General features: G+C 39.3%; 1 protein-coding gene, 2 long non-coding RNA genes and 1 pseudogene across 4 annotated transcripts; 2 read left to right on the top strand and 2 right to left on the bottom strand.

The window, feature by feature from the left end:
• Positions 1-21,631: 21,631 nt before the first annotated feature.
• Positions 21,632-191,885, top strand: Myo1b (myosin IB). The gene is made up of 31 exons (XM_090354504.1): positions 21,632-21,802; positions 52,692-52,835; positions 74,959-75,074; positions 101,180-101,274; positions 110,544-110,648; positions 114,093-114,139; positions 119,182-119,245; positions 130,106-130,204; positions 132,062-132,165; positions 133,866-134,013; positions 134,298-134,416; positions 140,796-140,882; positions 141,421-141,486; positions 151,104-151,208; positions 154,555-154,617; positions 157,898-158,098; positions 159,092-159,318; positions 161,873-162,073; positions 162,970-163,063; positions 164,398-164,547; positions 168,373-168,441; positions 170,027-170,113; positions 170,396-170,482; positions 172,353-172,439; positions 175,605-175,679; positions 177,005-177,139; positions 179,212-179,318; positions 182,148-182,280; positions 182,565-182,717; positions 184,205-184,332; positions 190,592-191,885. Exons 2-31 carry the CDS (start codon positions 52,701-52,703, stop codon positions 190,713-190,715), a joined length of 3,411 nt encoding a protein of 1,136 aa, XP_090210630.1. The 5' UTR covers positions 21,632-21,802; positions 52,692-52,700; the 3' UTR covers positions 190,716-191,885.
• LOC150048562 (U6 spliceosomal RNA) lies at positions 164,152-164,263 on the top strand (annotated as a pseudogene).
• Positions 179,544-181,259, bottom strand: LOC150048563 (uncharacterized). The gene is made up of 3 exons (XR_016539080.1): positions 181,154-181,259; positions 180,515-180,717; positions 179,544-179,847 (listed from the first exon to the last, which is right to left on the bottom strand). It is a non-coding gene; the product is annotated as an uncharacterized LOC150048563 (long non-coding RNA).
• Positions 191,886-214,418: 22,533 nt separating the features above from the next.
• Positions 214,419-216,797, bottom strand: LOC150048564 (uncharacterized). 2 transcript variants are annotated; one of them, XR_016539081.1, is made up of 2 exons: positions 216,720-216,797; positions 214,419-214,527 (listed from the first exon to the last, which is right to left on the bottom strand). It is a non-coding gene; the product is annotated as an uncharacterized LOC150048564 (long non-coding RNA). The 2 variants fall into 2 exon arrangements; XR_016539082.1 differs by having other exon boundaries at positions 216,487-216,770.
• Between the last annotated feature and the right edge of the window lie 71,465 nt (positions 216,798-288,262).

Below are 288,262 nucleotides of genomic sequence, written 5' to 3' on the forward strand. Positions count from 1 at the left end.
CTCAAGGCTACTGCCCTACACCTTGAGCCTCTGCCCCACTTCCCATTTTCTAGTGCTTTATTGGAGATAGGAGTCTTATGGTCTTTGGCGCCAGGCTGGCTTTGAATCTCAATCCTCAGATCTCAGCTTCCTAAGTAGCTAGGATTACTGGTGTGAGCCACTGTGTCTCAGAAATTCGTTTTCTACACATGTTGGTAGTTATCTTTCCCTGCATAGATGTCTGGCTCCTTATTTATAATAGTCCCCATTTCTTCAGAGAAACCCTATGAAACAGGACATGATTAGTCCATTTATTTATATATTATTTACCAGAGTATCATTTTGTGTCTCTCAGCTCTGATTTAATTTGTAGTCAGTATAGTTCCCCACAGTATTTATTTTTCAAATTAAAAACCAAAATATTTTTCCAGCACATAGTATGTTCAAGGCTTCATATCCTCCTGTTTCTAAGGCTGATGTCTGTCAAGGAGCTCATTGGAAATGGATAGAATTTGTAGCTCAGTGCTCCTGGGCATTGTCCCTGAGCCTCTTTGTGCTCAAGGCTAGTGCTCTACCACTGGAGACACAGTGCTAATTTATTTTTTTCTGAGTAGTTTATTGGAGATAAGAGTCTCACAAATGTTCCTGCCCCAGGCTGGCCTTGAACCATGATCCTCGTGTTTCAGCCTAGGATTACATGCATGAGCCACCAGCTTCTGACTTCGATTTTTTTATATTATTAGACAAAATTTATTTTCCTAATATTTAACATACATTTATAACCTGATTGAAAAAGCAATACTGATTTACTTGTGAAAACATGGAAAATATATAAGTAAACATGTTACCCATAAATTCAAAATCTATAAATTAGAAGTAACCCACTTTAGCATTTTGGTGTATGTACTTTGGATCTGATCTGTTCCAATTTGCTATTTAAAGACATCCTGATATGCTAGAGTGTGTGTATATATGATTTTTGCTTTCTCCTAAAAGACAGTTGAGAGTTTTTATAATCAATAATCAAGCATAGTTTAGTGCTGAAATAAATATCAGAATGAATAATAGATTAGAGAAAGTTCTCAGGATTCTCAGAGATGGGCGATCTTGGAAAGCAATCAATTTAGTGACATGTCCATAAAAATAGTAATTGATTAACTTCAGTGTTACTTTCTCACGTAAGTTTCCCTTATTCCCTTAAGCAGACAGCCTGCATCTGTGTATGCCCCTAAATCTTTTTTGTTATCAGTATATAATGATGCATTCATTAGCTTAATAAGAGTAATACATTACTTTTCCCATATTTTAGGGAGGTAGTACAGTGTTGCAGTGAAGGAGATTTTAGATTTAAATAGCCCAAGTTCAAACACCAGCCTTATCACGTGCTAACTATGTGAGCTTGAACAAATTATTTAGCCTCTCTAACCTCTTGCCCTCATTTATAAAATAATAATCGTATCACTTATTTCATATAGTTTCTGTGAGAGCCAAATAGGGCAATATTTGCAAATAGCTGACCCACCCCAAGACACAGTCAATAAATAATAAGCATAATTATGATTGCTATAGAACCTGCCATATTACATCACAATTACTGGCTTCCTACCTTATTCTTTGTATTGTGACTGCCTAGACAGCAGACCCTGGGGCATGACCTCTGTCCTACAGCCTTTTTCTTTCCTAGCAGTAATTCATAAACAGTAGTTCATAAACAGCAAGAAAATATAACTAAGGGAAGTGCCTGAACAACTGCTTTCTCTAAAAGAGTCTTGTCTTGTTACTGAGGTACTGTTTAGAACCACAGCTAAGTTTCTAAGTGCCAGTTGTTAACGTGTGTGTGTGTATGTGTGTGTGAGTGTGTGTGTGTGTGTGTGTGTGTGTGTATCAAATCTAGGTCCTTGCGCATGCCAGACACACACTCCCCCACTAAGCTACATCTTCAATTCCAAACCACTAACTCTTAAAAAATCAATGTTATAAGATCATTTGAACATTGTCCCCAGTCAACTTTTTCATGAGCCCTACTATTACATGACAGTTTTTATTGCAATGCTTTACATTTTATTTAAACTATTCTTTTTTTGACAATCCTGGTTCTTGAACTCTGGGTTTGGGCACTGTCTTGAACTTCTTTTGCTCAAGGCAAGCACTCTACCACTTGAGCAACAGCTCCACATCAGGCCTTTTCTATTTATGTGGTACTGAGGAATCAAACCCAGGGCTTCATGTATGCTAGGCAAGCACTCTACCTCTGCCCACATTGCCAGCCCTTAAACTACTTCATGCAGTAGATACCATGTCTTCTTTGACAAATGTGGACACAAGGCCCACAGAAGGTGCTGGAGAGTCTGTGATTCCCCAGACAATGCTAGGGTCCCAGAGTACAGTCCTAATTTCATTACCTTCCATTACCCAAGCAGGAAGTGAAATTCTTGCTCCACTCATGATGCTGTCCCTGCTGGTCCTTGAGAGAATTCCTCACAGAGTTCTGTGCAAGTAGCAAGAGATTAGTGTTTTATTCGGCCAGAAAGAGCCCAGGCAGTACTTAGTTATATTAGGAAGGATTTAAAATAGGTTTTTCAGTACATTTAAAAAAAATTCAGACACGTACATAAACACATATGAATACAGCATGAAACACACCAAAACTAAAGAAGGAGGAAGGAGGGAGAGGATGGGAGTGAATTTGTTCAAAGTTCACTGTGTGCAATGGCTCCCGCCTGTAATCCCAGCTACTCAGGAGGCTGAGAAACCAGCCCAGGCACCAAAAGTCTGTGAGACTCTTATCTCCAATTAACTACCAGAAAAACCAAAGTGGTGCTGTGGCTCGAATGGTATAGAGCACTAGGCTTGAGCTCAGGAACAATGCCCAGGCCCAGCGTTCAAGCCCCATGACTGCAAAAAAAAGTTATAACTCAAATATCAAAAAGAAGTTAAAATGAATTGGAATACCCCCAGTGGGTAGAAACAACTAAGTCATCCATGGATGTACAAAGGTATCAATAAGGTAAATAAAATTAAAAGGAGGGCTTTTAAAAGGCACTAAAAACTTGCTTGAGAAGAGGATATTTCATTCTATGCAGTCTCTTTAGACTTACCATCATGTATCAATTTTTTTTCATGTGGTCTACAGGAGTGAAAGATACATTTGAAAAGTAAGAAATGCCTTGGGATTATTTTATTTCAAGTCAGCTGACTGGAATTCTTCCAGATTCTATATTTGTTCTTATTGACCAGAAATCTTCTGACTTGGGAAGATAATTTTATCCTTCTCCCCTTCGGAATGTCCTGTGCAAACCTGTATGAGGATGGGAAAGATTTTCTGAGTCCCAGAGGAATCTGCTTAGAAGCAGAGAGCTGGGCTCTGCTCTGAAGAGACCTCCAGAAAACAAGGCCATGCCTCGGGACAACTGTTTCAAACATTCTATGCAGTTTCTTCATTCACGGTAACCTCTGCCCTGTGACAGCTAAACGGTGCTTTGAGAAAGCATTTTATTCTTTTCATACATCAGAAAAAATGCAAAGTAAGTGTCAATGTCTATGAATAACTACATAATTTCTTTCCTAGAGTTGATTTTCAGAATGAAGACACTAAAAACACACCACATGTGCTTGAGATGAAAAGTAAATAAGTTCATTAAAGTAAAGGGCATGGCTGGGCTCAGGTGGTTCACACCTACCTGTAAGCTACTCAGGAGGCTGAGATCTGAGGATCACCATTCAAAGTCAGCCCAGAAAGGAAAGTCTGTGGGACTCTTATCTCGAATTAACCATCAGAAAGCCAGAAATGGAGCTGTGTGCTCAAAGTGGTAAAGCATTTGGGTGCAAAAAATTAGGGACACTGCCTAGACCCTGAGTTCAAGCCCCATAACTCGGGGAGAGAGGGGTGGGAAAAGGAAAAGCAGGGGAAAAAAATAAACATATCTTTAAAATGAATCTTCCCTTAGTTTCACTAACATTCCAATAATAATAATGATGATGATGATAATAATAATAACCTAAAGCATTAAATAGGAAAACCATTAAGAATTCACTTTGAACTATGTGGTGGATTTTTTTTGCAGGGGAGGGGTGATGTTTCTGGGGTGTGAACTCAGGGACAAGACTATGACCCTGAGATATTTTTTGCTCAAGGCTAGCACTACATCACTTGACCCATGCTCTACAAGTTCTTGCTTTTGGTGGTAAATTGGAGAGAGGTGTGTGATAGACTTTTCTGCTTGGGCTGGCTTTTAACGGCAACCCTTAGATCTCAGCCTTTTGAAGTAGCCAAGGCATGAGTCACTGGCACCTGGCTTTATTCAGTGAATTTTTTAAACCAATTTAATCATAAAGGCAGTTAGATCCTGCTCAGGAATACTTCCTATTGTAAAACTAACAGCCTTTCTTTAGAAAAATGCCATTGCGGCAGACTCTTGAACTTGATAATGGGATTGCTTCAACTTTTGGAGCAGGCTAACTTTCTGAATTGAGTGAAATGAGAAGTATGTATTCTCTGGCAGTCATACCCTGATGAATAAATGTTGAAGAACTGTCTAGACCCCAGACTAAGAGATTACTGACTTCAAGCAGCAGATCTTAAATGAACTAGAGTTCCCATTTATGAACCTTTGATGGTATGCCATAGCCAGTGTCAACCCTATTTTTTCAAATGAATCCACGACTGTCATGTACAATCCATAAAGCCATGTGAGGAGAAGGGAAAAACTAGGGCCTAGCCATGGAGCAAATTCTAAGCTTTTACATTGCTCACCCATTGTTGCTGTCCTGGGCAGAGCCCATAAAGAGCCAGGGGACAGTAGGAAAGTCAGGTGGCGCCAGGGAGCAACAGCAGATGGCTCCATTCCATGCCATGCAGGTGGAGCAATGCAGGTAGGGCACCGGGAACGCTAACTCCAGGCCAGAGGACAAAGGTGTGGCATGCCTGAGAACAGCAAGCACTGCAGACTTCTCAAAGAGAAGGGAAGTGACTCTAACAAAGGAAATGTGTCTGTGAATTAAGAATTGGGCCTGAGTGTTAGGTGTTACAATCCAAAGACATGACTCAAATGAATGGAAGGCCTTCCACACTCTGGACAGGGGGTGAGAAGCTCTCTGACACTTACTAAAGAACAGCTTTAAAACATTCCCCCACTTCCCCAAAGCCAGGCACAGTTGCTCACGCCTGTAATCCTAGCTACTCAGGAGGCTGAGATCTGAGGGTCACGGTTCAAAGCCAGGCCCAGGCACTAAAGTCTGTGAGACTCTTATCCCCAATTTACCACCAAAAACCTGAAAATGGGACTGTGGTTCAAATGGTAGAGCACTAGCCTCAAGCTGGAAAACTCAGGGACAACACCCAGGGCCTCAGTTCAAGCCAAATGACTGACCAAAAAAAAAGTAATTATAATATTGCATCAAATATTAGTGAATGAACTTCCCTTTATATTGTTTACTCTTTTTTAGATTCTGAGTTTCTAAGACTATCAATGAGCCATTATTATATTTTAATAAATCATTCTAGCTTAAATCAACACCTGTCTCACATAATTCTGAGTTTCAGGAAAAAAAGAATAGTATTCTGGAGGCCTCTACTGGAGAGTCGCTCCTTGGGGTGAGTCATAAGCCCTGGGACAGGGTAGCAGAGTCAATGTTTTTGGAATTTGACTGAATGCTTCTGAGATAGGTCGCTGTGCCTGTGATCGAGACACACACACACACACACACACACACACACACACACACACACACACACACACACTGCCTTAGGATATCCAAGTGTCCTTACCACATGGCATCCTCCTTTCCCCAGAGCAAGTAACCCAGCAGTGAACCAATTATGACAGAAGCTAGTTCCTTTCATTACTAATCTCAGACAATTTCCTCACTGCTGTCATCCAAAACTATGTCTTAAGTCTACCCATACGTTGTTGGTGGATAGGAAATTAGGTTCCACTTTTGAGGAGAACTCTTGGAAAATTTGGCTATATTTTGAATTGGACATCCAAAATCAGGTGAGCCCAGTGAACAATAAAAATACAAAACCCTTGTGTAAGATTGTTAAGAATTTCAAGACATTGAGGTGTGGCACAATGGCTCACCGCTGTAATTCCAGCTAATCAGAAAGTATAGACTGAAAACTGCAGTTCAGGGCAGGGAGTTTGGCCTACTGGTTGAGTGCTTGCCTGGCATGCACGAAGACCTGGGTTCAATTCCTCAGTACATAGAAAAAGTTGGAAATGGTGCTGTGGCTCAAGTGGAAGAGCACTAGTCCTGAGAAAAGCCCAAGGACAGTGCTCAGGCCCTGAGATGAAGCCCCATGGCTGGCAAATAAAACAAAACAAAATAAAAACTGAGGTACAAAGCCAATCCAGGGAAAAAGTTAGTAGACCACCTTTTTCAAAAAAAAAAAGTTAGGTACACTGGCTCATACCTGTGACAATTCCACACGAGATATAAGTACAAGGATTGTGACCCAGGCCATTGTAGGTAAATGACAGGGAGGGGGAGGGCCCTACCTAAAAAAATAACCAAAGTCATAAATAGCTAGGGGTACAGCTCAGGTGATAGAATGTCTACCTAGCAAGTGTGAGACCCCAGCTCAAACTCCAGTATCATAGAAAGACAACAAGAATTTTAAGACAGAGCTGCAAACCAAGTGTAGAGCCCCCTAGGGCACTGGACTCTGAACTGAATCCAAATCCTATAGCCAGGAAGCCAGCCCTAGAAAAGAGTGGTGACAGGAGGGGCTTTGACACCGTTTACCATAGCAAAGATATGGAACCAACCCAGATGCCCCTCAGTAGATGACTGGATCAAGTAGATGTGGCACTTAAACCATTATCTATGCAGACATGAGAAAGAATGACATCACCCCATTTGTAAGGAAATGGAAAGACTTGGAAAAAAGTATATTAAGTGAAGTAAGCCAGACCCAAAGGAATATAGGCTCAAGGGTTTCCCTATTTGTAATAATTAGTACAAATCTAGGACTCTGCTAGCAGAGGATTACAATAGTGCAAAACCTAGGTACATAAGATCATATAGGATGAGACTAAATGAGAGGATCTCTAGGATATGGAAACAAGAGCTTTATCTTGTGTAATTGTTGTTCTTAATGTACTATATTATTTCTCTTTTGTTTTTTTGCCCTTTGGTTAATCTCATATTGTTACTGTAATCTGACTTTGTTACTTGGTATATTGTATATATGTTTATTTGAAATAGGAAAGGGAAGGGGAAAAAACAAGATGATTGGGAGGGGTTGGGGGAGGGAAATGGGGACAAAAACATGAGAAGGGGTGTCAATGTGTGAGAAGCAATGTACCTACTACCTGGAGAATGTAAGTGTAACCCCTCTATACATTAGCCTCACAGTAAAAAATAAAATAAAATAAAAAGAGAAGGGGCTTTGATGTCAAGAGTTTGAGCCCCCAACCCCACTATTTAATAATTGGTAGTTCTTTGGGGGAAAATTAACCTTCCGAACCTCAACTTCCATTCTCCAAAATGGATATGTACTTGAGATTGTTATTAACAACTTGAACATTAAATGAAATCAGTATTGTACCTGACCTAGTCTAGGCACTTGGCAATTGAAAGATATTATGATCTCTTCCTGTTCACCTGGGCTGCTAATTTACTTATTTGTCTGGTTATTCCTAAGAACCTAAAAATGAGAATAGTATCTCTTGGTCTCTGAAGTATGGCCATATTTATTCATGTGGACTAATATGTTAGTGAGTTTGAGAAGGTAGACTCTAATAACTAATAACTAAACTAAATAATAATAACTAATAACTAAATAATAACTAATACCTAAATAATAACTAAATAATAACTAATAACTAAAATAGAAATGGCTTATTTTTAAGCATTCTAATGAATAGGACCAGAGCTACTATTTTAAGAAAATTCATACAGGAAGATTCCATTGGCTGCCTTGATACTAGGCATTTGTCAGCACCTTAGAAATGGTTGCCAAGAACTATTTTCTATTAATAGCTTAGTTGATGAGACTGAATATTAAACAGGTACTCTGCCCTAGCAATACTTTCTTTGGATGACTGAAAAAAAAATAAATAAAAGCTGAACTCTTCCTACTAGCAGAATGATTTAAGAAAACACTTCGTGGCTATCAAGAAGCTTTCTGCCTCTTTCCTCATGCAGCCCCGTGAGGCATCCACAGTCCAGTGGAGCTGAGTGAAGATCCAGCTTAAGAGGAAGCAATGAGAAAATTGGGAAGAGTTGTATTCTTTCCATGAACTTATCCATGCCACAAAATAAGCCAGGTATTATCAGCATGACCAGATTTGTGTTCCACCTTTACTCTAGGCAGCGTTCTGTTCTTAGCAGCAGTTCTCTATTTCTCAAAGAATGTCTCTCTTTAGTCTCCATCTCAAATTAGTTCCTTACTATGAAACAGCCATAAACAGAAATTACTGAAAAAAATCTCTTGGGGTTCTCTTCTCTCACAGCCTATCCTCCCCCCCACCACATTTCTCACTATGCTTTGTTTGTCCTCAGCTCTCTTTCCCTTTGTGCTCTCTACAAGGAAGGGCCTCCATTTCCTGGAAGATATTTAGATTTCATTTTGACATTTCATTTCAATTATAAATGAAATCTAAACCAACATCCATCATATCAAAGCTCTGATGTTAGTGCTCTGCTGGTTTCTAAGGTTTCTTGCTCGCCTAGGTCTAGTCTACTCACTACTGCACAGTGAGTACAAATGGAGCCTCAAAACTGAGCAGTTGTTTTAGCAGATTTAGAGACAAATTCTGATGCTTTCTTCTCCCACTGCAACTTTTTTTTCTTCTTGGTTTCCGGCCTATGTTACCCCTCTTTCTTTCCTTATCTGTCTTCATTTCATCTCCCTTTGCCACCACATATCAATGAAGAATTCCACAGACTTTCCTCTTCCAAATCATTTCAGTATCATCTGACTAAAAGGGAGTGTGCTGGTTTGCCTGGTTGCTTAACCTTTCCCCTGTTCTTCTGTTTATCACAAGGGACAACGTTTTTCAGCTCCTTGCCCTCTGGCTTCCACACAAGCAAAGCCAATGAGAAGCATACACTAGGTAGGGAGGAGGGGCGGTGAAACCTCTGCTTTGGGAGGTTTCTCTGACAGGGGTTTCTTTTCTGTGGTTCCAGCTACTGTTGACCAACACCTTACTTCATTGTCTTAGCATCTGCCAGTACTCTTCCCATGGTTCTTCTGATTTATCTCCTCTGTCCTATCTTCCCAGCTCTGTTAGCCCCATCTTATCAGGCTTGGGAGAGTGACTGACAGCTGGTCTGGTTAATCTTGGAACTACCCCCACCAGTCCACTTCTTGCTTAGGGTTTTTCTATTGCATTCACAAATTCCTGTATTGAATGTCTTCTGTCTGAAACATCTACAATGGCTTATTTTTCCTCTAGAGCCCCAACTGAAACAGGGATTTAAGGTGATACAGTCAAGTAACAGTGATATTCCATCTCACCCTGGTCAGACTGACCATTGTCAAGAAAACAAACAAATGAACAAATGAGCAAAAAAGAAAACAACTACTAAAGTTAGCCAGGAGACAGGGCAAAGGGAACATATATATACTGTTGAAGAGAATGTAAATGAGTAGAGCCACTATGGAAATCAATATGTAGATTTTGCAAGAAACTAAAAATAAGACAGTAGTCTGTCTGTATGATCCTGCTATACCACTCTCAGGGATTTATCCAGAGAGATGTAAATCAACATACAAGAGAGACACCTGCACACCCATATTTATAGCACTGTTTACAGTAGTCAAGACAGGGAAGCAGCCTAGATACCCAACAGCAGATGACTAGATAAGGAAAACATAAAGTGATAGGGAATATATATGTGTATTTATTCAGCAATAAAGAAGGATAAAATTATGATTGGGCAGAAAAATGGATGAAATTGGATATCAGCATATTAATCAAGTTAAATCAAACTCAAAAAGACAAATACTGAATGTGTTTACTCATTAAAGAATCTAGCTTAAAATAAGAATATGGCATGGTTGTAAAAGGGGGACTGTTTGTGAGGGGAATCAATAGGTAGAGGAGAGAAAAGGAGGGGACAATGGGAGATTGTGAATGTTATAGAAATGCATTATATATGTAAATAGCATAATGGAACGCAAAAATTGTTTTTAATAAAGATGGGGGAGGAAGAAATGGGGGTAAGGAAAAATATTTAGATGACATGAATTTGATCATGCATACATGACATGTATGTTGTGTTGTGCCTTTATGCAATTGATTTATGCTAACATTTTTACAAGATGGCAATATTAGCAACAACAATTCATATCTCAGATAAGCTGTTCTCTAAAGCGGAGTGTTTCCTTGTATTACCTTACTCTTTGTTCCTTTTGATTTTGATACACTTGGTAAGCCTTATGAAGGACAGTTACCAAAACTCTTCATCAGTGGTAAATATGGCATACGTACACACAAGGCAGAAAGCACTAGGAAAACATAGAACCTCTCTCCTGCATGTACCCAGGGGATCTCACTGCTTGTATTGGACGGGAGGCTTCTGTGCTCCAGGGGCTTTCCAGTTAGCTGTTGGGAGAGACTGGTGATGAAACTTTATTTTAAGCTCAGTGGGCATACTCTTGCGCTTCCATACTGCCTCAGTGTTCCAGCAGCATGGCTTTGGTTACCACATTTTGCAATCTTGAATCCCACCTGATACATCCTTGTTTGAGTCAGAGAAGCATTTGCTGTGCAACAGTGATTCTTAAGGCTTTGTGAGTCACAGGCTGTTTGGAAGAGTCCAAGCATCTGTCCAAATTCTGTCATAAGAGGAGTATGCATATGCATAATTGTGATTGTGAATGAGTATGTGTGTGTGTGTGCACGCACACATATACTTTTACACACACTCGTACAACTACACCTTTCACATCAATCCTAGCAGGCTTTTTAACCCCAGGTTAAGAACTGCTAGTGTATGCAAATGTATTAATGGAAATACCATAGACTCAAGAGAGATCTCAAAGTGTAATTCTGTAGAGAGGTAAAACCGAAGCTCAGCAAAACAAAAGATGAGGAAGTGGTTACTTGAAAGGGGTGGGATGAGGTAAAAAGAAAAGAGAAGGACAAATGAAGAAGTGAAATGGGGGAGAATGCCATCAAGAATCCAATGTATATCCTACAAAATTAAGAAGAGTGAAGGAAGGGCTGAGTAGGAGAGGGATGGATGAGAATGGTGAAAGGAATGACATTGATTAAGATATATTCATAAATTGCTTGTTAACTGGCAACTCCTTTTTATGACTAAAGATTAAAATAATAAAAATAAATAAATTTAAAATCTAAAGGGATATAACCAACCCCAAGGGGTTGAAGGTGTGGGTCAGGTGGTACGTATGATGCTTGCCAATGAGCAAAAGTGACAGTAAGTCTCAGACAAAAAGAAAGAGAGAAAGGAAGGAAGGAAGAAATAAAGGAAGAAGAAAAGAAAAGAGAAGAAAAGAACTCCAAATGCATTCTATATGGTTTTGGGTCATGTATGAATCCTCTTAATTTTTCTGTGTTTATCCTTCTTTTTCTTCTCCTTCTCTTCCTATTCCTTTACTTCCTCTTGTTGTGTTACCTGAGCTTTCTAAACAGGCTATCTACTACTTAAATCACAGTCCCTTTTTTGCTTTTTCGTGTTTTTGGTTTTGTGCTTTCAGGTAGGGTTTCCCTTTTTGCCCAGGGTCAGCCTTAGATTGCACACATTACCCACAACCTTCCTCTGTAGCTGAGATGACAGGCACGTGTCATACCTCCTGGCTTATTTTGTTGAGATGAAGGTCTTATGAACTTTTTTGCCAGGCTGGTCTGAAACCATGATCTTCCCAATCTCAGCCTGTGGAGTAGCTGAGCAACTGTGCTCAGCTTTACCTCCTTAAAAAAAATCATTTTGAATTGTTATTATAAAGGTGATGTACTGAGTCACATAAGTCAGGTAATGAGTTCAGTTCTTTTTGGTCAGGGTCACTCCTCCCTTTGTTCTTTCCCAAGTGTCAGTCCTTTGAAGCGATAAATTTAACTTCAAATTATAAAAGCTATGCTATATATCTTTTGTTTGTCAGATACTTTGGATCCATCCTGAAGCAGCTAGTTGTATGTTTTATTTGTGCTAACGAATTTCTCTACAATGATATTAAAAATTTCTGCAAAGGAAACAGCAATTTCCTGAGAGGTTCCTCTTTGTTAGTGGCACTACATGAGATAAAGTTCTGGGGCTGGTGAAGAGATTCATGGAGTGCTGTTGTCAAATGTATATGGACGTTACTTTCCTGTGGTAGAAGATCCATGACCCCTTACTAGAGTAACATGTAGACTCTAATCAAGTCCCACCTCTGCTAGTTCATCTGGGTTCCAGGGTGACTAATTTTACTCATTCCTCTGGCCTTTGCTAAAGCTTGTCAGGGCCTGGCCTCCTGTTCATTACTCTGAGAAGTGCTCAGCTGTGAAACAAGTATTGAAAAGATGAAATGTAATTGATTCTGAGCCATTGTGATCTTTCAATCTCATGTAAGCAAGAGCAAGTAAAGTGGCCCTATAAATCTTTTTGAGCTTGAAAGCTCAGAGATTAAAAATACTTATGGATTGACTTGGACAGAAAGACTGGGAGGAAAAAACCCAAACATGTATCTTGGATCTGATGTAGAGCAAAATGCCACTATAAAATATTAATAATAATCTAAATGGCATCAGTCAAGTGTATCTGTTTCTGCAGGAATGGGTGTGTCCTACCATCAAAGTTTGAGTATGTATATCAGATACAAAAGATGCCAATTCAGAGATGGTTTAAAATTTGAAAATTGGCTTCATTTTAATCACTCTAGCTGTTTGCTGTATTTTAGCTTTTGGGCATTATGTAAAAAAATTCTTGAGGCTTATAAAAAGATGTAATCTTTCAGAATTGAGTGATAAGAGCTGTGTAGGAAGTATAAAGAAAGGTACTGGAAAAAACCTGCAGTTCATTCAGGTAAGTAACAACCATTATCCAAAACCTACCACATTCCAGACCTCATGTTAAATATAGGAACTAGGAAATTAAAAATATGATTATGCCCTAGATTGTTTGTTTATAGTGATAGAGACTGATAACTGAATAAGGAATTTGATTATGGTGTGATATACTGTATGATAAAAGCACAGTGCGTATTTGAGACAGTGAAGAAATATACTTTCCTATGCTAAGAGTCAGGAGATATTTTCAGAGGAGATGATGTTTACCTGAATGGAAAATATTTTCCCTTGGCCAGAGGGTAAGAGGAATATCCATGAGAATTATTCCATGAAGGAAACACAGCACATGTAAAGGCAAGGAAAGAAGGAAGGGAGAGAGGGAGGGAGGGAAGGAGTCAGTCTTGAAAGAATAATTTAGTGGGCTAGTAGCATGGCCTAATGGTTGCCTAGCATGCATAAAGCCCTGGGTTTGGTTCCTGGCTACCACATACACAGAAAAAGCCAGAAGTGGTGCTGTGGCTCAAGTAGTAGAACACAAACCTTGAGAAAGCCCAAGGACAATTCCCAGGACCTGAGTTGATGCCCCAGGATTGGCAAAAAAAGGGGAGTTTGGCCTAGTGGTAGAGTGCTGCCTAGCATGCACAAAGACCCGGGTTTGTTCCTCAGTAACACATACATAGGAAAAAGCCAGAAGTGGTGCTGTGGCTCAAGTGGTAGAGCTCTAGCCTTGAGAAAACCCAAGGACAGTGCTCAGGCCCTGAGCCCAAGTCCAGGACTGGCAAAAAAAAAAAAAAAGATAATTTAGTGTAAAATCACTGAAGAGGGCCTGATGGAAGATGAGCTGGAGAGGTGACTTGCATGCCAGGCTACTAGCAGGCTGTTTTAAACTCAAAGGCTTTATCATAAGAAGGCCGGCACAATGGAAGGAGCAGGGATCTCTGGGGCAGCTAAGAGGTAGAATGATAATAGAACTTCAAAGGATGAATTTCAGGATATGACTAATTTACTTCAGCTTGGATGACTGCATTGATCATGGTGCCCTTCACCATGAAGAATAAAGGACAAGTGATTACAGGCATGAGCTACTGGTACCCCTATTGCACAACTGGTGCACCACTTCCGGTTTTCTGGTGGTTAATTGGAGATGTGATATATTTTGATCAGTGTTATCCCTAGTATACACCATTTATACATTCATACAACCGCTAAACATCTATGGATTTGGGTATTTGTGAGGATGTCCTAGAATCAATCCCCTGGGGACACTGAGAGACAGCTAAGTTTCTTGACATAGAGCTGCTATCATTTACTTTAATACCTTGTTCTGCCTCAGTGATACCTTTCTCTGTCCTGAGGTTAGGGTACTAGAGCAATGATAACATCAGGATTATTTTGACTAAGATTAGCTTTCTCCTGCTAGAGTAAATCTTATATGGTGACATCTGACTTTAGATAATAAAGATTTATGAGGAACACTAAAGTAATAGAACATGCTTTTCAATTTAACAAAGTAGTGGGCTAAGAAGCAGTTTTCAGGAGATCCTGAAAGAACTCCCAGAGAGTAGGGATAAGGAAACATCCAAGACAGCAATAATTTTTGAAGCAACTTACAGACCTAAAGTCCAGATATGGGGAAAACTTGTAAAGTTCTCACTACTGACATCACTGACCTGGGAGACGGAATCGACAGGATTGGAGCCCAGCAAGAAGGCCTGAGTATCTATGGCACAGGGGTAGCTCTCTTCTTGTATTCATTATGACATGAATGGACCTTTGGAGAAACAGTACACTTACATGTGTCTCCTAGGAAAGGAGGTTATGTAGCTTCTTGGTAAAAACCAGGATTGTTTTGGGGAGTAGGATCACTTGTTAATGCTCTGGCTCATGTGGTCTCAGTCTTCCTCTGTGTGAGTCAGGCAGCATTTGGTACTTTTCTCTTTCAAGCTTTCTTCCAGCTTTACTCAAAGTTTAAGTGGCTCAGGACACGAATCTACCAGCAAATGCTCTATATGTTCTATTCTCTAGAAAACTCTTTAAATTGTCTGAAGATAAATCTGAAAATCTTGACTAAGATTATTAGCCAATTCAATTGACCTAAAAGAGTAATCATTTGTAAAAATCAGTTCATGGGTTCAACAATATGTATTGAGTATCTCATATGTCCCAAGGCTCTTGGAGACACAAAGGTGAGCCAGAGATAGAAATTCCACTGCTTCTCATCTTGTGCAGAGATCAAGATTGAGAGTATAACTGAAATGGTAATCAAGCTGGCTATTAATCCTCACTTTATTGACAATTTACATTTTGGTGGAGATTATCACTAAACCGATGTTATATTCCAGCATGGTTGTTGAAAATTAAGTGGGTTTTTGTTTTTGTTTTGAGTTCTTTCCTTTTTTCCTTTCTTTTCCTCTTCTTTCCTTTTTTTTTTTTCCTTCTTCCCTCTTATCCCTCCTCCTTCTCCTCCTTCCCCTCCTCCTCTTCCTTGTTTTTTGTCAGTTGTGGGGCTTGAACTCAGGGCCTGGGTTCTGTCCCTGAGCCTCTTTGTGTTCAAGGTCTACCACTTGAGCCACAGCACCACTTTTGGTTTTTGAGTAGTTAATTGGAGATAAGAGTCTCATTGACTTTCATGCCTGGGCTGGGTTCAAACCCTGATCCTTTGATTTTAGCCTCCTGAGTAACTAGGATTACAGGGGTGAGTCACCAGCATCCAGTTTACACAATTGTATTTTATCAGCATTTTTCTCTGCTGACATCTGTAATGACTGCAGCATGGGATTCAAATAAATGAACATTCAGTACCAAGGAATCGAACTCGGGTCTTTGTGCACGCTAGGCAAGCACTCTACCACTAGGCCAAACTCCTGGCATGAACATTCAGTTTTAAGGAATAAAGCAGGCACTGAGTATTACTTCCTATGTTTGTCAAATTACTCTTCACTTGGCATAGACAGCCAGTATATTTTTCTCTTTACTATATTTGCTTTTCTCTACAGTTCTCTTTGGATATCCTAAGCAACGTGATGGAAAACTCCTCAATTATCACTGGAAAAATAAAGATATTTTTTAAGACTGGAGAAAAGTCTAGTTATTTTTCAGATTGATTGAATATCTCATAGCAAGGCTTTACCATGATAGGACTACCTTATGCTACAGATTGAGAGGAAATTTATATATTAAAAATGATAATTCTTTTACTAGTTAAAATGACAAAATGCTAAATTGTAAAGTATCAAGGGGAACATTCCAGCAATTTAAATTTTCTGGCAATGAATCTATAATTTATTTGAAGCTCACAGTAATCTGAACCTAGACAAAAGCATTTTGTGAAAAAAGTCATGCTTTGAGTTCTACTGGGCTGCACTGCTCTATTTTTATAAACAGTAGTTGCTTTGATTTTCAAACAATCTGTTACCTACTGGGAGCCACATTTCTGAACACATTGATTTCCTCTTTTTTCCCCTGTCTTGGGGCTTGAACTCAGAGCCTGAGTACTGCTGTCCTTGGGCTTTCTCAAGGCAAGAGATCTACAACTTCCAGCTTTTTCTTTCTATGTTTGTGGTACTGAGGAATCGAACCAGGGTCTTCATGTATGTTAGGCAAGGACTCTACTACTAGGCCAAACTCCTGGCCCCTGATTTCCTCTTTTTATCACCAAGAAGACTTAGTGTTTTTTTTTTTTTAGTTTTGGGGGGTGGAGGTGGGAGAAATTCCCTCAGTCTTTTTACTCTAATATTCTTATCATTGACAGTTGGGGTTTTTTTTGATACCAGTCCTGACTCATGGTCTGGGCACTGTCCCTGAGCTTTTTCACTCAAGGCTAGCACTCTACCACTTGAGCCACTTAAGGCTTTTTTTGGTGATTAATTGGAGATAAGAGTCTCAAGGACAATCCTACCCGATGGTCCTCATATATCAGCCTCCTGAGTAGCTAGAACTATAGGCATGAGCCAAAAGTGTCCAGCCATTTACAGTTTTTCAAATACTTAGCTAGTAATGTTTGTACTGCTGAGTCCTTGAGCTAGATAATGCCACAACACAACACTTTTAAAAAATAATATACGATTAAACTTTCAAATTATACTTCAGACATTAAGCATTTATTGTTACAGCATTCTAAATATATGAGGTTTTCTTTTGCATGAACCTAAAAATTATTAATTCAGTGCTTACTTTATGTGCAAGACTATTCTAAACGGATATGTCTATATCTATCAATTTTATGTGTATATCTACATGTCTGTTTATATCTCTAGGCCTATATCCATGTTGTATGCATGCATATAGATCTATATCATATATTCAGGAAAGAGGAAAGAAGCCAGGCTGGGAATGTGGCTTAGTGGTGGAATGCCTGCCTAGTATGTATGAAGCCCTAGGTTCAATTCTTCAGTACCACATAAACAGAAAAAGCCAGAAGTGGTGCTGTAGCTCAAGTGGTAGCAACGAAGTGAGCAAACGAAGCTTAGAGACAGTGCCCAGGCTCTGAGTTAAGCCCCAGGACTGATAGAAGAGAAGGAGGAGGAGGAGGAGGAGGAGGAGGAGGAAAAGAAGGAAGGAGGAAGGAAGGAAAGAAAGATAAAAGAGCCACAAGGGAAACAGCTGAACTATAGAGTGTCTGGATTTCCATCCTGGTTCTGTGTAACTTCAGGCAAGTAAGGACATTTCCATTTCAGGTTCATCACCTCTAAAACAGGATAATAGTGCCACCTCATTGGACAGGTGAAGGTTTCATGAGTTAACAAGCCAGTGAAGCATTAGGAATAGTATTCTCTAGTATGCTAAGATTTATTTATTTTTCCTGGAGTAGGTGATGGCTTGGGGGAATGAATAAGACTGCTCTTATTGCTAAGGGCTTGTTGTTTTCAAGTTGATTGGCTGCTCTCCCCTAGCAGCCTCCTAACTAGTTTGAGAGGCCAAACATTTACAAGAGCCTTGGTGGAAAGACTCCATAGCTGGGCAAAAAATTAACAGGGGCTGAGATGCAGCGTCAGGATGTCACCATGGTGAAAAACAGCAGTTCAGAATGACGTCAGGAACAGGTGAGCACCCCCTGTGTTCCTACAGGATAAGGAGGAGAAACGGAAGCAATTAGTGGAGGGAGGAGGAAGAAAATGTAACAAAAACCGTAGTTTAGAGCTAGATGTAAAATACCTAAGGGGAGAGGATGCCTTTTGGCCCAAGTTGCAAAATCAGCTATAGACAGGAGACAATGGGGAATTATGATACCTAGCTCACCACTGGACTTGCTAACAACATTCACATGAGGGGGTAGCAAGTCATTTTACCTCTTTGTGTGCTGTTATTGTTGTTTCTTTCCCCCAACGTTGAGCTTTTTAAATGATTTTTACAAGGGATTTCAGTAAAAACAATTAAGAGAAAATAATCCTGCATGCTTAATAGTTAATTTTCCTCTTGTAGTACTTTTATGGCAGGATTTCAAGTGTTTCCGTTTAAGTCATTATGTATTTTAATTGAAGGAAAGCAAACTTCTTACATTCTTTTACTCTTAGAATTTGATCATTTATGTTTTTCACCCTAAACTCTTCATAATAGCCTTTCTGCTTCTTCATACAATCTACTTCCTCCAAAAAAAAAAAAAGATTGAGGAGGAGAAAAGTACCTTTGTAGTTGATGGATTTATCTACTTTTCCCACTCATTAGAACAGCTTTAATCTGCTATTTGTAAAGTCAAAACTATTGACTGACTGTTGCAAAGAACAGCCAGGAAGGTAGAAGCATTTTAAAAGCTCATGATACGTATTCAGTACTTGAGATTTTAAATTTCTGAACACTAGGTTAGTGATCAAGAATATTGGTTCTACTCTAGAAACTTTTTTTCTTGCTTTCTTTTAGTTTCTTAGTTAATTTCTGTGTTCATCGGGATAAGATTGACAGTTCCTTGTACTTTCTTTCTTCCTTTTGAGATAACTGAACAACAAGGAGAAACCCTCAGTTTGCTCACAGTGCCAGATCTCCCAGTAACCAAACTATTCTAGCTAGGTTAAGTTTTCCATGGCAGATCCCCAAACCTTCGTAGGGCCCTTAACTGCTGTCTTTAGCTGTGTTGCTGAACACATGCTTATCCACCCCAAACCTATTCTGCACCAGAAAGCTGGGCAACTCCTAAGATCAAGAGGTTCTAGAATTCTTCCTCTCTTCCAAATGCTTGGTTACATTTTGCATTTGGGAATCCACCATCTGCATTTTGACTATTTTTGAAAAGCTCGACTGGCCAGCAAGAGGTCAGAAACATGGTTCCTGCCATTCTGCTTGCAGTATGTAAGCAGACCCTCTGGCACTGAAAAATCACAGGGGCAAAGCGGGTATGTGAGTCTAAAGCATGATGCCAGATCTCAGGGCTGCCAGCTGTCTGCTGAAAGCTGGTTGTCAAGGCAGACACAGCAGGGCAGCTGGGCTCCATGTAAGACTGTCCCAAGATGGATCTTCATGACCTACATGCTCCCTAGAGTTTGGGAGGATCATGCCAGTGGCATTCTCTTAATTGTAATGGCCAGCCCATGACACACCACTCCTCGGTGACGGGCGCAGAACAGACGTGGTGGACATGTTTGCACAATGCCATACCCACTTATTAGGGAGAAGACCTCCCTGTCTTTCCCTCACCCCCCACTGGGTCTGTAAAACAGAATGCAGTAACTTACCTTGCAGCCTCTTGTCCTGAAGCTTAAATAAGTGATCCCTGGAACTCAAAAATGGGGTGGCCTAACCCCTTCAGAGGCAGGGCCATGTCCCCCTGGCCCCTCCTCCTGGTGGCATTTGACAGACCCCAGTGCCTGCAGTTCCCAGGCCCGTGGGAACAGTTTCTATATATGGTCTGGTTTCTTTTGGTTCACCTCCTTTTAGTGACAGTTTCCAGATATAGGTCAGTCCATTTAAACCTGGCCCCATTTATGGCCATTTATATTTCATGGTAGGATAAAGGAGTTAAGACTCGTGAGTAATAATTACGGTGTCTAGGGCGCTTTTGACACCTCAGCCAACTTATCCTCGCCTCACCCAGTGACTAAGTTGGGATGAGCAACCTTCCCTCCTGCAGGGCGAGGAAGCCAGCCCTGGGTCGAGAGACTGTGGCAAGGGCAAGAGCGCAGCTGGGTGAGGAGCAGCTGCCACTGGGGTGTGGTGTGCTGTAGTATGTGGTGTATGTGTGGTGTATGTGTAGTGTGTGTTGTGTATTGTATGTATAGTGTGTTGTGTATGGTGTATGTGTGGTGTGTGTACAGTGTGTGGTGTGGGGTATGTGTGGTGTGTGTAATGTGTATATAGTGCATGTGTGGTGTGTATGTGTGGTGTATGTGTAGTGTGTGTTGTGTATTGTATGTATAGTGTGTTGTGTGTTGTATATGGTGTATGTGTGGTGTATGTGTACAGTATGTGTGGTGTGGGTAGTGTGTATGTATAGTGTGTGTGGTGTGTGTGTGTACAGTGTGTGGTGTGGGGTATATGTGGTGTGTGTGTGTGGTGTGTGGTATGTGTGGTGTGTGTGTACAGTGTGTGTACAGTGTGTGGTGTGTGTGTAGAGTGTGTAGTGCGTGGTATGTGTGGTGTGTGTGGAAAATGTGTGATGTGGGCTATGTGTAGTGAGTGTGGGGTATGCGTGGTGTGTGTGTATACAGTGTGTGTATACTGTGTGGTGTGGGGTATGTGTGGTGTGTGTACAGTGTGTGTGGAGTGTGTGTAGAGTGTGTGGTGTGTGTACAGTGTGTGTGGTGTGTAGTATGTGTAGTGTGTGTGTAGTGTGTGGTGTGTGTACAGGGTGTGGTGTGGGGTATGTGTGGTGTGTGTGTGTGTGTCCTGATTCCCTGGACCATCCACTGAGCCCACGCGATGCTTGGCCCCCGCACGGATCCTGATTCACAGATCCTGATCTGATCCACAGGTCCTGATCCACGGATCCTGATCTGATCCACAGGTCACGGATTCGGATCCACACATCCTGATCTGATCCACAGGTCCTGATCCACGGATCCTGATCTGATCCACGGGTCCTGATCCACGGATCCTGATCTGATCCACGGGTCCTGATCCACGGATCCTGATCCACGGTCCTGATCTGTCCACGGATCCTGATCCACGGGTCGTGATCTGGTCCACGGGTCCTGATCCTCGGGTCCAGTGGGTGTCTAGAGTCTGGATGCCATGGACCCCGCCTGTAGGAGCACACTTCCTTCTTCAACCCCATTCCCCGGCCCACGAGGGCGGGAGGGCCTGGCTGGACAGACACCCCATCTCGCACAAGCACACTGGTCTTTTCCGCCCTCGTGGGGCAGCCACACTTTCAACCCTCGCGGGGAGGAGGGAGCCGGGGAATCCTCTCCGCCGCTTCCCCACCCCCGGGCTGGATTCCAGCGTCCCGGGTACCACGGACCCCAGGCCCCCCACGCCCCGCTCCGCCGTCAGCCCCAGTCTCCGGGCGGGTGCCGTCGGGGCGGGCAGGCGCTCGCCGGGGGGCGCTGCGCGGCCGGCGGCGCGGGGCGGCCGGAGCGGAGGCCGGGCGGCTCGGGGGCGGCGGCTCCCGGGGCTGCGTGCGCCGAGGGGCGAATCCCGGGCTGCGAGGTCGCCGCCCCCGCCCCTCGGCCGGCCCTCCGCCCCGGGAGAGGGGAGTGGCCGGCGCGGCCGCCGCTGCCGCAGCCCAGCTCTCGGCGCCCGGCGTGCTCGCAGCCTCGGTGGGGCGCGGAGGCACTGCGGAGCCCGGGGCGCGAGGACGCACGCAGCGACGCGGGACCGCCTGCGCCAGACGCCGCCGCGGGAAGCCCCCCGCCGCCCCCTGCTCTGATCGCGTCCCCGAAGCTCCTGGACGACGTGGAGGCGGAGCGGCGCCCGGGGAGCCAGCGCCTGGCGAGGTAGCGCGCTCTCCCCTCGGTCCCCTTCCCGCTCGGTCCGCGCCGCGCCTTTGTGCCGTGGCGCCCTGGCCCGGCCGCATCCCGCGCGCGGGGCAGCGGGTCGTGCGGGGCTCCTGGGAGGGGGGCACAGCCCGAGCGCCCTGGAGGTCGTGAGGGGCGACCGCCACGCTGCCTTGGCCTCGGGGGGGGGGAGCGGGAGGGAAAAGAAAGGATTGGAAACTTAAGTTGCTCTTACTTTGCCGGGTTCCCCGAGTACCGATGGGCTAAGTGGAACCCAATTTTCTTCTTGCCCCTATCCCTGCCCCCTTCCATCTTCCTGGCCCCCCAGCTGTTTCCTGGTTCTACAGAAGGAAGGACGTGGGGAAGCTTCCCCTGGGAAGCAGAGCCTAGAGAGAACAATGGGGCGTCCGGGGTAGTGGGGTTCAGGTGCGGCGTGCTCCTGCGGCGACAGAAGGAGAAAGGGCCTAGAACCCCGGTGGGGCTCCCCGCGCGTGCAGCTGCGCTCAGCTCCTTTGTTCCTCCACGGCGGAGGGGCTGCCCTGGGTCTCGTTTCCTGCCCGGGATGGGATTCATTCCCAGCCCCGGGGAGGGCAGGGGAAGGGGGCGGGGCCGCAATGGGAAGCTGACTGGGAACGGGAGCCCCGGAGGGTGCCTGGGCCTGGGAGAGGGTGGGAGACGGCGGTGGCGAGAGTTACGCGAGTACGTCGGAGAGTTAATTACAAACACACAACATCTTGTCCCAGGGCCCTGTGGTTTTTTTTTGTTTTTTTTGTTTTTTTCTGGAGCTTATTGGGAGTGCTTTGTTCGAGCTGGGGCGGCAGTGTTTGCTGTTGCAACAAGTTGTGTTTCCTTGAGTTCTAGGCACTGGTGGTCTTGGTTTTGCTGAAAGCAAATCTTGTTAAAGACCATGCCAGAAAGTGTTGTTTTTTTAAAGAGTTAATTTTTTTTCCCTTTTGCTATGAATTAAAGAGAATTTGTGCGTTTGGACCCGTGAGTTCCCTGCGTGTGTGACTCATGGATATTGAGCTGGATAGGTAGGAGACCAAAAACAAAATGTTTTCCATTGTAAATCTGTAGAATATAAGCAGTTTCCAAGAATGTTTGGGCCCAGGAATCACGAGAAAATGAGACATTGCTAAATAAATGAATCAGCTGATGGAACACTTGAGTTGAAAAAAGAAAAAAAAAAACTCCTTTGCCATCGGATCCCAGAGAATGCCACACACACACACACACACTCACACACACCCTCTGGGGTGTGAGCTGGGAGTGAACGTTGGCTTCCAGGCCTTCTGCTGCGCTTTGACTGTGTGGACAGGCTGGCAGGAGAAAGAGAACACTTTACATTGTGGTGAATGGGATTTGTTTTCTAGAGGGAGGTCGAGTTAAATGTGAGCGGGGGCAGGCATTTGTGGGGTGACCCGGTCCTAGATCGGAATCAGAGATCCTGGGGAGGGGCAGGGAGTGAGTGAATGGTGCCTGGCTTGAATGGGGTTTTCCAGGCTGAAGTGCTCCCAGGCATTCATGGTGGTGCCAATGGGACTCAGTTGGTGGAAGGATCCCAAAGTCTGGCTGAGGGTTAGAATTACGGTGGCCATAAGTGAGGAGACAGGCTATGACAGTATGCTGGCTGCCAAGGGCGCAGGGGCCACCGTGAAACCACCGCTTTGGCCACTGGCTTTCAGAGGAACCAAGTTTGAAAGCCTTGTAACCTTACAAGGCGAATTGGGAGCTTGTGCTGGGGGAAAAATGTTTCCTGCCCACTAAATGGTAATGGAAAAGAGCTGCTGAGTGATTGTCTTTTTCATGGGGGATGTGGTGAGACTTTTGGGCCTGGCTGACAAGCAGGGGTGGGGTTTGTCCTCTGGAGCCATGGCAATGTGAGGGTGAAGCGGGCCAGTGTCCAGCGTTAAGGCTGTTTGTCCTGACACACTGCCTGGCAAAACACTGTACCACAGACAGCTGACAGAGGGACTCTTGTGTATGTGTGTGATTGTCTGTCCACTGTGGACTTTTCCTTTATGTTGTGAATTGCTCTGTTAAATGTAACTGGGTTGAGTTTCTCCTGAGTCTGTACAGGAACAAAAATGTAAGGTGTTTCCAGCTCCTGGAGACACCTATGAGGGAGTCCTTAGATCTGGTTTGCTAGTCTCCAGGGGGTCCCCATTGGGGATCTGATTATGTGATAAGTTTGGCAAGAGGCCTTGCCCCTTCACCCCCTCTCCCCCCACTTCTGGGATGAATCATTACTTTGTGGATCCTGGGGTGTGAGTCTGACTTTCCTGGTTCCTGCACAGTTATGCAAAGCAGGGGGGGGGGGTCTGACCTCCCTGGGGAGGGAGTGAGATGGGGTGTGGCCTTCAGCTTCCAAGGGATCCTGAGAGTCACCACAGGCTTATTGTGTGTGCACTTTTGAGTTTTTATCATTGTGAGGTCCTCTCTTCCACCTCCATGCCACTGTTTTCAATAACTGAACATTTGGATCTTCATTAAATAGGCTAAACAATAATTACAGTTACCCTTCAGTATGTGTTTATTAGCTGCAGAGAGTCTTGTGCCCATTATTCTCTTAAGACTCTACGGATTTGATAAAGTATTGTCTTCATTTTAGTTGGAACAGGAGTTAAGGTGCTTCTTATACTGTCGCTGTTTCCATAACTACCAAGTGTGGTGGAGGGGAGAAATAAGCTCCTTCTCTTTAGGTAGACACTGTGGGTTTTTTTTTTTTTTCCTGCTGTAACCTTTTGTTTTGGTAGGACTAGGGTTTGAAGGCCATATGCTAGGTGGGTGCTCTGCCACTTGAGCCATGCCCCTAATCCTTTTTTGCTGTACGTTTTAGAGAAGAGTTCTTGAAAACTTTTTGCCCAGGCTCAAACCATTTTTCTCCCAAGCTTATGCCTTACAAGTAACTATGATTACAAGTGTGAACCACTACACTTAGCTTGATAGCTCTTCTAGTAATAGGATAACAATAACTTGATTATCTAGTTGGTGCTTTGAAAAGGTCGCTTTTATATGTGTAATTGATCCTTCTGTGCAGTAGGTATGGAAGACTATATAGTGACATCATACGTCTAAAAAACTGTTGTGGGAAAACTATAGGCTATAGTCTGTATGAATAACATTTTCCAGTTTGGTTTTTGAGACAAGTTCTCATTACAGACTTCAGGATCTTTTGAGTCCTGGGATTGCAGACATGTGCTGCCATACTCAGCTTGAGTCAGCTTGAAAGTCAACAGAACTTCCCTACCTTTCTCCCTCTCTCCTTTTGTCAGTCCTGGGGCTTGAACTCAGGAAATGGGCACTGTCCCTGAACTGCTTTTGCTCAAGACTAGCACTCCACCACTTGAACCACAGTCCCACTTCCAGCTTTTTCTGATTATGTGATACTGAGGAATGGAACCCAGGGCTTCACACAAGCTAGGCAAGCACTACCACTAAGCCTCATTCCCAGCCTGGAACTTTATTTTTTAAAAGTTAGGGTGCTAACTTAAAAAAATTAGTTCTTTCTTCTTCTTCCCCAAACATATAAACATGGGAGAATGGAAGTTGGTCTTCTATGTAGTATTCAGGCATTTTGAATTTCCTGAAACCCACCTACCTTTACCTTGTTTACCTGCAGCCCTGAGCAGAGCACTGCACCTTACTCCCCAGCCCTAATCCATGGCGGTGTGTGTCTTGCAGAGGAGAAGGAAGGAGGGGAGGGTGTGATCTAAGAAGGACAGACCTCAGTAGGTTGAATCCTTTCTTAGTACACACTTGCTTTTTGTCCTGGCAGGAAACACTCTTCCACCAGGAAGTGTCAGGGTCTTTTTATTCTTTTGCAGTGTTCTTTTTAGATCATTACATTTCTGCATTCTATGGGAACACACATCCCACGTGACTTTGTGCACAGTCCTTCCCTATAGGGAGATGAACTAGTTTAGGCCACAAAAGTAAAAGTAAAAAAGGGAATGAAGGAGATCTACATCACCTACATCTTTTTGTTGTTGTTGTTCATGGGGCTTGAACTCGGCCTGAGCATTGTTCCTGAACTTTTTTTCCTTTTGACTCAAGGCTAGCACTCCACTGCTTTGCGCCACAGCTCCACTTCCAGTTTTCTGGTGGTTAAGTGGAGTCTCATGAACTTTCTTACTTGAGCAGGCTTTGAATGGAGATCCTTACATCTTAGCCTCCTGAGTAGCTAGGATTCCAGGCGTGAGCCCTGGGTGCCTGGCTGAGACCTGCATCTTGAAGTAGGTGATGGGCTGAGGTACTAGACCTTGACCCAAGTGTGGGGCAGAATAGAATTTCACCTTGTCAGTTCACAACTGGCACTGTGAATTCATTACGAATTTTTCCCAAGGCTCATGGGTGAATGGAAAAGTCAATATGGATGCATTTATTTCCTGTTTTTCAGAGTTATCTCTTTACCTGTTTAATTATTTCAAGCAAGGACACGATTTGGGGACTTAGTGCTGATGCACAGGTGGCAGTGACTTCGGCCTTGTGCGGTTAAGTTCTGCTCTCCTAGGCATTTTGGGTAGGCAGATGGGCTGCGGTCTGCTGGGTTTTCACAGGTCACCTTCCAGCTCCAGATGAGAAGAAACATATGGCAGGAAAAAGAGGTTGAACAGTGTCTTCTTGCAGCCTGGTGTAGAGAACCTCAATACTTCATGAGTTCATTCTCTGCTGTGTGTGAGGTGCCTTTTGAAAGCAATACAGGGAGTCACCTGTGCCAGCAAGGACAGGGTAGCAGAGAGTAGGCGTTGGAAAAATGACTGACAGCGCTGGTATCTATGGCCAAGGACACCCATGCCGCCAAGGGGAAAGCTGCAAAGAAACAAGCAGGAGTGTGGAGAACACAGATGCCCACCAATTCTGTCCCTTGCCCTGGGTTTATTTCCTTTAACTTGTGATGTCACCAGAAGGTTCAGGGGCAAGACCCTGGCCTTAAACACTGTCAAGTCCTGTGTGGGAGAGGGCTTGAGCTCACTATGTGCATGGGTAAAGGGCAGCTCCTTGGCTTCCCTTCCCCGAAGCCCCCCCCCCCCAAAACCTGGACTTTCTTTTGCCACATCTTGCCCAGGGTTTCCTCCTCATCCTAGATCCTCCTGGCTGTCTTGGGAAGTTCTCTCCACCTCAGTCATATTTGTATTTTAAAGATTCTTATGGACAAGAAATGCTGCACAAGAAATCCTCAAGAGAATGAGGATTTTCCCATTAGGGTGCCAGCATCTGTGCAACTGTTCAGTAAGTTCTGGGTGCTCATTTTGTGTTGGGCCTCTTGCAAAGTCCACTTCAAAGTCTAGACCACTTCATTTCCTCACTGTCCTTTGTAGGATAATGACTTTGAGTTACTTGTGTTTTCACTGTGCAGCCTAGGCTGGCCTTGAGCACAGTCTTTCTGTCTGTAATGCCACATGTAGCTTGGTATTGAGTGAGTTGTTTATTTAAATTTTATTTTTAGCTATGGGGTTTAAACTCAGAATCTGTTGCTGGCTATCTGAGCATTCTACCACTTGAGCCACATTTCACTCCCCTCAACCCTTTTTGCTATGTTTTTCAGATAAGGTCTGTCTGGTTTTCCCCTGACTGAAATACTCCTATAGAGATAAGAGCGCTCACTGCTTGTTTGTTGAGATTGATCTTGAATCATGATCCTCCTATCTCTATCTTATAGGCATGAATGAACACTTTCCTTGTCTCAAAGTTAGGTTTAAGGGGGGTGAGGGAGTACCTGCCTGGGAGAATTTCTCACCTTTTGTCTTGCTTCCCTTATTACCTTTTGTCTAGATTCCTTTTTGTGTCCTTGGCTGTCCAATAGCTTGAGTGTGGGTTGAACTGCTTCTTATTTTCTCCTTTTCTGGATATTGTGTTTGATCTTTAGTCTTGCCCTTCTCTTCCAAGTGAGCAACACTTTTTTTTTTTTTTTTTTTTGTGGAAACAGGATTCATTCACCCTATAGGTCAGAGATGGAGAAACAGGACCCTGTTTGGTGATCTTTCTAACCCTGCCCTCCTCGGTTACTTTTCTATCCCTGTCCATAGCTACCTGGGCACCATTTTCATGGGCTGATGTGTGAGGAAAGTAGTTTGCTCTACCACTGCAGAGCTGGGGTTAAAGAAGATTTTGAAATAAGTGTGAAGGACAAGACCTAGTTGGAAATTTATAGGCAGTTTTCAAAGTTGAAGTCTACAGAGGAGAGAAAGTTGACATTCTTTTGGGTGTCAGATAAGCTATTGCACTGAGTATCTTCGAAGAAAAAAAATCTCACCCAACTAATTTACCAAACAAAAACTGAGTGTATCTGTCTGTCTTTGATAGCTAAGAGAAACAAAAAGAAATCAAGTCTCTGCCTCCTAGGGACTGTTGAGTCCAATGAAAGTGAACCCAGCATGCCCTAAGATTATCCAGAGGACTTAATTTTGCTGTTTATAAGGAAATATAACTTACCTTTTAAAGTTTTTAAACTTGTGTAAAAGAAAGAATTTTGGGGGTGGTTGAATTTGATGCGTGCATGTCATATGCACAATTACAAATACACAAATCTCCATTGACGGATAATTAATACGTGTTAATCCAAGAACATTTAGAGCTAGAGTTGCTCTTGCCAAGCCAGTGTGATTGTGACTGTGGGTTTGATTCTTAGCACTAAGAGGCAGTAGATGCTAGGTGACCCAGACTGCCTTCTAACTCTTGTTCTTTTTACCTCAGCCTCCTGACTGGTAAAATTACAGACCAGAACCACCATGCCCAGTTTAATGATTTAATTACTTCCTTTGCCACACTGCCACTTGAGTCACAGCTCTACTTCGGGTTTTTGGTGGTTAATTGGGGATGAGGGTCTCAAGGATTGTCTTGCCTAGGCTGACTTTGAACTGCGATCCTCTGATATTAGCCTCTTGAGTGTCTGGAATGAAAGGTGCGTGCCACCAGCAACCAGTGCCAACTCACTGGGTTCATGAAGCATTTTCTAACACTGCAATCCAAAATAATAAAATTCTACTCCTACCTCATGTTGATTGCAAGAGTTCCACTGGCCCTGTAGGTTTCCAGGGCTCAGCTTCTTTGTCTTCTCTCCATGCTGCTTCCTTTCCCATCCTGTGTTATTAGACCCTGCAGTGCTGTTTACAGTGTTCCATTGCGCACATGCTTGGCTCCTAGCTGATCAGTTTTTCCCTTGCAGGTACTTCAAAAGGATTGCCACTGTTTGTTCATTTGGTCTTAGGGATTAGCACTGTTATCTCAAACTTTGGGCTTATACTAGCTTGCTAGTGAGTTTTACTGTCTGCATGCAATCTGCTTCTAGTTATAATGGGCTTGACTGCGTTTTTGACTTCATCTTGATCTGATGAGCCCTGTAGGAAAAGTTCACACTTGCTTGAAGTCTTATAGAAATGATATTCACAAAAGTATATGACCTGCCATACTGAGTCAGACTCAGGGCTTATTTGCTTTGATATTTGGTGGCATTTTTATTGGCATTAAAGTACGGAGGTGGAGTGGGCTCTTAGAAGCCAGCTCTGTGAGTTTAGGAATATTTCTTGAATGGCCTTAGTTCTATAAAGAGACATTCATCATTGCATAATCCCTTGCAAAACCTCTCATGCATATGTGTAAATGCGTCTTGAGTTTTTTTTATTTTTATCCTATAATCTATGTATTTCACACCTTCTTTAAAGATAGAACATAATTAGATTGGTATTTTTGTTTCAAAGCTCCACATTTCAGAAGGCTGGAATGTTACTGTTGAATGGGGCTTTCTTTTTTTTCATATATTTTTTATTGTAATTAATAGAAGGGTTACATGATATTTGCCAGATAGATGGTGCATTAATTCCCATACATTGATACCCTTTCACATGTCTTGGTCCCCATTTCCCTCCCCCCCACCCCTACCCCTCATCTTGTTTTCCCCCCTTCCCTACCCAATTTCAAATAACCAAATACAAATATATCCGATATATCAGGTAACAAAGCAGTATGGCAGTTCCTTAAAAGACTAAACATAGAGCTCCCCTATGACCCAGCAATTCCACTACTTGGCGTTTACCCAATTGTCCAGAAACAAGGACATACTAAATCCACTAGCACAACGATGTCCATTGCAGCACTATTTACCATAGCAAAGATATGGAACCAACCCAGATGTCCCTCAGTTGATGAGTGGGTCAATAAGATGTGGTATTTATACAAAATGGAATTCTATGCTGCTGTCAGAAAGAATGACATTGCCCCATTTGTTAGGAAATGGAAAGACTTAGAATGGGGCTTTCTTGTTACCCCTTGATTGTCTTTGAGACATGCCCAGGCTCATAGTTATTATTAGATCCAGGAACTTGACCCTGTCTTTCAACTTCTTTCTAGGGAAACACCTCACTGACTCTGAGATCAATGTAAATGTAAGTACCTATTACCTAGCAGTTGTTTTCTCGTTGACATCACTTTTTTTTTTCTTTTTTGCTAATAGCATCATCATTATTTTGAGCTTTCTCTTATTTTCTGTAACCCTAACAATCCATCCACTTGTGTGTTTTTTTTTTTTTTCTCATTTACACTGGAACCCTTGGTTGCTATTCTGATTCAGATCATGCAATGACTGGGTGATTAGAGTGAACCTTTAGCTGAACTGGATTATAGGTAAAACCTAAAAAGTTATGTGAAAAAGGATCCTTGGCCAAGTACATACTAAATTTCCTTGCAGGGTGCCAGTTTTTATTTGCAGCTGTGTGCTGTGTGCTTTCTTTCTTTTTTTTTTTGCCAGTCCTGGGCTTGAGCTCAGGGCCTGAGCACTGTCCTTGGACTTTCTCAAGGCTAGAGCTCTACCACTTGAGCCTCAGCACCATTTCCGGCTTTTTTTCTATGTATGTGGTACTGAGGAATCGAACCCCGGTCTTCGTGCATGCTAGGCAAGCACTCTACCACTAGGCCAAACTCCCAGGCCTGTGCTGTGAATTTCTAAGGAGATAAGGTGTATTGTGAATGAATTGTTCTGTACTTTTCTGGGATTAGAAGGGATTGAATTCTTCTTATTTGTTCATACCTAATTCTTCTTTTTGCAGTACTGGGAATTGAACTCCTCTTGTTAGTCCTCAGGACTAGAGCCATTCCTCCAATTTGTTTTTCAATGGAATCTTATGTTAACCTTGTTAAGCCTGGCCTCTGCTAGAATCTTCTCATGTCTGCTTCCCAAGTAACTGGGATTATAGGATCTACCCCATCATATCCAGGAATAAGTAGTTGAGTTTGTTTCTTTTTCTTTTTGATGATAATGGGATTTGAACTCTGGAACATTCTCTTGGTAGTCAGGTGGTCTTACCTAAGAACCCCGCCTTTAAGCCTGTTTCCTGCTGGTTATTTATTTCTTTATTGTCCATCCTGGGGCTTGAACTCAGGACCTGGGCATTGTCTCTGAGCTTTTTTTTTTTTTCTCAAGGCCCATGTTCTACCATCTGAGCCACACACACACAGCACCAGTCCAGCCTTTATGTGGTACTGAGGAATCAAACCCAGGGCTTCATGCATCTTAGGCAAGCACTCTATCACTAAGCCACATTCCCAGCCCTCTACTGGTTATTTTTAAAGTAGGATCTTGCTTTTCTGCTCAGCGTCAAAATTGCTGGAATTCCATTGTGGTTAATATAACAAGTTCTCTGTGTTGAAATCTCCCTTGAAAAGGAGTCTCCTGAACTTTTTTGCCTGACTTCAAACTGTGACCCTCCTAAGGTCAGCTACTAGCATGGTTAGGATCACAGATTGATTGAGCCATGAGCACCCTGTTATAAACGATTCTTGCTTGATTGAGTTTCCGTTAGATGCATTGGTTGATTCGTCATTTGTGTGCTGGTCATGACCTGGCACTGAACTAGGTGCAGTCTTACTGGAGAACAGAGAGAGAGATTTTGGTTCTGTTCTTATGGGGTGTAAGAAAGAGAGATATTGCAGAGATGCATGCTGATATGTTTATTTTTGAATTGGGGTAGATTCCATGAAAGAAAAGAATGGGGGTGGGCAGAGAAAAAAGAAAGATAGGGAAAGGAGCTGCTTGAGAACAAGTTTATGTTAGAGGAAGAGTAGGCTGGTAGAACCTTCCAGACAGTGAACAGGAGTGAAGCTCACAGCCCCAAGGTTGGCACTCTCTAATAGATCAATAGATTGATAGAAGCTTGGTGATTGATGGCTTTTGTATGAAAGTGTGACTTCTTAGTAAATCAACATACTATTGTATTAAGTAGTGTATAAGTCATGAGAATGTGGAGATACTTCTTGGTCAGTATGCCCTCTGTCCCCAAATGGAATTGTCTAGATTAAGAGAGAGTTGCCTCCATGGTATTGAATGGACTATCACTACATCTTAGGAGTATGTACGCTTTGAGTATAGACATGGTTTGTCTTCTGGATGGGTTGCCTTTAGGAAGGCATCAAAGTGATAGGCATTCAGCACTTTGGATTTTCCCAGGTTAGTAGTCTGGGTGGGGACGCTGGGCAGTTGTATGAGCTGCAGCTTCAAGCTAGTGTCTCCTCATCACCAGAATCAACAGCTGAAACCCTGCAGTGCACTGTGTTGCTGATTGTGAGGTTCCGGAAGCTAGGGCTTTTCAGTACACTTTCAGAGGTCACTCTGGCTTGAGTCTATGACCGGTTTATCGTGATCTAGCCCCATGGTAAATGGAGGATGTTTCTAAGCACTGCCATTTACATGGAGCATTGACATCTGGTGGACATGAGTATGTGCTGCTCAACAACTGGCTCCTTGTTTGGAAGTCTAGGAGCAGGCCTACCAGAGATGTTTCCCTTCTCAAACAGTAGGAACTTGGGCTTGGCTCTAGGGCAGGCATGAAGGAGGCAACATGTTCTGGGGTCCTGTCCAATGAAGCACACCTTGTTCCACTTGGAATCACTGCTCTTTGGTGACCAAGGCTTTGTTTCCAGGCACGTGCATCTGAGCCTTCCATTCAGATGAGATCACTTTAGTAAGTAGTAGTGTGTGTGATACACGGGTTCTGGGCTCTGGAGCAAGTGTTGGTTGTGAAATTTGCCTTTTATGCTTACTGTTGTTAGCCTGTGAGTTTTGTAGTATCATTGGTGTCTGCCTTTATTTCCTCATCTGAACAACCTGGGTAATAATCCAGCCCCCTCCTCTGGGGTGTAGTACGGATTACGTGGGTTCACATGGGTTCACACTTGTGTTTCAGCAGTGCAGGGTCCCAGTGTGGAGGTTACTGCTGTTTACTCTTTCCTAAGCAGATGCTCAAATATATTTGAATCCAAGCAGTACATAAAATTTATAATGGATGGGGCATTCAGCCATTCCTTCAGCAAAGAACAAAATAAAAGTGGTGTTTTAGAGGACTAAATTGAGGACGTTAGCCATTTTCTCTTTGTTTTTAACTCATTCATGATTTGTAGTGATAGCTGTGTTACTAATAACATAATAGAGCTATTTGAGAAAGATCAAGCTGGCCATTGCCCAGGCAGGCAGTGCTAAAGGAGGATAGTAGATGCAATGGAAGCTGAGATCCTGGCTTTGTTACTTCCACAGGTGAGGATGTTTTCTCTTCTGTACTTAAAGTCACAGAAGTACAACCATGTCAAACATTCCTTAGCAGAAAGACCCTCAAAATTAGCAGATGGTGATAAGGTGCCTTGAAAAACCCTTTTTTCTTTGAGTATTTCTTTTTTCTTTTTCTTTTTCTTTTTTTTTTTTTTTGCCAGTGCTGTGGCTTGAACTCAGGGCCTGAGCACTGTTCTTGGGCTTTCTCAAGGCTAGAGCTCTACCACTTAAGACACAGCACCACTTCTGGCTTTTTCTATATATGTGGTACCAAGGAATCGAACCTGGGTCTTCAGTCTTCATGCATGCTAGGCAAGCACTCTACCACTAGTCCAAACTCCTGGCCCTGAGTATTTCTTTTTCACTTTTATTTTCCCATTGTTTCTTTCTCCCTTAGTGAGCCCTGACTGTTACTCAGTTTTTTAATTTTGAGGGCAGGGGTCGCCTATGCCTTTACCTCTCTATTGAAAATGTCTTCATTTAATCCTCCATCCTTGCTGTCATGCAGACATGATAGATATACATATCAAACTAAAGAGTGACTCTGATTTCTTACTCTTAAAGGTAAAAATAGATACCTAATTTTCACTCTCAGAAATCTAAGTTACATTGCCTTTTTGTTTACTCACACCTAGAATTAATTCATTTGTTTATACAAACTAATCCCTAGGATGTGTGACTTAAAAAGTTCCTACAATCTTGGGTTCTGGGAGAGAGAGAAGGTTAAGGGAATGCTGAAGTTAAATTTTTCCTTTTGCCTATTTTGCTCAATAAGATTTTTCCTTGTTGCCTCCATCTTGGTACATGTTAGAATTTTAAAAAATTTCCGAACTGGAAAATTACTCAAACACATTTTTACAAAGAAATGGACAAATATGACAGTTTTCCCCAAAACATTATTGATAGTTAATATTTCCACGAAACCTTTACTATCCTGTCCAGCTTCCGTTTTATGCCCTGCCCCACTCCTTTTGTGTTGGTACTGTGGCTTGAACTCAGTGGCTTGGCTCTTGCTTGGTTGATTGGTGCTCTATATTACTTCAGCTATGCCTCTAGCTCAGCTTTTTTGCTGGTTTTTTTTTTTTTTCAATTACGTTGAAAATTTATTTAACACAAGGATGTGATCACTCTTCTTAACTGTAGTAACACTGGTATAAATAAAGCTTATCTTTTCCCCACCTTATATAAAAACATTACAAAATTCCAAAACCCTCAAAAAACTAAAAAAAAAATTATTTTGAGATTCTCATGCCTCTCTACAACTTTCTGATACAATCATACCTACAAGCTTGCTGCAGTACTAGATCATTCATAGCTTTTGATTATGGAATTCAATAACTAGTTCTTTGAAATGTGCATTAGAAACTTGATTTCTATTCAAGGAAAGAGAAATACATTAAAATCTCATTGGAAATGGGGTGCTAAATACAAGTAAATAGTATATAAATATATAGTGAAAGTCAACAATGAGCCAGGCCCTGGCTAGTAACATTCCTCCCTGCCCCCAGATATGATCTCCACTTCACAGACTAGAAAATCAAACTCCACAGTATTGAATAACCTGCTTACTTGACTTACATGTGAAGAGATGGAATGCCAGCAGTGCAATTCAAGCCTGACATGGTCATCATATCATATTGTCTCTTCTTATTTTGTTGGTTATAAAGATGATGTCTAACCGACTTTTTCTGCGCAGGATGACTTTGGAATACAAACCTCCAGGTCTCAGCCTCCTGAGTAGCTAGGATTATGGGGATGAATCACTGGTGTCTGGCTTTCATGCCTCCTTTCATTTATGAGAAAGGGAAATAAGTTCTCTGCCAAGTTTGCTTGCTTGCAGAAATTTATTCTCTATCAGTGGAGTTCTACGAGCATCTCAAAATAATCCTGATATAGATTTCAGAGAATGTATGAGTTGTGAATGAGATACTGCTGACTTCAGTGAGATTGCTTGGTTAAAGGGTATTTTTAAATAAGAATAATGATGACTTTCAAGTCCTTATTGAAATAATTGACAATGATTTTCATCTCTAACTACAAATGATAAATTTGGATGTATTATACATATTTATTATAGTTCTTTCTCTACCTGAAGGATGTCCAGTACACTTGTAATAAGATCTGGATTTCTAGAATTGGGCATAACTATTTTTCAAAATAACTTACCACAAGAATGTTTTTCAATTAGAAGCAATATCTGCCTTTCTGAGTTAGGGTACCAGGTGTTGGAGAGTCTCAACGTGCTGCTGGTTGAGTTTCATCCAGAATAGGAGTTGGCCTGATTTGTAGATGTGTTTTATAGGTGATACCATGGAGGGAGGATTCAGTGACCTGGGTTAAACTTAAGCATGCCAGTGGTGTAGGGCATGAGCTTTGAGGAAATAATAGAAAGATGTCAGCTTAACCTTAACACTTGGCAGTGGTTGTCAGTTTATAAAACAAACACAGATGTAGGTGAAATATTAAAGGAAACATGTACTGTTTTATTTCCTTAGAGGTGACCTGTTTCTTGGGGTTTGAACCCAGGGCCAGAGTGCTGTCTAAGGGCTTTTTTTTTTTTCCCCAGTCGTGGGCTCGAGCTCAGGGCCTGAGCATTGTCCTTGGACTTTCTCAAGGCCAGAGCTCTACCACTTGAGTCTCAGCACCACTTTTCTGGCTTTTTTTCTATGTATGTGGTACTGAGGAATTGAACCGGGGTCTTCTTGAATGCTAGGCAGGCACTCTACCATTAGGCCAAACTCCCAGCCCCCAAGGGCTTTTTTTTGCTCAAGGCTAGCACTACCATTTGAGCCACACTTCCACTTTGGTCATTAATTGGAGATTAGAGTCATACCCAGTATCCTACCTGGGCTGGCATTGAACCACAGTCCTCAGATTTCAGCCTCCTGATTAGCTAGGATTACAAGGCCATGAGCCACTCACGTATAGCTGTAGTGACCTGTTCTGTATAGCAGGAACTCTGTCTACAATGTAATACCTGGCTGCTCCAGGGAGAAAAGACCCCTTCTTCACCAGCCATCAGCGCCCTGGAAGACATTTGAAGTGTGTACAGCACAGTGAACTTTCCCTCCTTGGTTGCTCTGGCTTGCCTGCTAGCAGCAGTGTATGCACACGTGCTCACCCTATCCTAGAGAGCAGGTAGTTCATGCAGCTGTTTAGGTGTCCATTTAGATTCCTTGAAATAATCAGCTGTGAGGATCTCACAAGGCTAAAGCATAACAGGATTTAGGGGAACTTTTATTTTATGGAAAATTGTATTGGGATTGTAACAGATAACAGCAGGGAGGTGAATGGCTGCGGAAGGGGCAGGGGACATTTATAACAAATGTCTTGATGTGTCCCAGACCAAGCTATTCATACAGTACAAGATTCCTAGAGCTCTCTTGGATATTTTGTATTATAGGATCATTTTGAGCACATTACAGGAAATTGGAAAATGGAGTTATGAAAGATACTCAGGAGTGTTGTACTACCTTTAAATATCAACTGTAGGCATGTCTGAATAATTCTAAGCTTTTATATGTTTTAAAATACTATTGTAATGGAACAAGACACTTTCTGTATTTCTGCATAGCTTTAAAAACGTCTTATATTAATTAATGAAATTGTACATGCTTATAAGGTACAGTGTGATACTCCAATATGCATGATATTAATATACAATGCATAAATGAACAGATTCATTACCTCAGATATTTAGCATCTCTTTGCATGAAAATTGCCTCACAGTTGTTCAGATATATTTCATGGCTATATGTTATTCCACTGGATATCATGATTTTCTTTCTTTTTTTGTCAGTGCTGGGGCTTGAACTCAGGGCCTGGGCATTGTTCCTGGGCTTTCTTGAGGCTAGAGCTCTATTCCTCTGAGCCACAGCACCACTTCTGGCTTTTTTTTTTTTTTCTGTGTATGTGGTACTGACGAATCCAACCGAGGGCTTCGTGCATGCATGCTAGGCTAGCACTCTACCAGTGGGTCACATTCTGAGCCCTTCTTAGGCTTTCTCAAGGTTAGTGCTCTACCATTTGAGCCACAGCACCACTTCTGGCTTTTTCTGTGTATGTGGCACTAAGGAATCAAACCCACGTCTTTGTGCATGCTAGGTAAACTCTACCACAAGGCCACACTCCTGGCCCAGGTACCATGATTTTCTGAAATATCCCTATATTTGATTGGGCACTTGCCTTCCTTTTGCTACTTTGCTGTGATACATGATACTATTGATAACCCTTTTGCTACATACATCCATATTTTTGAATGGTTTTCTGTCAGTACATATCAAGTCAAAGATTATTGTGAGGGCTTAATGTCCCTTTCTTTAATCATGGTATGGACTTCTAGTTTGAGTGATAGCAGTGGTGGCTGGCACAGACTGGACTGCAGGAGAGGGGTGATGGGTAGTAGGGAATACTTCTTATTGGGAAGTGGTTAAGGAAGTTTCAGCACATCATTGGATCTCAAGACCTGGAGCTCAGGGAGAAGCCAGGGCCCAGAGTCCAGATAAAATGGATATCGAAATGTAGTTGAAGCTTTGGATGTGGTTAGAGGGTGGAGTGAGAAGAGAAGGTGGATGATAGAACTCTGGGAAACATTATTTAGTGAGTAGGAGAAAAAGCCACGAAAGTCAAATAAGAAGTAAGGAAGGAATGAGTATGAAGTAACATCCCAGAAGAAATGAGCATATGGAGCTGAATGGCTGATTTTCAAGTTGTGGGTACAGGAGGCAATTATAGGTCGTGACATTGTTGTGAGATGCTTTCAGTGGCATGTGTCAATGAAAGGAGGCCCAGGAAAGGTGACCATCAGAGGTAGGCCATGTCAAAAACCTTAACTGTGATAAAAACAGACCAGTAGCTTCTAGAAGTGGCGTTATCAGATGACCTGTCAGTTTCCTGGGGCTGCACTAAGGAAATGCCACAGGTTGAAATTTGTTTTCTTCCAGTTGGAGGCTGGAAGTCCAAGATGAAGGTGTCAACAGGCTTGGTTTTCTTGCTTTGTCCTCATGTGATCATCCCTTAGTCTCTGGTGTCTGTGTCCTTATCTCTGGGTCTACTTTTTTTTTTTTTTTTTTTTTTTTTTGCCATTCCTAGACCTTGAGCTCAGGGCCTGGGCACTATCCCTGGGCTTTCTTAAGGCTAGAGTTCTACCACTTGAGCCACAGCACCATTTCCGGCTTTTTTCTATGTATGTGGTACTGAGAAATCGAACCCAGGTCTTTGTGTATGCTAGGCAAGCACTCTACCACTAGGCCAAACTCCTGGCCTGGGTCTACTTTTTTAATGTAGACTTTGAGCTTGGTTTTAAATTTCCTGTCTCCAAATATAATCACATTTTGAGATACTATGAATTAGGGCTTCAATGTGTGAACTTTGGAAGGTCACAGTTCAGGCCACAGCCAATAGAGTTTTAAGTCCAGTAACCTCTTTGTAAGCTATAAAAATTTAAAGGAGGAAACTCAAGTTTAGTGGCGTTTTTTGGGGAGATGGTACTTGGAATTCAGGGCTTCACATTAGTTAGGCAGGTGCCCCTCACCGCTTGAGCCATACCCTAGTCCTTTTTGTTTTAGTGATTTTTTTTTTTCTAAACCTGGGGTCACACTTGATCTTGCCTGGATCCTCACTTCTCCCAATCTTCTGAGTACCTAGGATTGAGCCACCATGCACGGTTTAAAAATGGCTTATTACATATTATGTTAACATTGTGCTTTCCCCTCCATTCCATCATCTGTGTACACAGCTCTGCTCAGTTTTGCTTTCTATCAGAGCATGACCAGTGACTGCCAGTTTACTCATTTCCCTCTTGAAAAAGCACTGCTGCCAGTCATGAGTCCTACATAGATGTGATAGGTAAAGCACTGTTACACTTCCATCCCCTCCCTCCCTATGTCAGCTCTAAGTTATTTAGAGCCTCAGATTGCCCTTCCTCCAAGCTTCCTGGTCTACTAGGCCCTGTACTACTGTCCTCTGCTGCCATGGGGCCTCGTCACTATTTCCTGATTATGTTTTATAATTAGGCTTTAAAGGTTCTTTCTACATGATCAGGTTCAATGTGAAGGCCAAGTTTCACCTCACTTCTCGAATCTTTTTTGTGCTGTGGTAATCATCCCACCATCTCTCTACATCCTTATTAATCTTCATATTCCTCATTTCTAGTATGCCAGCTGTCTTGTGGGAACACCTGCTTATTGCCTACACTGTTCTGAATTATTTCCTTTTCCCAGCTAGACTGGAGATATCTAGGAAGTAGGGGATGTACCTGTTACTCTTCTCCAGGCTGTATGCAGGTGCATGGTGGGTTGTGGATAGTAAAATCCAGCATTTTTTTTTTTTTTTTATCAATCATGGAACTTGAACTCTGGGCGTGGGCACTATCCCTGAGCTCTTCAGCTCAAGGCTATTGCCCTACCCCTTGAGCCACAGTGCCACTTCCCGTTTTCTGGTGATTAATTGCAGGTAAAAGTCTCATGGATTTTAGTGTCTGGGTTGGCTTTGAACCTTGATCCTTGATCTCAGCCTCCTGAGTAGCTAGAATTACAGGTGTGAGCCACTGTGCCCAGTTTCTAGTGTGGTTAATTAGACAGCCCTGGCTGGGTTGCAGCTCAGGCCACTTCTGCTTAGCCACAGGGTATTGACCTACTTTCTTCTTCTTATCTGTGTGCAAAATATTTGTTGTACTTAGTGTGTTCTCCCTGTCACAACGAATGTTTGTCTCTCCCTTTCATATGAACTGAGTGCTGAAGGGCTGGTTCACTCAGTGGGAAACACAATGGAGACGGAAAGTTGGTAAGCAGTTTTAATTTCTGAGCTAGGAGGATCTTATGCTTATGTCACTGGAAAAGAACTCTAGGCATAGGATAGAACTTTTCATTTTTAATGACTTTTAATTGGATGATTTACAGATTAGTGATATATTTAGAACATCTTTTTTTTTTAGATATGCTACTTATAGAAGTAAATAAAATTTTCTTAGTTTTGATATATGCTTTGTTATTGAATAGATTATTTCTTACCAAAACTTTCCTTGGGAAAATTTGTTTTACGGATCCTTACTTGGTAAAGCTGATCAATTTTAAAAATGGATTTTCATCATAATATATACGATGTTTTTTAGGGAAAAGGTGTGTGTGAGTTTTTGTATTTATGTATGCTTATATAAAAATAATAAGATAACTGTTATTACCTTAGAACATCTAAAAATTAGTGAAACTTATTCACATTCAGTTAACATTTATAAATATAGATTATATAAAGGTAAATTTTAGTAAGCCTGTTATGTGGTACCTAAAACGATTAGGTGTGGCATGCTTTATAAGTTAACTAATACAGAATGCATTTAGAGATATGGAGGCATTAGGATCCCTTTGATTTTAAACTAATATTTCTGTCAATAAAAAAAAGGAAAAAATTGACACAGAAAAATTGACACAGAAAATGTTCCCATATCCCAGTGTAACTTAAATTAAATTAATTTAAATTAAATTAGATCAGTTAGCTCACTGTAGCAATTCAGCTATTTTCTTTTAAAATTCTTTTCAAATTACAAAGTAGTTTTGTCTCTCTTTTTTTTGAGGTATTGGGGTTTGAACTTGGGGCCCCTTCCCTTTTTAGCCTACTATCTTGCCACCAAACCATGTCCCCAGCTGCCTTCTGGATTTATATTATCAGGGTGATTGGGGGAACAACTTGGCTAGTTTTGTTTGATCACTTTTCAACTAATAAACATTTATGAAATCCTAATGTAAATGTATAAATATCTCTCCCTTTGTTTACATAGTTTATTAGACTTTATTTTAGTAGCTAACTGCTTGAGAGAGCTTCTGAATTTTTATTATCTTAGAAAACTTAGCTATGAAGCTATGACTACAGAGGCGTTGCTAGAGCTGCACTGTTAAGCAATGTATATTTTTCTCCTTCATGTAAAATTCTTGAGTTGTAAACTTTTGCTTTCATAGCTAGATTAAGAAAATAGCCAGTGCATTTCGCAGCTCTGTACATAGTTGTAAACACACACAAACATTATTCGTTGCAACTCAATGTAGTAACATGTATCTCTTTCTATTTAATATGGGGATTTTTTTCTCCCCCCCCCCTTTTTAAAAAAAAATTTGATGTGAGGTCGGGATAAACAGATGCTTTTCTTGTGGGGAAACTGAGGCTTGGAAGTGGCAAATGTGCAAGGCTCAAGCTGTATTTTTTCTGAGCCACACCACAATCATTCTGATCTCTGTGTTGCTTCAGAATGCTCTATTTCCCTGAGGGACAACTTGCCTCTTACCTAGACAGACAGAACTCACTACCTATCTCTCTCTTGTCACTGAAGAGAGCCTGGTCCTGGGAAAGCACATGTTTTTCAAAGCACTAGTTATGCCCTGGAACATTCTAGGCTGTTTATATGAGTGTCTTTGTTCAGTCATCAGTCCTCAAGATCTGATCTGGATTCTCCCTCACCTCCTACCTCCAACCCCCAAAAAAAGTCTGGAACAGGAATCTCACTATGAGTACTTCCCACAAGTATATCTGCCTTTGATTTTAATGGGAACGTACCTTTCTGATCTGATCAAGTATCAAGAGGACAGAGGCATGTACAGGTCCTGGGTACTCAGGTAGGAGGGTGGAAGCAAGGGTCAGGAGATGGTGGGGTGGGCAAATGAGTGGAGCAAAATGGGATCAGGACCCTCTTTTTCATTTTAATTCATTTAGAAGGGAAGTTGGTTTGCCCCTGGTGGCCGTATTCAATCTAATGGTCACTTGACATCCCTGGCATCAGTACCTACCCCACCAGGACCAATCAGATCTGTGGGGTGTGCTGGTTATATTTGAGTAGTTTTACATTCACCCATGGGCTTCAGGGGCTCAGGCTTGCCAACCCAAACACTGTCCACTTCTTGGAATTTTTATTTTATCTGCCTTGAGGGAATGAATTGAAAAGTCTATGGGTTATAATTAGCACATTCCCTTGTACAGCTGAGTTTGTGTTTCTGGATAGAACAGTGGTTTATAGTTTTTGGCTACCTTGTCCCGCAGGGACACGTAGTCCTGCAGACATTAGCTCATTGATTCTCATAACATTCAGTATGAGTTGTGTAACATGATTACAGGTTCCCCCTTTAGCAAGGGCTGCTTACTATGCCTTCTGGATTTGGAGGGTTATGGCAAGTGAGGGAGAGAGGTATAGTATCTTTGGGAACTGGAGAAGACAGAGCCTGACGTGGCTTTCTGGTTGCTCCTTGAAATGCTCCTGTCTGAAGTTAGCCTGCCCTTTGGCAGCCATTCCCTCTTGACTCCACAGAGCTACCTCTGGGAAATGACTTGCAGGGACAGTGATGCCTGTGGCTGCATTCCTTCTTCAGGGTGTCAGACCCCAAGGAAGATCTGCTGCAAATGACTCAACTCCCTAAGTTAGTTACTTGGACTTGCCTGACAGAAGATAGAAGAGGCCACAAAAGTAGGCCATCTGGGCTTGATGGTAGAGTGCTTGCCTAGCATGCATGAAGCCCTGGGCTTAAGCCCTCTGTATCACAGACACAGAAAAAGCCTGAAGTGGCTCTATGGATCAAGTGGTAGAGCACTAGCCTTGAGAAAGCCCAAGGATAGTACCCAGGCCCTGAGCTCAAGCCCCAGGACTGGCAGACAACACAACAACAGAAAAAACTTAGGTGATCCCTTCAGAGTCAAAGGAAGAAGTGGAAATTGGGGAGGAGGGAATTAGTGTCTAGTGAGTTTGCTTTCTCTGCGTTAGCAACTGAGATTGTGTTAACATTGGAGATTGTAGATCAAAAATATGAATTCCAGTCATGAATTCCCTTGAATGGGAACTTGCATCTGTGCTATTAAGGTCTATATTGTAACATTGTGAATCAAAAGAATCCTTTGTGGTAAACTATGGCTTCAAGAGGGGGAAACTTCTTGTAAGGCACCCTGCAGTGTTGTGAATGGCTTGACAATTTAAGGAGTTAACCTAGAGGAGATAGGAGTAATGTACTAAATGAAAGCCCATTCTCATGCCTGTTAGAAGGGCTTCACCTTTGCCCCAGATCTCCCAGAAACCACTTGTGTGACACTAGTGGTAATGTCTTAGACACTGTTTTCCAAATCTTTTCTAACTGACCTATGCTGAGAATTGAGGTACATCAGTGCCTAATTTGTGCCTTTTCTTGGCAAAGCCAGTCTTTCCTTGGCCTGGCAGACATAGACTTTGACCTTGATTTTATGGTTCCTGGCCCATCTCTAGCTATGCAAGGACATATTCTCTGGTGTTAACCTTTACACAATGATAATGTCAAAATACTTGCTGTCATGGGCTGCTCCAGATTGGCGTCCGGGTTTTTTTTTTTTTAATATTACATATGAGGGTCCATTGCACTTATCTGTTTATTTTTACTCCCTGTTTACATTTATTTGAGTTTCACTGCTGATAATTTAATGGCCTTTGTCTTAGCCAGAGTTTGAATACAAGGCAGCAACATACTTTATGGATGTCTTTGGGACTGTCTCTTTTCTAATCCAGAAATCTAACAAAAGCCCCCCTAATAGCAATCCACTAACTATTCTTAGCAGAAAGCTTTAGCAAAAGGATGGAGGTGGGGAAGCTCTCCATTTGCAGTGGCTTTAACAATGGACTAAAGGACTGGAAAATCAGATCACTATAATTTGTGAGGTAAATACTATGGATAAACACACCTTATATAAATGCCTCTTAGCCAAGTGTGCTGGCAGAAACTAGGCTCAGCAACATCTGAACCTTTTCACAAATGCATGTCAGCCCTTTTTGCGCACTTGTTCTAAGTGATTGGAAAGTACCTGTGTGGTCTTCTGTGGCCGGCCCACCAGCCCTGCTGTCTTGTCTCCTTTGAAGACTGTGCTGCTTGCCTGAATTGTTCTGATGAATTCACTTCTCAGTCCAGTTGCCCTTTAGGTTAGAAAACACTGAGCCCATGTCTGGCCTTTTGGTTCTAACTTGAGTCCTCCACGAAGCTCTCTGGTTGTCCTGTGCTGATTGATTGTGATCTAAATGAGGAAAGTAGAGATGATGGAAATGGAGAGGGTCAGAAGAATGGACTGTGCGAATGTTTCTGTTCATTCACTCAGCATACCAAAACTTGTGTGCCAGACAATTGGCCTTGCTGAAAGGCCTTTACATATTGCACTTCCCCAGCCTGCATTCTCCAGAGAGACTCAGTGAAGCAAACTGATGGTGTTAGGGAACTGTGCTTGTGTATCAGTGTGCTTGGCTCCTCTAACACATACCATGCTTACACAACAGGTCTTAGTTTCTCACAGTTCTGGAGGCTGTGAAGGCCAAGGTCATGGTGTTTGAAGATTTGGTTCCTGGTGAGGACCTTCTTTCTGACTTGTAGACTCATGCCTTCTTAATGTATCCTCACTGGGTAGGGAGGAAGGGAGGAAAGGAGGGAGGGAAGAGAGAGAGAGAGAGATCTATAGTCTTTTTTTTTCCCAATAAGGATATTAATCCCATAATGCTTCTCCCCATGACGTTTTTCTGAACCCAATTACCCTACAGCCTGATCTCCCACTACCACAAAATTAGATGATGGAGCTTTGACATAATGGATTGGGGGGACATAAGCATTCAGTTCCGCAGCAGTTGGCTTGCTTGTGGTAACAGCTGCTTGGGCTGGTTTCTGTTAAATTAAGAAGGATTTATTTAAGAAAGAAAAGATGTCCAGCTCAACCTCTTGAGGGCCCATAAGTACACCACTGTTGGCATTTAAAGCAGCATTTTGTTTGCCCCTGTACTGTGTCGTTGTGTATCATTCTTCATAGGCTTTCTGTACAAGAGCCTTGACAAGGTATGATACCTGAGATATGGTCACAGCTCCTCCCTCCCCCCCCCACTGTAGGTAGTCTCTGTGTCCTGATAGCATGTCCTGGAAACTACTATCGTTAACCCAGTTAGCTGTGATCTGGTTGAAGGTGCTCTTGGGGGCACTGGCATGTTTGTGTGTTGTATGTACATTTGCCTTTGGGGCGGGGGCGGATCTTAACAGGGAGACAGACTGCAGAAGAGGCAGGATTCAGGTGAGGGACATGGGTTGTATGCTAAGGAATTTTCTTTTAATTGTGGTAAGATATATAAATAAGATATATCTTATTAAACTTTTGAAGGGTGTCATCACTATCATCTCAGAAAATTTTGTGTTCTTAGATTAAAATTCTTAGGCCACTAAACATAGTTCCTTATTCTCCTTCCCAGCTTCTGGTAGCTACCATTTTGCTTTGTCTTCAGGAATGTGACTGTACTGGAAATTGCCCTTTTATGACTGACTTTCTTCAGTTAGTGTAATGTTTTCAAGATTCATCTATGTTGGTGCATGAATCAGATTTCTTTTTCCTTTATGAGGCTGAGTTCTACTCTGCTCTGTTGTATATATCAGTTACATTTAGTTTATTCAAACATCAATAAATACTTAGATTCCTTGCACCTTTTGGCTATTGTGAATAATTTGGTTAGGAACATGGAAAGTCTATGCTTTCATTTTTGGTAAAGGCTCAGAAGTGGAATTACTGGGTTATATGGTGACTTTGTTTAATTTTTTGTTCTTTTTTAATATCTGATAAGGAATTAGGATTTGGCTGAGTGGCACTAGAGGGTCCTTGTAGGAGTTGAAGTGGGTGTACCTTATCAGAATGTGATTTTAAAAAGTGACGAATCCTGTGACCTGGACCTGGGAAGGAAAGGGCTGGCAGGGGCTGAGGTGGCAATACCAGATCACTTTAGTAGGCTGTCTTGTGAAGGGATGGACATGAGTGACTAAAGTGATTTAGTTTGTGAGACAAGTTGATTAAAGTGAGGATGGAACTAGAATAGAAGAAGAATGAGAGCATGGGTCAATTGTGCATGGAATTTAGGTGTAATACATTTTTTTGTCCTGTTCTTCTGTGATTTTTTTTTTTGTGATAATTTGGGGAGGGAAGATGGTACAGAGAGGACAGATGGCCCTCTTTGGGGATGGAATTAAAAGTGGTGAACATGGGAAAGGGATAGTCAGTGTTTAAGAAGTAATATACCTACTACCTGATGAATGTAACTATTACCCCTCTGTATATCACCCCAACAAAAAAATACAATTGAAAGAAAAAAAAGATATTTATTGTTTCTAAATCTAAGGTTATGAAAGGTCTTTCTTTCCTACCTTTTTGAAATTTATATATTATCCATTCTTTTCTAGCATCATAAAACAATGTACACAGTATCAGTTCTTATTCAGAAACATGGAGCCATTTTTTAAATTTTATTTTTTGTTCTTAGGAATAAAATTCAGTTTACCTACTCAATGGCAAAGCAGTTAGGGCAGCAGAAGTCTGGGTAATCAGAAAATGAAACAATGGATTTATGTTGGACTATCGGTAGATCTCTTCATATAATTTATCTCTGTATAATTGGGACAGAAAGATGGCTGACCAGTTTCAAGCACTGAAATAAAAAATATTACATGATCAAAAAAAGTGGTGAGAACATTGGTATAGCTCTACAGATTTACCACTCCTACCCATTCATTTCACATTACTGCCTTCAGATGGCATATTAAAACTTACAAAACTAGAAATAAGGCCAATTTATTGGTTATAAAGTCAGAAATTAAGATTTCCAAACATCAGGTTATTGGATTTGGTTGGTATATTTGCTCACTACATTTGACACTACATTTTCTAGCTTCCACCTCCCCTCCCAGAGTGAACACATACTGCTTGTAGTCATGAAACATCTTTTGGCATTTCAAGAGTGGGCTGTTTGCTGGGCTGTCCCAACGAAGTGAGTGCCTAGCAGATGGTGGGAAGGGTGGGGGGGATGGGAGGTAGGGAGGTCAGAGACTGTCTTTGTTAACTGAATCCTTCAAACAATACCTACAGCCCAGCAGGACTCCATACTGTATAGCGGATTGAACTAAACTGACTGGGAGGTTAAATCTTAAGAGATGGGATGTGGTGCTATTTAAAAAGACCTAGGAAGGAAATTCCAGTGTTTCCCTGGCACTGTTAGGTGCTGAACCACCTCCTATAGACTTGGCTTCTCTTTTGCCTTTGTTTTGCCATGGGGATTTGCTGGGATTTATTTTGTTCATTAAATTGTACCATATTGGCTGGATTTTCTTATTTGGCTGTGTTTTCCTGTCACTCTTAAAAGCGTTCTTAAAAAGTAGTGATCTCATTGGGTGCCAAGTATCTCAGTTCTGTTTCCTGTCTCTTGTTGATATTATGTTTTTGAAGAAATAGATCAAAGTGCCTTGAAGTGTTCATTATTTTGTCTTCTGACTAAACTATCTGATGGCAGCTGTGAGAACCATTGTTGGTATGGCTCAGTTGTGAAATATAAATTTGCATACTTGTTTTCCCTTTGCATTTCACTCAGTGCCGTCCTATACATGAGGTTATGCCCAGTGTTTTGGGGGAGATAAGTGAATAGGCATGACTCTTGACATTAGTGAGCTGACTTTCCTAAAAAGATGTTTCTAGAAAAGGTGCATATATGACTGCTGTAGAAAGAGGCTAATGAGAAGAGCTGAAGACTCATAAAGAACAATTGTTACTGTGCTAAGAAGTATCCTTATTACCACGGCTGCTGATGTAGCTTGCTAATGACATTAAAATAGTCACCATCATTGCTTTCAGTAAGTTTTCCTGTAACATTTTTTAGCTTTGCTTTGCAAGTGGTTTAAATTTAAAATAACATTAGTGATGACTCTTGCTAATCATCAAAAACCCAGTTCTGATTTGTTAAGGTTCTTTCAGATTTGGCAGACTAAGCGTTTCAATTCCAAGTGTTCATCTGTCTCTTATCTAAGGTGCTCTGAGAACCCTGATTCAGTGAAAGTGTAAGATGTGCCTTATTTCTGTTTATCTCCCATCTTTTGTTAACTGAATTAGGAGTAACTTCCCAGCCTTCTTTTTTTTTTTTTTTTGGGCAGTCCTGGGCTTAGACTCAGGGCTTGAGCACTGTCCTTGGGTTTTTCTCAAGGCGACAGCTCTACCATTTGTGCCTTAGCACCACGTCTGCCTTTTTTCTATATATGTGGTTCCTAGGAATCGAACCTGGGTCTTCGTGCATGCTAGGCAAGCACTCTTACCACTAGGCCACACTCCTGCCCCCAGCATTATCGTTTTGATATTAAATAACGGAATGGGTCTGTGTTTTCTGAAGATGTGCTCTTTTGTCTCTGTGTATGGAGGTGGTGGCGAGGGAGAAGAGGAGAAATAATAGCTTGAAAAATGTTGGTTTTTATATTCCTAGAGACATGCGAGGTAGCTTGTAATTTCAGGTTAGTGATTGGGAAGATTTGTTACATTTTTAAATTTATAAGTAAACACACTGATGGTTACAAATGAGTTAATGGAAGTATAATAAACTGTGGAGAACTCGAGAAGTGTTATATTTTAGAAAGACTAAGTCAAAGCCCAACAAAATCAACACCAGGACATAGGTATATCCAAGAAGGGGTGGTCAGGGAAAGAGGGTGATATGAATAAAGTGGGGGCAAGAATGCAGGCAAGAATTCATTGTGTATACCACAAAACTAAGAAAAGTAAGGGAAGGGGTAGGTCGTATTGGGTTTAGAATGTTGAAGAGGTAACACTGATCAAGGCGCATGTATTCATAACATATGTTCTTATATGGCACCTTCTTTATACAGCTACTTAAAGCTAATTAACAAAATAAAATAAAAAAATGTTAGGTCATATATGGCCCTTTGAGATGCTATTGAATTTTGAAATTATTCTCTGCTGTCCCTGAGCTTTTCAGCTCTACATCTAGGCCACATTCCTGGCCTTAAATGGTATTCTTGTATCACAAAAGTTTCTGCCTTAAATGGTATTCTTATATCACAAAAGTTTCTAGTAAGTGAACTATTACACGAACTACAGAAGTTGTAGAGATCAAAGTGAGGGAAGGAACAGTTGCAGTCATATGCTTTATTTTTCTTGAGTGAGCCAGTGGTCAAGAAGTAACTTGCACAGCCATGGTATCACCTGGCAGCTGGACGTGGGCTGGTGTCTGGTGTAAGTCAGCAGAGTGAAAGAGAAGGGTTTTGCTTCCACAGTCCTCTAAGGCTCATGGACACAACCTTTGGTACTTTGTAGATTGTTTTAATCAATATAGGGAGGAAAACATTGGTATAGTACCATGTTTGGGGACATGAACGCCATGTCAGTGAGAGATCATGGACATGTGTATAATGTAGTAGGAACAAGGTTCAAGTCTCAAAGCCATGGCTTAGACAGTTGTTTTACCTTTCAGTACTAAAGGTGACAGATCATCTTAGAAGTTCATAAGAGATTTCTTTGCCCTCTGTGCCCTGAGGTCACTCAGCTAGTTCAGTTCGCATTACAAAGTTCTTCCTGGTACTGATGGTTCCTTCACTAGGTAAGATGCTTTTGGTTGTAAATAATAGAAAATCCAACTCAATCCAACTCAGTCAACTTCAACAATAGAGAGAATGAGTTGGCTTACATCACCGAAAGCTTGAGGCTTCAAGTGCTATTTGATCCAGGCATCTGTGATGTCATTAGGTCTCCTTACCAAATCATTCCAGGTGATTTCCCCTCTGGTCTCCTCCCACCTTGTACTCCTCCTGGGACTAGGCTCCCTCACAAAAGCAGAGATGCCTGCAGCCATTCCAAGTGTCACGTCTGCAAGTCACACAATCCAGAGGTAAAAGGAAACCTTTGTCCTAATACCCCCAAGCCAGAGATTCAGGCTCAGTCACATATGCAGTTTTGAGTCAGTTGCAGTGGGTGGGGAGATGGCTGGACATGTATGTTGAGTGACTTACATGGGATAAGGACCATATGCTAAATCCTGGAACATAGGATAGAGTCTCCTCCCTACAGCATGATTCCCATGGGGGCTCTTAAGAAAAAAAATGTGTATATGCATACATATATGTATTTGTATGTATGCGTATATGTGTGTTTATAGTATTACTGTTATTATTTTTGTTGGCTTGAACTCTGGGCCTTGGCACGGTCTCTGAGTTCTTCAGCTTAAGGCTACTACCCTACTCCTTGAGCCACAGCTCCACTTCCAGTTTTCTGGTGGTTAATTGGAGATAATAATCTCACGGACTTTAGTGCCTGGGCTGGCTTTGAACTGTGATCTTCAGATCTCAACCTCCTGAGTAGCTAGGATTACAGGTGTAAGCTACTGTGCCTGGCTGTGTGTATTTATATTATACATGTGTACATATATATCTAATCTTGGCTTGATATGTGTACACATGTGTCTGTCAGGCAAAAAAGTATCCTCAGTGCTCTTATGTATGAACTCATTTAATTCCCCCTGTAGCCTGATGTAGTTTTGTGATGAAATTTGTTCCCATGGTCTGTATAGCTTAATGGTAGAGAGATGAGTTGCCTAGCATGCATGAAACCGTGAGTTTGATTCCTCAGTACCATGTAAACAGAAAAAGCTGGAAGTAGTGCTGTGGCTCAAATGGCAGAGTGCTAGCCTTGAGCAAAAGAAACTCAGGGATAGTGCCCAGGCCCTAAGCGCAAGACCCAGGACTGGCCCCCAAAAATCATTTTTCTTTTGGTGGTGCAAGCATAATAATTGATCTTCCTGATATTGGTGTGAACTAAATTGATGCTACAATCTGGGGAATAAGGCCCATGTGTGGAAAGATACAGACAGTCCCCCCACACCATTTCTTCTGTATTCTGTTGTGTCTTGCCAATGAGGGAAGCGGTCATTGTGTCCTCCCCAAATACATAACTTGCTACAAAGACAGAACACAAAACAAAACTCCAGTGATTAAATGAATCTTAGTGCAGTAGCTTTCAGTTTGATTTGCTTTGTTGTTAAGAGTTTGGTTTGTAGAAGTTGTATTTTCAATTTACTCTTTTACTTTTTGTCAGTTTTCTATAACTTAGTGTTTATTTTGCCTTTTACCCCTCTCACATGATAAAGTTAGATGTATGAAAATTGGAGCCCTTACAAACTTTCTGGGAAGTTGCATTGTGAAGAAGGTGGAGTTACTGAGAGATTGGCAACTTAATTATTGCTACCTGCAGCACAGCCACTTTGTGTTTCTGCAGCTGTTTTCTATAAATAGACTGACTCTGCCACAATCCACCCAGGGCAGAGATCTTATTCAGCCACTTTGCTTAATTTAATTTGCTGGTTTGAGATAGTTATTTTTGAAACTGTTCTCAGGTTGACTTCCCTCTAAATCCCTAAGCAGTCTTGCCTCATCTGCCAAATTATATGTAATGTATTGCAACTAGAGTGCTTTTGGCATTACCCTAGTCCGACAACTTGAAAGTTGATTTGGATATTAATGTATTGTGACAAAAGTTGGGCACTCACAGTTCTGTTCGTGTGAACGACTTTCCATGGATGTTGGCATTTTCTCCCTTGTCTTCCCTGGCATCTGTTCCATTCCTAGACAATGAGATAAACTTCCCACCCTCACCTATTTGGCTCACAGTCAGAGTCTGGTAAGGCAGATCCCAGAGGATCTCCTGGGTAGTGCCCTGCACATCAGTAGAGATGACAGAATGCTGTTAGTATGCTTTTGTTTTCTACTTGGTAGACTTTCCCCTTGAACCAAAAGGGAAATTTCTGGTGTAATCATTATGTGTTAATTTGTTTTCACTTCTGTGGTGGTAAATCTGTTAGAATGAGAATTAAGAACATGGAGGTCATTCTTGAAAGGATACCTTATGTGACCTCCCAAATACAATATTGTAAGTGGTAGAGCCGCTTACATGTGCAAAACACAATCTGAATAAGCTCAAATTTCTTATTGTAAAGTGGAGATAATAAAACCTATTTTTAGATTTATTGGGGGTCCAGTTAATGCATGAAGTAGACACTGGCTGACAAGTGACTAGCAAGTGTTAGCAAGCAGCATTTTTTTAAACCATTATTTCTGGGGAGAAGGCATTGTGAGTTTCATCACAGAATGATGGAGAATCTTGGTAGAGCAGGTTGAGTGGATTCAAGTGTGACACTGGGAGAAAGGTTTGGGTTGTTGTGCTAGAAATTTGCAAACTCCACTGGGGAGAGGAAATGGTCTAAAGAATCAAGTGGAGACCATGACTTTTCAGTGGCTCCTTCTTTGGGTGGACTTTGCCTGGGAGAACAGACTAGAGACGTAGTTCAATTTTGGCTGTGGATGGACTTTGCCTGGGAGAATGGAGTAGAAAGGTGGTTCATTTTTGGCAGCAGGTTGGCAAATAGGGCAACTTCAGCAAGCCATTGGCTTTGGACGTAGGTGGCAGGGAGGGAAGTGATGACATTTTGTGAAGCAGGTTAAGGTCAGTTCACTAGTTAAGCCAAAAAGCCCTCTGAAAATGGTTTTTCACATTTTAATTGCCTTCTTTCCTTCTCCTCAGCAGGAGATCATGGCCAAAATGGAGGTGAAAACATCACTTCTGGACAATATGATTGGAGTTGGAGACATGGTTCTTTTAGAACCTCTCAATGAGGAGACCTTCATCAACAACCTCAAGAAGCGCTTTGAACATAATGAAATCTATGTGAGTATGCTTGGGCATCTCCTGTGGTAGCTCAGCCTTGTATTTCATGATGGAGAGTTGACTTTTAATTCCTCTATGTTCCATAAAGTCCAGAGGTACTTGTTTATGTCCTCAGAAAGTTTTCAGTGTTTGCTGATTTGGCATAGGAATATTTGCTGGAGTCAAGTGCATCTTTCACAACGGTGTTCAGAGAATATTAGCTGTGTACAGAGTATTCCAGTGAGGACTGAGGCCATTCTAAAGCAAATACAGGGGAAAGTGGGGTGCAGTTCAAGTGACAGATCCAGTACAAGGCTCTGAGTTCAAACTCTGTCTCTCTTCCCCCACATAAATCAAGTGTAGTACTTCAATTCTGAAGGAATTTTGGAATCCATAAGATGAGCAGAGTCAAACCACTTTGAAGTTATTGGTTTAGCGCCAAGGCAATGAACAATCAAAAAAAGATATCTGCTTTCATGGTATTTGTTGTTTGTAGGGACTGTTAACAAATTACTACTAAGAACATGTGCTTGCTTCGTAGAGATTTGGGAAGAGTCATGTGTTGTACAAAAAGTGTGATGCCTTGTATAAAATGTAGTTATGCAAGTATGTACAATAGTAGAAAATGATGTAAAAATGTATTAGAAAGGACTTTACATTGTTCTTCTAACTAGCAAATTTTCTAAGTATATGTAAAGTAGGAATAAAAATTATTTTTGAGCCAGGTGCAAATGGTTCATGCCAGTGATTGTAGCTACTTAGGAGACTGAGAGCTGAGGTTGAGGTTTGAAGCCAACTTAAGCAGAAAAGTCTGTGAGACTTATCTCCAGTTAACCACCAAAAGGCCAAAGTAGAGGTGTGGTTTACGTGATAGAGCACCAGAGCAAAATGTTAAGGAAGAGCCTCAGTACTGGTATAGAAAAAAAAAACTCTATTCAGGATTTACATATAGCATAGCATCTTTGGAGGAAAAAATAAATTATTAATTCCACCAAGGAAATGGGGTATTAATTTCCTGAGCTAGGAGCTGAAAAGCAAACTGTAGATTGGATGCAAGTAGTTTTAGTAGATTTTTCCTTGCTTATGAGCTTTCTTTCCCTTTTTCTTGGATGTTCATTTATACATAGAGAAAACTGGATTATTGGGGACATGCTCTTTTTTTAAAAAAAATGAAATCTAGTAAAGTGATACAGATAGGAACGACTATAACTTTTATGGGACCAATACATTAAGATTATAAGTTGTGATTGTATATAGATTGCCTTCTTGAATACTTGTTAAATACGTCATTTGAAATATGATGTAAAACAATAATAATAAATTCTTAAAAAAGATTATAAGTTGTATTATTATTTTTTGACCCATATAACTTTCCTTCCTATGTAGCCAGATGTCTTAGTCTGCTTGTACTGATGTAACAAAATGCCATAAATGATGTAGCTTCTACAGAACAGAAACCCCTCCCAGTTCTGGGAAGTGTAAAGTGAGAGAACTGGCAGATGTAGTATCTGTCAATGACTTACTTTCTAGTTGTAGAAAGTGTCCTTTAACTGGGTCCTTACACATGAAGGGGAGTCCTGTGGAGCCCAAGGACACTAGTTCCTCTCTTGGGACTCTTCCCCATGACGTAACCCCCTTCCTATGGCCCCATCCATCACATTTGTGATTAGGTCTTAGTTAAGTTTCAGTTTTGGAGGGATACTCACATTCACACCATAAAACCAAACCCATTTCAAAGACCATTTTGTGTACTTCTTCATGAAGAGTACTCACCGTTTGGAAATCAAACTTTTCATCCTGGTAGGTATTTAGTGGAGGTAGGGTTAGGTGGATAGTGACCATTAGATGTGGCGATCACTTCTTTTGGAATATTAATTTGATAACTGGAGACTAAGCAGAGGTGTAGTTTCAGTTCAGAGGTTGTTTAAAAATGCTGATCCAAATGGAAAAGGCATCCAGTGCTGCTGTAGAGCGGGGAAGCGGCTTTGTTTGGCTTGGCAGAGAGGCCTGGTATTGCTTTCCCTCTTGGGGGGGAGCAGTTCTGCTCTCAGGTGATGGAGCTTGATGATTCTGCAGCTTTAATTGAAATTAGAGTCTGATAACAAACAAAAGACAGCTTTTAAACATTGCTCTTGGAGATGGAGATAGGGGGAATCAGTTATGTTGGAAGTAATGTTACTGATCATTTTTCTTTTTGGCTGTAAGTAGTGCAGTTCACTTTTAGATGAATTGAAAATAGAATACAGTAGAACATTACATACATTTGAATACCTGATTTGTTGTGGCATTAAAAATGAAACAATCCCCCTTTTAACAAAATGCCAACTGCTAACATTCATGAGTCTTTAGTAGACAAAATGTCTGGGTTTCAATCCTACGTAATTTTATTTTCTAAACTATTTTTGGAATGCCTTTTCCTCTTACAAAACAAAAGCAGAAAATTGGCTTTAGCTTCCAGATACTGAGATCATTTTTTTTTCTTTATTAACGTTCATTTTGACATCATATTTTAAATGACAGGTTTAGCAAACGAGTGTTCAAGAAGGGAATCTCTATTTACAATCACTGGGACTTAGTATTTAGAACTTCATCAAAATTAGGCTAAGGGTTTGTATGTCATAGAAACATACTTATTTTAGAAAATAAAACATTATGTCTATAGCGTCATAGGTTTTTTTTTCCAAGTTTGACTTGCTTTTTAGTATATTTATAGATGTAAAATTAGCCCTCTTAACAGTGATAGGGACAGAGATATTGCTGCCACCAGAAAAATAAAATAACAGAAGAGGTAACATCCTTCTTATTCTTTTCTCCACCTCTCCCCCTCCTCCCATCTCCCCGAACCTCCCTCACCAGACCCACTTAGGGGATAATGGGATGAAGAGAGGAGAGTGAAGGATACATAATCAAGTGCAAACACTGTGTTAAGTACAGAGAAGGAATGAGGTGGAAAGTGAAGTGTGGGATGGTTAGGGGTTCTAAGGACTTCCCAGAAAAACAGAATAGGGTTGGAATAGGGTTGCTTGGGGGGGAGGGGACAATGAAACTGTCATAGAGTCATAGGTTTTTATATCTATATAGTTATGTTTATATTTCCATTACCATGTCCATAGCATTGGGTATGCAGATATTGAGTCCTCGCTCTTGTACTCTTTGGATTTAATAGCCACATATTAAGGATACCATGCGCCTTTTGTTCCTTAGGTCTTGACTTGTCTCACTCAACATGATTCGCTCATGATTCATCCACTTCCCTGTGAATGCCATTATTTTATCTTGTCTGTTGGCTATGTAGAATTCCATTGTGTATATATACCACGTTTTCTGTATCCATTCATCTGCAGTAGGGCATCTGCATTGTTTCCATCGCCTGGCTATTGTGAATAGTGCAGAGATGAACATAGCTGAGCAGGTGTCCTTATCATCCTGGGTTATGATGTTCAGGATAGATGCCCAGAAGTGGTATGGCGGGATCGTAGGGAAGGTCTATTTTCTGTTCTTTAAGAAACCTCCACACTGCTTTCCAGAGTGGCTGAACTAGTTTACATTCCCACCAGCAGTGCAGTAGGGTTCCTTTTTCTCCACAATCCTGCCAGCAACTGTCATTGTCTGAGTTCAAAATCTTGGCCATTCTTGTTGGGGTAAGGTGGTATCTTAGGAAATCAATTTTTGTTTTCCATGATATTTGAAGGCTACTGGTTGCATGAATTGTCTACTTTCATTTGTAATGTTAAAATGTGGCATATTGCAAGGCAAGGCATTCTCTAAGTTAAAAAAGGCAGATTATAGAGTAATATATATAGTATGATTCTATGATTCTATTTTTTTTAAGTAGGGTAGTTATGTGTTTCTTACTAAGTTGGAGTGTATTTGTGTGTACATGGAGATAGGCTTGTTAACTTTGAGCACTGTAGTGGAGGGCAGGGATATGGAGGGAGTACTTTTCTGGACCTCTCTCTATTATAGGATTTCAGCATATATTGCTATTGTAACTAAAAAATACTGCATGATATATTAGATTACCACACTTTCCAACCCCCAATTCAGTTTCTGGCTCTTACCCTGATAATACTCTTGCTTTATAGTCCTCCACGCCCGCATGTTGCTATAAAATTGTTTAGCCTGATTCCCAACTCTAAGCTAATACGACATGCCACATTTTACTGTCTAGTTTTTTTTTACTGTTTTAAGATTTTTTTTTCAGGAAATGAATATGTGTTCAAAAATTGTGTTTTTAGTTTGGTAGGTTTACTTTATATTCTGGGTGAATCTCTGGGATGACCCATCACGTGAGGATCCTGAGTTGCCATTTTTCTATTCAGAAGCAAGCTTTTATATGGTTGCCAGTGAGTAGCACAGTTGAAGAAAATTTCCTGTGTGATTTTTTTTTTTTTTGTCATGGGGCTTGAACTCTGTCTGAGCCCTGTCCCTGAATACTTTTGCTCTATGCTAATGCTCTACCACTTTGAGCCACAGTGTTGCTTCTGATTTTCAGGTGGTTAATTGAGGAATCTCATGGGTTTTCTTACCTGGGTTGGCTTTAAACTGCAGTCCCCAGATCTCAGCATCCTGAATAGCTAGCATTACAGGTGTGAGCCACCACTACCCGGCTTTAGACCTAAGTATTCTTGCCATCTATCTACTTTCCCTCTTTCTCTTTCATGTAGTGAAATAGGAATTAGTTGTGCTTTTATGGAGCTCTCATGAGGGATTGCTTTGTGCCGGATATGAGTTATCAACCCTGGAGCAATCACAAGCTCTTGTGTCTTCTGAATATGTAGCTAGCTGACTAGAGAAAGACTCCATTGTGAGTCTGTCTTCCCAAAACCTAGAGCTGTGGATAGGATCAGATTTGGAGCTATTTGTCTGATTATGTTTGGATATGTTTGCTGGAAGTAGTGACTATCTAGCCCAAATTCATTTAAGCAGTGAAAGTAGACTTACTCATCTGTATGCCCAATGTCCTTAAAGGTAGTTCTTTGAGAATTGGTTTAACTTCATGGCTCACTGGTGTCTTTATTTCTTACTGCCTGTCTGCTTTGCCTCCATGGTTGTCACTTCATTCCTAGTTTCAAAACAGCTATAGCAGTCTAGGCTTTGCATTCATTCTTAGTATTTTATTGGAGAGAATGCTTGCTTCTAGCAATCCAAGTCAGAGTCCTGAGGTTCACTCTAGGTAGGCCACTTGAGTCATGTGCCTTCCTCAATCCATTGGCTCAGTAGGCAGAGTGGCACAGGGAAAGGTTGCCTGCCCACTTCTAGGACTGCGCTTGGGTCAGCTTTTTCGAAAGTAGTTGGGCTATGTATAAGGAGACAGATCATCCAAGCAGCATCCTAGGAAGAATATTATAGGGAATGGATGATAAGGAGGCCAACTGCTATAAACTCCTGGCTGGTTTCATAGGGAATTATATATTGAAGTGGCTTTATTTCTATGGTACAGTGCTAAAGGATATGCCCCAAGGGAAGCATTTATCACAACTTCTAGGATGCAGGTGCACTGGAAGACATGCTTCCCAGATTGTTCTAAGGTGAGCTTAGAGCAGTGGTTGAAAACAGGAATTCAGTTTTTCCGGGGGATCCAGAGTATAGTTGAATTCTATCTCTCATAGAGGAGCTTTGCTGAAGTTTTTACTTCCCAATGTTTTACTGTATTCTATAAGGCATGTAGGTTTCTTTTAGTCTGATAGAGGCCTTGCGGCTCTTTGATTAAAAGGTGAGCTCCAGGAATATCTGTCCTTTGCTTTGAGGCAGGCTCACACACTTAAATAGCACAGTGTTGATTTATAGCTCTTTGTCATCCCAAGGAGTCTCCAAATCTGGGACGCTTTGCAGAAATGTATTTAGGACTATTTATTTAGTTGGAGATAGAAGAGGATCAGATGAGATGAGATTGAGGGAAATATGGCACTGATGGGGTGTAAACATAGACCCCGCTTCCTCACTCTTGGCTGTATTTAGTTCAAGCTGGGACCAGCTGCAGGACGTGCCTTTTGACTCTGCGTGGGGTCAGTGGCTGGGAAATGCTGGTGGTGACATTCCAGAACACTGCCTTTCTGAATGCTTTCTGTCCTTTGTCAGACCTTCTTCCGGCCTCTCTATCCTTCCTTGCAGGCCAGATTGCAATGGTGGCAGGATTCATGTGAGCTTTTAATGTGATATAGGAAGTGGCTGAGCTGAGAACCAGCCAGACACGTTCTGTTTTTAGGGTGACTGGTCAGGACTGTGGTTCTGTTCAGGAACAGGAAAGCTGCAATTTAGGTAAGAAAAAGGCTCTGGGCAAATTTGGAAACTAAAGAACTCAAGGTGTTTGTCTTCTGACAAAGAGTATTTTTGGTTACCACTGGTAAATTTAGTTTGTTTTCTATCTGAATTGTCAGGTTAGAAATCATGCAGTTATAGAGGTGTGAATTAGTCTAATTTTAGGATCATATGTTAAACTAATTGTTCATGGAACAAGTACTTAAAAATTGTCTTTAGGTTTTATAAGTCAGAATTAGAATTAGTATTTCATAGAGATGGAACCATGCACTTTGGGAGATATTGAGTGCTTACACATATGTTATATAATTCTGGTTATTCATATATTTATTTTAAATTCTAAAAACTCTTTGTACTTATATACATGATCATCTCCATAAGTATAAACATTCCGAGGAATATTTATTTAGCATACACATAAATAAATCGCTGAAAACTTCACTTTGAATAATGTTACCGAAAACTTTACTGACTTAAAATAATATATATTTATCAGTTCACTTTGCTGTTTGTCAGAGGTTCGGGCCTGGCCTCATGTGATCCTCTTTAGGATCTTACCAGGCTGTCAGCCATAAAGGTAAAGGTGTCAGCCATGGCTTCAGTTTCCTCTGAGTTCTGGAATTTTTTAATTCAAGCTCAGGGCTTGAGCTCTGGGCCTGAGCATTGTCCTTGGGCTTTTTCAAGGCTAGTGCTCTACCACTTCAGCCACAGTACCGCATCATTCCTGGCATTTTTCTATGTATGTGGTACCAAGGAATCAAACCCGGGTCTTTGTGCATGCTACGCAAACACTCTACCACTAGGCCAAACTCCCGGCCTCTGGATTTTTTTTTTTTTTTTTACAAGCTCATGGGAGCTGTTGGTAGAGATCAGGGATAGAGTTCAAATCTAGCTGAGTGTAATTTTTGTTAACTTGTTGAGATTTTTGTTTTCTATTTTAAATTTTCTTTTTTAAAAGAAAACCACAAAAACCCACCTTTTACCTAGGAGATTTAGATAAGAGGGTCACAGTTTAAGACTTGTCCAGGCAAAAAAGTCAGTAAAGACTTTTCAAAATAAGTAAGATGAGGGTGGTGGTGTCTTCCCATAACCCTAGCTATCAGAAATACAGAGGTAGGAGTAAGGGACGAAGCTGACCAGCAAAAATGGGAGATCCTATCTGAAGAAGCAAAATAGAGCAAAACAGTTGTGGAATGTGACTTGAGTATTTGAGTGCTTGCTTAAGTGCAAATTCCTTAGTTCAAACCCCAGTACGAGGGGGAAAAGTAGTAGTTTCTTCAATCAGTCCCATTTTTCAGAAACAGTAGTATAAACTCTTCCAAATTGGATGAAAGATTAGTTTCCTTATTGCAGAGTTGGAAGCAGGGGAAAGTTTTCTTTTTGTAGAGAATCCATGCTCAGTAAGATTTAAGGAACAAGAGAAGCCATTAGTGCCACCTACAGTTCTACCTCAGAGGAGGGCATTTCAGACTTGTTCACATGACTGGATTGTAGACCGGATTGTGTGGGAGCAGTTTACCATGAACAGTTGCCCTTCTCAGCACATTGATGAAACCATGAAAGCAACCATGTGTGCCTCCAGGAGTGGGCTTCGCTGTGTAGAACAGAGATACCACATTAAGAGGCTAGATAAAGATGGTGAAGGCAGCATATCATCAAGCTGATTGATTGCTGAACATGGTCGATGTTTACTTAGTTTTATGAATATTGTCATAAAAATTTATTATTATTATGAAAATGATGTGCAGAGGGGTTACAATGTCCTAAGTCAAGTAATGAGTACATTTCTTTTTGGACAGTGTCTTCCCTTCCCTTACTCCTTTCTAGTTTTCCTCTCCCATTCCACCTACAAGTTGTAGAGTTCATTTTCAACCTAATGTCCGGTGAGTATGATACGCTGTAATTTTTGCAAATAGCTATTCAAGTATGTATACATCCTCTGGTGATTGGAAAATATCTTCTTTGTAGGATTTTGAAAGTTAGCAATCATTTTTCTGTTATAACCAGCTTTAGATGTTCTTTTAAATTTCAAATCCTAAATAGTACTTGACACATTTTGTATATTTATGATGTATTCATTTATTTGGCAGCCACACCTAAACTTTGGTTAGTTGAATTTGGAGGAAATTTAGACTTGACATAGGAACACAGTGGTTTTCTGGAAGCAGTGTTTGGCACCAAGGAGCAAAAGACCTGAACTTCAGTCTTAACCGTACCACCTGTTGTCGGAGACCTAGGTTAAGTTCTCCAATTCCTTGGAGACTGGTAAAAGAATGAAGGATGACAACAGGAGCTCCATTTAGTTCACTTAATTCTTATGGAGTCCCATGTGGTATAAGGTTTTTAAATTAACCTTTACTTTTTACATGTGGGGAAACAGAGGCTCAGAAAAACTGAGTAAACTTGCCTGTTGTCGCAGGCAGGTCTGGAGATCAGAGCCTCATGGATTTTCTTGCCTGGGCTGGCTTCAAACCATGATCATCAGATCTCATCTCCTGAGTAGCTAGGATTGTAGTTATGAACTACTAGTGCCTGGCTAGAGTACAAAAAAAGTTTTAATGGTGATTTTAGACTTGATTCTTAAAGAGAAGCTATTTTGTTTATCAAATTTTGCTTCATAAACAATGAAATGTAATGTGATTCTTAGGAAAGATACAGGCTTTTTGCAGACTGAAGTTTAAAGCAGGTCCACTCACAATCACTGTAAATCACTGAAGTTCTCTGTTCCATAGAGTACCGTGGTGAGTTGGTTGGGATTAAAGGACATCTTCCTGTAAAGGATATCGTCCTCTATCAGTTGATTAGTAGGTAGATGTGCTCCTGAAAGGGAGGGAGTACGAAATAGGTGCTGGGATTGTGTGAAAAACTGGGAGATCCAAAATGACTTTTTTAAAAATCATTTTATTGTAATTAATAGTGTGTTTTTTCTTCTTCAAGTTTGAGATCTTAACATTTTGTTTAATGATATTTGTCTTGCTCCATTTTTTGTTGCTATAACAAAATGCCCGAGGCTGAGCATTTTATAAAGAGATTCATTTGATACATGATTCTGATTGGTGATTCTAAATAACATGGTGCTAGAGTACTGGTCGGAATCTGAATGCTTCATAATATAGTAGCAGTGGGGGGGATACCACATGCAGAAGAAATCACATGGTGAGAAGTTAAAGGGACTCATGGAATGTTTGTCTAGGGAATGTAGGAAAGGAAATGGAGAGACATAGGATAAACAAATGCTGCAATGGTATTCAGTGGATACTGTGTTGAAAATGAATTATACAACTTGTAGGAGGAAAACTGGGAGAGCGGAAAGGAAGGGGTGACATTGTTCAAAAGGAAATGTACCCTTTTAGCATTTTCAAATAAAAAAATGAAACATCAACTAAGTTGACAAACCTTCATTTAGATTTGATTCTCCCCCTGGTGTCCTGCCCTCTGGTCCTTGCAGAGGCAAGTGGGGGGCGGGCGGAGGCAGGGGAGGGGGTGGTGTGCCGATGTGTGGAGAGAGGAGAACACACACTAGGTCCTTTCTAATGATAAGCATTCTGGGGTGAAATGAAAGACCTAGTCCCATTGCTTAGACCTTGCTTTATGTTCAGCCTGGGATGTATTCTACCATAGCTGAACCAGGGCTCATGCTGTAGAGAGGCTCCAATGGGGTTATCGCTACTTGCAGTTTTCCATGAGAGTAAAGATAGTGCTTTAACAGCTGTTTACAAAGTCATCCTACAGGATGAACTGTGTGTGTAGTCTGGGTGCCTATAGATTTTTTATTTTAAATCTTTATCTTTGGGGTTTGATTGTTCTTTCTAGACCGGTGTTCTACCACAGAGCCATGCTTCTAGACTCCCCCCCCCCTCCTTTTTTTTTTTTTTTTTTTTGCCAGTCCTGGGCCCCGAACTCAGGGTCTGCGCATTGTCCTTGGGCTTTCTCAAGAGCCACAGCACCACTTCTGGCTTTTTACCACGTATGTGGAACCGAGGAATCAAACCTGGGTCTTTGTGCATGCTAGCTGTACCACTAGGCGAAACTCCTGGCCCTCTAGAACCTTTTTATACTGGTTCTTTTACTTTTTGCCTGAGCCCACACCTGCATCATAATCCTCCTATGTCATGCTTCCCAAGGCACAGAGATGATAGGTGCATGCTACCACCCCCAGCTGTTGGCTGGGGATGCTTTTCTGCAGGTTGGTCATGGTCCTTCCTCATTTAGCCTCCTGATCAATGAGAAGTACAGGCATGAGTCATAGTGCCAGGGTAAGGGTACTTTTTCTGTATATAGTCGTGTATCATTCACTGATGAGATAGTATGTGAAATGTGTTCATTCTTCTTTTTGAAAACTCTTTTTCTTCCCCATCCTTTTCTTTCTCTGGTTCTGCCCCTCCCTCCATCCTGATTTGATCTTCATTGTACAGATTTCATTTTTGCTGTATTGTTTTGAGTTACGTACATAATAATTGCTTTCAAAACTTATAGCTATTAGTGTATCTGGAACACAGGTCCACTGTGTAACTCAGTGAAACATTCTGTTAAGTCCTAGAGAATACTGTATATTTGAAAAATACTTACGTCATTGCAGCATTTGTCTCAGTGGTAATATGGCTATATGATATTTTCTTGCTCTAAAATAAAGGCTGTCTGGGAGGATATTTTTAGCCAGTATTTCAGCGTGGCATAGAACTCAAATATAGTTCTTTAATTTATAGTCTGAAATGACTGTTGGCCCAGAAAGGAAAGAAAAAAGATGTATATAATATGATGGTAGTGTAGGCATATCTTAGACTAGACCAACAACAACTGTGCCTTCACAATGTCATTTGCAGCCATAGTTTATACAATTTTTTTTTGATCAGTTCATGGGCATTTCTGTGTCTCTGGTGTATTTGGTGCTTTGCCAACAATCTCACATAATCCTCAGAAGTAGACTTAGGGAAAATGTTTTTAGTTTTCTTTCTTTGAGAGGAGAAAACTAGGGCACAGAGAAGCTGAACAGTGTCCAATTATAAGCAAAACTAAAACACTTGCTGGAATTTGGAGTCAATTTACATAGTATTTCAAAAGTATAACTAATAGGGTATACTATAGGCTCTGAGTTATGGATTCAAATATTTAAGTGACCTAGATTCAAGTTTAGTCAGTTTCAACATCCACCGTTTCACAACATTATCATCTTATTCCAAACTGCTTTAAGATTCCTTAGTTGTAGAAATTAAAGACTCACTGCAATCTAATGTCAGCACGTGTTTCCCCCACACTCACACCTACACTCATACACTGGTATTAGAGATCCCATCCCAGTCTTAATTACAGAATATCTTTGCTGTAGGTAGCTGTTTCACAGGGAAATGAAATGTGCTTGGGCAGGCCTTTGTGTTCCTATCCCTGTTTTCATCCATTATAGCACCTGTGAGAATTTCATTCTTTTGGAACTGAACCTACCATAATCTGTTTGCTCATTCATTTGTCCATGGTCCCTTGGGTTACTTTTCCTGCTGGGCTGCTATAAATCATGCGGCTGTATACAAATAATTGTCTGAGCCCCTATCAGTTTATACATGAAAGAAGATAATTTGAAGGAGGCAACTATCTTAGCAAAATAAACACATATTTTGTTTTTTGTTTTTTAAAAGGAGAGGACTTCACTGTCACCTGAAACCTAAATTTTATTTCTCATTTTCTGGGGAACATCACTTTACCGGGGTCATGCCTGTCTTTTAGACTCTGAAGTCTTCTGCCTTGCCAGGACTATCCTAGGACTTTTGTGTTCCTCTAGACTTCCCTTTGTGTGCACCCATTTTTAGAGAAAGACACTCATGATTCAAGGGTCACCGCAATTCTTTTTTCATCTTTTTTTGTGTGTCTGGAATAGGTATATCTAAACTTGGTTTTTCTGTTTACTAGACTTTCTCCATAGTGGGATTATGAACTTCTCTGGTGCATATACCTTAGGAGCTTCTTATATTTCCCATATAGAACCATAATGGTTTGTATAAACATTGGCCCTTCATAAATTTGTAGCATGCTTGCTCATTTGACATCTGCTAAATCAGTTTGTGGAGCTGTGATGAGTTATTTCCATCAGAATCCTGGCCCCACAGTGACGTTTTGAACTGTCACTACTTCAAACATGGAAGCAACATGACTAGGAGACTGAGACTTAAAGGAATCCCAAGCTTTCTTGAACAATCTTCCCTCCCTTCTTCCTTCTTCCCCTGCTTTCTCTTCTTCCTTTCCTTCCTCTCTTCCTCCTTTCCTTCCCTCCTCCCTTTCTGTAGTGATGGAGTTAGAAATCAGGGCCTTGTGCAATTGGACAGATGACAACCTTCTCTCCAAAGGCTGTTGGGCAAAATCTTTTCGACTTCTTTTTATAAATTGTCGGGATAATGTATAGAGGGGTTACAGTTACATTCATCACGTAGTAGGTACATTACTTCTCATACATTGATACCCCTTCTCATGTTATTTTTTTCCCTTGAGATGAAAAATTTCCCAGTAACTAGAAGGTCCTTCCCTCCCACTCTCCCTTCCTTTTTCTCTTTCTTTCCTTCCCTCTTTTCCTTCCTTCCTTCCTTCCCCTCCTCCTTCCCTTCCGTTTGCCAGTCATGGGGCTTGAACTCAAGTCTTGGCTGCAGTCACTCAACTTGTTTGCTCAAGGCTAGTGCTCTGCCACTGGAGACACAGCAACATTTCTTGTTTTCTGGTGGCTAATTGGCAACAAGAATCTCATGGACTTTGTTCCCCAGCTGGCTTTGAATTATGGTACTCAAATTTAAGCCTCTCTAGTAGCTAAGAATATAGGCATGAGTCAGTGGTACCTAGCTTCTTTCTTTTACTCAAATTAAAAAAATGTTATTATAAGGGCCAGAAGTTTGGCCTAGTGGTAGAGTGCTTGCCTAGCATGCACGAAGACCCGGGTTCGATTCCTTGGTGCCACATACATAGGAAAAAGCTGGAAGTGGTGCTGAGGCTCAAGTGGTAGAGCTCTAGCCTTGAGAAAGTCCAAGGACAGTGCTCAGGCCCTGAGCTCAAGCCCAGGACTGGCAAAAAAAAAATGTTATTATAAAGGTGATATACGGAGGAGTTACCATTTCATAAATGGTAAGACAGCGTCACCCCTTCCCTCTCGCCCAGGTTTTCTCTCTTATCCTTGTCTTTTTCTTTCTTTTGTTCATTGTTAGTGACATGGTCTGGTGAGATGCTTTTCTGAGAGTAGCACTTCATTGTAGAAGATGCTTTGTATGACATTATCTAACCTAGGGTTCCTGTGACTAATATTCTTTAGATAAGTAGTGCCAGGCTTCACAGGCCTGACAGACAGCCAGGACTGTACATGCTGATCCTTTACTCTTGTCTTAAGTCACTTCTCCCAATCAATGTGGTCATCATATAATTTCTTTGGTCTCTATTGTTACGATATTGTGAATAGAAAATGTCATGAGGAATTAGAACTGGTTTAGTAAAAAGATGCAAGTGTATATTATTTTATGGTACTTCAATGGGCTTAGAGATGAGATTATTTTTTTAAAAAATGTTCTCCAGGGACAAGTCAGGAAGTGACTAAAATTCGTTCTGAAAAAAATAAGAATGTAAGTAGCTAGACAGATGGGATGCTTAGTTAGAAACCCAGGAAAGCTAGGACTTTAAAAAAAAAAAGTTTGTTTTGGATGAATATGATCTTTCAGAGAAATACCAAAATAATCCATGATGAAACAGGTAGTGAGTTTTTCTTGCCTGTATTTTTACAGTTTAGTTAAAATTTGATTTTTAAAAATTCCTTATGGGAAATTGAAATGCCAGCTCTCTGTAAGTAAGGCTTCTACACATCTTAGCTGGAAAGAATTGTATATAAAGGATATAAAATGATCTTATTTCTCTGTGTATATGAACTAATGTTTTAGTTGTTCACCTGGTAGAGGAATGTCCCATGTTATTGAGATTCACCAGATATCAGGCTGTGCCTCCCAATATAAATATGTTTATATTTATATTTAAATATTTCCCTTTTTTGTTCTCAAAAACAGCTCCTTTTTCTCTTTATGGCTGTTACTATGTGGTGCTCTGACACAGTCTTAACACTCAGGGCTAATAGAAAGGGCCCAAGGTTGGCTCTTTAACATTTTTGTAGTTTTACAATTTTCTTGATCAGTTCTTTTCTCCACTTATTTGACATACCATCTTATTTTTCTGTTAGTGAACATTGTTTCTTTGTACAAAGTAGGAGTTCTCAGTACATCATTAACAATTGTATTTCAATCTTTTTTTTTTCTTCTTCTCTCCTTCAATGTTTTGGATTGAATTTAGAGGCTGGAACTGCTAGGCAGGCCCCCCAGCACCTTTTTATTTTATTTTTTGGTTGGTCATGGAGCTTGAACTCTCAGCCTCCTGAGTAGCTAGGATTACAGGTGTGAGCCACTGGCACCATGCTTATTTTAGTTATGTGTGTGTGTGTGTGTGTGTGTGTGTGAGAGAGAGAGAGAGAGAGAGAGAGAGAGAGAGAGAGAGAGAGAGAGAGAGTGAGTGTGTGTGTGTGTGTGTTGGTCAGTTGTGGGCTTGAACGCTGAGCCTGGGCTCTGTCTTTGAGCTCTTCAGCCCAATACTAGTGCTTTACCACTTGAGCCACAGCATCACTTCCTATTTTCTGGTAATTTTATTGGAGATAAGAGTCACTTGGACTTCATACCCTGACTGGCTTTGAATCTTGACCATCAGATCTCAGCCTCCTGCGTAGCTAGGATTACAGGCATGAGCCACCAGCGCCCAGGTCTTTTTTTTGTTGTTTTATTTGCTGGTACTGGTGGTTGAACCCTCACTGCACTTTTATACTCAGGATAGGCATTCTACCACTAGAGCCCTGCCTGTATTTCTGGCTTTTTGCTGTTTGAACAGAGATAAAGCAATGTGAAGATTTGTCCTTCTGGATTGGCTCTAATCCTTTAGCACCCTGGCTGGCTTTGAACCGCTATCATCAGATCTCAGCCTCCTGAGTAGGTAGGATTATAGGCACCTTGCTTGTGAACATGTTTGCTTGATCTAGTCAACCTTTTAAGTGGCTAGGATTACAGGATCAGCCACTGTGCCTGGGTTTTATGAAAAGTTTTATGTTCTTGGAATTCATATTTGTTTTCAAGGAGATGGTTCATATATTTTATTGGTATTTAAAGGGAGCCAACACCTAAAAACATGGTTAAAAAGAATGTTCTTGTAATACTGTCTTTTTAAGACTACAAGTTTCCTGGGTTTGAGCTCAGGGCCTGAGCACTGACTGTCCTTGGACTTTCTTTTTTTTGTTCTTTTTTGCCAGTCCTGGGCTTGAGCTCAGGGCCTTAGCACTGTCCTTGAACTTTCTCAAGGCTAGAGCTCTACCACTTGGGCCTCAGCACCATTTCCGCATTTTTTTCTATGTATGTGGTACTGAGGAATCAAACCTGGGTCTTCGTGCATTCTAGGCAAGCACTCTACCACTAGGCCAAACTCCTGGCCCCAAAGGACCTGAGACTCTTTTTTTTTTTTTTTTTTTTTTTTGCCAGTCCTGGGCCATGAACTCAGGGTCTGAGCACTGTCCTTGGACTTTCTCAAGATTAGAGCTCTACCACTTGAGCTACAGCACCACTTCTGGCTTTTTTCTGTGTATGTGGTACCAAGGAATTGAACCCGGGTCCTCATGCATGATAGGCAAACACTCTACCGCTAGGCTAAACTCCAAGCCCTGTCCTTGGACTTTCTTAAGGGTAGAGCTCTACCACTTGAGCCTCAGAATCACTTCTGGTTTTTTTTTTTTCTATGTGTGTGGTACCGAGGAATTGAAACCTGGTCTTTGTGCATGCTAGGCAAGCACTCTACCACTAGGCCAACTCCCGGCCCCCCAGTCTTTAATGGAAACCATTTAAAGTGTTAGGATCAGCAAAAAATTGGAATGAACAGACTCGATAAAGAAAATGTCAGGGCATAAAATATAGTAAATGCATTTTGAGTTTTGTGAAGTGTATTTATATGTGTGTGTATGTATATGTGTGAGTATTTGTACACATATTTTGTTTTGTACTGAAAAATACTACATGCATGAGATTGTAATTTTCTGGTTTCTTTTTGTGGTGCTGGGGATTAAACCCCAGAGCCTCACCCATGCGACCAAGCAAGCACTCTACTACTGAGCTACATTCCCAGCCCCTGATTTTATTTCCTACTGTGAATCATCATCAAATTCTGGAGACCATAGGTAGCCTCTGAGTCTTCCCCAGTGAACAGATGTTGCTGCCATCAAGTGCTGAGAGTTCATAGGCCAAGTGCATTAGGAATAGAGCTAACATGAAAATGAAGCTTGAGGTTTCTTTTCACAGAGTGTTCATGCACTCTCTCTCTCTCTCTCTCTCTCTCTCTCTCTCTCTCTCTCTTGCCCTCTCTCGCTCTCTCCCGCTCTCTCCCTCCCTACCCCCTTTCATGCTCTGCCACTTGAGGGACAGCACCACTTCTGGTTTTCTGGTGGTTAGTTGGAGATCAGTCTCTCAGACTTTTCATGCCTAGTCTGGCTTTGAACCACAATGCTAAAATCTCAGCCTCCTGAGTAGCTAGGATTGCAGGTGTGTAACCCTAGGAGTTTTTGAAGGGGAAGAGGAGAGTAGCAATGCACACATGTGGTTGTTGTATCAAAGAGTAAAAGCTGGTCCTGTGAATCCTTAAAAGGGAGACACATTCATTCTTCTGGGATTTCTTTGAAAAAGTAACCCTCCCTGGACCATTGACATGGAGTCTCTTGAGTTTGAATTCTCTAAGAATTCGTTACAGAATAAAATGCATAGGGTTCTGGTTCTATGGGTTGATTTAAGCTGGAGCATGGTTTTGGGGGTGAAAGGAGGTTCGCAGTCATAGTCTGGACAGGGGAAAGCTGCTGGATTAAATTTCCTCCAGACAAGTCCTTCAGAAAAGTAGTCACTTCTGCTGTGATTACAGTAGGAATGCTCAAGTACGGTTTAATTATCTGCAAGGGGTTTTGAGTGTTAGAGGTACTTGACATATGAGAGGGGAGGTAGTTTTGACTTAGAAATGTTTGGTTATTCTTGATCTGTTATATGTGAACAAAAAACTAGCTAGTTTATCAAAATACAAAGCTTTTTTCCTTTCTTTTTCCTGTTCTCCTTTTCTTTCTTGTTCCCTTTTCTCTTCCTTTTCCTAAATAGTAGATACTGGTCCCTGGTCACTGGGCTGGAGGGAGCTTGTGGCCAGTGGACACTCAGAGGACTCAAGACTGCAGGAGCATGAAAGTGGAGAGCCAGGAAATGGCTGGGGGTGGTTATGCAATAATGAATTTGTTTACTCTGCTTTTTAGAAGATGATGCAATAAGAAAATACCTGTGATATCGTCATATAAGTCCACCAGTACAAGTCTGGTCACTTGTTCTGATTCCTGAAACGGTTTACTCTGGTGCCTGAGTATTCTGTTGGTAGCTGCTTAAAACTGGGGTGGAATTTAAACCCTTTCCAACCAATCAGCTGCTGTCTTTCTGTGTTTCAGATGTTCCTGTGAATATCTGAATTATTTTGTCACATGTGGGCATACTTAAACCTTTGGATAAAACACATAGGAACCAAAACTCTAAGCAGGACAGGTACTCTGTAGTAGAAGACAGACCTGTTAGAGGATAAAAGGTTAGAGAGTATGTATCTGAATCAAGTACATAAAGAAGGATGGAGAAGAGAACGTAGTTTTTTTTTTTTCCCTAATATTTGTCTATTTAGATTGCTAAGGCTTGTTCTGCATGGACTATTATTTGTTTGTGTAACTATGTAGGTGTATCAGTTATTTGTACCGTGTAACAAACGACTCTGAAACAACTGTTTCAGCCCACAGTTCTCTGGGGCATTTTAGGTGGAGTCCAGCTTTTTGTATGTTCTTGTTGGTGTCACCTAGGATCACTGTCATGGCTTTTGGCAGCTGGCAGCCAGCCTCACTGGAGGCCTGTCATGTGTCCCAAAAGTGCAAGCTGTTGAGTTGGTGGGGGAAGGGGAGTGGGAGGGAGTATCTTGGCTCTCCACTTGACCTTGCCAAAAGATAAGCAGAAGCTCATTCGCATAATGAGTACATGGTAGTTAAAAACAATCCACAGAGTTTTCAAATCTCTGCCTGGGTCTCATTTGCATAGTGTCTTTTTGATCCTATCAAGTCCCATGGACAAGTCCAGATTCAAAGGATGGGAAAATAAACCCATATTTATTTTTTGTGGTACTGGGAATTGAGTTTACTAGGCACATTACCACTTACACCACTTCCAGCTCATTTTTGTACTGGTCAACTCAGACAAGTCTGGACTGTGATCTTCCTACTTGTGCTTCCTCATGTTAGCAGGGATGACAGGCATAACACCACTGTGCCACTGTGCCCAGCCATCATTTAAGAGGGAATCTGAGAATAATGTCCAGCTTATCCTTGAGCCTTGAGTCCCCATCTCTGCCTCCTACATTGCTACAGTTACAGGCTTGGGCCACCATACCTGTCTATAAACTACCTTGTTTATCTATAAGTTAGAGAATATGTATCTGAAAAGTATAGATAAAGGAGGATGGGGAAGAGAGCATAGTATATCTTGTAGTAGAGTGACAAAGTCATATGTCAAAGAGGATATGCATCCAGGGATGGAAATCCTCCCACCCCGCCCCCAGTTATTAGGGCAGACAGTCTGCCACAGTAGAAACAGGGACATGACACATAGATTTAATAAAATATCAGGTACAAGATACAGTGAGTTTAACACTGCATTTACATGAAAATAATTATGTGTAAGAAAATGGCTTCTGTTTTCCACTGCCTAGTGTTGAAAGTACTCAGTATGAATCAGTGGCAGTTAATAAATACTGGATAGCATCAGTGGGCCAGATCTCCTTGTAGGTGGTGGGGATAGTGGGTGAGTAAAGCACACAAAACTCAACAAAGAACAAAAAGAAATGTGCATGCTATTAGTGTGGCTTTTGATTTTGAACTTGAAGCAGCAGCAGAGTTTGTTCTCTATGCAAGAATGCCACAGAGGCAGATTTTTATCAAGCATTTGACTATTGTGAAGTTTGGTTTTAAAGAGCAACTCACTATTTTCTCTGCTAACAGCAGCAAATCTATATATTGAAAAATAAATTGCATTTGAGAAATTAAATTTTTTAGCAAAAGGAAAAATTTTAAGTACTTTTTTTTTCTCCCTTAGAAAAGGCTTACCTTATAAGAGGTTCAACTGGTAGTTATATTTTTATATCTGTGAGTGTAACTGACTCTAATTGATTAGAAACTATTCAGATAACTCATTTATTCAGTGTCAAGTATCTTCCCTCCACACTTCAGGTAGGTTGGAGTGTGAACACCACTGGAAACTTTTTTGAGGTAGTCATGTCTTTGAAGTTATTTTCTTTGCAAGGTCAGATCAATTGGGTCTTGATGATAGAATGTCAGAACATTACAGGAAGGTAGTTTTCTTTTGTAAGAGCAGTCTTGTACACGCTTGATAAGATGAAAGCATAAAATTGACTTATTTTTGTTTTCTTGGTGAAGAGAAAATCTTTTAAAATGAAAATCATGTGTTCCATGTAAGAGAATTCAGCAGAACATTTCTGCAGTTCCTTTGTTTTCTATTTTGTTTCATTTTCATTTTCTTGAATCCCAGTGGTATCAATTTTTCCAGTATCAACCAGAACCAATTTGTTGCTCTAACAATGATGTCAGAAACGTGAGGAAATTGGAGCTAATTCCCTTCTACAGCCCTTCTTTCTTTCCTTTATAAACTTTCTTTTCAATAATTCCATCACATCTTACCTAGCCAGATGCAAGTGGCTCATGCCTATAATCCTTGCTACTCAGGAGACTGAGATTTTAGGTTTGCGTTCAAAGCCAGCCCAGGCACAAAAGTCCGTGAGACTCTTTATTTCCAGTTAACTCCCAGAAAACCAGATGTGGCACTGTGGCTCAAATGGTAGAGAGCTGGCCATGAGCTGAAGAGTACAGGGACAGCGCCCAGGCCCAGATCTCCGGCCCCACTACCGACCAAAGGAAAAAAAAAAGAATTCACCACGTGTATGGTTTATTGGCATCTTCTTTGATATTTTTATTGTATTAAACAAAGGAAACATGGAGCTGCCAAGATTAGTTTACAGTTAAGTGATTTTTTTTTATGTGTCATTGTGCTAAGCAACCAAGTGAACTAAACCAACAGAACTTGAGCTGCTAAGAATTTAAGGTTGAATGATGTTCATTGCAGCACTATTTACCATAGCAAAGATATGGAACTAACCCAGATGCCCCTCAGTAGATGATTGGATTAAGAAGATGTACTTATACACAATGGAATTTTATGCTGCCATCAGAAAGAATGACATTGCCCCATTTGTAAGGAAATGAAAAGGCTTGGAAAAAATCATATTAAGTGAAATAAGCCAGACCCAAAGGAACATAGGCTCAATGTTTCCCTCAGTTGTAATAATTAGTACATATTTAGGAGTCTCCTAGCAGAGGTTTACAATAGCTCAAAATCTAGGTATATAAGGTCATACAGGATGAAACTAAATGAAAGAGTCTCTAGGATATGGAAACAAGAACTTTATCTTGAGTGATTGTTGTTCTTGATGTACTATTTGACTTCGTTACCTGGAATATTGTATATACATTTATTCGTTTATTTGAAATAGGAAAGGGAAGGGGGAAAAACAAGATGATTGTGAGGGGTTGGGGGGGAAATGGGGACAAAAACATAAGAACGGGTATCAATATATGAGAACTAATGCACCTACTATCTGGCAAATGTAACTCTGTATATTACATCAATAATAAAAAATAAAATGAAAAAAATAAAGAATTTAAGGTTGAAGTAGAAAGGAATACCATGTTCTGGTTTATAGTGATTGAAGTAGAAAGGAATACCATGTTCTGGTTTATAGTGAAAGACGGTTAACTAGACATTTGTTTAAATACACATTGATCTTCTGAGTACATTTGAATTTTATATTAAATGTAAATTTGACATTTAATGTACAGTTTGACACATTTTATTTATCACAATACCATTAGATATAATCATGTTCGAATCTGTAGGGGCTAACTCTGGGTCTACTACTGAGTTTATGTGGTCTGAGCCACAGAAGAGATTTCTAGGCTTTAGATAGGTAGTACCAAAGTGAGGTCATTGGTTAGTTTAAAAGTATGGATCGGGAGGAGGGAACATGAGGTACCCTTGCTTGAAATGAGATAATGTGAGAGGAGAAGGAAATACCAATTTTAGCCAACCTCGGGGAGGACATTGCTTTTTCTTACAGTTAGCAGTAGTGGTGCTGAAATTTCTGGCAAGCAGAGCAAAAGGTTTGGAGAGCTCTTATCCAGAAGGATAAATGAATTTGGAGATTTGTTTTTTATTTTTCCCTTTTTTGTGCTTGAGCTCTGTCTGTGCCTGGATGCTGTCCCTGAGCTTTTTTGTGCAAGGCTAATGCTTTACCCCTTGAGCCACAGCTTCGCTTGCAGCCTTTTTTCTTTTTCTTTTGTAGTTAACTGGAGATAAGAATCTCATGAACTTTCCTGCGTGGGTTGGCTTTGCAACCATAATCCTCAAATCTCATCCTCCTGAGTAGTAAGGATTACAGGCATAAAGCCATCAATGCCTGGCCTGCAGTTTTATTGTGAACAGTATTTAAGATGTATAAATCTGTGTTTTCCAACTAGAGGTAAAATGAAAAAGTATTATTGAACCACCTGTCTTTAGAGATACCGAGTAATCTTGAAAATTATAAAATCAATGATGAAGCAGTAAAGAACCAGTGATTTTTAAAGGCTGAAACCATGCATGTCATGTTAAATTTTAAGATGTCAAAATACATCTTGTGTAGTCATCTTTACATTTCTCTCCCCCCCCCCTTTTTACAGACATACATTGGAAGTGTGGTCATATCTGTTAATCCATACCGATCCTTGCCCATTTACTCTCCAGAGAAAGTGGAAGATTACAGGAACAGGAATTTTTATGAACTGAGCCCTCACATGTAAGTACTAAGTTTGTCTTCTACTCCAGAGTTGAATCATTGACAGATGTGTGCAGATGTGGCCTTTTAAGTCACAGGAAAATGATTTTGCAGTGTTTTTTTCTTTTTCTTTTTCTTTCCCTAATCAGTTAAGGGAATGCAGAAGTTTTAGTTAATGTTTTGTTTTCAAAAAAAAATTTTTTTTTTTTTTTAAAAAAAGGCAAAGCTGGGCATGGTGGCTCGTGCCTGTAATCCTAGCTACTTAGGAGGTTGAGATCTGAGATCAAGGTTCAAAGCCAGCCTGGGCACAAAAGGACCCCGGGCTCTTATCTCCAATTAACATCTAGAAAATGGGAAGTGGGGCTTGGCTCAAGGGTAGGGTGGTAGCCTTGAGCTGAAGAGCTCCGGGACAGCATCCTGGCCCAGTATAAGCCCCATGACCCCCTCCCCAAACCCACACACAAAGCCAAAATATTTGAGTATATAAAATACTAAAAATTTGGTGTAAGTAGCAGCTGCTGCTAATTAGTTTTGCACATAAAACAGGAATGTGCATCATTTTATATTATGAAGAGCTGTAACAACATTTTCATAGTCTTTTGGGGCCAACCCCCCCCCCCAAATATTGGGTTATGTGTTGGTGTTTGAGTAAAAGTCTAAACTGGGTTTTCAATTTGTAATCTTCAAGCATATTGTTTACTAGTTCGATATGATAGGCCATTGGTTTACTTTTCATGAAGTTTGTCATCCATTTGATTTTTCTGAAGAAGGTGTCTTGTTACTTATAAACAGTCCATTCACAAAGCTTGCCTGTTCTCTAGAGCCAAGTTCTTAAAGTGACATGTTTAATACATGCCGAAATAATTCTCTTAATTTGTGTCACTAGGATTTTTCTCTTGAAATCTGATAAAGGTGACACTGGGAAAGTTTTCTTATATCAGTGGCAGAATTACTAGAATTTTGATTTTTCACATTTCCTTTTTTCCTTTGGGGAATACAAGAGTAGCTCAAATGGTAAAAGGGACAATAGAGGGAGAGCCTAAACCTCTGAGTTCAAGTCCCAGTCTTGGTAGAAAACAAAGAGTCTGGGGGCGGAGGGAAACAATGCTAGGAGAATATCTAAAAATCATCTTTTTTTATTGTAATTAGTAAAAGGGTTACATGACATTTGCCAGATAGAAGCTGCATTAATTCACATACATTGATACCCTTTCACATGTCTTGGTACCCATTTCCCTTCCCCCCCACCCCCCTAAAAATCATCTTAAACAATACCTTAAACTTGTTATTTTCCAAGTTCCATTTCATTTACTGATATGAGTAATGTGTTCAGTGTTGCATTCTGATTTCCATTATTAAAAGAAAAAGAAAGAGAAAGACATTGGGTCAGGCCACGTTGTGTAATGGCTCACAAGCCTCAGGCTTTTTCTCTTGTTACTTCAGGCAGAAATATTTCCTGCCTCTCTACTGCAGGCATATGAGTGTTTTACCAGAATTCATGTTCTTATTCCTATTAGTTTCCTTAAGTGACCCTGGGTGAATTACAGACAAAATGTGATGCTTTCAGAAGACTGTTGAATCTAGAGTAAAATATTTGGAAAGTGCTTATGCATGTATTTGGAAAGTATTTATGCATGTATAAGTGCTTTCAAAAAGGTCAAAAGTACTGGGCACCCCTGGCTTACACCTGTAATCCTAGCTACTCAGGAGGCGGAGATCAGAAGTTCCCAGTTTAAACTTAACCAAGGCAGGAAAGTCTATCTCCAATTAACCACCAGAAAATGGCAGTTGGCACTGTGACTTAAAGTGAAGCTCAGGAATAATGCCCAGATCCTGAATTCAGGCCTCACAACAGACCCCCCCCCTCCAAAAAAAAAATTAGGCCTGGAACCTGGAGTAAAAGAGTTAAAAGACCCTAGGGATTTAGGGGAAAAAAAATTAGGTTTGCTGGGCCTTATCTCTTGACAAGCTAGGAGCCTGTATTTTTTACAAGCTTTCTAAATGATTCTAGTCATATTCGAATTTGAGAATGTGCTGTCTTAGAAGTATGTTTAGAGATGTGTTTCCTCTCTCTCTGTCTCTCTCTCCCTCTCCCTTTCCCTCTCCTCTCTCTAACATATTATTGCAAATCTACTAAATACCCTAGTAATAATGTTGACTAAGCTATACGCTGACATGACCCTATTTCACACACATTATAACGCATGCCATTCTCAAAGTAATCCTTTGAAATACATGCTGTCACAAATAGGAAATCATTACAGAAAGACCAAGCATGCATTTGACCCAAAGCCACACATCTTTGGGTGGAAGTGGAGTATGGTGTGTGCCTGCCTCCCCTCTCATCTGGAAATGGTTTTCATGATAGGGCCACTTCCCATGAACTTCCATTATCTACTCCCCTTCACGTTGCCTGTGTACCTTCACCCATGCTGCCAGTATAACAATTAATGTGTCTCAGTTCACCTGTGCTACAAGCCATACTTCTTTTTTTTTAATATATTTTTTATTGTAATTTATAGAAGGATTACATTATATTCGCCAGATAGAAGGTGCATTACTTCACATATATTGATACCTTTTCCTATGTCTTGGTCCCCATTTCCTTCCCCCCCACCCCTCATCTGGTTTTCCTCCCTTCCCTATCCAATTTCAAATAACCAAATACAAATATATCCAATATATCAGATAACAAAGTGAGATACTGTAACAATATGAGATAACCAAGGGACAGCAAAAGAGATGAGAGATAACATAGTACATTAAGGACAACAATCACTCATTATATGTACAAGCCATACTTCTATTTTTAGCTGAAGTCCTTAATTGGGAGTGATTAACTATATGATAGATATTTGTTGGAGAATATACTTTAGAATATGCATTTTTATCTCTGCCCTGGAAAGATTCTTGTAGGAGGCAGGATAACTCTGCTACCTTGATCGCCTCCTCACTCCTAAAGACAGAAGTCACCACTACATGAAAATCAAAATTCCTCCTGTGCTGAGAAGATAGAGAAAAAATGTTTATCGTGGTCTACAAAACACTCAGTAATATCCAAGGTTGACTGTTTTCTAATGCACATGAATTTGCCAGTCTCCATTCACATTCTTCCCAGCTCTCTTGGCTGTTCCAGTCCTCACCTTCCCTAGACTTGGGCTACCACAGTGTTTGTTTGTTTGTTCTGAATCTTCTGCCTGCAGTGCTTCCCCGCCCCCCCCCCCATTAAAGCCCCCTTCCACCTATCCCAGATCTCAGGTGGCATTTGACTTCCTCAGGAAGAATCTTCTTTTTCTGCCTCTCTGCCAAGGCTAGGCTGATGACATGGTTACTGTTAAAATTACCTGATTACTGTCACCCTCACCTGCCACATTAGGTTTTCTTTACCTGATATTACTAGCTCCTGGACTATGGAGTCAGTAATAAGTATATATTGAGTTGGATTTGGATTTGAGTTTTACCTCTCCCATTTATAAGCTATGTAATTCAGAGCTTACAGAAGCCTCAGTTTGAATAGACTGAGTAGTATACACCTATAATCCTAGCATTTGGAGTCTAAGGCAGGAGGAGGCTCACCAATTTGGGACTCTATAGTGGAACCTTGTCTTAAATAAAAGAAGAGGAGGAGGAGATGAAGATTTTATTTGGAGAAATTAAGTAATTTTGTTCTATTCAGTGGGAAGATAATAGTTGAGGATTCTTGTAAGGGGTAACATTTATCTTTATACTAGAGGAGTATAGAGTAATAGCTGCTGCTATTAACAATGATACTGATATTAAGTGGAGTAATAGACTTTGTGTGTGTGCATATGTATGTGTGTGTTTCAGTAACAATACTAGGATTTGAACCTGGGTTTGGGTGCTATTTGATAGCATTTCAACCACAGTTCCACTTCTGGCATTTGTTTTCTCCCTTTTTTTGTGATTAGTTGGAGAAAAGAGTCTGAAAGACTTTATGTCATGGCTTTGACTCTTGATATTCAGCTCTCAGCCTCCTCAATAGCAAGAATGAACAGGCACGAGCCACCAACACTTTGCACATTCCCAGTGTTGTTATGGGTTCTTTCTCAGGATTCCACCATAGTGGGACATGTTCTACTTCCTAATTATCTCTCTGCATTATTCTCTGTGAATGTCCATTTTTGACTGTGTCTTGAGGCATGGTCAAGGCTAGCCTGGTCTCCTACTATATAACCTGTCCTGGCATTCTTAGATAGACAAAGAGAAAAACTTTTGAGAAAGAGAAAATAATTTTCAATGCTATTCTTTATCTTTGGGGTCACATTCTCTGAAGCATTTGATGACAGAGTGTGGTCTATGGCTTTATACCTAAGCCTCTGACCTACCTGAATAAGCACAGGAAAGAGTCAGTGCTGACTTATTCTCCAGCTTAGACGCCTTAAGGTTGTTAAAAAATAGCTAAAATTGCCCTGTCTCATTTCCACATAATGGTCATGAGTCAAAATAAGAAGAAGGCATGGAACCATGTGTGTTTTCCATCTGTGGGGATATTTGATTTGGGACAAACACAAATTAAAAAACTTATCTGAGAGAGAGAGAGAGACGTGGTTCATTTTAGCAAGGCAGTTGCTATGCAGTGGTAACAGTCTCTTGTTGACCTGGAAGCTTCCTGACACATGGTGGGAAATGTCTCTTTGCCTAGTATGTATTCAGCTTCTATAAATATTCTACAAATTGAACTTGAGTTGTGACTCTCAAACTTTGATTTGTTGGAGTGTATATCTTTATTGGAGCTACTCTCAAAAGCAGCCTCTTTCAGAATATATTTTCTTGACAGAAAGAGACTTCAGCTAATTTCTCTTTCAGATTATAAAGCTTCTTAAAGTAGGAAGGTTGGCATGATTCCCCCATAATCATTTTTTTTGCATGAACAACGTTGTGATGTATTCATGTCTATGTTACATTTTTGTCTCAGAATTCTGATGTGTAACCTCCAGTTAGATATTAAACGTACATCCCCAGTGGTGAATTTATTTTGAAAAGGCTGTTTGTAAAACAAAACCTATATTCACACCAGCATGCAACATTATTTCAGTGATAGAATTTTAAAAAGAAATTAATTCTCAGTAAAACAGGTCATTTCTTAAGAATGTTGCTGGTCTTTGGTAATCCTGAGGAATCCTATAACATTCTCGGAAAGCTCCATTTCATTGAGGGAATGAGTGGCACAGAGTCCAGGGGAGCCTAACAATTCTTCTTTGACAAAAAAGCCTACCATTGGAGGGTACATGGGAAGTCCTTTCTGGAGGACTGTGTATAAGGAGGTATAGGGAAACCTGCTTCTTGCACCCGTTTGTTGTTGAAGGAAGACCTGTTGCCTTGATCTGTTTCTGGAACCTGTGTGGAGCAGGATACAGTGGTGGCACCAAAGGAACCGTGTGGGAGGTTGTCTCGACTAGTCCTGATTCATTATGGGGAGAAATCAACAAAGCAGGGATAATAGAAAAGCTTAGCCAAGTGAGAATAGAGCCCCCAGTCTGGAGAATAGGGTTCACCATATGAACAGAGACTTGTGAAGAGGAACCGAACCCCCCCACCCCCCACTCCACGCACTAACCTAGGAATGGGGCTTATTTGCTACCCATGGTCCAGGATATCCTTCCCTCCTAGCTCTAGCCTGTCTCAACTCCAGGTCCCCAGTGGAATCAATAATGATTAAACAACCACAATGTGTGTAAGGTGCTGAAGATAAGAAGAGGAATTTAAGAGTGCAAGGGCAGGGGGGCAGACCAATAAAGAATAATGACAGAAGGGAGAGAAATGCCACACAATCAGGGATGTGTCCTGGTTCTTCCCACTATATCAATGTAGTTGTGGGTCTGGGTCCTTACACTCACAAAGTGCCTGAGTGTGGCAGAGCGTGGCAGTGATGGCCTCTGGCCAGTGTGGAGAATGTGTTAGGAGGTACAACCCTTGAAAAAACGAGTTTATTGTTACAGGTTTGGAGTAGGACTCCAGGTCCCAGAAGGCTTTTTTTCTTCCCTAGTCAGAAGAAACAGTGTTGATTTCAGCATTTGTCATATTTTATTTGAGTGCCTACTGTGTACCAAATACTCATGCCCCTCCAAGGGATAAAATGGGCAGAAATTACAGCTGTCTTAACTTGTGTTGTACCACACAGAGAGATGACACAGAAGAGAAGTAGAATAAGTGGTATTGTAGGAAGCAGCAAGTGCTGTGGAGAAACATACAGCTAGGAAGGGACCTGAGGGGCTGCGTGGTTTACTGTTTAAACAGGATAGTTAGGGAGAACAGTGATACTTCATCCTCTTTCTCAAAGGAAAAGAGGATGAGCTTTGTGACATGCTGGAAGGAAATGACAGTAGGTATGACAATGCAGAGATCGGTGCAGAAATAAAGAATATGCATAGCATTCAGTATCATTCATGTGAATGGTTGTCTTAAGTTGACGTAGAATGGAGGCCAGGCTGGGGGACAGATGAGGAGAGGAAGGCAAGGTGAAGGACCGGAGGAGCTTGTGTGCTAAGGATTTGCACTATGCAGGTAGTCTTAGGATGAGGTATCCTAGAATCGGGATGTGAAACAGAGCTTAGGACGGTGGAGTAGACCAGAAAACCTTGTAAGGCAGCAATGGGCACTGTTTCCAAGCATACCCATTGTTCACAACCCTGCCTGGCTCCACCTGATCTCCATGTTGACCTGCTCCTCAATTGTATTTCTTAGTCCTTGGCTTTTTGGTCCAGCCATGTCAGGCTCCAGCCTCTCTAGGACCAGACTGTACACTCTTGCAGCACCTATCCCTCATGCAGGGAAGACTTGTTCTTTCTGTCCCTGATTCTTCATCCTCTTAGACTTCTTTTCTTTGCAGTGTTTGTCATTACCTACGTGCCATTTTACTCTGTTCATTTGTTTCTTTCTGTGCTTTTGTCTCCTGACTTAGAATGTTACCTCCATAAGAGCAGAAGTCTTCCTGTCTAGTTATACAGTGGGGGTTTGAATGTGAAAGCATATAGCTGTCTCTTGATTATGTTTCTGGAGGATATGATTTATCACCCTCTGAAGATAGCAAAATCTGCCAGTATTCATGTCCCTTGTATAAAATGGCATAACTTTTGTTTATAACCACATATCCTCCTGTTTACTTGAAATCATCTCTTGATTATTCACAATTTAGACAATTTGAACACAGTAAGTCATTGTTATACTGTATTGTTTAGGGGATCATGGAAAGAAAGTTTGTACATATTCAGCACAGTTTTTGCCTCAAGTATTTTCCATTTGTGGTTGGTTGAATCCAGAAATGAGGAACTCATAGACACACAGAGGGACAAGACTTGACTTGTCAAGACAAGAATAAACTGAAAGCTTTAAAGTAAAAGAAATGGTGGAACTGAATGCTGGGGGCACTCATAATGTCTGTTATCCTAGCTACTCAGGAGGTCAAGATCTGAAGTCAGCCTGGGCAGGAAAGTCTGTGGGACTCTTACATCCAATAAATTACCCCCAAAACGCCGGACATAGTATTGTGGCTCAAGTGGTAGAGCACTAGTCTTGAGCAGAAGCAGCTCAGGGACAGCATTCAAGCCCAGAGTTCAAGTCCCAGGACTGGCCACAAAAAACCAAAAATATTCTGAAATTCTCATTTGTGGTATGTCTTAAGGAAAGAATTCATTGTATTGTTCTAGTAAGTTGTATGGAATATGAAAGAAAAGATCATTTTTGGCTCTGGTTCAGTTAACCAGGGTGTTAGGAAAAGGAAAAGGTATTTGAGGATAAAGAATTAATTTTTAATTTTATTAAACATTCAAATACCAATCTGCATGACTCACGAGGAGGACTGAAAGATTATGAAAGTTACTCCAGAGTAATAGGAGAGTTTGGAGTAAGGGCATTACTTAAAATTGGAAGTTTGTGTGTCTTAAACAATTGGCATCTTGCATTTCAATCACCAACTGGAAAAAATTCAGACTTGTTAAATATGTATATGTGTAAATACAGTGTTTTAATGAGAAAGGGCGAATAACTGAATGTTGAAATGACTTCTAAGTGTAAACAGATGTTAATTCATGTATGTTTTATTACAGAACCTTTAGTTGGTATTAGAGGGTATACACCTCTTTGTATACGACACTTTCCCCTCTGGATATGAATAGTCAACATCTGAAGTCTGGACAAGTCTTGGCTACCTAGTTACTCATTACCCGTAAATTTAAGTATAAAGAAGCAGGAAGTGTGAAAAATTGTGTATGGGTGTTTGATGAGCGTTGTTCCTAGAACAAATAGAAATGGTATATGATGCTTTGAACATTTGCTTCCTTTTTAGAATGTAACATTTATTCTAACAGGATTCTGTCTGTGATAGTAAGTGCCCTTCTTTTTCCTCTAAGCTTAGTCAAGGTAGTACACTTGAACTTTGAAAATTTGAATTTCATTGCCATTCACTGCATTTATGGAATTTTTCTTCAGTGTTTATATATATCTTTATATATTATAAACAAATTCTATATGTTTGGTATGTATCTATCTATCTATCTATCTATCTATCTATCTATCTATCTATCTATCATAAACTGATAGCTAGTTTTTAGTTGTTTTACTTCACATGATCTCTTCTTGCCTATGGTGTCTTTTGTCCCATTGTTCCTTTCATTCTTCCTCCTTTGGGCATCTCTGTGTCGTATTCAGGTACTCTTACTTGGTTCTCCTCCACACTTCTGAGCCCTGCTCATCATTGAAGATACATGTGAGGTAGTGCCCTCATTTCAAAGCCTCTTCACCAAAAGCCACTGTATCCTAACAATGTTGTCTATACTTTACACTATGTCACAATTACATTACTTTTTTGTATGCTATCCTATATGTCTTGCTGTTTCCTATTTAAATGTTAATCTTTTACAAGACTAAGCATCATTCTTACAAGCTTGTTTGGAGCACTAGCCTTTCTTTGTTACCTTAAGATTAGCAGGCTTAAAATTCTGTCATGTGTTGCTTATCTGTAGTCAACTTCTTTTAACACTGCCCTAATGAATTATGTACTTTATAAAATATGTATGAATAGAAGTTAAAAAAAGTTTTAATGATGAATGAAGACATATGACTTGAAATTCTAGTATTTTTATGCAGACTTCAGTGGCTCATTGTGAATTTCTACTGGGATGCCTACACTGTACATTGAGAACTAGTATTAGGGCTTTGTGGATACTCAGGAAGTATTTATGTTTATTTTCAGTTGTTTATAATGATGAAGTTTTCACCTATTGTAAATGAGACTCAAGGTTGTAATCTAAGTGTTTGAGAGCTAACCAAAAGTATGAAGGGTATAATAAAAAATGTATTTAAAGTAATGTTATACTTGAGAAACAAGCAATACTATGACAAAGGTTTGTTTTTAATAATGACCCAGTATGATTATCTGTTCATACAGTTTTCCTCAGGCTATTTTCTTTTCTCTCCCTCCCTCCCCCCTTCCCCATTCTCCTTCTTCCCTCCCTCACTTCTTCCCCTTCCTCCCCTTCCTTCCTTGTCTTGGGGCATGAACTGAGGGATGGAGCACTGTCCTGAGCTTCTTTTGCTCAAGGCTAGCACTTTTCCAGTTGAGCTATAGCACCTCTTCTGGCTTTTTCTGTTTATGTGGTACTAAGGAATCGAACCCAGGGCTCATACATGCTAAAGAAGCATTCTACCACTAAGCCACATTCCCAGGCCCTCAGGCCAATTTTATTGGCCAGTCCACAGTCCTGGCTTGAGTACAGGGGAAGCTGAGCGATATAGTCTAACTGTGTGCCAAGAAACTGGGGATGGGATTTAGTAAGTATATAACACTTTTTGCTAGATTGTTTCAGTTGTGTTGTTAGTGTTTGATGACTCAATTCCTGAGCTCCATGTGAAGCAAGCTTTTGTATGAATTTAAACATAAGTACTGTAATTTAGAAAGATAGTCCGTGTAAATCTGTTTTACAGCAACTGTAATCACTGCATTTTATTTTAGTCTTATTTCAATGCATTCTTTCAAAAGTATAACCATTTATCCATTTTTTGCATTTTCCTCATCATTCCTCTTCTCTCACACTCCTGTTCAGCCCAGACACTGATAACTTATTGTTTTATAATGAGCAAAAGTCTTTTAATAGTGTCACAGGTAGTTGCTGGTAGTTAGTATTTTATGATCATTTAAAGATGTGATATTGAAGATAGATTATGCAGTAAATCTCTCTGTGATTCAATTCCTTTATTATTGATATTTTTTGGAACCAGTAAGTATGTTGGGATTTTTAGAAAATCAGATGCCGATTTTTTTCTGTACTTAACATGTATTCATCTACTGGGAATTTTGGCAAATGATTCTAACCAGATTTGAAACTTAAGCCAGTTAATTTTTTTTGGATTCCACTCTTTCCAGATGGGTGGTGAATAAATGTCAATTTTCTCTATACTCAGGAGTTTTTTTTGTTTTGTTTTGTTTTGTTTTTCTATGTATATGGTAGCAAGGAATTGAACGCGGGTCTTCAAGCATGCTAGGCAAGCACTCTTACCACTAGGCCAAACTCCTGGCCTATACTCAGGAGTTTTAAGTTGTGCTTAAAGACAACCATAATTAAACTTCCTTTTTAAAAAAACTTTATGTAGTCAAAGTTGCAAGGTAGAAAAGTAGAACTTTAGAAAAGATTAGAGACTTTTTTTTTCTATTCTAGAACAATATTGAGTATTTTTAGGAAAGGTGGAGAGCTTTCAGGTGGTAGAGTGATGGATTAGGTAATAAAGCATAGAATTAAAGATATGCAAATAATCTGAAAAGTTTGAATTGAAATTTCTGGTTTCTATAATGTAAGTCAGTCACACAATAGGTATTACTTCTCTTTGTTCAGCTGTAAGTTTATTTAGTTTTTAAATGCTGGTACTATAGGGCTTAAACTCAGGGTTCTCACTTAGCTTGAGTTTGCTTTTTTTTTTTTTCCTTCTTTTTTGCTTGAAGCTGGTGTTCTACCACTTGAGTCACCACTCCACATCAACATTTTGGTGGTGATTAATTGGAGCTAAGAGGCTCATAGACTTTCTTGCCCTGGCTAGTTTCAGATTGCGATCCTCAGACCTCAGTATACTGAGTTACTTGGATTACAAGCATAAGCCAGTAACACCTCCATAATACAATTTAAAAAGTACAATCTTTTATTCTGGTAAACCTGTGCATGTTCGTTTGACACAGTGACCATATCCCTAGATTTGCTTATTGCTTGTGAATGTCACACTTGTAAGTTAATAAAAAAAATTCAGAGAAAGAATTTTGCTTAGAAGTGAATGTGCATATTAGGAAACATATTCATCCATCCACTGTCCGCCACACTGATGAAGTATGTCTTTCCTGACCCTTTACCTTCATACTTGACCAGAAACAGCTTAGTGTTTTTCAGTCTATATGATAAAATGAATAGCTTTTAAAAGCAAAAGAAATGTAGAAAACAGAGAGGGGACTGACATGATAGTAAATACTGTGATCTCTTTCCTAGCTATTGAATTTGAACTTCTCATTTCCTGCTAGTCAGAGCAAAAAAGGAAATGATGGTCAGTTACATTAGTTTTGCATACCAGTGCATCGTTTGTTCCTGTGGATAAGCTTCAAAGTGATTTCTCTTTAGAGAAAGGTGTCATCACAGATGTCTTTGAAAACAAAGAGGGTTTGTATGTCATCGATATATATTAATCTATGTAATAAAGCATTATGCCTATAGATGGGATGAATTTTATCCAAGTATGTTGTATGGATTCCTGCTATAAAAAATCACAGTGAAGACAATAATTTTATGATAACAAAGTAAAAAAAAAAACATGTGGAGCCTTTTAAATTTATCAATTATCCAACAAAAGTTTTATGTGCTTTACTTTTTACCATTCCCAGTGATTTTCTTGGTGCAGAAAACCTCTCACATAAATTCAGAGCATTGGGATTCAAATCCTTCTTTGATGTAGGAGGTCTTTGGCTGGGGAGAGTCAGAGGGAATTGTGAGAGAACTTGGTAGAGAGAGACCCTTGAACTTCAAGGTCTGTAGAGACCATCCCTTGCCATACTGGGCATAGATCCTGGCAGATTGTAGCACTTGAAAGATATTATCTACAGAACTCAAGAAGAAAGTTAGCATAAGGGATAATTTGCTCAAGGAGAACTTAGAGAAATGATCATAATTTTTTTTTCTCCCCTTAAATTTTGAGCAGTGGGCATGCCAGCTGGAGGCTTGGGTTACAGTAAGATGTTCTCATTAGCCATCAGTGATGGCAGCTCTAATTGTCTTTGTCCTTTAGTTCAAGATTTAGCATAGCCAGATCCTAGAACATTACTAATGCAAATATGACCACATTTCTTTTTTTAAAAAGTAAGTTTTAATTGGCTGTCTGTCTTCAATAGAATTTATATGAACTAACACTTAGGGAAATTATTGACTCCCCTAAAGTTACCTTAGTGAAAAAAATTAGCCAGTAAAATATAGAGGTCTACTTCTCTTTAAACTTGGTTCTTTCAGCAAGTCTTGTTTTTTTTAGACTCGCTGTGTAACAAGACAGGATGGCTTTGAACTCCCGAGTCTTCTTGCTTTAGCCTCCTAAGTGCTGTGATTACAGACATAGATCTCCATACTCTTTTCTTTGCACATTTTAAACCCATAAAACTCTAAGTATATGAATGTTCATTTATATATTCAGACTCAAGCATCATTTCTTTTGATTGTTTTCCTTTATTGGGCCATTAATAATTAACTAAAATCGGTAGGCAAACAAACTTTGAAGTTGTTATACATTAACTTTGTCATTTTATTGTTTTTCCTGGAATAAGAGAAAAGGCAATGTTGAGACACATTACAGCCATTTAATTCTAAGTATATATCCTTCATCTACCAGACACTATGCTAGGTACTTATACGATAGAGAGCTAGAGAAACTGAACAAAATGTGTCTCAAACTTCTAATGGGATTTTATAAAGTTATAGGCAAGTGAATCTTAACGTAAGATTTGAGGCAGATATATCCAAGAAGAGGAACCATGAAAGCTCATTGGCCTTTCCTGTTTTGTAGACTTTGCATACCTATGAGAAATAAAAATCCTTAAGGTTTGCTTCTTTATGGAGTGGCTTGATTTCTACTTCTGGGTAATCAAAAATTGCTTTAAACACATATAAAGACCTTTTTTGTATTAAGCTTATATTGAGATTATATTCTGTAATAATGTAAATAGATACTTCCAAGGACTTTACTTTCAAATCTTGGGTCTTTGGCCCCTACTGTGCTGTTTTGAGAGAACTGTTGTTAGCTTTCTGGGCTTTTTTAAATTCTTAACTCTGGCCCTAGAACTTGAACTCAGGACCTAAGTTCTGTCCCTGAGCTGTTTTTTTGTTTGTTTGTTTTTTGCTCAAGCCTATACCATTTGAGTCATGGTCCACTTCTAGCTTTTTTTTTTTTTTTTTTTTAGATTTAGTGGAGACAAGAATTTCATGCAGATTTTCTTGCCTGGGCTGAAACCATGATTCTCAGTTCTCAGCCTCCTGAGTAGCTAGGGTTCCAGGCTTATTCTTCAGTTCTTAGTGTTGGCTTAAGTGGTCTGGTAGTTTCTCAAAAGTTTGGTGGTTTTTAGCCTAATTTTGATTATGTTCTAAAAACTAAGTGCCAGTGATTGTATATAGAGATTCCCTTCTTGAATACTCGTTTGTTAAACATGTCATTTGAAATATGATGTAAAAGTCAATGTTAATAAATTCTTTAATAAAACACACACACACACACACACACACACACACACACACACACACACACACACACACACAAAGTTTGGTGGTTTTGGCTGGGAGTTTGGCCTAGTGGTAGAGTGCTTGCCTAGGATGCGTGAAGATTCAGGTTTGATTCTTCAGTACCACATACATAGAAAAAGCTGGAAGTGATGCTGTGGCCTCAAGTGGTAGAGTTCTAGCCTTGAGAAAGCCCAAGGACAATGCTCAGGCCCTGAGTTCAAGCCCCAGGACTGGCCAAAAAAAAAAAAAAAAAAAGGTTTGATGGCTTCATTAACACCAGCTTGGTCTTTCATCAGTTACTTTTCCTTGCTGTAGACACGTTGTGATAACCTTACCTTGTAGATTGTAAGCGCTTTTTTCTATCCATATCTGTGTAATCTGGAGTGTGATATTTCTAGTCATTTGCACATATATTGGTATGCATTAAACTTGCAAGCAGATCTGCACATGTTCTGTATTTAGGTTCATTTTGGTACTGTGCTTTGTGTGATGGAGCTAGGCAAGAGATGTTTAGGGCTCAATATATCAGGGCACTTTCTGTGTGTCAGTATTAAACCTGCACTTAGCATTAGTATAGCTTAATAGATAAGCCTAGAACTGGCTGTTACTACTTACTCACTCCCTTGAAGTCTACTACTTTGAGTTTCTACTGAGTGATGAGAAGCCAAAGGAGAGTGACCTTCCATCAAGGAAGGGGAGGAGCAGGGAAAGGAGTTGTGTACCACTTGTGTTTGTTCTTTCCTAGGTGGCCATATTGTAGCGATTTTTATTATGCAGACATGTTAGCATTAAAAGAAAAGGTACTCAAACATTAGATAGAATGGATAGTTTGGTAGGCTTGTCTACCAAACTGTTGAAGCCCTTTCCCTGTGTGTGACTAGATCTGTAGTGGAAGGGAATGAAATGGAAATGAGAACCCTCTGGGAAGATAAGACCATGTAAGGAAGAGCTGGCAACTATTCTAAGGTCTAAGCCTAGTCATTTTCTGAGAGGCCTTCTTTTTCATAGCCTGAATCATATTTCTTGGATGTCCCGTTTCCCAGGTGATTTTCTCTTGAAAATTAAAGTGTACATTTGACTGTGCTGTAATGGAACTTGTTTTCTATTTGGAAATCTAGAGGAAGTGTTTCCACATTTTGTCTATGTCTTGGATTTGCATCTTAATTTGAATAGGCACCTAATAAATTGGATGTTTGGTGATTGTTGTCCTTAATGTACTATGTTATCTCTCATCTCCTTTGCTGTCCCTTGGGAATCTCATATTGTTACAGTATCTCACTTTGTTATCTGATATATTGAATTTATTTGTATTTGGTTATTTGAAATTTGATAGGGAAGGGGGGAAAACCAGGACGGGTGGGGGGTGGAGGGGAGGGTAATGGGTACCAAGACATGTGAAAGGGTATCAATGTATGTGAATTAATGCACCTTCTATCTGGTGAATATAATGTAACCCTTCTATTAATTACAATAAAAATATTTAAAAAATAAAATAAATTGGATGTTTGGGAGTGGGGAGTCCTCGGGCGATGTTAGGATCCTTTCCAGTTCAATCCAGCCTGCTTACTTCACCATGCTCAGACAGGTTGCCCCTGACTCTCTCTACTGCCTGAGCAAAACAGAGGGGTTCTATAGGAAATTGGAGTGCTTGAAAAACCATAGTTGTGGGAGACAGAATGGAAGCCACCTTGGTTTGTTGCAGAAATGCCTAAAATCAAGAAACCAAATCTGGCAATAGTGGAGACAAGATTAGGAATGGAGGAGGAGTCTTGGTAATGAAAACCTGCCATTGTATTTTGACAGTGTTGTATAAAGGTGCTTTGTGGAATTGTTTTTCTTGGGCACAGAAAACCCCACTAGCGAATTACTGATGGTCAGATTTGAAGAACTCAGCTAAGTCAGTGTCAAAATTGGTCCTGGGAAGAAAACGTGGGTAGATTTGAAAGGTATGGGGTGCATGGATTAAAACAAGAAAAGCGAATTTTAATTTAATAATATTCTTCCAATCCCAGTATTCCTTTTATGCTTTAATGAAAATTTTGTTGTGTTCAACAAACCACATAGAAAATAAGCTGTACCCACTGATAACTGAAGTATTGCTCAGATAGATATTGGTAAATTCTCTCAGCTATGTCACTGGAACCAAGGGTTAATCAATCCTTTACCTGGCAAGTTCTTTCTAGAATGTTTCCTTCTGTATATGAATTGTGATAGGAGTTTAGCTCCTAATCAGGTAGATTTGGCATTACTCTGTTTTGCAGTCCGTTTCCCTTTCTGCATAATAACATACAAACAGATACTCTGTGGTGTATTTACAGTGCTCTCTATGTATATGTGTGTGTCTGTGTATGTGTTGGTATGCAAGCATTTCATTAGTTAGTTGAATTTTGCACCTACTCGATGAAACAACCGCTGAGCTAGTTCTCCTAAAAGTTAGTATGTTTGTGACATTAATTTTATCAGATCAGCAGCAAATTTTAACTCAGCTGGCTTTTTTGAGTCTTGCCCTGGGCACCTGCTGCATTCCAGATGCTGTACGGGGCACCGTGTAAACATTCCCTATACAGTCTCTTGGGATCTAAAGGACAAACCACAGCTTTGAGTTGATTACTTTTTCCTATTGTACTCTCCTTTTGTGGTGCATTTGTTTTTCTTAAACTTAGGTGATATATACCTGAGGTTTAACTTCACATGCCATCTCTACCCAGTGCCTCTGTGATAAGCATGGCCAATGTTCCTGCACCACTGTAGTATATGGTGCCAGATAAGGTCTCCTAGCACAGTGCTGTCTGCTGTGTGTGGCTGTCCTGGGTCTTGTCCTTGTACTGCTGTGGCGCTGTGAGTTCTCCATTATTGCATTCTCTCTACATGGCTAGGTGTTCAGGGCCCATGGTTTACATTAGTTTTTGGGGGGTTGTTGTTGTTAGCCTGCTAGGTTGACTTCACTATATAGTTGAAATCATTTGAGATATGGATGCATGTTAGTTCAGAATGTGTGGTTCAGAGTTAGATAAAGCAGAGGACATTATTAAACTAAAGTTCTTGATAGTCTCGACACTGATGAACTCTGTGAAGCAAAAGGGTCCATCCAGCCATTACAGATAATGGGCAGAAAACAGTCCTGGTTAAATTTATTTCCACAGCTACTTGTAGCTAGGCTAAATGGTTAGACTGCACCTATATGCCAAGAATATTTTTCTAAATCTGAGGAGCCCAGGACTAGTGGCTCACATCTGTAATCCTACCTACTTTAGGAGGCTGAGATGTGGAGGACTGAGAATCAGTGCTAACCTAGGCAGAAAAGACCATAAGACTCTGAAAAATAGGAGGTCTGACTCAAGTAGCATACTGCCAGCAGAGCAAGTAAGCCGAATGAACATGACGCCTTGAGTTCAAATTGAAGTACTACCAAAATTTTAGGAAAGAATCTGTAACTTCACTAATTGTTTATGTTGAGCCTCCATTTGCTATAGATGGGAGAGGTGCAGTAACACAAAGCAGGGAGACTGGGATAGGAAAATAGTCCATTTAGGAGTTCTTAATTAATTGTTTCTTAATTAATGCTTCTAGATTGGATGGAGTTGCAAATAGAATGCCAAGGTGTTTTGACAGTCCAGCCCCCTAGGGGTTGAATAAGGATTTTGACATACATTCAGGAATATGGACTAGTTTTTGCTAGTGTGGCCCATTTATCTCTACCTCTATGCCTTATCTCTCTACCTCTTCATTTTCTTCACTTAGGACATCAGGATTCTTCTCATACCAGCATACAAACTGTCAGACCTAGTGATGCTTTTTGGTTGTTTGTTTTTGTTAATGTTTTGTTTGTTTTGGTCCTTGTTAGGCAAATTTTGTACCATCTGAACCAGCCCTTTGTACTTCAGTTATTTTTTTCAGGTGCTTTCTGCCAGGTCCAATCAGTTAGAAATTGGTTCCTTCTACTTAGGCTTCCCATATAGGTGGTATGCCAGGTACACACTGCCACAGCTGGTTTGTCCGTCGAGTTGGGATCTTGCTAACTTTTTGCTTACACTGGCCTCAGACCAAGATCCTCCTGATCTCTGCCTCAGGTAGTGGTTGTTAGTGGCGGGAGCTGCTGTGCCTGGCTAGGTGGTTCCTTCTAAGACTTAAAATCAGCAGGGAAAATCTGGGAACAAACAGGGTTAGCATTCTGAGGACTTGAAATTCTTCTTTTTTACCTTAGTAATGAATATAATGTTTACGTTCAAAGTTAAGTCAGAAAGGTGACTGGGAAGATAGATCTTTGCTGTGACTTCTGGAATATGTATTTTTCGGATATACTTACTTATCATAAAGACATCAAATTTGACTATAAAATTGTTTGGACACAACCGTTTGAACAAAATTAGTTTTAAAGCATGTTGTTAGGAATGTTTGGTTGTATTTACGTTTAGCTGAAAACACTGTTTTTTAGACTCAAGTATAATTATTTTAATGAGAGTTGAGTAATAAAGGATGATTGTTTGAATTCCTTTGTTCAAAGAGATCCTAAAAATACCTTGATGGTTTATTGAATTTGGATTAATAGCCCCACTTGTCTATATGTTCTTTTCTTCAAATCAGGTCTGTTTTGTTCATTTCTGGGCAGGGGAAATAACCTAATTTCCTCCCAGCTCTTTGCTTCCTCTCAGCCTTGTTTTTTTTTTTTAAATTTACACTAGGGTACCGATTTTGCAGCTCTCATTGACATATCTTTCAGTAATTTTTTTCCTTTTCGGAGTGTTTTTAATATTTGGCTGACTCCCTTTTTCTGGAAAAGCTGAGTGTCTTTCCTGTTTGATTTTGAGCTTGTAAAGGGCTTGGAGGGCCCTTTCCTGGGGACCCTTGCCCCTCCACGTGCATAGCCTCCACATGCAGGCCCTCCTGCTACATGCTCTTCTGTTTCAAAGTCTGAAGGAGTGAGTCAAGGGAGTAGGAGCTATCTATGCTCCATTAATTTGTGAGATAAAGCCCATTGTAGCAAAGACTGACAGAGATGTGCAATTATTCTGTGCTTTGTGTACCCTAAGCCAAGCCTAAGCAGGCCACTGTGGGGTTTTCCTGATGTGATTTCTTTGTCCCTCTGGCATTTCTGAGTACTATTTTCTTTGCAGCATTTGAAGTTTTCATCAGGAAGTCCTAAGAAGTACAAGGATTACTACCAAATTCCACAGAGCAACTTCCAGGCCCTGAAGGCAGATGTTTCCTTCTTATGGTCTTCATATCTTAAGCCTAGTCCTTTTCCTTCCTGGGATAACTCACTCTCTTTAAAACCCTTATCTGCTTCCTAATGTCTGTTTCCAGTACCTGGTTTTTTAGTCTTGACAGCCACTTACAGCTACTCCTTGACTCAGTCTACCTTCACATCTGTTTCAGAGAAAGGAAGGGTATTCATTCTGTTGAGTCTTGGAGTCTCAGCCAGTCTGTAGAGACATGGCACACTTGAGGGTCTCTCCATTATGATTTTGATATTGACCAAGTTTGTGAGGGTGGAGCAGTAGAACTTGGCTGTGCCCCCTATCACAAGACAGTTACAAAGAAGATTGCCTATTAAGTTTTGGGCTATTTTCTGTAACTTGCTTATAAACTTCTAAAAAAAAGAGCTTTGCCTATTTAATGCTGAACCAGATCGTTTTATTGTTGATGGGGCGTTAACATCATTGTTTGACATACGGCATATGTGAAGCATCTTGCTTATGCAAAATGGATATTATGATTCTGTTCCAAATTGTAGCACTTGACTGCTAAGATTAAAATATATCTCTATATAGAGATATAGATATTTATATATCTGTATCTATATCTATATATCTCGAGTGACCTATTAAAAAACTGAGACTTGACAAACATTGAGTTTGATCCAGGCTTCTGTGAATACACTGAGGAGAGGGTCTGTTTTTTGAAAACCATTAATAGTTCAAAGGAGGAAGAAACATTTTTATGTTTGTTTGTCATATCCTGTTTTAAAGCCTGACTTTTGAGCTTTAAATGTTTTACTATTATCATTCCAGAAACAGATGTCATCTTCAAATGGTTCACCCCAATGATATTATTTCTATTTTGTGGCCAGTAAAAACAAGCCTCTGGTTAATGAGCCTAGAGAAAGCAATGTGGTAACTTTCATATATATAAGATGAACATCAAGATTAAATGCTGAATGGCTTGGAGGTATATCTCAAGTGGTAGAGTACCTGCCTAACAGATGGGGAAGTCCTAAGTTCAGACCTCAGTACCGTAGATAAAATGGGAATTAAAGGTTAATAGAATATTCTTAGAAGAACTGAAGATCATTTTAAAGACAAAGTCTTACATGTTATATCTCATGTTGTGGCCTGGTATATTTCTTATATTGTTCCTGTAACTAGGGATTTCTTCAAGTTTGGATGTAGGGGAAGAAAGTACAGTGCCTTTAAAAAAAAAACTAGTTATTTTTGCATGTTTTAAGTACAATTCCTGCAGATAACATACAGTGAAATCTTGCTTTAATATCCATGTTGACATCTTAGTTGGCATACATTAACATTTAATGTACTTATATGGGTAACCTAGTTTACTACTTATTTTCTGTTCTCTTTGTTCCTTCTTTCCCACCATCTTTTGGAGTATTATTATCTTAATTTTTTTTTTTTGCCAGTCCTGGGGCTTGAACTCAGGACCTGAGTCTTGTTTGCCCAAGGTTAGCACCCTGCCACTAGAGTCACAGTGTCACTTCCAGTCTTTTCTGTTTATGTAGTACTGAAGAATTGAACCCAGGGCTTCATGCATGCAAGGCAAGCACTCTATCCCTAAGCCACATTCCCATCCCTCTTTAAAAATTTTTATGATTGTTTTTTTTAATTTGAAACTTAAGATTTTTTTCATTATTTTGGTCATATTATTTTAGTGACCATTTAGAGCTTTTAAAATACACAGCCTTGCATCTTTAGAGTTCATGAAGTTAATATTGTATGACTTGATTTAAACTGTAGAAACCTTGCAATGGTTAAGTCTACATGCCGTCCATCTTTTCTTATCCTTTATATTTGTTTTCATGTCTTTCCTTTTTACATCTGAGGGTCAAATTTGCCCATCTTTTACTTGTGCTGAAAAAGTTTGACTTTTGTTCTTCATTTTCTCTTGCTCTGAAACTTAGATTGCTAGGAATGTTACCAGTGGTGTGGCTACAAGAAATCACAGGATAAAAGGACAGAGAACTATAATGCCTTTGTCCCAAGTTTTCTTATATGATGTAATAGAATGGCTATCTGGTGGGATTTAATGTTTGTACTTTCCAAGTGCACAGATGTTTTTGAATTAAGAATTTGAGATAATTATAGATGTAAAGATATCTACAAAGTATTTTACAAGGGAGGCCAAGTTAGTAACTCTCCTTAAAGAACAAAATAACTAAGTGTCTCCTTTCCTTTGTTTTTTAAGTCCCTTAGTCCCTGACTGGGTTTAAAGCTAAGTTAAAAGTGGTAAAGTATATGGACACATTTTTTGGTTACTCAGTTTAGAAACAGTTAATTTTTAGAACTGGACTGTTCATTTTAGGAGGGAGGAGAAAAAGTGGAGATTTGTAGATGAGAATTTTGAGATGGCGCTATTTCAAGAGGACTGAGTGCAGAAGGGGAATTCCCTGACTTCATTTAAAAAGTCCTCTAGGAATCAGGATGCCATTTTGAAAGCTTGGGGGGGAAAAAAAGTTTGGAAATAAAATAGGTAGAATCAGTTATCTGAGTTCAGGAGAGTTTGTGTTCTGAAAAAGAGCGCCAATGAAAAGTTCTCAGAAATGGTCTAGATTGCTCCAGTGACTCATTAGGGCTAAGCTGTAGAGGCTGGAGCATACATGGGTGCACTGGGGGCTGGAGAGCTTTGGGCAGTGGTGGTGGTTGCTGTACTTAAGGATTGCCAATATCTTTTCTGCTTTGTGTTTGAGGTGAAGCAAACTTAGCAAGGAAATGGCAGGGTGGAAAACGGAATTTGGGGAGAGAGACGCCCTGCTATTGCCTGTGATGACCATGCAGGCAGAACCACTGTGATTAACACTCAGAGCAGAAATAAGGTGGAAGAGGAGCATAAGTACCAGCTGGGCAGTTTTGAGCATGCAACCCAAAATTCTACCCTGACAGAAAATAACAGATGAGTCCCAAGCTAACCTTCTAAAACTAAAAGTATTTGGAAGTAAGTGATATTGGGCACAGTGTGGTTCAGTGAACAGCCATGTAGCTGATCTCAAAATAAAGGGGGAATCTAGCATGTACACGTCGGGCTGACCTGGAGCTTAACTAGACGACATGCTCTTGATGTGGTGCCACAGAAACCATGCCCCCCCCCGTATGTTATCGTCATTTTAGTATAATTAACCACTCATTTCTCTGTGTGAGGAAATAACAATGCTGACATGGTCACAAAATAATGAGAAGCACATGTGTCATAACTGGTTTTAACTAAAAACTTTTCTAAAGATTTATTTAGGTTCCTTAATTATAGAGAGGCTTGAAGGACTGGCATGTGGTTTCAGTTTGTAGTTAAAAATGTTGGGGTTTAGGGATGGGTACTTATTCATGTTGCCAGAGAGGAAGAGAAGAAGATCCAGAAGAGGGCTGTGTACTTAAGACCCAACCCTTTGATCATTAAAAAACAAGTCAAGTGTAAAAGGTAAGTATGATGACATTTTTACAGTACTTGAGATGGGTGTGTCACTAGCACAAGCCAACATTCCCAGTGCTAAAACTTTCAGTCAGTCTCTAGAGTCCTGAAACAATAAATAATCTCTTTCAGTCTTTTCTCTTAGGTTAAAATTATCTTTCCATTAGATGAATCAAGCCCTATCTTTGGGGATAGTGGCTAAACACAGTTGCCCACTTGTATCAATGGATGCAACAAACCTCAGATAAAATAATACTAGGAAAAAATGTGTCTGTACTGACATAAGTAGATGTTTTTGTCATTGTTTTTAAACAGAATATAGAATTCCAGCTGTTTACGTAGCATTGACTCTAAGGAGAGATAATTTAAAGTATATAGGGAGATGGGTGTTGGTGAAGGAGACGCTGTACGATCTTATAAAAGAAATTTGACAACTTGAGAGACTTGGGGAAGGTGTTGAGACAAGCACCATGGATACTGAGTAATGACTGTATTTCAATCTAGACCTACAAGATAAAAACAAGTGTTCAACTTTAATTTATATTGTACTATTTATATTGTACTATTTTAATTTAAATTGTACAATTTATATTGTACTATGTGTATGCTGTGTGTGTGTGTGTGTGTGTGTGTGTGTGTCTGTGTGTCTGTGTGTCTGTGTGTGTGTAGTGGGGAGGAGAAATTGATTTAGGTTTGAAGCAACTTTCTATTACTTTGGATCCAGTATTGGTACAAATATAAATTTAGTCCTAGCATTATGAACAAAGGCTTGCTTTAAATGATCCATGAAGAGTTCAAAAATGTGTATGGCCAGAAAACTTCATTGTACATAGTGTAATATACTTTCTTGCATTTCTTGCAAGTAATAGTAGTAGTAGTAATAATAACAATAATAATAATAAAAGGGGAGAGGGAATGGAAGGAGGTACAATTCTTATTAAAGAATTAAACAAGTGTTTTCCAAATTCTTTTCATGATTATGGAAGAAATGAATTTTTGAATGTTTCATAAAACTCATTCCAAGAGTGCCTTTGCTCTCTGCTTGAAGAGAATCCACTTAATCATCTATTCATTCATGTCTAGGTATTGATTACATTTTATGCTTGTAGTTCTGTGGGAAATACAGAGATAACAGATATTTGGATAGAAAACCCATGCCCTAGAAGAGCTTGTGTTCTTATTTATTTTTTTATTTTTTTATCTATTTATTTATTGCCTGTCCTGGGCTTGAGCTCAGGGCCTGAACACTGTCACTGGGCTTTCTCAAGTCTAGAACTCTACTACTTTGAGCCACAGCACCATTTCCAGTTTTCTAGTGGTTAGTTGGAGATAGTGTCATGCTCAGGCTAGTCTTGAACCTGTATCCTCAGATCTCAGCCTCCTGAGCAGCTAGGATTACAGATGTGAGCCATTAGTGCCTGGTGGTATTTTTTTTTAAATTATATTTCCTTCTAGGTATGTCTTTCCTTCCTTGTATTCATATAGTCATTCAACGAATGCACTTAGAATGTACTTGTACCTGCAAGTATGAGTTATAAGCCAAGATCTCACTCCTCTAACATCTTACAGTAGTCAAGGCAGAAGATAAGATATGCTAACAGATGTCTCCAAGAGAACTTGATGAAAAGGGGGAAGATGTGATTCATGGTGTTTCTGGGTTCAAGTTATGACCCTCCTGAGAAAGTGGTCAGTAGTCATAAGCTTCTCATGTCCCCTTTTCAGGATGGTTTCCTTTCAGTAGGTTATCATTTAAGGTGAAGTTTTGTATTGAGTAGTAAATTTGATTAAGAATACCAGGATACCTCTTTTCAGCTCCTGGCCCATTCATGGTGTCCAGTGAACAAATGACAGTGTTAAACCTTTGTATGCCTTCTAAAGACAAGCAGACTTCCTTAACTGGTGTAGACATCCCTTGTGGTCTATTGGGCCAAGGTTAAACAGACTCCCTACCTCTGGACCACGCACTCTCACAGGCTCCTTTGTGACCAAGCCAAAATGCAGGAACGCTGTGTACTGGTAGTGATTAATCCTGGGCCCACTGTTCATACTGGCATTTCTTCATGCCCTTAGTTTGTGTTTAGGGACTGTTCTGGTACATGATAAATGCGACTGTTCTTCGTTGTAATTACTATCTGACCTCCATGTTCAAAGTTCCCTGTTTATAGTCCTATGATGTCGCTTCTGTCACCTCTTTTCTTAATTTGGATCTGCCTGTCTGTCTGCAGCTTGTCTCTTGATCTTTTCTTTGTCTTGCTTTCTAGTAATAGGAAACTATTGGTAGCCTACCTGCCTCCTTGATGTTTTAGCTTTTCTACCTCAAAGCCCCTTGTCTTGCAAATTCATTTGTTTTGCCACCTTTTCCCTCTTGAGGTTCCTGTCCTATTCTGGGGTGCTTTTTATGCCCCTTTCCCCCCAGTACTGGGAATTAAGCATGATAGGCAAGCTCTCTGCCACTTGAGCTCTCTATCAGTTCTTTTATTTTTGTTGTTTTGATTAATCAGTTAATTTTTTAGTGCTAGTCTTGGCACCTGTACCCAGGGTTTATTGTCTCTTAGGCTTTTCACTCAAAGCTGGCACTCTGACATTTGAGCCATAACTCCACTTCTGGCTTTTTCATGGGTAATTGAAGGTGAGAGTTTCACACACTTTTCTGCCCAGGCTGGCTTTCAACTATAATCCTCAGATCTCAGTTTCCTGAGTATCTAGGGTTACAGATGCAAGCCACCAGTGCTTAGCTCTTTATTTTTTATTCGTTTTAGAGATGGGGCTCCTAACTTTCTAGGCTGACCTTAAATTTATCAATACTCATAGTAGCCAAGTGTGGTTGTATGCCATATGCCTTACTACGCCAGATGTCTTATCATTAATCTTAGTGTGTTGACTAACCATTTCTTTTTGTTTACTTGTTGTTTTGTTTCTTCTCATGACAGAGGCTATAATCTCATCTTATTCTTGTTGTATACTAAATCCTTAATTGGTACTTGATAATAAAAAAAAGGGAATTTACCTACTTCAACATTATCACACTGCCCAAACTTTTTTCAATTCACTTTAGCAAGGATAGTTTATGAGTGCATTTTAAGGAGGGGAGGGGCAGCAGGAGGAGTGGCTTGCCTGCCCTCACAGGGAACCTCTTCCATTTGCTAGGTAGGGTGAGACCCTGTGGAGTTTGGGATAGAGTAGAGCCACAACAAACCCAATTGTGACTTAGGTGTCTTATCAGTTCATCATTTGTTCTAAAGACAGTGACTTTCTGTTTTGCTTCTTGATTAGACGATCAGCTATTTGGTAGTTGATCGTATTTTCTAAGGTGTGGAAAGATTGTCTTCATTATTCTGTTTACTAGTAGTTGTTCCCTTGTTATATTGTGACTCCAGTGAACATTATATAGAAAACATCTGAGCAGTCTCAACATTTTTCATTTGTGGACCTGTTTTCCCATTGGCCCTGGAAGTTACCTAGATTTTTAATACAAAGAGCCACAATGAAGCTTACATTAGGAGTGTAATAAGGTATTGTAATTTTGTTAATAGAAAATGTAAGGGAAGAAGTAATGTGGACAACAAAGCAGGGCTTTATTGAATTATGATGTATTTTAAAACTTAGAAAGAACTAAACTGTAATACTTTGTCCATTCTCCAAAGCAAATCAGAATCTCTCTTTAAAGAATAAAGAGTTATATCTGATAAGGACATACTAACAACTGAATGCTAACGAATTTTTTTCTCCCATTCTCTCCTGCAGCTTTGCCCTATCAGATGAAGCATACAGATCCCTTCGAGATCAAGATAAAGACCAGTGTATCCTCATTACTGGGGAAAGTGGAGCAGGAAAAACAGGTGAGGCCCCCACCAGACAAGCTGGCCGTCTGTAGAAGTAAATGTTGCACAGAATGACAGCCATGCAGGCAATTGAGGTCTCAACAGCCACACATATTGTCATAGGCCCCCAGTGAACTCTAAATTTGCAGGAGTCTGGGACATACATAGTCAGACAGTGTTTAGTGTAGACTGGCCTCTGAAGGGAAGGACAGGGTACCATCAGAGTCCCAACTAATGTGTTGCCTAGTGCTGGATTTGAGGCCTTTCTAATGCATCACAGCTTTTCCTTTCCTTGAAGATTTCAAAGCCTCTGTGCTTTATAGAGTTAGATCACTTCTCCAGACTTCTCCAGCTTTGGGAAGCTATACGTCTACCTTATCTCAGCTAAAAAAGTAAGAAAAGGCATCAGGCATATACTAATCTCCCACGAGTGTCCATCTAATGCTTTTAAAGGATTGAGAATTCTGTGTGGTTTTTTTCTTTACAAAAGAACACATGAAAACCGTGAAAGGTTTTTCTTTTCCCCTCTTCCCTGTCATACAACATCTTTTTACAGCCAATATTTGATTATTTAGATTTTTTTTTTTAACTTGTGGGAACTTGAGGCAGACATGCATCTCTGGGACACTGCTTTATCCCCTTCTTGTCACACTGACCAGTCTTGTCATGTGAAACAGATTTTGTTCTTAGAATCCAGGCAGCTTCCTGTTTGTCTCCAAGCTGACATTGTGTGGCAAACTACACAAAAGTTTAAAATATAGTTGTCCTTTTTTTGGTGTGGAGGGGAAAGACTTTCATACCCTTAAAATAATCATATGTCTTCATTTTGCATTCTGACTTAAGAGCTACTTGTTTACTTGGCTTGGCAATACCTGATTACCATTTTCAAAATCAAGAAAGAATCAGTCTAGGCAAATTAAAAATTAGAAATGCCTCTCACCAGAGGCATTTATAGTTTGTTTTTGATGTCAACCAGACCACCTGTTTGCTTCTGATAGCTTCCTTTTCATTCTCGCTGGGAAGAAGACTTGAAAATATTCCCAAACCTCTTAAGTTCTTTAGTGTTTTTTTTTTCTTGAACCTTCTTCATGACTAATGCTATATGTTTTTCTGATTGTATCAATTTGTTCCTAAGTGAGTCATGAGAAGTGGGTTGTGATCACTGGTTTGCTTGGTTCTGGCTAGCTCTTCATCTGCCTTGGAGCATATGTTCCAAGAAGGCAGAATGTCCACTAATTAGCCCTGTTCTGCACAATGTTTTCCTTCTCAGAACTGTTCACCATACCTCCTGCTCCTGGAGCCTGAGTCTTATCACCCGGTGGGCTCATAGATCCTCCTTACTGAAAATCTGAGCGGAGGTGGCTGGTGCTGTTTCACAGCATTTGGGTTTATGCTTTCTAGAAAAAAATAGTCCCAAATACCTCAATGCCTCTTCGTAGCTGTTTGTCTTTTCGTGTAGTTTCCTCTTCTTATTTTCCCTGCTCAGTAGCTTGCTGTACCCCAGCCACCACTTGAAATCTTTTCTATCAGGTTTCCTGGATTTTATCCTTCCAAGGTCCCTTTGTTCTCTGCTAAGCAATGGAGGGTTGCCTGACAGGGCTGCCATTCTGCCTGCAGCACACAAGGGTTAGATGCTGCTTCAGGAAGAGGCTGGGAGGAGTGTTACTCTAGAAAGCAGGACTGTTATTTGCTGGAGAGATCCTGGGTTACCTCCCTTCCCAGCTGTGGCTGAATACTAGCAAAATGAAATAAAAGATGTAGAAAACATAAGTCCTAATATTTCCTCTTAGTTTCAACAGACAAAACAAACTTTCAAATTGTTATAACTTATAAAAGCCTCCTCTTGTAAGTAGACTCAATAGTGTGTGGATTAGCCAGCCTTGAGCCATTGTGGTGGCTTGAAGTATTTGTGTAATTACTGAGGTATTATGCTTCTTAGAGCTCTTCAGGAACTATATTCCTGGGTGCTTTACTCATCCAGCATTCCTGAACCTCTTACCATGGGAGTCAGATATTATTCCTAATATCTGTCACTCCTTGGTGGCTGTTGCCTTTTTGTTGTTGTTGTTGGCTGTGGGCCTGAGTGCTGTCCCTGAGCTCTTTAGCTCAAGGCTACCACTCTACTCCTTGAGCCACAGTACCACTTCCAGTTTTTTAGTGGTTAGCTGGAGATAAGAGTCTCAAGGACTTTAGTGCCCTGGCTGGCTTTGAGCCCTGATCCTCAGATCTCAGCCTCCTGAGTAGCTAGGATTACAGGTGTGAGCTACCATGCCTGCTGGCTGTTATCTTGGAGCTCCTCCTCTTTTCAGCATCTCCTACCACTCAGTCTGCAAAGATACACTGGCATTTTACTCAATTGTTCCATCTTTTTCTACATCTTTTTCTTCTTTGAATGAAGATTGGCTTTAGATTTTAAGTTTCCACTAAGACTCGAAAGCTGAGTAAAGTGTTGCTCCAAGGGAGATAAAATGAGGAAAATAATGTAGACATTGTATTACCAAGGAAAATAATGTAGACATTGTATTATCAGGACTTTGGAGAAGGGGGTTTCACCTCAACTCTTGAGGAAATAAGGAAGCCAGGCTGCTTTTCAAATGTTACATCATCTTATTCTCAAATTTAACTGTTTTATTTTTGAGTTCATGTAGTTATTAACATTTTGTGTTAGTAAATAAATGTGAAAAGTAAGTAAGTGGAATGAGAACTGACATTTACTGAGAATCTAGAATGTGCTATGTGTATCTCTTTCCATTTAGAATCTGTACTTCACAGTTTATAAAGAAGCATGGTATGTGTCAGTGGGCTTATTTTATATGAAGTAATTAATTTAACTAGGTCATTAAGCCCTCTTTTCCCCCACACAGATGGTGATGTGATTGGTCTTAAACATTGGAGACACTCTTAAGCTGGGGGGTTATATAACATGGGCACTTAGGGAGAAGCGTGAACTCTGTGAGTCCTTTGGGGTGTTATTTAATTCATCACTGCTGTGCTAAATAAAAAATTCATCATGCCTCATAAAAGTGCCCAAGTATTTCTAGGCAGTGAACTCACAATTCACCACCGTGGATACAGATAATTTGTGGCAGAGTATTCAAGCATGGCTAGGGGGGCAGGGAGACAGAGCATGAGGGAGCCATCAGAGTTACATTCTTCCAAATATGTTGGAATAAATCTCTGTGCCTGAGAGAGGATCCTGACATATGAAAACATGATAAATTATTTAGTTTCGAACTTTATGGTTACATCAGTTTCTAGGAACTCATCAGCTGTCTGCTAAAAGAGTTTTTGCAGCTTGCCTAACTCATTAAGACCTTTAGATCTAAACCCCACATGACCTTGTCCTACTTTATGTCTTTGATAGTTCTCTGACTGTCAATGACAGAGATGCCATTGATTTACTGTAGCCTAAACACAGATGAGTGTTGCACTCCACTGAAAATATCCATATTGAAGCAGAATAGCTAGGTTGATTCAAGGCCAAAATATAGCAAGCGTCTGGGTTTTGCTTTGATTTGTTTTGTTTTTTCTCTTCTCCAGGTAGGAAAGAGCCACATGTTTTATATGAGTTACCAGACATTCTGTAGTGCTCTTTTATAAGTAGGGGACATGAAATTTTATTTCAATGAAAATATCACTCATTGTAGCAAGGCTACATTGCCTATTGGAAAATCTAGGTTTTTATGTTTTCTGGTTTAGAACAGTTGCTGGCTGCCTGCCCTGTCAATTTGGATATACTATGGATATATTCTGTTGCAGCCTTGTGGACTTAGGACTGCTAAAAAGGCTGTTCTATGACATGACTTATTTCATTTTACACAAGCATGGCCTGATTGATAAAAACATTCTTACTTTCGTGTCTAAACCACCAGAAATGCTATGCTTGGCCCTTTGAAGAACTTATGTATATTACCTTAATGACACAGGCAGATAAATCAGTATTGTGTAGCTTTTTTCTATATGCAGTATGACATTGATGACGGTGTTTATCTGCATCTGACACACATGCTCTTGCATGCGTTTGTGAATAAATACCTAGAAACCTGTTGACTTCTAGATTTATTTGAATTGCTGAAAATCAGCTCAAAATAAACATTGGTTATTGCTATTTTTTCTCAACCCAGTGATGGAATTCACTTAACATGCAGACTTTTTTTTTGCTCTTCTAGAAGTGAGACTTCCAAGCTTTTGTCCCAGACCAATACCTTTCATTGAAACAATTTGTTTTCCCTTGTCATTTACATACTGCTATTTCAAACTGCTTTCTCTGTTTAAAATTATGTTTTTATTATGTAAAACTTATGTGACAATGTATAGTTCATTTATTATTCAAAGAAAAGTACCAGAAAATGCAGATTTAAATTGCTTGTTTTTATCCTTACAAGATGCTGAAACCTCCGAAAGCATAAGCTCTTATCTGGATCTCTTTTTCATTCTTGGTAAAAATTCATTCTGAGCTAGATATTTTTAATAAGCATTTCAGTAGTGGTCATTTGTCCATTGGTTCAGAATACATGTTGAAACTTGTGTTCTCCCATTTTCTGATGAGAAGAGAGTTTAACCTGAAAGACTTAATATTTTGTTTAACTGCTTGCAGATTTTAAGATTTAAGTAAGTAATAACCAGAACTATATGATACTTAAATTAATCTGTGAGTTAGAGAAAGCAATGACTATTAACAGCATAACTATTAACAGCTTGTTTGTTTGTTTGTTTGTTTATTCATTGTTGGTCATGGGGCCTGAACTCAGCCTGGGCACTGTCCCTGAGCTCTTCAGCTCAAGGCTAATGCCCTCCTCTTGAGCCAAGCCCCACTTCCCGTTTTCTAGAGGTTAATTGGAGACAACAGTCTCAGATCCTTTTGTGCCCCTGGCTGGCTTTGAACCTTGATCCTCAGATCTCAGCCTCCATAGTAGCCACTGTGCTTGGCTCAATTTTAAATACTATTTATGCTTAATAGTCAATGTAGTATAGAACCTAGATTTTGAAATATGGAGGATGATCATCAATTCTTGATTCTCTTCAAAAATATAGTTTCTATTTATATAGCTATTTGACTTGTATAAACATATAAATATTTGAATTGAGTTCCAAATTTATTTGAACTTAAATACTGAAGAGATAAAAGGAAATGAAGTAGAAATCCTCATGAGATAACCATAATTTCCTGTCACCAGTTTGGAGAAATACCATGAAAACATTCAACTGTGTTGGACTCAGAATTCATTCTTACTATAATTAGTCATTTCTCTAAAGTAGTATCTGCCTCAGGAAGTCCCTAAGTTATCAAGTATATCAAGAAAAAAAATTGTCTCTTATAGACAGGGCGGATTTGTTTGAATTTTTTTTTTTTGCCAGTGATGTTGCTCAGCTTTTTTGATCATAACTAGTGCTCAACCATGTGAGCCACACCTCCAGCCTGTCCTTTAGCTGGTTAATTGAAAATGGAATATTGCAAACTTTTCTGCTCAGGATGGCTTTAGACCATAATCCTCTTTCTCTCAGCCTCCTGACTAGTTAGGGTTTATAGGCACAAATCACCAGTTCCTGGTTTAAACATTTCTTTTTAATGGTCTCCTTACCCTCAGCTTCCAAAATGTGAATCATTAAAATGAATCCATTAACTAAATTCTGAACATAGTCAATTCTTTTTTTTTTCTTTTTTTATTTCAATGCATAGTTACAGTTATATTCGTCAGATAGAAGGTGTATTACTTCTCACACATTGATATCCCTTCTTATTTTTTTTGTCCCCATTTCCCTCCTCCCCTTATTTTCCCCCTCCTATTTCAAATAAACAAGTAAACATCTATATAATATACCTGGTAACAAAGTGGGATACTCTCACAATATGTGATTAACCAAAGGGCAACACAAGAGAAGAGAGAAAAACATAATACATTAAGAATAACAGTCACTTATAATTAAGCTCTTGTTTCCATGTGCTGGAGATCTATTAATTTGGCCTCATCCTATAAGGCCTTATGAATCTAGGGTTTGAGCTATTGTAATCCTCTGCCAGGAGAGTTCTAGATGTGCACTAATTATTATAGATGAGGGAAACCATTGAGCCTATGTTCCTTTGGGTCTGGCCTACTTCACTTAATATGAAGATAGTGAATTCTAAACAATGTGAACATTAAAAAAAACTTTAATAATTTGGAAATAAATTGTTTAAATAACTTTAACTATGTTCTTGAGTTATATTTGAAAATTGTATTTCATTTATTTCAGTTGATAGAAATGACCTCTAATTTCAATTAAAATAATCAAACCATTTTTATGTATCAGAAGATATTTTCAGTTTATATAAGTTTAATTGTCTGATTCAAATCCCAAGATGTCTGTTTCTAGTGCTATCAGGCAGATTTGATCCTGAGCATTAATGCTCTCTGAGCATTAAAGGGTCTCTTAGAAAGCCAAGTACCAGTGATAGGCTGGCAGCTAATACCTATAATCCTAGCCAGCTATTTAGGAGGCTGAGATTTCAGAATCATGGTTGGAAACCAGCCTCAGGTAGGAAAAATTCATGAGAATGTTGTCTCAATTAACAACCAAAAGAGTTGAAAAGGAAGCTGTGGCTCAGGTAAGAGAATGCTAGTCTTGAGCATAAAAGCTTAGGGATAGCATCCAGTCTGTGAGTTCAAGCCTCAGGACTGGCACAAAAAGTCTTTTGGAGGTTAAATCTGTTGTATTGAACATCAAAAGATTCTTATTCAATATTGGTTCCCCTTCTTCATTGAGGTAGTTGGTTTCCCAAATCCATTCTGACCAGAATTTCCAGAAGACTCCCATGGCTCTACATGAGAGATTTCTCCATAGAAAGGTTCTTTGTTAGCAGAATAAATTAAATACCCAAGGCCTTTTATGTTTTATGTTTCTTGTCAGTTTACCTAAGAGACAAGTTGCCCTTTTATCTGAACTGTATACACTCTGTTTAAGACGTTTTGTTTCTAAATGTTTTCTGTCTCTTAGTTTTATCGTGGGTGGAAAGCTAGAATTTTTTTTTTTGTGGATCATGGGGCTTCATTGAACTCTGGGCCTGGGCACTATCCCTTAGCTCTTGAGCTCAAGGCTACCTCCCTACCCCTTGAGCACCCATTTCCTGTTTTCTAATGATTAATTAAAGATAAGGGTCTTACATTCTTTAGTGCCCAGACTGGCTTTTGAACTGTGATCCTCAGATCTCAGGCCCCTGAGTAGCTAGGAATACAGGCATGAGCCACCTCACCCAGCTTTGGGCTAGAAATTTATGTGAAGAAAGAATGTATACATAGTAATATCTTTCAGAGTAGGGGTGGAGGTAGGGAGCAAACATGCTGCTAAGAAGGCTGAAGAATGAAGCAAGCCTGGAGGTGAGTGGTCTGAGGGAGTAGACACTAAAGTTGGTACTGTTCATGTAATTTTTAGAGAGTTAGTTCTAGGAGATGAGTAGCTTACCCAAGGGGCAGGGCAGTCTTACCTAGACTGGAGAGCCCATGGGCCTAGAAAGAAACTATCATGTGGTAACAAGAGTTCCACCTCACTCATACAGAGGGAAATGTGTCTCCAAGGGCTTAGTGAAATAAAATCATATGCAATGCTGTCAGCTTGACCTGAGCAACAGGCCTATGTACACATAAGTTACCAACTTTGTATAGCAAAACCCTGAGAGGAGGAGAGCTGGTTTGTGAACTTTAAACAATAAAGACTGTTATCATGTGAATTTGAAAAGAGATGAAAAGCCTGTCCTTGTACACTAACAGTCTCTAAAGAGAGATAGCTGCAGTCAGCTGGGAGACCACCCGAGAATCTAATTAGCCTCCTTTTCATTATCCAGAAAGCAAATTGAAGGGGTTTTCAATGCCAATTACTGAATATCGATCCATTCTTCAGTTATATTTCTCAGCTCCCTGATCTTCACTTCTTGTGTGTCATACATGCTAGTCCTCCAAAGCAGTCATTTTAGGACTTGAGATTAATGTGACCTGTTCTGAGTGTGATTCTTGATGCTGTGAAATTCCTGTGAACTATACTTTCAGGTTTTTCAAAAGGCCCCAATACCCACTATGGGCAGTGCCCACAAAGTGGCATTCCAGTTCTTCATGATTTCTGTAGTAATGGGAGATGGACTGAAGTCTACCTGCAGATCTCCCCTCAAGACAAAGCAGTATTAGGATTGCTGCATTGCATCCATAAACAGAGGCACTGTCACACAAGTCTGGGAAGCCTCCTGCCCCCACAGTGGAACTAGATTGTATTTGAGATAAAGCAGGTTTTAGGAAGATTGGTTTGCATTTCTTGTCTATCCAGACTGGGGTTTATTTGTATTCTGTCTACATGTAGAAGCTGAGCATTTCCCAGATTCTTATGATAAATTCGACAGCTGTGCAGGGAGCAGATTCCATAGGCAAATAAATTTGGGGAAAACACAGCATGCTAGATCCTTTTCAGAAATTCATGGCATATTAAAGCCTTTAAGAAGCCCTATGATAAGGAAGCTTCTTTCACCATTATGTTGCTTATTGTGACCCCAAAGTCATTTGACTCTAGATCACTCTTCTAACTTGAATGCCTATTCATTTTCTTGGTATTTAAAGGATCAGACACTAGGACACAGATCCTGGGAGGTGACATGGATTGATAAGGGAATGTTTAATATCGTTAAATATAGACTTTGTCCACTTCCTCAATTTGAGTTTAAAACTTTTTTGTCTTTTTGTATTACTTTGTCTTTTCTCAGCTTAACTTTCAGGGATACTTGTAAAGCATACAAAAAATGACTGTGCCCTGGAGAGCTTGATCAAATTCCCACATTAAAGCTGCTTAGTTTCAGAATTGAAGAGTAATCAATCTTTTCTTAATTGTGAGCAAACCAACTTGATGTAGGACACATTCTGAACGATTCTTTTCAACCTTAGAAACACATTTGGCAAAGATACTCAGGTTACCAAGTTATTCTTGGCTTGACTCATCTGTAAAACAAAATATAATAATGGCATGTACTTGATTGCTTTAAGAAGATAATTCTCCTGAGATTCTGTTGACTGTGTTACTAAGCAATCTTTTTAACAGTCCAGTGATAACCTTCAAGCACAATTCCTATTATATCTGAGCCAATGGCATGTCATTGAATTGAAATTGCACACACTGAAAAGAATTTCCCAAACCTTATTTGCTCCGAGGAATAAAGGCAATTGAAAGCACTGCTGATGTGTTCTCTCCCCCTCAATCTTCATCCCTCCATACACAGTTTTTTTTTAAATTTTTCTGCATAGTTGATTAATGTGGCTTGTTTTCATCCACAGAGGCCAGCAAGCTTGTTATGTCCTATGTGGCAGCTGTTTGTGGGAAAGGAGCGGAAGTTAACCAAGTCAAGGAACAGCTTTTGCAGTCCAACCCAGTCCTGGAAGGTAGGATGTTCTGTGCTCATTAGGTCAACATAACTTAAAGAGATTTCATTTTAGGGACAGGTCACGTACCTGGTGAGCTGGGATGTGTTGGCCATCAGGGAGAATAGGGAGAGATTCATGCTAAAACATCTTGAGCAAATAACTTGCATCCTACACACACTAAACTTTAGGTGCTTATTGGAGGGAACAGTGTACTGATGGAAAACGAGCTTTCTCACTTACATTTTTCCCCTATTCAGTTTCTATTTGAATTAATTACCTTTTTCTTTAGAAAGATCCAATAGTATTTTGCCTGTGATGGGGTAGTGCTGTTTTATCATTCAGGATAATACCTGTGGCTAGTTATTTCTCTTGTCATGGAAACAAGGACGCATAACAGGGAAACATTTGAGGGCTAGTTTTCTTCAGAGTCATGGAAAGTTTAAACCTGACTGTAGAGCTCTCAACATTCTATGGCTCATTACCATGGGTAATGAGCTAGGAGACCAAGTTGAAGTACTGACAGAGTAGGTTTCCATTCTGAGCTCTTCTCTTGGTATGTAAGTAACTGCCACCTGCTGTGTACTCACTGGGCCTCTTTGTGCATGCCTTGAAAGAGAAAGCAAGGTGGAAGTGACGTGTCTCTTCTTATAAGGTCACTGGTCCTCCATGAGTCCACCACTCTCATGACTCATCCAACCCTAACTAAGCCCCAAGGCTGCTCCCACTCACAACCATCATTTTGAGAGTGAGAGCTTCAACATGAGTTAGAAGAACAGTACAATAAGGTGGTTAGAAAATGAAGTTAGGGATGAATTCTTTTAATTCTACAGGTATATCATATATCTTGTGTAGACAGAACCCTCCCCTGTTGTGAGTTGGGTTTTTTGTTGTTGTTGTTTTGTGGGACTTGAACTCTGGGCCTGTGTGTTGTCCCTGAGCTCTTCAGCTCTAGGCTACTACCCTTGAAGTGAAGCTCAGCTTCCCCTTGAACCACAGTTCTACTTCCGGTCTTCTGGTGTTTAATTGGAGACAGGAGTCTCGTGTACTTTAGTGTAGTTCTCGGACTGGCCTTGAACCATGATCCTCAGATCTCAGCCTCTTGGGCAGCTAGGATTATGGGCATGAGCCACTGTGCCTGGCCCCTGTTGTGTTTTTTATTCAGGCTCAACACCTTTTTCTTTATTGGAGATGCTCCTAAGCCCTGAGCATTCCCTTGACCCCGAAACACACTCCTGATTCAGTGTCAGCATTCTATAGTTTTATTATTTAGATGGTAAGTAAGAAGACTGAATCATCTGTTTATGTTGGTTTTGATCTTTTTACTATTCAGTATCTTCACTAATGAAGAAACTGTAGAAAATGACCTCTCTTCATTTTATTGTTTCAAGATCTGGCTTGTTCTTTTGCTCTTAAGCTAGGTGGATACATGTGTGCTGTATTTCCATATGTTTCTTTTAAGAATACTGAGATGTGAGGAAACAGTACTGTGGAATGCTGTAGCTTGAATCTGTGACTGGTATTTGAAACTAGGCTATAGTACAGGAAATGGGAGAAATGTCCACCATGGACATGTATTATGTTCTGTGGGAATGCTTTACTGTTTAACTAGAGCTGCTACTGTAAATGAACATTAGAATAGCAAGCTTAATAAAAAACAACAACAATCCCCAAACAAAACAAATTGAGGAATGTGTTTTGAGTGTTCTCTAATGGAACACTGTTTTTCATTAATTTTTTTTATTGTCAGGATAATGTATAGAGGGTGTACAGTTGCATTCATTAGGTAGTAGGTACATTACTTCTCACACATTGATATCCAACACGCATCTCCACCTGTTTTCTATGGAAGGAAGAATTTGGTGTCAATATCCCAATGTGTTTTGGCTCAAGCAGTATCTGTATTGCAATGAATTGTGTTTGTGTTGCCTGCAAATTTTATTTGAACTGATCTTAACCCAACAATTTCTTTTAAACAAAGAATATGAAACAACCACCTAAGGTGAAATATAATTCATCAGGTTTGGCTGCTGAAAAGTCAAAATGTAAACTTAAATACACTCCTTCAGGTGGAGTTAGCTGACTTTTAAAAGTAACATCAGCTTTTGGTCTTTTGTGCTCAGATGAGCATTTGTTACTTCTAAAACCTTTTCTCCCTACTTAACTTTTGAAGAAGTTATGGTCCTTCCAGAGATTTGACCCTCAGCCACTTATTTCAGTGGTTCATTTTTATTCACAGTGTCATCATGCTTTTGCTCTCTGCAATGGGATTTGGGGTTAATGGTGAGGTTTTGTATTGTTTTTCTGTTTCTGGTACTGGGGCTTGAGCTCAGGGGCCTGGATGCTGCCCCACACATCTTTACTTCCAGCATTCCTCCCCCCATCAGTTAATTGGAGATAAGTCTCATGGATTTTTCTGCCTGGGTTGTCTTTGAACTGCAATCCTCAGATCTCATCATTTTGAGCAGCTAGGATTATTGGCATGGGACACCGGTGCACAACTGCAAATGTAGAATTTCATATCGTTCTTTAGACTTACTGATTCTGAGTCTTCTCTTTATTGAACAAGATCTTTAGGTAATAGGGTTGCAGGTTAAAGTTTGAAATACACTGCAACGAATAGGTGCCTCTTCTACTTATATGACTTGGGTTTATACCCTTTAACTATAATACCACTCTGTTGCCCTTTTCCCAGGTGAATTTTGTAAATAGGCATGAAAAAGCGATCTTCTCACCTAATCACTCTATTTTCACCTTTGTTAATAAGGAGCTTTTTCAGTCTGGGATAGTGTCACCAATGTGATTCTCTCTTGGGCCTTCATTTAAAAAGGGAGTCCCAAAGGGGACTTTTTTTCTGAATAACTAAGATGGGAACAGAATTACAGTTTGCATTAATGGCCAAATTAGTTTCTTTTTTTGGTTCCACGTTTTATGTGTGATAGGCATGAGCTAATGAAACCATGCCAGCACCTTTTATACTACTGCAAATGACTGTCATTTCCAAACCTCAGTATTAAGCTTTCTGTATTTCAGGGTTATATAATTAATCACATATTTCAAAATCATTACACAGTTCAGAGTTTTTCTTCCTTCTCTGATCAAGAATCTTCGAGTTCTATTAAATCTTTGAAAGTACTAAGTAATTAATTAAATAACCTTGTTCACTGACTGTAATGGAGGAAGGATGAAGGTCTTGCTGGCTGTCCGCTTACCTGATAGATTCAGCAAGATTAGCTTTAGTGTAATATTTGCAAGACTTTCATGAATTACAGAAATGGCTCCTTTTTCTCTGGATGAATAATAAAACTTTTATTAAATGTATTCTGTGAAAATTTTGGACAGGAATGTCACTGCTACTGATTGAATTTGTCAAGAATTACAGATGTCAAATACTGTATTTGCTTAATTTGTCTGCTTGCAGTTATTTTTTCTGTCAATTTCAATTTCATGTTTCTTTCTTACTAGCTTTTGGAAATGCCAAGACTGTAAGGAATGACAACTCCTCTAGATTTGTGAGTATTTGTACAAGCTAAAGTATTAACATCACTATTTAGTTTGTATATTTAAGCAATCAATAGATGTTTAATATTTCTCAAAACATAAATTTTAATATGAGAAGAGAACCATCTCTATTGAGATGCTGAAAATCTTATCAGAACTATATATAATATTTCATAATACAATATTCTAGGTTTATTATATAATTTATATTGTCATATATAATTCATAGTCATACAATACATATTGTAAATATTGTGATATAAAATGACATACATATTTATATGGATATATGTAAGTATATATGTATTTGCTTTCTAGAATTTTCCTTTGTAAGTATTCTTAGAGTAACAAGGTATTTATCATGTTTTCTTAGTTTCTTAAATCATAAAATTCTATGATTAATTTATGAGTTTATTTAGAATAGCTTTGAATTATCTGCGTTTTAGTATTTAGAAATTATAATTAAAACTTGGGGAAAAAGAAAACTACACTTAAAATGTTACGTTTATATACCATATCACCTTCTCTCTTATTTGGTGGTCCGAGAAAGGATGGGAATACAAATACCCTGAAATTTCTGTAGAGATAAAATAGGACTGGTGAAAAATATAAAGGTGTGGAGAGGCATGTGTGTGTACGTGTGTCTATGTCTCTGTGTCTGTATAGGTACAGATAGAGCTATACAATAAGAGCCAAAAAGCTTGTTGAAGTCTTCCCGTGGCTGAATTGGAAAATGCTAGCTACTTCACTAGGAAGAAGAACCTGATCTTTGGAATGTTTCTAGCCTCCTCTCTCATCACTGTCCAGGAGATACCTCATACAGCGGGATAATTGAGCCTCTTTAGCTGTGCCATTGTCTTTCCTGCGACTGAACATTGGAGAGACACTCCCTAGCATATTTCAGACAGATGTGCTGGGTGTGATGGTGGTGTTTCAATTTTTTTCCTTTTGCTATGATTTGTATATTTTTGTGAATGTGCATGTATACTGGTCCTGGGGCTTGAACTCAGGGTCTGGACTCAGGGCTTGAACTCACTGTCCTTGAGTTTGCTTTCCCAAGGCCAAGTGTTCTGCCACTTGAGCCTCAAAGCTGGCTTTGAGCTGTGATCCACAGATCCCAGCCTCCTATGTGACTAGATTACAGATGTGAACCACCCACACCTGGCTGTACTTTTTTTTCTTTCTTTTTTTTTTCTTGCCAGTCTTGGGGCTTAAACTCAGGGCCTAAGCACTGTCCTTGGGCTTTCTCAGGGCTAATGCAGTACCCCTTGCCACAGAACTGCTTCTGGCTTTTTCTATGTATCTGGTATTAAGGAATCGAACCCTGGTCTTTGTGCATGCTAGACAAACACTTCTATTCTTCTATTACATTTCTTTTAAGAAAGGGAAAAACAAATTAAGGCTCTGAATATCATTATTTTTGTTTGACCCAGGTCTTTAGGATGTGGGTAATACACTGAGTATCTACTTTGTATAAAGCATTGAGATAGACCTGGAGAGTGTAGGAAAGAACTTGTAGAGCTGGGGAAGTGTCATTAGCCAACCTTTCATTTAGTAAGACTTAAAAAAAATCAAAATTAGTTATTTAAAGACTAGGTTGGTTGTTTTTTAATTTTTTTTTTTTGGTGCCGGTTCTGGAGTTTGAACTCAGGTTCTAGGTGTTGTCCTTAAGCATTTTTGCTCAACACTAATACTCTACTCCTTGAACCAGACTGTACGTCCAGATTTTTTTGTGTGTGCTCAGTTGGAGGTGAGAATCTCTTGGATATTTCTGTTTGGGCTGGCTTCAAACCATGATCCTCAAATCCTGTTCTTAGACTAGCTAGGATTATAGATGTGAACTGCCTCACTAAGTTTTTAACATAAGCATAGACCTATCTTCCTGCATCTCCCCTGTGGCCTATGGACTTTGCTCAGTCTTTATAGAGTTCAGTTGGTCATTACTGTATTGTAGGTCCCCATGATACCCTCTTGCTTCTAGAATAAGATACAAGCTCACGTCAAGGCATAAGACCAGTATATGCCGGGCCTGTCCTGTTGGGAGCTCTTCTCTGTGTTTCTTTACCTCAGTGTCTACCTCAATTACATTGGCCCTTGTGTCTCTCAGGCTTAGCCAGCACCTCTGGACCCCAAGCTTTTGCATTTGTATGTTCTTCTGTGTATTGTGCACTGTCTCTAGACCTGTGTATGGCCAGCAGCACGTATGTCCCTCTTCAATTCCATGGCACCTTTCATAGACCCTGTGAATTCATCCTGCTTTTATGTTCTTAACATTAGTCTCTGGAATTACTGAATTGGGTTACCTCACTTATATCATCATTGACTTGAGGCATTAGTAGAGGCCATGAGAATGAGTACCTTGGCTTCCTTGGATATCCTGATGATTGTAGTAGCTTGCACCATAGTGGTACCATAGTAGACAACTTACAAGGTATCCATTGATGAAAGATACCTGTTGGTAAGAAGTTTACATACTAATTAGAATAATTAAATGTACCTAAAAATAATTGTAACACAATACATAAAATATAAGTTCCCTAGAGAGGTACAAATGAAGTTTTTTGGACACATAGAGGAGAAGCTCTGAAGCAGGGGGCAGTCTGAGGGAGCTTGTGAGTTGCAAGTGCATTAATATCAAGAGTAGGAGGTACTGCCAATACATCTTTCAGAAGCCTACAGAGAGAGGGAGGGTGGGGGGATTGGGTAGGCCTGAGTTTGCCAGAGTTTAGGGCTGTTAGACAGGAGGCTATGTGAAGGAGTCTCAGGACCAAGGACTGAAAAGATAGGTCAAGGTCCCAAATGGAGAACACTAATAAATGTCACTTTTAGACATGTAAGTGACAGATAGCTACTGATTGTTTTCAAGTAAACTAATGATAAGATCACATACAAAATTTTGAGGTGAAATTGAGGTGTAGCTACACAGCACTGGAATTGGCATTCTAGTATCACAGGGATTCTCTCTACTGTCTCGTGGTTTATCTGTGGTTAGAGCTTCCTTTTCTGTTCACTGTGGTGTTCATTTTGCTTTCTTCACATCTTCGATCCTTTGAGATAAGTTATCATCATTGTCATCATCACCTTCACCCGCACTCTCAAAACCAACTTAATTCTGTTTCTATGGCTCACATGTACGTATGTCCTTATACATACTTAGTCACAGTGAAAGAATTTCACCTCCTGTGTCACTGGTCTCTTTAGCTTGTCTCTTGTGTCTCCATCAGCATGGAGCACCTACTTCACTGTGCCCAGTTCCCTAGTCTACATTCCTGGAGTTTCTTTGGACTGTTTATTTCCTCCATCCAAATTCATCATTGTGATTCTCTGCATAGCTCTCATCTTCATTTGCTTTTGTCCTTTATTACTCATTCTTGAAGCCACTAAAACTTCTCTAATCACTGTAGGTACCTGCTATCAGCGACATGCGGGGTTTGCTCCATTTCAGTCCATTCTATACTTCCTAGGTGGATCTTGTAAACTGCCATGTCTTCAGTGATGTGGCATGCTGTCAGAAGAGTGTCTCAAAGTCAGGTGTGCTCTAGCCTTAATTCCTCACTGACTGTCCTAACAGATAGATGCCAGTTCTTCTGCTAACCTCTTAGTACTCTCCCATCTCCTTGTCTGCTTAACAACTGAGACTTTGTATTTCAGCTGGACCAAGTATCTCATTCTCCCTTGGTCCCCATATCATAACCCACTGTAGGGTATATCCTCCTATACTGGAATGTCTTGTTTACTTTTCTCCATTCCTCTCTAGGCTGTAAGCTGCTTGGAGGTGTGTGTGGGAAGTGAGGGTCTTGTGTTTTCTTTGGCCTACTTCTTCAGCATGGAGGAAGTGCTTGGTAGACATATGTTTAATGAACAAGACTTAAAAGAGTGGATGACCATGGAAAAGGAGGTGGGGAAAGAGCATCACATAAGCCAGTGAGAAGCCACAAATTGCATTGTGGATGGAGTTTCATGTAGTTACATTTATTCTTTCTTCCTATCATTTGGAAAATTAATTCTCAGGGGGAGTTACATACAAACTGTCTATCGGACTTTGACTAAGGCAAGATATAAAACAAAAACAAAGGCCAGTTACTAAACAACATAACCTGCTGCAAAACAAGAAACAGCTGCCTGGGTTATTCTGTTACTCTGGTTTTTTTATTATTATTATTTTTATGATTGGTCATGGGGCTTGAACTCTGGGCTTGGGTGCTGTCCCTGAGTTGTTCAGCTCAAGGCTACCACCCTACCCCTTGAGCCATTGCACCACTTCTGGTTTTCTAATGGTTAAATGGACATAAGAGTCTCATGGACTTTAGTGCTGGGCTGTCTTTGAACCGCGATCCTCAGATCTCAGCCTTGTGAGTAGCTATGATTATAGACATGAGCCACCGCACCCAGCTTCTGTTACACTTTAACCAGGCAATTATAAATGAATTCTTTTTAGTATTAAACTATGTGTATACTCTTTCAAAATAAAGTACAATATGTACTGGGGTTATATATTATTAAATAGGATAAAAAAAAGCCTCCCTCCCCCCCAAATCAATAATTAGTCTTTGATTCTAAGCCAGTTCTGCCACATAGTCAAGTGTTTGATTGGAGTAGATATAAAAACAGAATTTTTATTTGTTGCATTTTAACCAATTTGATATATTTGTAGTTTGTAGCTCTGGCTTAAAGTATATTTTGCCTATAAAAATGAAATCATTGTTTTTCCCCATCAGTGCATATGGAAGGATTACTTTTTGCCCAGTATTTTTTCTTGATTAGAGAACACATATTCCTAAAGTTTGAGAAACGTGTCTGAAATGGAAAAAACACATGATGGCTAAGATCTGTTCTTAATTAAGCAACAAGATAGATTAACTTTGAGCTAATGAGGCATTTAGTATGAATTATTTATAGAGACATATTGTTTGGCAGCCTGGTTTATGACCTGCCTTTCTTAACTACACTTAAACAAATGTGTAAACATAGGGACTTGCTATCCTTTTCTCTTAAGATGTACAATAACCACTTTGAATTGAACTGGAGAACTCACCAAGTCTTTCTCTAACAGGGCAAATACATGGATATTGAATTTGACTTTAAAGGTGATCCACTGGGAGGAGTGATAAGTAACTGTGAGTATTTTACTTCAGTTTATTAAATGAGGTGCTGAGAACTAAAGCATCTTTATAATAGAATATTTTAAATACCTAAGGCTTTAAGATCGATAGTAAAATGGTTCTTTTTCTTTTATTTTTTCTTTCTTTCCTTTTTTTTTGGGGGGGGGGGTTGGTCATGGGGCTTGAACTCGGTCTGGGTGCTGTACCTGAGCTTTTGAGCTCAAGGCTGCTGCCTTACCGTTTGAGCAACAGCACCACTTCCAGTTTTCTAGTGGATAATTCCCAGGCTGGCTTTGAACCACAATCCTTAGATCTGTGCCTCCTGAGTAGCTAGGATTACAGGTGTAAGCCGCTGTGCCCAGCAAAATGGTTCTTTTTCTTATTTGTAGAAAGTTAACCTTGACATTTCATCCTTTGCTTCATAATATGATATAATTTTTGTTTTTGCCAGCCTTGGGGCTTGAATTCAGGGCCTGAACACTGTCTTTGGGCTTTCTGAAGGCTAGTGCTCTACCACTTGAACCACAGCACCACTTCTGGCTTTTTCTGTGTATGTGGTACCAAGGACTCGAACCCAGGGCTTCATGCATGCTAGGCAAGCATTCTACCACCTGGCCCTGTGATATAATTTATAAATAGTTTGAAAATAAATGGTTACACATACATATAGATACATGCATATAGTCCTATCCTGTACTTGTACAAACAAATCTGTTAAAAGATCTTCCAAAGGTTATTTTGTTTGACACAATGCTTGTATGTCTATGTGTCTAAAGATAGAATGTAAGTAATTGATTTTCAGTTATTTATTTACTTGTTTGTGTGTTTGTTCTGTGGTGCAGAGGATCCAACCCAGGGCATCACATATATGAGTGAGCCTTTCTACCACAGAGCTACCGTTCATTTTTTTCTAGCATCCAATACAAGGAGTGGGTCTGTACTTAAAATGTGATTTTAAGAAACTTTGCTTTTGTTTCAATATATTTATAAAAGTTTGAGGTGTGATATCTTGTTAGGTAAAACACAGCTTCATTAGCTTCTTTTAAACATGACTATAACTGTTGAAGTAAAATGTGATCTGTTAAAGGCTAAAAAACATAACAAAAATCTCGAGATCAAGGCAGATATGTTTAATAGCTCCGAGTGCAATATTCTGTAGCAGGCATGAAAGAGCCACACTAGCCCATAAATCCGATGTCAGTGTTTTAGAGTCAGTACCCATGGCATTACCCTGGTGTCTCTGCATATGTTGGTTTTGTGAATGGTTATCTTGGAAATTTAAGACAAGACAGGGATCTGTGCAAAACCCCCCATCCCACCCCAGCTACAGGCTGGTATCCTCTTGAATATCCTGAGTTGAGGACCTCAGCATCAAATTTCTCATAGCTTCATGACTCCAGGGGATTGTATGGATAGTTAGAATGAGAAAAAAAATCAGAGTTGATGAAACAAAAAATGGAAGAGGTGGCAAGAGAATTTAGAGCTAATGATTGATTAGTGCAGAACACTGCACTTCTTCAAGGGAAACATTTTACTGAATCACAACTGTGTAAAATGAGTGGTTATGTGGTCAAAGACATAAATAGCCTAGAACCCCTGTGTTCTGAGAGTGTCCCCCAAGTTCTTCCTGACCAACCATATAACCAGAAGAATGCCATTTGAAACTTGGTGTTCCAAATAATCTGGAAATGCTGTAATGCTGCTTTTTAAAAAAGAAAACTCTCACCATGATTCAGAAAATAACTTACTAGAGCTTTAGTTTCTTCATCTTGGAAATAATAGAAATGAATTAGATGGGTTCTAAGATCCTTTCCATTCTGTAGTTCTTAAGTGATTTTATTTTCCATTTGTGTGCTACGCATTGGGACTGTTCATATTTATAAGAACCCATTTGCTAGAGAAATCCCTTGAAGGGTAAGTTCTAATATGAATTAAAAGAGGGTAGGTTGGTGTTATTTAGGGTATATGATTTTATATGCCAAATATGGGAGCAAAATACTTACATAAACTTACAAAATACTTACAAAATACATACATAAAGATGTATGAAGTAACCAGAAACCAGTTATAAACTATTATAGCTCCTGACAAACTTGTCAGGCAAGTTCCTGTCACAACATATAGTAGCACATTCCAAGACCACTTTTTTTTTTTAGAAATGATTCATTTTATTGTGAAAGGTATTTATATGTATAGTGTTCTTTTTTACAAAGCATATAAACTCTAGTTATTACATTAATAATATTCTTTTTTTAAGTGAACCTCAGTTTACTATTGTTTTTATTATATCATTCGAGCCAAACATGCTGGAATGACAATGAGTATTGCTCTTGAGGATTGTAAGAAATTTAATCGGGAGGTACTTTATTCAGAGAAAACAGCTTTTGTTTTAAATTGTGAAGTTGTAAGTTGTAAACAGAAATGTCATCCTGCCTCCTCATTCTTGTAGTATCCATGGAGAATAAATACTAAACACTCAGTTCTTTCATAGTTAAATTAATGTATCTTTGGGAATGGATTTCATGTGGTGTTTGTTACCATTTGTTCCCACAGTGAAAAATTGTATTGAAATTGGTGGTAATGGGAACACCCTGGTATTTGAGTATCCTTTGCTTTGGGGAAGAAAGGAGCACATTAGTGGCGAAGAGCACATTCTTTACAGGAATTTCACCCTCTACAGATTGAGGTCTGACTCATAAGTGGCCAGTGGGAGTGCCTACTGCTGGCTTAAAGGGGCTGTGAAGCAGTAGGTAAATCCAATTTAGAGTTCTCTCCAGGATGCTACAATTTAGCTTCATGTAATGTGGAAGAGTGTAAGGTTTGTCATTTTATATTAAGTGTATGCTATCTCCTTTCCAACCACCATGTAGTAAAGGCATACATTGTTCTTAGTTAAACTTATTTCCCCAAAAGAGGTATGAGATCGCTGTTGACTACCAGAAAGTGGGAAAAGAAAGGCACGTAACTCATCTCTTTCTTTCTAAAATAGGTGTGCTATAGAATTTAAGTCTAGAATTTCCTTGAGAGTTACTTACTCCCTAAGGTTAGTGTCATTAGGAGAGAAATGTGACTGAAATAGAAGATGACAAATATTTGCCTTCAGTACAACAGAGAGTAAGGAAACGTAGCTAGTGGTTGATCTAATAGGAAATGACAGTTCCCCTACTTTATTAAGGCTGTTGATTTTTTTAAACATTTGTATTTGAGGATCTAGAATTATACCTAGTGTTATAGATAGATCACAGTTTGAGAAATCTGTTGTTTTTAATGTTCTTATATTTGTGGCAATTGGTGGCAATTTATATTGTGGAGAAAATGTGCTATAGATTTCAAAGCATTTTTATTTGCTAAAGAGAGAATAGCACAGAGAGCTATGTGCTTTGGAAATATTTTCTGATTTCACCCTGAATAAAATAAGGGCAAGAACTATAGCTGTTCTATTCATAGCGGGGTGACAAGAGCCTAGTGTATCCTGACACACAGTAGATATGTCAGTGCTAGAGGTGAGGATGGGATTAGTTGAATATAGGCGGTTCTGTTTCTTCTGCTTCATTATATAGGGCATGTTCCTGAGTCTGTTCATGTGACTCTTACTGGTCCATCCAATGTGATCTCTAATGTCTGAACAAAAAGACATTCACTTACTTCTCTGTTCATTTCTTTTCCTTTGAAATCTGCATAATAACAGCACTGATCTCAAGTTATATGAAGACATCAATTAGCATCTAAAAACACTTTTAATGTTAACTGGTACACAGTAGCCACTAAATAAATGCCGGTATTTTTTCATTATTAAATATTGCTTTGTTTGGCTGGGAGCGTGGCCTAATGGTAAAATGTTTGCTTAGCATGTACAAAGCCCTCGGTTTGATTCCTTGGTGCCATATACAGAGAAAGGCTGGAAGTGGTGCTGTGGCTCAAGTGGTAGAGCGCTAGCTTTGAGAAAGCCCAAGGACAGTGCTCAGACTCTGAGTTCAAACTGCCCCCCTCACCAGCCAAAAAAAATTTTTGATTTGTTCATTGTCTCTAACCCTTTGCCAAATGTGCATGCCCCATGGATGGGATACTTTTTTCTACCTAGGGCCATTTGGATATTTATAATGTTCACAAGTCATTCAAAATGATCAGTGTAGGCAGATAGCCTCAGGCAGTGGGCAGTAAACATATAAGAAGCATATGTGTCTGTCCCATTGTGTACCAAATGAGCTCATGAGCCCTATATGGTTCTCAGGCCAAATGTCTCTCTCCTCCCGTGCCCCTGCTAGACAGAGACTGAATGTGGTTTATTGCTGAATCTAAAATGCCTCTGACATCTGACACACACACACACACACACACACACACACACACACACACACACACACGTGGGATTATTTTGACTTGATTCCATACAGTTGAGAATGTTGTTGAAAAATACATTATTGGATAATTCTTCCCTCAATATTCAGTGCCTCTCATTCTAATGTTTCATTTTTAAGTCTTAGAAAGTAAAAAAAAAATTATCAGCAGTTGAATTATACCAATTGCTGTCTCTAGCTCAACTTAAAAAAAAAAGATTCTGTGAATTCTGATGGGAGGCACATGTGGAGTGTGTGGAATATTAACTCTTTTCTACTTGTCTCTGGAACTCCTTGGCTTAAACTGTAAAGTACTAGCCCTGTTAAGTACTGTGGCAGGGCTGTGGGTTAAGAATTGAGCACAGCAGGGTTGGCCTGTCCCAACCACGTGTGGCCTTCAGCTGGGAACATTGAGATGGTTGGGAGTGACTTGCAGAACTGGAAATGGGGTCCTCTGAAGGCTTTGTCATTCACCTACATGTCAGGCTCTAGCTGGGAGGATTTCAGGGCTGGAGCCCCCTCCCTGTGTCCTGTGTGGTTTGGGCTTCTTCCAGCCTAGCAGCTAGGTTCAGTCATGACAGCAAGTGTTTCAAGAGAACCTGGAGGAGGCCAGCCATAGCCTAGAAAGTCACATGTGATGTCACTTCTGTTATCCAGAGAAAGGAACAGAGAGCTTTCCTCTAAATGGAAAAGTGTCACTGGATTTGTGACCCTTTTATTTGATAAACAAATTTACCATGGTGTGATAAATTGGTTTTCAGAAATGGTGCCAGTGTGTATACCCTTGAGTAAGTCCTCTTTCTCATTGACTCAGGACTTCGATGTCAGCTTTGTGTTGGTCTTTGGAACAGTTAGCAAACATAGCATAACCAGAGTCTTGAAAAGTGGTTACATATTGGAGTTTGTCCGCCCTTGTCCCTAAGATCCTTCATCATGGCCCTGTGAGTGTGCTTGGCCTCCTCTGCAGGATGAGGAAAGGCATGTGGGATGAACTGTCAGACATGAGAATGAAAGTATCTTAGGTCAGCGTCAGCCTGTTGGCCAGCTTACTGCCAGCAAAGCCCAGCAAAGATCAGCCAAGCTGGCTCCAACCAGAACTGCCTAGCTGACTCTGAGGTAATAAATGGTAATGCTTTAAGCTACTGAGATTTGAGGTCGGTTTGTTATATGGCTTAAATTAACTCACATAGAGGTCTGATAAATAATATCCTTTCCTTCACTTTGTTTCAGAAAAAGGTGAAAAATGGACATGGGAATAAGTTGGAGAGAAATGGTTTGCTTACTGAGTGTTCAAGGCAAGGGTGAAATGAGGAACTTTGGTTTATCATCCAAATAGATTAAGTGTGCTAATAGACCTGGGACAGTTTGGTCTCTGGGCAGTCATTAATAGAATGAAGTATCCATTGGCCTCCATTCATCTCGCAGCATTGCAGAGTAGAACCAGGTGGGGGACCCGAAAGAGCGGAGCCCCATACACAGCTGTGTTCTACCTCCTGCTCGCAAGAGGGGAGAAGGGTTAGATTAGGAGAGGCTGGAGAGTTATTCTAAAGAAGATTCTTTCCACAGGAAATCATGACACAGGAGGAATTGACCCAGCCCTTCTTTACAGGGAAGCTTGGGGATTGAGCAGCTTGCTATTGATTCCTTTTGCTTTATATTTCTTTGGAATTTATCATACACTTACGTCATACTTTTACGTGTCTATGTCATGGCATATCGTCTCATCTACGAGGGCTATGGCCGTATCATTTTGTAGGATATGGAACATTGTTCTTTTTTTTTAATTGTGATTGACTTTGTTCTTTCATAACTTTAATTTTGTAACAACAACTCTTTGGTTAGAAGTAGAACTTCCTGTAATAACAAATCTTCAAGAAAACCCTAATCTGAGCAGTCCCCGGCTTCACTGAGATTAAGTGCTATAAAGGTGAGTAGGAGACCACCTGCCGGTGAATCAGTCCTCAGTTGCTCGATTCCTCAGTTACCACATACATAGAAAAAGCCAGAAATGATGTTCTGGCTCAAGTGGTAGAGCTCTAGCCTTGAGAAAATCCAAGGACAGTGCTTATGCCCTGCTTTCAAGCCCCAGGACTGGCCCTCCAAAAAAAAAAAAAAAAAAGAGTAACTACTGTAATATATCTTAACTAGATTTAATGATCGATTCATTTGTAACTTCAGGAGGCTTATTTTTGAGTGAGAAATTTTCTTAAATTTGAAGTGTTATAAATAGCAGTGGAGTTAGGGAACCGTTGTAAGGTCATCATGTTCTGGCTGTTTGACATCTTTAAAGCCTTAACCTGCAAGTGGATGGAGACTTGTGAGAAACCTACAGTCCTGTGATCAGCATCACATTTGTTTTGTTTTACTGTCGCAGATGTGCATAGTAAGTTGTTTGTGTAAAGATATTTGCTTGATCTTTTCTGAAATTTGTCTAATCATGATGTTGAGTTTTTATTTTGTCTTTTCAAAAAAAAAGCATAGAATTGATGTCAAAACATTTATTTCCCAAAAGTTCATATTCAGAATCTTCCCTTGAAACTATCAAGAGTTTTGCCCGTTAATTTACTGATATTGGGCAGGTTTTTGGAGGTAATTATCTAAGCCAAGGAGAAAAATGAGTTACTTAAAATTATGGGCGTATACTTGTTGTTTAATGTATCTTTTTGCTTTAATAAAGGGTCATAAGTCTATTTGAAGAACTCAGAGTGGTTTTTTTATTGAAACATTTTTATTGTGATATCTTTCTTAGGCTATATTCCAAGAGAAAGAGATTTTCTTTTCTTCTTTTCAGACTTTCTATTCATTTTATTTTTTGCCTATAAGAATGCTAAAAGAAGGGATGTCAATGTGTGAGAAGTTAATGCACCCTCTATCTGGCGAATATAACTGTAACCCCTCTATACACTGAAATTTTAAAAAATTATATAAAAAAAGAATGCTAGATCTGGGGCTGGGAATGTCTCTTAGTGTAGAGTGTTTTCCTAGCATGTATGAAGCCCTGGGTTCCATTCCTCAGCAGCACATACACAATAAATAAATAAAATTAATAAAATAAAAAGGGGAAAATAATTAAAAGAGAATAGGTCTTCCAGCTGGTACCATTGTGGACATTTTATTTCTTTTGACATGTTATGACTTGGGGAAGTTGCTCTATAACATGTTACATGCACATGTTGGGAAATAGCAACTAATTACTGAAAACTAAGAAAAACGATGACCTGATTCCTTATGTTGATATGGCAGGATGATTTCATTGTTTCTTTATCCCAGCCCCTTTAGTGTCTCATTTAGAGTGATTTAATAGGTTTAACATTTCCTTTGCAATGTAAATTTATATTAAACGTGATAGAACCTTTCATGTTTTGGAGAGTATGTAAGCAGCATCGGACTATCTGGAGACTCTCATACTCTTGCCTGCCCTAAGTATCTGACATCTAGTAATAACTCTTCACTAAATCTTATTAGCAGAGGCTCAGTCAGCAGTGGCAGAAGTACCTAAGGCAGAAGAGAAGGATGTGCCAGTGTTCTGCTTTGACTTAATTCAGAGGCATAATTTAAGTAGATTAAAGTGGTCAGGTGGTAAGTCCCTGTGGTGGATTGAGTTTATGTTCTCTTTGAGTAATTATTTGATGTGGCTTCATGCTGTGAGATTATGTTGGTGCCATGCACATTTAGTACAAAATACCAGTGGGGAATGGTTTTAAAAATTAGTAAATTATTTTGGGACAAACATTTTCCCTAATTACTTTCCTACCTGGAAGCTTGTGAGTTATGAGAAAAGTCATAAAGAAACTGCAGTAGGAGGCTCTGGGGTAATAGTATATGTATTTTAGCTAGTAAAACCTTCAAGTGCTTTGTAATGAAGGGTTCCTCATTTTGTGATAGAGTTATTTAGTGAAGTCATGTATTTCATACAAAGTGCATCATTTCTAAGAGCTTAAGTATCTTGTTTGATTTTTGCATGATATTCTAGTCATCGAAAGGTTTGAGTTGTGGCTCTGTTACTTACTGAGAATAGGATGTGAGCCTCATTTTTCTTCTAAGAAGCAGGCATTATAAATCTAGTAGAAGGTAGGTGTGTGGACTGATTATAAAAACAAATGAAGTGCCAGTGGCTTACTCCTATAATACTGGGTACTCAGCAGCTGAAATCTGAGGATTGTGCTTCAAAGCCATCCTGGTCCAGAAAGTCGGTGAGGCTCTTATCTCCAGTTAACTACCAAAAAGCCAGTGTAGAACACCAACCTTGTATAAAAATGATAAGGGAAAGTACCCAGGCCATGAGTTCAAATGCTAGTTCTGCCTCAAAATAATAATAGTAACAACAACAATAATGATGATGATAGTAATGATAATAATAATGGAAAGTACTAGATTTATAATAATAATGGAAAGTACCAAAGGCTTATTGAAAGTAATCTGCTTGTTTGCTTTGCATGTTTCCTTTTAAACACAGATATTACTGTGCTTCATATTCAAATGTGGTTGTTATTCCTGATGATATCAGCACGAGTGGGTCAAGTAGTACATTTGTCCAACATTCCTTTTCGCTTCACGCACAGTGATTGTTACTGTTTAACTCACTGTTCTTTTCTGAATCTTCTGTTCATCGCCATTTCTACACTTGTCGGATCAGTGTGTTACGGGTACATTGTTAGCCTGTGCTTTTTGAGGGGATTGTTTTGTGTGTATTATGTACTTTTAGAAGATGGTGGAAATGCTACCGAATACTTGCTGTGATATTTAGGATGCCACTATTGAGTGGGAAGGTAGTAGCAGGCTTGCAAGGTACACAGTACTTAGGTAATGGGTTTTGTTTTGTTTTGCCAGTCCTGGGCTTAAGCTCAGGGCCTAAGCACTGTCCTTGGATTTTTCTCAAGGCTAGAACTCTACCACTTGAGCCACAGCACCACTTCTGGCTTTTTCTGAGTATGTGGTACCAAGGAATCGAACCCGGGTCTTCATGCATGCTAGGCAAGCACTCTACCACTAGGCCAAACTCCCAGCCCAAGGTACTGGGTTTTGTAGTCACTCTGCATTCCTCACCTTCACCATCACTTCACGCCCAAGTACCTTGTCATCTCACCCTGAAAAGAGCCACTGCTGTTGATTGGGGTGGTGTGATAACATGTGATTCTGGTAGATTTGTAGAGGAGGCAAGTCTTCTGTGTGTATTCAGCACTGGGTCAGCCTTGGATCCTTCCTGCCACACCATGGGTGAGCAGCCAGTGAGATGATTGAAGGGATCTGTGCATGAAGGGATGACGTACACTGTAGTACTTGTTTATATTTCTCATGCAAAATCACTTTCTTCTCAACTTGGGGAATTTTTCTTTTTTTTTTTTCTTGGAGGTGAGTTGTAGGGCTTGAACTTGGCCTGGGCGCTGTCCCTAAGCTCTTCAGCTCAAGGTTAATGCCCAGCCCTTGAGTCAAGCCCCACTTCCTGATTTCTAGAGGTTAATTGGAGATAAGAGTCTCAAGTCCTTTTGTGCCTGGGATGGCTTTGAACCTTGATCCTCAGATCTCAGCCTCTTGAGTAGCTAGGATTGTAGCTAGGTGAGCCACCGTGCCTGGCTTCAACTGGGGAATTTCTTATGAGGGTTAGCTTATCAGTGAAGAAGCTGCCTAAAGGTTCTTTCTGAAACTGGAATATCATTGGAGCTCTTGGAAGGAAGCTCAGTCACGTGATCCATCATAATACATGTTTATCTTTACCTGCTATTATTCTGCACCCAATATCAGAATTTATTCCTTGAGTGAAACTTTCTTTCCCCATGTTATATCCTACTTCTACTTTTCCTTTTCTTAAATTTTGTAAAATTTTATTTTCAATTTGTAAATAATTCTACTACAACTGCAGGTATAGTCAAGGTTAGAACTCTTAATGTGCATGAGGCCTTGAGTTCACACCCCAGTATTTACAATAATGCTAATTATGAGTAGGAGAAGGAAGGAGAAGAAAGAAGGAAGAAGACCAGAAAGACTCAGTTCAGAAAAAATATCTTAGTGGACTACTTCTATTTTTCAGTTGCTATTTTTTTCTAATAGAAAATACATGATACGATGGTATGATACGAAGATATATAAATAAAAAATTCCTGCATCTTGTTTATACCTTTTTTGTATTTATATATTTCTGTACTTTTTTCATTTAGCTTAAAACCCTTTATTCCTTCAGCCTTGCAAACAACCAAGTGAATTTGGAATACCCTGGGACTTCTTACTCTTCAAATCTATACTGTTGAGCCTACAGTGTCTGTGCCTGCCTGTAATCACAGAAGCTCACGGCGAGCCTGGCTATATAGTGAAATCAGTCTCAAAACAAACAAAATTATAGCATTTAACTCAGCCTAAGCTCTGTCTTCAAAGGGTGGTATGGTTAATTTGGCAATTTTAGTAATTGTCATGCATCTTTTTGAAAGTCACACTGAAAGCATAACATTTTATTATAGAAAATGGGAGGGAAGCAAGGAAAGAAAAGGAAAGTATAACTGATTTGAAAGCAAAATAACTACCAAATACTGATTTGTTTCTTTAGATCTTCTAGAGAAATCTCGAGTGGTTAAGCAGCCGAGAGGTGAAAGAAACTTCCATGTATTCTATCAGCTGCTCTCTGGTGCCTCTGAAGAGCTTCTCAGTAAGTCCCTGTTTTTATATTTTAATTTTTGCTGTCACAGCATTTTGTAAAACACTCTCTTTAAAACCATTCCATATACTTCCCTTTCCTTCTTAAAAGTCTTCCATGACTCCTGCCTTGTTGAAGTAAAGAACGTGTGTGTACTTCTGCCATGCTGCAGCTTCTGCTTCAGATCCCTGGTGCTTCACTGGGGATTCTGCCTCAACTCTAGTTCACATAGATTAAAATGGACTCTCATTGGGGAGTGATGAGTCATAATTTAAAAAGATAAAATGTAAGGGTATTTCACCTGGGTAGAGAAATTGATCAGAGAACAGTAAGAAACAAAATGTTGATCTACAGTTTCAAAATAGCAAACAACACATCTACATATGATACAAAAAAACAATCTCATCCCTTAGATATTTTAGAGAGTTAGTATAAGTTAACAAAGATAGAATCCAATAGCCAATAGCTAAATGATAAAAAAAAGTATTGAATCAGTTGGTAAATAAGAAGCTGTATGAAGAGTTATCTGCATTCAGGAAGAAAAGCTAGGCTCACTAGTAAGCAACAAATACACATTAAAAAGGCACTGAATTGGGGCTGGGAGTTTAGCCTAGTGGTAGAGTGCTTTCCTAGCATGCACGAAGACCTGGGTTTGATTCCTCAGTACCACATACATAGAAAAAAAAGCTAGAAATAGTGCTGTGGCTCAAGTGGTAGAGCTGTAGCCTTGAGAAAGCTCAAGAGCTCAAGGACAGTGCCCAAGTCCTGAGTTCAAGGCCCAGGAGTGGCAAAAAAAAAAAAAGGAGGGGGGGGGAAAGGCACTGAATTGTCATATTAGCAAAAGTTATTTAAAAGAGCTAGCCAAGTTGTGACTGGTCTATTTACATTGAACTATAGGATGTCCAAGTCGTCGGTACCAGTGGCTCATGCCTGTAAGCTACTCAGGAGTTTGAGATCTGAGGATTAGCCTGGGCAGACAAATCCTAGAGACTTTTATCTTTAGTTAGCCAGCAAAAACCCAGAAGTAAAAGTGTAGTTCAAGTGAGACAGTGCTAGCCTTGAGCAGAGAAGAGTGAGAACATGAGGCTCTGAGTTTAAGCCCCAGGTCTAGCACAAAAACAAAAAAAAACAAAGGACTTCTTTATGGAGAACTAACTAGCAATCCTAAATGTGAGTCCCAAATTTACAGAAGCCTACCACTAGCCACATTGCTTTCTAGAATATATCCCACCAGACTACAAATGAATGTAAAAGTCAATTTGTGTAAAGAATGTTTATCATGGCCCTATATTTAGTCTTATAAACTAGAGAGAACCAAATAGATGGTGTTGAGAGAGCAACTAGACAGATATGTTTTAGTGGATCAGTATATTGAAGATTTCATATTCTAAAAATTTGGGAAGTGACTTTGTTCCCTAAAAATAAATACAAAAGCCAAATGCTGGTGGCTCACATCTATAATCCAAGGTACTCAGAAGCTTGAATATGAAGACCAGGGTTCAAAGCCAGATAGGAAAGTCAGCAAGAGTATCACTTCTAGTTAATCACCAAAAATATGTGAGTAAAGCAGTAGCTCAAGTGGTAGAGCACTAGCTTTGATCACACATGTTCAGGGACAGTGCCCATGCCCTGAATTGAAGCCTAGCACCAGCAACAAAAGGGCAAATTAATAGAGTAAATGTAAAAAAATAGAAGTTGAATAATGTACACCAATGAAAAAAATGATTTTTGTGAAATGGTCTTACCATCACTTGGATATCAATTTTTACTTTGTTGATTCAATATACACAATAAGAAAAGACTAATGAGATATGAAAGTTGATTACATTTATTGGAATAACATACCTGTTTATATTTGTGACTCAACAGACAAGCTTAAGCTTGAGCGGGATTTCAGCAGATACAACTACCTGAGCCTGGACTCAGCCAGGGTTAATGGAATTGATGATGCAGCCAATTTCAGAACCGTTAGGGTAAGAGGAAGTGCTTTTATTACATTTTAAAAAATGGGTCACGCCTATTGCTCAATCAGAGCTGGGAACAATTCTGAGTTTTCTATAAAGTGTAATTCATACTCCCTGATGTTTTAGAAGTATACGAGAATTTGTTATATTTTTTTATTAGTTTGGCTTTTCACTAGCTCAGCCACCATACAAAGTTGTGACGGCTGGCACTTTACTTAAGTGTGCAATTTTACCATTTATGAAAAGGAGCTTTTATGTATTATCCTAGGACTTGACTCTTTTAATGTTGGATTTAAATTCCATGTGTTTGCATTGCCAAAATGTTTTGTAGCCAAAGTTAATTTCCAAGTGTGAAAATTGCCCTTGGATCCTGTTAAATCAAACCTTTTTGAGACAGAAAATCCTGTTTTTATACAATTTTAGACAACTGATGTATAAACCAGAAGGATTAGCATTCCATATTCATTAGGTAAGAAGTGGATTTTACACAATACTCTCTTTTCTGCCTTTATGTGGCACGTTCTTTCAAAATTATTCCCATTATGACGTAATAACGGGGATTTACTTCCAGATGAGATGGCGGGGCTTGTGGGAAGGGAGGGGAGTAGGTCAGACTATATATACAGCACTAAACACGCATCTTCCAATCATTGTGTGTGAATGAAGGAGATGTAGGTATTTTTTCTCTGCTTTACTTTTCTGCGTTTGCTATTTTTCATAACAAGGACTGTATGCTATTCCCATTGCTGTGTTGCGCCCCCCTCCCCCATGGCACCCACACAGTAATTTCACCAGCTGTTCTCACAGAGAAAGCATCTCACACACTATGCCAATTTTATAAACTGTACAAACATCTTCATATGGAAACAATTGTCTCTTGACTCCTGGACATGATTTTGTTTAAGGGTTGAGTCCAAGGCCAGTTCACAACTGCTTTGTTTGGCACACAGCTGGCACCCATACAAGCTTGTGAACAGATGAGAGCCCCCTTGCCCCTGTTGTGTTTGAGATAAGGATGAAGCACTGCACTTTAACAAGCAATTGCTTTTCTCACATGTAAAACAAGCAGATATGTGTTTTCTTTGGAGGTTGTATAGAGTCATCTTGTTTGGGTTTGTTTCTAGTAGGGGAACCTGAATGTACAGCAGTGGAGATATAGGGCTCTTCCAAGCTTTCTCCTCTCTCCCCCTGTTTCTTACTCATTGCACACAAGGGATTCCTGTGGTCCTTAATCCACAATTTGAAATTGACTAAAGAAGATAATTCCTCCTCTGTCTTTTTCCCTCCCTCCCTCCCTCCCTCCCTCCCTCCCTCCTTCCCTCCCTCCCTCCCTTCTTTCCTGTTCTAGGGTTTAAACTTAGGGCCTTGGTACTGTCCCTGAATATACTGAAGGCTAGTGCTCTACCACTTGAGTCACAGTTCTGCTTAAGACTTTTTGCTGCTTAATTGGAAATAAGAGTCTCATGGTCTTTCCTGCCTGGGCTGGCTTTGAACCACAGTCCTCAGATCTCAGCCTTCTGAGTAGCTAGTATTACAGGCATGAGCCACTGGCACCTGACAATCTTGTCTTTTTTTGTGCCCCCCCCCCAAATTATTTTTTTTCCTCAAGACCTTTTTTCCCCTCAAAATAAAATGTACTATATCGTCTTTACCTTTCAAAAAGGCAAAAAGCCTCAGGAAGAAAATACATGTTTCATTTCTTTCCCCAGAATGCCATGCAGATCGTGGGCTTTATGGACCATGAGGCAGAGTCTGTCTTAGAAGTGGTAGCAGCAGTGTTGAAACTGGGGAACATTGAGTTCAAGCCCGAATCACGAGTGAATGGTTTAGATGAAAGCAAAATCAAAGATAAAAATGGTAAGTCAGTGATGAATCAGCATTGTTTAGCAAGGCTTTTTTTGAACTTCTACCTGGGCTTTTAATCTAGAAAGTGAAGCTTGCATTTTGCATTGATTTGAAAGAAAAAAAGTTTCTAGTGGAACTGGACAGGAATATAATTGTAACTAAAATTCTAAAGTCTTCTAATATACACAGATTTAGACTATTTAATTTGAGTGTGATTTAGAAAGAACAGGCTATGTCTCGATAAGGTTCTTTAACAACTTACCTGGAGTTACTTTCTGTGTCATCTTCCCTAACAGAGTTAAAAGAGATTTGCGAGTTGACAGGCATTGATCAGTCCGTTCTAGAACGAGCATTCAGTTTCCGAACAGTGGAAGCCAAGCAGGAGAAAGTCTCCACTACACTGAATGTGGCTCAGGTAAGCAAATGCACAAAGGCAAGTTTATTTTAAAAGACAATGACGTTTGTGTATGGAATTTTATTCTACAGGCAATTATCTCAGCTGTCAACAATGCATTGCAGGTATCCTTGTGGGTATTGGGGTCATGAGGAAAATTAAACTGATAAGGATCCTACCCTCAGGAACTCAGCATATTCTGACAGGAGGAACTGCACAACAATCAGTAGACATAATAAATAAATGATGTAGGCTAGCAGGTGCTAAATGCAGTGATAAAGAGAAACAACTAAAGCAGGATAGAGAAGGGCTTATAGGGTCAGGGAGAAGGAGTTGGAGGGAGGAAGAAAATGGCCAGATGGTAAAGGGACTGGAGTTGAAAGCAAGACACCTGCAGCTGGAACTCAGTTCAACATGGCTGGAACCAGAAATTGGTGTGAAAGTCAGGGTACTGTGAGCCTTTTGTGGATCAGTTTTCAAAGTGAGGCAGCTGGTTCACTGATAGCTTCATGTATGCATGATGTACAGTTAAGCACAGCTCAATGTTTTTTGCTTGCTACCATTTACTGATTTGAAGATTAGAGTGGAAGATCCAAATTTGTGGGGACATGGCCCAAATGGATGCCTACCTTCTTTTATCTCTTTTATCTTCCACAGAAGCCAATGAAGTCCCTCTTCCCCCATCTGTCTGTCTCTCTGTCTCTCCGCCTGCTACAGGGAGGGGTATTTTGTATTTCAATTAGGCTCACTGTCTATGTCACTCTTCCTTCCTTCCCCCCATTCCTAAAACAATGTCAGCAGTTTTCATTGCTCTGTTCTCACATATGCAGATCATCTACGTTGACCTTATTTATTTTCATTCATCTTCCTTCTTAGCCCAACCTACTCCAGCCAATACCCCCACACACATATACACACCCAACCCAACTTTTTCTTCCCCAGCATAAAGGCTTTCTAAGACACAAATCTCTGTTGCTACCTCCCCTCTTCTTGGTTCAAATAAAATTGGTGGATGCTTGGATGATATGTACTCAGGCAGCATCGCGAGTCCCTTGCCATGTAAACCCTGTGGTCTATGGCTTGGAAATTTCCCACTAGTCAGTAGTAACCTGCTCTAGAATTTAATTACTAATGTAAGACTTTTCCCATTTGAGATTACTTTGTTTATTCAGTTGTATTATTGTCTCGTCTTCCTTCAGCCTTCATTATTCTAGGTGAGTCACTGTGGCTTTGGAAAATACTGTAACTGCATGTGGAGATTTGGTAGCTTCCCTCATTGAAGCGCTCTGCTTTGTAAATTCATTCTCTACAGAAATTAGACCCCATGTCTTTTTATTTGATGAGCTTGCGTGACCTTGTCTCACTAGGTGAAACTTCACATTTTTATAACGTTTGGCATGAAGTAATTCGGCTTGATAGCTTCAGTTTTTCAGCACTTTAGTCCCGTGCTGCTTACAATGTAGTGGTTAGATTATCTGGTTCTCTCCGTCTTACTGCTTGGTAGGTTTTGATTCCTGAGAGAAGTAGTTTACTCTGTTAGCATTTCCTCATAGCTTCAATTCTTGGGCTCCAGTATCATCTTTATTTCCCATGCCTCATTTCCCTTAGTGCATTTAGATCTTTTCCTTACGTAGGATGACTAATCTTGAAATGATGGAAATCGTGATAGAGTTTATCATCCAGTTTCTATTCCACAATGTCCTCCTTGGCCTACCAGTCTCTTTGCAAACTGACCCTCCATGTTTTCTAGTTCTCTAGACACCAAGTATATTTTTACTTGATGCCTTTGCTTTTCTGTTTGTCCATTACCACATTGCTCATTCTTTCTTCCTGTCTAGAGAGTTAATCTAATTGAACCCCATCCAAGGAACCTTCCTGAGCTCCTTGATTTCCTTTCTCTGAATCTTTTCCTCTGCTGTTAGCACTCCACATGCCTTCCAGTTGCTTCATTTGTTAGTTTTGTCTCTCTGGGTCATAGCAGGCTCGTGAAGTGTGGGTCTGTATCTCTTCATCTCTCTATTTCTGTGCTACTTAGTACATTCCATCCTAGGCCGTGCCTGATACCAGCCATCTTAGAAACAGTTCCTGCCTGGGATTTTTCAACTATGTGAGCTTCAGGAAGCAGCAGAGTGCATGGGGTGTTTATAGTGCGCATCTGAAGTTATGAATCATTGCAGTTGGTATTTTCCATTAGTTATACATACTGTTATTAGTAATTCTTTATGTTTTGATGGTCTAGTTTTTGGTATTGGTGGTTTGGGGGTTTTAGACTCAGGTACTTGTATGTGACTAGGCAGATCCTCTACAACTGAGACATGCATTTAATCCTCTATTAACAATTCTTTTTTTATTTTAATTGTTACTGTAAATGCACCATACAGAGAAGTTACATTTACATAGGTCAGGTAATAAGTGCATTGCTTTTTTTTTTTTGGCCAGTCTTGGGCTTAAGCTCAGGGCCTGAGCACTGTCCTTGGGCTTTTTCCTCAAGGCTAGAGCTATACCACTTGAACCTCAGCACCACTTCTGACTTTTTTCTATGTATGTGGTACCGAGGAATCAAATCCGGGTCTTTGTGCATGCTAGGCAAGCACTCTACCACTAGGCCAAACTCCCAGCCCAGTACATTGCTTTTTGAATAGTGTCACCTCTTAGCTTGTTTTCTCCCAGTTTTCTCCTTCTAACTCCTTTCCCTTACAAGTTGCATAGTTCATTTTCAGCATTGCGTCGCCCTGCATTTGTTCATCCTTGGTCCCACCATTTCTGTGCTCCTCACCAATATCGATAAGCTCCTATACAAGACAAAGGGTACAGAAATTTAAAAAGTAAAACAGCAACAAAGGAGGAAAAAATAAGCAAACAAAACCCCCAAAACAAAGCAACAAAAATCTCTTGTTTCCATTTCTTGGAGTTCATTTTGATAAGCATCATTTTATATGGTCATATGCACATAGCTATTGAGTCTTAGTGATCCTCCCGAGAATATTCTCCTTTGTTCTCATTGTGTGAATTTTTTAGTGTCCTGTATAATTTATTAGGTCCAAGTATAATTTTTTTGTCTTTTACCATCCAGTATGTTTACTTGTAGGTTTATAAACACATTTCTGTTTGCCACAAATGAAGGAAATCATGTAAACTGTGTTTATTTGGGTGTAGCTTACCTTACTTAATATTTTTCCAAGTCTTCCATTTTTTATTTTATTTATTTTTTATTATAATTAATAGAAGGGTTACATGATATTTGCCAGATAGATGGTGCATTCATTCTCATACATTGATACCCTTTCTCATGTCCTGGTCCCCATTTCCCTCCCCCAACCCCCACCCCTCATCTTGTTTTCCCCCCTTCCCTATCCAATTTCAAATAACCAAATACAAATATGTCTGATATATCAGGTAACAAAGTGAGATACTGTAACAATATGAGATAACCAAGAGACAGCAAAAGAGATGAGAGATAACATAGTGCCTTAAGAACAACAATCATTCATGATATGGCTTATGTTTCTATATCCTAGAGATCCTTTCATTTAGCGTCCTATTCCATTTTCTTATGAATGGTGTCATATCATTCTTTCCGATGAAGCATAGACTTCCATTGTGTGTGTGTGTGTGTGTGTGTGTGTGTGTGTGTGTGTATCACATATTCTTATCAGTTTGTCCATTGAGGGGCATCTGGGTTAATTCTATATCTTGGTTGTGGTAAAGAGTTCTGCAATTAACATGGTTGTGCTAGTAGTTTAGTGTGACCTTGTTTGTGGTCTTTGAGACAGATGCTGAGGAGTGGAATTGCTGGGTCATAAGGAAGCTCTACATTTAGGTTTTTTAGGAAACCTCCAAAATACTTTCCAGAGTACTTTACATTCCCTCCATCAGTGTAGTAACTTCCTTTTTGGCCACATCCCTGCCAGTATCTGTTATTGTTAGTTTTCTTGATACTGGTCATTCTAACTGTAATGAGGTGAAATCTCAATGCTGTTTGGGGTTGCATTTCTTTTATGGCCAGAAATGTTAGACATTTGTTCATGTGTCTAGTGGCTATTCTTCCTTCTTCGGTATCAGTGATTCTTAAATGAAGGTAAACACTTGGTCTTTCTACTTTATAGGATGTTATAAATTTGGAACAAGTTAGGATCAAGAAGTCAGGGGTAACAGGTAGGATTTCATTTGAAATACTTGAGTTTATAAATAAATGGGAGAAGACAGAATTTAAAATTTCTATAGGCTCGTAAGGATGAGATAGCAGGAGAAGAAATGGACATGTCAAAAATCATACAGTAAATGAGTTTGTAGACCATGTACCATACTGTTATATGCACTTGAATTTCCTAACAATTGAATTACCTTGAATTTTAAGACAGTACAAACTAGAAGAAAAGGTATTAAAGAAAAGATGGGCATCTAAATTATATTTTGACTTCTTTCCCTGTTTTAGCATTTTGTATAAATTTTCTGCTATAGAGTCATACCATTCTCCCAATACACTACATACTTTTTCCTTTCTTCTCCCCTCCCTTCCTCCCTTCCTTCTTTCCTTCCTTGGTTTCTCCCTCTCTCCTTATTCTTCCTTTCCTTCCTTTCTTTTTGCCACTTTTAGTTATATTTCCTACTCCTGATTAGAATATCTATTTGAACCCAGGGAGAGAGGTTTGAGATTAGCACAAAAGGGACTGATGAAGGTGAATATGCTTTCTTCTCAGCTATATGTGTGGGTATTAAGAGAATTGCTGTGCTTCCTTCAGAAGAAATGTGGAACAGGCATTTATATGTAATTTAACAAGCTGTATTCTTTATAAAGTAACATTTCCTAAAAGTAGTAATACCCATAAACAACAATACACAAATATGGCCAATGTGTTAGAAAAAGAGTAGCACAACTTGTAGCTTTCTTATTACAAAGACAGTTCTTTGTTAGGTTGCTGCCATCAAACCCAGCTCCTTAGGAAACTGAATTCAGCATGTCATCAGCATTGACTATGTGCGCTAGACACCCAGTACTATGACAGGGCTCATGTTCTCTCAGCTAGATCTGACTTTTTCCATCTTTAAGATTCTTGAGTTATTAAAACCTAGGTCTTTTGCCCATTTTTTGTCTAATACCTCTGAGTAGCTTAAAAAATACATAAATAATGGGCTGGGAGTTTGGCCTAGTGGTAGAGTGCTTGCCTAGCATGCACTAAGTCTGGGGTTTGATTCCTCAGCACCACATACATAGGAAAAAAACAGAAGTGGTGCTATGGCTCAAGTGGTAGAGTTCTAGCCTTGAGAAAGCCCAAGGACAGTGCTCAGGCCCTGAGCTCGGGGCCCAGGACTGGCCAAAAAAAACAAAAACAAAAAACCCATGAATGAGCACATTAAAAGGATTTTATCTTTATTATACAACTTATAAAAACTCATTTGGAAATATTTTTAAAAAACATTCCAAAGGTTGAATGAAGATAAATTTATAGATCACATCAGTATGCACTATTTTATTTCATTGTAATGTACAGAGGGATTACAGTTATATTTGCCAGATAGTTGGTGCATTGCTTCTCATACATTGGTACCTCTTTAAATGTTTTTGTCCCTACCTCCGTTCCCCTACCCCCCTTCCCCTACCCCCTCCCAATCATCTTGTTTTCTCCCCTCCCTTTCCTATTTCAAATAAACAAATAAATGTATATACAATTTACCAGGTAACAAAGTCAGATACAGTAACAATATGAGATTAACCAAAGGCAGTATGCACTATTTTAATTGATTAAATTTTGATTTTCCTTTCTGATGTATAGGAGTAAACAATATTAAATGTAAAGTTTCTTTATTTCCATAGAATATAATGATTGCTAAGTCATTGCTTAATTTCACAGTCATTATTATACTTTATCTAATGTTTCTCTTATTTTGGTTGGTTGTGGGGCTTGAACTCTGGGCTTGGCACTATCCCTGAGCTCTTCAGCCCAAGCCTACCACCCTACCTCTGGAGCCATAGCACCACTTATGGTTTTCTAGTGGTTAATTGGGGATATCAGGTTCTTTAGTGCCCAAGCTGACTTTGAAACACGATCCTCAGATCTCAGCCTCTTGAGTAGCACCCAGCCTCTAATGTTTCTCTCGATGATTGTTTATTTTTTTGTTGTTGTTAAACTTTTAAGTAGCTTCATTTTCCCTCTCTGTTCTGAACACTGTGAATGAATATCTTTGTGACAGAAAGTCTTGCAGCATTTAAAATTAATGTCGTGGGGTAAAAAAAAAATAGAATGACTATGTATAAACAATCTTCTGAATTTTCTTAATGATTTCACTACTCACTGGAGCAAAATAAAAACTGGTTCTGAAAAGGAATGTGAAATAAAAAGGGTTAAAATGCTTTTATTATTTTGTGAAAAATAAGCCTAGTTCCTTTTCTTTTTTACAGGCTTATTATGCGCGTGATGCTCTGGCTAAAAATCTCTACAGCAGGTTATTTTCATGGTTGGTCAATCGAATCAATGAAAGCATTAAGGTATTTACATTATAAGCAAAGAAACCAATCATAATAAATAATAGTAGAATGTAAATGTTAAATTGGAGAAAATTTAGTTTTGTAGTCAGATTACAGATTATCACTTTAAAAGATTATTCCTTAAGAAGAATGTACATTGTATAAGACTAGCATTTGCCAAGGATTTTATTTCATTTTGCCATGTGACTTATGATTCAGTTTGACTGTCTAAAGACTCTTTGTAGAGTTACATTCTATTTGTTAACTAGCTGCCATGCTTTTTTTTTATCCTTTCTAACAATTTTAGTACTGACAGTATCTTTTTAAACTAAGTTACCTATTTAAATTTCTGAGTGATTCCATCCTGATATCTGATCCCGTAAATTTTCCTTTTTACATGTTTGTCACTTTAAAGAAAAGTAAAATATAATTATTCTCCTAGCCTAAAAATTCTTTTGAAAAAAAATTCTTTTGTAATATATGTCAATATTCCTTGGATACTTGCCTACAGTAAATAGTACCTAAATTAACTCATCCTATTGAATTTACTTTTTTAAAGGCACAAACTAAAGTAAGAAAAAAGGTCATGGGTGTTTTGGACATTTATGGCTTTGAAATTTTTGAGGTAAGATTTTAAAAATACTTTTTTTTAGCAACATTACTTACGTGAAATAAGTAGGAATTAAGCTTTGTATTTTATGGACAAATTTTTGTCATAAGTTACTATAACTTTGCAGTCTTTCCAGGTCTGATGGGTGTGTGTGTGTGCGCGCGTGCCTGCGTGTCTGCCTGCGTGCACGCATCCTCTGAGAACCAGCATTTGGAGACAGACATCTCTGTTTAAAAGGTTCTTTTTATGTTAGTAGCTGACTTTTGAAATTGCAAACTGAAAAGTCTGTCTTGGTGACCTCTAACAATCAGCATGGACATTGTGCCTGTTGCTGTTTGCTCATTAGAAAGTCATTTGAAAAGGGAAACACGTTGGTATTATGAAAAGATACCAGGAGTTGAGATCCAAATGGTCTTGTTCCCTGCAAAGGCTTGTTCATTTCTTCTGTTTGAGATTCGGGGAGAGGCATCTGAATTAGGTGGTCTTTGAACTTCATCCAGGCCTCATCTACCTGTCATCTTGTAGTGTTGAGTTCACCTGCAGAGCTTGGAGTCATTTATGCTACAATTCAGAAGGAAATTTTTTAGAAAAGAATTCCATGCTTTCTTAGTTACCTACAGATGTTAGTGTTTTCTGCCAACCTTCTCGCTAACTTTGATATTTACAAACAGTTTCAAGGACCTAATAAAATACTGTCACTTTCAGGAGCAGTGTTTTAGTTCAGATCAAAGAAAGACAAAGTATACCAAGCCACTGCTTTACAACTTCTTTCCTGCAAGTTATATGTGAATTCCTTTAAGTGACCAGGCCTTGCCCAGAATATACCCCCAAAATTTACATATTTCAAGAAGAAGTTAAGGTTATAGAGTCACAGAAAAACTATCTGAATATTTCCTTGAGCTAAAGCCAGTCCTTTCTAGCAAATTCCTTTTTCTTGTACTATGTGGGTTTAAGCTAGTAAATTTTCTACTTCAGTCATAAGCCATGCTTAGCAGTATTTATCAATAGCCAGTATTTATCAATAGCTGACTGTATTAGAAGTATTGTGGTTAGTGTTGTGTGTGTTGTCTGATTTAGTATTGAGAATAAGCTCTTGCCAGCTTTTTTTTTTTTGCCAGTCCTGGGCTTGAGCTCAGGGCCTGAGCGCTGTCCTTGGACTTTCTCAAGGCTAGAGCTCTACCACTTGAGCCTCAGCACCACTTCCGGCTTTTTTCTATGTATGTGGTACCAAGGAATCGAACCCAGGTCTTTGTGCATGCTAGGCAAGCACTTTAACCACTAGGCCAAACTCCCGGCCTGCCAGCTACTATTATTAGTCCCATTTCTGGATGAGAAAGTAAGATTCCACCTTCCAATATTTTCATATATTACTTCTTTTTCTGACTAAGGTTAAGGCCAGAGTCATTTTCTTACCTTTTAATCACAAAAACACATGCATTATGCTTCAGAATGTTCTTCTTCCTCCCTGGATAGACTTTTTTTTTTTTAGTCATTTTCAAGCTCTTCCTTGAATCAGCTGGGGAACTTTGGAGAACTTGGATGTCCAAGCTGCACTCAGACCAGTGCTAGTGGAGCATCTCAGGATCCCAGTAGCTGTATTTTTAAAGCTCCCCGGTGACTCCAGTGTACAAGCAAGGTTGAGACCAAATGTTCTCACAGACAGTAATTTTCAGAGTGACTGTAAATTACAAACACATGTGGCATTCATGGTGTATGACCTCTGTATAAAATGCCCTTGAAAGACCTTAGGTTTCTCTTAATGGTCAAAATATATTGAAATCTAACTTCTGGATGTAAAACTAAACAGTTATTCCTTTTAAACAGAACTTTAAAAGGGAAAAATCCAGTTGATTATGTCTATAGCAAATCTTCTGATGATCATAAAACATCTTTAAAAGTTCATTTTTCTTTTCCATGGAGTAAATGCATTCCCCCTGCCCCTCAATTCCTAGGTCCTTGGGAAAAACCAAGATGATGATGATGATGATTATTTCTTCCTCCTCCTCCTCCTCCTCCTCCTCCTCCTCCTCCTCCTCCTCCTCCTCCTCCTCCTCCTCCTCCTCCTCCTCTTCTTCTTCTTCTTCTTCTTCTTTTGTGTGAACTTTCTCATAAGCATTGGGCATCCTGATTTTTTAATAACTTGTTCATCTTTTATTTAATAAATTTATTTGGGGGAGAATTTAGGAGACAAACTTAGATGTTCTTAGATACATCTTTATTTTGGGGTTGGTCACAAGACTTGAACTCTCAGGATCTGGGTGCTTTCCCTGAGCTTTTTAACCACAAGGCTAGTGCTCTACTACTTTAAGCCACAGTGCCACATCTGGTTTTCTTGTGGTTAATTGGAGATAAGAGTATCACAGACTGCTGCCTGGCTGCTTCCAGCCGTGATCCTCAAATCTCAGGCACCTGAGTGACTATGATTACAGGCATGAGCCACCAATGCCTAGCTCTTAGATACTTCCATGTTTTAATTGATACAAGATTACAAAGAGACTTTATCTTCCCCCACCCCGAACAATTTTTCCCATATATACCCTACATGGCAGCCTGGTTTTTCTTGGTTTCTTAGTAGTATTAGAGCACATGGAAACATTAGGAAGTATATAGTCTTTAATACTAGAAATCCCAGTGAGGAAGGACTAAAAGGTATCACTGATGTTAGAGGAGTTAGAACGTGAAAGAGGTACCCAGGATCCCCATCCATGCAAAGATGAATATTTCTGGATTATCCAGGCAAGTAGAAATTACCAGGAAACTGATACGGTATAAATAAAAATTCTACTTTGTTCTTCAGTAAAAATAGATTGTAGAAGTTAAGAATTTTGTCCCAGACATAACTTGAAGAAACTGGACATGAAGGGTCTAGAATTCTTTCCTAAAACTTGTCTCATTCTGCCTTAGTGAACCTACCCACAGTACTCATGTAAACCTTTCCAGCTGAGCTGGTGGAAACCTTTCAGTCGCTTTGGTCCCTCTCTAAATGGAAGAGGGAACCTGATGATTAAACCATAGAGTGATGACACATGGATTTATTTGACAGCAAAACATTCCAGTCTGCACTGGTTACGTGAATAAGTTCTGCCTTGCTGGCTGCATGTGATCTGACGTACATTTGGAAAACAGATTACTGGAACAGTGACACCAAAATTAAGGTGAAAGGTATTAAAATTAATAGAGGGAAAAATATAGCTTTAAATTTTGATTGATAGTAAATCCAACTTTCCAAAAGAAAACATTTTAATCCACATCCTACAGAATTAATTTTGTTCTTTTCATAGCAGAGAATTGAATCTTTTGACTTCTGAGGAGTATTAATGGCAAGCATTTTCATAAGAGAATAAATGCAATTCTTTAAAAGCACACACATACAATATTACACCCCAAAATATATGAACAGTCCCAAGTTTTTTAAGCTCTTTTCTAAGTTCTTAATCTGATTGCTATTCAGATTGATGGGTGATTTATGAGGAAAGACCTAAGCATTAATGGTTTTAAATAGCAAGAAGCAATGGCTATTTTACTTTTCATGCAATTGACCCAGTTTCATTCAGGCCAAGTGCTAGTTATCTTTAATTGTACATTTCTTGTCATCTTGCCCTTTTGTACCCCATTGGAAGTGACCCATGTATAAAATGAGTGTGATAGGTGGAGATTGCTTTAAATATTATACCCTGATACTTACACAAGAGTCAGGATAACCCAGCAAGACCATCTCCTAATTATTGAACTTGTTTTCTGAATTGTTTTTAAAACTAAATTAAAGCCAGCTCTGGTCAATGCCTTCTGTTCTAGTTTCTTATCTTCAATTTTATCCTCATCTGTTAGACCAATTTAAAATATGTGTTGCTAAAAAGCTGGGCACCAGTGGCTCATACCTGTAATCCAAGGTAGTACTGGGAAAGTCTGAGAGGTTTTTGTTTGTATGTTTGTTTGTCTATACCAGCAAAAAGTCAGAAGCAAAAGAGTAGATCAAATGGCAGAGCACTCAGATTTGTGTGAAAAAGCTACTGCCACAAACTCAAAAACAGTTGATGACAATATGGATGTGTGTGTGTGTGTGTGTGTGTGTGTGTATCTGTTTTGGTGTCTGTATAATTATAATTACTCTAACTTTTAATGTCAAAGCCTATTTAAAATGCATAAGAAAATTGTGACACTGTTTTTTTTTTTAATTTATTACATTGAACTTACATACCTGGAAGGAAAACATTACCTAATTAAAAAGAAGTTTTCTAAAACTTAAGCCAGCCATTCAGCCTTCTGAATGTCTAGAAGGGAGAATATGTAATATCGCATATTTTCCTCATCTATTTTGAGGATCTTCCTGAAATTTTCTTTCTTAAAAAAAAAAAGGTGTTATTGCTTTGGGTTCTATTTCTTGCCATTGTGGTTTTTAAAAATGGATAGTGGTTAAGGGCATTATATTGTGCTATAAAAACTGTATTATAATTGGAGGCTGACAAAGACTTCACACCAAATAAATCTCCCAGGACCAACAGCAGATTTATAACCATATATTAACCCAGTTTCTTGAAAATGACAGTATTATACTTAAAATCCTATATAAATGTAGTGTTTCGTTTATTATGGAAGATTTCATGAAATGTAAAATATGAAATTCCAGTCAATGCTATATCTAAATGTGCAACCTCAGTAGAAAGTGCTGAATTATAAGAGACATCAGTTAAGATAATGGTTGCTAAAATAAACTTTGAATTTTGTATTTAAACTCCCCAGTGTTTCCAACACGTAAAATCCACCTGTACTGTTCTCTCACCTTCCCAAGCCCAGAGTATATACAGCCATTTCCTCTATTTGTCTATCTGCCTTATGGTGTCTAAGACATCCTTAGCTGCTTCTGTTGCTACAGAGAATATAAATAGGTCAGTAATAGTTTTATTTTTGTATTAATATTAATTAGTTGTACAAAGGGTTTATAATTCCCCTAAGTCAGGTTATAGGTTAGTATTTTTTAATTACATCTTTCCAGTTTGTTTTGTATGGAACATTGATCATTGATACTTGAAAAGATAATCTAGTTAGGAGCTCTCTGGAAAGTGAATTTTCTGTTCCCTTGATGCTTAAAGAATAAATGCAAAGTCTAGAATTTTTTATTTTCAGTCATTTTATTTACTTTGGTGTTGGTCCTGGACCTTATGCTGTCTTGGCTTTTTTGGTCAAGGCTAATATTCCAACAGTCACATGTACTTGAGCCACATTTCCACTCTGGCTATTTGCTAGAAAATTGAATCTCGGGGACTTTTTTTTTTTGGCCTGGGTTGGCTTTGAACTATGATCTTCAGATCTTAGACTAGTGCTAGGATTATATTTATAACCCATTAGCACCAGGCTAAAGTCTACAATTTTTTAAATAATTTTTTCTTGTGATTAATGGAAGGGTTACATTATATTCACCAGATAGAAGGTGCATAACTTCACAAACATTGATACTCTTTCTCATGACATGGTCCCCATTTCCCTCCCACCCTCCCCCCGCTTATCTTGATTTTTCCCCCCTTCCCTATCCAATTTCAAATAACCAGTTAAGCACATATAAAATATATGAGATAACAAGGTGAAAAATTGTAACAATATGAGATAACCAAGGGATGGCAAAAGAGATGAGCTATAACATAGTACATTAAGGTAAAGTCTACAATTTTTTAAAGAATCTGTAGAGTTATAATTTTTGGTCTGTTATACAGTAAGTCTTTCCTATTCTAGTCATATGTGGTACACAGAATGAAGCAGAAGAGAACCAGACACCTCATTTTTTTCTGCAGGTGGGCAGGAGAGCTATCAGTTTTATTCAAGGGGTATGTCTAATAGATCATAAAATATACTTGTTTGAGGCTATTTCTAAAATTTTTGGTTTTATACCTCAGTCTTTATAAATGAAGGTGTAAGACTGTTGAGAAAAATTCCACACATGGAGCATGGGCAGAAAACAAGAGTCCCTGAGTCATTTGGAGGGCAGGCTCCTACCACATCCTCCTTTGGAGACTTTGATTCATGAGACTGACACATAGAGTAATGCTAGCTCCTCACATGGTTTTTGACACACTGAAGAAGTAGTAAAGCTGAAGAGTTGTTTTTAGAGTCAGGGAAGTAGGAACCCACATTGAAAGCTGTGTCAATTTAGTACCTGTGTAAAACACAGAATGTGTTAGACCTGTACACATTGGGGTTATTGGAATTATTATTAGTTCATTTCTAATTTTTGTAGATTATTGCTGTTATAAAAATAATATGTGAAGTTTCATTTTGTTTAACAGTAACAATACCTTAAAATTAGATCACAAGAAACGTTTTTATTATGCATAGCTTTGGCAGTAACCACTGTCCTGACCATTTGTGTCATGAATTTAGGTGGTATATTAGTAGTAGCTGCTGATTTCCATGGGGGAATAAATTAAATTTTACATGGATAATTATGACATTCTTTATTTATTTTGGTCAGTTTTGAGGCTTGAACCCTGGGCCTGGGCATTATTCCTCAAGGCTACTGCCCTACCCCTTAAACCACAACCCCACTTGTGGTTTTTCTAGTGGTTAATTGGACATAAGAGTCTCACAGACTTTTGTACCTGGGCTGGCTTTGAACTGAGATCCTTAGATCTCAGCCTGCCGAGTAGGTAGGATTACATGTGTGAACCACTATACCCAGCTTAATGATGGGTTTTTTTTTTTGTTTGGGAGCTTTGGAGAGGGAATTTTAGCCTTTTTTTTTTTTGTTGTTGTTGTTCTTGGGCCATCTTCAGGAGGATAATCTCCCTTTGCTATCTTATTTTTTAAGGGAAGATCTAGCAGGTAGAGAAAGGGAGTGGGGGGAAAAAGGGGAGTGGGGAGATATTGCTGGACCTTGCAGCAATCATTGTTTTGTGATTTTCCAGGTGTCCTTACTGTTGACTTTTTGACTTTTAGTACATTTGATGGATATTTAATTTATCTGGATAATTAAAAATTAGAAAGGTTGAATCCTGAAACCTCCAAGCTTCAGGCAAGGGACATGATGTATCATTTTTTCAAAGTATTTATCCTGAATAGCCCTCTCCTGGGAGAACCACAGTTGAGATGCCATGTGTAGGTATGGTGGCCCTGTCATGTGGAATGCTTGTATCCTGATGTAAAGTTTTATACTAGTCAGAAATGTAGTCTCAATGGAAAAGCTCACTGTTTTCAGTAACAGATACGTCTCAGTAAGTGATTACTTGCCAAAGCCTATTGCTAATTAAGAACTGACTGCATTTTGTGTGATCTGTCCCTCTTTGCCCCAGAATGCAGTAAGTATGAGCCATTTGCAGTGACCGTGTTGCATGCTCCTGTGTTAATAGCTTCTCTGCCATGTGAGCTATACAGTAAATGATTGTTGACTACCTGTGTGGCTACAAAGTTCAGAGTCCATACAAGATACTTTTTAAAGGTTGATGGCAAATTAATTCCTCTCTGACTTAATTTTTAAGTTGTATCATAATTGTGAAGCTTTGCCTCTGGTTTCTAATCTGCTTGTGTGTATTTCAGTCCTGTTTTGGAAGCGTCTTTCAAGCTGTTCATAACTACCTAACTTGCCTAAGTGGCACTAGTCATTTCTCCTCCCCTTCTCAATAGTTGGCTGCCATTTGAAAATTTAGTGTAATTGTATTGAAGCATTGCTTAAGCACAAACTTACAGATAAAAGATTTGTTCAAGCTGGGTGGCAATGGCTCACATCTATAATCCTAGCTACTCAGAAGACAGATGTGGTTCAGAGCCAGCTGGACAGGGAAGATTGATTGGAGACCCTTATGTAGTAGGAAGCAGGGCTGTGGCTCAAATGGCAGAATACCAGGCCTGAGTGAAAAAGCTAATGGACATCACTTAGAGCCTGAGTTTAAGCCTCAGTACTGGTGCATGCACGCATGTGTGCACACACACGCGCGCGCGCACACACACACACACACCCATACACACACAATTTTTTTGAAAGACTGCTTTCTCCATGTTTTCTGAAACCCAAGGTCTGTTTGCATTAACTCTTAAAATGTTATCTTTTTCATTTGTGATATTTTGTAAGTACATGTTTTTACCAAACTAACAAAGTTTTTTTTTTTCTCATATACAAAAGAGACCATGGCGCTTCACTAGTAAGTTTTCTTTTTAAAGGAGGGGAAGGATTCTAATATTGATATCAAATCAGAATTGATAGCTCTGAAGTTTTTTTTAAAACTTTGTGTGAAAATACAAACTGGAGATAGACGCTCTTTGAGTCAACAATTATATTTGTTCAAAAAATTGAAAAGAAATGTTTGCCCTTTAGTAAGACCTTTCAGGATTTTGAAAAAGCCAAACAAACTTTTATCCACTACTAAATTTAGCATTAATGAGAGCAGTAAGTGGTAGAATATTCTCATGTATCATTGATGGTTTATGGTTAAACTTTTCCTCTGATGAGCACTTTTCCAGTGGTCACAAATTGTGAGCTGGTTTCCAGGAAAGAACCTAGTGAGATACTCCATCTTAAATATTACTTGGTGTGAGGATAGGACTAGCCATAGTTGATTTGAAAAGATGAGCATTCACATAATCACGTGGATATTTTGCTTTTGTCATTAATGGAGAAATGCAGAAGTCAATCCCTGTGTTGTATTCACAAGGATCCACAAGATTCAGTGTTAGCCCTTACACAGGACATGTCCTTGCCACCCAGGACTGGCTGCCTAGATGGGAAAAGAGTCAAATTTATTGGAAGTATACTCTTTGTCCCGTGTTCCAACTGCCACCAGCTCTTGACAAAGGGGAGAAAGAGAAGTAGAAAAGACAAGCTTTGGTATCAGATCTCCCTGTTCTTGGAAGCTGTTATCTGTACATGAACTATATCCATTCAATGAATGTGTATCAATCCCTTCCATGTGTGCAGCAATCCAGTAAGCTTACAGATTGCTCACAGGTAGTTTAGGAATGGAGCCTCCATCTGAGAGTGTGTAAGCAAACACTCATATGAGGAAAAACTGCAGAAAGACAAGTTGCTGAGGTGGGCAGTGATTTTACTGCTGGATTGCCTTAGGTCTCTGTTAGGTAGGAACTTTACCTCCTCATTCCTTCACTTACCCAGTAGATGTTATATTGGTGAGTCACTTTACAACCATAGACACACAGCGAGCAAGAGCAGACACCAGGCCAGACGTACTGACACAGGTCGGTACAGTCGGCTGAGGGGTAAGTATGAAATGAGGAAAAACAAAGTTCAGGTCAGCAGGACATTGTTGAACCCTAAAGTTTCATCTGAGAATGGGAGACAGAAAGGTTGCTGAGAGATGTTGTGAATCTCTAATCCTCAGGGGAGAAAGTTTTTTTGTTTTTGTTTTGTTTTTAATCATGTGTGGGATGCTTCTCTTGTCAGCTAAAAATCTTCATCCTGCTGATAGTGCATCAGTTGTGTCTACTTCATTTGTGCACATATTTGTGAGCCATCCTCCAACGGCCTGCCAGGACAAAGTTCTGATGGAGGACCTGTGTGCTAGGCTGCAGTTGGGTCTGGAAGACAGTGTGTGGCATTGCTCATTGATTAAGATGTCTGAATGGTATGGTTAGAGAGAGAGAGTACCACTGACGTGGTATTTAAGTATTTTTTCTGCCATTACTTCATACAGGACAACAGCTTTGAGCAGTTCATTATTAACTACTGTAATGAAAAGCTACAACAAATCTTCATTGAACTTACTCTTAAAGAAGAACAGGAGGAGTACATACGGGAGGTAATATTGAAATGTTTCTTTAAAATATTCCTTTTCAGCTGGGTGCCAGTAGCTCATGCTTGTAATCTTAGCTTCTCAGGAAGCTGAGATCTGAGGACTGTGGTTTGAAGCTAGCCCAAGCAGGAAAGTTCTTGAGACTTTTATCTCCAGTTAACCAGCGAAGAGCCAGAAGTGGAGCTGTGGCTCAAGTGGTAGAGTTCTAGCCTTGAGCATTTAAAAAAAAAAAAAAGTTAAGGGACAATGCCCAAACTCTTGAGTTCAAGCCTTGAGACCTGGAGCAGGGAAAAAACAAACAAACAAACAAACAAACAAACTATCTAGAGTGGGGCAGTCTTAAAATCTCGCTGTTTGGGAGATGGCAATAAGAGAATTGCAGTCCAGGCAAACTTAGCAAAGCCACAGTCTCAAAACCAAAATCAGAAGGACTGTGTTTTTATTTGGCATGTCATATAAAATGCCAATCTCTGTGTGTATTCACAAGGACTTTTGAATCTTTGTATTCACAAGAATTGTTCTGGTACTATAGTAGGTTGTCAATAAATGAATACCTTTGATTGTATCTGATCTCATTGGATTCCACTGTAGTAATACAAAATAATAGGTTCTAGTTTGGGAAGACAAATCTAATAGGAGGTAAGACTCTTATCAGCAAAAGCTGGAAAAGGGTGTGGTTTAAGTGGTAAAGAGCCAACTTTGAGTGAAAAAGTTAAGCAAGACTGAAAGGGCTGAGAGGCTCTTGAGTTCAGCTCAATATCAGCACACACACGCATGCACACTTGCACACAATAATAATAGTAGTAATAATAATAACATATATGAAGAATAAGGATGAAGGATAAACTCTTTATGCATCCATGCAAAGCACTATTATTCTGCCATAAAAAGGAATGAGAAATTGGTGCATACAGTAGCACAGATAATACATGTGCTAAGTGAAAGAAACCAACTCAAAAAGACTACACATTGAATGGTTCTGTCTATAAATCAGTCTAGAAAAGCAAAGCTAAGACAGATCACCAACCGAAAGCCACACAGTTATTGTTGGCTCATTGGAGTATGTGACTACTGAAGGACAGCAAAAAGGAATTTTGGGGACTGACTGTGGTAATAGTCATTTCAAACTGTGTTAGCCCAAGCTTTCAGAACTACATCCTAGAAAAAAAAAAATAGTGTCACCAATTAGATTGAGTTGGGCATGGTGGCTCACGCCTGTAATGCTAGCTACTTAGGAGGCTGAGATCTGGGGATCAAGGTTCAAAGCCAGCCCGGGCACAAAAGGACCTGAGACTCTTATCTCCAATTAACTGCTAGCAAATGGGAAATGGCGCTTGGCTCAAAGGTAGGGTGGTAGCCTTGAGCTGACGAACTCAGGGACAATGCCCAGGCCCAGGGGTAGGGCGATAGCCTTGAGCTGAAGAGCTCAGGGACAGCGCCCAGGCCAGAGTTCAAGCCCCATGACCCATTATATATTTGTGTGTGTGTGTGTGTGTGTGTGTGTGTGTGTGTGTATGTATATATATATATATTTGAAACCTGGTTTAATCTTGAAAAGCACTGTTTTCACAGTGTATGATGAAAATAGTTACTATTTATTTCATGTTCTCTATTAAGTGCTATGTGTAGATTATCTCATTTAATGTAATTTTAAAATAGCCAGAAGTAATGTTTGCAAAGCTCTTTTCATCTTTAAATGTAAAATACTTTCATTTTTAAATACCTGTTCATTTGAAAAGCATTGAAAAAATGAAAGGGGGGGATTTTTTTCCTTGTTCTACATTTTTAATTTTTTATTTGTTGTTAAATACTACATGTAGTAATTATAATGTAACTGCCTATTTTCTTCAGGTTTCTTTTTTCTTTTTTTAATTTGACAGAGTTTCCTATGTAGTCCATATTGACCTCAAACTCACAGTCCTCCTTCCCAGGCATATACAGTTGCACACAGCTGCCTTTATTGTCTGTATAAAAATTTTAAGCTGTTGAAATTCACTTGAAGTTTTTAAGGACATTGAGTCTTGTTTGTTTGTTTTTATGTCAGTACATATATTTATGTCAGTACATCTTTTTTTTTCTTTTTCTTTTTGACTCAGGATCTCTTATAAGTTAGGTTTACCTTCAATTTATAATCCTCCTCAGTGCTAAGGTTATATGCATGCACAAGCATGCCAGCAGATTTTTTTTTTTTTTTTTTTGCCAGTCCTGGGCTTAAGCTCAGGGCCTGAGCATTGTCCTTAGACTTTCTCAAGGCTAGAGCTCTACCACTTGAGCCTTAGCACCATTTTCTGCTTTTTTCTATGTATGTGGTACCGAGGAATCGAACCCGGGTCTTCGTGCATGCTAGGCAAGCACTCTACCACTAGGCCAAACTCCCGGCCCCCCAGCTAGATTTTTTTAATGTGATTGTGAATCCCCAGTAACTGACTATAGCAAACCATATTTCTCTTAAGCAGAATCATAAAGGTTTTATTTTTGCTTTAGAATGATTACCATACTTTAGAAATGTTTTTGTACGTGCCTGGCACCTTAGTAACATAAATATCCTACAAGCAAGATTCATTCTCTTCCTGTCTTCTCATCATAAAGAAATACCCTGACTTTGATGTGTAATTTAAAACAGTTTGTACAGCATATCTAAAACATGTCTGAGAGTATTTAGGAAGATCCCTAGCTTTCTTTGTGAATTACGTTTCTTCCCCTCAGAAGAAAAATAAATGTTTACACTTGGAGACAAAGTGTAAGCAGACAGAGTGGCTGCATTTAGCCTCACAGGTTTGGCTTTACAGACAGTATTCCAGACAGTGGATAGATTTTCATGTCTTTCCCTGTGTTGAAAATACTTTATCTTAGGACAGGGGCTTTTATTTTTTAAGATTTGAAATAATTACCCAGTCTTTGGATTGCTTCTAAAATTAATTTTTTTCCTTGTGATGACAAAGAACAGAAAGAAAAAAAACTAGGCTTTAGATTCCTGGGATCAAGTTTTGCCTTATTTCCTTATAAACATTGTAAATATACACAAAAGCAATGTTGACCCAAGGGCCTGTTGAGTAAATATGTGGCCCAGAGCCAGTGGAGTGCATGGGAAATTGCCACAGATGAGAGAGTGGAATGGGAGGCCGTCCCAGGGTAGGTCAAGGGCGTTCACTTCAATCAGATTATGTCACTGGTGGACTGCTGGGTTGAGAAAGTTTTGGGAACTAGACGTTGACATTTGCACCACCAGTTCTATAAAAGAAATCAATTCAGAGAGAAAATGAGGTATGATGAGAGTGGCAGACTGTGTTTCTCAAATATTACTGTGCATCATTATACAGATTTGATTTTGTTCTGTTTTGATGTTTTTTAGGACATAGAATGGACTCACATTGAGTACTTCAATAATGCCATCATTTGTGACCTAATAGAAAATGTAAGTACTTAGGTACTGTTTGTTTGAAGGAATGCTTAATAGTGTGATTCACCCTGTGTAAATGCTGTCACTGCCTTTAATGTTAACCATTAGTAGTTTTACCATCTTGAATTTTTCTTTAAGGAATCTTAGAGTATTGTAGATTGCCTTGCAGCCCTAAAAGATCCTTCACAACTCTTGAATGTATACATAGGACAGGATCTTCCATACTCATCCTATTTCCCTATCACAATCATTCCATCACTTTCAGTTATTGGGGCCTTAACCTGTTGCCACCATACAAGTGTTGTCAAACTCCAGATCCAGGTTCCAAATTCCTGGGAATTTGGGGAGTGATCAGAGTAGGCTCAGAACAACTATCCTTTCTTTTTTCCTTTCCTTTTCTTTCTTTTTTTGTTTTTTTTCTTTTAAAAAATTTTATTGTTGGGATAATGTATAAAGTGGTTACAGTTAGATTCATCAGGCAGTAGATGCATTACTTCTCACACATTGATACCCCTTCTCATGTTTTTGTCCCCATTTCCCTCCCTCACCCTCTCCCAATCATCTTGTTTTCTGCCCTCCCTTTCCCTATTTCAAATAAACAAATAAATGTATACACAATATACCAAGTAACAAAGTCAGATACAGTAACAATATGAGATTTACTGTAAGGGCAAAAAAAAAAAAAAAGGAGAAGAGAAATAACATAGCACATCAACTTAAAGTCTTCATTTCATGGTTTCAGAGGATGCTGGTGTCTCAGGAGGCTGAGATGTGAGGATGAGGACATAATCTGAATCCAGCCTAGGAGGAAACATCCTGAGACCCTTATCTGTAGTTAACACCAAAAAAGCCAGTAGCGGAGCGTGGCTCAAGTAGTAGGGCACTGTCCTTGAGTGACAGAGCCAAGCAATGAGAGTGAAGCCCTGAGTTCAAGCCCTAGAAATGGCACAAAAGTATTCCATTTCTGAAAGTCAGTTGACCTCTTACTGTACTACTTAAGTTAGGATAAAGGAAGAAAAAGGCACAGACTCTAGAGGTGAATTAAATGAGTCAGATATAGTCTCAGAGATTCAGTGAGATATGCGAGAAGGTATAGCACAGGTAATTGCAGGCAGCCAAGGACCTGGTAATTTTTCAGATGATCCTAGCCAGTGTATGCACGTGAAAAGGCTTAAAATATGAAATAAAAAATGCCTGGCGCATTTTCAGATACTTGTCTAAATCTAAGACTTTCAGTTTTTACACCATACTTTATATTTTATGGTAAATGGATTAATTGTTGGAAGATGTATTCATGTGTGAAAACAGGAAAGCTTTGTTTTATGTTTACGATTCCTGGTCTTCCTGACCTTGATAAAGTACTTTGAGAAAATGTACAGACTTTATTGTTCTATATAGTCTTTGTAGCTGTCAGGGTAGGCAGTCAGGTATTTCAGGAATGACATATAAATAACCACTCTAAATAGGTAGCAAATCATGGACTATTCATCTTTAATAAATACTTGGGAATTATGTAATTAGTGGGTTTTTTTTCCATCTGTATTCAAACATTTTTTTTTTTTTGGTCAGTTGTGGAGCCTGAACTGTGGGTCTGGGTGCTGTTTCTGAGTTCTTTAGCTCAAGGCTACCACCCTACTACCCCTTGAGCCACAGTGCCACTTCCAATTTTCTGGAGGTTAATTGGAGATAAGAATCTCACGGTCTTTAGTGCCCCAGCTGGCTTTGAACCCCAGGTTGTCTTTGAACCACAATGATGACCTCCTCCTCCTCCTCCTCCTCCTCCTCCTCCTCCTCCTCCTCCTCCTCCTCCTCCTCTTCCTCCTCCTCCTCCTCTTCTTCCTCTTCCTCCCCTCCTCCTCTGTAAATTAAATTGAACTTTATTTTATTTTATTGTTGGGGTGATATACAGAGGTTTTGCAGTTGCATTCATCAGGTAGTGGGTACATTATTTCTTGAACTTTGTTATCCCTTCCCATGTTTTCCTCCCACTTTCCCTCCTCCTACCCCCCTCACTCATCTTGTTTTGCCCTTACCTTCCCTTTTTCAAATAAAAAAATAAATGTATTTAAAAAAAAAAAAAGAATTCAAAGCTCAGCTGGGTGCTGGTGGCTCACTCCTGTAATCCTAGCTACTCAAGAGGCTGAGATCTGAGGATCATGGTTCAGAGCGAGCCCTGGCATGAAAACCCATGAGACTCTTACCTCCAGTTAGCCACCAGCAAACTGTGGCTCAGTTGGTAGAGCACTCGCCTTGAGCTGAGGAGTTTAGGGACAGCTCCTAGGCCAAGAGTTCAAGCCCCACGACGGACAAAAATAGAAAAAACAAGAAGGAAAAAAAAGAATTCAAAGCTCTAGCCTAGAGTCCAGAAATAAGTAGATTTCCTGACCATTTTTTCTTGTTAAATTTTGTGACCAAGCTGATTCCCTCTGGGAACTTATAATGTTCAAAATTCTTGACTAATATGTTTTTCTTCATAAATATACCATTGTACTTAATTGCTCCTGTATAAGAAAAGGGGAACAGGTAATATACTCAATTTAGCTAGATGACCTCAGCCAAAAAAAAAATCCCCTTACTTATGTGACTGAAGGAGTGTGCTCATGTACAAACCTGGGTACATTAAGGAAGTGTTTCCTTCCAGCATCATTAAACAATAATGTTTATCCTGGGGATGTTATGAACACTCTTGATTCCTGAGAATCCACACTTCCCCTGGGTTTTGTGTGGAATGAATCAATGCTGGTTAGAGGATGTCATGGCCTTGTGAGGAGAAGGGGAAGGGAAGTGGGGGTCCTTTAGGGGGCCTTTGCCATGGTAGAAGTGGGTGGAGTTGATGGTCAAGGAGTGGATTGTTTCTGGACTTATATGCCTACAGGGACAATTTAAGAAATAGCACCTTTATTTAGCAAGGTAGATTTCCTGATTTCTGATCTAACTTAGTTAGGTCTGCCTACTCTTGAAATAAATATAAATAAATAAATGTTGTATTTATAATAAATAGACAACAAATGTATTTAACTCTGAATTTCAAAGTGGCTGAGGAGACTCATAGATCACTTATGGAGGGAAGAAATGCTAATACAGCCAAATCCACCGCTCCCCTCCCTATACATACACCTGGGACACCGTAAAAGCACTTTTGTGACCTTTACTACGTGATTTCATTGTCTGCTTTTTGTGATAGCTGTGCAGAAGTTTTCATTGACTAAGTTGGTTATGTTTGATGGTGTAATTACACGTAATTATTAAAACAATACAGAGAGGAAGGAAGGGAATATTTTTGTTTCCATTCTAGAACACAAACGGTATCCTGGCTATGCTGGATGAAGAGTGTCTGCGACCTGGCACAGTCACAGATGAGACCTTCTTAGAAAAGCTGAACCAAGTGTGCGCCACCCACCAGCACTTTGAGAGCAGGATGAGCAAGTGCTCCCGCTTCCTTAACGACACATCTCTGCCTCACAGCTGCTTCAGGATCCAGCATTATGCTGGCAAGGTATGGGGAAACACCCCGTTGACCCAAGGAGACTGCAAGGATACTGTGTCTTAGAGATGCGTGTTTCTAAACTCTGTTTCCCTATAAGGATAAACCCACCTGTGTGGGTCAATAGTGTTGTAGAGAAATAAAATCTAGACCATGTTGGACTAAAACAAACTATCAACACTAATAAAGGAGACATAACCAGTAAAAATGAAGAATCACTGAAGAATTAATGTTTTAAAGCACAAATGATTTAACAGAATAATGATTGTTAGATTGAGATTTTGAAACAGTGTTTCATAAAAACATTTATTTATCTGATATTTGAATAAACTTTATGAGTATAGATTACATTAAATATAATTGGAGAAGTAGGTTAATTTTTAGAATTCTAAAAAATTACTGATTTAGAGACATTGATATTGCAAGCTTTGGCAAGGGAAAAAGACATGAATATTTAATAATTAGGTAACATCTCATTTCCTTTTATTTTAAAATATTGCCTTTAATTTCAGAACATTTCACAAATCTTTCCTTTTTTTTCCACGAGCCTATTTTGTTAAAGAGTCCTGCTCAGATTTCTGATACTTTGGATGTTTATGAAAATGTTACCTCACTTTTCCCTTACCTACTTTCAGAAAGACTAAAATAGGCCCATGTGAAGTAAATATGTGTGTGTGTGTGTGTGTAAGTAAAACCTCAAAATATCTTCAGACACCAAAAAATGTAAAATCCTTTGAAAATGTTATGATAACATTTTTTTAGTTTGTTCTTGCAAATCCTGAAGGGCAGGAGAATTTATTTTGATCTCTTCTGCAACTTAGACAGATGGAATTGAAACTTGGAGGATAATTTGGTATTAGAATGCTGCTAATGTGTACAGGATTTGTGTGTGTGTGAGGAAGAAAGAGACAGACTGCAGTATAGATAGTCTTGACACATTGTTAACAGTATTTGAGAGTATCACATACAGTATTCTAGCCATTGAGTCCCATGTGTTGTCCATAGGTGCTGTATCAGGTGGAAGGATTTGTTGACAAGAACAATGACCTTCTCTATAGAGACCTGTCCCAAGCCATGTGGAAGGCCAGCCACACCCTCATCAAGTCTTTGTTCCCTGAAGGGAATCCTGCCAAGATCAACCTGAAAAGGCCACCTACAGCAGGGTCTCAGTTCAAGGCATCAGTGGCCACATTGATGAAAAACCTACAGACCAAAAACCCCAACTATATCAGGTATTTCTGTTTACTAAAAATCTGAATACAAATAGCCCAAGCAGTGAGAATAGCTAACATAGTTACAGATCCAATAATATGATGTCAGACTGGCTGAAAAATGCTCTTGTTTTTCTTGTGTGATAGGAAATAACAACATACTTAATGGTTAAGAAATAATTGAACTCTTTGCCTCAGATCTCTGCATACCAGGTCCTATAACTGACTCCTTCAAATGGCTTTTAAAAACCCACTCCATTGGGAATAACAAAGGCCACTGCTCACAGAAATTTTCCTGTTGTTGTCTTAACTAGATTTTTCTCCTAAAATATGTTGGATACTAATGGTAATGATAGCATGATATTTTGTTAGCTGAGGTGAGTACTATCTACTAATCAGCTAAATAGACCAGACTTAAAACTATTCTTCAGTCTGGTTTCCTCATCAGTGCATATTCAAAGGCAAGTACAGGAGGTATTTGTGAGTCTAGATGTGTGCTTTCTGAAACCTGGCAACCAAACAGTGCACCTCCTATTTTCTAGTTTACAGGTATACATATGGCAAACTCCGTCCCTAAAGTATCCTTGCTGACTCCTTAGAAAGTTATACCTAAGATACCTGAGAAGCAGGGGGAAAGGCATTGAGATACTTTTATAACCATTGTATACATTTTGGTAAATATCACCCGGTAAAGACATATTTCCATGATCTCAGAAAGTTCCCTCACGCCTCTCCTTTTTATTGGTTTTTATATTTTTCTCTAATAAATCCCATGGTTGTAAATATATTTTCATGTTTTCTTCTAGGATTTTTATAGTTTGGATTTCTCATGTAGATCTACTTCCTCTTATGGCTATCTTATTGATCCATTAGGGTACCATATATTGAATGTTTGTAGAGGTCTAGATCTAAAGTCTCTATTCCATTCAGTTGGCTTGATGGCCTTCATCCATGATCTGTTGAGAGGGTTGGAAAGTTGTCTGATTGGACACCAGTGGCTCACACCTGTAATCCTATCTACTCAGGAGGCTGAGATCTGAGAACTGCCAGTTGAAACCAGTGTCTGAGCAGCAAAGTCTATGATAGGCCTATCTCTATCTAGTTCACCATCAAAAATCTGGAAGAGGAGCTATGACTCAAGTGATAAAGCATTAACCTTGAACAAAAAAACTGAGGGATAGTGCCCAAGCATTGAGGTCAAGCCCCAGTACTGGCACAAAAAAGAAAGAGAGGGAGATTCTGAACTTACTAGGCTATTCTACTGAACTGTTTGTGTGTCCTTCCTTAGGGCAAAGGGTGACTATTATCCTTATAAATGGTAAAAGGAAGCACATGCAAATAGAAAGGCAGGGCTACATATGATTTGTCCATGTAATATCTGTTTTTGTCCAGGGGGAGTTAATCTGATAGTTGTTATGTAGTTATAATCATGAATGTTAAACAGTTGTATTAATTAGGACACAGATTGCTGCAATATGATCCACAACTAATAATGACTTAAATGAGCTGACATTTATTTCTTACATAACTTTAGGTAGAAGGCCTCTGGAGACAATAAGGCACTTCTGTTTTGGGGCTCTGCCATTCCCAGGGTGTGTGGTGGATGTCGAGCATGTCAACATTCACAGCCATCAGGAAGTTGGAGAAAACCAGCTTAACTGGAGGAATGGGAGCTGGTCCCTTCCTTTTAAGTACACAGATGAGAAGCCACAGGCATACGTCTACTCTGACCAGAAATGAGTCACATGGCCATACCTACTGGCAAAGAAAGCTGGAAATGTAGTTTGTTAAGAAAGAAATATAGAGGCCAGGAATTTGCCCTAGTGGTAGAGTGCTTTCCTAGCATGCATGAAGACTTGGGGTCAATTCTTCGGTACCACATATATAGGAAAAGCCAGAAGTGATGCTGTAGCTCAAGTAGCAGACCACTAGCCTTGAGAAAGCTCAAGGACAGTGCTCAGGCCCTGAGTTCAAGCCCCAGAACTGGCAAAAAAAAAAAAAAAAGGAAAAAAAGAAGGCAACAATAGGCTTCATATCTTCATGACGGTATAATATACTTTACAATTCATAAAGTACAAGCATAATATTTACACACACACACACAGTATTTATTTAAATGAGTGAGTCTTAACAACACAGCTTGTTATAATTTACACATGTAGAGCATTCTATCATCCTAGAAGTTTCCCTTGTTCCTCTTCTACACTGATTTCCACCTCCATCTTTGAGAGGTAACACTAATGCTAATTCAGGTTAGCTACACTTGAGCTTCATATAAATGGAATCACACATTATACACTCTGTCAGATTTCTTTTACTCAATAAAATATCATGTCACTGCATGTTTTAGTACTATTTATTCCATAATTATATTGGGGCTTTAATTCAGGGCCTTGCTTACTTTCTTGTTCACAACTGCTGCTTTACCACTTGACCCATATCTCCAATCTACCATTTTGCTAGTTAGTTGTAATGCATTCTCATATATTTAAGAAGTGATGAGGCATTGTGCACTGTAAATAGTTAATGCCCATAAAGGCAGAGTTTAAAAATTAAAATATTTGAAATCTTTCAGGTGTATCAAACCAAATGATAAAAAAGCAGCACACATCTTTAATGAGAGTCTAGTGTGTCATCAGATCAGATACCTGGGTCTTTTGGAGAATGTTCGAGTGAGGCGGGCAGGCTATGCCTTCAGACAGGCCTACGAACCATGCCTGGAAAGATACAAAATGCTTTGTAAGCAGACTTGGCCTCATTGGAAAGGACCAGCAAGGTAAGAAATTCACTATCTACATGAAATAATGAATTCTTAATGAATAAACAGCGTGAGTTTCCCTTCATCCCATAAATTCCCTTAGGCAAAACAGAATTTTAGGAAGAATTGGGCCTAATCTTTGTTTTAGACTCTTTACTGTTATTATACCATTTGGGCAAATTCTCTATTTACTATAGAGGTCTCAGTTTTCCTTATTGTCAAAACCAGGATCTCTAAAATTCACATTTAGGATTTGAATGTCCATAAATGTTGAAAAATACGCCTTTGGTAAATTTGTAGGCAGTGACTTGGAGTTACAAACATGTATAGAAAGGTAGGTTTAGAAGGAAGGGCCATAGAGTTATAGAAAAGTCATAGAATGGTCCTAGAGTTGACAAAGAAGGGGGGTACAGTTGGAGATATCTTGGGCCTCCAATCTCAGCTCTTTGCCTTTCACCTGGGGAATTTACCCCAGAGAGAGTTGGTGTGTTGGGTAAAGGGTTCAATCCCTTGTTTACATTTGCTCCAGTGGAAAAATGTCCTTCGAGGGTCAGGGACAATGTTTAAAATATTTTCAAAAAGGTACTGAATTGGTTCAATAGCCAAGTTTCTTACAGAGCTTCCTGGCCTGGTTGATGCATCACTATGGATATGTTTGATGCAAGTATTTCCTCTGTTGAAATGTGTCTTTATACCACAGTTAGATTACATAGTTTTGAACCCAAATGTACTTTTTAAGTGTTCACTAGATGTGATTGAATTTATGGGATTCAATATTGAAATTTTTTGATAGAAGGAGCAATTACACTTGGAAATGAAACTTTTTATACACTAAGAACCTGATACTATGGTATCAACTTTTAAAAAATATTTTTTAACTCCGAAATTTTTTTATTTTTGCTTTTTCTCTTTAGGTCTGGTGTGGAAGTTCTGTTTAATGAATTAGAGATTCCTGTAGAAGAATACTCCTTCGGTAGATCAAAGATATTCATCCGAAACCCAAGAACAGTATGTACCCCAAATCTTTCCACTTGAACTGAAGTCAGACTCACGCAGATCAGTTTTTAAAGTGTGTTAAATTTCATGATATTCCCTGAGATCCACAAATGCCATACTCTTGTGTTTATCTGCAGGGCAAGTAAGGGAGTTAGTAAAAGAACATGTGTAGTAGTTACGCAAAGTCACTATCCTTGATCTGATAAAATCTATGAAATGATGAGGGAGAATGCTACAAAGGGTGACAATGATCAAGATGCATTGTTTTCATAACCAGATTAGTGGACTTGTATCTCTTTGTATGCCTACATCATCATTAGTATCATCATCATCATCATCCATCATAAAATAAATGATAAAGAAAATCAACCTCAATAATAATTCAGAAACTGGAGATCTAGTGAGGGTCTCATGAAAGGCCTGGTTGATGGATCACTGTGGATATATTTGATACAAGTATTACCTCAAAATTTATCTTTATATCACCGAGTATCTGACTTATACACTAATTTTAGAAATGATACCTACTATTTTAGAGGCATATGAAACATCAAAATGAAACATTTTCAAAACATAAGAAAAGAGTTCTTAAAATTCTATCTCATAAAATTCCAAATGGAGCCCATTTATAAGTGAGTAGATTGGTATGAGGCACAATTAGTTTAACCATATATTATTAGTATAGCATAAATGCTACAGTTGGTTTCACAGTATGAAAGTTTAGGGAACTTGGGAAGCCGAAGTTGAAGAGACAAATATTTCCGACATCTGCCTCCCATTACAGGTGCTGGGACCAGATTTTGGAGTTTTTTGATTTGGGATGTCTACACTGACTTTATAGATTGATCATCCCTGAAATTCTGAGATCTAGAATAGTCTAAAATCTAAAACTCTCCAAACATCATGGTGACACATAGGAAGTTTCCAGTTTAGGCATTTTCAAATTGTACGTCCACTTGCAAATGATGAATCTGAGTCTGCATCCTTGTTGAGGAATTGAAGAGAAACAAGCTCACTTTGTCCTCTCTGATTTGCCAGATTCTCAGTGATTTAAAAAAAAAATGGTTTGCTTTTCATGAGTCAGTAGAATATTTTTCTCAGTGCTTGCTTCAGCAGCACATATACCAAAATGAGAATGACACAGAGAAGATTCACATGGCTACTGTCCTGGTCAAGGATGAAGCATTCCATTCAAAAAAGTTTTTTTCTTGTAAGCCATGATCTACATCCTGTGTAAAGGATGTGTTTAACTCTACCATTGAGACACTTTACCCCCTGAGAACTCCTTTCATGTGTGCCATGAGGTTTTAGAGGGTTTCTCATAAGTCCGTTTCATTTCGTACAAGTTATTCAAATTAGAAGACCTGAGGAAGCAGCGCCTGGAGGACTTGGCTACTCTCATTCAAAAGATTTACCGGGGCTGGAAATGCCGGACACACTTCCTGCTAATGAAGAAAAGCCAAATTGTGATTGCTGCCTGGTGCAGAAGATTCGCAGTAAGTCTCTAATCTGACATAAATGATGCTAATTTGCCAGCATTTCTCTTGTACTTCCAATATGGTGTCATTTTTACACACGTCATTTCCTCCCATCACTTCATAAAATGGATGCTTTTAAAAGATAATTTTAAGGGCCCACAGCATAGAGTGCTTGCCTGCCATAGGTTCAATTCCTCCTTACCACATACTCAGAGAAGGCTGGAAGTGGCACTGTGTCTCAAATGGCACAGCACTAGCCTTGAGCAAAAAGTGTCCAAAGACAGTGCCCAGGCCCTGAGGTCAAGCCCCAAGACTGGTCAAAAAAAAGGTTTTAGAAGGTGAGAAAATGAAGACAGGGAGGAACTAAATAACTGCCCGCAAAATATTGAATTTTATTTTGTCCTCAAATGTCTAACCTCAGTAACTTCTTAAGCTTTATTGAATCTCTGAATATGGAGTTTCTTTTTTGAAACTTTATCCCTTGATCATAGATGTTTTGCTGGAAGCATACCACAGATCTAAGGGAGGCCTGCAGTTTTTGCCTCTAGTCTAGCTTGAATTCAGTTGTATTCTTGTGAGTGAACTGTAGGTAAGAAAGAACATTGCTTCCAACTGTTTTTCATTTTATGTGTCTATACTACAGAGTGAGTTGGAAAACGAATTAGATTTGCAATCAAATCTCATTTAGCATATTCTCCATTTCCAGCTAACAAGACGGTTTGCTGTAAAGCAGTAATCATGCTGATGTAATTTATGCTGACTTATTCTTATGCAATACTTTTTAGTGAATAATTTCCAAGTTCTGGAAAATTCTGAGGTTCTTAGCTGATTAAACTAAAGAAAATGTGCGTGATCTCTGAGTGTTCTTAAAATTGCTTCCTGTGGTTAAAAGACCACAACCAACAGCACAAGTCTGACAGTACCAACTAGTCCACCCACATGGCGTTTGTTCTACAACATACGGAGGATTGTTGTTCTGGTGGAAGAAGGTTCTCCTCTGGGCATGTAGCAATGCTGTGCAACTCCTTTACAGATTTATAATGCCGTTTCCTGTTTAGCTGCCATAGGGAGAACCTCTTCTTCAAGGAGGCCTTTTTATCATTTCTTCATTTTTGGTCATTAAGAATATATGCAGCAGGGTGCAGTGGCTCATGCCTGTAATGCTAGCTACTCAGGAGGCTGAGATCTGAGGATCAAGGTTCAAAGCCAGCCTGGGCACTCTTATCTCCAGTTAACCTCTAGAAAATGGGAAGTGGGGCTTGGCTCAAGGTTAGGGTAGGGTGGTAGCCTTGAGCTGAAGAGCTCAGGGACAGTGCCCAGGCCCCATGATCCCCCTCCCACCCCACAAAAAAAAAAAGATATATATATATATATATATATATATATATATAGAGAGAGAGAGAGAGAGAGAGAGAGAGAGAGAGAGAGAGAGAGAGAGAGAGAGAGAGAGAGAGAGAGAGAGAGAGAGAGAATATGAATGAATGGTGGCTCAAGTGGTAGAGCATCCTGCTCTAGGCCCAAGGCCCCTAGTTCAAACCCTAATACCCTTCAAAAAAGTAAAGAAAGAAAATCCAAGCTTAAGAAGGTATTATTTTCTTACCTTCATCCAGTAGTTTTGGAATATTACCATGCTGGGCTATGGGAACAGCAAAGTTAGATAAAACAGACCACCTAATTTCTGACTTGGATCAGGTTCCTATCTAGAAAGAGACAGTAGGCATCTAAACAAATAAGTAATCAGAACAATTGCAGATTCCTGTGCATTCAGGATGGAAATAGAATACTGAGATAAAGAGTAAGATAGAAGATTAGATAGAAGGTTAAACAGCAGCAGACAGTGAGAACCAGAAACAGCTAGTACTGTCCATTCTCCCTCCCTTCTTCTTTCTCTGTCTTCTTCTCCTACTACAAAGCTTTATGGTCACTAAGTGAAAAAAGTTGTCTGGGAGTTGGCTTAGTGGTAGAGTGCTTGGCTAGCATGCACGAAGACCCAAGTTCGATTCCTAGGTACCACTTATACATAGAAAAACCTGGAAATGGTGCTGTGGCTCAAATGGTAGAACTCTAGCCTTGAGAAAGCCCAAGGATAGTGCTCAGGCCCTGAGCTCAAGCCCAGGACTGACCAAAAAAAAAAAAAAAGAAAGTTGCTATATATCACTTCATAATAGTGAGAGTTATGAGCAATGTTAATTTGAGGAATTGAATGTATGAGAGTCCTGTCTTTAGGATCCCATGAACTTTGTTCTAGTGTTCATATCAGTTTCAACTTTGAACTGAATGCCATAGCCAATTATGTTATTATTCAAGGCAGTGATTAATCTGCTTCTCTTCTCTAGCAATGAAAGTTTTTTTAATGTTTGTTTTAAGGTTTTTTTTAATTATTATTATCTTTAAATAGTTGCCCAAAGGGGTTTCAGTTCAACCTATTTTTTGGTGTAGTACATCTTGATCAGTGTCACCCCTAGTTACTGTTTTTTGTTTTTGTTTTGTCATCTATGGGATTTGAACTCAAGACCTGGGCACTGTCTCTGAGCCTCTTTGTGTTCAAGGCTTGTACTACCACTTAAACGACAGCACCACTTCCAGTTTTTGAGTGGAGATTCGAATCTCACAGGGACTTTTCTGCTGGGGCTGGCTTTGAACCATGATCCTTAGATCTCAGCCTCCTGAGGAGCCAGGTTTACAGTGCATGCACCATCAGCACTTGGCTTGTATTTTTAATTAGTCCATATTTTGTAGTTCCTTCAGATCAATTTTAAAGTGAAATAGAATTATTTTGAGTACATTTAGGAATTTTTTAAACGATAGCATGGGTGTCAGAAGTAATAGATATTATACATGTAGCTTATTTAAAAATGCTTGCAATAATACCCTACAAAGCATTTATGTGTCAACTGGTATAATTGAGCCCTAGAGAAGGTAAGTGGCTTGTCCAGATACCAGATTTCTTTTGGATTTCCCCCTGTCATCCTCTTTTGTTCTACTGCTGTATTGGAATTTTCAGACCGTGCAACTCATGGAGAGGAAGGATTTATTTTGGCTCATGGTTTCAAAACTTCCAGCCCATGATCTTGACTCCATTGGTTGTGGGTCTGTGGTAAGGCAGAACATCGTGGTAGTGGAAGAATGTGGTGGAAGGCTACTCACCCCATGACAGACAGGAAGCAAAGAGTAGGGACCAGATACAGCCCTCAGAAGCATGCTCGCCAATGGCCTTCATCATCGTCCAGTGAGGTCCCACCTCCTAAAGTTTTCAGCATCACTAGCTGGGGACCAGGCCTTCGGTACATTAGTCTTTCAATGGAATATTTTATATCCACAACTAAAGCTGTCTATCTCCATTATCTCTGTTCTCTATTTCTAAAGTGGATCTAAGGGTCCCACAAGGTATCTCATACTTGCCAGAGTTTTTCTCAGCCTGAAAAAGAGTGAAAACAACAAACCTGAAAGCACCTGGGAAGGTTAAATAGAGGTGGACCCTTTAAGTAGCAGAATGTAAAATGACAGCAAAAAGAGAGAGCAATCTGAAACCGATAGAGACAGACCCCATTGTGTATGTGTTCAACATACCTGTTCATTTTGGCAGTGTGAGGCTGTATTATCACAGTGTCACAAAGGAGAGATGATGTCCTGGTCCTGGACCATTTAGAGGTTATTATATTATATAGCCTCTTGATTTTGTACTTTGACTTTAACTGTAATAATTTTAGACTGTCTAATATTTTAGTTTCTTTACATGTTGGGTTCCAGAAGTGTAGCTGGTCAAGACATCATTGCACTAGCGTTTTCCACATTAAAGATACACAAATACAACTGCTAATACCTTCCCACTTTGTTCTACAGCAACAAAAGAAGTATCAGCAGACAAAGAGTTCTGCCTTGGTGATTCAGTCTTATATCCGGGGTTGGAAGGTGAGTTTAAAAGAAGTATGCTTTATTTTTCTGGGGAGGTTTGGGTTCTTCACAAAGGATGATTTCTTCAGGCTCACTCTGCAGGAGGGCTCCTCCATGGTCTGCCTTCCCAGTAGACAATCATCTGGAAAGGGTAAATATTATGGGCCAAATGGGGACCCCTGCTGACCATGTCTTGGCTACTTCCTTCTAACCAACCTTCAGAGCGCTCTGTTTCCTCAGCAGGATGTTCTTTAATACTGCACATGATTTCCATATTCCTTGCCTTCAAGAGAAGTCATATTCCAGGAAGCTGTTAGAGCTGCTCCTCCCATGCCAATGGGTTTCTGCTAGATTTCAGTACCTAAAGCCCAGCAACAGCTGTGACTTTGCAGTGACCCTCTCCTGGCTGCCCAAGGACTGGAAGATTCTGAGCCTTAGCCAAGACTTGTGGTTGACAGGCGAGAAGTAGTCACAGTGGATAACCTAGTTACAGGTCCTTCATGCCAGAACTTAGGCCAAGGGTCAGTAAAGTGAAAGAAGAGGCTGGTCACTAATGACTCATACTTATAATCCTAACAACTCAGGAGGCTGAGATCTCAGAATCATTGTTTATAATCATCCTGGGTAAGCAAATATGTAAGATTCCTATATCTATCTAGTTAACCAACCAAAAGCTGGAATTGGAGGCATGTGGTAGAATGCCAGTCATGAATACAAAAAAAAAAAGAAAAAATAGAGAGGCTATAACCTAAAAATTACATGAAATATGAATTCTTAGGATCTATAAATAACTTACAGGGCATAACCATATTCCTTTATTTCAGTTTTTCGACGGCTCTACTGCTATTACAATGACAATCTGATAATTGTGATAGAGGCCTATGACCTCTGGAAAGCCAAAAATATTTACCATCTGACCCTATATAAAAATATTTAGTGTCACACACACACACACACACACACACACACACACACACACGTGTGTAGGGTCTCTTCCTACCATCACTTTCCTGTTAGTGTGTTTTGAGGGGTGGTCTCAATCTAGAGAGGATTCTTTTGACATTATGATCTTCAAGAGTACAGCCATGTGTCCAGCTACTTTGGTTGACCTTTAGCTAGGCTTTAGCCAGCATAAGGGCTTGGCTGGCCTACAGTAAATGTTGAAATGCAAACTTGAGCACACAGAGAAATTGTAGCCTACAGGTACTTCTCAACTTCGTTGCCAGACTCTTGGGGATCTGGTTTGCAGGTTGGAGACATAAAGTCAGGACCCAAAGTCTTCTGCCTGGAAGCTCTGTGTTTTCTTGGTCCTTGTAAAAATCATTTTGCAACAACTACTGGAAAGAAACCACTGGTTGGGGTCATGGTAATAATCTTTTATCAGAATTTTCAGATTCTGTTTTGGATAAAAAAGACAGAGTTGTAGTCCAGACAATAATAGTAGAAGAAACACAATGGACTTCTGAAGGTCACTCAAGACTACCACAATCTGGGGTCTTATCTTTTCTCCAAGGTGTACTATGATCTCTTCAAGTACCTTTTTCTCATCACTGTGAATTTCTTCCTTTAAATATTGCCTCTTTGGGGTGCTTCTGTTCCATAGGCTCGAAAAATCCTGCGAGAACTGAAGCATCAGAAACGCTGTAAGGAAGCAGCCACAACCATTGCAGCATACTGGCATGGGACCCAGGTAGGCCAGAGATCCTGAGGAAGGCGGTAGGTTGGGTGTGACATACAGAACCGTGGACCTTCAGATTCAGAGGCAGAAACTTTTTCACTGGCCTAAGCTACTGAGCACGCATTTGGCTTTCGCTCTGTTCAACATTTTGGTGTAGGGTGGTGGCACACGCTTTTTGCGTTGACTGTTTGGTGTGGTGACTTGGTGTCTTTCTTGTTCTTTCTCCATTGGAGAAGCAGCAGTAACCTTTCCTGCCTTAAACTTTTCTGTCACTCCTTTTCAAATGCATCACAGGCGCGAAGGGAACTGAGACGGCTGAAGGAGGAGGCTAGGAATAAACATGCTATTGCAGTTATTTGGGCTTACTGGCTTGGATCTAAGGTACTTGCACACCTCCCATCACTCTATCCTGGAATGTTGCAGTAACTAATCCTCATTGCTAGCACAGAAGAGACAAATAACGATAATTAGTACAAACTCACCTCAGTGCATGCCCTAACAGCCAGACTGCATAAAACTACAGATGCTAGTTTCGGTAGTGTGGGTAGAAAATTTAGGCATGTCTAGGCCAAAGAAACCTTAACTGCAACTGCTTACTAATAAAGCTCTAGACTAGATGCTTTGTTTTTTTTTAACTCTAACCTGCATGAATAGTCATCTCCCCGCCCCCCCCCCCCACTGATGGGTGCTGACAGTTCTGTAAAGGTATTTTGTTACAGAAGTGTGGGGCATGTTGGGATGTTAAGATTTGGTCTTGACTGTCTTGACAATAGAAATGCCTTTAACGCATGCCTTAAGAAAATTAATTCATGAATGACCATGTGTTTTTAGGCTCTCTGCAGCAGTTATTGATTATTACAGGAGAACTCTGTGAAAAGAACAGTCACAAAAAACTATGTTCATGCAAAAGCTAGCTCCAATGGCCACTGAAGAATCCCAAGAATGTCAGCATCAAGCTGTTTGTTTTCAGAAACAAAGACCTCCTGAAATACTCTCAGTAATCCCCAGGCATACTCGTGGGCTCTGTGAACATTTCACATACCCCAAGGGACAAAATTTTTAGATGTTTTTGTTACTTAGAAAATCAAAGGTCATTTTGGCTAAAAATGTGTATTCCAGATCAGAACACAAGTCTACAGAGTCCTGTGCTTTTTAAGTCTACTTCATGAAACTTATAGACCTATCTTATGGGAAAAATGAGACTAGTCAACTTTAGCCAGCATAGCAAAGTTAGTTGGCCAAAAACTAACCAAAGTTGTTTTTGTTTTTTTTCCCTTAAAATTTGTGAAAACCAAACAAATTCCTTAGCCGACCAAGGGAGATGACGGAGACAGAAAGACTCTCTTACATAAATGGTTCTTCCACTGAGCTTATTTATTTCGTAGTCTGAATACTATAAAGTCTTGAGTCATACCTATTAAAAGATAAATTTTAAAATCTCTAAAGGGACCTTAACTACAATTTGTTTTTTTGGTACTGCCAGGTCCTTGTGCATGCTAAGCAAGCATTAAACTACCCAGTGAAATTCAATTTTTATATATGTGCCTTCTGATTTTTTTTTTGCCAGCCCTGGGGCTTGAACTCAGGGCCTGGGCACTATCCTTGAACACTTGCTCAAAGCTAGTGCTTTGCCACTTGAGCCACAGCTCCACTTCCAACTCTTTTCTGAGTATGTAGTAGCGGGGAATCAAACCTAGAGCTTTGTACATGCTAGGCAAGCACTCTACCATTAGGTGATGCTCCCAGCCCCATGATTTTTTTTTAACCAGAAAAATTTTTGGAATGTTTCATGTTCACATCCATTTTCCAACTGGTTGTTCACAGGGTTATCCTTGTATTCCTCCAAGTGAATGAACTCAAAAGAGTTTTGCTCCCTGTCCCATCAGAAAAGAGAGGTCTCGTGAAATTATTAAGTGTACTCAGTTGCAAGACCTTGACAGGGGAGTGGAGAATGAGGTAAAGGAAGAAGAGTAGGGGGAGAGAAATAAAGGGAAGGAATGTGAGTGAGAGCTGGAGGTGATTTCCTTGGCCACATACCTGATCTTCCTTGGAAGCACAGTCTTCGCGCATTGAGAAGACCAGCAGTTGTGCCAGCTTCGCAGTGATTACTTGGGTGGACGTGATTGCTCACTGGCTCTATCCTAAAATTCTACTTGTCAGTGGGCTCTTCTGTTTGGTGGGGTTATCTTCTTCTGGTCATTTGTGCTGTCTGCATTGGGCTGTCTCTTATTTACTATCTAAAACATTCTAGGCTCGAAGGGAATTGAAACGCTTGAAGGAGGAGGCTAGGCGTAAGCATGCAGTTGCTGTCATTTGGGCTTACTGGCTTGGACTGAAGGTACTTCTACCACTTCTTCCTGCCCAGGGTGAATTCCATAAAGCCTAGCACCTACTAACCCCCCAAAACTACAGATGATGCTTGCTGATGGTCTGCACGGTTCTAGGAAATGTCAGCTTGCCTAATTTTGTTTCTTTGTGAGGAAAAAAACAAAAACCAAAAACACCTGTACTTTAATATCTATCTGATTTTTAATATAGCTTTTCAGTTCTTCACATAATAATAGATTTAAATAGTAATGTGATTTATTTTATTCAGTACTCTGTTACCGGAGTTCTACCTTATGTTATCATTATAACCTTTTTTTCCCTTAAATCATGAGACAGAGTCCAATCATTGGACTAGAAACTGACCTACCATCCACAGTAAACAGCCTGGGGATGACTGGTTTTGTTTCCTTTAATCTGTTCATTCTGCTCTACAATTGGCTGCCTCTGGAGTGAAGTTTTCTTCAAAAGGACTATGGTTCTAATTGTTCAGCACACTTACCAAAACAATTTGCACAGGTTAACTTTGAAATGTTGATAAGTAAGATGACAAAAATCAGTGGGCCATTCAGTGAAAAAGAATATTAAACTCATATGTCTTGTGACTGAGACTTTCTTTATTACTATAGCAGGAAAAGGTACACATAAGTACACACCTAACTATGAGCACTAGAAAACATTCAGACTTTGTTCTTTGATTTTTGGTTCTCCCCCCACCTCCCCACCCCACCCCCTGTCTTGGGGCTTGAACTCAGGGCCTGGGTATTCTCAAGGCTAGCACTCTGCCACTTGAGCCACAATACCACTTGTGGCTTTTTCTGTGTATGTGGTATGGATGAATTGAACTCAGGGCTTCATGCATGCTAGACATGTACTCTTACCACTAGGCCACACTCCCAGCCTGATTGTTGGTCTTCTTAATATTCAAAAACTAATCTCCATAGTGAATCATACAATGAATTTTTGTGATAATTACCCCTCCCATTAATCTTCTTCATAATTTTTACTTGAAACTAAGAACACTTCCTCTTATTCTAAACATATGGATATTAACTGAGAAATCCTTCACTCTGAACCTTTGCAGCCTTACAAGTATTCCTAAATACTACTTTGAACATTTTCCATTTTCTCCTAAAAATGTAGCCCATAAACTTTTAGTAAATTATCCTTTTTGATTATATTGAGTATTCATAAAGTAATTTTTGAAGTAATTAAGAAGTAGCTGAAATATGAACTTAACAAATGTTTTACTTGAAAAAGTCTGAATAAGCTCTACTTTTGGCTTAAAATCAAACAAAGCTAAAAACATTTTCCTATTTTACTCATATCTTCTCATTTTCATAAAAAGGAGAAATAAAACAACATTCAGTAGGGATTTTCACTCCATAATAATTTCTATCTGTAATATGTTTAAATTCAGTTTTCTGGGCTTAATTATATGTTATTTCAAAATATTTTTGCACTAACGGTTTATAGTAGTGCCCTGCAAAGCAGATTCAGCCTAGAGGTGACTGTTTTATCAGAAATTAACATTGTGCCCTAGTTTTCAACAGGAGAGAATTATTTTTGTTTTTACTGTTGTTGTGAAATAAGATTAAACTTGTCTGAAGTCCAAGAATGTAACAATTTTAAGTGAATTTATCTTGCTGTGAAAAAGTTTTGTATTTTGGGATAACTGATTTTTTTTTTGTAAAGACTATACTAGATCCTTTTAGGATTCCTGACACCCTTTGCTCCTTCTTTGTGTTATTCCCAGCTTTTTACTTTATGTAGAAGTTTCTCAGCAACTATGCCCTGTCCTGTGGAGTATTCAAAGACATGTGAGATGTTTAAATATATTTTTATGTCACATAACTGATTTTTATTTGTCTATTTTCCTGTGCTGTTATCATTGTAAAATTTGAATAATAGATAACATTCTCCCCTTCAATCTCTTCTATTGTTATAAATTAGAAGCTTGAAATGTACCAGTACTGTAGCCTCAACAAGTGAGAGCAGAAGGCACTCTCACTTGACTTTTTTGATCAAGACTGGCATTTTACCACTTGAAACACAGCTCCACTTCTGGCTTTTTGCTGGATAGCTGGAGATAACAGTCTCACTAATTTTTCTATGCAGGCTGGCCTAAGATCTTAATTCTCAGATCTCAGACTCCTAAATAGCTAGGGTCAAAGGCATGAACTATTGGTACCCAGACCTGAATCTAATACTTCTATAGAAGTATTAAATTCTTACCTTTGGCCACATTTAGTTCTCCATATATAATACTACAGTCTTACCTTTATACACATGATTGTTTTGGAAAAGTCATGATAGTTCTTCAGACTGGTTTTTATTAATTATAAAACAATATGAGGGCCAGGAGTGTGACCTAGTGGTAGAGTACTCGCCTAGCATGCACGAAACCCTGGGTTTTATTCCTCGGTATCACACACACAGAAAAAGTTGTAAGTGGTGCTGTGGCTCAAGTGGTAGAGCACTAGCCATGATAAAGCCAAAAGACAGTGCCCAGGCCCTAAGTCCCACCCAGGACTGGCCATAAAACAACAAAACTAATAATTATAAAACAGTATGAAAGAACTGGGTGCTGGTGGCCCATGCCTGTAATTCTAGCTACTTCAGAGCTCACTCTGGTTCGAAGCTAGCTAAGCAGGTATTATCTCCAATAGCCACTCTACCCCCTTCATACCCCACACCCGCCAAAATTGGAAGTAGAGCCATAGTAAAGCACTATGTGTAGGCCAAAAAAGCTCAGAGACAGCATCCAGGCCCTAAGGTCAAGCCCTAAGATTGGCACACATGAGTGTGTGTGCGTGTCGTGCACACACACATGCACACACACACACACACACACACTTCTTTGTGTAATGAATTATGTAATGCCATATATTATATATCTGAAATGTATGTTAATTTGTGACAAGTTTTCAGACTTATGCCTATAATGTTTTCCCATTAAATCATCAGGGTCTTTAGAAAAACTGTCAGTTCATTCTGGTATTATTGCTTTCTATCTTCTAGTTTCTTTTTGTCCCAGACAACATATCCACTGTCTGAGGGTGCTGAAATCATTTCCCTCAATCCAGAAATGACATTTTTAGTTATACTTGCTCCCGATATTCTCCTTGTTGGCTACTTACCTGCTACACTCTAACCATTGATCTTCTTCTTTTTAAAGGTGCGTAGGGAGTACAGAAAATTCTTTAGAGCTAATGCTGGAAAGAAAATCTATGAGTTTACACTTCAAAGAATTGTACGTTGACACTTGGTTTGTATGGATGATTTGCATTATTAGATTACTAAAAAATGTAATTCAGAAAAATAGTGTCATTTTAAAAGGTGGACAGTGACTCTTGATGATGATTAAAATGTAACTGAACAATGAATTAGTACCACGTATATCATCTATCCCTAAGTTCAGGTAGAATGGTGTTAAAAAGAGTTATGAGCCGGGAGTTTGGCCTAGTGGTAGTGCTTGCCTAGCATGCATGAAGACCCGGGTTTGATTCCTTGGTACCACATACTTAGAAAAAGCCAGAAGTGGTGCTGAGGCTCAAGTGGTAGAGTTCTAGCCTTGAGAAAAATCCAAGGACAGTCCTCAGGCCCTGAGCTTAAGCCCAAGACTGGCAAAAAAAAAGAGTTATGAGTAGCCTACATATGATTAATCAAAGGTTATTCTTATTTGATAGAGAAGACTGTGTCAAGTGGACTTGAGAAAGCCAGGCTCTTGCCCTATTAAGCTGCATAATTCAGTGAGTAGGCAGTGGGAAAGCAAAGCTGGCAAAGCGAGATGCTTGGTGACCCTCTGTCTTTACATTTGTATATGTCTTGAGGAAAAGGGTGCAAGTGCTAGAACCAACCAGCCTGCACTGCTGCTTATAGTTTTGTGACTTGAGCAGGTAATCTAACTTCTGGGGATTTCATTTGGTTATGTGTGAAATGCACACACACACACACACACACACACACACACACACACACACACATACACACACACAAATACATCTGTTAACACTTGACCTGTCAGACATCATAGCTTAGCAACTCTGACCTGCCCAAATCTCAAGAGAGCATAAAAAGATCAAAATGCAAAAGTATGATGAATTCTATATTGTATTTGCACCATTATGTAGTCAGTCTATCCCAAGTCGAGCCATTATAAGGCAGGATGAACTATCTATATTTTGTTCAATGCTATCCAACAGCAATTTCTCACACAATGAACATGATGATTTAAATATGAAGAGCAAAAGACTGTATTGAGGACCTAAGTGTGACCAGTTTGACTGTGGAGCCAGATTATTTAATTTTAATTTCCTATAATTTGTAAATAGCCATGTACAATTGTATTGGGCAGTAAATTTGCATAGTGTTAGTCAGTGTTAATATTAGTTAGTATTGGCATGAGTATTAGTATTAATAACCTCTTACTTACTTAGTAAGGCTCAGATTCCCCCAGTCAGCACAAATGTGGAATAAAGATATATGAAGTTTTTATGGATTATTAAAGACTACGATTTGATTATGGAGCATGTAAATGGTTTTTTTCTGGTATATTTTCTTTCACACTCAACACAGATACAAAAGTACTTCTTGGAAATGAAAAATAAGATGCCTTCTTTATCGCCAATAGACAAGAATTGGCCATCAAGACCTTACCTGTTCTTGGATTCCACACACAAGGAACTGAAAAGGATTTTCCACCTGTGGAGGGTAAAAACAACAAACAAAACAAAGCCACGTTGTCATGTTATTGTTTTCAGAGACTTCTCTGTTTTGAGTGTTTGAGAGATGGTCTATAAAATGATATTTTTAGCATGTTCTTCCTTGTCTGGAAGAGAATTACTTGAGACTGTAAGCCATGCACTGCACTTGAGTTTCTCTGAGGAATCTTGCAGTGGTCAAGGTGTTGGCCTCTGGTTTTCTTGGCTATGGTAGGAACAAGTTGCTCACTAGAGCACTGACTTTGTATTTTAGGCTCCAATTGGTTTCCATTGGTTGAGTTTTATTTGCTTGGTTTTTCTCTTTATCTGAATGAATACTGCAGGAGATAAAAGCTATTAAATTTCAGCATTTTCAGTGGATGTTAAATCCAACAAATTGTATGTGTCTACTTTGTCAGATTTATTACATACTCAGGCATATGAGCACACTATTTGATAGACTGGAATAAAGGAATTAAAAGTCTTTGAAACAAAACAAAATTTCCTCTGAAATAAAAAAGAAGTTGCAAGTATAATACATAATATACCATATATTCTACTTCTTTTTTATTAGAACATATAGTGTAATTTAGATGTTGGTATAAAGTAGTATTAATGGGCATTGACTATATTTCACTAACCTAGTTGAGAGACACAGTGCTGGATGCTGTAAACCTTTGAAATCTGTGGGTAGGTGGCTGCAGAGAGACTACCATGGAGGCAAAACTGAAAGCTCCAGATGCATGGAGTTTAGTATTATGCTTCGAATTAGCTTAATTCATTTTGCTCATGATAGCACCTGGCTTCCATCTTTCAATGAATGTAAACTGTTGTCTTTATCACTTACATTAAGTACATTCACTATTACCTAGCTCTTGGGGCATCCTTTGCCATTTGGGAGGCATATTTTCAAAAAATTAAGGTCAGGATAATACAGGACTGCTTATGCACCATGTAATGTGTATAATATACATGTGAGATTCAGTTTGTTTTTGAAATTTATTTCCATTCCTGTTTTTGTAGCACTTGGTCAAATCGCATATAATAAATCCATGAATAAGATGGGCTTACTGCATATGCTACACTCAGGTGTAATAAAACCATTGGATTTAAGGCATGTATTTAGTAAAGAATGAACAGTGCATAACTCTTCTAGTCAGATCATCCCTTCATTGCAGTATAGGTTTTTTGCTTTTATGTTTTCAGAATCACAAGAGTGACTTGGTAAGGATTAAAATAAGTGATACCAACAACACCTTATATGAAACAGTGCTCTGAGTTCTGTTCTGTAACTGATGGAGCAGCCTTGAAAGTTTTCAGCTCCTCCTTTTAGTCTGCCCTAGAAACATTTCTAAGAAATGGCAAGAGAGAGCTGGGATTTGCTCATCCTCTACTTTCTCCTGGCTCAGGAAACCCACTCTTACCTGCTTTGACAGGGACAGGGGCAGAGAAGTAAGAATGCTTTGACTCCTGAAGGATCAGCAACAATACTCACCTTCATGAAGTTATTTTGGTGGTAGTTTTCCAACTCCACCTGTAATTGCATTTCTTGTACTGTTCCTCCACTATCCATCCTTGCTCTCTGACCATTCTGAAGAAATCTCTCCAATCTCCATGCTCACTGTAAATTGGTAATAACAGGATCTGGAGTTGTATTTTTCAAGCTATAAGGCTATAGCATGGAAAGTGGAGTGCATAGTATGTAGAAATAATAGGAATTGTTTTGTGAAATTTGGGGGTAAGTGTGTTAACCATCTTGTGAGACACCACGTCTTTTCTGTGAGTCTCTATAGGCTGGCAGCCTTAGTGAGGGGCTGCTGTGTTCTCGGGCTGACACAACATGATAGAGTCACTCCTCTCATGGTATTATATACCTAGCATGTGTGAAGAAGCATCTTAAATTCTATTGCACAAAATAGCTTTTATGACCTCTTTTTGCAAGACTGACTGTAAAACAGGGGATATGGATTTGGCTTTTTTGAATGATTTTTTTAAAAATATTTACACTCATTGGTGGTAGTAGTGTTAAATGCTGATGTATTGATAGAAGTGATATATTGTGTGTTTTTTCTTTTATCTCAGTGTAAAAAATATAGGGACCAGTTCACAGACCAGCAGAAACTTATTTATGAAGAAAAACTAGAAGCCAGTGAACTCTTCAAAGACAAGAAGGCTTTATATCCGTCTAGGTATCTTAGTTTTGTTTTGCTTATAAATGCCTTTTATCCCCTCAAATATATTTATAGGTCTTTTATAGAAGCTTTTGGGTTTGATAATAAATGAGCCATTTTTAATTATGTGAATTGTTTCATAATGAGCTTGTTATGAAAACCCAAAACCACACTGAGCTATGCTTCATAGTGTGTTTGATGAAAAAAGAGAGTACAGTTGTTGCTTTTGTTTCATTAGCATCATCTTGACTCCTTTATTGAATAGTTGGAAGTCATATAAAATAAAAATTATATAGACTATTAAAATTAATTGCATTGTACTTCCTGTTTTCAGATTCTTTTTTTTTTTTTTTTGTAGTATGCTGTAATCACTGTTGCAATCTTCCTCCGTAACAAGCCAGGTCATAAACTCATTTCCAAGGAGAGTGTGGCACTGATTACTGTCTGCATATTGTTTAATTGTGGGTTACTGGTGTGGTTCAGTCCTTTAACTCATTGGTCATAGTGGCACATGCCAGTGCAATTCCTTTATTATGGACACCATGTTCTAAGGAAAAGGAGGGGGGGAATGAAAAAATATTGCAAGTTTAGTCAAGCTTGTGTGAAAGATTGCTTATCTGAAGTTTCATAAAATCCTGCATTTCTCATTTTCTTACTCCTCCTCCATCGTGTACAGTTTCTATCCCTTTTTTTTAATCTGGTATTATTTAAAAAAAAAAAAAAAGGTGCACTAGACACTAGTGTCTTGTGCTGATAATCTTAGCTGTTCAGGAGGCTGAAATCTAAGGACCAAGAATGTAAGCCAGTCTAGGCTAAAAATCCTTAATGCCTTTATCTCCAGTTAAGCAGGAAAAAGTCAGACCTGGAGGCATCGATCACACACACACACACACACACACACACGCACGCACGCATGCATGTACACGAAAGAGGCAATAGTGGCTCCTGCCTGTAGTCCTAGTTACTCTAGAGATAGATCTTTGGCTCATGGTTCAAAGCCAGCCCAGGCAGAGAAGTCAGTGACTCTTATCTCCAGCAAAAAGTTGGAAATAGAGCTGTTGTTCTGGTTATAGGGCATCAGCCTTGAGCAAAAAAAAAAAAAAAAAACCAAAACCTAATTGTGAGTACATAGCCCCACATTAAACCCCCACTTCCCCCACCCCACTCAAAAAAAATAGATTGTATTATTTTAAACTAAAACCTGTTTTACTCACTGTGTGTAATCCTAGCTACTAAGGAGGCTGAGATCTGAGATCGCAGTTCAAAGACAGCCCAGGCACTATAGACTCTGAGACTATTATCTCCAGTTAACTTCTAGAAGACCGGAAGTGGGGCTGTGGCTCATTGGTAGGGCGGTAGACTTGAGCTGAAGAGTTCAGGGACAGTGCCCAGGCCAAGTTCAAGTCCCATGACCTACCTAAAAGGAAAAAAAAAAAAACAACTTTAGTTATATATATAAATATAAATATGTTGTTTCTGTTATACAATTAGAAAGCTGCTCTTTTTAAAAGATTTTATCAGTATATGTTGTCATGGTCTATAAATCTTTCAAACTGGAGTTTCCTTAGTTTGTTGATTTGCCTGCTTAAGGTGATATAAAGTTCCTTAAGTCATACAATCTGAAATTATCCCAAATACCTGCTATCTGAACTATGTTCAAACAGGAACACTGCCTCTATGCTTTCTTCAATAACTAATGTTATTCCACTGTTTCTTTATACATTCTTAAATTAGCGAGTAACATTCTTAACAAACATTCCCTGTAGATGACTTTGCAAAAACTAAAGACTGGAGAATACATTTCTGAGAAAACAAAAGACTCTTAGCACTTCTTTTTAGTATTAAAAACATACTTGAAGATGAACACACACACAGACTGTCTTTTGGGGGTTAGTTTTTTCAGTTGTCAGGGATGGTGGCATCTTCTTCCCACAGTAGCGGGAGAGGTGGAATAATTTTCCCTCCTCCCACTCTTTGAAGCTATGGTTCCTATGGGCGTCAGCCTTTTATATCCTCAGAGCTGTGAAACACTGACCGCCTACAAGGATTTTTCTTCCCAGAGCCTCCACCCACAGTGCTAGCATTTTAAGTTGTATGAGCACATTGCCAGAATTAAGTAACTCAGAATGAAGCATGGAACAGCCGTTTCCTATTTTATTTGGCATCTTAGTGACATGTACACAGTTATAACTTTTGCCAAAAGTAATTTGTTTGCAAAGTTCCCTGATCTCTGCAAGTGTGCTCCAACCACTTCGGTCAATTTCGAGCCACATCCTAGAAAGGGAACTGGAATCTCATTTTATAGATTGTCCACTTAGAAGCACAGTTCTGTGGCAGCATTAAGTGCTGTGTCATTCCTTCTAAAGTGACTGCCTACTCCATTCCACCCCAGAAGTCTGATTTTCCTGTTTTCTGCAAGGAAATGGGATTTTTCTTTGCCGAATACCTACTGTTGAAAAGCATTTGTAAATCCTATGTGGACAGCTGTTAACTTTCTACGAACAGATTTGAAGAAATTACCTGTTCTTTCACACATAGCCATGTACTTGAGTCTGGCTGGCATTGTCTGGCTGTCCATCTGGATTGATGTATTTGATAACATTTTTATCAGAATCTTATCAAGAAAATGCCATAATCACTTCCAGAAATCGATTTAAAATAGGGTATGGTTTCATTACCATTTTATATTGAAAACAGGTACATGTGTAATACATTAAAAAAAAAAGTTGAATTAACTTTTCATTAAGTTTTCAGCCACTCTCTTAGAGTCAACAGACTTGCTTCTTTATGCCAGTGGTACTTGCTCTTGACACCATTTCTAATGTGCTGGAATTGTTTTTCCTGTAGTGTTGGGCAACCATTCCAAGGTGCTTACCTGGAAATCAATAAGAACCCCAAGTATAAGAAACTCAAAGATGCCATTGAAGAAAAGATCATCATTGCTGAAGTTGTGAACAAAATTAACCGTGCCAATGGAAAGGTAAAGACGCTGACCTTGAAGAAAAAGAAGACCCTATAAGTCCCCTGTACTTTTCTGAATATTAAAGTTTGATTTTGCATTCCTAGTAGAATTAAGTGTGAAGAAAGTAATAGCACTTCACTTGGGAGCTTAGAATTTTGCTTATTCTTGAAGTTACTGAGTTAAAAGTATGTTGCTTATGTCTCTAGTGTGTTCTCATTTTACCTAGCTATGTTTGCCGAAAGAGAACTGGAATAAAATAGACATGATCATTGTTTTTTGTATCTTGTTTTGTTTTGTTTTAGAGTACATCTCGAATTTTCCTCTTAACAAACAATAATCTCCTTCTTGCTGATCAAAAGTCTGGGCAAATCAAATCAGAGGTTCCTCTGGTAGATGTCACCAAAGTATCAATGAGTTCACAAAATGATGGCTTCTTCGCTGTTCACCTTAAGGAGGTAAAAGTTCACCTTGTGATTTGATTGAAAGATTTCTCAGTTATTGATTTTGATATTTTCTCTATCTGACTAGTCCCATTGCCTGAAGTCTTTCCTACTTACACAAATCTTATCTATAGTCACCCCTATCTTACTTATAGACTCAGGCTTAGTTTTTGAGTAAGCTTAATCACTTTTACTGACTTGTTGAGTGATACATAGAAATACTAAAATATTTTAAATTATATCTGCTTTTTTCTTTTCTTCTATGTGCCAACTTACCAAATGGCTATTTATTATCTTTGACTTGGTGGTTTTATCAAAGGACACAACTATAACAAAACAGTCATCCAGTGATTTTTGACCTAAAGGATGCTTAAATGTTCTCTGCTGTTTAGCTTTACCGAAACTTATGGCTTGAATAGAATGGCCAGAAAGCAGGCACTAGACTTGTCTTTACTGTGATGACTGACCACACCATGCATGTAACTTTCATATGCCAGCCTTATTTTTCTCATGTTTAAAATGGCAATGAAAACTGTACATAAGAACATTATTGTGAGGATTGTTAGACTGTTGGTAAAGTGTTTACCCCAGTGCCAGCCATATAACCACCATCATCATCAGATAAACAACTGTTAGAAAATATTAATCATATTTATGTATATACATCTAGCTGATAGATAGTGCCATTGTCTATATGACTCTGAACCAGAAAAATCCCAATATCTTTCATTTTCATGTGTTCTCTACCATGGATTTAGCCTATCAGGGTCATATCAAGTTATAGGACAGAGATTCTAACACAGTAATACTGTAAAACAACTCAGGAATTTTTTTTCCCTTTGTAATGTTAAGGACAAAAATCCAGGTCCTTGTAAACACTCTACAACTTGAATTACACTCCAAGCTCACAAGTTGGGTGTTTTAAAAAATGCTGGCCTTGTCTCATCAGATCGGCAGCTCTTGGAGTAGAGAATCAATATCCTATTTTTTTTTTAAGTTGTCCTAGTTGATTTTCTTGTATGGCAAAGGTTGAGAGACATCGCTCTAGGATATTTGGTGGAAGTGTTATTGTTCTGTTTTTTTATAAATCCAGTCACTTAGGAAATTTTTTGAACAGCATCTTCCACATGAGTTCTAAGATGAGTCAGTGCTTCTTGAACCTGAGTATGTGAGCCCATGACCGATGAAACTTGGTATAGATTCTTAATCACTGGGTGGAGGTACAGCCCAAGATGGTGCTTCTCTTAAAAGGCTTCTGGGTGATGCATGTGCCACTTTTGGTCTATCAACCAACTGTGAGTAGCCAAGGCTTAGGTGGTCTTGCTGAAGGGCTCTGGCATGCAAGAAACACTGCTCTTGGCATAACTGTTGACTGTGGGGAAACAGGCTCCAGTATTAAATGTTTTAAGAAAACTGTAAATACTTTGTCAGCCAAGCCTGGAAACATTTCGTTCCTCAATAGTCTTAAATTGTGATTGTCTAACTGTGGCTTTCCTTTGCAGGGCTCAGAAGCTGCTAGTAAAGGAGACTTTCTCTTCAGCAGTGACCACCTGATTGAAATGGCCACCAAACTTTACCGCACAACTCTCAGCCAAACCAAACAGAAGCTCAATATTGAAATTTCTGATGAGTATGTTCATGTCTTCTTCGATCCACTTTTTCATTTTCAGCTGATGTCTTCGTCAATGCTACAATTACTTGTTAAATACTAAGTTTAATATTTGTACTGGATAAAGGGTGTAGAGAGGTAGACACTGACCAAGTCCCTGGTTTTGATACCTGATATTCTAGTAGGAAGGAAAACTTGTACAAAGTAAAATAGGTAGATGATAGGGTTTGAGCTAGTGACAAATGGAATGAGGAAAAAAACAAAGCAAGGATCAGTGGTAATGTTTTAGATAGTGAAGTTGAAGAGGCCTGTGATGCTGTGAATCAAGACACTCAGTCTAGGAAGTGCAGAGAGGTGGCAGGTGCAAATGCCTTGAGACAGGAATGACCATTGTCACCGAGTAAGATAGTGGGAGAAGACTTGAGAGAGAAGCAGGAACTGGTCATTTATCCTTGGTAGCTGAGTGGTAAGTGAGATTTTTTCCAAGTATGCTAAGAGATCTTTACAAGTTTTGAGGTAGTGAAGATGTAGCACGATCTTGATTTCTGTTTTTCTAAGGTGGCTAACAGTAACTATTCGGAGTCAAGAGTAGAAGCAGAGAATAAGGATGTTTCCATGCTGTGCCAGGGTATGGTGATAGAGGAGGCAGTGTGAATGGGAGGCAGTGAGGAGAGATCAGATCCTGAGTGTGATGTGAAGGAAAGAAAAAGGACCCATGGATAGATTGGTGTTAGACTGGTCTCAAGCCCAAAGGATGATAGATACCATTTGTTGAAGTTGTGGGTATTGAGGGAAGGACTTTGGAGGTGGCTTGGGTGGTTTAGAATATTAGATTTGATAAGACCTTTTTCTTTTCCACATGTAAATAATTAGATCTGAGAAAAGGCATTCCATGTTTGACAAATGCCCATTAGTGCTAAGACTGGTGTAAACTTGAAATTTGCTTTTTAAATTTACATTTATGGGCCAGGTGTGGTGGCTCACACCTGTAATCCTAGCTACTCAGGAGGCTGAGTTTTGAGGATCGTGGTTCAAAGCCAGCCCGGGCACTAAAGTTCATGAGACTCTTAGCTACAGTTAACCACTAGAAAACCAGAAGTGGTGCTGTGGCTCCAGGGGTAGGGCAGTATCCTTGAACTGAAGAGTTCAAGGACAGCACTCATGCCCAGAGTTCAAGCCCCACGACTGAACAAAAAAAAAAATTTTATGTTCCAATATCAGAGACTAATTGCCCAAGAAGAGTTTATTCTCTAATGAAAGAGTTTACCTGACAATTCTAGTTCATCTATTCCTGAGTCTTTCTGAAACATGTTTGTATCCATTTCTGCCCTTTCTTTGCTCCCCATACTATACCTTCTGCCCGTCTTCATTCTCTTTGAGCACTACCTATGCTGAGTGGACTCAGTACACTATATCAGTAAACTAGTGTTCTGCCACTTGAACCACGCCCCAGCTGTGTACTGTACATTGGGAATGTCTATTTGGATTAAAACTTGTTTTCTAAAAACTGAAAGTAATGTGAGGGGAGAAAAAGATAATGGCAGGCTGGATTCCAATTCATTCGTGTTCAGCTAATTAATTAGATAGGGCTGGTTAGAGCATTAAGCTTTGTTTTGTTTTTGTGCCAGTACTGGATCTTGAATTTGAAGCTTCATGCTTTCACTTCATGTGTTTGCTTTAAATTTCCCTTTGAATTTTTCATAATTTGAGATGCTGGTGTGTTGGCTCTGTCAGTTCCTACTCAGCAGAAAAAAGTTGTGTTATCCCGATGATATCTTTCTATATGATATAAAGATTAAGCAGCAAATCACATCTAAGTCCAAACTTCAACGGAGTGCTATTTTAAAAGCATGTCCCATAATAATAGTCTTTAAAAAAAAAAAAAAAGTAGTATTCTCTGGTGGAAACTGAAAATCTTTCTTTACTCCGTTCTGAAGGCATCTGATCTTGCTGCCTGTGCAGTTGCAGTGTGCCCTGTGTTCCCCCTCCGGTGGCTCTCATGAGCACGTGGTCTGGAAAACTCAGCTGGGATTAATTTGTTTCTGTGGCTCATGCCTTGTCATAGAGACACCTGTGACTCTCTGGATTCCATCAGGTGTCAGAAAACAAGTTTCTGAATGAAAGGTTACTATGTGGCCAAACGTTTAATTCTTGATAGTTGAATGGCTCCGAGAGCCTTGCACAGCCTCTATGGTTCCTTCCCAGGTGCCCCCAGAAAGCCTAGGAAGTGGGTTTTTAGGGTGGCCTGTCATTCCTAAGCCCCATGAACTTATAGGCAGGGATTATAAATCCCTAGAGAAGGTTTTAAATTTAAACAAATATGAACAGTCATGGGCAGGTGTCTGTGCTGTGTTTTTCACCTACATGGCTTTACCTCCCTTCCTCACGAGCTGCATAGGACTTGTGCTGTGCAAAGCTCACAGGTCAAAGACTAAACCCTTCCTTGTCATATCATATACTTGAGAATAGAAGTAGCTATTCCAACCAGCCAGTTTCTGTAATGATTATGGATTTGCTGACTGGGGGCTTTTGGAAAGAGATTGTAAGTCCTGCTCCTGAGTGTGGTTTGAACTTGCACATAAAGAAATGAGAATTTAATTCATTGAAGAATGTAATTGCTTTGTAATTCCTGGTCCCTAACCTCCCAAGCGATACATTCTGTGAATAGATTGTGTTTTAAACTAACCTCCAAATGTGTTATATTTTTGAAAATGAAGTTCTGAATATGGTGTTCTAAAAACATTTTAAATACTCACATCTGTATGCCTACTTATGCCTACTCATGGACGCATGCAGTGTGCATCATTTACATGTGTTTTTCTGATCTCTGGGGGTTTTTTTAGCTATGGAGCTATATATTCCATTTTATTGTTCTTGCTTTCTCGTCCATGAAATGAAGGATAGTACTTACCTCCCAGACTTGTTTTAAAACTGAGTTAGTATATGTAAATGGTTAAACAAAAATATCACTGAGGATACTCAATAAATTTTAGCTTATTTCTAATGTGAATCTTGATTATACACTCTAAACATAGAAACAGCTAATGGACACTTAAGCTAATGGGAGAAAAAACTATTTCTTACACATTGAATGCACCACATGTGGTCTTTGAAAATTAAAATGTAAATTCACTTTTAAAATGTATGAATTTGAATTAAACTTGAAGGTTTTTTTCTTCAAGGCATACAGATAAAACTATATTTGTTGGAAACATGATAGGCAAATATGAAACTACAGCTTTTATACTTTTTTAAATACTTTCAAATTTAAAAGAAACCACACATGTAAAAAGTTCAAAGCACTGTCCTTTCAAAATAGCTTCTTTGTGTGCTGTACATGCATGCATGTATGTACTGGTTCATGGGCTTGAACTTAGAACTTAGGCACTGTCCCTGGGCATGTTTACTCGAGGCTGGTACTAATATAATACCACTTGAACTACAGCTCTACTTCTAGCTTTTTGGTAGTTAATTGCAGTCTCACAAACTTTCTGCCCAGGCTGGCTTTGAACCATGATTTTCAGATCTTTGCCTCCTAAGTAGTTAAGAATTACAGGCATGAACTACCAACATCCAGCAATGAGAAGTTTCTATCAGTTTTCAACCCTGTGGATAATTGTGAGGCACAGCCTCTTTAGACCTAGAAAGTAGGACTAATACATACAAGCGTAGCTGTTTTATCTCTCTGCATTGATAGTTGTAGATATCAGTACATGATGCCAACATGCTTGTTAGGTTGAGTCACTTAGTATTGTGCCACTAACTCAGAAAGCTATTCCCTGAGAAGACAAGACATGAGCATCTCATAGTGATTTTGATGGGGGAGGGAGAGAAAAGATCACTAATCTCAGGGAAGGAAACCCTGGTCCCTGAGCTGACCAAGCTGCTCTTCTGACTGCTCTTGAGAGCAGGGGGCATCATTTACACAGCTGGCTCTTCCCTCAGCATGGGAGCAGGTGAAATGCCTTGTGCATACTCACTGGACTCTGGATGGTCTGCAAGTGAAAGATTTGGAGTGAATGTGGATTTCTTAATGTATCATAAGTACCACTGTTGAGATAGGTTTTAGGTGTACATGAGTAGATTGGGGTTTTTTTCATATATTTTATTGTAATTAATAGAAGGGTTACATTATATTCGCCATATAGAAGGTGCATTAATTCACATACATTGATACCCTTTCTCATGTCTTGGTCCCCATTTCCCTCCCTCCACTCCCACCCTCATCTTGTTTTCCCCCCTTCCCTATCTGATTTCAAATAACCAAATAAGCATATATACAATATATCAGATAACAAGGTGAAATATTGTAACAATATGAGATAACCAAGGGACAGCAAAAGAGATGAGAGATAACATAGTACATTAAGGACAACAATCATTCATTATATGGCTTTCATTTCTATATCCTGGAGGTCCTTTCATTTAGCGTCATACTGTATGGCCTTATATATCTAGGTTTTGCTCTTGCAAATCTCTGCTATGAGAACCCAAGGTTTCTACTGATTATGACAAATGAGGGAAGCCATTGAGCCTGTGTTCCTTTGAGTCTGGCTTTCTTCAATTAATATGATTTTTTCTAAGTCTTTCCATTTCCTAACAAATGAGGCGATGTCATTCTTTCTGACAGCAGTGTAGAATTCCATTGTGTACAAATGCCACATCTTGCTGATCCACTCATCAACTGAGGGATATCCACCTCACTCCAGTTAGAATGGCCAGGATCAAGAAAACTAATAACAACAGATGCTGGAAGGGATGTGGCCAGGAGGGATCACTACTACACTGTTGGTAGGAGTGCAAACTCGTTCAACCACTGTGGAAAGCAGTATGGCAGTTCCTCAAAAGACTAAACATAGAGCTCCCCTATAACCCAGCAATTCCACTACTAGGCATTTACCCAATTGTCTAGAAACAAGGACATACTAAATCCACTAGCACAACGATGTTCATTGCAGTAGATTGTTTTTTATTGTCAGGATAATATATTCATCAAGCAGTAGGTACATTACTTCTCACACATTGATACCCCTTCTTGTGTTTTTGTCCCCACTCCCCTCCCCCTACCCTCTCCCAATCATCTTGTTTTCCCCCTTCCCTATCCTATTTCAAATAAACAAACAAACATATATACAATATACCAGGTCAGATACTGTAACAACTTGAGATTAACCATAAGAGCAATAAAGGAGAAGAGAAATAACATAGTACATTAAGACAATAGTCACACAAGATAAACCTCTTGTTTCCATATCCTAGAAATCATTTCATTTAGTCGCATCCGATATGACCATATGTACCTAGGTTTTGAGCTATTGTAATACACGAGTAGATTTTAAGTGAAAAAAATATATAATGCTCTAAATGGGCACTAAAAGTAAGTGATAGATCACACGAGATTTTGTCATTCACTAATTCTGAAGCAGTATAAGCCATATATGAGTATACAAATAAGACAAAAAGAATTTGAGCTGCTCGTGGTAGCTCATACCTGTAATCCTAACTATTCAAGAGGCTGAGATCTGAAGATCACGGTTCAAAGCTAGCCTGGGCACTAAAGATCATGAGACTCTTATCTCCAATTAACCACTCAAAAACCAAAAGTGGGGCTCTGCCTCCATAAGTGGGACTGTAGCCTTTTTAGCTGAAGAGCTCGGACGGCACCCAGGCCCAGAGTCCAACCCCACAACCAAAAAAAAAAGAACTTAAAAAAAATTATTAATATCCTTTTCTGAAATTCTTTACTTCACATTCTCAATATATTAATAATTTAAGGACCCCCTTTCCTATTTTTATTTTTGCCATGCAGCAGTGCAGAAAGTGGAGATGTAATATGTTAACTTTTGGGGGGGGTTTTGCCAGTCCTCGGCATGAGTTCAGGGCTTGAGCACTGTCCTTGGACTTTCTCAGGGCTAGAGCTCTACCACTTGAGCCTCAGTACCACTTCCGGCTTTTTGCTATATATGTGGAGTACCAAGGAATCGAACCCGTGTCTTCGTGCATGCTAGGCAAGCACTCTACCACTAGGCCAAACTCCCGGCCCATATGTTAATTTTTTGTTGAAAACATGGAAATAATTATTCCTAGCTCTTTTATGAAATATGAGAGTTCATAAACTTTCTTCAGTTTACTTTGGGCTGGATCACGACTGCTGGGAATAGTTTGGGTAAGAGGTGTTGATGGGAAGGTGAATATCCAGTAGAACACACACACAAAGCTGCTTACTGTACTTTTCCTCTGTTTTTGTATGTTCTTTCATTTGTTCATTCTTTTCTCCTAGGTTCCTGGTACAGTTCAGACAAGACAAAGTGTGTGTGAAGTTCATTCAGGGCAACCAGAAAAATGGGAGTGTCCCGACGTGCAAACGAAAAAACAACCGTCTTCTTGAAGTTGCGGTTCCTTAACTGGCTCCTTGTCTTTGCTTTCATGGACTTGTTTCTTTGTAATAGTGCAATTGGTTTCATGTTGTCTGGGGTTCGTTATATGTTTGGGAATTGCCAAAGACTGTTAGAGTCCCTTGGCAAAATAAAAGTATTTGACTAATCAATTTTTATTATTGCAATAGTTGAACCCTTAAATCCACTTTCGGTCCTGGAGCAGGATTGTTAAAACTAACCGTGTCTGTTTTCCTGTCATTTGTGTTTCCTCTTTAGTTACCATGTTAGACTTGTCTACCCTGAATCAACATAGTAATCATAGATTATTAATACATATAAGTATAGGAAGGGTCTTAAGAGACAATGCATTCATTTATCAAATATTTATTGAATGCCTATTCTCTGCTGGGCACTGTGCTAAATGATATGAAATTACAAGGAGCCTGTTTATGTTTAAGACCATTGCATTCTGACTGGTTTGTTCTGCTTTAATGACAGCTGAGAAAGATTGAAAGTTGAAGCCAAACAATAACTGCTAATGATAGACAGCATTAGCAGGCACTCTGTAACATGATCATAAATAATATATGCTCCCAGAAGGACTGATCTGATGACGAGTAGAAATAGATGACTAGGTAAAATCTCTCCATATTTTTTCTATAGGAAGAGAAGAAAAAATTACATCTGAACCGATCTCCCGTGTAACTACTTTCAGGAATAGCGTACAGAAGTGATTCTTGTTTTAGTTAAAGTGACAGAATCAGTCAGTAAAAATGGTATGTTCCCGTTTCTGGTAAACATCATATAGGATCCCAGGTGTGCTGATATCTGCAGTGGTTTTATTCAAGTTCAAGTAATTATTTGAAACAGCTAACCCAGGAAAGAAAGGCTGTCTTTCAGAGTGGCAGATGTTCTGTATGATGTGCAATAAACATCCAAAATCCTTTGTGAAAGTTTTATTTATAAGACACATTTTTGTATGAGAGGTGATTGGTACCGGGTACATATTTTAGTCAAGGATCAGCAATCAGTTCATGTTAATTTGCTGAGCTTTTTCTGTTTTCTTTAAAATTTTACAATGAGGATTCATTTGGAAACTACATTTTAAACTTTGAAATCAAACTGTTTCTTACTTGGGGGATAATGTATATACATTGCTCTTACGTCAAATAATAAAATTGGTCTAATTTGGTGCCATTTGCTGGATCACAACTGTATTTTTGTATTACAAGCTATTTTCATATATGTCTGTGTATTATCTCACAAAAAAGTTTTTCAGCCTAAACATTATATGATCTCTGTATTGACTGACTTTCACAAACATTTTATAAACCAGAAAAGTTGTTGAAATATTTTCTGGGTATTTTTGTTGATTTTCATACTTAGAAGACATTGTTCACATAAATCCTCGGGTGTATATATGGGATTTTTTTTGCATATAAGCAAAGGAAATAATTCTTTTCATCTTTCTTTACTGTGGACCCCAAATGGTATATTTCCTGATATAGTTGAGTGGTAATTCGGGACTGAGGGACATTTTTGTTTTAATATTTTTAAAGACAGATACATTTTTAATGCTGAATGTACCACAAGAGTAGAATAAAAAATTCTCCATTCTGTCAGCCCCCATCTGCTAGTTCCCACCTCTCCTTCCAAAAAAGTTAATTCTTACTTTCAGTTATTTTGGTACTATTCCTCACCTTGGCTTTCTTTTCTAACAGAATAGATCAGCCTTCCTGTTAGATAAACTGTAATCTTTGCTGGTTCCCTGCTCATCACCATTGGTCTGCTTCCTGCATAGAACATGAAGGAAGTCCTCGATTGAAGGAACTTGGGATTGCAAGGACCAATATTCTATGGGTCTATTTGTAAATTTTTTCATCATGAAGGTTAGCAGCAGTAGCAATTGAGCAACCACATAATTTGCAATGCTTTTTTCTTTATTGTTCCCAATAGAAAGACTTATTTTCATTCCGCAAAGAAATTATAAAAATATTTTTGCATGCAATTTATATCAGTTGCAGTTTAATCACTGAAAGGAAGTATAACAATAATTTTTGATGGTGAAACTCATTTTATACGAGTTTTACATGACTTGATTTAGTGGGAAAGTTTTGCTTATGTTCCAAGAGGTAATGTGCTTTCTTAGAGTTCGTAGTACTTAGAGTCCATGTAGGGATGTGGCCTTTCTTTTCCATGGAGCAAGCAAACAACGGCATTGTAATTGCTGGAAACAAAGATTCCGAATTTTTTTTTAACTTCAAATATTAAACCTTCCTGGTTTAATATTGAAGTTAGAATTGACTGCCTCTCAGAGAAACTGTTATCTTTGTGGAAGCCATCACATTTCCCATGGGGAGAGCAGTATAAATTTGACTACACTGGACTTGAAAGTCCCTGGGGCTCTAATGTTGCTGAGTATAGGGGAAAAATAAAAATTAAAAAAATATACTCTACGTTGATTCCTGGGTGGGTCTTATCTGTTACTGACTGAATTAGAATCTCCAAAATAGAGTTTGAAAATAAGCATTTTTTTAAAAGCTCTTTAGATGATTCACACATGATAAACTTTGAGCATATTGAAAAATTCTAGAGTTACTTTGTGGTCACACATAACAATCTTCATCTTAATAAATCCTGCCTGTATGCTGATTCATAGGAAAACCACTGGTTCAGAGTTGCTCTGCAACTGTACACAGAATTATGGGCCACATCTGTAAGGGCTTCCCACCCACTCCTAGTGTCCTGGTAGAGCTTACCTCACAGTGAATAACTGCTTTGGGTGTGTCTGTCCCTGTCTTGCCATGGTGCGTAAAGGCATGGGTGGTGCTCCAGAAATCCCACGTATCCAGGCCTGGCTACAGCTCTAGACATGGATTCTACATAGACACATTTTATCTTGGTACATAAAAGGACTCTCCCACCAGGCAAAGACACTGAGTTCCATCACCAGCTTTCCCCAGGTATTGCTTTGAAGGTTGACTAGCCCCTACGGTGATTTCTAGGAGTGGCAAGTGCTGAGACTAAGTTATCTAGGACCTAGATCCCTAAATACAGTCTTGGAGAGAGTCGGAGTCATTCTGGGGCTGAGGTAGCCGTGATTAACAAATGTTGTTTTGGAAAAACCTGTAATGAGGTCCACAGAGTTGAAGTTGCTAAAGGATTTCAATGTGATTTTCATCAAAGAAGGAACATAGAAATACTGTCATGGACTGGCTACAATTTTTCATTTTACACTCTTAAGAGTAATAACTCGTCCCTAAACTCATGTGTAAAACCTTCAAGCTCAAGTTTGAATGCTTGTGCTCATTCTCCAGTGGTGAAGACAACAAAGCCAAGCCAAGAGCTCCGAGTATCCTAAGCACAATTCTGAATATTGAGGATTTGGCTGAAGCCTAAGAATGAATTTTTCTCTCACCATTTCAGTATGTTAAGTCCTCTCAAGTTCATGAAAGTGAAGCTTTTTTGTTATCTGCTACTTTCTATGTACTCTATAGTTTTGGTGGAATGTCAAAATAGTACTCTCTAAACTGGTGTGTGCATCTTAGGAAGGATTTACTAAGTTCCTTTCTGTGTGTTCTAATCTTAAGTTTTGATCTGAATATGCCTTTCTAGGAGCCTTTGGTTTTAAGTTTGGCATTTTTCCATAAATATTGCAGCCCACAAATTGATAAAACAGTCAGATGCTGAAAGGTAGAAGGAAAGAGACTTGAGGGTAATTGTTTTGCTCTTCTGTCTGTCTGGTGTGAACACAGCTGTAAGATTTTTATCAGGCTTTCTGGGAAATATATTATTATAGAGGAGCTCCTTTGCATTTCAATTTAGTAATTCTATCATGCTCTTTTGTTCTTAGGTTTTCATTAACAGCTCTCATCAGCTTCTACTTCAGTATCCACATTGAAGAGAATTAATTATTTTGGGTTAGTTTCTTCTAAATCTTGGAATGTTTGCCTCATTTTCTTTGGTTTAAAGATCACTTTCAAAATCTGGAGTTAATCACAATACAGCATAAGCCACAATCTCTTTCTCATTAACTTTTTCATCCTTTGGCATGGTGACCAGATCTCAGCCCAGTTCCACAAAATTCAACAAAAATCAAACTTTATAACCAAGGTAAATAGTCTCAGCTTCTCGCTGTTTTGGAGAGAGAATGGGAAATGAATTTAATTCCATATTTACCCAATGTCCTAGTCATACTAAAGGAAAAAAAATCAATTAGCTATTATGTCATGACAGTTACACAACACACCTTGAATTTTTCTCTTGTGTGTGTGGTGTGAGTTTCTTAGCAATTACTAAATGTGGTATATATCATTAAGTTACAACATTAAATGACATACACTATTCAAAATGTTCATGTGGGGGCCAGGAGTTTGGCCTAGTGATAGAGTGCCTGCCTAACCTGCACGAAGGCTGGGTTCGCTTCCTCGGGACCACATACATAGAAAAAAGCCGGAAATGGTGCTGTGGCTGAAGTGGTAGAGCTCTAGCCATGAGAAAGTCCAAGGACAGTGCTCAGGCCCTGAGTTTAAGCCCTACGACTGGCAAAATAAACAAAATGATCACATGAAACTGTACATATGCTCATAGCTAATACCCAAAACAAGAATCTCAGATACAGCATCCAGAAATCTCTCCCACATTCCAGTCATAATCCACCAAAGTAAATACCATAGAATTTTTAATACTTTATCCTAACTTTGCCCATTTGAAAAATTTAAATGGAATCATGCAGTGTGTAGACTGCCTACCTTCTTCCATTGAGCATTGTAATTGTGAGACATGTTCATATTGTTACTTGTTCCTAAGTTTGCTCATTCTCCTGGCTTCACACAGCTAAGACTAGTTCTGCAATCTACTGTCAGTGGCCATTTTGTTCTTGCACATTGGCTACAGCAAACATTCTGGAGTGTAATCTGTGAACATTAGTATGCATGACTACTGTACGTTTGCCTAGAATCACAGATGGCTAAACATCTTCTCAGCTTTCATAGACCCTATCAAAATGACTCCTGAAGGAAAGTACTGGTTTGTGCTCCCTCTGGCCTTGTACTGGGTGGTAGTACACACTGGCCATTGGCAGTCTTTCATTTTGGTTCTGATGAGCTTAGCTTTTTTGCATGTTCTAATGAATATTGAACACAGTCACCTTTTCAATATTGACCATTTGGGGATTTTTTTTTTGATTAGTTGTGGGGCTTGAACTCTGGGCCTGGGTGCTGTACCTGAGCTCAAGGCTGTCACTCTACTATTTGAGCCACAGCACGACTTCAGGTTTTCTGGTGGTTAATTGGAGATAAGAGTCTCACAGACTTTTATGCCCGGTCTGGCTTTGAACTGCGATTCTCAGATCTCAGCCTCCTGAATGCCTAGGATTACAGGTGTGAGCCACCAGCACCTGGCTTATTTGGGATCATTTTAGGTAAAGTCTGGGTTAGGGTATTTTGTCGACATTTTGTTGTCTGCCTTTCCTCTCTGAATTTTAGTTTTTTGTGCATCTTGCATACCAGATTTTTATATGCATGTATCTCTTGTCTGTGGTTGGTATTACAAGTATCTTCTGATGACTAGAAATTCCACTGTAATGTATAGTATATTATTATTTTCTCTCCTTTCAATTAGTACTTTGCTTCCTGTTTATGATATTTGTTTCCTTGAGGTTATGAAGACAACTGTCTACATTTTCTTCTATAAGCTTTATTGTGTTTGTCTCTATATTTACTGCCCCTGGAGTTGGTTTCTTTTTTAATGGTTTCTGCTCCTACTTATATAGGTATCCAGAAAACCTAAGAGAGTCTTTTGTTAAAAAGGCTACTATAATCCATACGTTTCTACTGTTACTTTGGTTTATGTCAATACCAAAATGTGTTCATTGTCATTCTTTAATAATATGCTAACATAGTCATTTAAAATGAAACTCACAGAGCTGGTAATTTGGCCTAGTGATAAAGTGCTTGCCTAGCATGCACAAAGACCCAGGTTTGATTCCTCAGTTACCACATACTTAGATAAAAGCCCGAGTGGTGCTGTGGCTCAAGTGGTAGAGCTCTAGCCTTGAGAAAGCCCCAGGAGAGTGCTCAGGCCCTGAATTTAAGCCCTGATACTGGCAAAAAAAAAAGAGAGAAGAAAGAAAAAGAAAAAAAGAAACACATAGTGACATAGAGAGTCATCTTATGCTCTTGGGAGGGGGAAAAGTATTAAAATTACTGTTTACCGATTAAAATTAATGAATCCAACTAAGTAAATATAATTATATGTATATATATATATATTTTTTTTTTTTTGGCCAGTCCTGGGCTTGAGCTCAGGGCCTGAGCACTGTCCTTGGACTTTCTCAAGGCTAGAGCTCTACCACTTGAGCTTCAGCACCACTATTGGCCTCTTTTTACTTTGTATGTGGTACCGAGGAATCGACCCCGGGCCTCCGTGCATGCTAGGCAAGCACTCTACCACTAGGCCAAACTCCCAGTCCAATTTTATATTTTAATTATGTGGAAAAGTATAGTTAATAGAGCCCTTTGTTGTGTGTGCATGCACATCTACATGTACATGTACCAACACTAAGACGAACTCAGGATCTCATGTTCTCACTTGGCTTTTTTGCACAAAGTTGGTGCTCTATCACTTGATCCATGGATCAAGTGATAGAGCACCAACTTTGTGCAAAAATGATATAACTCCAGTTATATCATAGAGTTCTAAAACTATGAACACAAATAAGCTCTGTCCTTCAGCCACGGATTATAATGTTGGAGCTCTTAACCGAGTATATGAGGAAAACATTAGATATTTCTATGAATTAAATGAACAACTTAAAATTATATGTAGTATTTCATTTTTCCATTGACTCAATGATTTCTATCCTTATTACTAAGCATCCTCATTGAAAACTTTCCACAATCTTCCTAAAAGTACTGTCTTCTGTAAGTACATCTGAATATTTGTTTTTAAATTCAGCTGTCAGTTCCTCTCTTCGATTTGATTCCTTTTGTAGTGAGTAATGAGGGCTCGTCAAGGATTTTTCTAATTCTTTTAGTTTTACAGCAATCTCCATGTGAGTGGAGTAAAGGCAGAAATTCAATATCTCAGGCTCCTCTTCTAATAGGTTTTTTTTTAACTGAAAAGAAAATTATATTTCTAAAACACCCCAGTGTTCATCCAGTCTACTCTCATGTTCAGATGTGAGCTAGCTGAATTCTAATTTGCTTTCTTTTTACAAAAACAAACCAATGACCTGCAGCTAGGGTTTTCATTCACAGGAAGGAGATCAATACCACAAGGGCAAATAAAATAGTCTTTTTGTATCATGAAAGGCATATACATACATATATATATATATGTATATAGTGTTTTTTTCCCTAGGGGACAAATTTTAGACAAAAGAAAACATTAATTTACTTATGTGCACCAATAAGAATAAATTGCCTGACAAGTCATATAAGAACTACATCTGTAGCAATCTAAACTCATATGGACACAATCCAAACTTATAGAATGATAGAGTGTTAAGTTGAAGTAGAGGAATGGTTAGGGCTCCTCATACAAACCCTAAAATGACATGAAAATAAATTCTGGAAACTTTGGAATCCTCAGTGTTCAGAATAGAAGCCCTTATAAACTCAGTGAACCCAAACAATGTATCCTGAAGTTTAGAGAATTTCTTTCCTGAGCATTTTATATAACACAAAACTAAAAGGAAGATGTTGATAGGATGTTAAGGGGTTTTTTTTTTGTTGTTAGAAAACTATAGCTATAAACACTGATGTGGCAAATGTTCTCAAGACTTGGCATCAATGTGAACCAATTAGTGCAGAGACCCGGGAAATGGCAAGAGTTGGAATCTAATCTTCCAAGTTGTCTCAGGCTTTTTGTAACAGCTGTCTTTACTTCCTAGCACAAATTGGACTTGGATCTGACAATGAAATGGGATCTGGTAACATTAAACGAAAAGCACTTGGGAGCTACTACTGCTGAGACATTATTAAAGGGGAAAGAAATCCACCCACCAATTTGTTCTTTCCACTAGGAGAAAACCCCACAGATGAGGATGCCATGTGTGCTGTCTTGAACTGTCCCCAAGCCACACCACACACACAAACGATGTCTGAAAGACTGTTTCAAAAGTGTGGTTTGATATGTGGATTCAGACACACATTTATGCCCTTGTTTTGAAGACACCGTTTCTAGGCTGGGACCATTACACCTAAGTGCATGCTAGAGCTCTGAGTTTCACCCTTAGCACAGCCAAAAACAGAAGTACAATTTCTTTCTTTCTTTTTTTTTTTTTTTTTTGCCAGTCCTGGGCTTGAGCTCAGGGCCTGAGCACTGTCCTTGGACTTTCTCTAGGCTAGAACTCTACAACTTGAGCCTCACCACCACTTCCGGCTTTTTCTATATATGTGGTACCAAGGAATCAAACCCGGGTCTTTGTGCATGCTAGGCAAGCACTTTAACCACTAGGCCAAACTCCCGGCCCCAGAAATACAATTTCTTAAGAACATATGATACACCAGATCTGCTTCACTCCTGGATTGCTAGGAAGCCAACATCAGCCATAGAGGTGCCACTCACCTCCCAAAGCAAACACACATGCATCATCTTTGGGTTTTATTATAGTTCCCACTGAGACATGGTATATTCTAGTAATAGAAACTGCTTTATCTTAAGCATAGATACTTAAGTTCTATCATGTTTGGCCATCAAATCCTATTTTGATGTGATCAAGTCCTGTTTTGATGTGATCAAGTACTTAATTTTCAATAACTATCACTATTTGTTCTCATCAGGGAGCTAATGTTCTTAGGAAGAAATGAGATCTCCAAATGATCCACCTTCCTGTAGACTTCTCCTCGAACAATTTTGCCAAATGTTTAGCCAGGAATGCCTGTTGATGGCTTGGCAGAAACTATACAAAGTGAAGGTACGTGGAGAATGTCTCAGGATTGCCATCTTGATTTGGAATATGTATACTAAGGACTACACTAGTGAAAGAAAACACTTGTCAACCCCTACCCAAAAAGGATATTCTCCTTAACACATGGGAGTATTGAGAATGTTAGGACCCAATCCTGATTGATAAAATACACATACAAACTGTAACCCCTCTATACATCACCCTTACAATAAGACTTTTTAAAAAAATATATACCACATATACCAGAGCTTCTGTAGGTTCTTCTAGAACAACTTTAAAGAATACTTTGCTCCAGCTGGGCACAGTGGCTTACAGCTGTATAATCCTAGCTACTCAGGAAACTGAAATCTGAGGATCTTGATCCAAAGCCAGCCCGGACACTAAGGAACATGAGAACTCTCATCTCCAATTAACCATTAGAAAACCAGAAGTGGGGCTGTGGCTCAAGGGGCAAGGTGGTCACCTTGAGCTGAAGAATTCAGGGACAGTGCCCAGATCCACAGTTCAACCCCAGGACAGACAAAAAAAGAAAAAGAAAAAAAGTATTACTGAGGAAACACTTCTACCTTGAGTCTGCTGAAACTGCTCTGCCTAGATTTCATCTCAGCAATATGACAAACAGATATCTGACCCTCCTTCCAGAAAGGGAGTTTCGTAGTTCCCATGCCTTTGCCTACGTGGTAAAAAACTCCCTCCCTAGCTACTACAGTCAGGATAGGCATGTCCTCTCTAAATTCAGCCTCCTGCCCAAACATAGTGCCCTTGGTTTTTCTCTTTCTACAGGTACTGAGAAGACTGAAGCTACTTCGAGTAAAAAAAAAAAAAAGATATTTAAAAAACAGACACCAAGCTATTGACAGGAGGATAAAATAATGAGAAATAAAATTACAAAATGCTGTACTCTTCTTAACATGTTACTTTATAAAGCATATTTGTATTACTGAACTGGGCATAGGTATTGATGAAGAGTATAATCTCTATAGCATGTGCATGGAGAGGGGTGAGTTATTGTTTTGTGTTTGTGCCAGTATTGGACTTTAATTCAGAACATTGCACTTTAGCTTAGTTTTTTGTTTTGGGGGTTTTTTTTTGTTTTGTTTTGTTTTTTTTTTTGCTTAAGGCTAGGTGCACTGCTACTTGAACCACAACCCTACTTCTGGCTTCTTGTTGGTTAAGTGATGAGTCACTCAGATTTGACTGCCTGGGCTTCAACCCTCAGTCCTCAAATCTCAGCCTCTTTCACAGCTAGGATTATGGTGTGAACAACTAACATTGGGTGGTATATGTAGTTTTAGTGGGCTGTTACTTCTTTTACCTTTCTATTTCTACATCATCTAATAAGGCCATTCAGTTGCAAAAGAAGTTAAAATAATAGGTATGTTTTCTATGCACAGAAAAAAATGGACAACCCTAAAATACTTGTTTTCAATCACTGGAATCTGGAGTGGAAGGACAAGGGCCTAGCATCTTAAGCATGTCCTCAGCACTCAGTGGGTGTGAATGACAGATAGCAGAGACAAGATGAACCAGAAAGTTCTTGCCTCAACTCCAAATGGCTCTTGACCCTCTACAGCTGGTGCTTGGGACCAAAAAGAAAAATAATTGCATTTATGCTTCACTTAAGATTTATAAGGGGATCATTTATTACTGTCTCCCAGTAGAACCAGGAAGGACACTGCTCAATGATGGGGGAGGGGATAGTAACTTTGCAGTACTATCCATAAGAATTTCAACAGCTAAATGGACATGCTAAAAACAACCAACTATATATTTTTCTTTTTTAATTCAGTGATCTCATATATTTACATTTATCATGGGGAGGGGATTTCATTGTGACATTTTCTCCACATGTTTACAATATATTTCTATGAGTATTCCCCCTTTCTATCATTCTCTTTTCTCCCATATTTTATCCCTTGAATATGTTTCAGGTTTTTTTCCACAATAAAAATGCCCAGAGTCTTCATCTCTAAAGATGGAGTATGCATGTAATTCTGCACATATGCATGTTATACTAAATGTACATAAATCTTTGCTTTGCTTACGCCCTTAAACTTTAACCTCAACTTTGCTGTCAGATCTCCTCATCTGTGATGCTGTCTTATCAGGAAATACTAGAGATGCTTTGATAACTATTTTGCAGCATATAATTTCAACTTTCTGCCTTCGTTAAAAACAAGATGTCCTGTCCCACAAATATAACACAGGGGTTACAATTTTTAGAAGGCAAAGGAAGAAAATAGACTTCCATGATGTCAGATTGGGTTGTGTCCATCATACACAACCAAAGGCCAAAGTGTCAGGACTTTTGAGGTGATCCTGCTCATTCCTTTCCATGATTCAAATAATCATAATCAAGTGATGATCAGAAATATTATCCTTTGCTCTCCATAAGGAAAACATAGCTAGCCTGCTTACTTCTAAGACATTCTGACAGGCTGACAGAGGAGGTAAGACACAGAGGGAACACAATGTGTCATGTGACCTGAACAGACTATCAGAGAAAGCTGGGCTGGGGATGGGAATCAGGCCTAGAAACAAGTAGAAGGAAATATTCTAAAACTAAAGAAGTTGTTCAGTTTGGATGCCTTAATGTTCTCTAATTAATAACTCATCTTTGAAGCACATCCTTAAATATATCCTTTTAATTTTTTAGAAGCCAGTCATAAAAATGGCTTTGTGAAATCAAGTTGTCAAAAATGAAAAAAAATGCATAGGCAAAAACAGTTAAAAGAAATGAATGTTATCATATGTGATAAAACTAATTTTTTGGAAAGCCTTAATGTAACAATTTCCAGTGTCATGAAATGTCCTGTGTAGTTCCACAAAATTGCATCCTGCCTCATCTTCACCATTCCACACCCAAGGACCCATTAGGTCCATTACGGGGACATTTCTTCTTCCATCATTCTGCCTGTGGTGATGTCCGACTGAGATGGGCACTCCATTTCTGTTCTCTCAGCTTACTGCCTGTGGAAAGTTGATTTTTTTTTTGATGTACACCCTCTTGTAACCTTTTTTCTTTCACCCTTAGCCCCTCAGCTTCTCCATTTTCTCAGAAAAATTGTAGTTCTTCATCATTTTTTGAGCCAAAAAAAAAAATGATGCTAATCACGGCAGAGTAAACTCATTCCTTTGGAGCACTTAGCTAGCTTTAAATGTCTATGTTCATTAATGAGATTCTTTTATGAGTCGCTCACTTCTACAAGAGGATAACTCCATCAAAGTGGATACTTTAGTTTATCTCCATTTCTTGTCTGTTTTTCCCCCCTACTTCCAGCTTCTCTATAGTGACAGACTCATGGTGAGCCCACAAGAAATATTTGCTGAATTATTAAATCAGTGTTTGTAATATTTATTGAGTACCTATTATATAGTCCATTACTCTTCCAGGTGCTAGGGACATAATATCAAATAAAATTAACAAGTCCTCAGGCTAACATTCTGACTGATAAATAGATCAAATTATCGCCAGAAAATATTTCAACTGAAAATAGCCATTATTTTTTTAAAAAGATGATGGTACTTGTTTGTTAAACATGTCATTTGGAATATGATGTAAAAATCAATGTTAATAAAGTCTTTAATAAAAATAAATTTTTTAAAAAAGATGATGATCATCTAAACTCCTTGAGAATACACCTAAGATTCTATTTCCTCCTTTTTGAACTTAAAACTTCCTAGCTGCCAGCTTTCAAGTGAAAGTGATTCTCATGTCCTTCATTAATTTTCCTCTCAATAACTACCATTACAATTGTATCCTCAACTATGTGTCACTGAAGAATGTCAACCACAGTGGGATACCCTTAGGATTGGGGGATGAGTGATGAACTATCTTTCCTCTTGAAATACAATCTGTGTGGTTAGACAAGATTGCGGCACGGGTAAATCCCATTAGAAAAATTGAAAGAAGCATTGCACAGTGTTAGCAAAAGTACATTTTCAAACATAGCTATCTGGTGGACTCATTTTCCCAACAACATTGTTACTGAGAACAGTGGTGGCTCTGCAACTTAGCACTGTTTTGATTCAGGAATGGGAATGGCCCTTCACTCAGCCTTCTTCAGAGAGAAAAGCAGGGGTTGTTCTGTAATGTGGAAGACTATTTACCAACTTGAAAAGCTGGGGAAATCGTCTCTTTTATCTCTTTTATTTTTCCTTCTTTGCTGTGTTTGGGTTTTGGATTCAGGTCTTTGAACTTCCTAGGTAGGTGCCCTATCACTTGAGCTATAACCCAAAATCTTTCAATTAGTTTCAGCAGGCACTTCAAAAAGACATGAAAACTTCCTGCCAATGAAAGTGCTCTATCTTGCCTGGAAAGGTATAACTCCTGAGAGACTGAAATAGGATGATTGCAAAGTTCAAGGCCAGCCTCCGCTACATACATCATGAGTTCCAAACAAGTGAAACCCTGTCTTGACAAAACAAACAACAAAACTGGAAAACAAACCAGAAAACCAATCAATTTGCTTTTGAGAATATTTTTTCTCTTTGCATTATCTTCATTTATTTATTTACCCACCATTTACCAGAAGAAATATTATGAAAATATGATAGTAAAAATCTATATAACACATTCCCTCAAAGTATGGAAATAACATTGTCTCTTATGTACAAAATATATACATGTGCTGCCTGAGGCATGATCTTTATAGTTAACATGAAAGTGACAGTGACTCTAAATTGCACTTAAAACTTCCATTGCTTCTGTTATTTATTTAATAGAACTATTGTATATAATTTTACATGGCAAAACCCATGTAAATGTGTAAGATAATGAATGGCATTGCTTTAGATATATTGATATTCAAAGTAGTTTTTATTCATATCAATTCTACATGAATTAAAAAAATACTTTGATAGATAAAGCATATCTCCCAACAAAGCAAGTGATTTCTTCTGAATCTTAAGGGTCACTGATGAGAACCACAAGTGGCTGTGTAACACTTGTATACAAATCACAGCATAACAAGAATGGAATGCTCTATTATAAAATGGACCAAAGTCTTAAACAAGCCTTTATTGCCATGAAAATAAGTGCTACTCTCTAAACACTATGACTTAGACAATTCCTTTGTTTTGAGTTGGGGGATTTTGTTTGCTTTGTTTCCTGGGCAGGGTTTGGATTGCTGGGGTTTGGACCTCGGGCTTTGTGCTTACTAGGCAAGCACTCTACTGCTTAAGATATCTTCGGCCTGTTTGGGGGGGGTGGGGGGGGTTTGAGACAGAGTCTCACTATGTATTTCGATAGTCTCACTACTTATTTTGGACTGGGCTTGACCTTGAACTGCCTTTTCTTGGAAAGTGCTGGGATTACAGACATAGGTCAATGCCCTGCTCAAACATGACAGTTCTATGTATACCTCTCATTAAAGAAAAATTAGCATAGCTGGGCATGGTGGCTCATGCCTGTAATCCTAGCTAAACAGGAGGCTGAGATCAAAGGATCGACCAGGTTCAAAGCCAGCCTGGGCACAAAGGCCATGAGACTCTTATCTCCAATTAATTATTAGAAAACTGGAAGTGGTGCTGTGGCTCAAGGGGCAGAGCGGTAGCCTTGAGCTGAAGAGCTCAGAAACAACACCCAGGCCCAGAGTGCAAGTCCCATGATCGAAAAAAAAGAAAAAAAGAAAGAAAGAAAGAAAAACAAAAAAATTAGCATTAAGACTTGTACTTGGCAAAATTTAATAATGGTTTTGGCGTTATTAAACATCTCTTCCTTTCAGGAAAGAAGTCACCATGGACATTTTTGTAGGTAGCCAACAATATCAGTGCGCGTTGAATATTCCACGTCTAACCTAGGACCGGTCCTGTTGGAAGGAGCAGAGTGCCTTTGTGTCTTCCACGGTGTCTCCTGGTGGCAGGACGCCCAGTCATTGCTGAAGGTGCAGGCAACTTAGTAGCCCTCTGCCTCTGGAGAAATGAACCTTGAAGCTTCTGCTCAGCTGGCAGGTTCTTCTCCAAACCACAGCTGTCCCCTTACCCAATAGTGGAAATCACACAGAAGTCAGGAATGAGTGTCGTGTAGTGCAGAGAAAGCCTGCGTCCCACAAGCCTGCCATTGGAAGCGAATGGTGAGCAGGTAACCTGGGGCAGTCTTGCCCAAGGCTGGCCTCCAGCAGCCAGTACCCTGTATAGCAGCATGGAAGACTGGGTACCGGAGACAGGAAGGAGGACGCCACAGGCCAGATGTTTCAAGTCACATGTGGAGAAGTGTTTGTGGTTAGGTTCTGTTTGAAACTGATTGTTGATACTCTCATGAGACAGCCCGTGACAGATTGTATAATAAAAATGTTAAAAATAGCATATTTATCCCCTGGAAAAGCTGAGTTCCCACAATTCAGTGAGCTGGGAAAAACTGCTCAACTTTTTGGACACTGTTTCTTAGTAGTTTGAACACTTTTCTTTACACAGAGGATGTTTAAGTTTTATCATCCTGAACTCCTAACAGTGCCAGCTAGCCCTATAAAGAAAAGTAAGTCAGCTTTCATTTCTGAATAAAAAAATTTAAATACAAATAAAATATGCATGTAACATTAATGCATTGATTTTAAAATGACGATGAATTTCTCACTCTTTTCTTTCTATGTGGGTACTAAGCCCAGTCCAACAAAAATGCAAATGCCATTCACATGTATAATTTTAATTCTAGTAACTACATTAGGAAAACATTCAAAAGTAGGTAAGATCAACTGTATTTAATAATTTTATTTAATTCCCATTTAACCGAAATTTGTATTTCAACATAAAAAATCAACATAAAAATTGAAATAACATGTTGTTCTTTCTGATACTAAGGATTCAAACTCAGTTCTTAGTATCTCGATATTGTTGGAGGTGCCTGTAGTCTCAGCTACTCACGGGCTAACTCAGGAGCATCACTTAAACTTAGCATTTTAAGCATAGCCCTAACAAGATGGTATGACTCTGATTTCCAAAAAAGAAAGTGAATTTAAGTCTGCATAAATAACAATACCTGTACACTCGTATTTAATGCAGCACTAGTCACAATAGCTAAGTAGTATTAGTCTAGGAGATCCTCAATGAGTAGAAAAAGAAATGTATGTATATACATTTGTGAGATATATATAGTAGTGGAGTATTATTTACCCATAAAGAAGAATAAAATTATGTCATTTTTCAGAAATGAATGGAACAAGACACTGTAATGTTAAATGAAACCAAGTGAACTCAGAGAATATGTAGACTATGAGAAAATGTAGCATTTGGCCTTTAAAAATGACATAAATGCCTCCAGGGCATCTCCAGGTAGGTCAACCTATGAGATTTGAGGTCAATGAGCTGATGAAAGAACTGAGAATTTGCCTTATTTTCTATGTACTGTGCCTTTGACATATCAATAAAATTTGCAACACCAGTGAACACCAGTGGCTCACATCTGTATTCCTGGCTACTCAAGAGGCTGAAATTTGAGGCTCACGGTTCAAAGTTAGCCCAGGTGGGAAGGACCATGAAACTTACATTTCCAATTAATCATCATAAAAGATGGACGTGGATCTGTGGCTCAAATAGAGTGCTAGTCCTAAGGAAAGCTCACATGCAGGCAACTCATTGCTTCTATAACATTCTTTCCCCAAATACATAGACTGAATTAATGGTTCCCTTCTGGAGTTGTTTTCCTCTCACAGCAAGTAAACATTTTACAATGTTGGGACTCATGTTTAATCCTCAAGGCCCAAGAATGCTATTGGTATTAAATGAGAAAAGAAAACGAAGTCTACTCATCTTCAATAAGTACATGCAGGGGACAGCCTCCTACATAAAAAAAAAATTATCTGTCCAAAACATAAATGTACATTGAGAAACTTCGACTCTAATCTGATAAAGAAGAAATGTCAGATAAACCCAAGTTAGGGGACAATGGCCAAAATAACTGCTCAATAGTCTTCAAAACATAAGGACACTAAGAAAAAAATAGAAAACTGGTCAAATTAAAGGAGAACAAATAGGCCAACAGTTAAATACAGTGTATAATGTTGGACTGGATCCTAGAGGAAAACAAAAATCTAGTGTAACAATGAAAAAAAAGGAATCAAGTCTGTAGATTAGAAATAAAGTTTAACAGTGGTTCATTTCCTCACTTTGATCATTTTACTATGAAGATGCAAAATGTTAACACTTAGGGAACCAGATGAACAATGTACTGTAATTTTAAACTTTTTTGTCATTTATTTTGGAGTTTGTCTGAAATTATTTCAACATACACAAATAAAATATAGAACATTTTGAAAGTAAAAGAGAAGCTGGGTGTTGGTGGCTCATGCCTATAATCCTAGTTACTCCAGAGGCTAAGATCTGGAGGATCTTAAGCCACCAGAGGATGGTGGCTTGAAACCAGTCTGGCAGAAAAATCTACTGACTGCAACTCCAAAATAACCAGCAAAATTCTGGACTGTAAGCATGGTTCATGTGGTAGAATTCCAGCTGAGCCAGTAATCTCAACCAATGTATATGAGGCCCTAAGTTGAAACCCTAGTACCTACAAATAAATTATAGGTAACATATTAATGCATTATGTATCAGCATATAAAATAGATTAAATTGTGTAACCTGTATATTATAAATAGTTGAATATGTGTGTATAGTACAAAATAGATTCTCTAGGTTAAGGAAAAGTTCTGTGGTTTCCAAATTGAATAGGCAATGTTAATACAAACTGAGGAAGTACTTTATCCTTTTTCATTTCCAGATATTTCCACTGAAAAGACCTAGAAGCAACAATTTACGCAGGAGCCATGAGCATCCTTAGCATCGAGGCTTTGATATTATCGTGCCATTCTTCACCACAAGGGATCCAGACATTTCAAATGTAAGGTGTCAAATATAAGGTAGGTAACACACAAGAGGACCCTGGCAGGGTGCCAGTGGCTCACGCTTGTAATCCTTATTACTCAGGAGGCTGAGATCTGAGTATCATGGCTCAAAGCCATTCCAGCATGAAAGTCCATGAGACTCCTATCTTCAATTAACCACCAGAAAACTGGAAGTGGCACTGTGGCTCAAGTGGTAGAGTGCTATCTGAAAACTTCAGGGACAGCACCCAAGCTCAGAGTTTAAGCCCTAGAATCTAAATAAATAAAACAAAAACAAAAACAGGAGGACCCAGAGGCATGTAATCATGCCATATGCCAAAGAAACCATCAAACACTACTAGGGTTATGCTCAAAGATCTCAGCAGCACTCTTGAGGGGTATCGTCCTAGCTGAAGACAACATAAGTCATTATCTTGGACAATGGTAAATAGAACTGAATAACAAAGCACTTAGGCTTTCCTCTACAAACCGTAGTACATTGTACATGCTCAATAGGTAAGAGGTGTCTGTACAAAAGTACTCCAAGCTGTAAATGAAAGAAATGTTAAGAGCTAAAATGTCACCAGTTTGCAAATTCTCCTGCGCTCTTGTGCATTAAGTATCAATTTCTCAAATTGCAAAAGGGGACAGTATGTATGCATCTCTATCATCTTCAAAGGACCACCTACCTATATGTATGAAGTAGGTAGAACATAGATCTGACCTTGTCTCTGGAAGCAGCTCCCTATGGGGAGCGAGTAGAAGATCCAGGGAGGAGAGGGCAGGTTATGATCACTTGTGAGGAACAGAAGGGCATGGAGTCATTCAGGGAACACCAAGAAACCTCTGGGATTGACTGATGAAATTTGGCTTTATGACCTTAGAGGTGCTGGCCTTACATAATTCAGTAAACTACGTATTTGTTTTTATGTTTTTCTGTATTAGTATTCTATTTTATAAAGTAATTAAAATTAAAAGATGAAGAGAAAGAAAGACAAAAACAACCAAAACATTCAACAAATTTTTCATAGCTGTTTAGTTTGGAAAGGCAGTACTCAAAGAGGGTTGATTTGACATAGAAAACTCACTTATTGGAGACTTTGGGTTAGATTTCCACCAATTCATTGTAACCTTTTATGAACAGTAGGTTTATTTTTAAAGAAACAAGTAAAATTGGGATACGCTTTGTCCTGTGGCCTCTCAAAAGTGGTGAGAAAAAAGAAGAGCTGTATGTTTTTCTCTTGCAAAAACATTGCTTAAAAGATATGGAACCAACCCAGATGTCCCTCACTTGATGAGGATCAACAAGATGTGGTATTTGTACACAATGGAATTCTATGCTGCTGTCAGAAAGAATGACATTGCCCCATTTGTAAGGAAACCAAAAGAACTAGAAAAAATCATATTAAGTGGAGTAAGCCAGACTCAAAGGAACATAGGCCCAATACTCTCCCTCATTTGTCATAATCAGTAGAAACCTTGGGCTCTCCGGCAGAGATTTACAATACAAGAAAATCTAGAGACATAAGGCCAAATAGTATGACACTAAATGTAAGGACCTCCAGGATAAGGAAACAAAAGCCATATAATGAGTGATTGTTGTCCTTAATGTACTATGTTATCTCTCATCTCTTTTGCTGTCCCTTGGTTATCTCATATTGTTACAGTATTTCACCTTGTTATCTGATATATTTTATATGTGCTTAATTGGTTATTTGAAATTGGATAGGGAAGGGGGGAAAACAACATGAGCGGGGGGAGGGTGGGAGGGAAATGGGGACCAGGACATGAGAAAGGGTATCAATGTTTGTGAAATTATGCACCTTCTATCTGGTGAATACAATGTAACCCTTCTATTAATCACAATATAAAACATTGCTTAATGTTACCTAAATTATATTTGTAATGTATCAGGGCAAAAAGTTCCTATGACTCAGACAGCATGACAAGATAGATGATTCCAGATTATTTACTTATGCTTCTTATTAATTTAAATCACCTAGGTAGAATCTTTTAGACATGTTGATATGTTGTTGCCTTCACTGTAGCACATGAAGATGGTTTCTTGCATACTGAAGAAACTCAGTAAATACTTGTTTCATAAAATTGGAGTGAATAGGGTAGATAGAAGATGTATTGCACTGCTCTGCATGGATGCAAATAGCTAAATCCACACTGTGGATTTCTATGTATTCATAGGTATAAATCAGGAAAGTCTTCGTCAGAAATATCTTAGTAATCAGTTTCCTATGATAATTTCCTATATCATCACTGGTGTTAAATAAACTGATGACAAACCTATACATGTGGCCCAGACTCTCCTCAACTCCTAATACATATTCCAATAGCTAATAGAACAATTCTGCTTTGATGACTAACAGGCATTTCAAACTCCCTGTGTCCCAGACCAAATTCCTAATTTCCACCTCCACAAATGTTTTCCACCCACAGGTTTCCCATCTCAATGAATCGTTTCTTCTTCAGTTGCCTTGGCATCTGATTTTGGGGGATCTTTCTTCATAGCTTTCTGTGTTTCTCGGGCCATTGCCAATCAATGAGCAAGTGTTTTTGTTTCTACTTACAAAAGATACTCAGACACCTGCCACCTGCCTTCGGCTGCCATCCCTAGGCCTTTTGTGTTCTCTCTAACATATTATTTTGTTTGGTCCTACAGGCTTTCTAACTTTAACTTTATATTTGGGTCTGTAATTAATGCCTAGGTTTTGTTGGTATGGTATAAAGTAGAAGTTTTACTTTGCTTAGTTTTTCATCAATTTAAGATTTTAGTTCCCATCTCAGTGGAACATTCTGTTTAAGTTGCAGCACTGGGGTTGTAGCTCAGAGGTAGAGCATTTACCTAGCATTTTTAAGGCCCTGGATTCAACCCCCAGCACCACATAATTAAAATACAAGCATAATGCAGATGACTCAAGTGCCTATAACCTCAGGGCTTGGGATACACAGTGAAACCCTATCTTAAGGAAAAATGCAACCTCCCTAGCTTCTTTCATCAATTTCCTGATTACACTTGCTATCAGTTAAGACATTATCAATCAACTATTATTTTATTCAGTTTGCCTGTTTCCAGTGGGGGTGGGACAAAATTATATACAAGTCAGAATTTTACATATTTTGATTGTTCTTCCTTTGTCAAGAGCAATGACCACCTACCAAGTACTTTCATTTGTGCAAAGGATATGGAATATACTTGTGTCATTTCTCATTGCCAGGCAGTCACAGATACACATTCAATGATAGAGTTGACTTCTGACTAGAGAGCAGGAAATAAGACAGATCTCCAAATCTCATAACATACATAAGATGTCCTCTTCTTTACAAAGTGACAATAGTAATGATAAACCCCACACTACTGTCCAGCTCTAAACTTAGATGGTAATTTAAATGTGTTGCAGTGCAAGCACATGGGCTTCAGCATTTGACAAATAATACCAATGACTCTATTACTTGCATGGCTTTGGATTATTTAACAATTCTGGGCCTCCACTTTCCCATCTGGGGAGGATAAAGACCATTACCCAAGGTTTTTATTTGGGAGTTAGATAAATTTGAGAATGACAGAAAAATTACACGCAGAGGTGGTTTAAATATGATAGTCTCAGGTACAGATATGAACTCAAGCTTGGCGCTGGCACACACAAACAAAGCTTAATAATAAATACATTTTTAAAAATACCAGCTGAGCACTGGTGGCTCAACACCTGTAATCATAGATACTCAAGAGACTGAAATCTGAGGATCCTGATTCAAAGCCAACCCAGGCTTGAAAGTCTGATCTTTAATTAACCACCAGAAAACCGGAAGTGGCGCTGTGGTTCAAGGTGGTAGAGTGGTAACCTTTTGCTGAAGAGCTTAGGGACAGTACCCAGGCCCAGAGTTCAAGCCCCAGGATCAGGAAAAAAAAAAAAATCCAATAACCAAAGCTTAGGTAAAAGGTCTCATGCAAGGTGGCTAGAACATGTGTATTTTGCATGGCTATCAGTCCAGCTTAAAACTCCATTACAATGGAAAAATGAATGTGCAAGAAAAAGTAGTACCTTTCCACTGTAATTGGCTGTAAAGATTAAATGTATTTGAGATTCAAAATATCTAGAAATCACTGACCAACTATGTGTTAGTTTGTTTTTGGCACTCTGTGACAAAATAGCTGAATAGTTGAAAGGAGAAAGGATTTATTTTGGCTCACAGTCTCGTAGGTTGCAGTTTACCATCATGAGGAGCATGTGGAAGGGCAGAGTAGTTCACATCATGATAGTCCAGAAGCACAGCCTTTTGTTATGGGCTTCTTCTTTCTCTGATTTTTATTCTGTCTAGGCCCATAGCCTATTGGAAAATGCTACCCACATTCAGGATGGATCTTTCTACACTGCTCAGTCCTATCAAGTGGAAAATCAAGATTCCTTCATGCCATCTCTCTCTTTTTATTGTATTTGACCCCATTTTGTTTTTCCCTTTCAAGAAAAAAAATGAAAATTCTTTAATAATTTTCTTCTAGTTTTTATGTCTTACACATTTATGCCTTATACCTTTTTTAATCTCTATTTTCTCTAGCAGCTGCAGGTAGAGATGAAATTTAATCCTATCAGTCTAAATAGGGCTGGTAAAGGTGATGGGAAGTCTTTGATGCTCATCTTTGGGCTGGCCTGTCAACAGGCTATGGGTTCCTTGTTTCCCTCCCCATCAAAAAGAAAAAAAAACAAACAACTTCATTTCAAATGGTATCTTTTCAGATCCATAGAATTATAGAAGATAAGATGCAATAACTAATCAGATGGTATTTTATTTGCATTTTTTTCTTAGACCTTTAGCTCTTTTCTTAGCATTACATGTAAAACAAGGCTCTAAGATCTCACTACTAGTTCATAGAGGACCACTGCTTTTAAATGGAAAAGTTCTTTCTATAAATAAAATCTTATGAATATATTTAAGCCCCGAACAATTGTAGTGTGTGTGTGTGTGTGTGTGTGTGTGTGTGTGTGTTTCTATTGTGGGACATTTGAGAAATGAATAGTCTAGATCATCTCTTGTTGAGAATCAGTTAGGAGAAGGCAAATGCTCTTGATTATGAAAGGGATGAACAAATAGTTTGTTAACACCAACAATAGGCAGACATCTGGTTGCCTAAGCAACTTACCTTTGTCCAGGAAAAGGTCTGACAATAACTTCCCCAAGAATCTTCCTAACAGAAGCAGAGTTAATTAAAAGTCAGGAAACAGGGGCTGGGAGGGTGGCATAGTGGTAGCATGCTTGTCTAGCATGCAGGAAATCCTGGGTTCGATTCCCTAGAACCACATACACAGAAAAAGCTGTAAGTGGTGCTGTGGCTCAAGTGGTGGAGTGCTAACCTTGAGCAAAAAAATGTCCAAGGACAGTGCCCACGACTGAGTTCAAGCGGAAAAAAAAAAAAAAGAAAGAAAGTCAGAAAACCAATCCATAGTGAATATAAAAACAGAATAAAAGTGAACAAACTGTCATCAGGCACTCATTGTGGTGTTGAGCCGGAGGGCTGAGGAGGCAGATTAATTGAGGAGCTTGAGATCAGCAGGCAGCCTTCCAAGACAAGTCATAAATGCACCTTAATTCCCAACCACTGTCTTAACCAGCCCCCCATACATCATCACCTTTCCCACATCACTTTTCTTGCTATTGTCTTCTGCATTTACCTTCTTTCTTAGTCTTTCCCTTAGCTCTCATTTAAAAAAAAAATCACTCTGGGAGCATAGCCTGGTGATAGTGCTCACCTAGCGTGCACGAAGACCCAGGTTTGATTCCTTGGTACCACATACGTAGAAAAAGCTGAAGCGTTGCTGTGGCAGAACATAAGCCTTGAGCAAAAAGTGTCCAAGGACAATGCCCAGGCCCTGAATTTAAGCCCCGGGGCTGGCAAAAAGAAAAAAGAAAAAAACCCCAACTTTCCTGCATTTTGTCAAGTCTTGCTATAACTTTTTCATAGATAGATATATCAAATATACACACACACATACATGTATATACAGAGTCTTCAAATGATTTGACTCCCATGGGAAGCTGGATATGTCTGCAGATATTGTTGGATGCCCAGCACTTGTTCTTTATTTCTTTAAAGCTTTATTTCCTGAAAAAGAGGAGTAATTAGAAAAAGGAAATCTAAAAAGGGTTCTTACTGGAGGAATTATGAATAAAAGGATGAAAAGAGTCAAATGTTAGATCCCTTTCAAGTACAATCCACCCTAGTCAGTTCTTATAAAATGCATAGCTGCAAGTCACCAAAAACTAGTTTCTAGAATTGATACACAATTACTTCCAGAATCAAACATGAGGTAAAGAGCAGGTAAACCAACCAGTAACTTAATGACACCTGGTGAGTTGTACAATTAATGTGCCTTTAAATGACTTTTTACGGCTTCTCTAATTTATTTGCTCAGGGAGCACATAATGTTGAAACAAAGGCAATGTTTTAAGAGAATCCCATTCTCACCACCAAAGAAAATTCTTCTCTCTAATCTTAGCATGTTTCTTTTTATGTAAATGTATCTTATCAAAAAGGCTTGAAATCACATTTCTCCCTTTGAAGGTTGAAAGTAAACATAGTTTTTTAATACATTTTCTTCAGCCCTGGGTATTAGAAAAATCCAGTTAGAAAATGACTAATGTATATATTTTGTAACTCCAGACTACTAACTCCTGTTTCCTCTAATCACTCAAAATCTATTTTTTTATTATCAATACACATTTTTATCAAGCTTGTCTGGAATCCCTTGAGATTTTAAACTTTTACTAAGAGAAGCATGGTGGACAGTAAGAAGCTGCAAAATTTGGCTATCATTTTGTTTGATACTCTTTCTAAATAGCTGTTTGGTTTTTACCAAACTCTCTCACCCAGTGGTTCCCTAGAAATAATCTCAGGACATGATTTAATCCAGGAGAAAAACTCTGAGTGATTTCCCCTCCTGAGGGAGTGGAGCCCATAGCCACTGGCCACTAATTGGAAAGAGGTCAAAACTTCTCTGAAAATCAGAAAATAGTCTTAGAATGTTGAGGACAAAGTTTGGGGCCTTGTTGGTCAGTAATTAAGGAGAGGTCGTTCCTGGAATGTGGCCTGCGTGATTCACACAGCTGCAGAAGACTCTGGGAAGAAAGGCTCTTCACTTCCTGTAACACTGGGTTGCTCCACTGGGACTTCCTGTCACAGGCTGTCCTGAATGCTACAAAAATTTCCTCCTCAATTTCTCCCTGCTTTCAGTTTCCATTATCTTAACACAAAAGGAGCACGTTGAAGCCGATGCCAAAAAGATATTTTACTATGGAATGACTTTCTAAATGAAGTCATATGTCTCAGAAATTCTTTATTAAGTAATTTTAGCTATAGCTTAGAGAAGAAAATGAAGCAGGAATAGGAGAGAAAGATGTTCCTGAAGCCAAAATAGAAGTTTTATTGGATTCAGATCCAAAAATAGAATCCCCAATGCAGTTTTATGGATATTGTTCAACTTCCTGTGACAATAGAGGGCAAAACCATTTGGTTTTACGTGCACGCTGTATTTTCATTTTAAAACTGTTCTGGTATTCTGACAGAGGAAATTATTTTGACATTGTGAAAGGCTGGCACTTCTGAGTCTTTTGAGAGCAATTTAATAGGGTTTAAAAAACTTTAGTGTCACAAATGTCAATGTTTAATAGTACATAGGACATGTATTATCTTTGTTAGGCAAATAAATGACCATAATAGCCTAGAAGGACAATTCCATAAGCCAGTCTCAATGGCATAAATATAGAGTATGTGCAATATTGCAAGCTTAGTCCTTCTCGATTTCAAATAAAGTGCAACTGAGAGAAATTTAATCTTTTATATTAATAATGTGGATCATGCACAAAAAGTATTCTGGTCCCAAACTCAAAGCTGTTGATAATACTGTCTTAAATGTCTGTGCATTTAGCCAGTTTCCAGCGCTTTCTTCACATATTAACCCACTTGATTTTCACAGCAGTCTGTCGACAAGGCCTGCTACACATTAAATAGTAGCCTGGATCTCACAGTTCAGGTATGGAAAAATAGAACCTGTCTGTAACTTACATTAATTTCTGACTTTGGGTTGGTAGTATGAATTAATTGTCATGTCTTCACAAATATAAAGTTTTCCAAAAGCATCTCTTTTACATAGTAGAATTGTAGAGCACAGGTAGAATATTACACTAAGTCTCTTTGTCTAGGTACAAGACTTTGGATGCAGAGACCATAAGGGATTGCACTTTACCACCAGGGGAACAGATTACACCAAAATGACTGCACACAGACTTTCTGACAACCTGTCTTTCTTGAGCTTCTTCCTTATCTTGCCAGAGTACTGAATAAGTGAAGTTTCTAGAGCTGCGGAGGAAGATGTGGAGACGTAATGGGATTATTCACAAACATTGCCATAGGGACGGTCACCATTCTTACCTATGTCTTGCCTGTTGGTATGGTGACCTTCTGATATTTGCATACCACTCTTAGGCATTGGGATGCTTGCCAAGAGCACGTAGCTCCTTTCCCAGATGCACTGTGAGGTTGTTTTCCCTCAGAACTTTGGAAAACTGTGGTGATGATTCTCACACTCGCATCTCAAATCTATGTCCATTTCTCACTCACATCTGCTTTCTTCCTCTCCACTCTGTTCCCATCCACACTACAGTGGATCATCTTGTCTGATGAGGAGGTAAGGAAAGGAAAGGAGCTCTCCCTGACAAATAAATAAGAGCTGCTCTTGCCCCAACTCTACTCAAAAAAAAAAAGGAAAGAATTTGAGTCAGAGAAAATTATTCAACTGTAATACTTTAAAAGGATAAAAAGCCAGGATAAACTTAAGGGCAGACTTGACTGGCCTTTTCAAAACACAGCATGATGCATTGAGCAGGGCAGATCAAGTGTACCTAGGTTTGCAATAGATAATCTAATCCGATCAGTGTGGTAAAAGATAAGATGTGTCATCTTTTGTTTTCTATTAATTTCTTAAAAATCTCAATAGAATCTAGGACTTCTTGATCAACAAATCGACAGGTTCTGAGGCCCTTTCAGAAAGGCTGAAGGTGGAAAGGTCATCTGGATATATCTACTTGTGTACTTCATCATGCTTTTGTAAAAGACTGGCATTCTCAAAAGAGATCTTTGATAGATTCCTTTCTTTCCATTTCTCTTTTTCTCTCTCTCCTTCCTCTCTCTCTCCCTCCCTTCTCCTTCCCTCTTTTTTTCCTTCCTTCCTTCCTTCCTTCCTTCCTTCCTTCCTTCCTTCCTTCCTTCCTTCCTGTTCTGGGCCTTGGACTTGGGGCTTGGGCGCAGCCCTGGAACCTTTTTGTGTTCAAGACTAGTGCTCTACTACTTGAGCCACAGCACCACTTCTGGCCTTTGCAGCATAGGTTAGTGGAAATAAGAGTCACACAACTTTCTTGCCCAGGATGCTTTGAACTTAGATCCTCAGATCTCAGTCTCCTGAGTAGCTAGGATTGATTACAGGTGTGACTGGTGCCCAGCTGACATATTCTTTTCTTTAATAGAAAGTGGTATATGCTTTAGAACACACACACACACACACACACACACACACACACACACACACACACACAGAGTTTTATTTCCAGAAGGGAGAGGGGGAGGGATAGTAAAGTGCGTGTGCGTGTGTGTGTGTGTGTGTGTGTGTGTGTGTGTGTGTGTGTTGGGGAGGAGAGGCAGAGAGAAAAACATCTTCAGGAAAAAAGTGCTATCTTTGGTGAGACCTAAAGCACTATTATCAGCTAAGTTAGGGTAGAGTTGGAGGAGGAAGGCCTTTATGCAGAAGACTTGGCTTTTGGATGGAATTGAAAGTCATTTGCTATTGCTTAGAGAAAGAAGAACAAAGACAAGAGAAGATCCTGGAATGTAGGGGAAGGGTTGGGAAATTAACATGGAGAAGTGAGCACAGGTTGAATTGTCTACCTGTAACAGAAAACTCCAATCATAGTAGGATTAACAGAGAGGTGTTAGTTTTTCTCATGTCATATTTAAGAGATAGGAAGACTGTGTGGGATAAGTTAGGTGAGTTAGCATCACTTCATGGTTCAAGCCAGCTCTATTATTTTTCAGAAAGGAAGGATAAAGTAAAAAGAGCAAAAATGGCACATTTCTGTTGAGTCTTCATTTAAAGGACTTTCGCAGAAATCCAAAACCAGATCTTTAACTTATATCATGTTATCTAGATCACTACTACAATGGATACCTGTTTTTCTCCGGGTATTACACAAGAACTTGAGCAATTCAACTTGGCTTGGATAAATGTAATACACATTTCATTTTTCCTGGGCTAATCACCATGGCCAATGTGCTCATTGGCACAACCCAGACCCTTGTTATTCCTGAACCACAGCAGAAATTTCTGATGTAATTCCGTCCTGCCAGGCCCCTGATCAAGATACTTCAAAGACTTTCCATTACTGACAGACTTGCATTCAAGGCTCTCCTCCAACATAGCTACTAATAGCTCCTTTCTCAAGCCTTCTCTCCCAGAGTGGACTAGTTTTAGCTGTCTGAACAAGCTCTCTCATCCCCATGCCTTGTTCCCCCACTTTCATCCTATGCCTTTTGCCTTCTGGATTCTAGTGGAGCCTCATTTTTGCTGAATGTTGTCATGCACATCCACTCTTGTTTTTAATAACATTATTGAGTTCTTGTTCTAAGTTCAAAAAACCATATGCTATCTCATCTTTAAGTATACCCTATCTCTTTCTCATAAAACCCTTGAAATGAAGGAATGAATAAAAGATTACACCTTAGCTGCTTTTAAAATGTTGAGTTGAAATTTTATAATCATCAGAAAACTTCTTTACACAAGATGAGGGGAGGGGGAGGAGAGGGAAATGGAGGCAAAAACATGAGAAGAGGTATCAATGCATATAAAGTAATGTACCTTCTATCTGACAAAGATAACTGTAACCCCTCTATTAATTACAATAACAACTAGCTTAAAAAAAGAGAGAAGTTCCTTGCATTGAATTTGTACTTTGTTGTTAGAACTATGTGGTTAGAGTTTCCTTGAAGAACAAACTCAACTTCATTGGGAAGGTAGTATGGTGTACCACTGGCTATTTCTGTGTATTTATTATAAACTCTTTCTCTTGTGATGGAAAATTGATTTCATGGAACCTTAAATATTATTCTTGGCAATAAATAGGTGTTTAAAATATGAGTGGTTCAGGAAGTGATGCTGTTCCTCCAGGGGTAGGGGGTAGCCTTGAGCTGAAAAGCTCAGGACAGCACCTAGGTCCAGAGTTCAAGCCCCATGACAGACAAAAAAAAGAAGAATATGAGTTTTTCAGCATGTTATTATCTGTGCAGGCAAAGGGAAAACATGTGACTGTTAATTCAAATTCACTATTTAGATTTAGTTGTGATACACAATAAATGGATGTCTTCAAAAATGTAATACTTGGTTCACAAGTATCATTATACCTAAACCGTAGTCAAATTGTCTAAGAAAGTCAATCAAACTCTGGAGAGTTAATTATGAATAAAGACAAAATTTTGTTTAGACCTCTGTTTTACAAGTGATCAAGCTATGGCACAAATCTTAGAATATATAAAGTGGGCCTTTGCCTAGGCACTTGATAGAACCTTAAAGTCCATGATTCTATTTGATCAAGAAGACAACCATTAAGTACAAAGTGAATGTGTGAGATTTGTTTATTAGATATGGCATTTGAAAATGAATTAAAATTCTTTCTCAGGCTGGTTAATATTGAATATATATATGGACTTAAGTACAGAAATTTTTTTGTCATGAATCATGTACAGCCTAACTTTTCAAAAATAGAAGATATTTTATTTCCTTACTTCAAAGATTTTTGTTTGACAAGATTAGCCCACACTCTAAAAGTTAATGTCAAAAATCTTTCACAATGTGAATTAATCTCTAGCTCTTTCTGGAATTGGGTCAAGATTCACCTTGAGGCTTTTTTATATCATCTGGCTGTGAATAGCAGTTTAAGGCCCAGGGCTAACGAGGCCCTATTAGTAGTGTACAATGGGGCTGGCAGCAGAAGGCATCTCTCTCGGGAACAGTGTCAGTTCTCTGCAGCTTCTCATTGTGTAGCTCATGAATCTTAATTCTAGACAGATCTTCCTATCTCTCATCGACATTTACCTACTATCCTTGGGGATATGTAGTTCTTCTCCTCCAGCAAAGGTTCCTCACACTAATCTCTGTCCTGTTTCCATCTATAGTCTCACAGGGGAACATCAAGACAAGCTTAACTCCTGGCAAGATACTGACAAGCTTGACTCCTGGCAAAATACTTATCCAAGTGTCTTCTCATTCAATGTATGACAGTGCTAAACTGCTGATATTTTACACACCTATTTATTGCCTGGAACAACACTTAAGTTTCCAGGAAATCAATTTTTCAATCATAAAAAATACATGATTGTAATAAATACACAGAAAAATCTGAAGGTACAACATACTACCTGCCTAATGAAGCTGAGTGTGTTCTTCAAGGAAAATCTGACCACATAGTTCTAAGAACATACCAGATTAATCTGGTATGACACTTACTAGCTAGAATCCACCACTGTTCACATTTTGCCTCCTAAATGTGAAACACATAGATAATAAAACCAAAGGCAGAATCATCTTATTCTATGGACATGACTGGTAAGCTTGTGAGTAAATTATAAAGGTAATTAAAGCATAAAAATATGAAAATGATATGCATGTCTCCTAAAACATCATTTTATAAAAGTTTATTTGCCAGAAATAGAAGAGACAATCCAAAATTTCATATGGAATAATAAAAGATCCTGTATAGCAAAAACAATTTTTAGCAGAAAGAACAGAGCAGGAGGAATTTCAATACCAAACTTTAGACACTATTACAGAGCTATAGTGACCGAAACAGCTTGGTACTGGCACAAGAACAGGCCTGAAGACCAATGGAATAGAAATGAGGACCCAGACATTAAATCACAGGCCTATGGCTACCTAATCTTTGATAAGGGAGCCAAAACATACAATGGAAGAAAGACAGCCTCTTCAACAAGTGGTGCTGGAAGAACTCGTTAAGCACCAGCAGAAAACTAAATTTGGATCTTTTTTTGTCACCCTGCACTAGGATTAACTCCAAATGGATCAAAGACCTCAAGGTAAAAGCAGATACTCTGAAAACTTTACAAGAAGGAATAGGAGATATACTAGGTCTCCTTGGCACAGGTAGAAACTTTCTTAATAAGGACCAAAAAACCACAACAAATCAGAGAAAGTCTGGATAAATGGGACTGCATTAAACTGAAGAGCTTCTATATGACAAAGGATATAGCTGGCAAATGTACTAAAAAGCCTACAGAGTGGGAGAAGATCTTCACCAACCATACAACAGACAAAGGCCTCAATCTAAAATATATCAACAGCTCAAAAAATTGAATCACTCCAAAATAGTCTCCAAAGAAACAACAATCCCATTAAAAGATGGGCCAAAGACTTAAAGAGAGTCTTCTCTGAAGAAGAAATAAAAATGGCCTATAGACACATGAAGAAATGCTCAACATCTCTGGTCATAAAAGAAATGCAAATCAAAACAACTCTAAGATTCCACCTCACTCCAGTTAGAATGGCCAGGATCAAGAAAACTAATAACAACAGATGCTGGAGGGGATGTGGCCAGGAGGGATCACTACTACACTGTTGGTGGGAGTGCAAACTCATTCAACCACTATGAAAAGCACTATGGCAGTTCCTCAGAAGACTAAACACAGAACTCCCCTATGACCCAGCAGTTCCACTACTTGGCATTTACCCAATCGACCAGAAACAAGGATATACTAACTCCACTAGCACAATGATGTTCATTGCAGCACTATTTACCATAACAAAGATATGGAACCAACCCAGATGCCCCTCAGCTGATGAGTGGATCAACAAGATGTGGTATTTATACAAAATGGAATTCTATGCTGCTGTCAGAAAGAATGACATCGCCCCATTTGTAAGGAAATGGAAAGACTTAGAAAAGATCATGTTAAGTGAAGTAAGCCAGACTCAAAGGAACATTGGCTCAATGGTTTCCCTCATTTGTCATAATCAGTAGAAACCTTGGGCTCTCATAGCAGAGATTTACAATAGAACAAAACCTAGCTACATAAGGCCATATAGTATGACACTAAATGAAAGGACCTCCAGGATATAGAAACAAAAGCCATATAATGAATGATTGTTGTTCTTAAGGTACTATGTTGTCTCTCATCTCTTTTGCTGTCCCTTGGTTATCTCATATTGTTACAGTATCTCACTTTGTTATCTGATATATGAGATATATTTGTATTTCTTATTTGAAATTGGATAGGAAATGGGGGAAAACAAGATGAGGGGTGGGGGTGGGGGGAGGGAAATGGGGACCAAGACATGAGAAAGGGTATCAATGTATGTGAATTAATGCATCTTCTATCTGGTGAATGTAATGTAACCTTTCTATTAATTACAATCAAAATATATGAAAAAAAGTTTATTTGCCAGTCTTTTGAGAAAGAGCCAAATTGTCTTTGATTAGAATTCTGAGTGTATTTGTAGTATGGTACTTTTATTTCCTACTTTGATTTCTTTATGGTGAGAGAGCTAAATGATACTTTTAGATCTAAATGTTTATACATTAAATCTTTTAAAGTTTCTTGGCTACATTAAATTGATTGCACCTTCATTCTTCATAATATTTTGCTTTTATCAAGCTTTCCCAAAGCATGTGACTTTGTTTTCATAGGTACAAACCTCCTTACAACAAACTCCAGAGCATTGATTTATACAATATATTATGGTATGTATATATATATAATATATTATGGTGTATGTATTATGATGTGCAATTATAAAAAAGAACAAGATTGGCCAGGAGTGTGGCTTAGTGGTAGAGTGCTTGCCTAGCATGCACGAAGCCGTTGGTTTGATTGTACCACATATACAGAAAAAGCTGAAGTGGCAGATTGCTAGCCTTGACCAAAAAAAGTGTCCAAGGACAGTGCCCAGGTCCAGAGTTCAAGCCCCAGGGAAAAAAGAAAAGAAAAGAACAAGATCATAAACAGGTTTGCAAACAAATTGATTCTTGCTAAGTGCATACCTTAACTGGTAGGGTCAGTGATATGGAAGTCTTTTTCTCAGTTCAACACACTATACAGTACTTCCAGACAAAGCAACTAAATCACTATGCACTCCTCGATGGCGTTAAAAGTAGCGGTTTGTGGTGGAAAGTGGTAATGGAATGTCTTTTTCTCTCTCTCTTCTTTGCATAAAAATTCTTATGAATTTAGCACAGGATACAATAGTAGTCATAATACTAACCCTGAATGATTGAACTTACCCCTAACTCTAATGATAAAACTATGAAGTTCCAAGTCAATTGCAAATACTTCATGAGAGGATCAGCTTTATGTGACAGTAAGAAGTATCTGATCTCCTTAACTCATGAAGAGAAAATGTTTATTAAATCTCCCAGTTTGAGAGGTTTCAGCCAATGATTGGTAGATCTCATTGCTTTGGACCTGTGATGACACAGCAATGGAACACAGCAAGATACTTACTCTTTGGTACCTAGGGAGACAAAAGAAAAAGAACTTGGAGTCCGTTCACTCCCTTCAAGAGAACTGATCCTTTGTCCTAAAACCTCCCCTAGTTCCTGCTTTGTAATGTCTCTATCACCTTCTCATACCACTGTGGACTGGGACCAAGCCTTTAACACTTGGGTCTTTGGTAGGTCTTCCAAATCAAAACTATAACACTTTGTAAGATTATTGCCTCATTTAGCCTCTCATTAATATTATTGTTCGTGTGTGTGTGTGTGTGTGTGTGTGTGTGTGTGTGTGTGTGTGTGTGCCAGTTCTGGGGCTTGGTTTTAGGGCCCCAGGTGATGTCCTTTTGTTTTTGTGCTTAGGACTGGCATACTACCATGTAAGGCACAGCTCCACTTCCAGCTCGTTGCTAGTTAATTGGAGACAAAGTCTCACAGACTTTCTTACACAGGCCTTTGAACTTCAGTCTTCAGATCCCAACCTCCTAAGTAGTGAGGATTAAAATCAGATGCTACTGGTGCCCAGCTCATACTGCACTCCTCTAGCTTATTCCTATTTGCTAGAAAAACTTCATACTTCATACCTCTTCTCAATGCCTCTGTTTCCCAAATCTTAACTTGATTCTTACTTCACTGCTAGGTAATCCCACCTACTCAAGAGGATGAAATCTGAGGATCACAGTTCAAAGCGAACCCCAGGCAGGAAGGTCTGTGAGACTCTTTTCTCCAGTTAGTCACAGATCAAGTGTTGCCTATTGACCTAGCATAATTTCTACCCTCCCCTTATCTTGTTTATCTTTAAGGACAAGAAGCCAGTAGGCCCAAAGTTCCTTTGGTTTTAAACTAGTTGGATCAAAAATGGTTGCCAGGGTGATCTTCCTACAGTTCTAACTTCATTATAAATCCCTATTTGCATGCTGAATGACAATACCCTCCAATGCCTCCAGCAGTTGACAACTGTCAAGATGCCTGGGTCTGCATGGTCTTGCAGGATGGGTGCTTTCAAAACTAAAATAAATCCTTACTAAAACTTTCACTTTTCAAGATTCTCTTGTTTTCTTTCCTTTACTTTCTTTCTCCTTCCTTCCTTTCTTTCTTTCTTTCTTTCTTTCTTTCTTTCTTTCTTTCTTTCTTTCTCTTTCTTTCTTTCTTTTTTTGAGACACACAGATGTGAGGCAATCTCAAAGACCTGTGATTTTTGTGTGAAAATTGAGAAACTGAGGCAACCCCTCATCTATTCTCCATTGACATTTCTTTGAACCCACTAGAATTCTGGCGCCCGGTATGCTTTGTAGGTAGGAATTGTTCTTGCCACCCTTAGAGACCATGTGTAGCCTTCCAGGGAAGAATCCATAGTTTTCCACTGTGCAGCCCGCCCCCCTCAGCAGATGGAGGGTGAGTAGGAAAAATAGACCTAATAATTGCATTTTTTCCAGTAATTTCTTCTTTTAATTCAGTGCTTTTCAAAAATTGTAGGAGTGATTACATAAAAAATAGACCTTTCTAATGGATGTCCCCATTACCATTGACTGCCAATTTAACCCATTAAGGGCTTTCTACAGAAAAAGAACAGTGTCCCCCTGCCCCCCCCCCACAGTGCAGAGGGTCCACCGTAACAAAGAAAACAACCTGAATGGGGCTCAGGCAAGAGGAGATATCCAAACAACCTCAGAAGGCAAAAAGGCTCTTTGTTGTTTATGGATTGATTTGTTTATTTTTCAGAAGGGAAGCTATATTGGGAAGCTTGCTTGTGCTAATCTTTTTCTTTCCTTCCTCCTTTCCTCCCCACTGCTCCCTCAGGAAGGAAGCCATTCAGGCCACAAGCAGGCTCTTATCCTGTGCTTCTTATCGTCAATCCAGGAGCCTTTGCTGAAAATGAGATTCACAGCCACCACCAGGAAAGGCTGTTTCCTTAATTGAGTGTCTCCTTTTTGAAGTCCTGTCTCCCGGTGGAGTCCAAAGCTGCCAGGGTCCCCCTGGCCAATATCACTTGTGTGTAATCTCTCACACACCAGAAGCAGATGCTGCACGCATGGAGCTTTTATGAAAGGCCTTTAATAAGATTTCAAAACCTTCCACGTGTTGAGCAGGCAGTGGGAGGATAGTTTTCAAAAAAGCCACTGATCAAAGGGATTCAGATTTTAGCACTCTGGGGCTTTCCTGCCAGAGACACCTCAGTAAAGATTCTGCAGTTTGGGGGCATTCAGTACCCAGAGGGGACTTCCCAATCTGTCCCTTTTCCTGCACACCCCAAGTTCCCCCCTACAGTTTCAGCTCCACTTGCAATTTATCCAATTCATGGGACTTAAAATGAAGTCCTTAGATATTTCTTGAACCAACTTGGGTTTGAGACACACAGGTTGCCAGGAACTCTGATTCAAAAGATGAATCCAACCTTTCCTTTGGAATTGATTTGAAGAAAGGAGCTATTTTAAAAAACTAAATTTACAATGAAGTAGTGAAGTTAATCTCTAATCTGAATAGCTCCTGTAATTGAAGACACTACCAAATACAAAGACAAGATTATCTTGGGAATGAAATGATAGAAAACATGAGAAGCCCCTGGTATGAATATTCTGAAGAGCTCAGAAATGTTGATTACTAGTCTGTTAAATTTAATTCATTTTAGGCCCAGAGATTCTATTTGGTTTGAGTTCTTAGGTTGCCACCTGCAATCTAACTTGCTATTAGGATAACTAAAACAGACTTGGGTGTGAGTACTTGTTCGAAACAAGCTGCAGTGGTCTCTGTTGATTCTAAGGCGCAGCTATTCAAATAAGGCAAAACACCTGGCTACCACCAATTAAACTCCCTCACTTCCATTTTCTGGGGCTAGCATTTTCTTTTCTTTTTTTTTATATTTTTTATTGTAATTAATAAAAGGGTTACATGATATTTGCCAGATAGAAGGTGCATTAATTCACATACATTGATACCCTTTCACATGTCTTGGTACCCATTACCCTCCTCCCCACCCCCCACCCCCATCTTGGTTTCCCCTCCCTTCCCTATCAAATTTCAAATAACCAAATACAAATAAATGCTATATATCAGATAACAAAGTGAGATACTGTAACAATATGAGATACCCAAGGGACAGCAAAGGAGATGAGAGATAACATAGTACAGTAAGGACAACAGTCATTCGTTATATGGCTTTTGTTTCAATATCCTGGAGGTCCTTTCAATTTGGGGCTAGCATTTTCCCGTTGTGTTACAGCAATGAATTTCTTTGAACCTCTTCTGATTCTGTGGGCTGAATGGTTCTACAATTGTGAATAAAAGCTACTAAAAAGATCTTTAAAAAAAAACTTACTTGGGGCTGGGAGTTTGGCCTAGTGGTAGAGTATTTGCCTAGCATGAACAAAGATCAGGGTTCAATTCCTCGGTACCACATACATTGAAAAAAGCTGGAAGTGATGCTTCCAGGACAGTGCTCAGGCCCTGCGCCCAGGCTCAGGACTGGCAAAAAACAAACAAACAAAAAAACCTTACTTGTAATTTTGTCTTTGGACAAGTGTATTGTGTAATTATTACTTCTGTGGAATGGAGCAGTCTTAGCTATCAGTAAGACTGGCTAATCCTGACACCAAGTAACAACACTCAAGCACCAAGAACCAAGGCCTTGTCATCTGCTTTCCTACAAATGTGGCTGAATGAAGTAACTCTCTGTTATGCTTTCGATGTGGTTTTAGGGGGTCCCCCAGGATTTATGTATTAGGAGCTTGGTTTCCAGTGTAGCAATGTGAAGAGGTGGCAGCATAGAATGTTGAAGAGGTTGGGAGCTATTGGTGTGCATTAAGTCCTTGGGGCCATACTTCTTATTGTGACTTCCTGTCTTACCATGTGATTCTTGCTCTTTTCTTTCTCCTCTCTCCCCCTCTCATTCAGGAGAGCTTTCTATCATCAGAATGCTCTCTAGATCGCTTGTATTACATGAATGTTTTGTCTACTGTAGGGTAAGTGGAACGAGTCAGGCTTTCTTTCCCATAGTTTCTGGAGGCCTTTAGCCTGTACATCCCAAGGACAAGGATTCGGCTGATTGAACCTATCCACGTAATCTTGGGTCATATACTCTTGAGATTGGACGCATGTGTGCAGCCTTCTATGGCCCTCCTTGGGCAAATGGCACTTTTGTCTAGAAAGTATAAACTAGCATCTCTGCTGGGAAAAGAAAAAAGCAAAGGGTTAATACCACTGTTGGACCATGTGCTGCTGCTCCCATTGTTACATCCAGTGATGAGTCTGGAGATGAGTAGTTTTAAAGAAAGCATGGCCTCCTTCTATACCTGGCCTGTGAAATGCCTGAATCAAAGGAGAACTAGACAACCACCCAAGGAGGGAATCGGCTCTCACTGAGTCCTATCACTTTTTCTTTTTTGACATTGTCAAAAAAAGCAGAAACTCCAAACCAGATCCATATACTTACAGAATCACATATATATGTACACACACACACACACACACACACACACACAATTTTCTAGTAAGTCATGGGGCTTGAACTCTTTTCCTTAATGCTAATGCTGTACCACTTTGAGCCACAGCACCACTTTCTGGTTTACTGGTGATTAACTGGAGATAAGAGTCTCACAGACTCTTATGATCCATGATTGTCAGATCTCAGCCTTCTAAGTAGCTGGGATTACAGGCTTAAGTGCCTGTTCCTGGCTCAGCTGGGATTATTTCTAAATGTGCCTAGTTCATATGGCAAGAAATGTTTCTATGTGTCCCTCATTCTTATGTCGAAGAGGGTCAACCCCTTGAAGCCCTAGACTGTCTTCTCAGCTTTGTTTTAATTGATGACTTGGTCTGACTTGTCACTGGAAAGTGGAGGCTGCCTGACAATATCTCTTAGACTGCTATTCTTCTGTTTGCACACCCACCTGTACTCAGATGCAGCCTGCTTCCTTCACTCTTGAAAACTTCCATTGTTCTGTTCATGGTTCTGGATATATTCTTTTCCTTTCCCCCTTTCTTTCTTTTTTCTTTTCTGTGCTTGCACTCAGAGCCTTTTACTCTCCGTTGGCTTTTTTGCTCAGGGCTCTACTATTTGAGCAATGCCAGCTTTTTGCTGGTTAATTAAGAGATAGGAATCTCCAGGCTGTTTTTGAATCAATATCCTTAGATATCAGCCTCTAAAATAGACAGGATTATACGTGTGAGCCTCTGCTGACCCACTTGCTTCTTTATTCTTTATTTTTCTTTTGTCAGTCCTGAGGCTTGAACTCGGAGACTGCATGTTGCCTCTGAGGTTCTTTTGTTCAAGCTAGCCCTCTAACACCTGAGTCATGGCTCAGCCATAACCTTCACTTTTACAGTTTTCACAACTGCAGTCTAGTGTCATTCCCTCCCACCCCCATTCCACTGAATCTATGGTGTTAGGTTAAATAGGGTCTCTCAAGGCTCTGACTTTAGAGACCTATCTATGACACATTTCCTGTTAACTTCCCTAGCAATGCTATTTCAAGGTTCTCTCACTTCTCCAATCACCCCTTTGTAAGTGGCTTTTCCTTAATTTCCCTGCCCTTTATCTATGAACAGTCCTGCCTGGATTCAGGACTCATTTTCTCACTCAACACCTTCTCCTGATTCTTATACTCACGTTTTTAATTTTCATCAGGTTCTAGCCAAAACCGCTCTCCTAAGCTCTAAGCACACACTAATTACCTTCTCCTCTGCTAGATATCCCATAGACAGCGGCTCACAATCAGGATATTTTAGTCAATCTTTACATTTTCTTTGTGAAAGCCACTCTCACCTCCCACATCAAATTAATCACTCAGGGCAGTTAATTATAATTCCTAATTTTCTCTGACTCTTTCAATTCTCCATCTCTATTGTAGTCTAGATCTATGATAAGGGCTTGGTAAACTGGGGCCAGGTAGAGTGGCGTCTTTAAGTGGTGGAGCATAGTGAGAATTCTTTAGATATTTGAGGGCATATACTCTTGAAAAGGATCTGGGAATCCTGGCCTTCTTCTTTTGCTCATTTGTTCCTGACCATGAGATGAACATGTTTGCTTTACCAAGGTCTCCTGTCATGATGTGCTACCCAACCAAGGTCCCCCAAAACAAAGTAGCCAACTAATCACAAACTAGAACCTTTAAGATGGTTACAGAATTGTTCTCTTAATCCAATTTTGGTAGATTTTCTTAATCTCTTTCTCCATTTGCTTTGTGATTGTAGAATACTTTCTAGCTTTAAATATGTATTTTTAAAGGGATGCTCTTAAAGTCATAGCCTTTTCACATTACAGCCATTATGGAGTTGTGTCCGATAATAAACATTTCCTGGCAATTGACTATGAGATATTCTGTCTTAATCTGACAGATTTAGTATGTTCCAATACGTTTTCTATGAGCTGGAAGCCCAGTGTCTTTAGAAAGGAAGTGCCATTTTCTAATTGGCACCAAAGTTCCTCTGGGTCCAGTGTCAGCCAGGATGCTGATGGTCTGGAGAATGAAAGTATGGTGAATGTGGAGGAAGAGGGAGTTGCAATGTAATGTGGTGACAAGGGCTGCTATATTTGGTTGTTCAGGTAATTTATTGAGTAACTGTTGGGTCATGGTAGATTTATATTTATTACTGTCGTTAAAATTATGCTGCATGTTGACCATTTACTACTCCTCATCTGTTGTTCATATTGTCTGCCTTTCTCAGTATCACAACAAGTTGCTCTAAATGAATTATCTCAGTATCTTTTATTGCTCTCTGACTTCTGGTTGAATTCAAAGAAGATCAGAGGATGAAAAGAAAGTGAGGTGGGAATATTTTTACCCAGATTCTCTTTACTGTACTACTATGGGTTAGTCACGTCCCTGTCATATTTTGGATTGTACTCTGCCCTGCCCTTGAACCTTCATGCCTAGTGGGTGATAATGGTTTCCAATTGTTACAATTCCTGAGGTATTTACTCTCCATTATTGGTTCCCTAAATCTGGGTCATAACTTTGTAAATAGACCTTTCATTAAAATGTCCTTAAACTACCCAATTTGAATGCACCATCTGTTTCCTGATGGGACCCTGGTTGATTGTAACCATTTTGCTGCAGATGGCAGTCAAATATCTTGAGGTCTGAGTTACTTACTTCTATCTTTGCTTGATCCAGCCGACCTGGAGGATTAGGTGGGGTAGATAGGACAGTGGTAGTGCCGGCACTGGTGGAAGAGCTAATAAGATGAGTTTAGAGGAGACAATAAGGCCAAGAAGTAAAGACAACATAGATTCCTGACCGCATATCTCATGTTCCTTGAGAAAGGGTGTCCTGACAGCTTAAAAAGGGAAAAGCCGCTGGTCAGTTCACCATCTACTTCCCCAGTAAATTCACCTTTAATAAAAGGTGGGGGAAAGGCCATACTCGGGAAGGAAACCTAAGGATCACTGTTCAAAACCAAAAAAGGAAAGTCTATGAGAATCTTATCTTCAATTAACCAGTAAAAAGCCAGAAGTGGCTTATATGATAGAGTGTCTGCCTTAAGCAAAAATGCTCAAAATGTTGAAAAAAGAAAAGAAAAAATTGACTGGAAAACTTCTGTTCTTGGAGAAAAATCCAAGGTTAGAAAAGGATCCCTAGATAAGAAATAAAGCTTCCAAACTCAAGAAAGAGTCAGCTCATGTTGTAGATAATATTATATTATGTATTATATACAGTAGTATATAATATAATACTAGGATATAGTTATAGCCTCAGCAATATTTAGACAGTTGAGGATGAAGACCGAATGAGGATCATCAATTACAGTATGGATTTGTTAAGTGCTTCTTGACAACAAAGAGCCTAACAAATATTAACTCACATAATCCTCCATTGATTTTTTTCTTCCCCTCAAGGCGAGCATTCTACCATTTGAGCCACTTTTGGTTCAACTCCATTTTTGGTGGCTAATTGGAGAAAAGTGTTTCATGGACTTTCCTGACCGGACTGGCTTTGAAGCATGAGCCTCAGACCTCGTGAGTAGCTAGGACACGCATCAGGTAACAAGTACAGTTCTTTTGGAACCATCAGCCCCCTTCCCTTGCTCTCTCCAGTTTTCCCCTCCCAAGCCCCCTGCAAGATGTACAGTTCATTTTCCATATGGTGTCTAGTGAATACCTCGGTTTCACCTTTTCTATGCCCCTCCCTTAGTCTTTCCAAACACAAACAATATGAAAGGAAAAAAAAATAAAAAGCAACAACAACTTAAAGAAGTCTCTTGTTTTCTTTCCTTGGAGTTCAGTTCATAGTTTATATCATTTGCACATAGCCATAGTTTATATCATTTGCACATAGCTACTGAGCCTTTCTCCATTGACTTTTATGAGGTAGATTTGATTATCTCCATTTTGCAGATGCAAAAACATAGGCCTGGAGAGCTCAAAACCATAATGAAGTAAATAGTTGAGCTGAAGCTCTTTTGCTTCTCAATATATAGGATCTGGCTGATTGGTCAGGGGACATTGTCCTGCATAAACTGTCCAACTTTAAGTTCATACTGTGGTAGCCACAGTTAAGTTGGTGCTATGTTTTCCTTTTCAAAAGCCCAACTCTTTCTTCCTCACCCCATAGTAACAACCTATGTGCATTTATTATGAATGTTTTATGTATTATTATGTCTTTATGACAACCCTTTGACCTGGGTGTTAATTTCACCACTAGAACATAATTTCCAGGGAAAAGCATTGTACTTTTTGTAGCACACCTCCATGTGCTGTTGAGAGTATGAGCTTTTGGGATGAGGAAACAGAGCCACAGCTAGCCTAACATGATACAGCTAGCCAGAGACTGATGGGACTTGAGGCCTAGCCTGTGCCTTCAGAGCCTGTGCTGTTTCACCCCAATTCAGCCTTTAAAACCAGTTCAGATGTTACCTCCCCTGGGAAGTTGGAAGGGAAATATATCCTCTCAAAAAGCCTTCTCATTCCTCTCCCTTCCCAGGGGATGCCTTAGAGGAAACAGCACATCCCACGCTTTGAGCAAGCCTCCATCACATTTTGTTTAATGTTGGAACCCTCTGCCTCTTCTTATGGTCCTCTTCTCTTCTCTTCAGCCTCTCCTCTCCTCCTCCTCTGAGTTCCTCTCCTCTCCTGCACTCATTTTAGATTCCCATTCTTAGCTTTCTTCTTTGTTTTCCTTGGCTGAATGCTGTTAGTGACACTTTACACGCAGCTCCCCCCCCCCATTCCCTGGAGCCCATTGTGCTGGCTCTGCAGAACACACCACTTGCATTTCCATTTCTATCCAACCTTTGATCTTCTCCAAAGCTCTTTTTATAGTCTGCAAATTATAGTCCCTGCTTCCTCTCAGACTTTGAAATGAGGCAGTATGGGCCAACCTGGGTAAAGTACAGCATCACCCCCTTCCTGACATCTTATGTAGTACCAGAAGGGAGAGGACTAGCTGTGAATATTTATTAAATACCTAATGGAAATCCAGTCAAGCTAGGCACTGGTGGCTCCTTCCTGTAATCCTAGCTACTTAGAAGGCTGGGATCTGAGGATTGCAGTTCCAAGCCAAGCTGGGCAGGAAAGTCTGGGAGACTCTTATGCTGGTGAGACTCTCATGTACTAGTGGAAGTGGTAGAGGACTAGCCTGGAGCTAAAAAGTTTAAGGACAGTGCTCAGGCCCTTAGTTCAAGTCCCAGGAAGGACATAAAGAAAAGGAAACCTAGCTAAGCGTGGGTAAAATATGGCTCTTTGAAGTGTGCTACTAGTACATGATCTTGGTTTTTCTTAAAAACTAAAGGTGATGTACAGAGGAGTTATAGTTGCTTAAGTCAGGTAATGAATACATGTCTGTTTGGACAATGCCACCCCCCTCCTTCCCTTGCCATATCCTGGTTTTTCTCCAAGTTTTTCCACCAACAAAGTCTTATTTTGAACTCATGCCCTAAATTTAGCAAAGAGAATATGCCAGAAGGACAAGTAGCCTTGTCAAACTTCTCAGATAGGAGCAGATTGTATCAGTGACTGGATTCTGTTCAGCTCTGCATTTGCTATGGCCTAGTGTCCCACAAAAGAACTGTGGATCCCAGCCTGGAAGTCCTTGCCTAGCATGCATGAAGACCCAGGTTTGACTCCTTGGAACTACATGCATAGAAAAAAGCCAGAAAGGGTAATGTGGCTCAAGTGGTAGAGCTCTAGCAAGGACAGTGCTTAGGCCCTGAGTTCAAACCCCAGGACTGACAAAAACAGAACAAAACAAACAAAAATAAGTCTATGGCTCTAACAACTGTTAGTAACAATTAGCACAATCTATACTTTTTCTAATTAAGAGGATTAATTGTTTCTAAAATATGAGTTTAAGAAGAAATACTGTATGGAAATTTGTAAACCACATCTACTGTTGCTTTTTATAGGGAGAAAGTAGTTCTTAGGAAATCAGCTATGGAAGGCAAACTGCCTTTCATCTTTTCATTTTGAGTCTTGGCTCTAAGGGTTTGTGACTCATAACCACAGAGACTACAGCCTAAGCCCATACAACAGCTTGGGGCAGGGAAAAGAGGTTATTACCATAGGTGACTAAACAGCATCTCTCTGAGGTAGCGGAATCTGGGACAGCTAATAAGAAAAGATGACTACTGCCTTTTCTTTGCCACACATTGGAGGTTTTCTTTGGCAGTTTTTCATTTTGTGCATGAGATGGCTGACTTGCGTTTCCAGACCTAAAGTTTCCACAGACGTTGGATTCTGGAATGTTCAGTATAGAAAGTTCCTTATGGAACATGGAGCTTCTCTTCCATGTTCTCAACTTAGGCATTAGGAAACAGAGGCAGAGAGATCAGGTTTTTTACGTGGTGACTTAATGATCTCACTATCTTGGCACTCAGGGTTTGTGTATCTCTGAATCCAGGGTTTGTGCCACAAGAATGCCTCAGGGGTCATTGGATATTCATTTGATATTCTGGAGCAGAGTAAGTGAAGAAGACAGAATATTCTTTGATGGATGATATTTGATTGGTGCTTTTAATTTGGGCAGTATTCTGTTAACCAGTGACATGAAGCACAGACAACTGTCTTTAACATCTTCTGGAAAGCATGAGGGCACCAAACCTAATATACAGCAGAGATTTTCTGGAGCAGACAGAGCATGTCTGGACAGGCCATGTAGGCCAGAGGCACTCCACACACATTTCATGCTTTTTACCTAGGCAAAGGCGTACCCTGGGGCAGCATGTGTTGTGTCAACTCAACTCAGCCGAGAACTTATTTTTTTTTTCCAAATCTCTTTCCTACAGAGTTAGGTCAGAGTTCATAACAAGCGTGAGACTTGAAAGCAGAAAAAAAGACCAAGACATGTGAAAGGGTATCAATGTATGGGAATTAATGCACCATCTATCTGGCAAATATCATGTAACCCTTCTGTTAATTACAATAAAAAATATATGAAAAAAAAGTCAGCAACTATAACTTTTCTGAAGGTATTTCTAGGACTTTGTTGGTGATGGACAAACAAAGCTTGTTCTCACTCTGCTCTGTATCCAGGTCTCACCAAATGATACCAGACCACAGACCCACACAGATATCAGAGGCAAGGAAACTCCCTCTTCATGTTCTGATCAACCCTTGGAAGGTGCCTAATTTGTTTGGACTCCTTTCCTCATTCTCTAACTCACCCTAACACATGGCACTTGCTCAGCAGCTCTCTCACTTGTGGAAGGTCTAATGTAACAAGTCCTTTCTACTTAGCACACAGCATGACTTTGCTCTCCAGACTGAACCCTGAGTCACTCTGGATCTCCAGGAACCTTGAGCCTAAGGCCATTCAACTCACAAGCCTCTTCCTGCCTTTGGCAGTCCACACACTAAAGTGGCAAAGGAAGAACCAGAAAACTCTTTCATTACCCACAGGCAAATACATGCTATGGCAAAGAAAGTTCCTCTGAAAATTAATCCAAATGGAATCTTTGTGTAAAGTCCTAACAATAGATTCTAGAGATGTTGTCATGCACCTATGGCTGATAACAAGACCTAATACAGGAGTGTGCCACAACCACAACCTTGTACAAAGGCCATCACAACTTTATACAAAAAATACTCCTGCGAGGACATTTGCCCAAGGAATACCTACTAGGCCTATTTATCATTGTAGACAAGAACTATTGAGTCAAAATTGCTACTCCTCACTTTTACTTTTAGAAACTTCCCCTTGTCTTCGTGTGTATATGTATGTGTGTGTATACATAATGTATAATATATAATAGCATACATATTTCTATTATACTACTTCTGAATAAACTATCTTTGGAGAATCTCTGTTATTTAGGCTGACTTTCTAACTCTGGGAGCAAAGCACAGCTAGGCCATGAGAAAGACGGCTTCAAGCTTTCTTAATCCCCTATCAAGGCTGTACATCCATTATCCAAAAGTCTTTTTGTAAGTTTTGAACTTTTTTCTTCTCATTGAACCCCCAAAAAACACCTGAGATGAAGTTCAGGATTTTGATATTCTTATTGTCTAATTGACCTGGAGAGGTGAAGACTGGTTTCCTTAATCTAGTTGTGATAATCTATTTTTGCCCTCTTTGGGGACCAACTAAGTTATTAAATATCAATAGAAAATTACTTTTAATTCACATGTTTTAGCCCTAAATGTGTAACTTATAATTTTTTACATTATTTTGGAAAAAACAAAATGACTGGTAAGAAGTAATTTGAATGAAATTCTGGATGTTCAAAAAACATCTTCAAATCTGAAAGCTATTTAACTTACCATATTGTTGAATTCAATATGGTAATACTGAATTCTAAATGATGAAGGCTCTAACTATATCTGATAGGATATCAAATGCCTTTTTTTTTTCCAGTCCTGGGCTTGGGCTCAGCGCTTGAGCACTGTCCTTGGGTTTTCTCAAGGCCAGCACTTTACCACTTAAGCCGTAGCACTACTACTGGCTTTTTTCTATGTATGTGGTACCAAGGAATCGAACCCGGGTCTTCATGCATGCTAAGCAAGCACTCTACCACTAGGCCAAACTCCCGGCCCTCAAATGCCTTTTAATAAAAATTTCCCTCTTTTCTTTTTGGACAGTGTGACTTGATTATACATACATATATATATATGTATATATATATATATATATATGTATTTAAACCAGTCTTGGGGCTTGAATTCAGGACCTGAGCACCGTCCTTGGGCTTTCCTTAAGGCTAGAGCTCTACCACTTTGGCCACAGCACCACTTCTGGTTTTTTCTGTGTATGTGGTATGGAACGCAGGTTTTCATGCATGCTAGGCAAGCACTCTACCGCTAGGCCAGACTCCCCAGCCTGAGTTTTATATCTTTGAACAGCAAAATCAGCAACACCTGAGAACATTACTATGCAGGCTGTTGACCAGTGAATTCCTTCTGGTCAGAACATTTGTTTAAGTGAAGTATGGGAAGCACTGGCTTCATTCCAATAACAGTTACAGTGGGCTCCTTATCACCGGAACTCTGTTGAACACTAAGCAAAATTTAATGTTGCACCAGGCCACAAGGGACTGGTGATGTATTCGAGCACATTTACACAAGTTTCTTACTGGAATTACAAGCTTTCTTACTAGGATTACATCACAATTCAGATATGCATTGTGAATACCAAGGGAAAATGCAGGACACATTTTTTTTTTGTACAGGTGATGGTTTTTGAACTCATGGCCTCTCGCTCTTACTTAGTTTTTCTGATCAACATGGGTAATCTAATACTTGAGCCATGCCTCCCTATGGACTCTCTTATGGTTAATTGAAGATAGTCTCAGGTATAGTTTCTGCCTGGATTGGCTTTGAACTACAATCCACTGGTCTCAGCCTCCTAAGTAGCTAGGATTATAGATGTGAGCTACCAAGACTGGGCCATGTTTTCTCTTTTTTAAAAAAATATTTTTTATTATAATTAATAAAAGGGTTATATGATATTTGCCAGATAGAAGGTGCATTAATTCACATACATTGATACCCTTTCACATGTCTTGGTCCCCATTTCCCTCCCTCCCACCCCCACCCCTCATCTTGTTTTCTCCCCTTCCCTATCCAATTTCAAATAACCAAATACAAATATATCCAATATATCAGATAACAAAGTGAGATACTGTAACAATATGAGATAACCAAGGGACAGCAAAAGAGATGAGAGATAACATAGTACATTAAGGACAACAAGCATTCATTATATGGCTTTTGTTTCAATATCCTGGAGGTCCTTTCAATTAGCTTCATACTATATGGCCTTATGTATCAAGGTTTTGCTCTATTGCAAATCTCTGCTAGTAGAGCCCAAGGTTTCTACAGATTATGACAAATAAGGGAAACCATTGAGCCTAAGTTCCTTTGAGTCTGGCTTACTTCACTTAATATGATTTTTTCTAAGTCTTTCCATTTCCTAACAAATGGGGCAATGTCGTTTTTTCTGACAGCAGCATAGAATTCCATTGTGTACAAATACCACAACTTGTTGATCCACTCATCAACTGAGGGACATCTAGGTTGGTTCCAAATCTTTGCTATGGTGACTAATGCTGCAATGAACATTATTGTGCTAGTGGATTTAGTATGCCCTAGTTTCTGGATGATTGGGTAAATGCCAAGTAGTGGAACTGCTGGGTCATAGGGAAGCTCTATGTTTAGCCTTTTGAGGCACTGCCATATTGCTTTCCATAGTGGTTGAATGAGTTTGCACTCCCACCAAGAGTGTAGTAGTGATCCCTCCTGGCCACATCCCCTCCAGCATCTGTTGTTATTAGTTTTCCTGATCCTGGCCATTCTAACTGGAGTGAGGTGGAATCTTAGCATTGTTTTGATTTGTATTTCTTTTATGACTAGAGATGTTGAGCATTTCTTCATGTGTCTATAGGCCATTTTTGTTTCTTCTTCAGAGAAGACTCTCTTTTAAGTCTTTGGCCCATTATTTAATGGGATGGTTGTTTCTTTGGAGATTAGTTTTGGAGTGATTCAATTTTTTGAGTTGTTGATATATTTTAGATATGAGGCCTTTGTCTGTTGTATGGTTGGTGAAGATCTTCTCCCACTCTGTAGGCTTCCTAATTAGTTTACTAGCTATATCCTTTGCCATACAAAAGCTCTGCAGTTTAATGCAGTTCCACTTATCCAGCCTTTCTCTGATTTGTTGTGATTCTTGGTCCTTATTAAGAAAGTTTCGACCTGTGCCAAGGAGGCCTAGTGTATCTCCTATTCCTTCTTGTAAAGTTTTCAGTGTGTCAGCTTTTATCTCCAGGTCTTTGATCCATTTGGAGTTAATTCTAGTGCAGGGTGACAAAGAAGGATCCAACTCTAGTTTTCTGCAGGTGCTTAACCAGTTCTGCCAGCACAACTTGTTGAAGAGGCTGTCTTTCTTCCATTCTATTTTTTTGTCTCCCTTGTCAAAGATTAGGTGTGGGCCATGTTTTCTAAACTTATGTGCTCAACCATTATATTGCCTTTTTTGCCAGTCCTGAGACTTGAACTCAGGGCCAGAGTGTTGTCCTTGGACTTTCTCAAGGCTTGAGCTCTGCCACTTGAGCCACAGCACTTCTGGCATTTTCTATGTATGTGGTACCAAGGAATGGAACTTGGGTCTTCGTGCATGCTAGGCAAGCACTCTACCACTAGGCCAAACTCATGGCCCATATATTGCTTTCTTTTAAAACATACAGAATAGAACCAGCTATCCCTAAAGTACTTGATAATTAAAAGCAGACCTACCTAAATCAACAAAAATCTTGAACCTAAGTAATTTGTAATAAAATACGTTTAAAGAGCAGTGCTAGAAGTTGAATCTAAAAACATTTAAAAATATCAAGAAAAGATGTCATTTACTTCTCATAAAATGAACGAAAACATTAGCATCTTTCTGAACAAATCCCTGCAGAGATATTTGTGTGTGTGTGGGGGGGGGTGTATGTGTGTATGAGAGTGAGAGAAGGAGACGAAGGGGTCGGGAGTTTGGCCTAGTGGTAGAGTGCTTGCCTAGCATGCACGACACTGGCGCTTGATTCCTCAGTACCACATATATAGAAAAGCCGGAAGAGGTGCTGTGGCTCAAATGGTAGAGCACTAGCCTTGAGAAAAGCCCAAGACAGTGCTCAGGCCCTGTGTTCAAGCCCCAGGATTGGCAAAAAAAAAAAAAAGTAAAGAGGATCTGGCAAATATAATGTAAGCCTACTATTAATTACAATAAGAAAATTTAAAAAAAGAGGAGATGAAGAGGGAGAGGGAAAGAGAGTGTATATTAGGGTTTACACTTGGGGACAAGTGGAGTCGCATGGACTTTTCTACCTGGGCTGGCTTTGTGCTGCCATCCTCAGACCTTGGCCTCCTGATTAGCTCGGATTACAAGCATGTGCTACTTGCATCTGATGCTTTTGGAGGATTTTAGTCCAGTGTTTACCTGTGTCCATTTAAGAGCTATCATCTCTGGTGGCTTTGGAGAACCGGGAGCCTGTCTCACTTGAGAGTCAGTCCAAACCAGCCCCTTCTCTGATATTCTATCTCTAACTCCCACTTGGACCCCACCCACCCTGCTCCCTGCTCCCCCATGCATTCTATCCTCTCCCTTGATAGTAAGCTGCTGTTACTGGCCTCAGCCTAGTAACAAGACTGCAGCAAGACTGATTCTTTTCTTTCGGTCAGTTTTGGGGCTTGAACTCAGGGCCTGAGCACTGTCCTTGGGTTTCTCAAGGCTAGAGCTCTCTACCACCTGAGCCACAGCACCACTTCTGGCTTTTTCTGTGTTTATGATATCAAGGAATGGAACCCAAGTCTTCGTGCATGCTAGGCAAGCACTCTACCACTAGGCCAAACTCCCAGCCCAAGACTGCTTCTTTTTTTTAATTTAATTTTTTTTATTATTTTGTTGTAGAGGTAATGTATAGAAGTGTTATGGTTACAATTGCCAGATAGTAGGTGCATGACTTCTCACACATTGATAATCCTTCTCATGTTTTTGTCCCCATTTCCCTTCCTCACTCCCTCCCAATCATCCTGTTTTCCCCCTTCCCTTTCCTGTTTCAAATAAACAAATAAACATATATACAGTATGCCAGATAACAAAGTCAGATACAGTAACAATATGAGATTAACAAAAGGGCAAAAAAAAGAAGAGAAATTACATAGTACATTAAGAACAACAATCACACAAGACAAAGCTCTCATTTCCATACCCTAGAGATCCTTTCATTTAGTCTCATCTTATATGACCTTATGTTACCTAGGTTTTGAGCTATTGTAATCCTCTGCTAGTACACATCCTAGATGTGAGGGAAACCATATATTCCTTTGGATCTGCCTTACTTAATATGATTTTTTTCCAAGTCTTTCCATTTCCTTACAAATGGGGCAATGCCATTCTTTCTGACAGCAGCATAGAATTCCAGTGTGTATAAATACCACATCTTGTTGATCCACTCATCAACTGAAAGGCATTTAGGATGGTTCCATATCTTTGCTATGGTAAATAGTGCTGCTATGAACATCGTTGTGCTAGTGGATTTAGTATGTCCTTGTTTCTGGATGATTGGGTAAATGCCAAGTAGTGGAATTGCTGGGTCATAGGGGAGCTCTATGTTTAGTCTTTTGAGGCACTGTCATACTGCTTTCCATAGTGGTTGAATGAGTTTGCACTCCCACCAACAGTGTAGTAGTGATCCCCCTGGCCACATCCCCTCCAGCATCTGTTGTTATTAGATTTCTTGATCCTAGCCATTCTAACTAGAGTGATGTGGAATTTCAGAGTTGTTTTTATTTGCATTTCTTTTATGACCAGAGATGTCCAGCATTTCATGTGTCTATAAGCCATTCTTATTTCCTCTTCAGAGAAGTCTCTCTATAAGTATTTAACCCATCTTTTAACGGGATGGTTGTTTCTTTGAAGATTTGTTTTGGAGAGATTCAATTTTTTTAGCTGTAGATATATTTTAGATATGAGGCTTTTGCCAAAACTGTTTCTTGATCTTCATTTTGCCCCTGAACTTCTTACTTTGCTGTTTGGAAACAATAAACATTTCTTAAGAGAGTACTGAGATTGGAAATAGAATTTAAGTGCTATGATATTGAAGTTTGAAATATAATTTAGCTACTATTCTCCTAATTTCCTCAGCCATTCCATTATGGGGAATATCTAACCTTATAATCTTGGATTCCCTTTGTCATTATGCATGTTCCTTTTTTTAAAAAGTTGGATATATTAGAGCCGGGAGTTTGGCCTAGTGGTAGAGTGCTTGCCTAGCATGCACGAAGACCCGGGTTCGATTCCTTGGTACCACATACATAGAAAAAAGCCATAAGTGGTGCTGAGGCTCAAGTGATAAAGTGTTAGCCTTGAGAAAGTCCAAGGACAGTGCTCAGACCCTAAGCCCAAGCCCAGGACTGGCAACAAAAAAATGTTGGATATATCGAGCTATAATTCACATACAGTACAATTCACCCTTTTGACTACAATATTTATATGAATTTTGTCATATACTACTGGTATATAACTGTCAGCACAATCAAGATACAGAATGTTTCTAGTCAGGTATGGGGGCTCATACTTGTAATTCTAGCTCCATAGAAGCCTGAGATGGGGAGATCACAGTTCAAAGCCAGCCAATGCAAAAAGTTTATGAGACCCTATGTCACCAGTAAAATCTGAGCATGGCAACCTTGTCCTCCTAGCTACAGAGGGAAGCATAAATAAATTGGAGGATCTTAGTGTAAGCTGGATCTGGCAGAAACTATGATGTTTTCTTAAAAACAACCAGAGCAAAAAGATCTGGAGACCTGGCTCAGCAGTAGAGTACATGCTGAAGAGGCATGAAGCCCTGAGTTCAAATGTCAGTACCACAAATAAGCTGTAGAATGGTCTTACTGTCATGCACTAGCCACTTGCTCACTTTGGCCCCAGTCTTTGAATTCCATAGATGTTTTCTATTCCTATAGTTTTGCCATGCGGAGAATGTCATTAAAAAAGAAGAAGTTTAAAGGAGGAAGGCAATGTGTAGATTTACCTGGCACAATGTTGTGTTGTGGGCAGAAATGACATCTCAGACTTGATGCTGAATGATATTCATTGTTGGCTAGGTCGCAATTAAATTTTTTGAAAGATATTTGAACTGTTGCACATTTTTGTTTAATCTTGTTGCGCTCCCACTAGCAATACATGAAACTCTGAAACTCTGAATTCACATCCTTGTCAGCACTTGACATTGTCATTTCAAAATAAAGCAGTTTTAAAGAGTGTGCTTTACTGACCATGATTTCCTTTAAGTTTTTGTTCATAATCACTAAACCAGCATTACAAAGAATCCTAAAGGGAGGAATATAAGAAGAAATCATCAAGATCAAAGAAACACATCAGACAAAAATTACTTAGAAGATTAGTAAGCAAAGGAAGAGGAAAAAATGGGGAATTAAGAAAATGGCAGGAAGACTCAAAGGAACTTAGGCTCAGTGGTTTCCCTCATTCGTCATAATCAGTAGAAACCTTGGGCTCTACTAGCAGAGATCTGCAATACAGCAAAATCTTGATACATAAGGCCATATAATGTGAAGCTAATTGAAAGGACCTCCAGGATATTGAAACAAAAGCCATATAATGAATGATTGTTGTCCTTAATGTACTGTGTTGTCTCTCAACTCCTTTGCTATCCCTTGGTTATCTCATATTGGTATAGTATCTCACTTTGTTATCTGATATATTGAATTTATTTGTATATGGATATTTGAAATTTAATAGTGAAGGGGGGAAAACCAAGACGGGTGGGGGATGTGGGGGGGGGAGGGAAATGGGTACCAAGACATGTGAAAGGGTATCAATGTATGTGAATTAATGCACCTTCTATCTGGCAAATATCATGTAACCCTTTTACTAATTACAATAAAAAAAACAAAACAAAAACAACAACAACAACAAAAAAGAAAATGGCAGGAAACATGACACATCTCTCTTTAATAAACCTAAACATTCATGGACTGGATTCTCTAGTCAAAAGAAAACGAATAGCAGATTAAATTAAAAACAAAAACAACAAAAAACAAAAAAAAAACCAAACAATAAAACCAACATCTATGGGACTGAGAGTATGGCCTCATGGCAGAGTGTTTGCCTAGCATGCATGAAGCTGGGTTTGATTCCTCAGTACCACATAAACAGAAAACTCCAGAAGTGGAGCTGTAGGGGACAACACCTAGGTCCTGAGGTTAAGCCCATGACTAGCAAAAAAATAGAAGAAGAACAACAACAAACCCAAACCAAAACAACAACAACAAAAAAACAAGGTCCATTCAATGTTTGCATTGTTTTGGGTTATTTTTAGTTCTGTTTTTGGTTATTTTCTAATAATTATATGTCTTTTAATATATCACCTGTATGTCTTAATATACTAATTGAATGTCACAGTTATTGAATACATAAAAGGTATTAATGTGTAAAAAAAATTAAGTAAAGAGTGTGCTTTGAATTGGTCTTTCCTGAGGGATTATTGATGTTGTAAACCCTTCATGCATCCTGGATGTCTACTTTGGCAAAATGTCTGCTCAAATCTTCTACCTATTAAAAAATAAATTGTAGGGGCCGGGACTTTGGCCTAGTGGTAAAAGTGCCTGCCTAGTATGCACAAAGACCTGGGTTCGATTCCTCAGTACCACATACATACAAAAAAAGCCAGAAGTGGTGCTGAGGCTCAAATGGTAGAGTTCTAGCCTTGAGAAAGCCCAAGGAGAGGCCTTGAGGCTCAACCCCAGGACTGGCCAAAAAAAAAAAAAAAAAAAAGTAAATTGTATACTTAGTTTTCTTAGTATTGAGTTTTAAGTGTTCTTTATTTGTTCTGGATATAAATGTCTCATTAGACAAGTGTTTTGCAATTATTTCTTTCAGTATGTGTGAGAAGTATTTATTCCATCACAGTCCCTTGTTTATCCCTTATCTAGATGATTCATTTCCTTAATTGTGTCACTCAAAAAATAAAAAGAAAATTTAAGGCTTGATTAATGAATTAAAATTTATAGGGCTGGGAGTTTGGCCTAGTGGTAGAGTATTGCCTAGCATGCACTAAGGCCTGGGTTCAATTCCTCAGTATCACATACATAGAAAAAAGCCGGAAGTGGTGCTGAGGCTCAAGTGGTAGAGCTCTAGCCTTGAGAAAGTCCAAGGACAGTGCTCAGGCCCTGAGTTCAAGCCCAGGGCTGGCAAAAAAATTTTTTTTTATAGTTTTATGCAGTGTCCCCGCCTCCACTGATAGCCAAACTTTGCTGCTAGTTTTAGAAGGAAATCTCCCCCCCTCTGCCTCCAGCATGGGTCTTCATCTCTGCCCAGAGGGTCATCTTTTTCTTCAGCAGCCCAGGGCTTTTCTCTATAGGGAGAAATTTGTGATTTTTCCACCCAGGCAGCAACTCTTCTCTCACTGTCTACCACCAAAAGGAGCCTGCTTACATCTCCTCAACTTCAAACTTTTCTCATAGGGTGGAAGTTTGTGGAGAAGAGCCTTCGTGTGAGCACCACCTTCCTTTGTGGGTGTGGGAGTCACACGGCATAAACAGCTCGTTCAGTGCTTGCTCCTGAATTCATCCTGTGTGCACAGGTAGCATCCCATCTCCTTGGTGAGGCCTGACTTTTCTTGAAGTTTAGGTTGGGTAGCTCCCTGCTCACCTCAGTTATACTCACTAGCTTACCATCTGCAGCACTCTCGCCATTTCTTTTCGTGTTGATGGGGACATGGTGATTGCTTTCCCAGCATTCTTTAGACTGGGAAGAAATGGCATCTTGGTTTCCTCTTGTTTCTTTCACACATACCTCTTGTTTCTTTCAGCTCTCCCTAGTGCCACAGAAATGCCAAATTCTAGTCTCATTAGACAGAGAAAAACAGCTTTCCTTCTGTTCCATTTCTAAAATACAGACCAGGCATTTTCTTTCTTAATTTTCCTTTAATTAAAAAATTATAAGTAGCTTTACAAAGGAGTTTCAATACAAAAGTTTACCTCATGAGTACAATTCATCTCGGTCAGTGTCACCTCTTCCATCGTTGTCTCCAATCTTCTTGACCCTATCTGTACAATCCTTTTTAAACTAAAAAAAAAAAAGAAAGAAAAAGAAACCCATAACATGAACAAGAGCATATAAAGATCTTTTTTTAAATAGAACCAAAGAACTGTGAACAACTTAAAATTGTACATCTTCAACTAATAGTGCTAGAAAAAATGTTTGTTTACAGAATCACTGTGATGCCAAGTCTCATGTCATAAGTCTGGAAGCAATACATCACCAGTTAATTTGATGCCTGTGTCCTCAGTGGCATTTATTTCCAAGTCTAATACCTCTACAAACATCGTACCTCATGGGTACAGGATGTTGTTACACTTATGGATGTTATATCTTCTTAAAATTGTTCAAAGGAGGAATAGTATTACGAAAGCTGGCAATCATCTTAACAAAACTAGTCCTTTCTCTTAAAGACAGGGTCTCTCCCTATGTTGCTTGGTCTCACCTCAACTACAATGTGCACATGATCTTTCTGCCTCAACTTCCTGAGTAGCTGAGACAGCAGGTGTGTGCCTTCATGCCAGGCTAGGACTCTAGTTTTCAGACCAAATGCAGGAGAGGGTCATGTAAATGTGTGAGCAGCGGAAAAACGTGATGGGAGTTTAAGAGAACGACCTAGACTACCATATTATAAATAGATTGGGGGGACAGGAAAGAACTGCAGGTACCAGTTAGGAAATGAATGCAGAGACAAAAGTCATCAGGCTGGAGAGATATAGTAGAGAGAGGGAGCAGTGATAGCACTTAGCCTATGTAGTTAAGCCGCAGCCAGACCTTCATGGTATGCTCAGGGTATGGATGTGAGCTGGGAAAGAGAAAATGTAGGAAAGATGACTCCAGGGCTTCCTGTTCTGAGAAGCAGGAAGGATGGAGTTGTCATCAGCGGGGATGGGAAGGCTGTGGGTGGAGCACATTTGGGGAGGTGGTGACTTCAGTTTGATTTTGCAGAGGCAAATTTAAGATGTCTTTGGAGACATCCAAGAGAAATGTGCCACAGGCAGTTGGATAAGAAGTGTGGGCTGCAGCTCGAAATGACCTGGTAGGCAAGGAGGGAAGGTACGGCTGCATCTATGATGGTTTTCTTTTGAAAACAAATTAAGTATTTATTAAAATTCAGAAGCTTTCACAAGTGGCTGTTATGTACTTTTTATGCTTGAAATATTTTATAATTAAATGTTTGAAAATTATTATGGAAATTGCACATGGCAAAACTTGCCATTTTCATCATCCTTAAGAGTGCAGTTGAGGGATGTTGAGTGCATCGACGTCACATGTAGCCATCATCATCACCCATCTTCCAAATGTGTTTTCAGCATCCTGAACTGAACTTATCAAATGTAAACATCCAGCTCAGACACTAGAAATCCTTGTTCCTCTATGAATTTGTTTACTCTTCGTGCCTCATCGAAGGATAGTTGTCCTTTTGTTGCTCTCTTCTTCACTTAGCATTAATGTCTTTGCTTTCTCAGGCTGAATAGTGTTCCATTGTATATGTATATAACATTTTTAAAAATCCATTCACTGACCAATGAACATGCTGGTATTCCTTTTACTTTTTCATGTTGTCCTATAAATAATTTAAATAAAAATTAAGTAAATGATGAGGAAGTTACAAATAGGAAGCGAAAAATCAAAATGAATCAGCACTCAAAACACGAATTTTTTAAAAAGCTGCTAGGCAACTGAGGAGGCTGAGTGAGATCTGAGGATCGTGGTTTAAAACCAGCCTGAGACTCCAATTAACCAGCAAATAGAGATGTGACTCAAGTGGCCAAATACTAAACTTGAGCATAAAGAGCTTAGGAATAGTGTCCAGGTCCTGTAATTTAAGCCCTAGGAGCATGTGCACACACACACACACACACACACACACACACACACACACACACACACACACACACACAGGCACACACACATTACATATTGTTAGTACCCACTGATCTCACTACCCTGGTGGGACTGTGGACGTCATGTGCTCTTCATCATTAACAGACCACAGTGAGAGGACCATTATTCCCAGCCAGCTGTATCCACCATCTCAGGCAGGGCTAGCTGTGGGTGGTGGCTGCCCTCTGCCACCCTGGCTTCTGCATCTGTCTCTCCTTATGCCACGGCTGCTATCACATGCCATGCTCTGGCTGAAGCCTAACAGCTTCCTTCTGGTTGAAGTGGCAGAAGCCCAAAGAGAAAGTAATCTCAGGCAATTGGCAAGCAGCAAGTACTGGGACTGAGAATTATTTGGAGCCCATGTGCTAGAGAGCTGATTGCAAGGGAGGCATTCTAGATCCACCCATTTCTTGCCTCTGCCTCTCGGCATCATGCATGTTTCCAGATGCCTTCTGCCAAGTTCCTCACTGTTTTGGAAGAGTCAGGTCCTGTCAGCTCCTGTCCTGTGTCACACAGATGCACACTGTATTAGATGAGGCAGGGAACAGTGACCTGTACTGCCTGGTTAAGGGGTAGGTGCCATGCTACGATGTCTAACTCCTAAGTGGCTATGTAATATTAAAGATTAGGAACCCAGCCCTCTAAAACACAGTGGGGAGACATGAAAGATCAGTCCTCTCACCGAGAGAGGGGCACACTGTTCCATGCAAAGCCAATTATTGATTCTGTTTGGTGTGTGTGTGTGTGTGTGTGTGTGTGTGTGTGTAGAATTGTCTTATTGCTGATTCCTGCCCCCAATCCGTATTGGCGGTGTGATTTTTAAAGATACATCTCCAGACCCTAATGGCTCTTCAGGGCACATTTTGGAAATCACTGACTTGTCTGCTTTTTTTCTTTTTCCAGTTGTGGAGCTTGAACTCAGGATAATGTCTCTGAACTCTTTTGTTCTAGGCTAGTGCTCTACCACTTTGAGCCACAGCTCAGTTTTGGGTTAATTTGAGATAAGAGTTTTATCAGGACTTTCCTGCCCAGAGTTGGCTTTGAACCACAACCTTTAGATTTCAGCCTCCTGAGTAGCTAAGATTATAAGCATGAGCCACCAGTACCCAGCTTTCTTTCTTTGATGCTCTGCAGACCCTTGTCTGTCTCCTGTCACCACAGTGAGATGGAAGGCTATGCCTGCAGGTTCAAGAAGTGGTGTTAGAAAGGCTCCTTGTGAGGCCATGGGCCTATCATTCTCCGGTAGAAAGCAAACACTGCAGCTCCACGTGCGGAGCTTTTTGGGAACTGGGAACATAACCTCTCCCACATTAGGCAGGTCTACTGAAACAGAGAAAAGTATGGCTCTAGTGAAGTAGAGATGCTGAATCTGGCTGGCACCATCTTGGCCACATAGTGGATGACAGGGAGTTGAGTTTAACTGGCGCCATCTTGTCTTCAGGGTGGAGGAAGGGAAGTCCCACCTCCCAGGTAATGGGGGTGCCTGAAGTCCTAGAGCCATGGATGGGGACTTGGACAATAGGTTAGTAGACCTGCCAGTCTTGAGAACTCTCATGCTCCCTGTGACCCTGCCTTCTGGCCTGAACCTATTTAGATCTATACCAGCTCAGGCACCATTTTATGCTCTTGTCTGCTCATTTTATCTCTTGTCTGCTCATATCCTGTTTCCTGGCTCCCCTTCAGTCAACATGGAGCCCCACTCCAGCTCTCCACTGAAATGATCTGGCTTTTTGGTATTGTTCTTTGCTCTTTCTTTCCTCTCCTACCCTCATGGCTCAGTTTTCTAAGCGTTAAGTGTACTCACTGGGCTGCAGACCTCTGTGACAGGAGTCCATCTTCTAGACTATCAGCACTCCAACAGAGGCTCCCAATTCAACCTCTCAAAATGGGGCTTCTCTGTTTCTTCGCTGTACAATGGAAGCACACTAAACATGGCAAAATGAACCAGAGCTGTTTTTTATTATTCATCTCCTGGAAATCTCAAAACATTCAGATCTGTCTTCCACTTCCTGAGCTCTGCGTTTCCTCACAGGCTTGCCAACTGGGAGTTCCACAGCTGTCAGGTTCCTGGTAGGAAACACCCCTGGCAGGCAGCTCAGATGTCAGACATCAGTTTCTCTTCTATGAAGGCTCAAAGCAGACCAGAGAACAGGAAATGAATGCGAGAGCTGGAAGTTGGTTGGGAGTTGAGAGAGAAGGTGATGGGATGGAGATGCTATAAGGCCATATCGGAAGAACAAAGGCCATGCTGGGAGATATCTGTAGTTTTTTGTTAAAAGGCTATCTTGGGAAACAAGTTGCAATTTCAGATCCTCCTATTCAAGATCCTTTTTTCTAAAGCCTTTGAAAGGTGAGGTACAAAAGGAAAACCAAAACTACGTTAAGCACCTTCAAAGAAAAAAAGGCAAACCCTAAAATGCCTTTGGAAATTCCAAGAAGTTCCTGAGTAAAATCTTAATTTTATTCCTTTAGGAAATTCAGCATGAACCTGTCTCCCTCTTGTGGAATTAATTTCATCTCTACAATTCAGAAAAAAAAAAGTTTAAAACTCATGGAGTCTTGTTTTGTCTCTCCATTGTTTTCCTTGGTACAAGAAAAGGAAGTATTCTTATAGGTAACAAAGAAAAGGCTTTCATTTCCATGAACTGAACAAATATCTTGAAAGAAACTTTTAGTCTAACCAAAATTCTGCATGTTAAATATAATGCTTAGAGATTTAGCAGGAATTTATAATTACTTAATTTTGTTTTCAATTATCAGGTTAAATTTCTCCTTCATCTTATGGCTAAGAAAGGTAAAGAAAGACTGTGATGACATTAAATGTGTGTCCTATTGGCCCAACTCCACAATATTCTCTGCAGGCTTGTTAGCAACAACATACAACACAATCATGGTCAATATTTTCTGCTCCCTTCCCTAATGCCCAAAGCATTAGGCCAAACATTTAGCTACATTATCTTCCTGAAACTTGGAAGCAAAACTCTTAGTCTAAATATACTAAGATTTGTGAACCTTAAAGAGCTTATAAAACTTGCTTCAGGTCACACAACCAGTTGTTTGAGGCTTAAATCGGATTAATATCCATGATCCAGAATGGAGATTTAGGCATGAAGATTAACACAAGGCCTTGCTCTCGCAAACTATGGGAGATAAGCTGAGAGGTATGTAAATAAATGTAAATAATCTGTAGGATGATTTTTCTTGTAATATTTCGAAGGAATCAGCTTTTAAATAACATGGGTGAAACGTATTTATAATTTCTCTCGTAAGGTTAAACTTTCAGACATGGAGTATTTTTGATTAACCATAAAAGGGCATTACTCATGGGGAGACAGCCAGGAGGTAGAAGAGAGACTGTCAGTCATTATTGCTCCATTATGGATCTAGCCACCCACACACCCCATTGCCACACACACACACACACACACACACACACACACACACACACACACACACACACACACACACCATTGATTGCCTATTGCTAGTGAGACAGAGTTTTACCAACCAGCAGGAATGTGATAGAACACAACTGCACTGCTGAGCCAGAAACCCTTGGGGCTGCCCAACAAGAAAGACTAGGGTCATAAGGCTCTTTTGAAATGTCAGGTTTTTATTTCTTTTAAACACTCACTATGTCATCCTTTTTTTTTTTTTTTTTTTTTTGGCCAGTTATGGGGCTTGAACTCTGAGCCTGGGCACTGTCCTTAAGCTCTTTGGCTCAAGGCTAGCACTGTATCACTTTGAGCTACAGCACCACTTGTGGTTTTCTAGTGGTTAATTGGAGATAAGAATCTCATAGACTTTCCTGCCAGGGGGCAGGCTTTGAACCTTGATCCTCAGATCTTAGCCTTGAGAGTAGCTGGGATTACAGCTGTGATCAGTGATCTGTGCCTGGCTACTATGCCATCGTCAATTTCCTGCAGAATGTCTTCTTCCTATTCTTGAACTGAATTTAGGTCTATATACTATAGGCAGAATATATAAGACATTGCTAATGGCTTTCAACAAATCAAAGATCCTTGATTAGCTTAGTGATTCCTTTCGTCATAAATTTGTCAGTGAGGGATTGTGCTATTAGCTCACTCTGCCTCCCTCCTCCTCAAGCTCCCAGCTCATCTTTCTGAGACTGGCTAGGATAATGGAGGAAAGTCACAGGGTCTGATACGGAGTTTTCTAAGCAGAAGTAGCTACTATTGCCAGGAAGGCAACATAAGTTCAGAGCTCTTCTACAAAGGTAGAAGTGTGGCAAGGCATCTTTAAGCACATAGACGAAAATGCTAGGCTCTGAAAAAGTGACCTAAATTAAAGGGAATATTATTTTCTCTCAGAAAAACATGAATACCAAGGCAGCATCAAGGCTGATTAATCCTGAGCCACCCAAAGATTCATATATATATATATATATGTACGTATACATTCACCTACATATTTATGTATATGGATTTATATATTGTACATATGTGTATATATTTTTTCACTTTCATGTTTTGTTCTGTTAGGTTCATTCTCTAACTTGCTGTGCTCATAGTCACATCTCCAGCTGTTGATTCACAGATACAAAAACAACTAGCAGGTTTATTTTTCCCTTTACAAGTAAAGGAACTACTTGCACTTGCTAAGATATCCTCCTGCAGTGGATATTAGCTCATAGCTTAGGGACCAGAACTAGATTAAACACTTATGCTGAAATTCTCTGGCATGGAAAATGTATCTCTGCAATGGACTTAGACCAATGGAGACTGGAGACATAGTCTTGGAAATGAAAGAGGAATAGAGGAAGAAAAATGTACCTGCTACATAAGGTTGAGGCATGCAAGTTCATGTGCATATGCTTTAGTTTTGTATAAAACATTTCTTTTAAAGACACTAGTTTAGTTCAGACCCTGTCTCAACTATTTGGAATGTAATGGCAGACATAAGTACACTGAGCACCTATAAAAATTTTGAGCCAAACACTTGTGATTTTAGAAGACTGATGGGGGAGAGGCAGGAGAAGTGGAAAGGAGGAGAGAAGGAGAAGGGAGGGCGGAAGGGAAGAGGGAGAAAGGGAGGGGAGGGGGTAGGAGAAATGGAGACCCACACAGAGAGAAAAACCTTGCAAATGTTCAACTCAGCTGACAGCAGGGAATTGTAAAGAATGGTGTTCATCACTGTCATTTCACATACAGTCAAACAATGGGTATTCCCCACGCAATTGTGCCAAAATTTCCCAGACCACCACAGAGAAGAAAGTCCAAGAAGTCTGAATTTCATTGTATGTGTTTTAAATAATGGTCTCTGACTAGAGAAGGAAGTTTATACAAGAAAAACTTTAATATTTACCATACTATTTACCATGTGTGCATGTATGCCGGCCTGTGTGCCTGAAACTGTAGCTGTTGTCATTTGGGAAAAGGCTTTCAGAAGCAGACAAGGTAGCTCCAGATTACATTTGGAAGGAAGCAGCTGAGAGCCAGGGAACTTGCCCTGAACGTGGAATGAGTGCCTCCTCTCCTCGTTGGGCAGAGAAGAGAGAGGAGAAAGAGAAGAAATGAAAAAACAAAAACAAAAACGAAAACAAAACCCAGCCACGTTACAAGGCAGGAAGCAACCTTGTGAACAAAATTGGAGAAATTCCTATGGCAGGGCAGTCAAAAGGTTTTCTTGGGCAATTGCATTTGAACTTGTTTTGTGAATACATGACCTCCCTGGTCATTGCAAGGCTGGTCTGTCTTGCCTCACACCCTGAGGCCCTGTAAGTCTTGGAGAGATTAAAAATGGCCTAATGCACATCTGGCTTAGAGTAGGGAAAGGGAGGAGAAGAACCATAGTGTTTGCGTTAAATGTAGTTTAATAGAAGAACCCTAGCACCACAGATAATGGTGGCTTTAAACTCAGGCCTCAGAGTCCCCTGGGAATGGGAAAGAAATAAAAGCAATTTAAACCGTAAAGGCAGGCGATTTCCATCTGACATCTGCATTGCATGGATACAGTAAGAAAAAAAAATCCTATGATGCTGCCAGAGCATAATTTATGCTCTTTATCCTACATATCCTAATCATTTGCATGTCTAAAACAAGTTTCTAGTTCAGAAGATGAATTCTTAAAAATTGTATACTGATGCTAGTACTCAGGCTGAGTCTGGAGGATCACTGTTCATAGACAGCAAGGCAGGAAGGCAAGTTCGTGAGACTCTTATATCCAATTAACCACCAGAAAACTGGAAGCGGAGCCGTGGCTTAAAGTGGTAGAGCTCTAGCCTCAAGAAGAAAGGTTCAACGATAGCTCCCAGGCCCTGCACTCGAACCCCATAACCAAAAAGAAATGAGTGTGTGTGTATGTGTGTGTTTGTGTGTGTGTGTGTGTGTGTGTGTCTGTCTGTCTGTCTGTCTTTCTGTCTGTCTGTCTGTCTTTTGTGACAGAGTGAGAGATGGAGAAAGCTGAGTTTAATTGGTACAGAAAACCAACCCAGATTTCTGTCATTTTCTTTCGTTAACGTTTGTGTTTTCACTGGATATAATGATGCATGTCTGTAATCCCAAAACTTGGGAGGCTGAGGCAGGAAGCTCCCAAGTTGAGGGCCAATCTGGATTACATAGCAACATTCCGTATCAGAAAGATAAGAAAAGTATTTTCTTTTTACTCCTACATTGTTCTTAACTTTTGGAACTGTTGGAAGAATTATGACATGCATTAAAAGTCTGTCTTTACGTTGTGTGGCTAGCTTCCTTTTCTCCCTTAAAAAAAAAAAAAAAAAAGTTGGCTTGAGGTTGGGTGCTTGCCTAGCATGCCTGAAGCCCTGGGTTTGATTCCTTGGTACCACATATACAGAAAAAGCTGGAAGTGGTGCCATGGTTCCAATGGTAGAATGCTAGCCTTGAGAAAGACAAGGGCAGTGCCCAGGCTCTGAGTTTTGCCCAGGACTGGCAAAAAGAAAAGTTGGCTCTGGATAGATTCTCCTGATTCTTTTGAATGCTGTTTATTGATGTTGAATATCAGCTGTTAACACAGAGGCCTAAGCTTGGGTCAACACACAGGAAAGCATCTTGTGCAGCCCTTGGCTTGAGATCTTCCCCTCCCCCAGTTTGCTACCTTCCCATACCTTTTCTTTTGAGCCCAAGTTGCAATATTTAACTCTGAGATTTGAAGCATTTTCTTTCCCCTCCCTCACTTTCATTAGCACATATTATACAAAATGATGTGTTTCATTGTAGCATTCTCCTATTTTCACATGATATTCTTTCATGAAACTCACTCCCTCATTTTCCTCTCTTAGCTCCCGCTCCCTCCCTGTCCCACTGGGCTTCCCTTTCCCCAAACAGTCTTACTTCTATTTTCCTTTTCTTTCTTTCTTTTTTTTTAAATTCCAAGATTCCACATATGAGAGAAAACGTGCAGTACTTGTCTTTTCTGAATCTGGCTTGTTTTGTTAACATGATGATTTCTAACTCCATCTGTTTTCCTTCAAATAACAGAAATTTTCTTAAACATTACATTAAAACAAATACCGATCATTGACAACAAATCAGTACTTGCCTTTTATTTCAATATCACAATCATTTCCCCCTAGATGAGTACCACAGACAGCTCTTTCTCACCTATGGGCTAAGATTTCCACCCCCCCAAATCATTCTAACATCTCAAATGTGGATACTAAGTAATTTCTATACTTGTGTGTAAGGAAAGTGTTTGTTAAATGTGTATAGATGCTGTTGTAGCTTAGTAAGACACAGATTCATTGAAAAGTATTGCTAAATTAATAATAGTTTTGGTTCTAGAGATGTCTTTGGTCAATGAAACATGACTATTATTACCATGTGGCTATCTGATAAGTTTTTTATGTTTGCATAAAAAGAAAAAGAATGAAAACTTAAAAGCCTAATGCTATGGATCTGGTTAAATGAAAGATACTACATTCTTATAACTGATCTACTAAGTATCCATTAAAAGATCACATAGGAGAGTCAAATATGGAATGACAAGGAAAATGTGCTGGCAGAATATTACTACCCAGAAAGCTCAGGTTAGTGTCATGGTATATAATGGTGTATCACATGGAATAAAAGGACAGTATTCTGAAATATGATTATTTTTATCATAGGGAGTAGGATTATGGTTTATTTTCTTTTCATTTTCTAGATGTTCTTTAATTACAATTATAAGACAACATTTAAATTTATTTTTAAGGGTCCTCTTACAAAAAAGTTTGCCATCATTCCATAAATCAGTCTTGGTGACCCTTGGCCTTTTCAACCCACTAAGAGGGCTCAGGTGTTTAATTTTTTGGATGAACAAGGCAATCTGGCTCAGCTTTTGCTGGAAGCTCTCTCCCTCACCCTATCATCTGTGGCATCCCTGCTAATGATGTGACTTGATGCGATGTCACCATACCCTAGGGAACAAGTGCAGCTGAGCACTGCTTTCTCAGGAACAGGACAGATCTTCTCTAATGGCTATGAGATGTGGTGTCATTAAAAAAAAAGGAATGTTGAGATTATACAATCCTCTCTTACCTCTAAACAAAATTGGGTATGAGTATGGGGTGAGTAGCATGAATGTATATGGTGGCTTTCAGTAAGAGAAAGTAGTAATTAGAGTCAAATGTGGCTCTAGGCTAGTGTGGGCCATTACTTTCCCTTTTTCCAAGCTTGCAGATGGACAGAATTATGTTGCTTTAATAATGAGACTCTTAAGTGCCAGCTGTCATGCAGCATTGCAGCCCTCCATACTAACAAAGCCCTCATTAAATGGTTTGCTTGGAATAATTTGCCTCCTTTTCTTGCTCACTGGCAATTGACAACTTAGCTCCTCCACTCCTCCCTCCAGACCTTCACTGGACACCATTAATCACTGAAAAAGAAGTCTGTCATGTTTGGTGGGGTGCTAATTTTTTAATCCTACATGTCTTCATATTATTTTTATGCCCTGTTTCAAAAGTTTTTAAATGAGGTTGGGAGCTAACATCCTGTGCTATCATTCATTCCGTGGCAAAATAATAATTGCTAATTTTCTTCTTCAGAGAATCAGAGCTTTATCAGGAATAACATTATGCAAATGCTATGCAAATGTCAACCAAAGAAGTATCTTGGAAAAAAGTTCAGATAAAGCCTTCAGAACATATCCAAAGTTGGCTGAAAGAAGTAACTGAAAAATTTAAACTATAAGGTCACCATAGTAGCAAAGGGAAGTTATTACAATAAGGATTTTCTGAGACAGCTCTACACTTTTTTTTTAAAAAAAGAGCACTGGCATACATTAGTATTTATTTTAGCTAACTTTATTTGTGATACTATGGGATGTCCTTGACAATCTTTGGTATGGCATCTAACAGTTCACAAAGCTTAGTGTTCAAGTCTCTTAGCTGTAAGAATCAATCCTTCATTTTTTCCCACTTTTTGCTTATTATTCTGATCAGTAGAATGTCTAGCTTCCTTATGTTGAATACTATTGGAAGAGAGTAAATAGGGGTAAATGCTGAATTCCTTCAAAACTGAGGGGTTTTATGCTATTAGGAAAGAAACAGCATCTTTTAAACTTGGTGCTGTTCCTCAGTGTGTGCACTTTGACACGTGCGAAAGAAGTGAGATTGTAGCTGACCACGTAATGGCATGAACACCAACACTGAATTTAACATACTGACGTATACCTATGGTTAATGACCCAAATGGGAAAATTGTGATTGCTTATATTTGGGGGTAGTCAGACTGAGGTTTTCATTTTTTGTTTTGTAAAGACGGACTCTTTAACAGGAAAGAAGAGTATTTGATTGACATTTACTCTAAAATCTACAGAAAAATCTAGATCAAATAATACCTATAGACAGGGAAAGCAAAGGCCTCACAGCAATAAGATACCTCACTCTCCTGGGAGGAGAGCACAGAATCAGAGGAAAGTAGGTGAAAAACTACAGCAGTGGGGCCTGTCAGCTGCAGTAGACATGGATGAACATGAACTAAGTAACTCAAGGGCAGTGAGGGGAAGGAGAAAATGGGAGAGAAGGGGGGAATAGCTGAAAATAAATGACAAGAAAGAAATGTACATACCAGCTGAGCAGGAAGAAATAATTTTGGGCTGGGAGTTTGGCCTAATGGTAGAGTGCTTGCCTAGCATGCACAAAGACCCAGGTTCGATTCCTCGGTAGCACATACGTAGAAAAAAGAGCCATAAGTGGTGCTGTGGCTCAAGTGGTGGAGCTCTAGCCTTGAGAAAGCCCAAGGACAGTGCTCAGGTCCTGGGTTCAAGGCCCAAGACTGGAAAAAAAGAAAGGAAGAATTTTATCATTAATGTTCAAAGAGTTAAGCTGTTTTCCTATGTAAAACTTGAGGACTTTGTGTTTTTGTAAATCATAAGCTTTGTTAATCAGAGTGATGACCTGTATAAGTTTGAATGTAAAAATGATTAGGTATATAATTACTCAATCTTAATAAAGAAAAAAATTCATAAACAAAAAAGATGCACTGTATTAAAAATTGCTTTGTTAAATAGTACCTCGTTTGTATAACTACTTAAGATAATAAAACATTTCTTTACCAATCCTGGGACTTGAACATAGGCCTGTGCACTGTTCTTAGGCTTTCTCAAGCCACGGCAGCACTTTCATCTTTTTCTGTGTAGGTGGTACTGAGGAATTGAACCTAGGGCTTCATGCATGCTAGGCAAGCACTCTACCACTAGGCCACACTCCTGGCCCATAAACAGTTTTTAAAAAAGAAAATCCCTCTCCATTATGCAAATGTGCTGCCAAAGACCAATGACATACCAAGCTACTGCAGACCACAGTCTCTGAATCAGGTTACTGGAAGTGGATCCCTGAGCCCTGCTCAGCTCTAGCCTAGTTAGAACTCCTGTATCTGAGACTGGCATTTTCTGCAGGTTTAGCATTCTAAAGCAGTATGTTGAGCCATGACAAATTAGAAAAGGGATAATTTCCTCATAGAGGTTCCCCAGGAAGGAGATAAAGGGAGGCTTTGTGACTGGAAGGTTGAGGAGAGTGGATTGCAGGAGATGAGAGAAGATGGTAGCACCTGACAAAATCCCCAGTGACTTAGCACTTGTGTTGAAGGCCACACATCCACTGAGATCTGGGGACATGGAGATCTGTTGCCAGGAGCAAGGCTGTGGAGTCCTGCGAATCTGCAGACAACTCTTAACTATGAACTGTATTCCTTAATATATTTGAACCATAGTTTTCTATACGTGAAGTGGGTATGAAAGAAGAGTTGTCAAGGAGCATTAAAAACAGCTGCTAGAAAAATAGAATAATGAAACTCATTTTTTTTAAAGTAGGTGAGCCTGGTACCAGTGGCTCATGCCTGTAATCCTAGCTCCTCTGGAGGCTGAGAGGATTACAGTCTGTGAGCAGGAACATCTATGAGATTTTTATCTCCAGTTAACTACCAGAAAACTGGAAATGGCACCATGGCTCAAAGTACTAGTGCTTGAGCACTAGTCTTGAGCAAAAAAAAGTTCTGAGTCAGTGCCCAGGTCCTGACTGATAATAAATGAATGAGTGAATAAATAAATAAGTAAAGTAGGAGGAAAGACTATAAGATAAGTCGGCCGGGAGCTTGGCCTAGTGGTTAAAGTGCTTGTCTAGCATACACAAAGACCCGGGTTCGATTCCTTGGTACCACATACATACAAAAAAGCCAGAAGTGGTGCTGAGGCTCAAGTGGAAGAGTGCTAGCCTTGAGAAAGTCGAGGGACAGGGCTCAAGCCCTGAGCCCAAGCCCAGGACCGGCAAAAAAAAAAAAAAAAGAGTCTTAAAAAAAAAGATAGCAAAAGAAGGGGAGAATATGGTTGAAGAACATTATACACACATATGGAATATCACAATGAAACCCCTTAGGACATTTAATATATGCTACTAAAAAAAAGCAGATAATCAAGAAATGGTCAATGGATGGAATGGGGTTTCTATGCATCAAATCCTCCCTCCAGCATTTACTGCTGTGTGATCTTGCTGGTTATCTAACATTTCAGTTTCTTCATATATCTGGTAACAAGGGACTAGTATCTATCCTTTGGGGGTAGTTTGAGAGTTTCTGAGGATTTAAATGAGAAAATATATGTATATATAGCAGTAGATAACATAAACAGGTTAGTAAATGTTACCTCTTGTTCGCTCATCTAGAAAATAGCTGGCACACAGTGGGAACTTATAAATGGACTATTAGAAGTGGTAACAATCACCATGGGCTTTAAAGCAGGCCAAAATTTGGCTGTCAAAATCACTTACACAGTCTTGGCTGACCTGTCCTCCGGGGTCTTATTTCTAGTCTGTCTTCATAGTGTTGTTGATGTGGTTATTTAAGGTGACATCTGCTTCGGGTATTTCTTGTACAGTGGTATGCATGCATATAATATTTTATGAATATATGGGGGTGGAAGGGTGGATTGCCTGGGATGAATGAAGGGGGGCCTCTTGAGAAGGGGACAACACAATTGTCATAGCCTTGTAGAAGAAACTGAGACCATAATGAATATATACATAACAAAAAATACTTTAAAAATCCCAAATTCATACTCGCTTGATTAAAAGTCTAGCCTATTCCCTCAAGAGCTTTACATTGTTCTTTGTCTGAGTGAAGCTACCCAATAATCACCATAGCAATAGTGACTTCTCCAGACTGTAAATGACATAATATATATATATATATATATATATGAACACACACATATGTAACTATTTTGAAATTCAAGAATTTGGGTCTGGGTTTAGTTGATTATCCTTTCTTGCCTCATAAGCCCTCTAATCTTGTGGTCTAGTTTAGCTGGACCACAAGTCTTTCTGTGAGAAGTGAAGTATCTGCTGGTATCACATTGGGGAATTTGGACTACATGGAGAACAAGCACATTATGAACATGTTTGAGCAGAGAAGGAGCATAAACAGGAAGGGATACAAGGGCAATGTAATCTCAGAGTTGGGCAGGAAGGATTGCATCAGGAGAATCTGGAGCCTGGAGATCACACAGAAGAGGTAAGCCAAAGGTCAAGTCAGAAGTGAGTTAGCTCAGAGTTACAGTCATTCTGTTGAAATTGAAAACAAAAAAATTGTACACAGCCAAATATGGTTTAGAAGCAAATTGGCTAATGGAAAAAGGATTTGATTACCAGCTACAAAGCTTTGCTAGTCTAAAGCTGCAAGTCACTGGCTTTTATAGAACACAGTGAAAATAACTACACACCAAATAATTTGACAGGTTGACTAGGTACCTTTATAACAGCTTCTGGGGACAAAGCCAAACCTAGACATATAGGAAGGCCATTTACTCTTTCAGTGCATAGTTTTGAATTTTTGTGTGCTTATGGTGGAATAAGTCTGACAATGGCAATCTTTGGGTAGCATCTGCCTGTTATGCTTGTGCTTAGGAGGTTGAGGCAGGAGGATCTCAAGTTCAAGGCCAGCCTGAGTTACACAGTAAGACATTTGATTTTTTTTAAAACAAAGAAATGGTATTGGTCTCAGCAAGGTTGGAATTTTAAGGGAAAAATGATCAACCACCAGTTGGAATTTTATTCTACTTTTCTTCCTGAAGGGCAGCTTCTTATTCTCAAGAAAAATATCTGATATGAATTCTGTGGCAGCTAAGCTTTAGCAGGTGGTCCTCTTTGTGTTCCTTGTGGCTGGTATGACATGTGCTGTACTGAGTCTGACTTACATCTCCCAGAGAAAGAAGAAATTGGAAAGTCAAATTTGGCATAGGACCTTTAATTTACAATATTAATGAGGATTCCGAGTGGGAAATGCAGTTTTGAGATGTGTGACATGGAGATTAGGTTAAACATCTGACAGCGGATGCTTTGATATATATCATTCTTTATTCATTGATAGTGTTTTCTCCATAAAACATTACAAACAAGCTAAAATAAAAGGATTGACAATAAGTGCTTAGCTTCTTGGTCATAATTTACTGTGAGGCCAGATGTTTCATGTAATATTTATAAGGGATAATCTTTGGTAATTGGTAGGAAAGTGGTATAGAGCGCTGTAATAAATTAGAAAGGAAATATAATTGCAAGCCTGCTTCCCTGAGTAATGAGCAATGATCATTTCATAGGTAATGTTTCTATCAATAAGCTAAGGACTAAATATGCTATTCCTAGGGAACATATGAGTCTTCAAGTCTTTCAGTGCTCAAAGAGACTGCTGTCTGGAATTCCTCATATTGCACTGTATTATGTAGGACAGCTCTAATTCAGCCCATTTGGTTAATAGCACTCTCCACCCCTTAGTTAGTAAATTTTATGAAGATCTGGCTCCCTACTCAAACTTTCTACTGAAATATTTAATATTTTCTTTTTATTTATCATGGCAAAAATAGCTCATTACCCCGAGCAAACTACTTTTCATTCAGCCTTCTCCATTATTAAGTTTCTTAGCCAAATTTACAGAAATCATTCTTGGCTCTTCTTTCCCTTATTCATGTAGTTAATCCAGCCAGAAGTCCCCGCTCAGTAAAACCCTCAAGTATGTCCAAAGTCTACCTGCTTCTCATCTATTTTGCTGCCAGAGCACTAGTTCAAGCACCATCCTGTTTTTGTAATGGTCTCTGAGCTGGCCACCTTGGCAGGGTAAAAACTTTGCAAAGGCAATAAGGTTAGACCATTTACTTGCGTAAAATCTCCAGTGGCTTCCTATTGCAGTCCAAGTAAATTCCAAGCACCTTACATGATTGCCAAGACCTTATGGTACCTAAAGGCAGAGAACAGTTCCATTTTCTTTTGAGAGGATCAACTAGAATAGTCAGTCTTCTTTTGATTCTCTGCAAACACAAGCTTTCTAGGATTTCTCCACCACCTGTCTTATTGGCAGGATATATCCAGTATCAGAAAGGAAGGTTAAAATGTGTGGATGTCAATACTAACTGGCTGAAGGGAGTATTATTGAACATAAGTAGAATTATAGAAGCCAGGTATTATGGTCAGGGTTTCATCAAGGCAAAGAAAAATCTAGATCACCTAGAAAACTGAGCAAACCATATGAAGGGATTGTATAGAACAAGGTCAGATTTGTTTATCTAAAAGATTTATATTCAAGAAATTCTTTTAATATACAGCTTTCATAATTCTTTTTTGGGGGGATCCACGGGGTTTGAACTCTGGCCTGAGCGCTGTGCCTGAGCTCTTCAGCTCAAGGCTACCACCCTACCCCCAAAATCAGTAAGCAGAACTGTATTTTTTTTGTTGGTCATGGGGCTTGAACTCTAGGCTTGGGTGCTGTCCCTGAGCTCTTCAGTCATACTTCTTTAAGGTTAAAATATTTGTTTGAATGTTAAATTAATGTTTGAAAGTATATATTCAGTCCATTTCATTTTTACATAGATGGCCAAGAATAGCAAGTGTTTTGCATATGTGTTTGAATGTGGGAAACGTGTTTGGCATATTGCAATGGTAAATAGCTTAAGAAAAAAAAAACAACACCGTAGGGCATGAGTATTGTCCTTGAGCATTTTTTTTTTTGCTCAAGGATACCACTCTACCACTTGAGCCACAACTCCACTTACAGATATTTTCAGCAGTTAGTTGGAAATAAAAGCTTCACAGACTCTCCTGTCTGGGCTATCTTTGAACCGAAGTCCTCAGATCTCAGCCTCCTGAGTAGCTAGAATTATTGGTGTGTGTCACCAGTATCTGGCCTAATGTTTGAATGTATAGTGTAGCAAATTGTAAAAGCATACAAGATTACTGTAAGTCAAACACCTAAGCAAATGCATAGTAATATGCAATCGCCAGGCTGAATAACTTTTTCTGAAATGTCTGGAACCACAAATGTTTTGGATTTTAGACTTAAGATTTTTTAAAATATTTGCATGTACATGATGTTATACCTTGGTAATGAGACTTGTTGAAATAAGAGATTCATTAATGTTTCATATATACTTTATACACATAGCTTAGGTAATTTTCAGTGCACATGACGTTTGTAGTGTGGCCTGTTACATAAAGTTAGGTGTGCAATGTTCTACTTGCAGCATTTTATTCAACCCTCAAATATTTTAAATCTTGGAACTATTCCGAGTGTGTATTTCTAGAAAAGAGATATTTAACTTTTAATTCTGCATCTTAGACTATCTCTTTGTCATCGTTCTTTCCCGAAGTTGATTCTTCTGTTGATTTCTTCTGTGGTTTAGGGCAAGTTACCAATGGAACCTATTCACTGTCTAATTTAATTGTCTCTCTTACCCAGTTAAAAATATGCACAAGGACTGGGAATATGATTTAAGGGCTAGAGTGTTTTCTTAGTAAGTGCAAGATCATAAGTCAAATTCCAGAACTCACTCAGATTATCTATCTATCTATCTGTCTGTCTGTCTGTCTGTCTGTCTATCTATCTCAGATTATCTCTCTTTCTATTCCCAATAAATAAACACACACACAAAAACTTCTATAAAGAAACATCTTCAACTTTTCCTCCCCCCGGGATTGCTATTAATAAGTTCACCAAAGCTAGAAAAATTTGAGCTATTTTAAAATATGTAACCCATAGTAATGAATTAATTACCATATAATACTTAAAGCTTTGATTATTCATACATGAGCGCTTCCATTATTAATGATTGCTTATGAAATTAATCTTTCTAATTTCCATTATGATTCAAATTAACTTGATTAGTTGGTCTAATGATTCATACTTCTATTGCCCTCTACTTTTAATTTCTGAAGCACAAAATGACATAAAATGTCTTTAGGGGAACAGCACTTAAAATTAGGAATTTACATTGATGTACTAAGTAAATGAGTTGAACTGATGAAGAGCAATGGAATGTAGTTTTCTTTCACACACTGTCCTCTGGTGTTTAAATGTCCATATTGCACATTAAAATGAAAACCCCAAACCAAACACAAAACATTAACAGCTCCTTGTATTTGTTAAGGTATGTTTACCTTTCCTTTTTCTTAATAGTTATCTATCTTATTGAGATGATGAGTACATGAATAAGAAATTTATTTACATGACAGTTTAAACATGTTCTAATACTTCAAACTAAGGGCTTATCAAATGCATATTTGTATTGACCAGCGAGAAATTATCTCTTAAATAGTGAACATAGAGATTTTCTGTCAAAATGAAATAATTTAACACTAAATAATTTAATCCCCCCCTAGATTTGTGTGTGTGTATGTATGTGTGTGTCTGTGTGTGTGTCTGTGTGTGTCTGTGTGTGTGTCTGTGTGTGTGTCTGTGTGTGTGTGCGCGTGCGCCTGTGTGTGTGTTTATGCGTATGTCAGTATTAGGGCTTGAAATGCTCTTGCTTGGCTTTTTTCACTTAAGGCTGGCACTCTACCATTGGAGCCACACCTTCACTTCTGGCTGTTTGCTGGTTAATTGGAGGCAAGAATGTCTTGAATTGGTCTGCTAGGGCTATCTTTCAACTGCAATCCTCAAATCTCTGTCTCCTGAGTACCTATGATTATAGACACGAGCCACTAGTGCCTGCTCCTTCCTGGATTTTTGTATTCATGAGCCTTACTAGAGATCTAGATAAAGGAGTATTTGGTGATGACTATGAAAATAGGGACACTTCAAACCTCAACCAAATGTTTGTGCTGTGTGTGTGTGTGTGTGTGTATGAATTCTGTAATCCTAATCAATATCCTCCCATTGTTTTTAATTGAACACTTCAACAAGTTAGTGTTAAATTGGAATTTAAATGAGTTAAGATTTCCTAAGTAGCATTTTTGCTTTAATTTAGTTTATAATTTACATATGACTTATTTAAAGGACTTGCTTAAAGTTATCTTTCAGATTGGAGGCTAAACAAGTGGCTTGAATGGATATTTTTTGGACATTTCCCCCAATAAATGACTGTTTCTAAAGATGACTGTAATCATGCCACAGTTACAGTTGTTACGAACTTACTTTTATTTATATGCTAGATTTAACTGAGGAAGCTCAGTGAGACAGGTGATTAGGATATGGGAAATGGTAAGTATCAGGAAGAGACTTCGTTGCTTTGTGACAAGATATCTGCTGGGAGCACATTTTCCAAGCTGATAGCATCATGCATTCAGGGAACAAGTCTCTTTTGAGAATCGTGTTTTTGCAGGCAAAGTTATTTTTGGGGGAGGGGAGCAGGGGAAGCTTGAACCCAGCCTGAGCACTGTTCCCAAGTTTCTGCTGAAGACTAGAGCTCTACCAATTAAGACACAGCACCACCTCTGGCTTTTTCTGTGTATGTGGTACTGAGGAATTGAACTCAGGGTTTCATGTATGCTAGGCAAGCAACCTACCACAAAACCACATTCCTAACCCTTCCTTGTTTTTTGTTTGAAGTTGGAAGAACACTGCTTAGGCATGTTAATAGGGGTATTCAACCAATGGGAGCAGTGGGAGCCTGGATGGCTTCCTAAGTCATCATTGCACTAACAACCTGCAACCAGACTGACCTTTCAGAAATGTCCCACTGTAGGCCCATCACGAATGGCACCTGGCAAAATTCCCAACATGAGATCACCCAAATATGAAAAGTTTCCTCTTGGACTGACACCCAACAGGTTAGCAGTTGCAGCCCCTGGATGGATGCTAGTTTGTGGAGACGCATACAGGATTTTCACTGGGTGGAAGGAATGTTATCCCATCGGTCACGTCCCTCACTTGGCTGTTTGCTTGTAGGATGTTCAGATTTTAAAAGTATTTCAATGCAGGGAGCAGGCTTGGCCTAGTCCACTATCAAACCCTCGCATTTAACAAAATACGTGGAGAGTAATAAGATTTCTATGAGTCGTGGTTGGAGGACTCGATAAGTGAAGGTAGTATGTGTCTCACTGTTACTCCGGCTGCCTTCCACCTTGTGATTCTCATGCATGAATAGCTGGGATTACAGGTGTAAACCACCCTACTCGGCATCGATTATCGGTCTACCTAGCTACCTTCCTATTGGTCACCAGGAGAAAAGGTTGTCCTAAAATTTGGGAAGAGCTAATGTGGTTAAAGTCGTCAGCTAAAGACTTCACAAAGATATCCAAGTAGGATGTCTATTGAGTGATTGGCAGGGCATGCTGACGTCACTATGATTTGAGGTATCATCCTTAGCTCAGCAGATTCAGAACCCAGAGTACATGACTTAACCACGGATGATCTTACAACCTAGGAAGTTACTGTTAGTACTAATAATAGCTAGCATTTATTAGAAGTCTAATCTGCTGGGCTCAGGGTTTTAACTATATTACCTCATTTAATCTTCATAAAAACTTCCTTGGGTGAACACTATCATTTTTATAGGAGAAGAAACTGTAGTTCAGAGCAGTTATTTGATCTAAATCACCCAGCTAGACTGAAATAAAAATGCTAATTTTATAATAAAAGAGAATAAAAGTTAAGTCCTATAATAATGATATCTTGGTATAAGAAAAAGAAGCGCCAGTTCATGGTTACAAAACTTGTGGTTTAGTTTAAATAGTCAATCTTATTAATGAATTATTATGACTACGGACTCAACAATCTACTTTGTGATTTCTAGGAACTTTTAAATTTCTTATTTTATTTCTTCAGTTACCCACTCGTCATTCAACAACATGTTACAACAGCCTCCATGTGTTTTCTGTAGTCTGTTTTTCTATTGAGCCCTAATTTTATTCCAGATGAGCTAACAGAATTAAAAAGTATTTAGATTTTTTTAATTTTTATTTTTTGTGCCAGTCCTGGGGCTTGAACTCAAGGCCTGAGCACTGTCCTTGGGCTTTCTCAAGGCTAGAACTCTACTACTTGAGCCACAGCACCACTTCCGGCTTTTGCATGATTAATCGGAGATAAGAGTCTCATGGGGGCTGTCTTCAAACCGTGATCTCAGCCTCCTGGATACATAGGATTACAGGCTTGAGCCACTGGCAATCAGCTGTTTAGCATTCTTTTTAAATATATATATAAAATTTGGGGCCAGGAGTTTGGCCTAGTGGTAGAGTGCACACCTAGCATGCATGAGGCTCTGGGTTTGATTCCTCAGTACCACATATACAGAAAAAGCCAGAAGTGGTACTGTGGCTCAAGTGGCAGAGCACAAGTCTTGAGCAAAAAGTGTCCAAGGACAGTGCCCAGGTATTGAGTTCAAGCCCCAGGACTGACAAACAAAAACAAAAACTTTAGGAAATATAATTTTAGCTAGGTGTGGTAGCTCATGCCTGTAATCCTAGCTACTCAGGAGGCTGAGTCTGAGGATTGCTGTTCAAAGCCATCCTGAGCACTAAAGTTTATGAGACTCTTATCTCCAATTAACCACTAGAAAATCGAAATGGTGCTGTGGTTCAAGGGGTAGGGCGGTAGCCCCAGAGTTTAAGCCCCACGACTGACTATATGTATACATATATATATATATAATTTTATTACTATTTTATTGTTTGTGTGGTAGTGAGGAATCGAACCCATGCCCTCATTTGCCACTACGCCACATTCTCAGCCTCTGCTTATCATTGTTTGCTTGTTTGTTTTTTCTTTTTTCAAACTTTTATTGTTGGGGTGATGTCTAGAAGGGTTAAAGTTACATTCATTAGGTAGTGGGTACATTACTTCTTGAACATTGTTACCCCTTTCCATGTTTTTCTCCCACTTGCTCTACCCCCACCCTCTCCTACTCATCTTGTTTTTCCCTTACTTTCTCTTTTTCAAATAAACAAATAAGCATATATATAATATATCAGGTACCACATACAGATACAGCAACAACATAAGATAAATCATAAGGGAAAAACAAGAGAAAAAAATAACTTCACATAGTACATTAAGAACAAGTCACAAAGATAAACGTCTTGTTTCCATATCCTGGAGTTCATTTCGCTTAGCCTCAACCTACATGGCCATATGTACATAGCTTTTGAGCTATTGTGATCCTCTGCTAGGAGAATCCTAGACTTCTACTAATTTTTACAAATGAGGGAAACCATGGAGCCTATGTTTCTTTGGGTCTGACTTACTTCACTTAATATGATCTTTTCCAAGTCTTTCCATTTCCTTACAAATGGGGCAATGCCATTCTTTCTGACGGAAGCATACTTTATCATTCTTATAAACATGCTTTTGAGTTATTTTTTTATCTGGATCTGGTGCTCCTTTTTCCTCCTCCTATGTTTCTTCTTTCTTCACATTCTTAGCAACTATTATTCTAGGATTGTTTACCTTTGGAGTAAACTTAGTGTCTTGATTTTCTTTTTTTCCGTACATGTACTCTTGCATCGAGATTTGTCTAAAATGTATGTGTCTAATATCAATTCTTTGACTGAACATTTTGATCACTTACAGTTGAAGTGTTGCCAGAGTCAGGCAGCACTATGTAGTAGGAGAGTTGTGGTGTAGTTTCTGCCCACCGGACTTGCCTGAAGCTCTCAGTTCCTTCGGACCCTGCCTCTCAGCTAAGATTGAGCCTTGGGTGTATAGAGAGAGCCTTGTATCCTGAGCTCGGAGCTCTCTGGCCTGCTTAGTGTCAAGTTCCCAAAGCCTCCCGATAGTGTCTTGGTGCTGGGTATTCTGCTAACCACAGCTTTAACTGTTTTTGTGTTGTTCTGTTTTGTTTGTTTGCCTTTTCTGTAGTGACTCTCTGGCCCTGAGATTTGCTCTAACACGGAAGATGAGGGTCACAGAACTCCAGATCCTTTACTGGCAGAGCTTCGGTTGCGGTTTTAAGTTCTTACCTTTATCTCATCTCGGCCTTCTCTAATTCTCTTTCTCTTGCTGTCTCCTTATTGTTCTCTAAACATCTGAGGTGGGACTCAATGTCTAGGCCTGCCTGACTGCAGACTTTTTGCAAGAAGCTGATGTAGACTGCTGTCTCTGGAAGCTCCTAAAATCGGAGGCTCTACCAGCAGAATGAGTGCCCAGTTTTCTGTAGTGTCTGACGTGAAACCGCTCTCACTAGCATGGTGGAGCTACCAACAATTTCCCTAGCTCTACCCCAGAGCTCTTAACTTGCTTGTCAAACCTCTTTCTCTCTCTGTCAGTCTCAGATGTCATCCTCAATACTGTGGCCTCCCTTTACCTCTAGGAAAAACTGGATGGGGAACTGTAAAGTATTTCCCTTTTTTTGTCATCTTTCTGTTTCATCAGCTGTCTACTTCCTCTCCTGTCCTTCCATGTTCTTCCTCGGTTTTGCTTTTCCACATATAATCTCTCATTTGTTTCTCAGATTCTTTTTCCTCACAGAGTCCAACAAAGAAAGCTCACACTACCGTCTTTCAACACCCCTCCAATCTAGACATTTCTTAAGAGGGGATAGCAGTGGACAAAGATGACAAGTGTCTTCAAAAGCTTCTATAATATGTAGCTACATAGGCATATGAATATGCATTTAGATGAGGATTTTGGCTTCGAACCAAGATCCTCAGCTCTCTCCTCCTGAGTACCTAGAATAGTAGGTGTGAGCCACCAGGGCCCAGTTCATTTTTTAAAATATGAGTAATAGTTTTAGAAGATAACATTTCTACATCATAAATTTGTAAAAATTTAAAATATAAATTTCAGAGGTGGTTAGTCTACTTGCAAAGAAATGTAGTCACTCCCTATTCCTCTTTTTTCTCGGACCCTGGTACAGATATATATTTTTATTCTGTAGATTTGTCTATTTTGTATATTTCATGCAAACTGATTAGTATAATGTGTACGGGTTTTGTCTGGTTTATTTCACCTAGTCTAATGTAGTCCAGGTCCACTCATGTAACAGCATAAGCCAATTCGTTTTGTTTTTCTTTTTGTTTTTTCTAGTTTTTGGCAGTGCTGGGGTTTGAACTGAAGATCTTGTGCTTACTTAGCTTGCTTACTTGGTTGGTACTCTTTTACTTAAATCAGATTTCTAGCCTGTTTTTTGTTGTTGTTGTTTATATTGGAGATAACATCTCATAGGCTTTTCTGCCTGCTGACCTCAAATTGTGATCTTTCAGATGTTAGGCTCCTGAGTTGTTAGGATTTACAGATGAGAGCTACTGGCAATTGGATACCGATATGATATTCTCATATCATATTTTATAGAATGAATATACTGCATTTTTGTTTACATTCTTGAGTTGATAGACATTTGAATTTCAGCTATTATGAACAGTACTGCTATAAATTTTTGCGAGAATGTTTCTTTTCTCTTATGAATATGATGAGAGGTGGAATTACTTGGTCATATGATATTTATGTTTTTCTTTTGGAGAAACTAACCACACTTTTTTCCAAATTGATATTTTCCTAAGCAATATTTATGTGTCCTGATTTCTCCACCCCTACTTTACCTGTTTTTATGGTACTTGCACGTTCTACAAGTGTTCCATCACTGAGTCACATCCCCATCCCTATCTTTAATTTTAGCCACCCTAGTGGATATGATTATATTCACGAATTATTATAATTAATAATTTATTAATCATTTGTTTATTGAGACTACCTTTTTTCCATAGACTAATTTGGGCTTCAACTGGCTCCTCCTATCTCAGCTTCCAAATGGTAGAATCATAGGCCTGGATATTTTCTCCCATTTTATACACTGGATTGTGAGTTTTTCCTTCCTTTCCTTACAATTTTGGTCATACTCTTTGGAGCATAAAAGTTTTACGCTTTAAGGGTGTCCATTCAATCACATTTTAAAAACCATTATATTGTTTGTGCTTTGGGTATTAAGTTTCAGAAACCACTCCCTAACTCCAAGTCACAAAAATTTTAAGCCTGCATTTTCTTTGAAGAGCTTAATCATTGTAGCTTCTACATGTGGGTCTATGATCAACCTAACAGCCTACTCACTAGTCTACATGCTTTCTTTACATGTGAAATATTCTTCAAGGATCTAGTACATCAGCCCTAATTATTTAATCTCTGAATCTTGCTCTTCTGTTGAAGTAGGCTGAATATAAAAGAAACTGCTGTAGACTGATAGCTCACTTATCCTGTGTAGTCTTTGAGAAAAAAAAATGTGACTCTAGGTTCCTTGGGTAGGGGATAAGAAAGGTGATTTAAAAGTTGTTTCATATATGTTGACCACATGGAAGAGATTGTGCTCTATGTGGAAATGTTTGCAATTTAGCAAAATATACAGCTTTGTCTGAACTAAATGGGAAGTCAGGACTAAAAATATAAGTATCTTCACTTTTCAGAATCTTAGCATAAAATTTTTCTTCATGCCGAGTTCAAATTTGTATTCGGTAGTGCTGGAGGTTTAACAGACCAAATCTCCCTTATCATTTAGAGGACTGTGTCTGCTTTCTAAGTAGGCTACAGATTACTCTTGCAGATAATTCAAGGTGATATAAGCAATTAGCTGTAGACTTGCACGTCTAGGTTTCCCAAGGCCCCCTGGTGGCCAAAACGAACCATATGCTCTTATTAATTGCTCCCTGGGTTGAAATCTAGAGCTAAGAAGCTGACAGGTCACTGTAGAAAATTCTTGTTTGGCAACTGAGTTTTCACAAGTCAACAGGGCAGATGGCCATTAATTCTCAGGAGGCTGGGGAAGGCACAATACTTTAATGAAGTCTTATTTGTTGAGAGTGACTATAGAGACCTTGTCTCAAGTGAGGCTCTTTTTAAAAACGAACTTTTTTTCTAATTGCTGTAATTGAGTGATTTACACATACAATGACACATTAGTCTCCATAGGACTAACAATAGATGAGAAGAATAATTTTTTAACAAGGATGAAAAAGAAGCTTCCTAAATTTATGATAAGATTGCTACCATCATTAGTTTTCATCCCAATATCCATATTTACATTCTCTTTTAAAAATCATGTTGTCCTCTATTAGATACCAATAGGCATTCAAAAGGCAAGTATGCAACATGAATCTTGAATCAGAATATAGGAAATAAAAATGTATTAATTTTAAAAAGTTATCTCTAAGTAGTTTGCACAAAGGAGTTTTCCTTTTAACAATGCAGTTAATGAATACAATATATTTTTTATTGTAATTAATAGAAGGGTTACATGATATTTGCCAGATAGGAGGTGCATTAATTCACATACATTGATACCCTTTCACATGTCTTGGTCCCCATTTCCCTCCCCCCTCTCATCTTGTTTTCCCCCCTTCCCTATCCAATTTCAAATAACCAAATACAAATAGATGCTGGAGGGGATGTGGCCAGGAGGGATCACTACTACAATATATCTTAATCAATGTTCTCATGTATCCCTCCCCTCCCTGCCCCCGCCTCTTTATTCACTGTCCTTAATTTTTTAGACTATACAAATACAGTTTTGATAGATTATTCCTCTGGCTGATTATAGACAACTGATAAATAATCCCTTAAACTAAGGATCACAACTGAATTATATACAGAATCTTTTAACACACTCTCTCTCTCTCTCTCTCTCTCTCTCTCTCTCTCTCTCTCTCTCTCTCTCTCTCTCTCTGTGTGTGTGTGTGTTAGGAGACTTGAACTCAGTACCTATTGCCCCTGAGCTTTTTTTTTTTTCTTTTTAAATCAAGGCTAGCCCCCTACCACTGGAATCACAGCTCCACTTATGGCTTTTTTCCCCTGGTGAATTAGAGATAAGGATCTCATGGACTTTTCTGCTTACTCTGGTTTTTTGAACCACAATCCTCATATTTCAGCCTTCTGAGTAGCTAGGATTGCAGGTGTGAGCCACTATATGAGCCGATTATTAGGCACCTGATTAAAAAGCATTTGGCTTATGTATAGATTTGTCATAAAATCAATAATACTATGTATCATACTTTTTCAATTTCCAGAGCCCTTTCTTGGTCTTTTCCTTATAATTATGAATTATTTTCCTTATGAAAGGGTCTTTGATATGTATAGGTTTCAGGTTTCCTACTCTTATATTCACCTCAACCGAGTTAGCTAAGTCTCCTTTCTCTATGTAAGCTGGCTTTTCAAAGTTGTATAAATAGGTCATTAAATATGGAAATTTCTAAAACAAATTATCACTCCAAATTAAAGGGATAACAGAAGACCCAAGATTCCCTAGATAAGCCATCTAAAACACAATTTTAAACTACCCATTGAGTCTTCCTCTTCAGCTTCAAACTGACAATGAATGAGATACTGAGACATAAATACACTTAGTAACAACAGTTTTATTTTTGTTGTTGTTGTTGTTCTTGGAAGGATTCAGGCAGACACAGGTAAGCTTTTCATGGTGGCCCCATAGACCAGACCATGAAGGATGTTCCATCTGGAAATTCTCTGTCTTATTCGCATTTCATATCCTGTGTGGTTTCCTCTTGTGTGAATTGGCATTATTGGCTCTCCTATGTCAGAGTTGTCATGTGAACCTCAATGAAACAAGTTGTCTTAGAAAAATATGATAGTTTAAGAATTAAAGGACATTTGTGGGCCAGTGGCACAATGGATAACATGTTTGAGCATGGATCAGAAAAATTAAAGTATTTCTGTGTAAGTTCTGCAAGGGTTAGACCATATCTGTTTATTTTTCAGCTCCAAAATGCAGTGCAGAGCCTGGTATGTAGTAGGGGCTTAACAAATATTTTCTGCATGAATGAGTACAGTAGTGGGTGTTGATGCCTTTCCTTGTCCTCATGTATGAATTGAGAAGCCACTAGCCATTGTAACAGCAACCCCTGAAATCATAATGGCAAAACATAAAGTAAGTCTACTGCTTATAGAAAGTCCAGTGGTGGGAGGAAGGAGAAGAACAGAATCACTGAGTGTGCCCGGCTGACAAAGGTTCTTTCATTTTTAACAGACAACTTCCAATATGTCAATATTGAGGGTCCAAGGCAGAAAGTAGGGAGCTCAGAGGCATGCGGGAAAGGGGTAATGATCTAGATCTGAAGGCAGAGTCTGCCCTCCTTTTCATATCCTTTTGAGAAGAACTCAGTCACTTGGATTAGGCAAGTGAGACTGGGAGATGAGGTCCCTCCAGTCATAGGTGCCTCCCAGGGATATTTTTACCACACGAAATGCCAGCACACACGTGGTAGCTCACCTTCTCTCTTGCACTACAACACAGAATCTAGTGTGTGTGTGTGTGTGTGTGTGTGTGTGTGTGTGTGTGTGAAAGAGGGCAATGTGTGTGAATGAGGGGAGAGAAAGAGAGGGAGAGGGAGAGGGAGGGAGAGACAGAGACAGAGAGACAGAGAGAGAGAGAGAGAGAGAGAGAGAGAGAGAGAGAGAGAGAGAGAGAGAGAGAGAGAGAAAGAGAGAGAGAGAGAGAGAGGTAACTCAAAGCAGAATGGACATTGCATGTGATGAGAGCAACAAGGATAAACAGTTTCTTGAATGTCAGAGAGATAAATAGGAGCACAATAATGACAAAAAGTAAAAATAGAAGCAATAATTAATGCAGGAAATGTCCTTTGATCCATTTCTACAAAAACAACTTGCTTTAAACCCTTCTCTTTGTATCTCTTGCTTATATTTTTCTCTTGTGATGAAAACTCATTCATTTCCTATGCTTTGAGCTGCCAGAGGGAGGGCAGAGACTTCCAATAGCTGTTTTCATTCTTGATTTTGAGTAAGAATGCTACACAATACCAAACCTTCACCATTCGACTTCTTCCAGCTATACCTTAGTGATAACACAATAAGGAACTTCAGGACTATGGAAAAATGCAAGTACCTTATATTTACAAAAAGAAACCAGCTAAGCATCCATTAGCAATAGTTTTTTTTTAAGTGTTAGTCTCTCAGTACCCAGAAGTCGCAGAAATAAAATGATTTTTTGAAGGAGTCCTCATATTGGAATAAAGGCAAAATAAAATTGTGCTGAAATAGTTGCAAGTAAGTCAACTTCGGTGAGAAACAAATTGTTGGAACAATAGACTTAATTAACTCGTGTTTATGTCTTCTCTCACGGTAGGTGTGAAGTCCCAGGGCGCCTGCCGATACACCTGAGTTAGAGCCGAGAGTAGCTTCCAGAAGAGTGTGAAAAATGACTGAAGCGTTAAATAAGACCATAATGGTCCAGTAGCTCTTCCCTGCTGTCTGCTGTGAAGGCTCCAGAGGAAAGGGAATTATAGAATATCCTGGAGGTCTGTCTACTGTATTTCTTTTAACTTTAAAAAAGAGCATTTAGCACTAATGGAAGTGCAGTTTGGATTGGCTTATAAAGGACTCTCCATTAGCAGATGCATGCTGCTCTCAGATGATGAAAAGGTTGCCCGGAAGGTGAGATACAGACCTTCTCTCTGCCTGCCCTGATGGAGAGAAATCTCTTGCTTGTACCATGGCAAGTATTTGAGGAAATGTGTCAAATGCTTCATCTCAGGTTTAGTTGACCAGTTACATAGAACAGAATGCTCCTGCCTTTGGGAATTGTTCTGCCCTAAGTTAGGCTTGCCCTGACTAGATAATCTTTCTCTCAGCTATTTATTGTAATGTGCATTACATTCTGCAATAAGATGTGTAGAGACAGAGAGGACAGATATAACTTCTTGTCTAGTTGTGTTTTCAAGCTTGCCTTAATCATTAATGAAATTCACTTGGTTTCCTGCACACATGAAAATCCAATCTATTTATTAATCTTTTGGAAGAGACCAATTGCATTCAATGTTAATGAGGTAGTTATTCATTTGTTAGAGAAATGGCTACTCTACTTCATTATCCAAATTTTCATTTCCTGTTGGAAAGGTTGCTGTTAATTTATGAGTGATAGGTCAAACTTTTTGAGGACTTAGTTGGATTCTAAGAATATAATGTAGTTGTTTTACTGATTAAAATGCTAACTTATGATGTATGTGTATTTTTACATGACTAATTCATTCCTCAAACACTAGTCAACAGGTCTACTTTCCCCATGCTCAACAGTGCCTACACTGGTAACTCAAGATGAGGTGAATTACCTTAAGAGTTCTTAGCCGTGCATAGGATTTGGTAATTCAAGGTAGATAAGGCAATCATAAAGAGGTTAGAGTAGAAGGGGACTTGATTGGATATGACCAGGTCTATTATTTTTGGAATATGTTCAAGGAGTGACTTTGTGAATAGATTGCAATAGGCTCTTTTACCTTTTGGCAGACAACTGTCAGTCTTCTTATACTGACTTTATAGAGACTGAAGCAAATATGATACGCATATAAGCCCATTCCACAAACTGGTTTTGTGGAATAGCAGTGCTATGATCCTGAGAAATTCAGGGTCTCTTCCAGGAGTCACTTAGATTTCTAGTGGAGAGAGCCATGTCAAGCAGTAGGCTAAGTAGAAATAGCTTCATTGCAGAGCATGAAAGGAGCATAGATGAGGTCCTGAGATCTGTGCTGTCTGGTGAGAATTGTGAAGGTTAGCATATTGAGTAAGTCTTAGAAATTGACTGTGAGGAAAGAAGAACTTGGACAAGAGACAGCCTATTGGCCCTTTATAGAAAGCTGGGAGATCCTGTGTGGCCAGAGATTGGCAGAGAATGGTTGGATGAGGGGAGAAGGGGAAGAAGAGTGAGTATGCTACTGGGAAGAATAGTTGAGGGAGTTTTTTTAAATATATTTTTATTGTAATTAATAGAAGGGTTACATGATATTTGCCAGATAGATGGTGCATTAATTCCCATACATTGATACCCTTTCACATGTCTTGGTCCCCATTACCCTCCCCCCCCACCGCACCTCTCATCTTGTTTTCCCCCCTTCCCTATCCAATTTCAAATAACCAAATACAAATATATCCGATATATCAGGTAACAAAATGAGATACTGTAACAATATGAGATAACCAAGGGACAGCAAAGGAGATGAGAGATAACATAGTACCTTAAGAACAACAATCATTCATTATATGGCTTATGTTTCCATATCCTAGAGATCCTTTCATTTAGTGTCCTACTATATGGCCTTTTGTATCAAGGTTTTGCTCTATTGCAAATCTCTGCTAGGAGAGCCCAAGGTTTTACTAATTATGACAAATAAGGGAAACCATTGGGCCTAAGTTCTTTTGAGTCTACTTACTTCACTTAATATGATTTTTTCTAAGTCTTTCCATTTCCTAACAAATGGGGCAATGTCATTCTTTCTGACAGCAGCATAGAATTCCATTGTGTACAAATACCACATCTTGTTGATCCACTCATCAACTGAGGGACATCTAGGTTGGTTCCATATCTTTGCTGTGGTGAATAGTGCTGCAGTGAACATTGTTGTGCTAGTGGATTTAGTATGTCTTTGTTTCTGGATGATTGGGTAAATGCCAAGTAGTGGAACTGCTGGATCACAGGGGAGTTCTATGTTTAGTCTTTTGAGGAACTGCCATACTGAGTTTGCACTCCCACCAACAGTGTAGTAGTGATCCCTCCTGGCCACATCCCCTTCAGCATCTGTTGTTATTAGTTTTCTTGATCCTGGCCATTCTAACTGGAGTGAGGTGGAATCTTAGAGTTGTTTTGATTTGCATTTCTCTTATGACTAGAGATGTTGAGCATTTATTCATGTGTCTAAAGCCCATTTTTGTTTCTTCTTCACAGAAGACTCTCTTTAAGTCTTTGGCCCATCTTTTAATGGGATGGTTGTTACTTTGGAGATTAGTTTTGGAATGATTCAATTTTTTGAGCTGTTGATATATTTTAGATATGAGGCCTTTCTCCGTTGTTTGGTTGGTGAAGATCTTCTCCCCCTCTGTAGGCTTCCTAATTAATTTACTAGCTATGTCCTTTGCCATACAAAAGCTCTGCAGTTTAATGCAGTCCCACTTATCCAGCCTTTCTCTGATTTGTTGTGATTCTTGGTCCTTATTAAGAAAGTTTCGACCTGTGCCAAGGAGGTCTAGTGTATCTCCTATTCCTTCTTGTAAAGTTTTCCGCGTGTCGGCTTTTACCTCCAGGTCTTTGATCCATTTGGAGTTATAGTTGAGGGAGTTTTATGCAAGGAAATGAAGTTGATTTGTGTAAGAGGAACAGGCAGGTGGTGCCGTATGGGTGGAGTCAGCTAGGTATGGTAAAGGGTACAGACTAATAAGAGCATGCATTCATACCTCTCCAGAAAAGAGTTGCTGGGAATCTAGTTGGAGGAGCAGAAATGAAAAGCAAAGATGCTGAAGTAGACCTAGAATAAACTCATCCATCAATGGAGTACAGAGGACAAGGATCCCAGAGAGAAATATGATCTTGACTAGAATTGTTGGCAGAGGTCATTGGCTGGGGTCTACTGAGAAGGTGAACTCAGTGGTATGTAGGCTTGTGTGTTCAGTGACATTAACTGATAGGAGCTGGTAGTGGCATTAGGAGAAGGAACCAAAGTACTACAGGGGTCAGGGTCGTCCTGGGGAAACATTAATTTGGAGGATGAATTTAATGACAGGGGTCTGAGATTATAGTGTGTTAGAGTAGAATGACAAGCTATGGATGTAATACAGTGACAATTGAGGAGGTTACTTAAAATATCTTATCATGCTGAGATATTTCCACTATCAGACACAGTGCTGAGCACCTGCTTTGGTGAGATAGCCTATTTAATGTTATGGGGGTGTTTCTTGCTTATTATGTTTCAACCATTTAGATAGCAGGTATTATCTCCCTTGTATGTTGGTTGCCAATTCTAATACCAGAGATAATATTTTGAGAAAGCAAACTTTTAATTGTATTTTGGTAAATAGTTAAATAGATTTTTAAGATTGTTATTGTAGAATTGATATGTACAGGGGGGTTACAACTACGTGAGTCAGGTGATGTGTACAATTCTTTTTGAACCATGTCTACCCTTCTCTCACTCTCCAAAGGTTTTGCCCCAAGTTTGTACCTACAAGATGTACAGTTCATTTTCCACATACTGCCTAGTGAGTGCCACTGTTATATTTCTTTATCCTTTGTTCCACCTTTTCTTTTCATTTTTTTGCCAGTCTTGGGGCTTGAACTCAGGGCCTGGGTACTGTCTCTGAGCTTCTTATTCTCAAGGATAGCACATTACCACCTGAGCCAAAGCACCATTCTGGCTTTTGCTGTGTACGTGGTACCAAGGAATTGAACCCAGGGCTTTGTGCATGCTAGGCAAGCATTCCACCACTAAGCCACATTCCCAGCCCCTGTTCAACCTTTTCTGTGCCCTCCTCTTATCCTCTCCAATACAGACTAGCAAGACAAAAGGGGGGAAAAAACAGCAACCACAACAAACAAAAACATCTCTTCTTTGTTTTTCATGGATTTCATAGAATATTTTTTATATGATCATCTGCTTGTAGCTATTGAGTCTTTGCAACCACTACTATGCATAGCTTCTTTTGGCCTCAGTGTGTGAATGTCAAACGTCCTATATAATTTATTGTATATGTGTGTGTATATTTTTTAAACATTATGTTTGTTTACTTACAGATTTACAAGCACATTCTAGTTACTAAAAATGAGATCTGTATCCATATAGTTTACATCCTTTGTCCAAATAATTAGGAGGTATGAAGAACATTGCTGAATGTTATTCATTTCCCAGATGAAGAGAAACCCAAAACATTCACTTGTTGTGATATAATTTTTTAGGATCTTTTTGTAAATGTTTGGCAGTAATTCAACTCCAGTAGTTTATGTGTTTTCTAAAGTGAAGAGACATGCTTTTCTAAAGCAGGAGGACAGTCACATTGATGAAAGGAAAATGGAAGAAGCAGGTTTTGGGTGTGTCAGGGTAAACTACTGTCAGTTGTCAATGCAGCTCTGACAATACCTCTGTTGGACAAGACTTTCTGGAAGAATCTTTTTTTTTTTTTTTGGAAGAATCTTATATTGGAGGAATGGATAGATCTATGGTTCTTAAGCTGTCTAGAATATGTCATGAAAACATAGCGATGCAGAGGATTTTTTAATTTTTCAGAAAAAAATGTAGAAATTAATGTCAAGAGCTAAATCAACTACTTCTGCTTACTGTGTATGGAAGGATGTATACAGGCATTTCTTTTGGTTTGGACGGGTTCCTGCTACCCTGTCTCTGCCACTGTCTATGCCACCCTGTTCCTGCTGTCCTTGGTACATCGACCTTGCCACTCTATCCTTGGTACCATGTGCCTGATGCCTACTCCCTGCTGCTACAAACCATGTCACCTTATGTTCTTGCCATCCTGTCTCTGCCAGCCCAGCCCAAACCATAGGGGCATTAGTAGACCATTGGTAACCAGGGAAGGAAGGGGCCCAGGTGAGGGTAACTGCCAAAGGGGGAAAAATGTTTTTCAAAGGAATTTGAGAGGGAGAAGTGAAATAGGTTCAAATTGTATGCCAGATTTGTGTTCACATTATGGCATGGGTTCGTGTGAAGTTTTATGTTTTCTTAATTATTTTATGTAGTAGGTTTGTATGCTAAACATCTTAATTTATGGGATAGTTTTATATAAGTATATGAATGGTATTTGGTATTTCATACTATATTTGTAGGTCTGTATTTGTACAAATGCACTGAAATGCAATAATGAATTTGACTGTGTGTTCAAACACCATAGTGAGGATACTGAGTTGAGCAGCAGAATTCAAACTACCACACAGAGAGATCATCGCAGCTCAAAGCTTGCTGGGCCAGTGGTAAGAGCTATGACAAAGGAGTTCTTCACAATGGAGTACAGGAGGAATGAAATGTCTTATGTGTTACCTACTAAGTATTTCAGGAAGTTGTACATTATAACTGATATACATTGTTTTATTCCATAAGATTATATATTCATAAATCTGCATTTCTGATTATTCATAAACCTGCATTTTTCTCAAAATGCATTGAAGTTTATGCCATCCATAGTGAAATTTATAATTTTTTTGTTGGTTGTGGGGCTTGAGCCACAGTGTCCCTTCCAGTTTTCTAGTGGTTAATTGGAGATAAGAGTCTCTTAATGTTTAGTGCCTGGGCTGACTTTGAACCACGATCCTCAGATCTCAGCCTCCTGAGTAGCTACAATTATAAGCATAAGCCACTGCACCTGGTATGGTATGTTAAAATACCATAATAGGAATGTTTTGTTGTTGTTGTTTGTTTTTTGTGGGCCATGGGGCTTGAACTTGGCCTGGGCACTGTCTCTAAGTTCTTCAGCTCAAGGCTATACTGCCCTACCCTTGAGCCAAACCCCACTTCCCATTTTCTAGAGGTTAATTACAGATAAGTCTCAGGTCCTTTTTGTGCCCAGGCTGGCTTTGGACCTTGATCCTCAGATTTTAGCCTCTTGAGTAGCTAGGATTACAGGCGTGAGCTCTGGGCCCATAATAGGAATTTGAGGAGAGAAATCAGAATAAAACTAACAAAAAGGGAAAAAAATTATCTGTTGAAGAATGCATAAAAATCTATTCCTACAACCAAGGACATCCATGCCATTTAGAATCCATGAGAATTATCTTCCTCAAGGACAGGGCATTGGGGTATTGCCTCCTTGATGGGTATAGAGATATTAAATAGAAAAATCGACAGGGAGCTGGTTGGTTTATGTTGGATTTGCTATCTGGCCCAGCACATTTTACACCAGTGCAGCCATTCAGATTGGATTCAACTCTTTGATGAAAACAGACATAGTTGTTGGTGCAGAGCTACAACTAGTATTTCAGAACAATTATGAAGACTGAGAAGTTGTTATGAAGTTCTAATATCCATGATCCCCAGAGCCCTCTTGTTCTTTGACAACTCATTTTCACAAGTCACAAATGTGTTCCATAGGTCTTAGTGTGACTGTTCAGTTACTAGGCCCTGGCTTATAAGAAGCTTTAATGTGTCAAGCCTGGTATCTCACTTGCAAATGATTTCTTATCTAGATGGTGAAAAGCTATTTCAGTACCACTTAACTTAATTGGTTTGTGACCAGACAAGGACCCTAGGCTCTACTTACAGAGCGTGGGCAGTATGCTTTACTTCCAACAATTCTAGAAAGTTCTCATCTTGTAAGGTTAGTTTTTTCCCTCATCAATTACTCATTAGTTTGTGCCAGGTAGCAGGCAGAGTCTCTGCATATTAAACAGGCTGGTAAAACCAAATTTTACAAATCACAAAGAGCAATTATTAGGTAGCCAAAATTATGAACTATTTGAAAAGATCTGCCAGATTTCTGATATAGTCTGCCTGTTTATATTTTTTAATCTTACTTTTGAAGCCATATGTCTTCATGTTCACATTATATACTATTCTACAGCTTACATCTGTATATTTAATTTTCTTTTGTGTTAGTACTGGAGCTTGAACTCAGGGATAGGATGCTTTCTTGGAGCCATACCTCCACTTCCAGATTTCTGGTAGTTATTTGGAGATGAGAGTCTCACGATCTTTTCTGCTTGGGCTGGCTTTTAACCATTATCTTCAGATCTCAGCTGACTGGTAGCTGGGATTACAAGTATGAGCCACAAGTAGTGCCCAGCTAAATATTTTTAGTTTTTTGAAGAAAAAAAAAACCAAGCATGTTTGTTGATTGCCTACTTGATCTAGAACAGATCTTATTCTTTTTCACTTTTGTGAACTGGCATGTGGTATCTCTCCTCCTCCAACACATCAACTTTGCTACCATATTACTGCACAGTATTGGCAGGGCCATGTTTTCTTTCATTCATTTCCTCAGTTGGAAAATGAGGAGGGAGAAAGGCCTTTTAACTGCTGTGAGCCTGTACAGTCAGTATCCCAACCTCTGCGAGTACCTTTCCTATTCCTATGGAACATTTTCCCATTATGGCCTATGGTCGTGGCCCCTCACCCAGGCTGTTTTCATTCAGCCTTTGTGTCACCATTTCCACTTCTGAAGTCATAAAATCTGCTCTGAGAATTGCTAGGGGCAATGATAACCTTCTCTGTAGTAGGGAGGAAATTCGATTCTCTTATACATGTGGATTTTCTTAGCTACCCCAAGGAAGGTACCCCTGATAAATGCAAAACCAGCAGTGTGATTGTCTGCTGTCACATTACTGTCTAATTTTGGTGACTTTAGCCAGTGATACTCATCCTGCCCTGTGTGGGAATAGAAAATCTGCTTTTATGTGAGCTGATGAGCAACAAATAATATGTTTGGTTGAGTTGCTCAATACCAAGAGAATGCTGCAATTGAATAGGAAACCCTGACCCTAAACATGCAAGTTATTTCCTTAAGAGGAAATAAGAAAATCACCCTTCTGAGGGAAGGGTAGGGTAGATTTGTGACTTAGCTTCCAGTGGATTAGAAGTTTAATTAATGTAAAAAGGATTTTATTGTAGCTATCAATCTACCTAGAGTTTTAGATGCTACAAAAGAATTATAGTGATTAATGTATTTGGCTAGCACGACAGCACAGGTATTCAGTATCATTTGTGACTTCCAGCTGTGCCTTTGCTACCTGGCAAGTTCTCCTCTTGAGTTTCTGTCTCTCGTGAACATGCTTTTTAATAGTTCTGACTTGACATTTATATCTTGAGCAAAACTGAAATAGGCAGCTAAAGACTAATTATGCCAAATGTTGGAACAAGCATAATTACCCGTGTTCCAGCAGGGGGCACCAAGCACCCTCTCAGTGTCTTCCTTTTCCTTTTTCTTTTTTTATCCTCAGCTCCTTATTTTAGGCTTATTTAATGGAAGCTGATTGCCCTAGACTAATGGTCCTGCTTTTTGCATAATCTCCACCACAAAAACCTGGAATCATTTTTACTTCTGCATAAATTTTAAATTTTGGTTTCTGCTCCATTAGATTCCATTCTGAGATTTGATAAGATCACAGGAAAAGCAAAATCTTGACTGAAAGGCTTTGGAGTAGAACCTCCTGCCCTGATCCAAGAGCTCCCGTACTACAGGTGACACAGGAGCCTGGCTCGGTGGTAGAATTAATTGCAGAGAAGAGGAGGGTGTGCACACATGTTCTGGTAAATTTTGTTTTGATCAAGTCAATAGCAAAATTGAGAAATGAGCTTCTCACTAGCAAAAGCTAATTACAATGAAAAAACTTCTCATCATATACACGGGAGAAAAACACACATCGAAGGACCGCACTGTAATTTCCTGTGAATCACAGTTGGCACCATTTGACAGCACAAGTCAAGGACCTTATAGGCAAGATTATCTAGAAAATCCCTTGCTTCAGAAGCCCAAATCCTTTAATTCTTCAGTATTTAAATGCAGCTGTATTGCTGATTAGCTGTCAGGACTAGAGCACACTGAAGTGCCCTGTTTAGTGATTAACTCAGTGGACTAGTTCTGCTCTCAGATGCTTCTATGGAGAAAAAATACAATTTGCATATAGATTTGGAAAAAATACTGTTATCTTTCTGGGTTCTGCAGGAACCGGGGGTGCAAAATGTGTGGATGCCATGAAATTCCTCATCCCACAATTGTCACTAACCAAATCTGTCCCTGTGTTATCTTCCTCATCAAGAATGCGATACAGATCCAGAGATGTTGCGGGAACAAAGCTTGCTTGCTTCTTAGTGTTTCATCGATTAGTGTGCCCCTGCTCTCTGCCAAATGGGAATCAGCACTCAGAGAGAGCTTTCCACTCTGTACCATGGGCTATAATCCTTGGCTGTCTATGTGCAAATCTGCACAGGATTTTCTTTTTCTTTTTGTGCTTATCCTCAAGGTGTCTACAGCTGTCTATATTCTGGGTATACAGCATACAGAGATATTCCTATCTCTTAGTCTGAATTTCTTCCGTTTCACTGATTCTCAGGCATAGGTACCCAGGGTGTTTTCTACCATCTCCTAGCATTGTAGACATCTGCAAGCCAGAGAACAGGTGTGAAGTGGTTTAACTGTTATCTCAGTTCTGCCTCAGCCAACGGGGGCCTTGGAGAGTACCACACAGAACATGTTTCTGTGACTTTATGGAGGCTCAGCCTCAATTTGGAAATGACACTTTACACTGAAATGATTGAACAGAATGTAGAAAGCCAAGAGAGAGACTACCTCTAAATTCTTAAATAAATTTTAATAAATCCATAAAAATGATGAACAGCAGGAGTTCATTAAGAACGTCAGTAGAAGGTAAAAGAAGCTGATAGACTGTAGATATAATTCGAACTGTAGTTATGTGCAGAACAGAGCATAATCTAGAGTTAGCAAAGGGGGTCTGATACTAGAAGACAATCATAGATATACATCAGTAAGGGGCCCCGACATTTGCAGAGTTCAGGGCAACAGCTCATATACACTACGCCTAAATATTTTAATATTAGTATTGAGGTTTATATAATGTCAAATAAAAGATATTCTTTTTCCTTACCTTGACGAATATAATTTCGTAAAGAACTGAGAGGTCATGTTCTTACTGAGCCTCTTCCCCTGCTATTCTCAGACCTATCATCTACCTCTTTCTTGATACCTTTAAGTCCTTCCCATTTTGTGAGGGCATCCTATGCAGATGCTAATGACCAAGAAAGGGTAGACCTTCTGACAACTGGCATTCTAATATAGCCTCACTTTTGAATGATGCTTTCTCACTCTGCCTGGAGGAGGCCCAGTAGAAGGTAACAAAAGATAGGTCACTTTCAAAGGCTAGAAGTAAAGCCCTGGGCATGACTGACTGAAGCCTCCCCTGTTCTATCATTTCTTGCCCGGGTGGGGGTGGGGATAGTAAATGGGATCCAACAGGTTGAGAGCTTCTGTGTCTCTCTGAAAATTCCATCAGTGCTTTCCAAGTCCTGTCTTTACTGGTAATCTTAGAAGAAATGAATGCAATGAGTTAACTTGGAGAACCATATAGGGTTTGGTTTATTTTTGTCCTGTAACTGCAAACCAAATCTTTCTAATGAGTTATTTCTTAGTAATATTATTTTTCAACCCCCTTTTTGTGATGCTTCCCTTCTGCCTGCTTCCCCAATGGGCTTGGTGCCATTTTTACAGCAATTCAGAGCCCACCACCTGCTTCAAGCTCTTTCATAGCATATGAACAACTGCTAGACTAAAATAAATTATTATGAGTAAAAATTATGGGCTCACTGCATAGGCCTTAACCACAAACCTCAGTATAATAGAGGTACCTATACAGAACATAAAATAGCAACCAACTTTTCTACCTTCTGAGTTGATTACCTATTGCTTCTAATTGGACTCTTGTGGTCAACAGTTTCTATTTCTCTTGAGATTTCATGGCATCCTTTATTGGAGAGCTCTGCCTATAGATGAAACATCTTTTCATGACACTTGTTTTTTGAAAAAGTATCACAAAGATGAAAGGATGCCTGGTCTTTGGGCTTTGCTACCTCTGGCTATTCACTCCTTTAAGTTTGTTAGTTCTTTCCCATCATTTGTCCAAGAATTACGGATGTTCTGAGAAGACACCAATACTTTGAAGGTAAACATTCAAGACTAAGTATTATCAAAATTGTAAAACCTGGCCTGCATTTCTGCTTTATTTCTTATTAAATAAGGCATTAAAGAAGGAAGTTTTCCATTTGAACACATGGACATATTTTTATGTTTGCTCAAAGTGAACCAATAGTCTAGATGAGAGGTATAAGTATGCTGTCATAAGGGAATATCTGAGGTGGTAATAGAGGGTGATGTTATTGTTTTAACTTGGCATGATGCATCAGTGTGACTCTTAGCAAGTCAAAAGACTCCAAATTAGTTCCTTCAGATGTGTAGCAGTTTTAAACTTTATAAAAGTACATGACCAGGAGGGAAGTTGCTCTCTAGTTAATGTTCCTGTACAGTATTGGATTTGGCTTTGGTTTCTGGAAAGCAGTTTTTTTTGTTTTTTGTTTTTTAAAACCAGCTTTGCAAAAGATCAAAGCTTTTTAAAGGCCAGGCAACAGGCTTTTCTTCCTGTGTATAATGCTTAGCCTGGGCCACAATGGCCCATGTTTTAGTACAGGTTCAACAGATGAGAAGCTTGAGCCAGTGGTTGGAACTGAGAAGCAAAAGCAAGACTTGGACTGAAATCTCAATTTGGTTAGTTAGGCAGCAAGTTTTCAGGAGAATATGAAAGCAAGATGTTTTGTTTATTTGCTTTGTATGATGTGGGACTTCTGTTTCAGAAGGCTGATGTGAAAAATAGGTCCATTTAAGGGAGGTGAGATTTTCTAATGTGGTAGAGTCAAGAGTTGCCAAAACCTTAAAGCTCTCATTTTGCAGGGGACATTTCTTCTTCTTCCTGTTCCTTCCTCCTTTGACTTGTGCTTCTTCTTCCTGTTTCCCTGGTGGACTCTCCTCTCCCCAGGAGGAATAACAAGGAGGCAGAAAAACCACTTACAGTCTTACTTGCTATGTGACCTTGGGCAAAATACTCAAGCTGTCCAAGTGTCAGATTTCTTATCTGTGAGATGTCATCAGATAGTTAGTTGACGCGGTGATAATGAGCATTAAATGAGGTAATGTTCACAAAGTGTTGCTAGTGGCTGGGTACCTGGTAGACAGTGAATACATTATAGCTCTTACAATAAAAATATTACCATAAGCCCATGAGATACTAACTTATGTGTCTGTCCTGATGACATAGAAATCTTTAAGAAACAGGCCATGTGCCTTAAGGGGTTGGCGCTATTGACTTTGGGATATTGACCTAATTTAGGCCAAACAGTCCTGTCTCCTAAGGGTAATTTGCAGGATTTTACTGGAGAATTGCCCACAATCGATTCCTGAACTGCAGCCCATGTCTTTAGGGAGCTGCTGAGGATGAAGAATTTTACCTTTTGAGTAATATTTCTTTTTCTGCAACAAGGAAACCCTTTTACTGTTGCTCAATTATTTCCTT

This window comes from Megascapheus bottae, chromosome 21 (genome assembly GCF_031878675.1).
Source record: "Megascapheus bottae isolate mThoBot1 chromosome 21, mThoBot2.hap1, whole genome shotgun sequence".
Lineage (NCBI taxonomy): Eukaryota > Metazoa > Chordata > Mammalia > Rodentia > Geomyidae > Megascapheus > Megascapheus bottae.

Coding starts and splice junctions, on each gene's coding strand:
- Myo1b (XM_090354504.1), top strand. CDS start 52,701: ATGGCCAAAATGGAGGTGAAAACATCACTTCTGGACAATATGATTGGA. Junction 179,319..182,147: donor AAGGCTTTATATCCGTCTAG/GTATCTTAGTTT, acceptor TTTTTCCTGTAG/TGTTGGGCAACCATTCCAAG. Junction 182,718..184,204: donor TCGCTGTTCACCTTAAGGAG/GTAAAAGTTCAC, acceptor TTTCCTTTGCAG/GGCTCAGAAGCTGCTAGTAA.